Source organism: Lampetra fluviatilis, chromosome 7, assembly GCF_964198595.1.
Source record: "Lampetra fluviatilis chromosome 7, kcLamFluv1.1, whole genome shotgun sequence".
NCBI classification, from domain to species: Eukaryota; Metazoa; Chordata; class Hyperoartia; order Petromyzontiformes; family Petromyzontidae; genus Lampetra; species Lampetra fluviatilis.
In genome coordinates, this window is record NC_136281.1 from 2,962,926 (window position 1) to 3,239,027 (window position 276,102).

The following is a 276,102-nucleotide window of genomic DNA, read 5'->3' on the forward strand; positions in this document are numbered from 1 at the left end:
CTGGAAAGTGTTTGCAGTAGGGGGCGATGATTTCTACCTGAATTCGAATTGAGTACAGTAATGGATAGTGGTTTGTTTTGAAATTGTATGTAAATGTTTCGACGTATTTTGCGTTACCTTTATGTGTCCATATTCTATTAGTTATGAAACTGTATATGTTACTGTTGAGAACGTTTCATTAACCTGGTTTATAACTAAATTCCTAGAATGTCAGTCGGTAAAGCATATATTTGAGACTTTTTTTCATTCTCACATATTCATACATAAAACAATGTGTAACTTTACAAATAGATGCATACAATTAATACAAGTACAAATAGTGCCACCCTCGTCCTTTGCAGCAAAGGCCATATAAATGGTGTCACAAACACGAAATCTCCTTTTCCCATTTTCCAATCATCCTGGCTAGGACCTCCTGTCATTGCGCCGCTTTCAGTGATTAATGAAGGCAGGGCTCCGATTCATGGGAAATATATTTGCAGTTTGGACAGCTGTGGACACGTCGCCTGTATATCCTGCTTTTCCATTGGACACATGTCCACATAATACACACCCATTATAAGCACTGCACTGTACACATTAATTTACTGCATGTCACTCACCCTGCCTCAATGCTTCTGTATCGAGCTATGGGGAATATGTTGAGGCCAAACTTATGAAGACAAATGCATACGATATTATAATGTAAGGTTTTAACACTGTTATTTAATTAAGCATTGCAGATGCATATTAAATTGGATGGACATTCTTACAGAGATAATTTAGTCATTCGTGTCATGTGCAATGCACAGTTATATATTCCCATGATTAATGTGGCCGTATTTTACTGATGTCGACAATGGAGCTCGTTTGTACATTGTGTCCAATTGCACACATTCTTGGCATTTAGTAAGACATCTTAATAGTTCCGAGACATTTTGTAATTAGAATAATTTTACAGGAAATCACTTCGGATAGATATCCAAAAGACTTACACTGAAAGAGTAAAAATAAAAAGGATTGGTAATATTGTAAGTGCGTACAGCCAATACCATGGAGTCAGATGGCACAGTAAAAGCCCACAGTGAAAATCAAGTCAGGCATATGTGTGTAAACTGTCAAACTCGTTTAAATGGAACTGGAGCTATATTTCATGAAAATGTTAATACGTCCAATCTGCTTTTAGATGAAACGAAAAGACGGAGGCTTGTTGGAGTGGTGGAGAGTATACATCGTGTATCTATGCGAGTCACCCTAAAGTACACAAGATTGTTAATTTGGGGTTCTGTGAGAGGAGCAATAATTCCATTAGCTCAAAAATAAATATATTAGCATCGACAAATCCTTACAGCTGAAAGGTAACCTGAGGTTAGAAAATTGTGACTTCAGCCACTGAGAGCGACAATCAGAATCTCATCCCAAGCCATCCCAGGTTACCATGTATCTTTTACTTGCGTAATTATCAACAACCAACTAGTTTCACCCAATGTCCTGTGCAGATCCAATCGCTGCCACACGGGCCAAGGTTTCATCACCTTGTCTGTTTAGTCCTCACAATATCTATGGCAACATTTAACTTGAGATGACCAAGCTCTACTAATAATTTCCATCTTCTATCCACTCCTGGAGAAAGACTTCCGAAGTCATCACCATCCCTCATGGGGTTACGATGCAAGAATCCATCTGAACATCACCCGATCTCTGCAGTGGTCATCCAATTCCCCACACCTCCGATTGGCACGGTTGGCTACATATACGGTGCGAAAGAAGTTCAACATGCATACATCCTCCGCATTGGTGTCTCAGTGTAATTCCAAGTATGAATGTCTTGCCGCCTCTTTTTCACCGTTCAACTTTTGTTCCATTTTTGTCAGTGTCCATGTTTCCAGTCTGTCTGTCATAGTGGATAATACTCTGTGCACTTATTTCAAACTTTATTCTTCAAGCACATTGGTACATCTCTTTTTTCACTATCAAAGTCAGTTTTCCAAAAGCACTCCATAATATGAGCTTTCCGATTATATGCACACTTTTGTGACATCAATCATACTTCGTAAATAATGTTACATTTACGAGTGGAGTTGGCAAACTGCTTCGGAGAGACAAGGAGACACTGTTCTAAAAGGTAAAAACAGAGGCATATGCCACAAAAACATTCCTGCGGAGGGAGCTGGTAGGAACGTTGGGTTGCTCGGTCAATGGCCAGGGTCAACGGCGGCGTGGTGTATTCCGCAAATATGGCCGACTGTGAGGGCGGGCACAAGCCGGCGTGAGTAGGTTAAACGTTGAGTTTTATAAGGGCACCACGGGGTGACCAGCCCCTCCCCACCCAGCCCCACCCCTCCCCACCCAGCCCCACCCCTCCCCACCCAGCCCCACCCCTCCCAACCCCCACCCAGCCCCACCCTCCCCACCCTCCCCACCCAGCCCCTCCCCACCCCCCCACCCAGCCCCTCTCCACCCTCCCGTCTCCACCCAGTCCCACCCCTCCCATTTTTGGATGCACGACGGACGGACGGACACAATAATCCCCTGTGGGCTGGTGTCATCAGGAGGTTCCTACCAGTACAAAGGCAGTTATTTGTATATTACAAATTAAAGCGATGCCACAGTGTGACTGTGGTTATAGAACCCAAACTGTGGGCCATATCGTAAACTACTGTAGACATCGCTCCTTCAACAGAGGAAAATAAAAACTACACAAACTCTCTCCTCCAGCCCTATTGTGGCTAGCATACCTTCACGTTACCATTTAGCTGCTGAACATATTGCCATATGCAAGGGTAGATTGTAATATAAACAGCAGCTGTAATACAACTTTAAAAATGCCTCTGGGTGTATGTTCTTGCTGCTCGCATCATGTTAGTTTTGGAAAAAAAATGTAAACACGTTCGAAAGTACTTCTCAGTGGCAAGATTCACACCTAACTTTCAATAAAGATAACCCGATGATATGTATTACATACGTCAAAGTGAGTTGGGATAATACAATATATTTTAAAGCATTTAAAACAGTTCACACTCAACAGAATCATTGAGTTTCAATAGTCAAAAATGATGTATGGGTATAAACGTATCTTGAGTCTAAAGAACCTAGCAGAGCTTACAACTGGAGGCAGCCTATCTTAGTATGCATGTATATTGAGCTTCTTTCGCACCCTACGTATCCAACCGTGCAAACCGGAGGTGCGAGGGAAGGACAACAAATTATACACAAAAAATCGATTCTAAAGAAATTAGTTTTCAATCGAAATTTAAAAGTGCATAGCTCCAGTAGCTTCCAAATATATCTGAAAACGTGTGATGCAGTGACCGTCTTTGTTCGATGGCTATCCAAAGGCCACTGCGAGGATGACTGGAGTTGTCGTGAGCCACGGAGTGCACGAGAGACGTTGTGATCTCAATTCTTCCTGACACCTGCAGCGAGAGTTGCTTTGTGGAAGCGGACCCAATGGCTCACTGAAGCACAACGGCTGCGGTTGTGTTTACATTGAGCAAAGCCTAATGCAAGGGTGAGCTGCATTTCCCTTGAGATTGCATATTCTCATTAGCGGCAGTGAGAGCACTATGTAGATTAGAGTCTGAGCAAATAGCGGTGTAGCACTGCACATTCTTATTAAACTAAGGAAATGCATGTATATTTTTGGACATGTGGGAAAGGGAACGAATTAGGTTGCCACATTTCATTTCATCACCTGTAATAATCTTAAGGATGAGGTATTGTTTAATATTTCCCAATCAATTCTGTGAAAATGTATTTTCAATGTAATTGCGTAACTTCAATTAGATGTGATGAGCCACATTAATGCACATAGTTGCCTTTGAAATATGTTACATGGTTTCACTAAATTATGACACAGAGGCAACAATAAATATGCCATCACCTAACTACATATTTCACCTTCCATTTTTCCTCCGAGATTGAGGGATTTTGATCCTAGGGTGAATGAGTTAAATCAATGTTTCCTCTTAAGTTTGAATAGTTCCCCTTCAGCTGTGAGCTTAAGTAAAAAACAAAGATGCCTGCAAAAAAGAAAATAAACAAACCTATATTTACATTTAGTTGGGAACTGTCACACATCCTGCATTTGGCACCTGCAGAACTTTTGAATAACCAAACATTGCCTATAACCAGTGTATCGTGGTGTGGTGTATCATGGTGTGGTATAGTGTGCAGGAAGAGATCGGAGGGGCCAAGGGATCTGGTTAAGAATGCGGTTGGAATTGAATAGGACGGGCGATATAATTCCTCGGACCAGAGCCTATGCCAGCCACATTACTGATTTGATCTCTTATGCTGCTAAGAATCCACGATGTGGGTACTGCTTTCTGTAGCTTTAAGACCCCCGACTCCATAGGTAGAAGCGCGACCTTTAACCGTGCAAACGACCCTCTCTGCCTAGGCATCGTCCACATAACTTTCAGCCAGACCGCTCAGTTTACGTAAGCATTCACTTCTTCTCCACTTGGCTGTGACCCATACAGCTGACAACCTACATGTGTGTGTCCCGGGAGTTGTCCTTTCAACTCTTTCCACTGTGCGTGTGTACAGCTCTCCTTCCGCTGTATATGGTAGTCATGTACTGTATACAACTTTAATTCCCCTGTGCCTGCATGTTTTGCGAGTGTGTATAGTTGATGAGTATTAGGGTTATGGGGTTGTTGATTTAATGGACAACTCCACCCAAGTTTCGCTTAGCAAATAAATACACGTTTGCAAGGAGATAGCTTTTATTAATAATAAAAAACCAAGTAGACAATTTAACTAATTTCTATATCTGTACTCCACGTATAAAATAAAAGTTTTTTTACACTTTTAATAGGAAAATTCATATAGGTCACAGTGTTAAGGTGTCACTGTTTGTGAACTATGATTAGGTGCTACTTGGATGCTGATTCGAGGTGGTGGTGAATTCTGCTAAACGGGCGCGGCACGGGCTAGAGAAGAGATGGAGTGATGTGGTACAGGAGGACGTGGAGCTGAGTGGACTTGCCGATGACTGGTACCAGCGGTGTCAAGATCGGCCTCTGTGGAGGAGGCTACTGGGCAGTTGGAGGCAGTCGCCCTCCAACAACAACGGAGGGCGGAGGAGCGACGCTCACAACAACGAGCAGAGCGCCGGGTGGCTAAATCACAGCAAGTTGACACAGTAGGGGGCACAGGTGGTTCATCAGCCAGTCATCTCAGTCAGTCGACCCGTGGCACCTGGGTCTGCCCCGTGACCTCCTGCCAGCTGGCGTTCGACGCTTCACGTGGCCTCAAGGTGCACATAGCCTGGCACAAGCGTCGTGGTAACGTCACCGCCACTTAGTGGCGAATGGTGGTTGTTGGTGAATTCTGCATGCAGCTCTCTCCGAGTCGGCGTACAACAAGTCTGCGATGGCACACAGAATGGTCGTCCTGTGGATGCACTGTCGTAGTAAACGACCATAGAAAAAGGACGAGCAAAATATGATTTTTCATTTCAGTAATGTACACGCACCACTACAGGCATGATTTGATTAACATTCTGATGCAGTATATTTAGAAAGCGACCGAGTGCCGAGCTGTGTATATACTACCCAATTAAAGCCATCACCTGAGCTGCTAAAAATATAAATTACATGTCCAGTTCAAAGGCATGCCTACCGTGCTCGAAAAATTATGATATGCCTATCTTAACAAAGTGTCGGTTGTGGAAGTTGAGGTACATTGTGTGTGTGTTATACCAAATGGTTTATTATCTCTCATGCCAGGGAGGGATATAGAAAAAAACGTGAATATGATGGAACACCTAAACTGTCACATATTATTAAAATTATTAATTATGGACATCACCTACATTTGTATTATGTGTTCTTACTGCTTTCCATTCACAGTAATCACATTTTAGATGAGTATTTTAAAAGGTCACCTATATAAGAAACATTTTGACTGAACGTACCTTATTGCAATTAGTATGCACAATTAAATAATCGATTTCAGTTTAATCTAGCTGTGCATTAATAAATACTGCGTGACATTCAAATACTGTAACCTCACACAATAACATTGCACAAGTCAAAAAGGGCAGGCACTTATAAACAATCTACAATCCCGTTTGCTAGATCACGAATTGAAAGATGAAAGAGAAGTTGCTTAATCAGGCGACAAGCTGGGAAGAGTGGGCATCTACTCACATCCGTCACCCTTAAACTGCCAGAGCTGCTGCCAGCGTAGGGGGCATTTGTGCCTGACCGGGCACACATTGAGCGCTCTGATTAGTGCCGGCTCGCAGTTGAGGGCAGTTTATCTGAGGCCACCTACGGTATGGAAATTTACCCAGGCAATATTGACCGTTGAGAAAAGTGGACTCGGCCAGGACACATTGTTTCTAGATTTGACGCTTTTGTGACTGCAAGGATTCATACTCTTAGATTTTTTCGGTAAAGTCACGTAGGTAATAAATAAATAATAAAATATACATAATTGAAGAAATAATAGAAATAAAATAATAAATCACGACGTTTAGGAGGCAACAAGTCTTTACTTGATACAGCAATCGTGCTGTGACGATTCCACCTGAAGATGGAAGCTTGTGTTGCCTCCGAAACGTCGTGATTTATTATTTTATTTCTTCTATTATTTTAGAATGTATCTTTTATTATTTATTTACCTACGTGACTTTACCGAAAAAACCCAAGAGTAGGACACATTGTTGCAAAAGGATAATGAATGGGGGATAAGAGTGGTGATGGAATGGTAGCCAATTGAGGGCACATGCCAACGACGATGATGATGAAATCAGCCCATGTGCACGAGTGAGATGGATGGCGTCATCGCAGGACCGTGTGGGATGGCAACAGCGTGCCTTCGTACAGCAATAGACACCACCTGACACAAACCGTGTCTCACGCATTTATGGCTTTGTCATTTGTCCCATGCTGAAAACCAAATTTCACACATTTCCTGGATGAGGAAAACGCTGGTGCGACGAGTCGCCAAGCGCAGCCCCGCTACCAGTTGACAGCTCTTCCTCTCTTGAGGCATCCTTAAAAAAAAAATCTGCTCTCACGCAGACATTGCCCAATCGCATGCCCCCTATCGGCCAGACTCACGCACTGGCCGTGTCTTGTCGTGAGAGTGGCGTTCTTTATTCACCGACAGAACGCGCTCAAGCCTGCAGGGTGCATCCCACCCCCAGCGCGCCCATCACTCACACACACACCAGCCCAGCACCGAGCACCTTCTCAATCCAGCTTTGACGACAAAGACTCCCCCGTGTAGCCGTAACAGACTGTTGGGGCAAGTTATATGAGCGAGCACCTATGAAGGCCGTAACGGTACACGAGGGGGTGGGTGGCCAGCACTACGCCCGACCGCCTTTGTCTTCCTATGGCGATGTTTATATATCACATCAGGTACTCATTTGAGACTGAGTCGACCTAGGCGAGGTCCCGGACCAGTTCAGATTGGCCGTGAGTGGGAATTGAACCGCTCCCCCGCTACACCCAGCATACAACACTCCAGTACACACAGAACCTCGCACTGATCCCACTCCCTACATCCTGACCACACACCCCACTCTGACCCCACACCCTGACCACACACCCTACACCCTGAACCGACTACCTGACCCTGCACTTGACCCCCACCCCTACACCTGACCGCACACACTGCACCCTACCCCAACCGCATCCTTGACCCCACTGCGCAAGACCCCCCTTGCACTCTGGCCCCACTGCACCCTAATCCCACTGCACCCTGACCCCAATGCACCCTGACCCCCCACCCTGACCCCCCCCCCACCCTGATCCCACCGCACCCTGTTCCCACTGCACCCTGTCCCCACTGCTTCCTGACCCCACTGCGCCCTGACTCCACTGCTCCCTGACCCCCCACCCCACCCTGACCCCACCCCACCATGATCCCTACCGCACCCTGACCCCACCGCACCATGACCCTCACCGCACCCTGACCCCCCCCCCCACCTGACCCCACCTCACCCTGATCTCACTGAACTCTGACCCCACCTCACCCTGATCCCACTGCACCCTGACTCCACTGCACCCTGACCCCCCACCCCACCATGACCCCCACCGCACCCTGACCCCACCTGACCCAACCTCAACCTGATCTCATTGAACTCTGACCCCACTGCACCCTGACCCCACCGCTCCCTGACCCCCCCACCCCCACCGCACCCCGGAGCCGGGTTTTCGCGGCTCCCTTTAACGCGTGACGTCACGCCGCGTGGCGCGGGCCAATGGGCGCGCGGCGTTGGGCGTCACGTGAGAGACGCGGGCCGGCCCGCAGCGGCTCGCGGGAGTCCCGGGCCCGCGAGTGGCGACGCCGCCGCCACCACCGCCACTGCCACCGCTCATTTTATTTTCCCTCCTCGCGTTCTTGTCGAGATTCTTCGTAGCCTCAGGGGTAGTGGGGCCCGCGTGCGTTAAGTTGGTTGGTGTGTATATACACTGTGTGTGTGTATAAATATTGTTTTGTAATCGTAGCGAGGCGCGATGCGCGTGCGGACGAAGCGGCGATCGGGAGACGCGGGGGAGGAGAAGTGACACGAAATTCGGACTCGAAACGTCAACATCATCACCACCATCATCATCACCAGCAGCTACACGTTATTACCTACCCCATATCGTAATCAGTAGCAGCAGCAGCAGCATTATCAACACCGGCATCGTTACTGTCAGCAAACATCACCCTCCGTATCGAAACCATTGATAACATTAACACCATCAACCACAGCATCGACAAGAATCCTCCCCCCTTCCTTAAACAAACAACCCCCAGCATCACTCGTAACCGCTCTTAATAATCCTATTCGGCACCACCATCAACATTACCGCCACTTGCTCTTCCTCCTCAACATCATCTGTGCATCTTAGCATCCTCGTGGTGTCACCTCGGCTTCTATTCGCGCTCAATTCCCTTTCATTAAGCTCCTCCCTAACCATCTTCACCACCATCACCACCACCTCCCTCGCCATCACGCCGACGCTTCATGCAGCGTGGGCCCCCCCCCCACAACCAAACGACGACCCTCACCTTAATCGACGTGACGAGCGGGGGGACGGCCACTGAAGGAGGCTCTTTGGGTCGGGGAGGATCGAGGTAGTGGGGGGCTGAGCGTGTGGTGGTGGTGGTAGTCGGCGTGGTGGTATTGGGTGGGTTGGTGTGAATCTTGAGCGGGAAGCACTCTAGAAGAGAGGCTGCTTGCAGGGCTCGAGCAGGCGGGAGGCCGGGCCCCCGAAGGCCGCAGAGGGGTGGTTGGAGGAGGGGGGGGGGAGAGGAGGAGGAAAATGGCAGCGACGGCGGCCGAGAAGGTGGACGGCTTCAGCAGGAAGTCTCTGCGCCGTGGTGGGCGCCACAAACGCTCGCAGGGATCTTCACAGTTCCGCACCTTCTGTCTCGTCGAGCTCACGCCGTTGCCGCACCTCAAAGGTAACAACCAAACACCATACACCACCACCACACACCACACCGCCACCACAGCAGCTCCCGATGGCGGATGGGAGGGCCCTTCAATTCGGGCTCGCTCTCCTGCGTTTGTGGTCGCTCGCAGCGTTTGATTGAAGATGTCGATCGGTGTTTTAGTTTTTTTAAACAGGTGGATAATGTGGGTGAATGTGTCACTAGACACACTCGTATGCAGTACTTCCATTTATTGCATTCACAAACCCCCTTATCCCACCATCATCCTATGATACCTTACCCGGCATTTAATCTCACCCCGTCTCTTTTCATTCCATCCTTTCTGTTCATCCCACTGTTGGAGCGATCCTTTATGCCACCTAACCTTCTTGCTTAGCCCGTCTCATCCTGTCCAGCTCCTTAATCCTATCATACCTTCACAGATCCTTAATCTCTCACCCTGTCCGCTATTGTCACCCGATCGTGCTTGGTCATTCGTCCGTGCCACTAACTCGTCACTCGCACCTGAATGCTGCCGTTCTGATCCCTGGCACGAGTGAGTCCGTGGCCCACCGAGATGCGTTTCAGACCCGGCCAGGGTCCAATACTGTGACTACGCACTCGTTCTTCAGCCCGTCATTCACTATATTCTGCACACACACATTAAATAAGACTCGTGTAGAACTTAGAGACGTACGTGCTTGATTGACGGCGATGTAGTAGTAGTGTACGTTTTGAGAATAAAGCCATGGCCTTCTCACATTGTTGATGTGTAACGTGCATAAACGTGACCAATGTAGAGTGAACCAAAATGGCCATGCTTATCCGTCCTTTGTAATGATATAAGTATACTGAGAATCTTCGAATTCCAAAAGCCCAAAGAATAATGCTTGTAACATTCAAAAGCATCGTGCTGAATGTAAATGATCCTACTGTATACACGAACATTCTGAAAATGTGTTAATCGAAAGAGTAACTGAATATCGTATTAACATAATTGCACATGAATGCATTATCACGAATGAGCATATTAACTGCTGGTGGTTTATATAGTTTAGTGCAGCTATACCGACATAGACTGCAGATTGGAAGAAGAGCTGACCAGATTGCTATTCAGTAGTTCATTACCCATGCCAAGATATCTTTGGTTTCACAATTGTCTGCCATAAGTGTTTTAATTTTCGTGGCATGAGTTTGGAAATATTGATAGGAACTGTTGACTTCTTTTATGGTTATGGTACATTTGGATTTTGTGAAATGAGTTACATTTGACACATCTTTGGAAGAGCATATTCCTCAATTGAATAGTGTTGGAATGTTTATCACCCACAAAGCTTGTAGTCACATTAAATGTACTACTGTATCTGTTTTATGTCAATATTGAAATGGCTAAAATGTTTATCTGTCAGAATTTGTTTGCTTAACAGGTCACAACATTATTTTTAGAACACTGCAGTTGTGCATTCTAACCTGTAAAGCCCCTTGCCCTGGGGCAGCCGTGCCCAAAAAGCGAGTCCAGACCAGCAGCATTGCGATTGTCATGCTCCACTCACGGCGTGTACCATCACCTCCTTTATTATTGTGTTTACAAAGATTATTTTTCATGGTTTTAATGTTTGGTAGTTTTGTTGAACGGGACGGCTCAGCGATGCGTTTTCTTTGGAAACGTATCTTAATTTTAAATGCCCTATGCTTTTTAGCATGCAGTTTTCATAATAACTAATACTGTACCTACATTGAGGTACAGTATTGGGAATGTGCACTGGACTGTAAATATGCAGCTGAAGTCAGTATGCATAAGTTTTGACTCTTTTGTGAAACATGAAACAAGAGAAAAGTTTCTGTTTCAATGGTCTGTTCATGTTGGCTGCCATAGCCGTCTTATCAAAAGTATGTAATACGAAATATTTTATTTTTGTTTCCTGTCCAATGAACGGCATACTTTTAATATGCGCCTCAGTTTTGGGTTAACCGGTGCTGACATATACATTTTGGTATAAATAAAATGCATTCAAGAGGCAGTTGCACGTACTGTATGTGTCATTATCAGTGTGTAGTCAAAATAGTGAGTTACTGAAAAAGCGTGGGTATTATTTCCATTCCATTGTGTGGAAAAATCTAAAATCTTAGCAGCTATGTTTATTAAACGGAGACCTTGTCATGGAGTCATGCTTTTGACCCATTTGTGACCTTGCTGGTGCCCAAACATACACTGTAATGACAGAGCCCATCCTTAAATGAGCAGCAGTTAAGGTGCTACTGCTTTTTATCAAGTGCTGTTTTTGGTCAGCAGTACACAGTCTAGGCCTGTACACAATGTAATTTCCCACCCTAACATGCCCAGTGTTCCGTAATGCTGGGTCAAGTGTGTCAATGAAACATTTATCCTACTAATGAGCCCATTTTTTATTGAGTGAATTACAGAATTAAACCATTTGAATTTTTCGTGATTTAATTTCTCTCATGCAAAAACCAAGTCTGTCTTGAAACAAAATGCTAATTTTAGTATTATTCTCTTGAGAGTTAATTTACACTGATACCCACTTTTTGAGCACAGTTTCAGAGATATATATTGTCAGTATAAATAGTAAATTACACCACTTTTGATTATGCTTAACATAGTATTTACTCTAATATTTGAAAGGCGTTAATGTCAAACTGCTGTAAATTAAATAACACCTTGACCTGCCATTGTGAATTTCAGTCATTGGCTAGCCTCAGCGACTCGTACACTAGCTGCCAACATGAATGTGCATTACCGCTGTGGCAACTCGCATGCAATGCGAGTGGTGCAATGTCCGTGGGTTTTTATGTCAGATTCTGGTAAACTAGATAAAGCAGAACATTGTTGCCCGTGCACATTTTTGGAATATTACTTTTATAACTGATGGTTATAGATGATATTTGATTTCATAAAAAAACATGTAGGAAATATTATATGAATTCCAAATAATAAAGAACACTACGAAGAAGATTCAGCTGTTGTAGTTATGGTGTATTTTACCTGTACGTGTTCATGTGATTGAGGTACACTAGTTGGGATTCACAACTAGCATGCAGGAACTTTTGCAGTGTGGTATTGACTGCAGAATATGGTCACTTGTGGCCAAGTGCGTTAGCCATGATAGGCTGTAATTTATAACTGTATTGTGGTAATAGCAAAACAGAAATTCAAGTATTAAACATGCTAATTCAAAATATGGAGTGGTGGCCCAATGGTTAATGCACTATGAATACTGTTTCCTGAGGTTGATTCCCACCCAAGTCAGTGGTGTGATATTTGAACCAGATTACGGCCCCCCTCACGAGCTGGAAATGGCCAACGTGGTTAAGTACGATCAAACGACCCGCAAGACCTACATGGCCTTTATCCATTGGATTGACAAGGACAGTGGATTGACAAGGAATGCATAATTACTTAATTGTCTTTTTTAACACGATCAGTATTGTCCAACTGAATGGGTGTTGTTTGAATGTGGGCTATACTTGACTAATTTCCTGTAGGTTTCAATTGTTCTGAACAAGGGCTCTTAAGATATTGCTATGAAAAAATAATAGTGGTAGGAAATGGTGAAGTGTGCAAGTGGCAGGTTGGGAAGCTTGTGGACAACATGCAAAGAAGAAGGCATGTTTATGCACTTTCCTGGGTCAAAGTGTTTATTTATAATAAAGGTTTTTTTGGGTTCGATCTACGTGTTAAACCAAAGTGTTTAATGTTTGCTCCATAGATATCTAAACAAACACCACTCCATTTTAATATGTAAACCTCCCTTTACAAATTTCTAAAAGTTAAGTAGCTAATCTTGTAAATCAAGAGATGTGTTGTCCAATGGAAACATGTAATGTACCACAAATAATAGATCTGTAATGTGGTGCCAGAAAGATGCGGCACTAATTGAGCATATTGGCACAAGATAGGAAAGTGGAATACATCACGAAATGTGCAGTGGACATCTATGGGCTATCTGCCCATGGATTGTGATGGTGGTGATGAATGTGTACATGTAAATATACTGCTGGATAAGAGCTCCTTGCTTTGGGGTGTTTAGACCATACTTCACCACACCGGTCATTGGTGATGACAGCAGGGAGCATATAATTACAGCACAACTACCTGTTCATGCAAAAAGTGTGATAACCAACGTGACAAGTGGATTACTAGTGTGTGCACTGTGATTTGCTTGTGTACAACAATTCATTTATTACTGGCCCTTGAATGTAATTAATAAATGAAAATGTAGTATCTTGGAATGTTTTAGTGTAATTCCATCCTTTTAATAGGTCTCATGGATGTTTGATTTACAAATGAGAGATTTTGTTTCGTGGTTATATTTGTGAATTATGATGTCATTTTTGTTGCTTTGCGAATTATCCTCATAGATTTATGTATTTTACAGTTGTACGCATTGTCAAGGTTAATTGATGGGACTAAAAGGTATTGAGTTAAATAATGCATTTATGTTACTTGGTTTAGAATTGCCCACTAAGTTGAGGGAAAATATTGCGTTGTTTAATGTTTGTTGTGACATTACCAGCTGATACCTATTTGAACATGAACAAGTCTTCGTGTGTTGATGGAATGCTTTTATGCAATTTCCTAAATATTGGGGAAATGACTTAGATTTTTTTTTATATAATGCTTTAATTGCTGTTCATGCATATTGTTCACATGAGCTATGTTGACATCTACGTAGATCGCGTAAATATGTTTTGGGCTACGTTTTTTGATTAGTAATTACAAGTGTTGCACTCTGTGAGACATGTCTCAATGGTACTCACCTGGGTATAAATAAAATAAGCCGTAAGTGTTTAAACAGGGCAATAACACGAAAATGCACGTATTTTGATTTGTGGTGTAAAATAAAACATTCAAGGCTTGCCAATATTTACACAATAAATAGACAATGTGCTTAAGAACGTTGCAAATTTTACAATTGTGTTTTATAGATTGCATGTGCTGATATGTTTAGTAACCTTACTCATGTTCTTTTCATTGTAATTCTGTCGTTTTCTCATTTGACGCGAGTGTGTACATTTTGATAGTGTAATTACGAGTCTTTGATAACGTGTTCTGATTATGGCTGCAGATGTGGCAGCCTTGGAACAGCCGGAGCTGTTTGTGAAGAAGCTGCAGCAGTGCTGTGTCATCTTTGACTTCATGGACTCAGTGTCAGATCTCAAAGGCAAGGAGATTAAACGGGCGGCTCTCAATGAGCTGGTGGACTACATCACCACAGGCCGGGGTATCCTTACGGAGGCCGTCTACCCAGACATGGTCCGCATGGTAAGGGGCAATTGTATTCTCATTAGTATTATGCAGATATGTGTAGATGTGCACAGTTTTAAGTGCAGCATATAAGTCCATGACATTTTCTGATAAACTGTTCACCATACCTACATGTCGATTATTTTTGAGCGAATTATACCTTTTTTGTCTTGGTCATTGATTTCTCTCATGAATTCTATAACATCTTATGCTCGAAAGTACAAAACTCCATTCCATTGACCCCATCATTCACCGGTCTTTTTAAAGACATTGCGTGCAACCTACAGCACATTACAGGACATGTGTAAATATGGAAACCTACTGTGGTGAGGTGAGAAATCCTTCCTTAACCTCTGACATTTTTTATTATAATGTTTGGGTCCTATTCTAATATAATGCATGTATTTATTTATTTCATAAGCATCTAAATTCAAATGCAGCTCACGATGCTGTACAAATAGGGGACATCTTAGCAGCAAGGGAAATATAATCGGCGGTAGGAGGCTGCAAAACAGAAAGGTGACATGTCATAGAGATAGATATCATAGGCAGACAAGAACAGGAAGATCTTGAACCTGGATTTAAATAAGAAGGATTATGATGCAGTGTTAGGCCAGGAGGAGGGAGTTTCAGTCTGAGGGCAGCAGAGCAGACGAAGTGATATCCCATTCTGGGCGTTAACTAGCAGACCAAAGGGCTTCTTAAGAGATTACAATTATTTGAGAGGGGATACAAGTGAATGATCTTGTAGATTTTGAGGAACATGGGAATTAGAGTGATGTGATGTCATTTACAGGTGTGTGTAAGGAGTTAGCCACTTTCTGGATCAATTGAAGTTTGCAGATTAGGGATTTGGGGAGGCCGTGAATGAGGGGGTTACAATTATCAAGACAACAGGTGATGATGGCATGGATAACTGTCGCATCAGTAGATATGATGAGGAAGTGAGCTGTGCGGGAGATGTTGCATAATTGTAGGTTGTAGTTCGCACAAAGGTGAAATATGTGAGAGGTCAAGGATAATGCCATGGTTTTCACACTTTGCAACCGCATCCGAGTTAACCAAGAGCATACTATAGCTTCACTCTGAGTGAATGTATTTGAATATTTCTCGAGTATGGATGTATTTACTAATGTGATCATCAGTTTGGTGGAAAATGTTTGAGTCAATCCAAAATGAGACTGTATCTAGGCACAATAAACAAGTAGACGGTGAGTAGAGAAGTGAGTGGGGATGTATAGTTGTGTATTTTCTGCATATAATTACTGGTTAGTGTGAAATTTGGAGATAAGTTGTCCAACAGGAGGTGGTAGATTGATATAGTAGCTTTTGCTAAATCTGTGTCCATCCAGTGCGACAGTTAACTTTTCTCACCATCTTTTCATCATAATTGAATTATTGACCTTTATACAACTGAATTTAGAAAACCACAGGAAACTCTGCGATGTGGCAGTTGCTGCAGCTTCCCAAATCAGTAGTATAGTTTGTTGTGTGCTGGGTGCTATGTGTGACTCGTCACCCAAGGTCTATGGATCGGGTTCTAATGGGGAGCAACATGCAATGGCGGAGCCAGGATTTTCAGGTAGGGGGGCAACCTCTCCAGGAATGAAAAATGATAGGAGTTGTTAGTAAGTAAGGACTTGTCCCTTGCTTTTTATTCGACGCGTGTTCGGCAATGGCGCAGACAGCGTTCGAGGGTAGAATTCGAACCGTGTGTGGTCGGCATCGTACTCGCTGAAGGTATGCCTTCAGGGAAGTCGTGTACTGTATACGTAACTGCGCAGAATTCTGTGAGTCACTTATAACTGCTGTGCTGTTACTTATTGCAATTATGGACTCGGACTATTGTCTTATCATCTCATAGAGTCCCTGGCACGTAATAATATGCTACACCGTGGCAGTGGGGGTTGTAAAATGCCGATTTATTACTAACTAGCAGGAAGTACCTCGCGTTGCCCGGGCAAAAAATATTACAAAACTTCTCTTAAAAACCTTACATTTACATACACGGATACTAAGCTATTGTGAAAGCCTGGTGGCCCGTTTGTCCATTCCTCCTCCAACAAAATTATAAGAGGCTTGCAGAAGTCCAAAAAAATAATAGAAAATGGGGGATAAATAGTTGATCTAAAAGGTTTCCAAAAATTGTCGACACCCCCCCCCCCCCCCCAAATATATTTACCCCCGCATAGGTAAAAATACCTACACACCCTACATACAACAGAGTAAGTAGTATCTATTGACTCTGTAGTTGTATCTACTGACTGCAGTAGCATCTACTGAGCCAGTAGTAGCTACTGACTGTATAGTAGTATGTACTGTCTGTAGCAGTATTTACTGACCGTAGTGGTATGTTATGACTGTTTTAGTATCTACTAACTTTATATAGCAGTATCTACCAACTCGATAGCAGTATCTACTATCACTACAGCAGTGCATACCGACTGTGGTGGTTACCTGCTGTCACTACAGTAGTGCATACCGACTGTGGTGGTACCTGCTATCACTACAGCAGTGCATACCGACTGTGGCTGCTATGTTTACAGCAGTGCATACTGACTGGTGGTAACTGCTATGATAACAGCAGTGCATACTGACTGTGGTGGCACCTGCTATGATTACAGCAGTGCAGACTGTGGTGGGACCTGCTAAGATTACAGCAGTGCATACTGTGGTGGTACCTGCTTTCACTACAGCAGGGCATACTGACTGTGGTTGTACCTGCTATCACTACAGTCGTACATGCTGACTCTATAGCACAAACTACTAAGCTGACAGAGTGGCGTCGTGAGGCCTAGTCCCGTGCAGAGCAGGTACAGCCAAAGTCGATATGCACTGCTGTACTCATTGCAGGTACCACCAAAGTCGGTATGCAATGCTGTAGTCATCGCATGTACCACCACAGTTGGTATGCGCTGCTGGAGTGAAAGCAGGTACCACTACAGTCTGTATGCACTGCTGTAGCCAAAGCAGGTACCACCACAGTCGGTATGCGCTGCTGTAGTGATCATAGATACTGCTATCGAGTTGGTAGATACTGCTTTCTAGAGTTAGTAGATACTAAAACAGTTTTTTTCCACGATGGTCAGTATATACTGCTACAATCAGTAGATACTACTGTACAGTCAGTAGATACTGCTATAGAGTTAGTCGTTGCTACTATAGAGTCGGTGGATACTACTGTAGGGCCAGTAGATAGTACTACCGTCAGTAGTTACTACAGTCACTAAATACTACTACACAGTCAGTAGCTACTACTGCCTCAGTAGGTACTACTGTACAGTCAGTAGATACAACTACAGAGTAAATAGATACTACTTACTCTGTTGTATGTAGGGTGTGTAGGTATATATACCTACGTGAGGGTAAAACTATTTTCTGAGGGGGGTTGACAATTTTCGCAAACCTTTTAGATCAACTATTTACCCCCCACTTTCTATAACTTTTTGGACTTCTGCAAGCCTCTTATAATTTTGGATAAATGGACAAACGGCCCACCGGGCTTTCACAATCGCTTGGTATCTGTGTATATATATGTAAGGTTTTTAAGAGTAGTTTTGAAATATTTTTTTTGCCTGGGAATTGCCGGGCAACTTCCCGCTAGTCTACATATATAGTATTTTAGGTTGACACCCATATCTTAAACAATCAACATGTGTGAGAGTACGATGATATGTATAATTTGTGCAGTGCTTTGTGTGATGTATATACCGAAGTGTAAAACCTGTTTGTCCCTTTAAACAGATTGCTGGTAATATATTCAGAACTTTACCACCAAGTGACAATCCAGAGTTTGATCCTGAGGAAGACGAGCCCACACTGGAGGCTTCGTGGCCACATTTGCAGGTTAATACATGTACATTCATTACTACATGAGAATCATATTTCGATTTAAAGCTTTCGTGACTGCAGGGATTCATCTTCTTTGTTCCTTCGGTAAAGTCACGTAGAAGGGACTTTACCGAAAGAACCAAGAAGATGAGAGTCATACTTTTAACTTTTCTGTTGAATGAGCCATTTAAGTTGTATTATTCAGATAAACTTTAAGTACAACATGATCCCGATAAGCACTTGACACATAAGGTATGGCATTTCCTCCCCTATAAAAAATTAAAATATTGTCATGTTCATTGAAAACAATAGTTATATCATATAACTCCAACATAAACTTTATCTTTTGCAGATTGTATATGAGATATTCCTCAGATTCTTGGAAAACCAAGAATTTCAACCAAGTATTGCAAAAAAATATATCGATCAAAAGTTCGTATTGCAGGTAAGAAACATTGAGTTTTACAGTAGCAGGTGTAAGTTGTGTACATCTCATTCATAACAATTGTGGATTTCCATTGAAAACTGAACTCTTCCAACATCTTGTCAATTCCAGATTCATATAACTTGTCCTTTATGTGTCCAAAAATAGAAGTATGTTAAATCACTGAAAATATGAAAAGAATACTTTTTTTCAAGAGCTGCATCGCTGTTTGATGAATAAAAATTATTTATCTCCTTCCCATAATTAGATACATTGTTACTTGGATTCATAAATTTATTCTAGAGTTGATTATTTTTTTATCTGATTTTAATTGGTATAAGCTGCCTTTATGTCCTGCCTTGTTCTTTCCAATACCCTAAAGGTATTACTCAGATATTATTTGCATAAAGAGTACATATACTCAATGCTTACAACCATGATTCAATTCACATATTGTGAGCATAAGAATTCCAAAATGTTACAATCATAATGCTTACAATCGGAGTGTAATTTCCCACTGAATATATGCTGGGTCGTTTGTGATGGGAGTAGGCATGTGACTAGTAGTCACAGCCATAACAGGAGGCATACTAGATGTGATATACCATGTGCAAAACTATGTTGTGGGTCACCAACCCAGGCTGAGCTGAAATTAGGCCCTCTGCATACAATTATTGGTGTGGGTGCTGTTGAGCAGTGTTCACATTGAATGCTGTGTGATCTGGCTGGCAGCTTCTGGACCTGTTTGACAGTGAGGACCCTCGTGAGCGGGACTTCCTCAAGACGGTGCTTCACCGCATCTATGGGAAGTTCCTTGGGCTCAGGGCTTTTATTAGGAAACAAATCAACAACATTTTTATAAGGTGAGGCTACTGCTCAACGGTGTTGTAATCCCTGTGTGCTCAAATTACATTGTGTAATTGTTCAGTTATCTTTACCTGTATTCAACTCTTACAAAAACCTTTAACAAACAATTACATTGTGTAATATATTTTTGTTATGTTAATTCCCAAAGCCTTCCAACACTATATTATTGTATTGTTACATTTCCTTTTCCAGGTTTATTTATGAAACTGAACATTTCAATGGTGTTGGAGAGCTCCTAGAAATCTTAGGAAGGTAAGCCTGAATATTAGGGTTTTCCTCTTACAACATCTGATGACAAGTCATTTTTTTTACATTTGGGTATGTCATTAAGATGGGTCATATGCTTCCCCAAATATTTTTTGGAAGCGGATAATACAGAAATATAGACGTGCGTTTAAGACAATAAAATAGAGACTGGAAAAATGTGACATTTGTTTAGATGAAATAATTTCGTCATTATATTAACACTAAAAGTGCTATTATGGTTTTGTATGATATTTTAGCATAATCAATGGATTTGCCTTGCCACTGAAGGCTGAACACAAGCAGTTCCTCGTCAAAGTCCTTATACCTTTGCACACAGCAAAAGGACTTTCTCTTTTTCATGCACAGGTAAGACAGGATAAATACGCTTTAAAGTTTAAAATGTGTCCTAGCTTTGTTGTGATTACACACTTTGCTCAATTGTTTTACACACCCATATTATTGTAAGTGGAGAAGAATATGATGTATCAATTTGTTAATTGCTGCATAATCCATTGATGTTTTTATTTATTTTCAGTTGGCATACTGTGTTGTGCAATTTTTGGAAAAAGATGCCACACTGACGGAGCCAGTAAGTACTGCACAATACTCTTACAAACCTGCTCGGGTGACCAGGCTTTCACTGTTATGGAATTTGTTGAAAGATCACTACCCCTTTTTGTGTTTTTTTACAGTGTTGTGAGCCCTTTAGTGCATACTTCTGAGTATAAAGATCCTTTCTGTAAAAGTTTTGGTCTGTATAAATATATATGTATAGTGCTTGTCATACTGTAAACGTTGATGTTGAATATTTTCCTATAGAGTAGATGTTGGTGATAAATATTGCTTTCATACAGATACAACGAATGTTACACATTTAAGGATTGAATCTGTTTGTCAACTTTTACGAATTAAATGCTAACTTACAAATGTGACTAGAGGCCACCTCTACACCCAAACTGTCTCATCCCTTGCATTAACTTTTTGTTATTGATATTTAAGGTAATACGGGGATTGCTCAAGTATTGGCCCAAAACATGCAGTCAGAAGGAGGTGAGATGTGATGCAAACATCCAATTAACAGTTTTAATGTGCACTGCTCATGAAGATGCAGCTATACTAAACCCACGTGCCACTTGGACAACAATTGTATCTGCATCCTGTAAATGGTTATCAAATAGTGCCAAATTGTTATCTCGCTGGGAATAGAATTAGCTATTACTGTACTTCTGTGAATAAAACAAATATGCCTGTAGGCGATCCGAAATACTATTCTTCCCGGCAAAACGTGGTGTATTGATGTTTTCTAAAGCTGCATTCAAATCGCATTTCGGGTATGAATTGAACGCAGATACGGTGACAGTACCACAAAAGAACTGCTCCATGGAAGCCTCTCTGTTAAAGGGACTGGCTTGATTAAGCACCTTAGCCTTTGCAGCATTTGTGCAGCATTTGGTGCTGTTTTCATCCATCACCCTGCCCTTTCTGCCTCGGTCTACAAATGGCTATCCAATGTCATCTAATTAAAATCTCTGCCTGATGGCGTATGGTCTACTTGACTGTGCCCATGATTTATTTTTGCATACATACGATCTGTACAGTTGTCTTGAGTGCAGGAACTCGTGTCCACAACTATTATCTGTTTGGTGAATTTCTAAATTACCTCTCTATGTATTCCTTAACAGCAAAACAGTTACTTCTAACAAGCAAAATTGCAATAATAATGCTAATATGTATCTGATTACAAATACGGGGCAAAATGTGTACGTTATGAGCAGAGCATCTGTCTGTGGGTTCACATTTGCTGATACAAGTGCTGTTTCCTTCCCAGGTAATGTTCCTGGGTGAGGCTGAAGAGATTCTTGATGTAATAGAACCTTCCCAGTTTGTCAAAGTCCAGGAGGCTTTGTTCAAACAAATAGCCAAATGTGTGGCTAGCCCTCATTTTCAGGTAGGTTACTCTCATAAGCAGTTTATATAACATGGGCATCCAATGTGTGCGTATGCTAGAGATCTTTATATTACAATAATGTGGAGGCATTCACCAATACCATGGCTGATTATGAATAATTAAATGAATGTATGTTGAACTTCTTTCGCGCACCACCTGTCGAAAGCACATGCCTCCCATGGTAGCTGCATTCTATTACCTTGGTTGAAATACACAGGGATATGTGTGCAGAAGTTATGGTACTGCTATGTGTGAAAAGTTCTATAAAAGGTGCTGTTGTAACCACTTAATATGTTGACTGCTAAGTGAATAAAATCACTTTATTTGCTATGGTGCTGCATCCCATGATAAGCACAGTGGCATTAATTGCTGGTGTTATTGACCCCTCGGACATTTAACCTTGATGTTCTGATTCATGTCGCACTTCTAGGTTGCTGAACGAGCCCTGTACTACTGGAACAATGAGTACATAATGAGCCTCATAGAGGAGAATTCCAATGTGATCCTACCCATCATGTTCCCAAATCTCTACAGGATTTCTAAGGAGCATTGGAACCAGTAAGTTAGATTGGAGTATATCACGATCATTTTGTTGCTGGTACATTTACAGAGATGGAATACAATTGATTGTGTGTTTTTGTTCCCAGGACAATTGTTGCGCTAGTTTACAACGTCCTGAAGTCCTTCATGGAGATGAATAGCCAGCTGTTCGATGAGCTGACTGCATCTTTCAAGGCCGACCGGCAGCGGTGAGCATCCGGCGACACCAGGGGGCTTTTTACTGTACAACCTCCGTTACCCCAGATTCAGTACTCTCAGCATACCATTCATTTATGACACCTAGTGGCCACTTTGAGCATTTAAAGATGACGCTTTAGCCTGCTTCATGAGTTTGAAATGTTAGCATTGCATTTGTTAATATTAATTCACTTCTTCTTGGTTCTTTCGGTAAAGTCACGTAGAAGGGAAATAATAAAATAATAATAAGAACAGTTTTACCATGTTTAGTGGTTGTCTCCCTGTCACAGGTTGATTCACAAACCGTACCTCTCCATAACAAAGGCTCACCCTCTTAAGCCTCACCTTACCATATTAATAGAAAGTATGCGGCCCTTGCCCCACCACCTTCTCCAACCATTATATAAACGGAGTGGTAGCTCCTGCAATCTCTCATTTACTTGATACAGCTGTCGTGGCTGTGACGGTTCCACCTGAAAACGGAAGCTTGTGTTGCCTCCGAAACGTCTTGATTTTTATTTTTTTATTTTATTTTACTTTTTTAATGTTTTACCTACGTGACTTTACCGAAAAAACCTAAGAATATGAATCCTTGCAGTCACGAAAGCTTCAAATCTAGGAATAAAATACAATTCTCACGACGTTTCGGCCACAATGCAAGCAGCCGTCCTCAGGTGAAGAAGAGGGCTGTCAGAAAGACAGCATCCGAGTGACAGCGTCTTTCCAACAGCCCTGTTCTTCACCTGAGGACGGCTGCTTGTGTTGTGGCCGAAACGTCGTGAGAATTGTATTTTATTGTTTTATTTTTATTATTTTATTATTTCTTCTATGTGACTTTACCGAAAGAACCAAGAAGATGAATCCCTGCAGTCACGAAAGCTTTAAATCGAAAATGTATTCACTTGTTTCTTTTATAGTGAAAAGAAGAAGGAGAAGGATCGAGAAGACTTGTGGAAAAAGCTGGAGGAGCTTGAGCTGAGAAATGCTCAAAACAACAAAATACTGTCAAAATGACATTGTGCTTCCCCAACACAGATCGTCGTCGATTTGGTGAAGGTGTAACAGAAGTATTTAATTTGTCCCGAAATAACCAATGTGCTCAATTTCAAAGATAAACTGTACAGAGGATATAGTCGACTTTCATTTGTTTCCTGTGAATATTATGGAGACGAAGTGTTATATGACATTTGGGGAGTGAAGACTGAGGAGGGTCAGCTCATGTTTCACTCATTACGGATGTACTGCTAAGACTAAGGCCGTGGCCATTTGGTGTGAAGAAAAATCAGTATCGTCAATGGGCCTTAAACACCCCTGAATGGATGGTTCCTTAAGAGCATCTGTAATCGGTTGCATAATTCAGTATTGGCAGCTGTTCTGTTGTGCAAGGGACACGACTGAAAGACATTGTATCATTCCATTTTTCTTCTGGCTATGCCAGACTTTATTATCCTCCACCTTCTCGAGGCTGTGTCAGTATTTAGAATCATACTTACAGTTGTCCATTAACTTTAGTACTGCCTTGTAGACAGTAACTTCAGAGTTTGGGTTGGTATCTCCATGTAAAGCAACGATTCTAAATTCTTGTGCACAGCTGCTATTGCTGATACCAGTGTTGTAACTGTACTTTGAACTGTTCATAGTCTAACACTTGGTTTTGTACAGCGTAAAGTAAAAAAATAAATCCTCATGTTTGTAATTAGGGTGGATTATTTTTCAATTTAGAATGTTTTTCAATTGAAGGTTCGTTTGCTTTTAAAATTGAATGTGTATGAATGGATATAATACCTAAATATTATATCCTTTTTTTGCTTTGGGGATATATATATAGATTCAAGTAAACCTGTTTCAGAGCTAACATAATGTGTTTACTTTTGGTTTGGATTTATTTTGGACTGGAAGAAAAATCAAATGGTTTTTTGATATATTTATTTATATTGTGCTGTACTGTAGTGTGTTAGTGGGATGTTCCGGACTGAAGCTTTATATAGACTTGCAACCTGTAGGGAGGGAGAGGGCTCCTGCGCTTTATTTTTGACAAGCAGATTGGTATAAACCAGCATATTCTATAAAAAAAAAACCTGTGTCGTGTTATGCTCTGTATTTTATTTTTAAAAAAAAATTGTAAAATCTTATCTTGTCGTATTCTCTTGACTGTATTTTTACACGAATAAGCACTGCACTTTCAACATTTAAAAATACCTGTGCCATCATTTTGTGAGAAAATGACAAATTAACAGGTTTTGTAAAAAAAGCAAACCCACCTAGACCTGTGTGTTTTGAGGCTGTGCAAAACATACGGTGAGATTCAAGTGTGGTGTCACTCCGCTGAGATGTCAACTTTTGAGGGACATTCAGTACAGTGCAATAATCATGCGTTTACCTTTAAAGGCTTCTAAAATCACAATGACGTCTTCATAACTGTTGGACAACCGTTGCTGCACAAAGCGTAGGTGCGTGTCTTCAATACACGAGATATATTATTTGCGATTTGCAGCGTGAAGAGTACAACGGTATTGTTTCCCACCCTGGTGTACCACTGCATTTACATTTGAAGAGGGGAGAAAGTGAGAGCCCAAGATAAATTATTGTATCCGAGTACTGCTGCTATGAAACAAGAAGAGCATTGTTGACGTTTTCGCCTGACAACACGCAGACATTGGAGGCCGTATGCGTAGATCACGCACACAATTCCAATTGTAACTACGAATCCATTCTCAATGGTATAAATAGCTGACTGCTGTTCCTTCTGTTGACACTAATGAAAAGGGAGCCGTGTCATTGGTACGGCATGTTCATAATCAATAATAGGACGTTTAAATACGGAACGCTTGCAGAATGTTTAGATTCTCGTGAAAACCAGCGTGGGTTTTGTGTTCACGCTAACTGTGATGGATGAGGAGGAACTACCGTACTCTGGCAAGTTGTTTGGCATCACCTTTAGGCGATACACAGGTGCCTCTCATAGCCAGCACATTCTGTAAATGATGGCGCTGGCAATGAGCAAGCAAGTCTCGTCTGCACCGGGCACGTGGTTAGGATACAATGTTTTGGCTGCTCTTTTAATGTACACATTGATGCGTTATAAATATTACATTACATTCAGAAATATATCTTTTTTTATTGCATGTATTTGTAACCGCGGTGTAAAAATACATCCATAATGGAGGTTTATTTGGTTAGATCGCGGAAATATATAAATGTGTCGTTAAACCCGCCACCACCCGACAGCCAATTAGTAAGGGTTGTTACGTAAACAAAACATGCCAATTAATTAGTTCAGCACACCGGTGTGTTGTTGGAGAGTAAACCTACAACATTTACAATTCGAGTAAAATACAGTTTGCTACGTGGTTGTATTAGTGCATTTTATATCTTCGTCCTCTGCAAAAATGTATTAAGTATCGCTGCACATGAATGTCAAGTAGCCCTGTACAGCGCTGGTCTTTTGCTTGCCAATTGCACACCGTCAACTAAAGTAAGCTCCGTAAATCGGTGCATTGTCCTGAACAAAACGAAGACTCAATCCTCGCTCTTTGACGTCTGCAGAAATTGTGCAATCGAAATGACTCGCAGAATCACCAACGAGAAAACACTTTCCCTTAATTATTTTCAAAACTAGGTTATCTCCTGGCCATCACTTTCATAGGCATGCTTATTTTTTTTAAGTGTTAGACCAGGAAACAAGCAGACTTGAGTTTGCAGTGCTTGTTCTGACACGACTTTAACTGTAATATGTTAAATATAGTCGCCTTTAAATCTTGACTTACAGCTTTCGTGACTGCAGGAATTCATATTCTTGGGTCTTTCGGTAAAGTCACGTAGATAGGTTCAAAGAAAATAGAAAAAAATTACAAAAAACTACGACGTTTCGATTGCAACACAAGCGTTCGTCATCAGGAAAAAACGTAGTTTTTGTTATTTTATTTGAACCTATCTACGTGACTTTATCGAACGACCCAAGAATTGTACCAATTGAAGACTCGTAATTAATTTACAACTTGATAATTGTTTTTTTACCCTTTTATCTGGCAACAAAACTGACACCTTTTTTACAAGAAGTCATGTTTGCATAGACCACAATACCTGCAGTCGTATTGCAAACAAAAAACATAACTCTGATAATGTATGCACTGTCCTTGAAGTTGATTGGTCCACACCCGAGACAGCTTTCCTTAGAGCCTTGTCTCACATGGTGTTGGACCAGATGACGCCAAAAGGCGCACTAGGCTCTAAGAAAAGCTGTCTCGGGTGTGGACCAATCAATTTCAAGGACAGGGCATACATTATCAGAGTTATGTTTTTTGTTTGCATTACGACTGCAGGTATTGTGGTCTATGCAAACATGACTCCTTGTAAAAAAAAGTGTCAGTTTTGTTGCCAGATAAAAAGGTAAAAAACCAATTGTCATATTTTTTTACTGGCAAATGAGGTTCCAATGGTGTAATATACAACTTTTCAAGTTATACCTGGGCCATGCAAGGAGGTGAGTCAGGCAGGGTGTTGCACGGTTTGGTTTGCAGAATCACTATAGTACAGCACCTGCCATTTTCATCATCTCATTCTTGTGTTCCATTTTCTGTATAAAGCTGACAATTTGTGGGTATGGATAATTGCGGGATGTCCTTTCAAAAAACCTGTGCCGGGTACCTTGATGGTCTCGATGAGAAGGGGGAGGTGCTGCCCTCTCTTGAAGGAAGTACGTGTTCTCGCAACCTCGGTATGCGGGATGATTGATAAATCATTTTACGCAAAGAAACGAATACATCCCAGTTAAATCAACTTTTATTTTAATTCAGAAAATTGAGTCTCGCCAGCCTGGTAACCCAACAGCGTGCTTGCTATTTACGAACATTGCACAATGGTCAGGGTGTGTGAGGATCCTGGGGCACGTTCTGGCCAGCAGTACGCCTCGGAAAAGTAAAACGTAAAAGGTTAAAACAACGAGCCTACCTTTACCCTACCTTTTACCCTACATTTTACCCTTACCCCATACAAATTACCCGATTACAGGGTAATTACTGGGGTACTACACATGAACAAGGTTTATAACAGGTAAATGCTACGTAGAGCGCTTTATTCATTCATATATATAAGCGAAATGTGTGTGTTCAAAATGTTTAGCGTACTTCCCGAGATGCAACAAACTTGAAATATGCCATGTGGGTACTTTCCAGACTGTACACCATGCAATAATTATAACAATAGACTTTTGTATATTTTTGGGAGGGGGGGGGGGCGCAATAATGCACACGCATCCCCCCCCCACCCTCCGCGTGGGCCGTGCATTAATCCAAGACAAGAATCCAAGTCCCGGGCGAAGCCGGGTAGTAAAGCTCGTATAGAATACTCTCGATGATTCCAATTTTAAATGGAGGCCATGGACTGCGCCACAGAGCTTTTAGCGAGCGGTAATCAAGGTATTTACCGGGTAATACTTCACGCTACCTTTACCCTATCCGGTAATTTTTCCGTGCTACATTTACCCTACCCTTTACCTTACCCTTTGGCATGTCGACACCTTTACCCTTTACTTTTACCCGGTAAACATGGTAAATACCTTACCTTGCCGAGGTCTACCAGCAGGCAATCCAGCATCACTTTAAAACTTTTACTAAACAATTTTTATTTTATTTTACAAGGTAAGGCCCACTGCACTCCATAGCTCTTTTCCAGAAGCGACATGGCCACAAATGATAGCTCAACGAAGTGGCTAATCACGTGGACATTTATGGCAGCCAGAAACAAAGCAGCCAAATAAACTCGAAAGGTAACAGAGCGAGACACTGAACCCACTCTTTACGTGCTCCTGGCATGCTGCACTGAGTGAGATCTCTGTTAGTCGCCACTAGAGCCATTCTCATGAAAGCGCTGCCTCGTAGTTTGAATGCTACAACGACCGCATCAGTAGCCAAATGCAAATTCCGATTTCTCGTGAGCGAAGGCCTTCAACTTGTATTCACTCGTATTGGTTTCTTTAGCTGAAGTGCAGTGGCTGCTGGTGTGTGTGTGGTCAGGGTTGACGAAGCTGTTTTCTACCCAATGGGAGCCTACACCCCCGCGTCGTGTTTGCGCGTTCATTTAGTGTGACCTTGTTTTTTCGTAGCCTTTAAATGATATCTATGACCATTCAGAAAAAAGCATTACAACAATGAGCAATGTTATTCAGGCTGTGTAAACTGGTTTTGCTAAACAAGGGCATGATGTCTTATACCATTAAGGGCAGAAACACTTCTGTAAATCGAGCAGGGCCACTAAATAATTCAACCAGTATTGTGCAGTAATGCATTCCATTAGCATTGCCTTACCTCCTATAGGGAGTAACGGTGACCTAAATGCTCGAGGATATAGGAAAGACCTTGGCTAGACAGCGGGTGCCGGAATGCACAGGGCATTGTTGATTTTGCTGCTGCACTAGATTGTGGTGACACCTTTGAGTGTCCCTTGAAATCTCTGTCCCCAAAAAGTGATTTTATGTGCGGATGTTGTTCGTAACCTTATTCACCTGTGACTTAATGCTTAGTTACGTTTTATTGTTGGCCCATTGATGAACGTAAACTATATTATTTAACATTTGATTAATAATTGACTGGCAATTACCTCGTGAACTCTAATGAACTTCATGGGAGTTACAGTCATCAGAGGTTATTAGAGTTGGATCCAGTAAAATTAGTCGGCTGTAGTACACATTTGAATGATTTTTATTTTTGTATTTTAAGAATTTTCATTTTAATACTGCACAGTTTCGGAGTAAACTACAACATAGTTCTCAAACCATGACATGCCATATTCATCTTTGGAATCATTATCTTGGCAATTAATTTTTTCAAATATTCAAACAGTTGCTCTTTCATTGCTTGGCTATAACAGTAGGTATTTAGTTAAATGTGATCGGAGGTAAATATCCATGGAGGAAATAAAATTTGCTGCATTATATCGCTCAGGAAACAGTGGCGAGGGTACATATATATGTGTGTATGTGCGATATGCAGCAGTGTCAAATTGCGTAAGCAATAACAAGTCGAGAGAAGAAACTTTGCAATTCATAAGCGTTGGAATTTAGAATTCATTATATACGTAACAAACTTTTAAGAATTTTTTTTATTGTTTTCAAAACAAGTGCATTTTATTCTGGAGATCAAAAAGCGACTGAACTCCAGTGCCATTTGGAAGAACAGCTTGCGGGCACTGGGGCTGCGCTTTGAAAGAGCTGTGCGCTCCGGAATCCCGTGGCTTTGTAGGTAAAGGGCACACAGGCTGCAGTTTTATGGCTCTGAAATCTCGTCCCTCGGGGCATCCATCAACTGGGACAATCATTTGGAAGGGTTTCTTCTGAAAAATTCCTTCACTTCTGACCAATGTCAGACTTTAAAAAAAAAACAATTGTAAGGTTAGTGGCTACTGTGTATGGAAGTTCAAAGAAATTTACGATTGGCAGCTGTTGAATAACTGTTTGGCATCGTTCACATTGGCTGGTTGTTCTAAATGTGTGGACATGTCTATGGGTCGTAAAAAAATTACTTTGTGTTTGTATATAAACATATAAAGTACCGTACTGTGTTCGGTAATATAGAAAATAATAAGGTTTTAGGAATGAGATAGTCAACTGATCCTCAAGGGAAGACCCTGCTATTCCAAATGGTCAATAAAACGACATATACGTGGCACCAGTGCACCATAATCACATTATAAAAACATATGCACGGTGCTTAAAAGTATGCCTCTAGTTTAATACAAATAATCGATTTTATAGCATCTACAGTACATACAGAACGATTTCAATACATTTGTTTAATTCAACTTGTTTAATGTATATTTAGTATCTTTACACTCTCCATTCTCCATGCCTATATACTGAAAAGACAGCTTGGAATCTGATGGTTTCACATCTCTGAAGCTGCACACGTTTGTAATTTTCCCTGCTTGTGTTGGGATTCGAAAACACGAGGCCATATGCGACACTGGGTGTACGTGACACAAGATGAGTGGTGCGCCCCTCTCATCTGGAGCTCAGCCACCAACCCAGCACTAGGCCACATTGCCACACCACCACACACTTCAAACTAACGTATTGGCGGTACACTGGTGGCACGGTTTTAAAGAAAATCGCAATAATTAATTTTTTTTAATTTTCCCACGATTCGCAACCCCGATCAGAAAATCTTGCGGGGTGCGTGAAAATCAGTTTACGTGATCTCGAAGCAGTCGGAAGACGAATGTTATGTGCAGCAGGAACACAAAGCTTCACAGTCTGTTGCAGTATAGCAGCACCCAGCCTGATGACAATTGGCTGCTCTGTGTTTTGCCTCGTGCCTATACATGAACAATTCTGCCTATATTAGAAAACCTTGTCCTTCAGTAGCATGTGGTTGTTCACGAGAGATTTCTATTTTGACCTCATTGTTGCCATTACAATAATCCGAATCTAACGATCACAATGCTCTACTTGCCATACTATCCATCGGCGGTTCAAGATGATAACGAATACGATGTCACAGTCTCGTAGCGTAGGAAAGCTGCTGCTGTTGCTCCAGGTGCTCGACCTCCTGGTCAGCCCATAAAATCGCGTGCCACGGACCCAAATCTATGGGTCAATATTGACTTTTTGTTTTTTTTAGCAAGTCTCGGTAAACTTAATAAACCTTCGGATCGCGTCAAATTTGGCAACAGATTCAATTAAAGACTGATACACAGATTTTCTGATTCAAATTTAGATTTTAGACTGTTTTATTGGACCAGTATGTTATGCTGCACCGGTGTACCGCCAATAAGTCCACATACACATGGAGTTGCACGACTTATAAACCGTGAAGAGTACGGTACGTGTTGAACCCAGTTGCTTTACAACCTCTGTTAAGACATTGTCTTTGCTACCGTTTAATTGGTAGAGATGCTGTGGTGTGGCTTGTAGTGACGAGTTATGAGCTGTTAAATCAGCTGATCTTTCCAGGCAGTGGGCTAGAGCTTCGCAGAGACACCGGAGATAGCCTTTAGCGAGCAGCCCTCGTTGCGTCAATGGGAAACCGACAGAACGGGGAGTTTCTGCGGCAGGAAATTGGCCCCATAGCCGGCAACATTACATACTGCTCATGTTTTCCGTATTGACAGAATCAATGGTGTTGTTTATCGCTTCAGCCTTTGGGGGGGGGCGGGGTGGGGAGATGGAAGTGTGCCGATGGTTTATTTTGTTTGACAGCAATTGAAGCGTCTTACTGACTCAGGGAGGTGTAGGATAGAGCTCTTCCTGCCCCCAACATCAGCCCAAATAGCCAATGAAGGTAGCCTGGGCAGTGCAGCCCAGCACATCCCACCCCACGCAGGTCACAAATAAGCCATGACCACTACATTCATCACGCAAAGTGAATCCAATATTTATCGTTCAATATATCAGTACGGTAGGTCAGTTCCGGATTCTCCTAGTAGCAGAAGCAGCAGATGCTACGGGCCCTGCACTTTCAAGGGCCCCGCGTTAAATGCTTTCGAACTATCAATTCCGGTTCAGTGATTCTGCACTTGCTCTATTACTATAGTACTGTACGGCCTTCAACTTTTATGAATGACTGGGTGTTTCAGGTTAGCGATTTGTCGTATTATCTGGCTGTACTACAAATGAAAAAATACAATTCCTTTACTATGCAAGTTAACAATTAGTGTTGTTATATTTACGTGTTATTTTTTTTATAACATGTGCTACAAAGCTTAATCTGGCACTGCGGTCGGTATTAGGTTATATTCACAGCATGGTATGCCACATTTTCCTGACGACAGAAAGTAATGTGTAAATATAGATAAATAGACAATGAGTCAGCCATAGACACATCGAAAATTATATTTTGATTTGTTTTACAGTGTTGCTTAAATGTGTTTGAATACCATACAGTCGTTTCATATTTGGTGCTGTTAACATTCTAACAGAGCAAACATTCCAAATGGATTATTCAGCTGATGAAGGCTGGCAGAAGTGTTTTGGTTTCGTGGTCCTTTTTAAATAAATATTTGTGGTTAAGCACAAGCACTGCCGAGGCATCGGGAGGGTGTTCACTGCATGGGTGATATGTGCACTGTAGGGTCAACACCGTAGTGCCCATCAAGAAACACGTGTGTGTTGGTGTACATAATGCATAGGATGATCCCATTTACTATAGTCAATGGGTATAATCAAGTGAATGTCTCGTAATGTTTAGCAAACGTGGGATTTCTTGAAAGCGATATTTGTAACCGAGTGCTGCAAGTGACCGTATGCTACACTGCATTTAAACATTTACAAGTCGTTTGCACACAATGCCTCGCACGTGGGATTATTTAATTGAGTAAAATATGCTAATTTAGCATTGACAAATATTATTCAAGAAAAGTGTTCCACTGTGTCATAAAAAAGCATAATTTCTTTGAGAGCATATGTTGTTGTTTTTTTAAGAAAAAACCTGGAGCCATGCCTTGTGGCGGTCACACATGGTGCGCTCTCCACTTCGACTCCCCACAATTAGCCAGAGCGTACCAGGGCTGGGCCAGGCGTCGCTACTTCCTCAGTAGCCAGCGGCAACGACTTTTTGTTTCATCTGCTCGATGTGACTTTAACGAGCTGGGGTGGGGGGGGGGTAGAAAGTCTCATTTGTGCTGAGCACGTGGAGCGGTGGGGCTGCCGTTGTGTCACAATAACGCAGTCGTTCACGGTCGACGGAGAAGGCGCAGCAACGATGATGCGGCGGCAGCGGCGGCAACATCAGGGCTAAGGAGGTGCCACGTCAAGAGTCACCGGTGAACATCCGACGACAAAGAACCCAGGGAACGCGCCCTCAGCGCCGGCAGCAGAGAGCTCTTGACACAAGAAACCTCTCGAGGGCGAAGATCGGCTTCACTCAAGTTGAATGGCACATTGGCAAAGCGACAGGATCATAGACAGAGGCCTGTACGGCAGCACAGCACCGAGTTGTGATATTACAAAGCACCAGAAATAACAACCAACAGCATCGGCAGCATATATGATGACATATACATACACGGCAGCAATCTACACGGCAGAAAGTGGCTCAATTATTGTGTTTTCATTGTGTCTTTATTTGATTTCAACCTGGGGTGCCCTTCATGGGAGTGCGAGACATGCCAGATTGTTTTAGAAGGTAAATCATCGAAACACAAATTAAACACGGGCACGTAAGTACAACTACTTTGTTTCATCAAACCTTTGTATTTACTAACATATTGTTTTACGATTGAGAACCAAAGGGGTGCAAGGCTGCAGTAGAGGTTAAGAACCACTGGTTTAATGGATCCTTAAAACACAAATGAATAAGTGTCACGATACGTATAAAATATCACTTTATTTTCACTTTCACTGGCTTCCAAACTCTTCTTCGAGGAGAAACAGCATCTTACAAAGGTATCGAAGGCACCACGGCACAAAACATTTGAGTCTACAAAAAAATAGAGGATTTATTTTTTTAACATCGCATTGCATAAAATGTGCACAGCATATATGCACTCAGCCCTGGATCGATAATATCGCTTCATGAGGACATCACGTCATTTTCAAACAACAAGGGCGTTTTATTTAAATGATTGCATTGTAACAAACTCTATTGTCAAATACATAGAAAAAAGTTCCAATGGAATTTTCATTTCCTTCAGAAAAAGTCTCAAATAATGTGCTGTTAAAACAATGCCATATGCTAAGTAAAAAGAGCATACAATTTCTCGTAAAATTGAATACTGAATAAAATATCAGATTCCAGAAAACGTTACAATATAACATTTTCAGATGTCAAAGTGAAACCTTGAAACACCAACAGCTCTTCTACATATTTCAATGCAAGTCATGTCGAAGCACAACACATACCACATATTTTAAATATTCAGATTGAAATGTTTCATTTGTAAAAATGAAACTCAACACAGCTATGACCAAGGGTTTAATTAAAATGATATGAGCACTATGCATCGTCTTCTTTTCCCTGTCTAAATCAACCTTTCATGAACTTCTCATCTTTAGAGCTTTTGAAAGCCGAGCATTCACTGCTCACGGTGCAGTCATCGAATCTTGTTAAATACTGTGATCGGCTTGAGAAGCTTCATCTCCAGCTTAGCGCTACTTGGATTGTCAGGAATTGCCACCTTCTACAGCGTCTGCACTTGTCCGTGTGCCGCCGACAATCCTTGGTGCGGACGTGGGCCCACTCACGTGATGGTGCAGCAGCGGCAACGCGTCGAACGCTTGCATTTTTTCCTCTGCAGAATGGTGAGGATGGCCTCGTCAAACACAGCCTTGAGCCCCTTCTGAGTGAGCGCCGAACACTCCAAGTAGCAGTGCGCACCTATCTGAAGGATGAAAATGCAGCAAGAGTTAGGCTGCAATCATCCCCGTTAACTGGCTTAAGGCGGCGGTGGAAAATCCACGTTCTTGTGCCAGGGGGATGAATGTATCCATACGACAACCACTGCTGCCTTCCCATCGAGTGGTGAGATGAACCAAGGGGTGAAAGCAATAATTTTTACATGACCCTTAAAATGGAATCAAACTACATCCGCAATGAGAACACGCTATCGATCCCTACCGTATCCCCCATATCACTGGGCGGCAGCGTTGCCGCGGTGAAGGGCACGGTAATGCCTCTTGAGATTGTATCATTCCCCAGCACAGAAGCGTCCTCTGTGCGCGTACCTGCTTTGCAAGCTTCACTCCTTGTTGGTGAGTCATAGGCTTCTCCTTCAGCTCTTTGAGTCTCATGAGGGTTTTGGTTGCATCTCGCAGATCAATCTGAAGGCATCGCTTACAAAAAAAACAACGGCCATGTGAAACGCTGCGTAGATATGGATTGTGACAAATTGTAAGGAATGCCTCTGATTTGCACACAAAAATTCAGTTAACCATTAAACATCTTTACAAACAAACGTTAGATAGTCACATACATTTGTATGGTCTTAATTCACTTAAGGCTAATCACTCTTTTCCGGAAACATGCAGTTGTAGCGGTGTATAATTATAGACACAATTCCCATATTTTCTCTGTGTGGCGGGATAGTACGTGAGCAGGCCGGCTTCGTGTGTTCAAGTTCAAGTTCATTTATTAGGTATAGCCCTGTGAGCCTTTCGGCTCTTGAATCGGGTGCAACCGCAACAAACAAAAAACAAAAACATGAACAAAAAACATCTTAAAGTGAATATGTGACTGAGTGCAAACAGAAAATCCAAGAAAAGACAGTAAAATATTGCAGAAAAAGCACCGTACATAAAAATGTGCAAAAATCCCAGTGGGATGCAAGTCAAACAACAACAGCAACCACAAGACAACTTAGATTAAGACCATCAGTCTAACTCTGTACTACAACAAACAAACATGGCCAAACCAAAAAACGTATCGAAAATCACCAAAATAAAGTGGTGAGCTGCACACGCGAGCTTTGTCTCTGCGTCTCGTTGGCTTCGTGCCCAGGACTTGCCTGCGTGCCGACTAGGAGGTAGGGCACGTCGGGACAGCAGGCCCTCAGCTCTGGGACCCACTCCTCCTTGACGTTGTGGTAGGAGGCCGGGTTCACCACTGAGAAGCAGATCATGAACATGTCCGTGTTTGGGTACGAGAGAGGCCGGAGCTGGTGATAGTCCTCCTGCACGCGGACACCACGAAGGAAGTGTGGGTTATGAATTGTCTGGTGCCTTGTGTTTTAGTTTTGTCAGGACGTGTACTCCAGCAAAGGTCAAGGTGTAGCCCTGTAATTGCTTGTTCATGCCACTGCTGGAAAAAGAAAGGACTCGAATAGGGGGAGCTTTAGTTGAGCACCTCCCTCAAGGGTGTGTGGCATACACTTCCATGCTGGGCTGACGTCTTGAAAGAGGTGAGAGTATTCACGACTTACCCTAGCACACGTGCCCTGTTAATTAACTAACTCTGCAACAATCAGTAGCATTCAAATGATTCTCATTGTTAAAAAAAATATATAACATTTACAAATGGAATAAAGAATGTGTTCACCATATGTCTCAGAATTACAGTATGAGTTTGTTAGATTCAAAGCTTTCGTGACTGCAGGAATTACTCTTTGGTTATTTCGGTAAAGTCACGTAGAAAGAAATTAAATTAAAATAATAATAATTATTAGAAAGAAAGGAAATAAATATATAATTATTTACTTTTTCTAATTAAATAATGATTATAATAATTATCTTATTAAATTTCTTTCTACGTGACTTTACCGAAAGAACCAAAAAGTATGAGTTTGTTTGTATTTCATATTTCAATTTTCTAATATGAAATAAAAGTTCAACATTTAAAGTTTTAACAGTGAAAGCAGTAGCAACGTTTTTATGTGTATATATAGCCATTAAGATGTTAAATTATACCTGTCTCTACGGATATTTATTTCAAAAGAATGAATCATGCCTGCACATGTATTAAATCCTGCCAATATTTTTTGTGCGAAAATGCCATTTGGCAATTTTGCAAATGGCATAGCACCATATAACAAATACCTCCGCGGCAAATATTAACGTCCGGGTTTGCAAATATTTTACAGATGAAAACCAAATCTGAGATTTTTTTTTTAACGGGTGGTGGACGACAGTGGGAGGGGGGGGGGCGGGCGGGCGGGCGGTGCGGCACATGGGCATGCGGTCTTGGGGCTGTGCGTAATTGGCCGGGGCCCCCTCTCGTCCGTGCCAAGCTATGAATAGCACACATTGTGTCTGCCACAGCCGCCACGTCACACGCTCTTCTCGGGAAGTCGAGCGAGCAGCGGAGGAATTCCGGCACCCCCACCCCCTCCTCCTCCTCCCTCCCTCTCTCTCTCATCCCCAGTGCAGTTCGTGGCACGGCGTGCTTACGTATTGAGACCGGCAATTCCTCGAGGATCCCGCTACGAGTAATCTGCCGTACCCACCTGTCCCGCCGTGTCATAGAGAGCCAGAAGATAGCAACTTCCACCGACTTTCACATTCACTGCGGGGAGAAACGCGAACTTTACAATCCAGTAGTGAAGGTTTTTTGCATCGATGAGCAGTGACGGATGCCTCTGTGCCCTCGTCTTTCACGCGATCTTATGTGTCTTTGTAAATAACCAAATGAATCCATCAATCCTAATTTCATCGACAGGTCTTCTTGTGAGCATTGCGGTGTGAGAATCATCATTAACGGCCTCCGATAGATGATCGACGGTCGTGTAATTGCTGTTGGTGCATGGAGCAATTTGTGACGGTATAGCAATGACGGCGATAAGGGTGAGGGACAGCTGCCCAGAAATCTCGCACGTCACGATGCCCCAAACGCAAAAAAAATGTTTTTGCCATTTTTATACAAAAATGTGTTATATTCTTGGTTCTTTCGGTAAAGTCACATAGAAGGGAAATAATGAAATAATAGAAATATAAAACAATAAAAAAATATTCTCACGACGTTTCGACTGAAACGCAAGCAATCATCATCAGGTGTGAAATCCACAGCAAGAAAATTTGAAAAAAGTGCCGGTTTTTCCTAAACGTGAGCATTTTTATTGTTTTATATTTATATTATCTTATTATTTCCCTTCTACGTGACTTTACCGAAAGAACCAAGAATGTGAATCCCTGCAGTCACGAAAGCTTTAAATAAAAAAATGTGTTACTTTATAAGTCCTGTATACAACTGTACTTTCTTCATATTCTGGCAAATCGCCAGATGATGCTGGATGTAATTACCAACGAAACGTCGTACTCACATTGTAAATGTTGTGGATTCACTCTCCAACACACCGGCGTTTTGTTTACGTGACAAATCCATTACTAATTGGCTGTGCCGGGTGGTGGAGGGTTACGACACATTCATACTTACGCGATCTAACCCAAAACACTTTTCTATGAATAATATTGGTCGCGAAATCCTACGTGTTAAAGCGAATTGTCTTTTCTGTTTTGTTTAACGCTTTCGCAGCCGTGACGGGTTGTCAAGGGCGCGATCATTTGTAAATATATATTCGGTGTAGAAATTGCCATTGGGCTCGAAAGTGGGAGCAGAACGACGTCTGAGCTCCCTGGCGATTCTATGAATCACATCAAAGAGTGGGTGACCATTAGAATATTGCATGGGGGGATTGTTTTACGTAATCCTTTTGTAATCTATTGGAGTCAATTCACGATTATTCGTGTTCAATGTATGTGTACGACACCATTAATCAGGCCAATGTAGAACACAAATACGTTGGAATCCCCTTTGAATTGGAGAGACAGCAAGATTTTTTTTTCATTTCAGCAATTAACATGAAGCTCTCACTGCACATCGGCCGACCGTCTTCCCGTGTCGCCCTCTCGTCTGCATCGAGGGGAGCACACAGCCGTCGTGTGTGCTCCCGTGTCTCGCGTGTACCTTCTTGTGCAATATATTTTATCTCGTCTCTGCTCTATGTGCCGCTTGTTTTGTACAATCTTGTGCACTGTTCTGTCTGCCCTGATTACTTACGGAGCTGTATTATTTGTGCTATCTCGTCTGTCCTCTTTATTTTACTTTGCGTTCATCAATATATTTTTAAAATCTCGTGTTGTACGTCTCGTTCTCTCCATCACCTTGCGAGCCTCCCTGTGCTGTGTCAGGAAGGTCATTAGCGTGTAATTAACATATTCTTAGTGTTGCGAGTAATTATTTTTTACATTATTTGGTGATGTTACGTGGCGCAGAAGCACAATTAATACAAACAACATTAAGTCGCCACGTTCGTCAATAACACTGCCTTTAAAATTATATATAATAGGTGACGTTTCGGGCAATGGCCCTCCTTTATATACTATGAAGAAGGGGCAGTCACATGACACGTCGCTTATTATATGTATACATATATTTCTTTAAGGCAATGTTGTTAACGAATGTGTTGAGTTTAAAATATATATATTATTATTTACATAATTTGATGACGATTTTACCGGGAGGTGTGGTGCTATTCGAGGAGTGAGACTCAGCAAAACGTTGAGCAACGCTGTGTTAAATGAAACTGTGGCTGACATATGTTTAGCAATTAAGAATATCATTATATAATTTGTTTATAATATTTATTTCAGGGATGTATAGTGTGCTAAATAGCTTAAGGTATGTAATTTTCATCTGTGGTAAATCTGATTTGTGAGTTATTTAATGGAATAAAATTTAGAAACGACGTTTAAGAAATATTTTGTTTGTGATTTTGTGTGTGTAGGAAGCATGAGGGAAAACGTTAATTATATCAGTGTGTTCAATATCTACAAATAATCACGGTTAGACTTGAATGACATCATCCATAGAAAAACAGCTCAACACACCCGTTAACAACAATTCCTTAATAGGAAATATATACAATTGGCGACGTTTCAGGCAACGATCCTTCCGTCCTTCTTCATAGCACATCCATAGAATGTTGTTCCAACCAAATCGTTATACACCATTTCCATTTGTAATGCACGTGATCCCATAAATCATGATATACACACAATCACGTTACGCTTTGATGAGCTTTCGCATTATAGGATCCGCAATATCCCGTCGTTGGTAGGGCTCATTTGATGGTAATGATGACATTATTACCATCACATTTACACGTATAATGCTGGGTTTTTTAAAATACCAAGCGTAAGGACGGGATGGACAAGATCGTACAATCCACAATGATGATGATGCAGTCACGTTAACTATGAACATACTGTACATTCGAAGTAAATGCCTGTGATTTTTTAAAAAGGTTTTCCAACAAATACATTTTTGTTTAAAACTCGTGCATCAACAAATCACAATGGGATCACTCGGGCGTCGTGAGGACACCGCGTGTCCGCGAGGAACTTGAGGTGACGACACGTCGTGCTCGGGACTCCCCTTAGGAGAACACGAAAGCCACCAGACCCCAATTAAAGAGACGGCGGCCGATTCAGCGCACGACAACTCGCTCGCCGTGCAGGTCGCGCGTGTCTGCGCGAACGCCACGGCTACGCGGGTGATGACGACGCGGACCAGGCGATTCTACGTGGACGACTGCACAATGGGACAGGTGACTATACAGGGGGTGGTGATTTTGGGGCTTTGGGCGATTCCAAGCGACCAGACGACCATTCTGCACGGGCGAGGAGCTCGTCCAAGTGTCTAGTGGCCGTACCTGCGTAGTGGTCGAACACGGTTGGCACGTACTGTTCCGGGAAGGCGTCGTTGGCGTAGCTCATGATGAGGCACGTCTTGCCCACGGCCCCGTCTCCCACCACCACGCACTTGAGCAGCTCGGGCGAGCGCTGAGCGACCCCCGTGGACCCTGCCTCGACGATTCCCCCGCCCGGGCCCCCCTCGCCCTCGTCCGACTGTCGGAGGCGGATGAGGCTGCGCGCGTCCGCCCTCCTCGCCATTGACCTCCCCCAACCCACCCCGCAGAGGAGGGGGGGGGGACGCTCCGAACCAAGCCGAAGCGAAGTGGATCGGGACGCGATGCACTCGGCGGTCCACCCTTTTCCTGCCCGGCTTTTCCACGGAGGGGACCTCGGGCGAGCGCGGTGGAGTGAGGCGACTTTTTACGCAGAGCGCGGTTTGTCCCCGCACGGGACTCCCCGCTCCCCCTCCAGGCGCATCATCGTGAGAGTTGCGTTTTCGCCGGTTGTCGAGCAGTAGCGCGGAGAGCCCGCGGGGTGAGCAGAGCGAGGGGACCTCTCGCTTGGAGTGCGCCGGTTCGGGGGGGGGGGGTGGTGACACCGGCTCGGCCAGGAGAGTGCAGAGCCCCTCGCTGTGGATGCCAGACGGCACTCTCGTCGGTAGGATTGGGGAAAGGATCTGACCGCGTTAGAGTAAAGACACTCTCTCTCTCTCGCGCTCGGTGTGGGAGAGAGACGAATCCCTCTCGCTCGCTCCCTCGCCGCAGGAAGCCGAATTGCCCAGCCCCGAGCGAGGAGGAGCAACAGGGGAGGCCGTGACCCCGCGAGTCGCGGCACGGCGCCACAGCCGCGCCCGGACACAGCTACCCCCCTCTCATGCCCCTCCCTGCTCGCCCCTCATCCTCCTCTCTACTGCTGCTCCTCCCTGCACCCTTTCCTCCCTGCTTCCTCCTACTGCTTCTTGCTCCCTCCTCGCGACTGCCCGTGTAGCCCCCCCCCCCGTGAGGCAAGGCAAGTTCAACGGTGCCAACCGCGCCGGCCAACATATCAGGACGATAACAACGAACAGGGAGAGAAGGAGTGCGTCATCGTGGCTCATCGGTTCGCCTAACCTCTTCAATCATCGAGGTGACAACCCACGGAGGGCGTCATTCTCTTTCCCGAAGGAGACCTGGGACCACAAGGGGGGGGGGGGGGGCAGCAAGAGGGGATTTCTGCAGCTTTTCTTTCCCGCTGTGAAACGACGGCGCGACTTCATCGGACAAGGGTGACAACATTGACGTGTGTTGGCGGGAGGGCTCTCGCCCAGTGCTTCTTCACCTTCACCGCAGCCTGCACCCCTCTGGTTCTCAGAAAGGGCATCTCGCACCCCCAGGGGGGTGCGTGCACCACAGGTTAGGGGCCGTCCATAAATGACGTCACGCGATTTTGGACGATTTTTTACACCCCCCCCCACGTCACACGGCGTCACAAAAAGTCAGACCCCCCTCAAATATGACGTCACAAAGCTCTGCCCCCCCCCCCCCCCAAAAAAAAACATATTTCCATTTTGAAAATAAAACATGCTTAAAATCGCTTTAAACTATTGTCATTGTCGTGCGTATTTAATGTGGCGCTGCACTCTGATGCTGTAGGAGTGTTGTTATAACAATTAGTGTTGTTATAACAGTTCAATAATTTTTTAAAGTTGCGCATTTTCATGTGACGTCACATTTATCAAACCCCCGCAACATTGATCGAACAGACCATTTATTGCTCCTCCCTGCCGATATGAGACTCGGAGAAGTTTAAATCGTTCCGGGGGTTTGGCTGCTGAAAACATTCTGCTGAAAAATATTGATACGCAAGGCTCACCGGCGCATGGAAGGTGACTTGACATTTCTACATGGCGAGAGTTAAGGCGAATCAGATGCCTATCTGTGTGTGTGTTTAATATTGTATTCCTTCGTATTTATTGGTGGAGAGGTTTAGGAGACTTCAGCTGAGTTGGCTGTGCTGGACCAAATAAAAAAACTTCCGCAAACTCAGCCCCGAGAGTGCCGTTAGAGCAGCGAGAGAAGCTCCCGACATCCTGGTCACACTCACACATACGGGAGGCAATATCCTCTGCCCAAAATGTAAAACCAGTGCAGTATTTAAACTCGTCGATGAAATAAAATGGGAGGGAAAGCTTAAAAGTGCTCGGTTAAGCATTTCGAGACAAATGGTTGAAATTACACAGAAGGAGGGACACGTGGATCAGAGAACAAACGCAAATCAGAGACGTGGTATTGACAGTAAAACTAAAGTAAGTGGGCTTGTGCAGAACACGTCGTGGTTGGAATGCATGATGTTTCATGGACGACACAGGTGACAGAGTGGCAGTCAGAGGAGGCAACGCGCTAGAGAGGAGGACCACGGCGGAGATGGAGCGATGAGCCACGGCGGAGATGGAGCGATGAGCCACGGCGGAGATGGAGCGATGAGCCACGGCGGAGATGGAGCGATGAGCCACGGCGGAGATGGAGCGATGAGCCACGGCGGAGATGGAGTGATGAGCCACGGCGGAAATGGAGCGATGAGCCACGGCGGAGATGGAGCGATGAGCCACGGCAGAGATGGAGCGATGAGCCACGGCGGAGATGGAGCGATGAGCCACGGCGGAGATGGAGCGATGAGCCACGGCGGAGATGGAGCGATGAGCCACGGCGGAGATGGAGCGATGAGCCACGGCGGAGATGGAGCGATGAGCCACGGCGGAGATGGAGCGATGAGCCACGGCGAAGATGGAGCGATGAGCCACGGCAGAGATGGAGCGATGAGCCACGGCGGAGATGGAGCGATGAGCCACGGCGGAGATGGAGCGATGAGCCAGATGGATTGAGGCGTCGTCGCAGGACCATGGCGGATTGCGACGGCGTACGAATGTGCGCCTTCCGTCAGCTGTGGATAGTCCGTGGCTGATGTACGTAGGTATGTTGAAGATATTCTTGGTTCTTTCGGTAAAGTCACGTAGAAGGGAAATAATAAAGTAATAAAAATAAAACATAATAATATGTTTATTTTATTTTATTATTTCCCTTCTACGTGACTTTACCGAAAGAACCAAGAATATGAATCCCTGCAGTCACGAAAGCTTTAAATCGAAAAATATGTTGAAGATCTTTCGCACCGTATCGGAGGTGCGGGGGAAGAACAACAAACCAAACACAACAAGCGGTTCTAAAGAAATCAGTTTTCAACCTAGTTGATTTAAAAGTGCACAGCTTCAGTGGCTTCCTAATGTCGGAAGGAAGAGCGTTCCAGACGGCCGCAGAAGCGCCATGACCGAATTGAAACTCACGTGCCCAGGCTTAGCGTCACTTTAACCTGCGTGCTGTGCGCGTGCATGCTAAGCGAGGCTGCTACATCACTCCACGTACCATTGCGTGTGTTTACAACCCTAAGCCCGCAAGCGCTCCTTGGGTCGTCTCGGGAGACGGAGCGCAGCGTGCACCGACAGCACGGTACCGCCGACCTGACACCGGCTCCGGTAACTCGAACCCTGCAACGCGCCTCTGCACAGGTCAGACGCACGCGTGTGTATCATGTTGTCAGGTATCGCATTATCACCCATTGCCCTTCAAGCTTCGGCTCTTTGTCTAAACACTGGTGGTCAGGAGGGAGGCAGGAGCTTTCGCGAGCTGCGATTGTGAGTTTGACTCCATTTTCGCTGTGCTGTGCCTAATGTATCAGGAGATGGCTTATTTCTTTCACATTCATCCACGCGACGAGTCCTGGAATTGAACGAGCGCCGTTATTTTCACACGTTAATTGTCGAATTAAATGTGCCGGTGATCACAGACATACGCCGATGACAAAATTAGCCTAATTGTGCCAGACCTCGGAGGCTAAGCAGGTTTGAGCATGGATAGTTCTGAGAAAGGTGGCCACCAGGGCTTACCAGGGGTTGTAGATGGAGGCAGCGCTGAACGTCACCCGTTCGTATGCATGGTGGGCTTTCTTTTGGTATTCTGGTTTCATCCCACATGAAGCACAACTCTCACGAATGGAAATGGCCAACCAACCCAAGGCAGGACACCCCTCAAAACGGCATTGAGACTCAGTGAGGCGTTTATGGGTTAAATAATTGGCATTCCAAGCCACCCTTCTGGTTCGTGCATAAAAGGTCAATCAAGTATAGAATGGAAAATAGTTGCGAACATCAATTCTGCCAATTGTGATATCCAGAAGAAAAATGCAATAACGTGGCTTTAAAATTGGGACTTCGATGGACCCAGTACAGAAGCACAAAGTAAAAAAATATAACTCGACATTTTAGTCTTTAACACTGCCCAATAACAGAGTGATACATAATGGGCTAAATATTTGGGAAATAGCATTTCTTCTAAAGTATAAAGGGGCCACACATGGTGGCCACGACGCTCACCTGCAATCCAGCAACTTGCAAGCGCGGTTGGTGAATCACACAGAACCCAACGAGCCACACGCATCCGCAGTGAAACGAGGTCCCATAAATAGCCAACACAGCAAGGAGGTTTTGCTCACCTATGCGACCAGCTCCGTAGAACCGCGCACAAAGGTGAGTGAGCTCACAACCGGTGTGTGTGTGTGGGGGGGGGGGCACCAGTGTGTCTGTATAGGACAGGGGTCGGCAACCTACGGCTCCGGAGCCGCATGCGGCTCTTTGCGGGCTGCTTCTTGACGATATGTACGTATGTACAGTATGTACATAGATGCATTGCGGCTCTTGAAATACTGAATTTTGTACCGAATTGGAAAGAAATGGCTCTTCTTGTTATTTTGGTTGCCGACCCCTGGTATAGGACGAGGCTCACTATAGTAAGCCTGTAGCACTGAAATACTGGACGCGTAGCACGTGCTGGGCATTAGAAGCACAATGAACGCCGCCTGCACGATCGTGTGTGGACGCGAGGATCCGATAGCGCGTGGGTGGGCTCCGGCCCTTCCCGACTGAAACATGTGCCCCGTATCATTATAAATAGGGACAAGGGCGCGCGGCTCGGCTCAGTAAACAGTGTCGCGTTGCATCGGGGAACAACAAAGACAAATGTCCCCCGTATAGCCTCCACAGACTGTTGGGGCAAGTGCTGTTAGCGAGCAACAATGACGGCCTACACGGCACAGGAGGGAGTGGATGGCCAGTACCACGCATTTGTCTCCCCAGGTGCGAAGTTTACACACGACACCAGGGTACTCAGTTGAGGCTGAGTCGACCTAGGAGAGGCCCAGGAACCGGTCCAGATAATCGTCACTGGTGTTGGCCGTGAGTGGGAATTGAACTTGGTTCGTGTGTGTGTTTGTGGTTGGAGTTTGCGGGCACGCAGCCTGACCATGACCAGTGACATCGGCCTCAGTGTGGGGCTCAGCCCAGACACCCCCTCCCGGCTCCCCCCCACTGGCGAGCCCCCCCCCATTCCACCACGTGTATTGAGGCCTATTATTGGCTTACATCGTTCCATCGCGCCCAAGTTACGCACACCGTGTACACGAAAATAGCACGGCATTATATTTTTAAAAGAGTATACGCTAATCGTAGTAGTAAAATTCATAGAACTGTCATTCTTTGTTGTTCCAGGAAGGCCTCGTGACGGCACTGCTCGGGAAGCTTTGGACGAGTTCGTTTCTTTTTCGCGCGTGGGGGAAAGTTATGGAAGAACTTGGGGGGGGGGGGGGAAACCCCACGCAATGCGAGGAGAAAAAAACAACGCGACATTATAAAGATCTACTTGCTGTGCTGCATCCTACAGTGACCACGTCGCTCCACATGCGGGCGTCGCAAGGGCAACGCAGCCCCATCTCTGCGTGACGCATGCAGGTGGGATAATCGGTAATTACCGGTTTTGAAAAAAATTGGAACACAAAACGCACGGGTGCTGGGCTAGCACCAGGCAAGTTGTCATGAAAACTCGCATGGGCTGCATCCCACTGGGATTTTTGCACACAGCGTTGGTGCACGGTGTTTTTTCTGCAATATTTTGCCGTCTTTTCTTGGATTTTCTGTTTGCACTTAGTCACATATTCACTTTAAGATGTTTTCTTGTTCATGTTTTTGTTTTTTGTTTGTTGCGGTTGCACCCGATTCAAGAGCCGAATGGCTCACAGGGCTATACCTAATAAATTAACTTGAACTTGAAATGAACTTGAACTCCCCCTCCCATGTCTGGTGGAGAAAGCCGCAGCGCATTCCAGTTTTCTCCATGAAGCCACCTGCACGTATTGTCTTCCGAGACTGGGAAAACCCCGAGGCGGAATTCATCTCCTTAGGTTTTTTCGGTAAAGTCACGTAGGTAAAACGTGACTTTACCGAAAAAACCTAAGAATATGAATCCTTGCAGTCACGAAAGCTTCAAATCTAGAAGGAATTCATCTCTTCAACCTGGAGCCACGATGGGCTCCTGGGCACCGTGTTGATTCTGGCCGTTGCTGGGTCATTGTCGGGTCAAGAGAGCCTGCTTGCCAGTGCTCGTGGAAATGAGGCCATCGTGCGTTTTGCACAAAGGAGCCTCGTGGTTTCACCCTCACGCTGGGAAGAGCCCTTACATGGATTCAAGAGAGTAAACACTGCGAGCGCCCACGTGGTTCAGCAGACTTGAGCTGCGCCCCCGATGACTCGTGCATTCGGATGACTTTCATGAAACAGTCGGCCAGATTATAATGATTATTATTCATGGAATTAATATCTGTGACTGAGCTGCAGACAAATTTTTATTTAAAACTTTCGTGATTGCAGGAATTCATATGCTTTGGTTATTTCGGTAAAGTCATGTAGATAGAAAAACAATAAGAATAAAGTGAATACAATTTTTTAAACCACATTTATTTTCATTCACTTTATTCTTATTTTTCTATCTACGTGACTTTACCGAAATAACCAAAGAATATGAGCTGCAGTCATTATTAAAGGTGTGCGGAGGGGCAGTGTTTGCAAAACACACGCCGTGGTGTGAACACACGCACACAAATACAAAAACAAAGTTCCCCCCGTATAGCCTTCACAGATTGTTGGGGCAAGTGCCGTTAGCGAGCACCTATGAAAGCCGGCACGGCACACGATGGGTGAGCAGCACTGCCTTTGTTTTCCGTGGCGATATTTACACACCGCACCAGGTACTCATTTGAGGCTGAGTCTACCCAGGGGGGTTGTCCAGGACCGGTTCAGATACTCGTCATTGGTGTAGGCCGTGAGCGTGAATTGTACTCGAGTCGCCGGGTCCATAGCGCAGCGGGCCAATCACTGCACTATCGCTCCCCGTACACACAGGCAAAGACAAAGATCCCCCGTATAGTCTTAATGGACCTTAGGGGCAAGTGCTGTTAGCGAGCACCTATGAAGGCCGGAACAGTACACGAGGGGGTGGGTGCAAGCACCACGCCCGACCGCCTTTATGCTTACACACCGCACCAGACACTCATTTGAGGCTGAGTCGACCTAGGGGAATCCCAGGATCGGTTCAGATAATCGTCACTGGTATTGCCCGTGAGCGGGAATCAAACCCGGGCCACCAGGTTCATAGCGCAGCGCGCTGAACACACAGGCGTACACACAGACACACAAACACTCACAAAGGCACACACACGAATAAACACGCGCGCGACGCGCGGTATATCTAAGCGTTCGAGACACACGACGACGCGCGAACCCACACACGCAGTGTTTAAAGTGCCAAGGAGTACGACGAACTGCAGTCATGTGAGATTTTTTTCTCTTCCCCTATAATAAAAATAACAGTAATATTTATCGGTTTAGAATAACACACCAACTTGTGTAAACGCACACAGCCTTTATTGTGCAAAAAAAACACAATTTCCTGAAGAAGTGGATTGCGTCTTGACTTAAAGCTTTCGTGACTGCAGGAATTCATATTCTTTGGGTCTTTCGGTAAAGTCACGTAGATAGGTTCAAAGAATAATTGTTTTTTTACCCTTCTATCTGGCAACAAAACTGACACCTTTTTACAAGGAGTCATGTTTGCATAGACCGCAATACCTGCAGTCATAATACAAACAAAAGACATAACTCTGATAATATGCACTGACAGTGCATATTATCAGAGTTATGCATATTATCAGAGTTATGCATATTATCAGAGTTATGTCTAATATGCACTGACAGTGCATATTATCAGAGTTATGTCTTTTGTTTGTATTATGACTGCAGGTATTGCGGTCTATGCAAACATGACTCCTTGTAAAAAGGTGTCAGTTTTGTTGCCAGATAGAAGGGTAAAAAAACCAATTATCATATTTTTACTGGCAAATGAGGTTCCCATAGTGCGATTCAAAGAAAATAACAAAAAACTACGACGTTTCGATTGCAACACAAGCGTTCGAAACGTCGTAGTTTCAAAAAAAAATTATTTGAACCTATCTACGTGACTTGTCCGGAAGCCCCAAAGAATAAGAGCATTGCGGTCCTGTTGTCTTAGGTAACCATCAGAAATAACCTTGAGAAAATGTGACCGACTGACAGCAGCGGTGATGCAGTGAAAGACAAACGTAGATCTGTTTCGTCCTCCTCAGGACTCATCAGCACAGTAGTCACCGTTGCTCGCTGTTGCAAAGTCTGCCTCTGGAAACTACACATGTCGAGTCTCCACTTCCACACGATAGGGCCCAATTAGCTTGGCTAATGCCGACAATAACTTAATCTATAAATGACGAGACAATTCTTCGGTAATATTCTGCAATTTTGGGTTCTCCTCCTTCATAGATTTGACTCTGAACACTCTTTTCAAGAGGGCCCTGTGTACTTGTTAAATGGTGCATATTTTCGCGCTTCAGTATCATAAGGAGAGCCTCTTCATTTTCTTTTGAACATATTTTTGATAAAGTGCTTACCAGTGTGATGGAGAGACTTCACGTGAACACGATCACTGATCGATCGAGTCGGCGTGTTACGTCACCGGTTTTAGAATCGGCTCAGCGTGGCGCGGGGATTTGATCAGTGAGGCGTGGGGCGTGAAGTTGACAGCAGATTTGGTCGTTTCAGATGGTCCGACATACTCGTGTGCTGGAGAGGCCGGTTCAATAAACCCATTCTGTGTGAACGGAGTCTCTTCTTGGATTCCTTGTGTCCAAGCGGGGAGAGCAAGAAGATCACGCCAGAGAACTAGCGGTTTTTATTTTGTTAATTACACTGGTCAACAAAAAAAAAACATTTTTTTTGGCCTGGACTTTTGCAGCTGTTTTAGACTAATTTCAGGGTGCTGATTCCAAATCTGATCTCAGATTTGCTCTTTCACATCTCATTTTTATGCTATCAGCATACCCCATTTTCATTGATTTTACCCGAAATTAACTCTGTCACTTATGATTGCAAGTTGTTGCGAGTCAGTGACTGCTTTAGTGTTAAAATATGGTGCTGTATTTTTAGGATAGTGTGTTTATAATATCATTTTATGTAGATATCCACATTTATTTAATATTTTTCTTCTGCAGTTTTTTATTGAAAATGCAATATTTGATATCTCAAAAACCTGATGTGATAGACAAAAACTGATTTGGAATCAGCACCCCAAATTTACCTTAAAAGAGTTGGAATACCTTATGCCAGAAAAAGTGTGTTGACCAGTGTTATTGTTGACCATCCCCCACTGTGCCCAATAAGAACCGAGGCACATTGGGCGCGGGTCACACCTGCAATGAACTATTTGGCAAAAATTGCAGTTAATGAGTTGCATGTGGTAGGGAAGTGGGAGAGGTCGGAGAAAACACAACGGGTACGACGGGATAACGCGCAATGCTCCACCGAGATGAATTCAAGAAACCGCAGCTGTTCTGCCACTTCCTGGCCACATCGGAGTCAAAGCTCACACCAAATGTGTTGGCCAGGCAGTTTCCCGTTCCTCTACTCGCCAGGCTCACGTCTGCCTCGTTGCCGAGGATACGGCGAGAGTGTGCGGAGATGCAGGGCGATTTTGTCGCATAGAGTTTTTGTTTGTGAGTGAGAACGGCCAATTGGGCCATGACACAGATCAAAATCTGAATATTTTACACTGGAGGAATTCGACGAGCTATGAAGCGCGGTGCTACGGTCAAAGCAATATCACGTACTCGCAAACGGAAGTCCTGAGTTCAAATGCCGGTGGATGAAATGAGCACACCTCTGTCAGAAGTCAAGAGCGGGCATCCCAAATAATAGATTTGCTGCTCGTCGTAGTAATGTGGATGTTGTCCACCACTGGCTCAGCAGATGAGCTCCGCCCAATGCTGCCTTGAGCGAATAGGGGGCCATCCATTTAGTAGGTACGCAAAAATCTTTCAAAACTTGACCCCTCCCCCCCTCCGTGTACCCCGAATACCTACTATAATATATTAATAATCATGATCAGGTTACGTCCTCCACATGGACACCCCCCTCACCCAGGAATGTCTGTCCTTAACGCTCGTGACATCACTCCATATCAACCAGCCCCCCCCCCATTAATATTCATTAGGAGGTGCCATCCTCAAAATGGACACCCCCCCACTCCTCCTCATTAATAATCATGAATGGCTGACGTCACTCCATATTGGCTACCCCCCCCCCCCGCGTCATTAATGATCGTTAACGGATGACGTCACTCCACAAGCAGAAAGGTGGAGCGGAGACTTAAATGTGTTTTTTGCCACTATTATAAAGTAATCTACGCCTCACCTAATGTCACGTGCCAGACACGTCTGTCTGTGTGTCTCCCGCGCGTCACGTCACTCCACATGCGGCCCCTCTTCTCATAAATATTAATGTGTCGCTGCATTTCATGACTAACGCTAAGGAAGTTGGAGCGACTATTGTTGCTTCTGTAACGCCAATTCCCCATATTTTACTACTATATTTACCCAAGAATGTCAGTGTGTAACGCGCGTGATGTCACTCCACGTCCCAACCCCCGTGACGCTGTTGAGACATCAAAGTAAAAAGGACGTCGTGATGAACAAGGGATTATAACCTTAAAATGAACTAGGTCTGTGTCACCGCGCCCTTACAAATTGCACACGAATTCATGCAATGAATATCACGTCGCGGTCTGCTTTTCGCTTGCAAGTTTCAGATTTACTGCAATACACCCGTCCTTGGACGGGCAAATGGCTAGTCCTATAGAATGGCCGATATTTAATCCACGCAGAAACGATCAAGAATGAATCATGTTAACGTGTTTAAGCAAACAGATAGTCCACCGCCGGACTATCTAACTCATTTGAAGGCCAATGTAGACAAATTATCGAGGATTCACCCCCCCCCCCCCCCCACGTTTCCTATGCCAACATTGTCAGTAGACCCCTCATACGCAAGCGTATGCATTTGTATTCTTAGGTTTTTTCGGTAAAGTCACGTAGGTAAAACATCAAAATTAATGAAAATAAAATAAAATAAAACAAAAATCACGACGTTTCGGAGGCAACACAAGTCTCCGTCATCAGGTGGGACCGCCACAGCCGAATTAGCTGCATCAAGTGAGGCAATGATTCAAGATGTAATCCCTTATAAGCAAGTTGAAGGGGGGAGGAGAGGGGGGGGAGCTCATCAGAATGTGGTAGCCAATGAATGGAACGTATCGGGAGGGAGGGGGGCGGGGCTCAAAGACAGCACGGAGTGCTAAGTACAACGCATCGGGAGGGGGAGGGGGGGCGGCGGGGCCAAAAGAATGGACGACGGCTTGGACGCGGTTGCTGCTGCACACGCCAAAACAATGGACAGAGAGGGGGAGGGGAGGTCTGATACACATGATAGACAAAAGAACGAAAATGCCCATGTTTATACCAATGCTGGCTGAACAATGAAGAGAGTACTGTTAAAAAATAACTGGGGATGTTAACACTCGGTAAACTAAAGTAAAATAGTGCCTGTCAGATAAGATGGTCCAAAAAAGTGTAATTAAGTCTTTTTTGCGTGGTTGATAACATCTTTCCAATGATTACTAAGTTTGTACCCATCATCACGGTTGAAATTATGTCTGTGTTTGTATATTTGTATGGCTTCGTGTACAAACCTTTGATGGTAGCCGGGAGGTTTGCAGAGAACCTTGGTCTCGGAAAAGACAATTTCATGAGAGCCCACCGAGTTGTAGCAATGATCGGCAACGGCAGAAGAATCAGTTCTGCCGTGTTTCAGATCTGACTTGTGCTTGCGGACACGATCAGAAACATGACGTTTCGTTTCTCCAATGTAGCAATCACCACAAATGCAACTCAATTTGTAGACTCCAGGATACTGTAAGTCAGGAACGACATCCTTCACAGATGGAATCAGATCACGGATTTTATGCACTGTACTGAATCGGACTTGGATCTTATGTTTGTTTAGAATTTTGGAGATATTTTTGGTCACGCCTGCTATGTATGGTAACGTGATGGTTTTGGTCGGAGTTTCATGTGGCTGTTTCTGTGTGGTGGGAGAGACAGCTTGGCGGATAGTACAGTCAGAGTATCCGTTCATCCTGAGGGCCCACATATACATCGGTCAGAGTATCCGTTCATCCTGAGGGCCCACATGTACATCGGGCCTCAGGATGAACGGATACTCTGACCGTACTATCCGCCAAGCTGTCTCTCCCACCACACAGAAACAGCCACATGAAACTCCGACCAAAACCATCACGTTACCATACATAGCAGGCGTGACCAAAAATATCTCCAAAATTCTAAACAAACATAAGATCCAAGTCCGATTCAGTACAGTGCATAAAATCCGTGATCTGATTCCATCTGTGAAGGATGTCGTTCCTGACTTACAGTATCCTGGAGTCTACAAATTGAGTTGCATTTGTGGTGATTGCTACATTGGAGAAACGAAACGTCATGTTTCTGATCGTGTCCGCGAGCACAAGTCAGATCTGAAACACGGCAGAACTGATTCTTCTGCCGTTGCCGATCATTGCTACAACTCGGTGGGCTCTCATGAAATTGTCTTTTCCGAGACCAAGGTTCTCTGCAAACCTCCCGGCTACCATCAAAGGTTTGTACACGAAGCCATACAAATATACAAACACAGACATAATTTCAACCGTGATGATGGGTACAAACTTAGTAATCATTGGAAAGATGTTATCAACCACGCAAAAAAGACTTAATTACACTTTTTTGGACCATCTTATCTGACAGGCACTATTTTACTTTAGTTTACCGAGTGTTAACATCCCCAGTTATTTTTTAACAGTACTCTCTTCATTGTTCAGCCAGCATTGGTATAAACATGGGCATTTTCGTTCTTTTGTCTATCATGTGTATCAGACCTCCCCTCCCCCTCTCTGTCCATTGTTTTGGCGTGTGCAGCAGCAACCGCGTCCAAGCCGTCGTCCATTCTTTTGGCCCCGCCGCCCCCCCTCCCCCTCCCGATGCGTTGTACTTAGCACTCCGTGCTGTCTTTGAGCCCCGCCCCCCTCCCTCCCGATACGTTCCATTCATTGGCTACCACATTCTGATGAGCTCCCCCCCCTCTCCTCCCCCCTTCAACTTGCTTATAAGGGATTACATCTTGAATCATTGCCTCACTTGATGCAGCTAATTCGGCTGTGGCGGTCCCACCTGATGACGGAGACTTGTGTTGCCTCCGAAACGTCGTGATTTTTGTTTTATTTTATTTTATTTTATTTTCATTAATTTTGATGTTTTACCTACGTGACTTTACCGAAAAAACCTAAGAATATGATTCCTTGCAATCACGAAAGCTTCAAATCTAGAACGTATGCATTTGGGTTAACCTCCCCCTCCTCCCTCCATGCGTACGTACTAAATGGATGGCCCCATAGGCACTACTCTTTTGTTCTTTCGGTAAAGTCACGTAGAAAGAAAATAAATTAAATAATAGGATACGACGTTTCGATTGCAACACAAGCAATCGTCTTCAGGTGCGAATGAATGAGAAAACAAACCTCCTAAATGTTGCAATATAATGCAATACAACACAACACAGAGAGTCGGCTAACATAACAGCCAACACCCTACCTGGTTGATTACGTTCTCCCAAAGATTTCTAAATTTGAGAGAGAGACAAAACACAGACACGGAGACACATAAACATATAAGCAGAGAGAGAAACAACACAGATACACAGAGGCACACACATGGGCACACAGAGAAACAACGCCTCTGTGTCGAGGTATTAAATAGTGAGAGAGAGGGTGGGTAAAGAAATTAGCATGTCAATGACAGATTTGGAGCTTTCGTGACTGCAGGAATTACTCTAGGTTCTTTCAGTAAAGTCACGTAGAAATTAATTAAATTTAATAAGAAATGTAATGCAATGCAACACAGAGAGTCGGTCAACACACAATTAACGCATAGCCTGGTTGATTACATTCTTCCAAAGATTGCTACATTAGAAGTTAAGTTGGAAAATTTGAGAGACAAAACAGACACGGAGACACAAAGACAGACACACAAGCAGAGAGAGACAACACAGAGACAGAGAGAGAGAGAGAGAAAACAAACTTAAATCATCCCCGTAGAAGTGGTTAAAATTAGATTTGGATAGGCACTGTTAATAATTTAGGACGTTAAGACAGATAGGGGTGGGATCAGTGGCGTTCGTGCATTGTGATCAGTTCAATTCCCAACATCAGTGGCGCGGGATATGCTGCACCAACCCGCACCAGCCAGCATGGTGAAGTACTCCTCTGACCGAACTCCTTCGCCAAGCGGTGGATTCGAGAAAGGGCCGCAATGTTTTATTTGAAGGAAGATACATCTGCCTGTCGCCGGCTTGAGTCCGCCGCGGGTGTGCTGCGGAAGCGGTGTCACTCGTCAACTCGTGGAGGTGGCGCGTGGAGGCAATTGGCGGTGTCGGTCTCCGTGTTTGGTTCCTCGCAGCTCATGTCGGCTGAGCAGTGGACGAGGCGAATGCCGACAGCCTGACACGGCACGCGCACACACAGCTTGGCGTGCGGGTCTCGCGGCTTGATTTCACCGGGTGACCCGGCACAACCACATCCAGTAAATACCCGTCGCTATAGAGAGATTTATAAGGGCCGTCCATAAATGATGTCACGCACCTAGGGGGGGGGGGGGGGGGTCAGATATTTGGGACGATGTGTGACGAGGGGAGGGGTGAGAAATGTGACGTCACATCAAAATGCGCAACTTTAAATAAATATAGAATTGCTATAACAACGCTAATTGTTGTAACAACACTCCTACAACATCAGAGTGCAGCGCCACATTAAAAAGCGATTTGAAGCATGTTTTATTTTCAAAATGGAAATATGGTTTTGGGGGGGGGGGGGGCAGAGCTTTGTGACGTCATATTCCGGAATATATTCGGCGAGAAATCAAGCCCCGGGACCGTCTCGAACGTTACGAGCGCAAGATGTGACACGACGTCTCACTGTTGACCCAACACTGACATCGCGAGGATGCGTCGTGCTCTTTCACTTGCCAACGATACATGTGTGGTCAACTCCACGGTAACCGGACTACAAGAGCGGCACACGGGACCATCCATCCATCACGACAGCATCAGTGAGCGGGTTTTTTTTTTAAACGCTCCTACGCAGCAGGCTGGCGAGGTGCACGAGGAAGCTAATGGCATCGCCGTGTTTTACGCAAACTGCATCGGCGCAAGTGATTTCGTTACCGCGGAACACTCCTGTAGCTTTCGTGTCCACGCAAGCCACGTACAAGGCGCATGATGACCCTCGCCGTCTCTTTGGAATGGGATACAAAGGTACGGTATAAAACGTATCAAAATATCGCGATGACGATAAACGTATCCGCAGCTGCATCCGAACAAGACAGAAACGCCATCATATTCTTGGTTCTTTCGGTAAAGTCACGTAGAAGGGAAATAATAAAGTAATAAAAATAAAACATAATAAAATCATTCTCAGAATAATTCTCAGAATTATTTTATTATGTTTTATTTTTATTATTTCATTTTTCCCTTCTACGTGACTTTACCGAAAGAACCAAGAAGATGAACAACAACAACCTCAAGTGAGGCCTACCGCTTGGTAACGGCCATCAAACGATACAGTATTTAACCGTCACTACAAGTATCTTATCTGTACTAAATGACAACTTACGGGGAATATTTTCGACCTGCTAAATAATTAATACGAATGTTTGTAATGCAAGCGCGCTCAGTAGTAACGTCACGATTGGCTAGGGATGCGTGCGGCAAAAAGATATTTGGAACAAACAAAAACATCTGCACTCAGTAAGGCATTGATTATTCTGAACCCCACCCCCCGTTATAGCGACTGGCTCCAGCACGCACGGGTTATGGAACCCGGTCCCAGGTGTGCGTCCTGACCAGGAATGTATTCAACACAAAGCGTCTCATACTCTTTGGTTCTTTCGGTAAAGTCACGTAGTTAGAAATAAAATCAAACAAAATCACGACGTTTCGATCGCAACACAAGCGGCCGTCATCAGGCAAAAAAGAGTATGGATTCCTGCAGTCACGAAAGCTTCAAATCAAGATTGAAAGCGTCTCATATTGGTCGAGATCGCATAATAAAACAACCCGCGCTGACGGTTACACGCAGCCCCCCCACGTTTCATCTTCATCCAGACACGAAATCCTGTGCCGCCGGCTCCGCACGAAGGCATGCGTTTGCTTTGGAATGTAAATTCCCATCAGATGAGCTCGGGCATCTGGAACCACGCGTGTCCAAATGAGAGAGAGAGCGACTGCGCGTAATGCCACTTCACGTGCCCTTTGAAGTTTCATTCGCGTGATCCGGGCGGTGGCGCTGTGTGCCAGCGATTTTTGACTCGCAATCTTAAATAGCATTGAGCAATGGGTCTTATAACCTTTATACTGCACCCTGCACCCGCTTGGTTTCTCAATCGGTAATTGTTCTATGGTAATAAATACAAATGGGGTGTCATATTCTATGGTTCTTTCGGTAAAGTCACGTAGATAGAAAAAATAACAATCAAATAATAAAAATAAAGTTAATAAAAAATATCACGACGTTTCGATTGCAACACAAGCGGTCGTCATCAGGAACAGGGAGGTTAGCCTCTGAGGGCAAGCTGTTTATAAAGGTTTAGAGATGGGCGGGGCAGCTAATGTTAATGTAGGAGAAAGCTAAACTAATCTGGCATGTCTCGCACCCCCAGAAAGGACATCACACGCCCCGGGTGTGCCTGCACCCCAGGTTAAGAATCATTGCCATAGCGTCCCAATTGCCTGTAAATGCCGCAGTTCACGAGCGTTGATTCAAGCAAGCCTCTGCTGATGAGTCACTGTATGCCGAAACCATTCCAGAGTTTGCTCGTCTGGACACAATGCTGCTGAAATGATGCACTCCCATAAGGGCCGTTGTGGTTGTTGGTAGTGTAAGAAATGCAGTACTGTATATACTGTATACTCTTTGGTTCTTTCGGTAAAGTCACGTAGGTAGAAAAATAATAGATCACGACGTTTCGATCGCAACACAATCACTCGTCATCAGGTGGGACAACAACCACAGCAAGAACAAACTGCTGAAGTAGGCGAGATATCTGCCGTGGCACGAGGTTATATAGGCCTCGGCAGTAGGGGGGGAGAGAGAAGAGGGGGGGAGGCGGGGCAGAAAGTGGACCCCGCATCAGCACACCGGTCACTTGAGCACAGATCGAAGAGAGATGCACACACAGAGAGAAATACACACAGAGAGTCGGAGATAACAGCTGACATAGGCGGGTAGGATGCAAACATCACAGTCAGTTAAGACTTTACCTGGTTAATAACGTCCTTCCAATGATTGCTCAGTTTGTACCCATCTTCTCGGTTGAAGTTGTGTCTGTGTTTATATATCTGGATGGCTTCATGAACAAATCTCTGATAATAGCCGGTGGGTTTGCAGAGTACCTTCGTCTTGGAAAAGACAATTTCGTGTGAGCCCACTGCGTTAAAACAATGATCAGCAACGGCAGAGGTTTTGGTCCTACTGTGTTTCAGATCTGCCTTATGTTTGCAAATGCGGTCCGAGACATGTCGTTTCGTTTCCTCCATGTAACTGCTGCCGCAGCCACAACTCAGTTTGTAGACACCCGGGTATTGCATATCAGGAATCACATCCTTTACAGATGGGATCAAATCACGGATTTTGTGTACTGTGTTGAAACAAACCTGGATATTGTGTTTATTTAAGATTTAGGAAATATTTTTGGTAACCCCTGCTATGTATGGCAAAGTGATGGTATTGGTTGAATCCTCAGATGGTTGTCTCCCCATGGCTGGGGAAACTGCTTTGCGGATTGTACGGTCAGAATATCCGTTCATCCTGAGGGCTTGCTGTACGTGCTCCTGCTCACTGGCTAGATGATACTGGTAGGAGACTCAACGGACCCTATGGTGTAGTGTTTTGATGAGGGAATTATTCTGGGCTGGATGGTGGTGGGAGTCAGGCTTTAGATAGGCATCCGTGTGGGTGGCTTTCACGTAGACAGAGTGTCCCAACGAGCCATCGGGTCTCTTCTCGATCAAAACATCCAGGAATGGTAGCTTGCCATCCTTTTTCACTTCCATGCTGGATTTGATAGATGGGTGTATGGAATTGATGTGGTTGAAAAATTGGTTTAGTGCTGGCAGGCCATGTGGCCAGATGACGAACGTGTCATCTACGTATCTCTTCCACAAGGAAGGACGTAGGGTGGATGTCTGGATGGCATCTGTCTCAAAATTTTCCATGAAAACATTCGCTACCACTGGCGATAAGGGAGAACCCATTGGGGTACCCTAATTTTGTTTGTAAAATGTACCATTCCAGGTGAAGTAAGTACTGTATATATGTTTAAGTGAAGACGGGTATGTGAAGCTGTCCGAATTATTTAAATGATTGAGGAGTTATAATCCTTATCGGAGTCAGAGCAGCCCAACATTATCATCATCATCATCACCACCACCACCACCGTCATCACGTACATATACCGCCCTTTCGTCAACCCACTGCAAGGAGAACGCCTCCCCCACGTCGTCCTGGTCATGGGGGTTCTTTGACCATACTTCACCAGGCCGGTCGGTGCGGGTTGGCTGAAGCCGGGAATATAATGAGGCCGTTTTCGAGTTCGCCTTTGACGCGCAAAAGCGAAATAGCTGCGCCGTAGCCGAACGGGAAACCCGTTAACGCCGACCAGCAGGTCAATGTTGCGCTCATCGCTCCTGGCGCCGCAGCCGTCGCTTGATGGCAAACACGCGGGCAGCACGGACTCAAGATACTTTACTACGATAATGAGCCAAGAATGTCTGTGTGTCCCGCGCGTGACGCCACTCCACGTCGACCAGCCCCCCTCATTAATAATCGTTAACAGGTTACGTCCTCCACATGGACCCCCCCTTCATGAATAATCATGGCCATGTGACGTCACTCCACATGGAGCACCCTCTCCCCTCATTAATAATTCATAAGGTTACGTCCTCCAAATGGACACCCCCCTCATTAATAATTATTAGCGGGTGACGTCACTCTACATGGGGGGCCGAGGCGCCTCCTCCCCCCTCCTCGGCGTCAACTCACAACCCTCACTACAAAGGCAGAACCCTCACGTCACGCGATCTCCGTAACGCTGTTGAGACATCAAAGTACAAAAAGGACGTAATGATGAACAAGGGATTAGAACCTTTAAATTAAATAAGTCTGTACAGCAGACATCGCGGCTATCGCGATTTTCACCTGAAGACGAACGCTTGTGTTGCGTTCGAAACGTCGTGATTTATTTTGTTTTATTTCTACCTACGTGACTTTACCGACAGAACCAAAGAGTATTGATTCCTGCAGTCACGAAAGCTTCAAATCAAGATTAAATAAGTCTGTGTCACCGCGCCCTTACAAATTGCACGCGAATTGATGCAATGAATATCACGTCGCGGTCTGCTTTTCGCTTGCAAGTTTCAGATTTACTGCAATACACCCGTCCTTGGACGGACAAAATGCTAGTAATCTAATAATCGAGCACGTGGCGGCGAAGGCGATGGGTGGGGGAGGGGGGTTCAATAATAATTATAATGAGATAACTCCCCCGCGTGTGAGATTTTTTTGTCCAAACATTTTAAGCTAATTATACAAAAGCTACGTATCGTGGCTGATTATGGTGACGGCTATACTACAGATTTAATTATACTGGTAGGAACCTCCTGATTACACCAGCCCACAGGGGATTATTGTGTCCGTCCGTCGTGCAGGGAGGGGCTGGGAGGGGAGGGGCTGGGTGGGGAGGGTGGGCTGGGTGGGGAGGGGAGGGTGGGGAGGGGCTGGGTGGGGAGGGTGGGGAAGGGCTGGGTGGGGAGGGTGGGGCTGGGTGGGGGGTGGGAGGGGTGGGGCTGGGTGGGGAGGGGCTGGTCACCCCGTGGTGCCCTTATAAAACTCAACGTTTAACCTACTCACGCCGGCTTTTGCCCGCCCTCACAGTCGGGCATATTTGCGGAATACACCACGCCGCCGGTGACCCTGGCCATTGACCGAGCAACCCAACGTTCATACCAGCCACCTCCGCAGGAATGTGTTTCTTCCTGGTTCAGCAGTTCCACTGCTGGATTAAATATTCCGCCTGAGGACGACCGCTTGTGTTGCGATCGAAACGTCGTGATATATTTTATTTTTCTACCTACGTGACTTTACCGAAAGAACCAAAGAGTATAGATTTAATTATATCGCATATTTCACGACTGCATATTAACAATAGTATGCCAAGGTTACATTTTACACGACGTCACTCCCGTACTTAACAGAGTGAACACAGCAAAAGCGTCAGTGTTTAATTGTGTTCATTTCTACTGGAGTGACACCAACGCGCTGTTGCGCACTATTAATATAAACATTTACATATTATTATTATTAAATAATGCTGCAACGTTTCTCTCTGCATTTAAATATCGAAGTGCAACGTCTAGTGTTAAGCAAAACAACAAGCATCGCTTTGAATGCACACATTACGGTTGCAATTAAAATACTCAAAATAATCAACACCCTCGAATGTAGTAACATTTAGTGGGAATTAGCTAAAAAAGAAGTGTGCAGTGCAACATCTGTCAGGCTTGGTGCGCACGAGAGAAATGCCGTTGAAGTGAGAAAACACGCAGATCACTGTCACAAAAATATATATTTTTTGTTCCTGGCTAGTAAGTGTTTTATTCTAATTGCTTATGCTTCAAAAGTACAGAAAATGGCTATTATTCCCCACAAACTTTGCTTTTGTGACCAGGACAGTGATATTTTGAAATGTACCTATTTTCAATGAGAAAACGTGTGCATTTGTGTCATTCCTTCACGTATAATTCCTGCACCGCCTCGCTTGGGACACTGAATCGATGGATACTCGTGAGCTGATTGTGACGACACGGGGCCTCGGCTGATGCAAAACTCCATGAGTCCACGCGACTGGAAAAGCGAATTTTTGTGTGTTTGCGTGTGCGCCCGCAGCTAACAGCACTTGCCCCTACAGTCTGTGTAAGGCGATACGGGAGATCTTTGCAGTTAGAGCCGAGGTAGCGACACTTTTTTTTGGAGTGGACTAGTGTCCCTCGGAAAATAAGTGTACAACGGGCGTAGTCGTGGGAGCACCGTGCAGTATAATAATTGTTGTTGATGCACTGCCCTCTGCCGCCTCAAATCATAAAGAAATCGCATCATCAAAATTGCTCCTGGAGTCAGAAGTGGTTATTGTCCAAGTGAGTCTGGTGATTCGAGATGCTGGGTCGTTCTGTCCAATGTTCACGCAGATGGCCAGGAGGTGACAGCACAGCAATGGATTCTTGCATCTATCTGTGCGGAGCTTTGAATGTCATCGCCTCGTATTTCGTAGGGTTTCTACAGGAACTCTGATTTCCTCCTGCGTTCCAAACTGTCATTCATTGAATCGAACAAACGTCCCCAATGCAGGAGCTTCCCGATAGCGAGTCTCGAGGCTGAGTTGAAGATGCCCTGGGCAAAGAAGAGAATTATTCCGTGCACTTCAATAGAATCGTGGCGCTTTCCCGCCCTTTCGTCGTTCCAGTTTCATTTATTTGGTATAGCCCTGTGAGCCATTCGTCTCTTTAATCGGGTGCAACCGCAACAATCGAACATATGAACAAGAAAACATCTTAAAGTGACTTCGCGCAAACAGAAAAAGCCAGGAAAAAACAACAAAAAACAGCAAAAACTTCCAGAAAAAGCACCTCCTGTGTGCAAAAATCCCAGTGGGATGCAAGTCAAACAACAACAACAACCACAAGACAACTTAGATTAAGGCCATCGGTCTACCTCCGTACTACAACAAACAAACATGGCCAAACCAATTTTTTTTAAATCACCAAAATAAAGCCATGAAAGCAATGTAACAGTGATTATTGGAACTGTGACCGAAATTTCACAATAAACGACATAAACAACATGTATCAACAAACCCTGTAGCCATAGCTGGCTGCATGAGTCACTCCACAACAGCAGGAGCATCACTAGGAGTATCAAACATTTTCGATGCACCTTTAAAGATCAGCACACTAGATCCAAACACAAGATCATACTTTGCAGCGGTCATCCGGAGCGAAACATTTGATTTTAGGCCACTGAATAGCAGTGGCGGCTAGGGGAAGATTCCCCGCGGTGCCGTCCGCCAGAGGGCGCTCGGAGCCAGATGACCCAGAATGGCGCGGCGTTTCCATGGATCCTGCAGGGACCAGGCACTCCACACTCCACAGGCAGTGCCGCATTATCCCAGTAGCACAAGTAGCTACATATGCTAAGAGCCCCGCGCTTAATGCTTTCAAGCTATCAATTCCGGTTCAGTGATTCTGCACTTGCTCTATTACTATAGTACTATACTGCCTTTAACTTTTATGAACGACTGGGTGTTTAAGGTTAGAGATTTGTCGTATTATCTGGATGTATAGCAAAGGAAAAAATACAATTACTTTACTATGCAAGTTAAACATTTGTGTTTTAATATTTCTTTATTTAGGGCCCCTTTATAACATATGCTACAGGCCCTGCACGAGCTTAATCCGGCACTGTCCACAGGGTCCCAAATGTTTACCCCACAGGGATAGAATCGAATTAAATAGGTTTGTGGGGGCCCTACCCCCCTACTGAACAGGAGTACCCCCCCCCCCCCGCCCCGTAATAGACAGCTCCTCGGGATGACTGGAGAGTCGGGAAGAATAATGACCTATTAATCCAGGAAGCCACACTAAGCCGACGCACTTTTTTCAAGAGGATTCTACATTTTGGGTTTTTATTTTAAGAAGTTTTCATACAATTAATGCGCTACGGTAATCCATCAAAGCCAATTGCGTCCGACCAACATCGCCACCACTTTCTTCCGTCTGCCAGATCCAACAGCGTTGACACAATCGACACCTAACCTCTAAGGGGCCGTCCATAACGCGATTTTGGACGTTTTTTGACCCCCTCCCCCCCTTCGTCACACGACGTCACAAAAAGTCAGACCCCCCCTCAAATATGACGTCACAAAGCTCTGCCCCCCGCCCCCCCCAAAAAAACATGCTTCAAATCGCTTTAAACTATTGTCATCGTAGTGCATATTCAATGTGGCGCTGCACTCTGATGTTCAAGGATAAAACATTTATCAAAAAGTATATTTAAGTAAGTAGAAGGTGTTGTCTGTATTTATTTAAAGTTGGGAATTTTGATGTGACGTCACATTTCTCAAACCCCCCCACCCCTCGTCACACATCGTCACAAATGTCTGACACCCCCCTCCCCCCCAGGTGCGTGACGTCATTTATGGAGGGCAGACTCGAGAGGTCTCGGCTGCACTGAGACCACGCAGCGTCCACACGGGTGTCCACACGCGCGCGGTATCCAGGGAACGAATGACCCGGGCAATGACCCGAACTTTTGTCCTGACGCTGATCCCAATGCTGACCCTGTAGTGTTTAGACGCGGTGGGGAGGGGAGTGGAGGAATTGCACGGTGTCTTCTTTCGTGGGCTATTGTGTCTCGCGCTTCTAATAGAACAATACAATTGGACAACATAAATGTTGGTCTCATCGTCGTGAGCTTGGTCTCTGTAAACATATCGCTGGCGATCAACTCAGCTGACGCGTTTAACGACGTCGCTACTTGACTCAGTCATTGGCAGCTGCACTTGGAACAACACGGACTTCAACGAACTCTGCTGGTCTCAGTGCGGCTGGAACGGAGTGCGCGAGCTACAGAGAAAGGGAGCTGCATCACTCTTCAAACTGCACATCCCACGCATGTGCACCTGCACCCAGGTGATGACGGCTATGATGATGGGACGGGGATAATGATGGGATGATCATGTGGACGATTGCAGGTAGAAGGGGTTGTGTCCAACATACGGAGCAGAGTCCCAGTCCCCCTGAGACACAGACACAGCATCCAGAGACACGAGGCAGACACGGGACACAGACACAGCACCCAGGCCGACAGAGACGCATGAGCCACAGCTCCCGGAGAGACACAGAGAGACGCAGTCTCCACGAGACAGAGCCGGCATTAAAGGAGAGAGAGAGAGTCTCCGTGAGACACAGAGACAAGGAAAAACCCAGAGACACCAGCGCCCGTGTGGGTCAGACGCCACAGAGGCACAATCTCCGCCAGACACAGAGACACAGTCTGCGTGAGACAACGGGCAAGTGCCGTTAGCGAGCACCGATGAATGCCGGCACGGTGGGCGGCCAGCGCCACGCCCGACCGCCTTTGTCTCCCTAGTGGCGATGATTTTACACACCACACCAGGTACTCATTTGAGGCCGAGTCGACCTTGGGGAGGCACAGGACTGGTTCAGATAATCGTCACTGGCGCTGGCCGCGAGAGGGAATCGAACTCTTGCGGCGGGTTCGTAGCGCAGCGCGCTCGCCACACAAAGACAAAGATCCCCCCCCCCACGTATAGCCTGTAACAGACTGTTGGGGCAAGTGCTGTTCGCGAGCAGCGCTTATGAAGGCCGGCACGGCACGCGAGGGGGTGGTGGTGGTGGTGGGTGGCCAACACCGCGCGCGCGCACTCGGCCGCCTCTCCGCACCTCCCCACGTCCAGCAGCGGGCGCCTCGCATCAACAGCAGCAGCACAACAAGCAAGGCGAGAGACACACACACAGTGAGTGGGGGGGGGGCTCTCTCTTGCCGTCTTCGCAGCGCGCAAGCGCCACCTCCAACCCCCGTGCCCACGCAGGCTGACAAAGCTCGCAGGCTGATACAGCGCACGGGCTACAGCCGCCAGCCACAGCGCTCGGGCAGCAGCAGCAGCAGCATGCGAAGGCTCGTCCAGGTCGAGCGCGCATCCTCGCCGCGCCATCAGCGAGCTTCCTGCATCAGCAGCAGCAGCAGCGAGCAATAAAACAGCAGCAGCAGCAGCAGCCACTCATCTCGCATCCGCAGCGGCATACGAAGGTAGGCGACGCAGAGGATGCGCGCGCCAGCTACGTGCGTATGCATCGGCGATGCGGCGTGTTGCATGTTAGGCTTGTGTGCGCGTCTTACAGCGTCGAGTGCGCTGTGCGTGCGCGCGTGTGTTAGCTGTGTGCACGAGAATTGCTGTCCGCCCTGCTGTTTACGCGCGCGCGCGCACTATAACCGCCCGGGGAACGAAAACAATGACATGCGTGGAGGTTCGAAGGGACTGGTTATAATCCCACGCAGAGCTCTTCTTCACCTTGATGTTTGCACCGCGCTGTGTGCTATTGATACTTCCGAAGCAACGTCGCATCATGATCATAGTTAGAATCACATCGTCGTCTTCAGCTCTCTGTCGTTCATCCTGTCGTCGGGGTCTTCACCATATCATCATCAAATCACAATCGATTTTCGGATGTTTATATAAGCAGTACAATGGTACGTGCATTTGTATAACCTCCGGTCGACGCGGCACAAAGTGTCGTACTATTGTGGGGTCTAACGTGTGAATGATCTGTCTGTTTACATGGGTGTTTGTAAGCAGCTTATGTGTAATGAATAAATAACTAAAGTATGTATGTATGTATGCCGCTGCGGGGTTTGTCGCTTGTTAAGAATCACCCATGCCCTTGATGCGCAGGACGTGTGCCACGGTAGTTGATTTTGTATTTAATTGTGTAATACATTGTGCGCGGCAGCATTGTATACGACACATTCATATCACCGTGACATTCGTATTTTACATTGGCATTAAATATGAACCATCTCTCTGGCAAGTGCCCCTGGAAATTGCTATAGAGGGGTTCCACGCAGTCGTGGTACAATGGTAGTGTTGTACCCTTGTTTTGTGGCTGGCGCTCAAAGGGCTTAATTTCTCACTCGATATTTTCTGGGAGCGCTGCCGATGCTGGCTTGGAGTAAGGTATTATCGGCGTAAGGCACTTCCACTAGAGTACAAGCTAAGCCTATCCATACTAATCCCGTAGGTTTAAACATAAAATAATGAGGACAAAATAAGGCGAGATGGATGAGGCTCGGTGCCAATATAATTCCCGGAGCAGCGCTGTGGACTATTCCGGCTGAAATTAAACACCTCTTACAATGGGCACTCACAGTGCGTGCGGGGCCAATTGACCCATAGGCAAGCCACACGGTGTTGTAACTATTGTACGCTATGGGGTAATGCCGATGACATCTCCCGTAATGCGCCCGATCTCGTGAAATATCTTAAGGTAAGCGGGATTGAGCCTGGATGTTGAATGCTTGGGACGGGTGATCACAAATGAAATAGGTGTTGCAGGCTACTGCGAGACTACGTTGCCAGCAGAGGGCAGTGCAGGCAAATTATTCGTTGTACCCTACTTCTATGCTCCCACGTGTATTGCTCCCGGTCTTCACCAGCCCGCAGTGGCCAACGTGGTGAAGCATGGTCAAATAATCACCACCACGACCTGTAGGGCGTGGGGAGGTTTCCATCCAGCAGTGGATTGATAGAATGGCGTTTACGTGGTACGGTATATTATTCCTACCGCGTCAGCTTTATGATTGAGCATACAGATAATTTGGGTAAGTGCAATGTTCTGGCTTTGAGTGTCACTGAAATCCATTTAGATTGATTAAATTGCTGGACCTATGTACTGAAAAAGAGTGGCTCCGCGTGGTGGCTCTTTGTGAGTAATGGATAACAGCGTCTATACAATGTTGACGTTATGCTTGTGTGTCTACCTGTCTATTACATTCATAATGTCTAGAAAGGCGAATGCCACCACATACACGTACTGAATGTATAATTGTACGTGCCCTAATAAGAAGAAGTGAAAATGTTGACTGTATTATGTTGCTCAAGAGTTTGGGGAAAACGGTGTTGACACCGTGGCTTTCCACTTCTCTTTGGTCAACGCCCTGGTGTGTCGCTGCGGTGGCGAGATGTTAACTACTTCGCCTTGTATACAGGAGGTCGTGGGTTCGATATCGACCCTAATGCCTGCATATTTGGATTTTGTACGTTCTCTCTGTGATCGCGTGGATTTTTCTCCGGGTCCTCCGGTTTTTCCCCTCCACATTTATTAACGTGCTTTTATAGGATTTGACTGCTATAAATGTCCACATAAGCCATTTCGTTGAGCTATCATTTGTGGACAATTCGCTTCTCAAAAAGAGCTATACACCGATAGCTCAGTGGGCTATAGGTGTATATAGTTTTAGTTTAGTTTTACATTTAGATACATGCATTTAGAGTGTTTGACTGCTATAAATTTCCACATGATAAGCCACTTCGTTGAGCTATCATTTGTGATCAGGTTGCTTCTGAAACATATATAAATAGCTCAGTAGGCCTGACTTGGTAAAAAAAAAATTGTGTCGACTTGAGAAAATCACTAAACATCATGTTATTTTCACTAATTTCAGTCGTCCATCTTTAGTTGACTTGCCCTGTCTGTGAAGATAGTAGTGGCTGTCCTATGGATGAACTGACCCCTGTCATAGGAATGTGGAATTTCCACAATTGACTAAGGGCTGCCATTTGAAACGAGAGCTGCCTAATACTTGTATTGGAAACTTGAACAATCGTGACTACGTTTGTAAAGCGCCCTGAAAAGGGCGCTGTCGAAATGACCTAATCTACAATAAACAAACACAAACTCTCATCAAGGTCAGCCTTTTAACACTTGCACCGGGTAGTGCGTCTGCGGACAGATAGATCCGACTAGTTCATCACGGAGATGACAGATGGTCCTGTCATCTCTGTGATGCATGCAATGGTCTGTAGTTTATCTTTCAAATCGACTCCAATTAGTGCCTGCTTCTTCATGGCAAAAATAACAATGGCACACAATATTTACATAACAGTACTGAAACCAGTTATACACTTACATGGCTCATTGTGAATTTAAATACTGCACAGTAAATGCTATATTTGACTTTTTGTTGTGTGTCCCGTAAATATCACATGTATGTTGTAAAAACAAAAACACGACGTGCATGAGTAATTTAAACTCTGATCAATACAGTGATGTAACCAATGCACTCGCATGCCATGTGCAGCAACATCATCATCATAGTGTGCCCTAAGAGGAGTGGCTGTCGCAAGCCGCCCATTTAATTTGCAGCGAACAGCTCAAACCCACGGATTAGTCAAACATTAACAGACGCGTGGAGCCTGCTTCAATCGCTCGCTACGCGACGGGCTGGGGACGCGTCCTCCCGCCGCTTGGATGCAAAGCAACTCACTAAAGAACCGGGGCACATGGAACGCCGCCGCATTTACAAACGGTTCCTTAGCACTCTACAAACACGATTGGTCAACACCGAAAGGGCTCCACTCAACACCTACTTACGCCGCCACCGCCGTGGCTAAATACTCGCCACTTGACCGGGAAAAGGGGCCTCACTGGGCTGAGCAGTGTTGGTTGGCGATTGGTGAAAGTTGAACTCACACCGTGGACTGGGGATTGAGAGTGAATTTTTATTTACAGTCGATGAGCATTCTACTTCGTGATTCTCAGAAGACGGAGTGTGTTTGTGAGTCCAAGGCTGATCCGAGCTATTGCATCAGTGAAAAGTCCACACAGAAGGCACTGGCACGCTGTTTTTGTTTGCAGGCTCAGGCAAGTAATAATTTACAGCACTTCCTGTTGACTGCTGGCTTCAAATTCCTCTAAATTAGATCTTTACCCGACTTTACTTTTGCTTTGACATACCAAGCAATCAGGAGCGGCGCATGCTCATGCAAAGTGTAAACGTTGCTCTGCTTGTGGGTCTCGGTAGCGTTTTTAATCTGAAGAGTCTCGAGTCAAGCTCTGAATGCTCTATGGTCTTGTGCCAACGTTGTTTAGCAACAGTTGCTTATAGCAGCTAATGCCTGATCTCATTTTGCAGGATTCTTTCTTTAGAATTCTAGTTTTGGATCTACGCCTTTCTCCGGACACCGTCGAGGATGCGGCTCGTCACGGCCACGCGGGACTCCTGATGCCTTGATCCTCGACCGGGACGAGGAGGAGGAGGAGGAACGGAATCTTGAGAATCGCCGCAGCCTCGTGGCGACTCGCGAGCCATGGCGGCGCCCCAACGCACGCCGCACCTCGTGGGCAAGAGCGACCGCAACTTCCAGGACGTGATGCAGAAGCTGCAGGGTGAGCAGTTGCGATCGAAACGTCGTGATCTATTCTTTTTTTTTCTACCTACGTGACTTTACCGAAAGAACCAAAGAGTATGGTGAGCAAATGGTTAACGCGAGCCCGGCGGCGTCAGCAATGCGGCGTTTCTGCTCGCGCCGTGATGTACGGGGGTCATCAGTTATTCCGCGTCCTATCGCTGGGAAAAAGGACCTTCCCTTGCATCCTCTGCTTGAGAGTAATGGTACATTAAGATCTATTGATTTTCATACGCATGTATTATTTACCAGAAAAAAAAATGTACAAATGAAATAAAGGGGCTTTATTAGCATAGTGCACAAGCAGGATGCGCAAGGCACGTCGTGAACACTGTATATAGCTGAAATATATACAAGAGGTTGACGCTCCGAGCACATAGAAGAGACATTAGCTGATTCGTAGTTGGAGATCACACTCTCTTTGACCCTCACGGTATGAAGTGTCATCTCGAGCAACTTTGTCAATCTGTCTGCCCTCTGCTGTGATAGAGAACTATTGCCTGCATCATTGGCCTACTACTGTGCTACATCGACTTCCCTGTGATAAGACTGTATTAATAATGAATGCAATGAGTTATTATTTCTTTATTATTATTATCGTGAATACATTACCACTGTATCCACTCGTAGTGCATTCTAAGATGAAGCTAAAATACACAACTCTATTTCTACCTACGTGACTTTTTTTGTTTTCAGAAAATAACCGTCCTCTAGAAAAGTTTGGAGGAAGGATAATTAAGGATTCATTCCAATGTATCCAAGCCCATCGTCAAATTGACACATTCATAAGTGAATAATCGGTCATATCCACTTGTGAAGGGTGCAGTTCGAATGTGAAAGTGCACAACAATTATTATCGTATCATGACTCTTTGCAGACAGATTCACATATTTCCAAATCGAATTGAAATTTGGCTGCTATCGGTGGCATCTGATGATAGTCGTATTTATAATTTCCTTGCCACTGGCGATATTGGTTAAATATAGACACGTGCCTTTATGAAAACATTATTTATGAACTCCGCTCCAAGTAACTGGTTCTAACAGGGTCACATTGTTTTGCTGGAATCGGCCATTAATTGTTTAAATATTTCCATCAAGGTCAGAAAAAATACACGAGCTACGCCAATTAACCCCAATTTCCCCGCACCTCCGATTAGCACGGTTGGCTACGTACGGCGCGAAAGAAGTTCAACATACGCGGATACTCTATTTGGCGTACGTGTACGAAACTTGAAATGCCCGCAGCAATACAAGCCTCGGTCGCGTTGCAGCGCAACACCGAAGCGACGAGACGGGGAGCCAAACGCGCGCGTGCGAGTCGAATTGGTTGAATGACATTCCTGAGGATGCCCCATCACTGCACGGCAAACACAGAGCCCCCCACCCCCACCTCTTCCCCTGCTTGGCACTGCGCCACTGTGATGTGTGCACATGGTGGGGTGGGTGGGCTTTGTATCCACCGCTGCGAGCAAGCAGGGACTTGCCACCTAGCCGCTCGCTCGTCTCCCCGGACACACCGCGCGCGACTCAATCGAGGCCGTTTCCCGGAGACCGGAGCCCGACCTGCCGGATTTGCCCTTCCCCGGCTGCACGTGCTCTTTTTTGAGAGACACTTCGCTCGCAAGGGCTCAGTGTGTAAATGAAGCCGTCTCTTAGAAACGAGCATTGTTGTTACCTGGCTGCCATGGGGACGAGGTTTTGGATGGTTACAATCAGACGCGCTAGTAATCGCGTTTCGGACTGTTTGGGATTAAGCACAAATGCGGTGATGCAAGCAGACGGTGGTGTACTTTGGATTCAAGCACGACCGTGCATTATTACACGTGCATATGTACAGATCTTTTGTCAATCCACTGCTGTATGATGGCCTCCTCCCAATGTCATACGGGTCGCGGGGTTAATTTGACAATATTTAACCGCGCTGGTCAATGCGAGTTAATGCAGGCAAGGAGCAAAAACGTGGGGGCATAGTACAGTACAATGTATTGTGCACTGCTCCCTGCTGGCAACATAGCCCAGCAGCCAATAACGACCCTGCCGTGCATGGCGGTCATCATCTTCAAAGCACTCGATCCTACTTAGCTTCCGAGATATGATTTGGTCAAGATCATCACTACAGTACTGAGTGTGACACACAGCGGTTGCCTTGGTGAAGTTGGAGCACTCGTGTTCGCGCGATGGAGTGCACATCCTTCAGGCAGTTAAGTGCGACGTTCACACGCTTAAAAACAACCTGAGTTGTAAATTGCAATCGAGAAGTTAGTGTCATTGGAGCAATTCACGGGGATGTTTATTATGTAAGCAAGTGATTGCTGTTACTTGTCTCGGTGTTCAGTGATTCCACAGCCTCCCATGGCCCCGTGTGAGACTTAAGTGACGTGGAGCAAGTTGCCACCTCATCCTGCATCCGAATAAAAGCCCTGTGCCTGCGCGTGTGTGATGAAAGCTTGACAAATGGCCAGAGCTTAACAGAGTAAAGGGGAAAAATTCAAAGGCATCATAAGCATACATAAGAACGGTCGTTTCACTGATCAAATATATTGCTTCAAACTCTCCCAACTCATTGAGTTGCCCCTTGCTGTAAATGATTAAGATCATCCAGGAATGGGAAAATACATTTTCAGATTAAAAACTAACGAAGCAATTTTTACGAGGCTAGAGTAGAGAACGTTCACATGGCAGGCATGTGTGTGGGCATACACTTCCCCTATTGAGACAGAATTCAGGAAAATTGAGAAATTACCCAAGTGTACGTTGAAATGCAAAAAAAACAAGGAATTTGAGAATGTAATAAAAACGTCCGCAGTGATAAATGAGCGTCGGACACACATTCGAAGGTATATCACACATGCTGTCTGGATTGCTGGATGTGGCTGATGAAAGCACTCGATAATTTGCGGACGCTCGTGAAGGCAGTCCCCTCGTGTGTGCAATCGCACGTGCCAGGTGAACCCCGTGTGCAGCCACAAACGTGCGGCTATAGACGGCCAGGTCACCGTGACATGTTTCACACGCAAGGTGCTGCGCTGTCAAATCCTGGGAGCTGCACGGTTTCCCCCGAGATGCAAAAAGCAATTGTTATATTTGCTGCCACACTCGGCGGCTGTCTGCTCCCCTGTCTCCGTGAGATGAGGGGTGGCATTTTTGTTGTTGTTGTTGTTGTACCACATCACACATCAAGTCTGGGCTTAACATCCCACACATTTGACGTAGCGGCGCTTAAGTCTGCCGCCGGCTGGTTCGTTCCTGTTGCTGCCGTGTGGTGTGGCAAGGTTAGTTGCGGTGGCAAGCGCTTTTGTGATCTTGGGGTACCGACGATGAATCCGCGGCCCCCACGTCAGGGTGGTGGAACAGAGTTATGAGGTCCCTCCCAACCACGGCGACGTGAGCGTCGGAGCGTGCGCAAGTCCTGAGATTGTGCCCTTCGTTAGTGTGCCATTTGTCGTAGTTCCAATTACGATGTATGGCCTCTGCGTTCAGTGAAGGGCACGGCAATCGTTGCTGGTTGGTGGTCGTGCAGCACTGTACTGTGCATCCTTAGAATAGTATCCTTTATAGATCTGTACGGTCCGATAAACTAAAACGTATACTATGACATATTACCGATATGGCACTCTCTACGGTATAGAGCCTGCATTCAGATTGGTACTTAAACAATCGTCAAAATACAAAAAAGGCCTGTAATGTGTTTGGTTAGAAAGAGGTGTGTTTGCAGTGGCCCTGAGCGATGAACAGGAGCTACGTTGCATATTTCTTCTCTTCGCCGTAGCAGCTCTCACACAGAGTTTGATAGCCTAAGGGGGGAGTCCTTGATTTTCCACATCTGGCTCAAAAATGACTTTACGACGAAGCCACTTTTTGCATTAAAGCAGAACAACTAGTTCTACGGACGTCATCACTGATTGCACTTAGAGGTGAAATCTCTCATCATACCACCTGGTTTCAGTTTAACGACGAGCCTGGCACGTGCCGGGTGCGCTGTTCGTGTGAGTCGCCGTGCGTCGTGCCGCACCAGCTTACCGTGATATGCCACGAGCGTTTTGTGGTTTATTTTCTTTTGCTGCGGGGGGCGGGGGGTGGGGGCCTTGGCGAGGTTGGTTGAGGCTTGTGGCCGGAATCTACTCGCCGGGCGTGGCTGCGGTCAGCGCTCACCGTTGACGCCCGCTCGCTCCGGGGAGCTCCCCGCGCCGCGCCTTTGGGCCCTCTCGAGTGTGAATGGCATGATATTTGGACGTGACGGCGCTGCATCGGAATTAATGCCGTGTCCGTGGGCGTTTCCCGAGTTAATCTGATGCAAACTTGGGAGTTAGGCAGTTTTAAGGCCGCTGTTATAATTGAAGCTACAGAGAGAGAGAGAGAAACACATCAATCTGTTGGTTTGTCACTATGTTGGTGTTTTTTTACATCTGTACGTTGAGCTGTTGAAATTATATTTAGCGAAGTTGCTTCGAGCAACGCTCGAGATATATCGCGGTGATGGTGGCTTGTTTACCTGATGAAAAGAATGGTGGTTGTGAAAAAAAAAGTACAGTTTCCACCAGTGTGATATTTCTTCAATTAATGCGCATTCCTTGTCTGGGCCTCGAGCTTGGAGAATTAACTCTGTGGGGGGGCTGCCGGTTGCCTCGACGACGCCATGGGGCTGTGCCTTAGCCAAGGATGCGTGGAAGCAGGCCAGCCGTTCCGTGAAACATCGCCCGGGCCCTCTATGACTTAACAGCAGTTTCTCGCAGTGGCCGTGTTGTTTGGCGAAACATTGCCGTGGATTTTTGTTTCTTTGTGTGAAATGGCTGGGTGTGAAAGAAGACGCATTTCATACTGGATTGACACGAATTTAATCACTTTAATTGTACGATGATTGTCAATCAGTTGGCGTTCGGCCGATTGTGGGGCGTGCCGGTGTGGGGAGATGACAGGGCGGAGTCTCGCCTTGCTCTGTGCCCCTGGCGCTGTCATTCTGATGACAGTCGTGCGAGGACTTCGCGGCACAGGTGTGCTCCCGTGAACAGGTGGATGACGGGGCCATGCTGATCACAGGACTGCCCACCCCCCTCCTCCTCCACCCCCAGAGCCAATAGCACTTCACTGCTGATACATTCTAATTATAGGCTCACAATCAAATTGCTTGAAATGTAATTGCATACTTAATGGCAGACACATTTTAATTAAGCCTTTTATGTTGACTATGCATGGTTTAGATTAATTTGACTATTGCTAATTATTGCCGAGCAGGATTGTGGAGATATTTCGTTTTTATATTCTACTCTGGTTGGTGAAATATATTAGTAAAAAATTGCCAACAAGTAGAACATAAGAGCTGTATTCATGTCGATGCCACAGTGCTAGATTTCTTGGCATAATTCTCTAAAAAAGTTGTGGCTGCGTATTGTGAAATGTCATTGTACAATGGCTCCATTCTTTTCTGACAATTAGGACGCCATTGTGACTCAAACATTCTTAATCATGTGTGTGCCTTTAAGCATTTCATCTGGGCCAAATGCCACCTCTCAATGGCTGCCACGCCCGCGGTGTTTCCTTATTTCGATCTTTGTAAACTCCGCAAAACATTCATTTTCCAAATGTTGTTGCGCTGTATTGTAGTTGGAATCTGGCAGGTTGTTTCAACGTTCATTTCCGACGAGAAGTCACGGAACAGATTTTAATCTTTAATTCCACAAGCGAGGATCAACCTCTTCAGCTGTGCGGCGAGCAGCCTGGTGGAAAGTGGAGCACTCCCACTGCCTGTTCACCGACAACAATCAATGACTCTCCGAGGCACACGTTTCATCTGCCCCCATGACTGCAAATCCATGGACGTACAGTGCACGGACAGTTCTGAATTACGTTCACTTTCGGAGAAGACTGCAGTCCGTGCCGTGTGGTTGTGAACAGAATCACGATGGTTTTATTAAAGCACAGCGGCCATTTGGTTTCTCTTCACCATTCAAGAGAGAGAGTAAAGCGAGAGGCAGCCTTACTGCAAGGAGTGGTCATTTCCTGCCCGTGTTTGTGGCAGGATGCGTGCTGTGGCTGCCATTTAGCTCCTGAAATCATTAGTCATCTCATTGTACTTCTCTTTCCAAGGTTGGCCACAACTGTGTCGAGAGCACTTCGTTTAAGTGGCGCCTCTCTCTCTTTAATGACCAGAAACCCCACTTTTAATCTCTTTTCATACTTGCCAGCGATTCATCTGCCGTGGGTGTGCACGGCAAAATGAATGTGCATATTAAGTTTAACGGAACCAGGGCGCGCAACACTGACACTCACGTCTACTTGACATTTCAGAGTGTTGTGTGTGCCTTTTTTGTTTAATGTCTGAGCAACATCAGTAAACTCGAGCGCGATTCAACCACGCGCTCTGGTAGCGACGTTCAATTTCTTTGTTTTTTGCCTGAAAACCCTTGCCCAGATCACACAGCGACAATGTAGCCCTATTCATAGTGAATAGCGGTCACATGCAAATGTCAGGGCGCATGGCATCGCCCTGTTAAACTTTCATGAGGGACAAAATCTCACGGCCGACAGACGAAAAACTACACAATCATAAACAGGGATAGAGACAATCGCGGTGCTCAGACACCGCGCGCGACTCACAATTGTGGCTTTACATTGGCCCAACGTGAGCTGGAACAACTGGTTCGTGCACTATTACATCGATGACCACTTGAACCTGTGAAGGGCGTGTATTTTTGGGAGGAGAAGAAAATAGTAATAATCTTGCTGTGCGTTCTTATTCGCTGCATCGGGCATTATTAATGGAGGAATGCGACTGTGGCGTGTGGTGGGGGCATTCCTCGCAAACGCACAAGGGGGCAGTGCAGTGCTGCCCAGCCGGTATCACGAGTGGCATTGTTTACCTCAAGTTTTTGTTAGTCGAAAGCGCCAAGGGTGACTTTCGGAAATCAACATTTTTATTTGTGCTGGAGGAATCCGAAGAGCTATGAAGCTATTTTCACACATGTACAGTAGGGGCACGGAGTCGGAATGTGACAACAACAAACAATACAAAAACAGGGGTGGCTTTCAGAGACCGGAATCAGAATATGTATGTATACTGGAGAAGTCTGATGAGTTGTAAAGCTCTTTTTTCACAGATGTCCAGTCGGGGCACGTGGTCAGAAAGTTACAACAAACAATACAATAACACGATAGGTGTGCAAAGTATAGGAAAGGTAAGCGAATCACACAAAAAAAACTAATTTTATGTAACCACTGAGCTATTAGCTTCATTTTAAGAAGCTTCCTGGCCACAAATGATCGCTCAACAAAGTGGCTAATGTGGACATTAATAGCAGGTAAATAATTATCTAAACGTATGTATATAAATGTGGAGGGAAACATCGGAAAACCCGGAGAAAACAATCCACACGACCACGGCGAGAACATGCAAACTCCAAATATACAGGCATCATGTTCAGGGTCGAACCCCCGACGCTGACGCCTGTAGATTTGGAGTTTGGTTTGCCGAGTTGCACATCAAAGCAAATGCAACCACCGGTTAAAACACTGTAAATCCATCGGCCTAATTGAGGGGTGCTTTGAAAGCATGCACGGTTTATTCCACTGGCTGGATATTTCCCTCTGTGGTATGTGTGTAATTGTGTATGGTATATATGGTTCAGCGTGAGCGTCTTGTGTAGTTCAGCTACATTGCTGCATTCATTTATTTATATTTCTGCCACCCTTCTACGCGAGCGTGGATCATGGATGTTTGTGACTTGTAAACGCTCTGCCAGGGATGTGTCACTTTTAATTTGTCACGTATGGCTGCAAACCATCAACTCCTTGTTCCAGCGTTAGGCTTTTTTTAATTTCAGAACCATGATTCTGGAGTTAGACCGTGACAGAATGAACCAGAGCGTGTATATGTCCAAAATACAAACAACAGTGTCGTTTGTGTGAATGTTGCATTGAAGTAAGCGACGCTAGCATAGCCCGAAATGAGAAGACCATTCAGTAAATTTGGAACACGGGGATCGTGTCCCTGGTGTGTGACCGAGAGCCATCCCTCACCGTGTCCACCACGGCTGCTCCACAGCACACCTGTACCACAGCACACCTGTACCACAGCACACCTGTACCACAGCACACCTGTACCACAGCACACCTGTACCACAGCACACCTGTACCACAGCACACCTGTACCACAGCACACCTGTACCACAGCACACCTGTACCACAGCACACCTGTACCACAGCATCCCAGCTTCACGGTGGCATGAGGTTACGTGCGCAAGAGTTACCCTCGCGTTCTACTCTGTGGCCCAGTTACACGTTTCATCACGTCGTAGGCACTGGGTGGAAACCGATTGTCTTAATAGTTACTTTAATTTATAAAGCATCTACATACTAAGAGCGTCTCATGTAGCTGGATTTACAAGGTGATTATATTAACATAAACAGTATGATTCTAGATTTGAAGCTTTCGTGACTGCAAGGATTCATACTCTTAGGTTTCTTCGGTAAAGTCACGTAGGTAAAAAATAAAATTAAAATTAATAAAAGTAATAATAGAAATAAAATAATTATTATTTATTATTATTATTATTATTATCTATTATTACTTTTATTAATTGTATTTTTTACCTACGTGACTTTACCGAAGAAACATAAGAGTATTAACAGTATACACAGACCGGGTACGTCGCACTGGGCGAAGACCCAGGGGCCGGCCCAGGACACGTTGGCGGGACTATGGGGCCGTCCATAAATGACGTCACGCACCTAGGGGGGGGGGGGGGTCAGACATTTGTGACGATGTGTGACGAGGGGGGGGGGGGTTTGAGAAATGTGACGTCACGTAAAAATGCGCAACTTTAAATAAATACAGACAACACGTTCTACTTAATTAAATAGACTTTTTAATAAATGTTTTCTCCTACAACATAAGAGTGCAGCGCCATATTAAATACGCACTACAACGACAATAGTTTAAAGCGATTTGAAGCATGTTTTATTTGGGGGGGGCAGAGCTTTGTGACGTCATATTTGAGGGGGGGTCTGACTTTTTGTGACGCCGTGTGACGAGGGGGGGGGGTTGAAAAATCGTCCAAAATCGCGTGACGTCATTTATGGACGGCCCCTGTATAGTAGTGTATAGTAATGTAGAGCTAGAGTCTGTCGCCAGCTAAAGGGATGTCTGGACGACCCTAGTCAACACGCTGCCGCCGCGACCCTCACCAGGACAAGCTGATTAGGAAAACGAAGAAACGGAAGTATACACAGACAACACAAAATCATTTATGCAAAAAAATAAAAAAACGACAGCTAAAGAAAAAAAAGCTCAGCTTATTGAACATCAGTGCGATTGAGTGTGCACGAGCTGTCCCGGACACCTCGGCTCCCACGCCAACGATGAATCGCACTGCAGTTTGTTTGTAGCAAAAAGAGGAACAGGGGAAGCGGAGTGAGAAATTGGTGTAAAGTGGGAGGGTGGAGAGGTGGGAAAATCGAGGAAAGGGGCCTTTGGAGAGTAACCACTATTCGATAGAGGGGAGACCAAATGTGTGGACCTCGACGGAAGGGAATCAGCGCAGGAGACAACCAAGGGGAGATGATCACATGCATTGACAGCAGCAAAGAATAAAGAGGGAGCTGACACAGTTTAATTTTGGATTTCACCAAGTTTCACCTAAAATCAAGAGAAAGATAACTTGAGATGGCACCATCTGCATTTGACAGCCACGTCAAAGGCAGTGTTGTCTTCTAATGCTCGGACATATAGATGTGTACTCGTATATGTGCATGTGTACATATCCAAGTATGTATATGTGTACGCTTTGTCAGTGCACTGCTGGACAAGGACCTCCCTATGCCGTCCAAATTATCGGGGTTATTTGACCATACTTCACCGTACCAGTCATTGCGGTGTTGGTGAAGGCGGGAAGCATCGACATAGGGCATAACAAGCAGAGTACAATAATGGGGTTTGCTGCACTGCCTTCTGCTGTCCACTATGAGCTCTGCAGGACGTGGCCGCACATGAGATGGGACGTACACAGTGACAATCAGGCTCGCAGTCCCTTCCTCTCAGCCGCGTGTGAGCAGGGCAAGTTGCGTCACTGTCACTCACTCTGCTCTATACTTGTACTCTCGAGTGCACATTCTCCACATCGCCAGAGTAATGAGACGATCAATAACACGTGGAGGGAAAGCTTCACCTATCAGCAGGATAAATCAGCGTGCAGCCACGTACAGCAGAGATTGATCATTTGCCGGACATTGGAGGATTTGAAGTGGATGAAACACAGATTTAGAGCAATGGAGAGCCCCATCTGCTTTTCAGCGTCTCCCACGTCAGGTGCTGCCACTGGATTAACAGTGAATTCCAAGGCCGGCATGAAGGATATGTTTAACCACTAGGATCAAATGTGTCTGATTGACTCGTGTGTGCCTATATAAGTCAGAATCAGCAGTTTGACTAAACTTGCATCGAGTTTTTTTTTCAACCCGTAATTGATTATTCGATGGCTTAGGGAGGTCTTCATTCAGTAATTGTTCAATCATGGTGGTGACTTGTTAACTGCCTCGCCTTGTATACAGGAGTTCGTGGGTTCGATCTCGACCCTATGCTTGTATATTTGGAGTTTGCACGTTCTCCCCGTAGTCGCGTGGATTTTTCTCCGGGTCCTCTGGTTTTTTCCTCCACATTTAGAAATATGCATTTAGAGTATTTGGCTGATATAAATTTTGACATGATAAGCCACTTCGTTGAGCTATCATTTGTGGCCAGGTCGCTTCTGAAAAATAGCTAAATAGCTCAGTGGGTCTTACCTGGTAAAATAAAAAAAAATAGTTTAGAATAGTTTTTAGAATGACAACGTGCTGTCTATAATCAGTTCAAGCATGCTTGTCGTGATGCTGTCGGCAACATTGAATGGATACTCATAGCTTGACTGTTTTATAAATTATTAATCTTTCTGAAAGAATACCTTTGTAAATGAATAACATGAGTAAAATTACCATTCCATATTTGAATTTGTGGAGGATCTGAAGGCAACCACATCACAAGACCGCATAAAACAGCCGGACGCTTGCTGATCTCTGCATGAACCACCAACCCGACGGCTGAGTCGTTTCATCAAAGAAGTGCATCGCCACAGGGCCCAGCTTTCCCCCGCTAGCGTGGAGCTGTCGGTGTGAGATAGTATGTTTGACCTCAAAGAATTTGTAACCCAGCTTTCAGAATACTTTGTATTTTTTTAACCTTCCAGGCTAAAATCATGGTTCATGGTTTGGGTTCTGATCCTGACCCGCCGGGGACATAATTAGTTCGGCTAAAGAGGGAGGTTAACATAAACCACCATCGGTGGTGGGGTTCGAATAATAATAATACTTTAATTTTATAAAGCATCATTCATCCTAATAGCATCCCTTAACGATGTACAATAGGGGCGCTGCGGTGACGAGGTGTTAACTACCTCGCCTGGTATGCAGGAGGTCGTGGGTTCGATCCTGACCATGAGGCCTGTATATTTGGAGTTTGCATGTTCTCCCCATGGTCGTGTTTATTTTTCTTTAGGTCCTCTGGTTTTTCCCTCCACATTGAGAAACATGCGTTTAGAGTATTTGATATGAATTTCCACGTAAGCCACTTCATTGGGCTATCATTTGAGGCCAGGTCACTTAAGAAAAAGAGCTATATAGCTCAGTAGGCCTTACCTGGTAAAATAAATAAAAAAGTCGTTTCAGTCGTTTTAATATAAGGACCAAATCCCATATATACAGCCACTACCAAGAAAATTAAAACACGACTCGCGAGCAAAACAAAAATAAGAAATGACACCAAAACAAATAACAAAAGAAGGCTATCACATCATGTAAAGAGAAGAGTATTCTACCCCGGGTTCACAATTATAAGTGGGAGGGAGGGGGGGGTCCATAGACTATCTCACACTGGGGTGCTGGTGATATGAGTAGGTGGTTCGTTCACCGCAAGTGTCCGCGCTCTGAATGTAAAGGTCACACTCACACACACTGTCCGCAGGGTAATGTTTTAGTGCCCCCACCTGTTGTCTGTGCTGCTTCGTCGGCGTCAGGAGGGTTACGAGGTAGGGGCTCTCATGCCTCTGGCGTTGGGGGATTTTTTCAGCCTGCAGTGGACATTGACAGTGAGGTCACGGGGGTTGGGGGTGATTTGTCCTTGCTGGTGGTCAAAAAACACATTGAGTCATTTTAGGCATGGTGAGGGCTGCTGGTGTGTCCATTATGGCTGTGATCTGTCTTCCTAACCTTTCTGTCTATATAGTAATTATAATTATACATTATCTGACTCCTGTATCTGATTGCATTAGTTTAATGATGTGCTTATTTGGTATAGTTATGACTGGACGGCTTATTATTTATTGCCATGAAAGACCGTCATTTTTACGGAGTGCGCTGAGATTTCTTCAATTTGGATCATGAGCCAGACCCACGTGCTCAACCCACATGGCATTAGCCCCTCTTCTAAAAATAAGATCCGATCAGGCTGGGTGCCAACACGTTATGCTCACCTTTACCCTACAGCACCACATTCAAACACCTCTTCCTTGGAGCACTGCGATCAGTCCGAAGCCATTATTGGTCGTGTCATTTATTCGTCCATAGGAATTCTGTGCGAGGACATTTTTTAACCTCATTATAGGGCGACCCGGCCTCGGGCATCTGGGAAACTAATTTCACGTCTCATTCCTTAGAGACCAGACTTACCTGCTGCACTGAGCAATTCATTCTATGTACGAATAAATTAGAAGAGATACACTTTTTCCTCCGTTCTCGGATAGCCTCTGGAACATTCTCATCTATGAATCTGCGATTAAAATTCCACATTTCTATGGCAGGGACCAGTCTTTAAATAGAACAATTTGTGTTATACCTTTCAAAATGTGGTAGCTATTTTACCCACCCAGCAGGGATGGTGGTGGTGTGAATCGTGTCTTGGCCAGGATTTGAACCTGCAGCCTTCATTGTATGCGTTCAGCACTCTTGACCACAGTCCATATCAGTGGCACACACAGAAATCACGATGTGAATCACAGAGCACGGTCACAGCTACTGATGGTACGTAAGGATGCGCATTTCTTCGAAGTGACAGGCCCTTTGCAAGGGGCCACTGGACATTCGTAGCATCCAAGCACCATTTGATCTCTGCTGCTTGTGAGCGCTGGGCACAGGAGGCTGCCGGATTATGTGCAGGAACGAAGCGACTGTTGTTCGAGTTGGTCTGGCAGATGTGGAGTTCAGTCCGACCACACGGGTCCATGCGAAGGCTGAAGAGGCCTCTGTGTTTCTGCTTTCTGCCGGGCTCCATTCGTCAGAGCCACGGAAGCTTTTATCGCTGCCTTAATTAAATGCAGATCCGAGGCATTAAGCGGTGTGTCCTGTGACTTTAAAGAGCTCACCTAACTGCGTTTCCATTCATATCCATTTATGGCCACAGGACCCTTGCCAGTGGCATCTTCGTGATAAATAAACGAGGTTTTTGTTGCACGCTGAGGCTAATACGAGCAACACAGAACTTGTGAGAAAACGTCTTGATGAAATTTCCACTTTTCTCCCGACATCTGGCTTAGTTTTGGATTGCATTGTTCCCCCCCCCCTCCCCCTGGCTTCACAGAAAGGCCTTTGACAAGTGTAATGTTCTGTTTAGATCGTGTAAAAAAAATGAACGCTTCCTCGCCAAAACAAAACGCTTTAGGAGTTGAAAGTCGTTGCATGGTGATGTGTAGCGGCTTCACTGCCGACAGAAAAAAAAATCCCCTTCGTCACGATACAGCCCAAAAGCATCACAAGAAGCACAGCGCGGCCGTGTTTATATAAAAGGGGTTTTGGGAGATTTTGCACAGGGCAGCGGCAGTGAGTGGCACATAGACAGCTCCGTGTTGGACACGAGCTCTTAATGCGGTGGGCTGCCACAATGCGCATTGTCCCACCGCCACTCGGCCAGCCTCCACGTAGCCCCAGCGCTGCTCACGTGGCTGGCCTCCGGCGGAGAGGTGGACGGAGCTGCTGGGGCTATGTTTAGAAACAAAACTTGCTCTCGGAGTTGCGGGCATATTTCCCGCCAGTGCCAATTTCAACTTTTCCATGATTGGCTGGTTTAGCGCAGAGTGCTTTTTTTTTGCTTTAGGGATATAGGAGGTAGCCTGAATTACTCGGAGGGGGAGGGCTGGGGAGTGGAGTGGAGTGGAGAGAGAGTGGTGGGAGTGTGCACTGCCCGAACGGTCACCAGCTGCAGGCGCACGACGCATGGCGCTCCGGCTCCGGGATACGAGAGCAGTTTTCCCTCCGCCGTCCGTACGAGATGCCGCTTAGGTGATGTCATTTCCTGTTGTTGAAGTCTTAAGTAAAACGAAGAGAACAATCTCGGCTGAAACTTTCCTCTGAAAAGGAGCTGACGGTGTGCTCAATGAGTTGGGTTCCACACGTGAGAAAAATCTGCGACCGTTGAGGAGGCGACAACATGAAAGCACGCCTCCTGATTTTTGGACTCACGCCTTGAGCTACCATGGCTGAGAAGCAGGATTTTGAGATCCCCAAAGTGACATCCATCAACCTGGTGACTGGATTCTTTCAGTTCCTGCGCGGTAAGTACCAGACTCGGTGCCACTGACCTTGTCCGTGGCACCGCTGGAGGGACACGTGACTTGTTTATTTTGGAGCCAGCCTTCATGGCGTGCCGGTGACCCACAGCTCCAAGAGGCACTGCCAATGGCTTTAGTGCTTACTGTCATGTATTTATAGCATGAACTTCATGACAACGTATGTAATGTGCACGAGCTTACAACTTTCCACTGTGTCCTTCACCGGTTCCTAACTTTGCCTGTGCAGGTTTTATCTAACCAGAGGAAATTGAGCTGTCAAAGGCTTAATTGATTCCAACCATCTGCTCAGCACGCATGCTCGTAGGGAACAGTACACACCACTGATTCACACATTTTCTCTCAGTTGTCTCGCCATATACCTGCCACAAATATGCCCGTGTACTTATGGCTTTTCTCTGTTGTACGCCGTGGAATTTATGCCGTGGTTATAGATGCCTGCGTATGTAATTATTTTCAGTCTTGCACACTGTGGAATGTTTTGGTGTTACATGTTTTTGCCATAACCAAATGGCCAGAACGCAAGGTGCTGGCGATTTCACTCAATCTTGCCGATGCTCTCGCCAAAAATCAGACGAAAATAAAACATTTGTCAAAAAAACATTCCGGCCATAGATGTTTCCTGGAATCCTGGATTAACCCTTTTAAAAAAAGGAGGAGATGCCCAGGTGGCTCCGAGTTCAGAGCGTTGAGCTGACACCGCAGAGATGCTGGGTTTGAATCCAGACACCCGCCTGTGATTAAACTGGGTTCTCAAGTGTAGTGAGTTGGATGGATTTAGACTGGTCACCAATCACTGCACACACACACACACAAAAAGCCCCAACACATTGCATTTGTTTCTTTGCTTGGTTAAATCCCAGCTTTGATTGTTACTGAAAAATATATTGGTTTGTTTAACACGTATTGGTTTGACTGTCACGTGACGGACATTACTCTCAATGGCCGAGCGAGTGAGAAAGTGCTGCCGCCCAACGTGTGGACCAGAGTTCAGAGGTAGTTCCTTGGAATCTGCTTCCGTGGGCCATTCTCTGACATGAAGGGTTGCATCGCTGTGGGTGGCTTGTTTGTTTCAGGACATGATGCTGAATGCACAATCAGGATATATTTTGTTTATAAAAAAAACAGAAAAAGTTGACCAAGGCTGGCCAAAACTGCCACGCATGCACAAGATTGCTGCCCAATACGAGTATCCGCATGCTAAAATGTGTTTGCATTGAAATACTGATGAAATTAGATTTCGTGACCTTTGTGATGCGGTGCTTAAAGTTAACTTACTCACAGGCATCAGTGAAAATGTGTGCACATGCTGCATTTCTTCTTCAGAACACTGCATCTTAACAGGGGAATTTGTGTTTATTTTCTTCAGATGAACAAGAAGCGGTACAGAAGAGGACATTCACAAAATGGATCAACTCTCATCTGGCTCTGGTGAGGTGTGCACCGCTGTTGGCTATAAATTCCACTCTGTCTAGCGGAGATTTTCTCCTTGCCAGGAGTTGTGATTTTGCGTCGCTGAATTGGTACATTCAGTTAAGTTGAGAAACTGCCGATCTTGTGAACTTTACATGGTAATTTACTTGTACAGTATTCCCTTTCTATAAATCGATACAACAGATAATCGCCAGGCTTTGCGGTAGTTTCATTTCAATCGCTTGAAAAGTAAGTCATTCGAAATCTCAGCTTCATCCGTGGAGAACGTAGCTTGAACGCGGTCGGCGGGCTATGCCGTGTGGAATGCAGCTGCAATGAGCGAGTGAATGAGTAAGCGAGTGGGGAGCATGCCGCGGTGGTGGTGGGAGCCGTCTGGGCTGTGGTTCGGTTGGCCAGTGCACCCATCCACTGCTCTTGTTTTGGCAGTCGCTTGGAGACCATGTCAAACACAACGCGGAGTCTTGCAGCACCAGGCCCAAGCCAAGCCCAACACTTTTGTTTTACCGCAGTGGGGGGTAGGGAGCGTTTGTCGAGCAGTTTTTTAGCGGCAAAGTACGGTGTGAAAAGCAAAAGTAGCTTTGCTTACTTGGGTTGTCGATAACAACAAAAAAAATGTGTACAAATATACTATGAAGGTAGCATTGTGGATTTTGCTCTGTTGATATAGGCTGCAATTTGTAACGTGCGTCTGAAACGTTCTTTAGCTCCATTGATCCCTGGGTCTCGAGAGCCGTCGGCGCACTTTGTATTTACTGAATTGGAAAGATATGGTTGGCCGGATACTTCTTGACTTGTGTTTAAGCATTTGAAATAGATATTAATACATGACATTTAAGGAATTTGTCCCTACAAAAAACACAAACATTGCCATTTTCTAAGTTATGCATTTAAATAAGATGCAAACGAAGTATGTGGTGTGTATGGTACTGTCAACTTAACACCATTGGCTTAAGCCCCACACTGAAAGGGCCAATGCACAACATTTAAATCGTTTGTGATAGGCTTTTTAAAGTGCTACACCATTGACAAAAAGAGCATTGTGTACATTTTGGAAAGCATGTTCAGTGTGTGCGTCTACGTGCATTAATTGTGACGTAGAGGTTAGCGTACCACGCTATGAACCCAGACGCCCAAGTTTGATACCCACTCATTATCACTATTGGTGACAAATTTCTGATCTGGTCCTGGGTCTTCGCTTAATAGACTCAGCCTTAAATAAGTACCTGGAGTGTAAACATGAGCACTCGGGGACAAAAGCAGCCGGACACTGTGTGCTTGTTAACAACACTTGCCCCGACAATTTTCTAAAGGCCATTCGGGGGATCTTTGTCTTTGTTTGTTCAGCACAAGCCCCCGCTGGTGGTCGATGACCTCTTCAAGGATCTCAGGGATGGCGTGAGGCTCATCGCTCTGCTGGAGGTGCTGACTGGAGAGCGCCTGGTAAAACATCTCACTCTTCTCTCTCCTCTCTCACGTGGCTTCATTCCTGAGCTGCTCAACAAATAAACGAATAGCCGCACATTGAAGGCTGCTCTTCTCACGGAGCCCGTTGTTCTCGTGATTTTGTGACAAAAGTGAATAAATAATCATTTGTTGCTCAAACGTGCGTGTATAATGTCCCTACCGAGCACATGGCAACACATTAAATGGCAGCGATTGTATTTTTCCTCCGCGTACGCCTGATTATTTTACGTGGCCTAAAGCCAGGATTTGCTTTGTCTCGGCCGTTGCCTTTGCAGCCTTACGAGCAGGGACGGCAGCTAAAACGCATCCACGCCCTGAGCAACATCGGCACCGCCCTGAAGTTCATGGAGGCGCGGCGGGTGAGTCTCATCCAACCATCGGGGGTCTCGCGGGGCCCCCCACCCCCCCCACCATCACAGTGGGGATTGTTCGCAAGGCTCCTGGCGTCGCGTGAAAGCAGTGGCCTCTTGTGTTGTTGGTGCAATGCTATTAATCTGGAGCGCACCAAAGACCAAATCCAACAGTAGGAGAAAGTTAAATCGTCCAACTTTAAAATATGCTCTCATGTAGAACCCGCTTCATGTGCATTAATTGGAAAATGTACAAGTCGACATATAATATACAGGACATTTACGCGATTGTCCGTTGCGCCGCCACACGTATCCCACGTGCTTTGTTTAAAGTGAACTAGGTTAACGCGAATGTGTAGCTCTGGACAGCAGTATAGTATCCCAGACATGTGGGACGTTGCCCTTTGCGATAATTGCAGTTCTAAAGTGTTGTTGTCGTGTCCCCCGTTCGCCGCTCCCCGCTGCAGACACGGCACGGCGACTCTCCGGTACAGTACTCGGAGGTCACCGTTGTGTGTCGTTGCGTTGTCCCCGAGATAGACGCCATTGTGTTTTTGGGGGATTCGCGTGCGCCGCATCGTTCCACGCTGTGTCCGTGCCACATCCAGGCGTTTTCCCATCGCAGTGGCTGGGTCAAATGCAGTGCCAAAGTCAGCAGCCGCACTGTTGCCCATTGTCAGTAGAAAATCAGGTGGAGCAGATTGTCGGTGTCCATAACCTAACTGCAAAGCTCCAACATACAGAAGCAGTTTGTGAGGCCGTGGTTAGAGTACTGCGTGGTGGAGTGAGGCATCGCAATGTGTGCAGGTAAATTTGTAAAGTTTACATTTTGCCGACAACAAAAGTGTCCTGAATGCACCCGATCTCGATAAATATCAGAGGCTAAGCAGGATTTGAATCTGGTTAGCATTGGGATGGGAAGCTGCCTAGGATGAATCTAGTTTTGGCTGTGAGGTAGCCAAAAGATGTCAATATAGCGATGTATTCCTGAAACTATTTGCGTGTAACCTTTGACTGTTACCCCCTGTGTTTGGGTTTTATCCAAATACTCGAAATCATTCCCGCATGCCAAACACCAAATCATGGATTTTTTGCCAAACATCCCAATGTAGGAAGCTACTAAAATAAACACGAGACACTCGGGGAGAGTAAACAAGGACAAAACTGTGAATATGACTCGTAGTGCAGTGACATTTGAAGATAAGATCGCAAGGTGGAGATATCAGCAGTGTTTTTCATTTGCCACCGACAGTTACCATGCTGCACAATTACGTTGTCTGTCACCATTCGAGAGCTCCACATTCTGCGGTGTGCCTCGTTCGATAGCATGGGAGTGCAGCTGCTAACTTTACTCTTTGACAGCACGTCATGGGCAAGGAAATCCTCCGATTGTCTTTTTTTGTGGAATCATCATTTCACCCTGACGCCGTATTTTTCCACTGAGCACCATTGTGTTTTTCTCTCATAAATGTGCTTAAGAATGAGGTTATGAGTGGCAAAAAAAAATCATCATGCTCATCAGGAGGCTTGCTTTTCAAAAAGAGCTACCAACATTCACTTTTGGCTGTGCTTTGAGAAATCAGTTTATTTAGAACTGTAATAAAATACACCATAACATATGAAATTTTGTTTTTCCTTCAGATCAAGCTTGTGAACATAAATGCCCCATACATTGCCGATGGAAAGCCGTCCATCGTGCTGGGTTTGATATGGACCATCATCCTCTACTTCCAGGTTCGTTCACGAGCACCACTGCAAGTCGCTCAGTGATGGTTTGAGTGGTTTCCCAGCAATGTTCTTCACAGAAAACCGCTTCTCTTGCTTGGATTTTTCAACAAATTTCTTTCAAAGCGCCAAACTGCCAAGTTCATGCGCAAACAACCACCGTGTCTCAAATGTGTAGACCATGTGCTTCGTTATACAATCGAATGTATATATAATGCTTGTTACTCTCTTGCCGTTCTCTTTGTGTGAGATAACCCGCAATGTAATCTGTGGCAGACCCATTTTACACTCAACTCTTGCTTGTGCTGTTGCTGAAACAAGGGGAGCGGACCGTTTGGTAGTGCATTTGTAACTTTTTGCAGAGGCTCGTGGTTCGAATCCAGCTGCCGCCCTGGTTATTGCTCCGGGTGTATCAACCATAAAATACGCACCGTCTGCTTCACAAGTGGACATTAAACATTACAGGACATCATTCGGCAGAGTATGCCATTGTGTGCTGGTATTTTGGTCCATATTTTCCGAAATATCAAATTCACCTGCAAATTACTCAATTGGGAATTTACGTAACAATTAGCGCCCCCTACTGCAGAAACTTGGCAGGAACTTTCTGAAAAAGAGTCATGAGCCTCAGTGAGCTTTTCCTGGATAAAACAATCATGGTATTAATACATTTCGATGGCCGCACATTAACACAAACTTGTCACTGCAAGGCTCTTGTGGTTGAATTAAATATTCCCCACTTGTACCCGATTAGTGTAGCAAGGATGCTTGCAGTGATGGATAACAAACGTTTACGCGCCGTTTCGAAGTGGTAGAACCTCACGTGGTAGCAGGCCGTATAAAATTAAATCGCAGGTCATATGAAATGAAGTCGCAGGCCATAGCTTCTCCACGCCCTGCTGAAGCAGCTGGACAATATCGTCGTCGGAAGCGCGTATGATGCCCGCTTGCTGTTCCCCCAATGTGCGGACGCGTGTGTGAGCAGATCGAAGAGGCGACAAACAACCTGCTGCCCATCTCGCCGTGGAGCAGCGAAACGTCGCTGAGCAGCATGGAGGGGTCCTCCACCGGCAGCCCGCAGCGCAAGCGCCGCCAAACTCCCATGCGTAGCACCGCCAAGAAAGCGCTGCTCAAGTGGGTGCAGCTGGTCGTTCCCAGGTGAGAGAGCAAAGGCCCTGCGGACTGTGGGCTTCGGTGAGCCGTGGAGACCATATTGGAACGGATGTTTTGGAATTGGGCCATCTGTCGAGATGGGAGATGGTGGAGAGGAAGTTTGCGAGCCTCTGGAGAGATGTGCTGAAGGCGAGAGAGATTAAGTATGTAAGAATCAGAGATGCATGTCTTTATGTTTGTATGTATGTATATTGAACTTCTTTCGCACCGTACATAGCCAACCGTGCTTATCAGAGGTGCGGGGGAAAGACAACAAACTAAACACAAGGAAGGACAACAAACGAATATAACTGAGCCGCGTCGGCGATTGAATACAAACCCGGACACAGGTGTTGTTAATCCTGTGAAGAAAGACATTGAAATTACTGAATGTTCATGTGAATCAAAATAATGTACTGATTGTCTAAGTATAGCTCGTTTGTCATTCCACTGCTGGATGAGGGCCTCCCCACGCCGGTATGGGTTGTGGGGGTCATTTTGCCATAGTTCACCACGGTGGTAACTGCGGGTTGGTGAAGGCGGTGAGCGTAGACGTGGAAGCAGAGACGTGGAGTACTGAAATGGTATTGTATTTTTTAAACATTAATATTTTACGAGAATAATTTTCGGTTTTTTTTTTGCCATGTTTGATTTTACAAACGGCTCAATGAAATGCAATACAACCGTTAATATCCTTATATAATTTACTAGCAAAAAATGTATTTCACCCGAACAACAGCTGCATGTTTTTAAAAATAGACTCGATTGAAACGTGTTAGTTATAAAAAATTCTATTCGATTGCGGAGGCTGTTACTGGCCCTATTACAGTCAAGAGCCCGGCTGTTGCAACGACTGTGCTGCCATGGGGGCACTCGAGAAGACGCGTTGGGCATCAATCACGTGACTTGTAAAACAGCCGCCACTGCAACCGTGGGCTCGGCGGGAGGCAGAGCGCCGGGAGACGTGAAGGCAGCCGCCTCGGCATGCAAGAGGAGTGAGGGACAGTGCGCGTGGGCGTGCGTGCACCACTGCAATGCTCCTCCTGGGAGTCTGGGAGACACTCGGAGACTGCGAGCGTAGGGAGACGCTGAGAGTGTTGCAGGAGAGAGCGCGGCGCGAGTGCCAGTGCAGATGGCAGGGGCAGCGCTTGCCTGCCGTGGCTGCCCATCTCCCGCGCGCTGTCCTGCCGCACTGCCGCTTATAGACAGTGCACGCGTGAAAAACCCCATCCATACATTCGGTAGCGTGGGCTGCTTGATGGGTGCGTGGGGAATGGAAGTGGGAGATTGTGTTGCGGGGCATTTGGCGCAGAGGCTTAAGCGCGCGACTCGTCCCTGGCAGCAGACGCTCATGGAGCGAGTGCGAGTCTTGTTTTGAGTTTGCTGCGTGACTGACGATGGGCTGTCATCCTCACCTGGCTCCCCCTTCCCCTGTCACCGGCCCGTCACCTCTACTCTGCATCGCTGCCCTTCGTTGGCTCCTTTCGTCTGGAAAGTCGAGTGGGGGGCACCGAGATTCGCGACTTCGGTGCCAGCTGGCGCACGGGCATCGCCTTCCACATGATGATTCGCGCCATTCAGCCAGAGCTGGTGAACCTCGAGAAAGTCACGCAGAGGTCCAACCACGACAATCTCGAGGAGGCCTTCATCGTTGCTGAGGAAAAGCTTGGGATTCCTCGCCTGCTGGATCCCATAGGTGATGTCCTGGTTGCGGCACCGCCGCCACCTATATATTAATACTGTAATACACTATACATAGTTAACTTAATAATTAATTTAGTCATGCCTAGGTTTATGAATTGCCACCTTTACCAAATATATACTCCCACTGTTAGTACGGTTGGCTACGCACAGTGCGAAAGAAATTCAACATACTCACATACATCTTGAGATGCAGTCACATTTAAACACCGCCATATAAATGTAAGTATTGATGAAGAGATCTGTGTTGACGTGAACGTAGCTGGTGCTCTTCTCTGTTGACGGATTTGAGCCATTGGTGGAAATTATACAGAAACCAGTCTTTCCATGGAAAAGACAAATCATTGCTAAATAACAAAACGACAAACATCTGGCATCATTCGGCACCTTCTACTGGTTCCTTGGGCAGTCGCTGCCGTTTGTGTGCGAGTGATGCACGCGCGCAACCTCCCCGTCCGTCTGCCCCGCCGCGGTAGACGTGGACGTGGACAAGCCGGACGAGAAGATCATCATGACGTACGTGGCACAGTTCCTCAAGCACTACCCCAACGCGGCCGAGTCTGAGGGGAACTTCCTCGGCGATGAGGTACAGCACAGAGCCCCACCCCCCACGTCCCCCACGTCCCCCATGTCCCCCATGTCCCCCGACCTCCGTTGTCCCCGAGTGAAGTGTGTTCATCTCACCATCCTCCATTGCCTATCGAGTGTCCCGCAGCTCACTGTCAAACCTTTCTCTTTTTTTTTGCGTGTTGTCTACAACGTGCTCGCTCTTCGTGTTGCATTCGAGATGCTGTTCCTCCGAGTTGTCGTCGTGATGGGTAATACGGCAACATTGTGTACCACTCTTGTCAGGTGTGCCTGTCAACCATCCCTACCTTTGCTCTGTCTGTTCCTAAGCTGCAGGTAAGGCCTGGGTTGTCCGCTCGCTGCTGCTGTGGTGCAGACTGCTGCTGCTAACAAGCTGCCATCTGCTGTGTTACACTTATTCCAGCCCTCCTAATGACGTTTCTTGTGCAGTGTGGAGTTTGTAACTTTTTTGTTCGAGTTTGCATATGACACTAACTATGTTGTGACACTGATTGCATGGCACCGGTTTAATTTCTAATTTGATTGCTGGCACAGAGGCACGTGATCGTTTTCACACTTTAATTGCCGTTTGAAGTGCAATGATAAGAGCACATTCAAGGCACCGTGCCCATAGAGAGTGTTGTCAAGTTGGCTCTGACCTAATTCCCAGCATTAGCATTCATTCTCGTTACGTCTAACTCACCATAGATACACTTGGAAGGGATACTGACCCCACAATATTTCAACAGCGGCAGTTTCCCACAACGCAGTGATTTATCGTTGCTGCTGCTGTTACTTGATGCAGAGAGAAGACAGGATAAAGTTCATGGAGCTGCAGGCATGGCTAAACCAAGCCATCAAGGATGTGAGCTTGCAAGCAACCCCTGAGGCCCTCAAGGAACATTACCAGGTGGGAGCTGGCTTTGCTTGGGTTTCGGTGGATTTGAGTAACTTTGTGTGAGTTTTACTTGGTTGAGTTTGTCTTTCGCTGTGATTTACTGGATTAACCTGGGTTGAGTTGGGTTTGGGTTTACAGATGTAACCCTTAGTGCTGAATAGGATGAAGTGGATTTTTGTCACCGTTGTGCTCTTACCATGACTTTGCTGATTGTTATTATGGCAGGCTTTCCGGCGAATCAAAGTTCCATACGAGGACAGGAAGAGTACAGTGGTGTTGATGTTGCAGCCCCTGAAGGGGAACGGGAAACTCTCAGTGGAGCAGTCGACCGCGAAGAAAGATTGGGACCTCCTCTCGGCAAAGGCGAGTGGTGAAATCTTCCTCTCTTGTCCACTACTTTCTCTCGTGCACTCGATCAGCACATGAGCAGAAGAAAGGGTTAAGTCTTGTCTTGGAATGCTTTGTGTCTGTGTGGCCGGTCTCCTGATTTTTGTATGGAGACACAGATGACTATCATTGCTTTTTGGCTTGTTGGATAGGATGTGGAAATTCATTCCTTTCTGTTTATTATTGGTTAAAGCAGTTTTCATGATATCCGTCGCCTCAATTATTAACTCCAGATCGCTTCACTGGTGTGGGGAGAATTGGGAATTAGATTGGCGTGCTTCCTCACCATGACCCTTCATTCCCTCTTACCGGTGCCGTTTGCAGCTGTGGGAGTGGCAGGGCCTGCTGGACGGAGCGCTGCCGCCGCCCCTGGCTGAAGTCGGCGTGTGGCTGCACCGCGTCGAGACGGCGCTGGGCCAGGGGGCGTCGCCCGGGCGCGACGGGGCCGAGGAGGCGGTGGGGCTCGTGCGCCGGCAGCTGGAGATCCACCGCGTGAGTTGCGCCGCGGCGCCACGCAAACCGTGCTCGCATGGTCCCTGGGTAAACTTGCGGTGGTTATTTGTGCTCGTGGCGGCGGGAGGAGAGACGCTCGTCGCTTGTGCTGGGTGCAGGAGATTTCCCTCGATCTGGAGCGACACCGGCACTTGGTGGAGAAGCTGCGGAGGACCGGGGCGCAGGGGCTGGACGTGTCAACTGAGCAGCTCGACGACCTGACCGCACGGTGCTTCCTCCCAACACACCCTTTATTGACTTGGGAATAATAACAACAACAACAATGTCCTTTATTTACCCAGGAAAGCCTGATTGAGGCTCAAAATTCTTTCAGTGTTTGGCATGTTGGAGCAAACTGGAGTACGTGAAGAATAACCGCGCACATGAGGGAGTAACACTCACACAAGGACACAGATGCTTTCAAGAAACCATTGTACTGCGATTTATGTACTGTTACCTCCTGACCACCTCATATTAAACATTCTGACGTAAACACACACCAAGTGTCTCTATCGGAAAAATTGGTACGACTCCACTTTGGCCAGCTCCTTTGGCACGTAAGAGCTGCTCACTGCGTAGTGACCAGTGTTACAGCCAGGGCCATAGCGAGGAAGAACTGCCACGATGATAACGGAGATGATGACGTGTCACGCCATTAAATCTGTTTATGGGCCCTGTAGGATGTTCTAGGGGCCTGGCGGAGTCGCGTAGGTGGAAGCGAGAAGGAGCGGAAGGCGATTGTATTCACGCTGATTGGAGCGGAGTAGGTGTGGCACGGTGATTTGAACCTGGCACAGTTTCCGTTTCCTGAAGGTCTCCCTGCGTGGAGACAGGCCCGTGCTGGGTATTGCATGACTATGGCCACGAAACGTGCTCTTTTCGCCGTGGTACTCCTTCTACATGGAATAGCACTCCATGTCGCGTCTCCAATGTTTAAACAAATCTATTACTTCCCAGCCACAATTTTAATTGGTGATTTAATTAATTGCTTGGTCATTATAAATGTAAGTTATTTTTAACAGTATCCTATATCTCAGTTAAATTCAGAAAATTTTGTTATTTTTTACTCAATACTTTTTTTTTCTCCAAATAATGGATTTTTTAATGATTGATTTAAGATTGCTTTTATTGTTTTGTTTCTTAACATGTATACTATATTGTTGGCAGCAGAGGGCAGTCCAGAAAAAAAACGTTCTTACACATTTTTTACACATCTGTGCTCCCCGTCTTCACCAACCCGCATTGGCCAGCGTGGGGAGGTCCTCATCCAGCAGTGTATTTACAAAAGGGCTGTACATGTACGCGTGTCACGTGTGACATGCAGGCTCTCTCAGCTGTCGGAGACATCGTCTCGGCAGCTACCACGACTCGAGTACCTGCATTGCCGTCACAACATCCTGGAGTTGTCAGGTCTAGCAGAGGCTCGGCTCAAGGCCTGGACCATCAAGTATGGCCGCAGGGAGGCCGTAGAGATGTTGCTGCACAACTACATTGTGAGCGACACGCATGCGCACTTCATTACCATGCCGCTGGTTTCAGATCACCTCGGCCACTAATGCATGCCTCACCCTGGTAAATGGTCATCAGAGAGCCATACTAAATACATTTTCAATCCCAGGCTGCGATACAAATAAATACCTGTAGTTATCTATATTATAAATAACGATTTCATATGTAATACGTTGTTTTAATTTTTTTTTTTTTTATAAAAGAACAGAAATAAATCATTCGTTGTTTTTGTGAGTTGAATTCAGTGTGCGATCTATTGTATTGATCTCGGCAGGACTTCATCGAAGGAAAAGCATTTTTTGAGCAGTATGAAGCGGCGCATCAGAACCTCACAAAGTGCACCGAAGTTTACTTGAAAACAAACGTTGCACGTAAGTTTGACACCCGGGTTGCTCTTGTCATTGAGCAGCACCACACATCGCTGGCTTTGTATTGTCCGATCAGATAGAGCTGCTGGCATGCCTCCCCTCTTAGGGAATCTCTGTTTTCAATCCTGAAAAACTGAAAACCGTGGCGGAAGTTCGTAAGTGGTAGTCCATGCACAAATCTGTGGAACCTGTTTTAACCGCTGAAGACGATCGGTGGCAATCATACTGATTAAACAATTTGAGGACACAGTCACTGTGCACTTGTGTTCGTTGTAATAGCACCAACCTGATCACTGACTATTGTGTTTGAATTAGTGTGTGGTGACTGATAAACCGACGATGGCTAAACTCACAAGAGGCAATGAGAGTGACCCACAAATGACAATCAGCAACGGTAGAAGCGGAGTGGGTGGAGGGCACTCTCCTATGTGCCCGGTGATCGTAGTCCGATTCCCAGCCATGGCCATTGCCAGCTGCGAGTGGTATCTGAACCAGTCCTGGGTCTCCCCTTCACCAATGCACATTGACCAGAATGGTGAAGTGTGGTCAGGCAACCCTCACGACCGGCACGGCGTGGGGAGCTATTCGACGGGGGAACTGCAAAGCACTCTTTCAGGTGCGCTTTTGCGGCCGTCTGGAACGCTCTTCCTTCAGAGATTGGGAAGCCACTGGAGCTATGCAATTTTAAATTTAGATTGAAAACTCATTTTTTTCAAACTGCTTTTTGTGTTTAGTTTGTTGTCCTTCCCTCGCACCTCCAATTAGCACGGTTGGCTACGTACAGTGCGAAAGAAGTTCAACATACATACAGGCAAACGGCCATGAGTTTAAAGAGTTGACGAGCGGCTGATGTGCAGACTCTCAGCTGACGGTGCCATGGTTGCCGGTGTGCTCTGCAGAGGAGGAGCGCGATGGCGCGCGGCGGTTCCTTGCCGAGGTGTCGCAGCAGGGGCGCGGGCTGACGGTGGAGCTGCGTGGAGCGCGCAGCATGCTGGAGGAGGTGCTGCTGCGCTGGGGCATCTACTCCGGCACCGTGGAGAGCCTGCAGGCCTGGCTGGAGAACGGGGAATGCATGACGCACCAGTCGGATGCGGCGCAGAGGGTATGTCGTTGGAGTGGCTGGGAGGGCTTTGTCTCCGGCATGAGCGAAAGATTCTGCATGTGCATGTCGTTTTATCAGTGGGCCAACAGTGTCATCAGGGCTACTTTGTACAGACCCACAAATATATGATTTTTAAAGAAGCGTCTGAATGAACGTTCATTCAGACGCTGTCTTTCCGACAGACGCTGTCTTTCTGACAGACCTGTTCTTCACCTGAGGACGGCTGCTTGCGTTGTGGCCGAAACGTCGTGAGAATTGTATTTTATTATGTTTAATTTATTTTATTTTATTATTTCCCTTCTACGTGACTTTATCGAAAGAACCAAGAAGAACAACAGTGATATTAGCTTCATTTTCTTCCGTATGGTTACAATTGTGTTTTAATCATGTCAGCCACTCCACGGCAATCCCCGGTGGTAGCTGTTGGAGTCTGCTTGTTCCTCCAGCATACACATGTATTGGGCAGTCATCAGTGATTTGCCTGATGGTTTGCACCTCATGAAAGAGATGCAGATGTCACTTAAGAACTCTTCCAGAGCAGTGCAATACTGCGTGTTAAAGAACGGCACGTGAAAGGAGATATCACAGAACACATAATAATACATATATTTTGAGATACTTTTAAGTGACCTGTTCTGTCTGCACACAAGAAAAATGTTCATCACATTGCGGTTAAACCAACATTTCTAAATTATCGGACCTGACTTGTAACGAAATTGAGTGAAAAAAAGTGTCGATTGTTGTTGTTGTGCACAGTCATTGGTGACCAGGCTGAGACCACCAACTCGCTCCACTTGAGAACCCGGTTTAAATATCGCTGGCTGCCTGAATTCTGACCCAGGATCTAAGTAGTACTGGCTCAGTCGTCTGACCCCTGAGCCAACTGGCCATCTCTAACAGGCCGATCAGAGTGTGACCGCGGCCGACCCTTTCTGCCGCAGGAGTTTTTCCGTGACCTGCCGCAGTGGATGCAGCAGCACACGGCGATGAACGAGGCCGGCAACTTCCTGATCGAGGCGTGCGAGTCGCCCGTCTCCCGCGAGCTCAAGCAGCAGCTGCTGCTGCTCAACGGCCGCTGGCGTGAGCTCTTCGACAGGGTCAAGCAAGTGAGTGGCCCGCACCACGGCACACCGGGCGTGCGGTCACACAAGTGTCCTGTAGAGGAAGGGCGGGGGGGGGGAACTATCGCTTTTTCGTTGGGCCTCGCCGTCATGCGGGCAAAATGTTCCGCTGAAAGCGTCGTGAAGAACGAAGGGTGAAAAAAGAAAATCAAGTGATCTTCCAAATATTAAAGATTCTAGATTTGAAGCTTTCATGACTGCAAGGATTCATATTCTTGGGTTTTTTCGGTAAAGTCACGTAGGTAAAAAATTGATATAGCGAGTGTGCTGTGACGGTTCCACCTGAAGACGGAAGCTTGTGTTGCCTTCGAAATGTCGTGATTTTTATTTTATTTTTATTTTACTTTTATTAATTTAAATTTAAATTTTTTACCTACGTGACTTTACCGAAAAAACCCAAGAACATGAATACAAATGTTAAAGCTTCGTGGCAATAGTGAAGGACAAGGTTACGTAGAATTTAACGTTTTAAAATATATTGCAAATCTGCTTCAAAAATACATGAAAACAACACTAATAACAACAACAACAACAGTAGCAGCAATAAAGTAATAATTATGGCATCAACAAAGTAACTACCCTTTGGAAATGATTTCCCCGCCATAAGAATGAGGAATTTCCACCACTGGCTCAGAGCCACCAACAGAGACGGCCACTGCTGAATGCGCTTCTGAGCGTGGAAAAACCTTGACTTCGAGCATCATCCGTAGCAATAGCGTCATTAATAAAAACACTAGGAATGAGTGCAACGGTAACATCACTAACATTAACAGTAATGCATGCATCGCTCTGATAGGAATAACACTGACGTCGTTAGGAATCGGTAGCACTGGCATCACTGGGAAAATAGGAGTAATGCTGACGCTGACGCTGGGCTGCTGGCTGCTCTGTGCAGCACGCACGGGCCGATGAGGTGGACCGGCTGCGGCAGGAGTACGCCGACGGCCTGGCCGCGCTCCAGGCCTTTGTCGCGCGGACGCAGCCGCTGCTCGCGGGGCCCCCCGAGGCCGCACCGGCCGCCATCGCCGCCTACCTGGGCGACCTCGAGGTGCTCCTACCACCCCCTTCCACCCCCTACCGCCCCCTACCACCTCCTACCACTTCCTACCACCTCCTACCACCCCCACAACTCCCTACCACCCCCTACCGCCCCCCTACCGCCCCCTATCACCCCCTACCACCCCCTACCGCCTCCTACCACCTCATACCACCTATCGCCTCCTAAATCCCCCTACCGCCCCCTATCACCTCCTACCACTTCCTACCTCCCCCACAACTCCCTACCACCCCCTACCACTTTCTACCACCCCTACCTCCCTCTACCACCCCTACCTCCCTTTACCACCCCCTAACACCTCCTACCACCCCCTATTACCCCCTACCACTTCTTACCACCCCTACCTCCCTCTACCACCCCCGACCTCCACCCTTGCCCCTGCTCCCCCCCTCTTCTTGTTTCAGACACTGAAATCACACATCTCACCTTTCTTTAAATGGGTATAGAGAGACCGATGAATGTATTCATTTAACCGTGTAAAGGCTCTTATCAACAGACCTGGGTAAATGTAGGATAATTTGAGCGTGAGGTCAATCGGAAAACATAGTGAAAAAAACAAATTTTACAAGATGACATGTAACCAACAGAACAGCAGTGCTTCAAACATATACAAGGACTATGGCTGCCAATCAATGACTCAATCCACATGGCAGAAGCAGGCTTCAATTCAGAATACCGTTCATGACATAAAAATAAATACGTAGTCAAGGCTACATACTGAAACAATATTGAGTCAAAGGTTGAACTTGTTGTGTAGTAGTATACACCTATTTTTTTAATATTAGTTTGGTACGAAATTGAGAAATGTGCTTTGTCAGCGTGAGCCTGACTGCTAATATAAATGCTTGTGGCTACGTTCGGTCCTCATGTGCCTCTAACTCGACTTGCACTTTCAGACCATGAAGCAGAGGATTCCGAGCATAGAGACGCAGTTCAAGGCCGTGTCAAAGCTGGCGCAGGTCCTGGTGAAGGACACGACAGAGGAGGAAGTTAAAGGCATGTTGGACGCCATGACAGTCATCAAGGACCAGATCGTCAAGGTAAGGTTCCGTTTTGTGTGCGTGGGCCGACTCAAAGCAAACCAATGCAAGGCCACCGGCTCCAATTCAACGGCGCCGTCTCTCCGACTCGCACCGCAACGCGCAACCTAATAGCCCATGTTTTATCTACCCTTGATTTCGCTGGCTAAGAGGCCCCTGTTGAAGCTGTTCCTCCTTGCGTGCGCGCGGCGCAGACAAGAGAGCAGTGCCCCGTGCTGGCGCGGGAGGCGCAGCAACTGGCGAGCACGCTGGAGGAGCTGGAGAGCGGGCTGGCCGACACGCGCGAGTGCCTGAGCAGAGCCACCCAGACCATTGGCAGCCTGGCTCCCGGTGCCAGCAAGGAAGATGCCATGGTCCAGCAAAAGGTGCGACACAGCTCCTGGTGTCACATTATGCCAGATTCCAAAAATGTTATGCCGAGCTGTTGTGCCAAAAATCTGAGCGAATAACACACATGCACAAATTTAAATCGAATTCAATTATATTGAATTTAAATGTACATGTGTTTCACATGCATAGGGCCACTATTATCATTATCAGCAATGCTCTATCCACGACTGGATGAAAACATCCCCACATTGTCAGCATCGCAATTCCACAACCCACAACGCGCCTGTGCATGAGCTCATCCCGTCCCTGCGAGAACAGCCTTTGCGAGAGCATAGCTCGTACAGACACAGGATTCTATGCAATCGTCAACCTGTACAGTAAAGGCACTACTCCGCCGTATTGCGCATGACAGTTTAAAGTCAGTACAGTACTAAAGTTGCTTCGTTGTGGCGTTGGGCCCGAAGGACGTGGAGGCGGCCACCAAGAGCTGCCAGAAGGCGCTGTCCCGGACAGAGCGTGCGCTGCAGGCCGTGCGCCACCTCCTCAAGTCCAGCCGGACGCTGCAGCAGCTGGACGCCTCGCCGCACGAGGCCGCCGTCGGCGAGGCTCGCTCCGCCGTGCACGTGCGTCGGGGGAGGGGGGTCGGGGTCTTTGTTCCGCGGGGGGTGCACTCGGCGCGTGCAGGTTAAACGTGATGGGGCGCGAAGGGTCACGTGCCAATGACCGAATAAGCCGCGGTGGGACCGATCCTGTCAGATCCGGGAAGCTAAGCAGATTTTGGGCCTGGATCGTGTTTGGAGGGGCGACCACCGTGCATGTCACGGGTTCAAATAACACCGATCCACACAATGTGTCAATGCCCTCATTTAGCAGTGGCTGTAGTATATGTGCAAGGAAGGGCTACAACCCTGATGAGGGCAGACAGCAGTGGCCTAAATGGCCACTAAGCCAAGGCAATCGATTTAATTGACCATGAATAAATCTGCCGCTAAACTAAACGAGAGGAGATAGATTTTACCGATTCTGACAGCCACTCATTTCGCTGTAATCGCTAATCTCATGGTATTGGTGTAAAGCCGCTTTCCCTCTTTGAACGCACACGGGTATGTGGGTGTGTGGGGAGTGGTCGTGTAGCGGTTAGCGTGCTGCCAACCCAGTGGGTTCGTAGCCTCAAATGAGTACCTGGTGCGGTGTGTAAAAGGATCGCCACTAGGGAGACAAAGGCGGCCGGGCGTGGTGCTGGCCACCCACCCCTCCATGTACCGCTCCAGTCCTTTATAGGTGCTCGCTAACAGCACTTGCCCTAACAGCCTGTTAAGGCTATACGGGGGAATCTTTGTCTTGAACTTTTGTGTGTGCGTGCAGGCGATAGGCACGGAGGCACCGGGTCAGCTGGCTCGCGTGCGCTTCGAGGCGGAGCAGGAGCGGTTCGTGAGCGCCGTGCAGCGCTGCGAGCTGCAGCTGGCGACGGAGAACCGCGCGCTCAGCTCGGCCAGCAGCGAGCAGCTCCTGCGCGGTCACAAGGTGAGCGAGCCCAAGCGTCGCCAACCCAGCGCGTTGCCAAGTGTTTTGCCAAGTGTGTCGCTCAATAATATGCACGAATTTGTACGTACGTGTGTTGAACTTCTTTCGCGCCGTACGCAGCCCAACCGTGATCAATCGGACGGCGAGGGACGAAGCGTAACGTGTTCACACGAAAGGCTGCGTTTAGTGGCAAATGGGCAAAAACTCATCTTCTTGGTTCTTTCGGTAAAGTCACGTAGAAGGGAAATAATAAAATAATACAAATAAAACATAATAAAATGAAATAATTCTCACGACGTTTCGGCTACAACGCAAGCAGCCGTCTTCGTCAGCAGTATATACGTGCCTCTGTTGGGTTGCGATTGTGAGAAATCACCATCAATATGACGTAGTATTGTTTACAAAGTGGAATAGTAAACCAGAATACCTTCTAGTGGGGCTCTGTAGAGCTCGACTTAAGGGAGGTCCTTCCACCAGTAGTGGCAATTTGCAGAGCTGCATCTTTATCTTGTATTCTATACAAAATAGCATGCACTTTTGAGAATTGGGCTGGTTTTGCCAGTAGGGAGTGTGGCCTTGTGTCACAGCTTTTGTAGCTACTGCCTCGAGTGAGCCCAGGTCACATAGGCACCTACCTCTTACACTTTGACAGCCTGCTTTGTGAAGACCTCACTGCACAGCATGTATGTGTGTTGAACTTGTTTCGCATCGTGCGTAGCCAACCGTGCTAATCGGAGGTGCAGCCACATTGAATAGTTGCGAAGGCGACATCGTGACGGAGAGGTTTTATCACTACCCTCTATCTGCATGGGGTTGCTTCCTGTGCTCATCACTTATTTGTTCAGTTGAGATGATGCATAGCGATCATCGCCCCCTAGAGGCAGATTGATGCCTAAAACACTATATCCTGGTCTCGTGAGTTCTCCTTTGGTTGAACAAAATTAACTTGGAATCTTTTTTGTTACTTGTGACTTGCAGGAGTTTTTCTCTGAGGCCGGAGTGTTTGGGGAGTGCCGTATTCGGCTGGCGGCCATGCGGGAGGCCCTCTCGGGCCTGCCTCCTGGCCGTGTGGAGCAGGGCCTTCGCACGCGACTCGCGCACGCTGAGGAGCACTTCCAGGAGCTCCAGGAATACGTGGCGAGCACCGCACAGCAGCTGCGACAGCACCCCGACAAGTGGCGTGAATTCAACTTCAGGTGAGCCCTGCCCTTTCCTGCCCTGCCCTTTCCTGCCCTGCCATGCATTGCTGTGCCCTTATAATAACACAGACTTGGTATTGTTGTCAAGTGTCGTGGCTTATGTGCCGTTAATTTAACGTTGTTGTGTATGTCCGTGTGTTTACATTCGAATATCTGGGTGCAGTTTCATTTGCTTTTTTAAATTAATTATTTAACAGGTTCAATTGTCCTTCGAGCTTTAGTCAGTTCAAGTCAAGTAATTTTAACTGAATGTGTAAAATAACTACGGGATGCTAAGGTCGGCCGTCATGCGGCCCTATTTACGGCAGATGTCGCATGTATGGTTTCTCCCATGGAAGGACATCGGTGTGCCGCCATCTGAAATCCTGTGCTCCTTCTTGCCAAGGTGCTGTGTCACACAACACTCTGAAGCCTTTGTGTTTCTTTGCTCTGCAGGTTTTCTAAGGTAAAGGAATGGCTTAAAGCCACAGAAGCGTCCCTTGGTGAGATTCAAAGTCAAAGCAAGAGGGACGATGTTTTCGAATCTCTTGGAGCAAGGTTGCAGGTGTGTGCGATAGATATCGTTTGCAATTGGACAATGTTTTTTTTTTCATTACAATTCCCTTGAGAAAATGTTTACAATGTGAAGTCAATTCTAGATTTGAAGCTTTCGTGACTGCAAGTATTCATATTTTTAGGTTTTTTCGGTAAAGTCACGTAGATAAAAAATTAAAATTAATAGCTGTATCAAGTTACTTGATACAGCTATCGTGCTGTGACGGTTCCACCTGAAGATAGAAGCTTGTGTTGCCTCCGAAACGTCGTGATTTTTATTTTTTATTTTACTTTTATTAATTTTTATTTTTTACCTACGTGACTTTACTGAAAAAACCTAAGAAAATGTTGAAGTCAGTTTAAAAACTTTACGTGACCTTTCCTTCTTTATTTGTTTTACTCCTATGTGCCTAAACCAGGCTCTGGGCAATGAGAGAGATTCCCAGAACTCTGAGGTGAGCTGGCTGAAGATGCGTCTCGACGCTTTGACCGAGTTCTGCAGCAAAGAAGACATTTCCAACAGCAGAAGTGAACTGCAGGGTCTTTCTGGGGACCTGGCAAAGTTGCAGGGGATGTTTATTGAGGTAAAGAGGGGACCTCTTCCAGTTTGTTTTAATACCCATTTCCCCTACCTCAACATTCCTCTCGTTATCCCCCAAAGTGTGAAATGTGAGTGCTTTCGCCCGTGCAGCGTGTGGTCATTTGACATCAATCACGACTACGTGGCTTTGCCTGGGCTGCAGGTGGAGGCCCAGCTGGTGCAGGCCGGGGAAGTGCTGCGCTACCGCCGGGAGGTGCAGACCGTCCTGCGGGACATCGGCAGGTCCCTCCAGGAGGTGCAGGCTGAGGCCGAGGCCACGGTGGAGGCCGCTACCTTGGAGGAGGCCCAGGATATGTGGGCCTCCCTGCAGGTGGGACACGTGTGGTCAGCAGTGCCGCATTGGCATGTAAATGTGTACTTTATTAAATTGTATTCACTGTTCGCCTTGCACGGTAATAGACGTCTGTAGTTTTCAATTTAACGGGGTTTTTAGATCGTGTACATGGGCAGGTAACTATTCACCTCCTCCCGCCCCACGCACCAACCACGGAGTGATTTGATCAATTGACAAATCCCATTATGGGAAATGAATTCCCCTTTGATTTCATGTGTACCATCTCATTAGTACTGTTTGTCTTTCTCCTTTGTAGTTTTATGTCGGTAATTATCATAACAATTATATCCGCATATAATTTGCATGATCAGTAAATCATCGTTTATGTAAACGATTGCACTGTGACTGAAAGGATTAATTCATTGGACGATGGATGCGTCATTGCCTGACTCCATAGAAGCATGTGACGGCGCTGAGGGGCAGGAGGCCGCTCGTGGAGCAGCTGCTAGGCCGGGGGCAGGGCCTGGAGGCCCAGGATGAGGGCGTGAGCGCCGATCTGAAGCAACTCCGCGCACTGCTCCATGAGCTGGGTCCAGCTCTCGACCAGAAGGAGCAGGAGACAAAGGTGGAAAAACGAGGATGAGGGCACCCTTGATACCTTCACCACTATATCACCACTGACCTTGTCACCGTCACGTGCATCACCGCCCTCATCGCCGTCACGCTCATGGTTTCCGCCTGCGCTGTCAATATGAACGCAGGCACGATTAGTGGCGTCGTTCACACGCAGTTTACGCTGCTGCTTTGCTAACGTGTTTTTTTTTACGCTTTGCACGGCAGACCCAGCTGCACAAGTGGCAGCACTTCGAGGAGGAGAAGGCGAGCCTGCACGAGTTTTTGGGAGTTGTCGGCTCCGCCGTGGAGCGGCGTCTGCAGTTTAGTAGCCCGGAGAACCTGGAAACCGAGCTGCAGCAGGCCAGGGTACGGGAACGCTGTGACCCTCGCGCCCTAAAACACGACCGCTCCAGAATCTCGTCTCTCTACTAAAAGTGTGGTGGGCTCGGCGAGCTGGTGTTTGTGTCAGAGCACCAGGATGGCACCGCTGAGACACTGAAATTCAAGCTGTGCGTGTTCACCCGAGATGCAAGTTCCTGTGTAGTGAGTGCCGTGGTTTTGATTGCTGGTAACTGAGGCCTCTGTGTCTCCAGCAGACTGCAGTGTAGCAAAATCCATTGACTGTACGTACAGTACTGTACTACGCTCTAATGTCTATGTTCCCCACCCTTATCAACACACGCTCACTGTGGTGAAGTACGGCCAAATAACGCCCACAACCTGCATGGCATGGGGGAGGCCCTCATCCTCCATGGAATTGGCAAAAAGGGGCTGTACATATACAATAGAGGCCTATTGTAATGACAAAGGAAGCAATGACATTGTGGGGTGTCTTCCAGGACCGTTCCTCATTTTGATGGAAGCCTCTTGCAGTAACACGCAAACGGTTGCTCTACATTGGCCATTTTATTTTCACACACCGTGCTGCGTGCGTGCGTGTGTGTCGCGTGTGTCGCGTGGGTGAGCGACTGAGACGTGCCCGGAATGATGACGATATGCGGCTGGTCCCCACAGGACCTGCTGGTGCGAGCCGAGGGGCAGGTGACGAGAGCCGCGGCGCTGCAGGAGGAGGCGCGCACGGCCCACCGTGACGCGGGCCGGGCCGAGGCCCTGCGGCACGACGCCAGCGCGCTGCACGACAAGCTGGCATCGGCCACACGCACGCTCGCCAACAAGTGGGCGCTTTCTCTTTCTAAATGCATGGATAGGCTCATTGATGATGGAGAGTGAATGTTTTCAGCCACTTGTTTTAAGATCTGTAGCATATGTGTGTGTGTGTGCTTGTGTGTGAAAATATATCTGCAGGGAGCGGATTGCGCTTCGAACCCGGCGACCCAAGTTTCGAATCTTGCTCACAGCCAACACCAGTGACGATTATCTGAACCGGTCCTGGGCCACCCCTATGTCGACTCAGCCTCAAATGAGTACCTGGTGCGGTGTGTAAAAACATTGCCACTGGGGAGACAAAGGCGGCCGGGCGTGGTGCTGGCCACCCACGCCCTCGTATGTCGTGCCGGCCTTCATAGGTGCTCGCTAACAGCACTTTCCCCAAAAGTCTCTTGAGGCTTTGTCTTGTGTGCATATATAGAAATGAATGTTAAAATAAAAACATGGTGTCTTTTGTGACTTTCAGAGATCTTAACATTTCACCTTTCAGGATGTACGAGCCTATTCTTTCTTGATTGAAGGCATGTTGGTTGAAATGTCAAGGTGTTCCTTTCCTCTCACTGGAAGTAAAAAAAACCCGTTATTATTTGTACGTAAGCTGCTTTTCATTGTGAGAGCTCACCGACTAAGCTGGAGCTTATTCAGTCAACACAGTCGGTTTCTTGGGACGTGTGCGTGGCCATTGCAGCATCGATTCAATGGAGCGGGTTCGGTTGAGCTGGGAGGCCTTCATCCGCCACCATGAGGAGTTTGCCACGTGGATCTCGGAGAAGGAGGCACAGATCCATGACACAGAGAGCCCTGGCAACACGGCCGAGACACAGCTTCAGAAATCCCAGGCAAGCCCCAACCTGCACACACGTGATCAGCCCTACTGTGCCCAGCAGGGCTTAGCTTGTTGTTTTGTGAGCTCTGAAACGACAGCGTCAAAGGCAGTGAAAGGGTAAACACCTTTCACTCACTTTTGTTGTTTCTTACACTTTACACGGAAGAATCCCCACACGGCACAAAGCTGTCAGCGTAAGGTCACCGCTTGAACAGCCCCCACCTGCCTTTCAGGCTCTGCTCGAGGAGATCGAGGCCCGGCGGGGTGAGGTGTCCACCCTGGAGGAGGAGAGCCAGGCGCTGGCGTCACACGTGCGTCCTGCCGAGGTGTCCCACGTCAAGGCCCGCCTGGCGCAGCTGTCGCGCCGCACGGAAGAGCTGCGGGCCCTCGCGCAAGCCACTCACGCCTCCTCTGTCGAGGCCGTGGCGCTCGGGGACAAGTTTGAGGCCGAGCTGCAGCAGGTGGCCAACGCCAGCCCACATTTTTCTAATCGTCCACAGTAGATATATGCATGTCGGTAATGGTCTCCTTGTGCCAGAGATACCTCAGCCAGGCTTCCACAGTAAATGCAGCAGGTGGATAAGGCTTTGAAGCAGTGCCATAGTGTGGTTGCGATGGGCCCTGGAGCGAAGGATGAAATGAGGTCCCCTGTCCAATCCCTCATCCCTTTTCGGAGCCTGGGCCCCTGAGGCCCACGGGCACTACTGCGGTCGCACTGCCGCTGCTTTGAAGGAAAACATCAAAGTTGAAGTGTTGCACTGTAAACAACGATTAACCCCATCAAGCACCCACGTTTGCCTGTGCATATCTCCAATGGAGCACTCCAACAGCAGCTTCATTGAACGAATGTCAAATGCTTCGTCACACTAATGCCGTCCTCTAACCTGCTGCGATGACCGGGAGGGGCTACTCGCGGGTTTGAGAGGTTGCCGCTGCTGCTGCTTGCTCGGCGCACCCATTGCTTTCCTGCTGCTGGAACGCGGCACCGTGTGTGGCTGCCCGTGTGCGTGTAGGCCTTGCGAGCCCTGGGCGGGCTGGAGGACCTGTTGCATGCTCCAGTGCAAAACTGCACTTGTGTTGCGCAGACGTACAAAGCACTGCTTGCTCACATGGTGAGGGGGTTCTCTAACATCTTTTAACTGTCCGCTATCGCCTCTTGCTTTCTCATGAACTAAACCGGGTCTAACGCGCCAGGCCACGGCACGATATATGCACGTAAACGGGAATTAACGAGGCTGTGTAATTTTTGTGTTTTTAACTGCTTTAAATATGTATTCACAATGCTACTCTTAACATCGTGAACACGAATGACCTTTTCCCATGAAGGGGGAATTTTAATTGCTCGTAAATTATACGTGAATTTCTGTGCTTGCTGAGGACGGCAGTGGGGCTGAAACTGATTAACACTCGTAGCAATTTCACTCGCGATAAGTGCATCCATAATTACAGCACAAAGCTGCCAGAGAGTTACAATTAACAAATCGGTCGCTCAGTTACCTTTGTTAATTGACGTTTCATACGAGCTCCGTTCAACCGCATTTGCCAAGTCCGGGAGATTGTAAGGGCCAGAGAAATGCTTCGTTGCGAAGGTTTGCCGTGGTCGGCAGTTGAGTTGGAGGTGCGAGCTGTGTGGTGCATTGCGGGGCCCGCAGGATGTGAGGCAGGCCCTCGAGGTGGAGAGAGGCCGGCTGGGCGGCCTGGCCGGAGAGGCCCCGCGCGTGAGGGACGGTGGCCACGCCGTTGAGGAAGTGGAGGTGCTTCAGCAGCGTTACCGTGACGACTTGACGCTGGCCGCCGACAAGCAGCAGCGGCTCGAGGAGGTTCTGGCCACGTGGCAGAGGTGTGGGCGACATTGAGAATCGGTGGCTTATATTAAACGTTAGATTTTTGCCAGATCTCCATGCACAGTGCCACGGCAGGCTCTGGTTCTAAATCAGGGGTGGTGAACTTTTTTTCTTAAGTTAGGGTTGAACAGGGCTTTCAAATACTATTGGCGGGCAACTACGTTAATACATATATATTGGTCACTTTGTTGCTTCAGGAGTTCCTTGCAGTGACCGAAGTGACTGAGCGCACTGAAGTTATAAACAGTTTGGCCAGGTCCAAGATATTCCCCTCCAGCAACCGATTCACGCAGCGACGGACAAATATCATTTGTGGGCCTTGGGCCGTTTGAAATGAAGGTTCCCGACCCCATTATCTAAACAAAGGCCATGGAATTTATGAGCTGGAGGCTGGAGACCCTGAAAGCACACACCACCCCAAGCAGTCCTTAGCAATGCGCCCCCTGTTGGGCCAGGCTGGCCACTGCATCTTTAAGGAGGCTGCAAAAGACTGCACTGTTTTCCCACAGCTAAGTAGGACCATCGAAGGCCTGAGTGTGGGTCACTGTTATCGCACGTAGGCCTCGGCAAGGTAAGGTAAAAACAACGAGCCTACCTTTACCCTAACTTTTACCTTACCACAATACAATCACTCTACCCTTACCTTTACCCTTTAGCAAGGTAAGGTAAAAGGTCAAAATCAACGAGCCTACCTTTACCCTACCTTTTACCCTTACCCCATACAAATGCCCCGATTACAGGGTAATTACTGGGGTACTACACATGAACAAGGTTTATAACAGGTAAATGCTAGGTAGAGCGCTTTATTCATATAGAATACTCTCGATGATTCCAATTTTAAATTGAGGCCACGGACTGCGCCACGGAGCTTTTAGCGAGCGGTAAACACAAGGTGTTTACCAGGTAATACTTTGCACTACCTTTACCCTACCCTTTACCTCACCCCTTGGCATGTCGATGCCTTTACCCTTTTACCCGGTAAAAAGGGTAAATTACCTTACCTTGCCGAGGCCTAATCACACGCAAAGTTGTGTTTGGTGCTGAATTCCTTTAAGGTCTTGTACAAAAGTCAAAAGGATGCGCGTGCTGTTCTGTTCTTCAGCGTTCAGAGCCTCCTTGGGCTGTGCTCATCTTCAGTGGCAGCTCTGAGCCACTGTTTGACATTCCCATCGTAGACGGAGTTTATGCTGTGCTGCCTGCACATTGAGAACAGTTTTGTGTGCGCCATTCTGGACAGCACTGTTCCCCAAATGTCTATAAGACAAAAACATGGAGGGTCACTCTCTGTGCCGTGCGTGTCTGTGTGTGTGCATCTGTGTACGTTATGTGTGTGTGTGCGGAACGTGGGCAGTGTGGTAGTGTAATTGTTAGTTAGTGTAGTTATTAGTTGCGCTACTAACCCGACGACGTGAATTCGATTCCCGCTCACGGCGAACACCAGTGACAATTATCTGAACCTGTCCTGGGACTCCCCTAGGGCTACTCAGCCTCAAATGAGTACCTGGTGCCGTGTGTAAACATCGCCACTGGGGAGACAAAGGCGACCGGGCGTGGTGTTGGCACACCCACCCCCTCGTGTGCCGTGGCAGCCTTCATCGGTGCTCGCTAACAGCACTTTTTCCAAAAGGCTGTTAAGGCTATATGGGGGATCTTTGTCTTTGTGCGCGGAACACCAGGTTTGAGAAAGAGCGGAGTGCTTTCGTGGTGTGGCTGGAGAAGAGCGAGGCGGCCGCCTGCCCACGCTCCCCTCACCTGCCGGCCGACCAGGCTCGCCTCGACTCAGAGATCCTCAACCTCAAGGTCGTGTGTTGTGTATGTTGCGTGTGTGTTGTGTATAACGTGCGTCTCGTATTTGCGATGCATTGTAACGCGTGTCGTGCTGTATCATGTGCGCCGTGTTGCTTATCGCGGGTGTCCTATGCTGCTTGTTGTTTTTTTGTTGCTTTTTAGCATTGCGAGAGTTGTCATGCGTGCTGTTCGTTGCCTCGTGTGTCCTGCGCCACTGGGTTTTGTGTACGATGTGTGCGTGTGTGCTGTGTGTGCGTGTGCTTTGTTGTAACACGCGCGTGTTGTGACGTGTGTCGCGTTTGTCACGCGTGCTGCGTTGGGCTGCAGGAGCTGCGCAAGGACGTAGAGGCGCAGGAGGCTCCGCTCGTGTCGCTGGACGGGCAGGTGGAGGAGCTGCTCGTGTCGGCGCCCGCGGACGGCGCGCAGGAGCTGCTGACGAGCCGGCAGCTGCTGCGCACTCGATGGGAGGCGCTGCCTGGCGCGCTCACCAAACGGTACGCGCGCTGCGCTCCCGGGGGCGAGCGGTGGAGCTGAGCGTTGCCACCTGCCGTGGTTTTCCTCGAATCGTCCTCTTTTTTTTTTTGCAAGTAGCCATTCTGAGACATCTGTAAGTCTTCCCGGAACGTTGTGCATTGAAAGGCTCGGTTTGTTGTTCCAGAATGTCAAGTCTCCAGGACGCGCGCGCCGCCCATCAGCAGTTTGAGGAGACGCTGGAGTCCTTCTCCGAATGGATCCTGCACTTCCAGACGACACTGCAGGGCTCCAGCGGGATGAACATTTCTGACCTTCAGTCATCCGCCGCACAGATCAAGGTGAGCGTCTGACCACCTCTGTCGACTTGCATCAGAGCTGCGCTTACAAATTCTTACATTCTGCAGCTCGGTGCAGATTCACACATTTTTTAAAAAGGGTAACTCGTTAATGAGTGAACCCAAAGTAAACGTGTACACACTTGTTATTCTTGTTCTAGCCAGTTGGGCAGGAAGGTGGCAAAGAACCAGACTTCTAAGAACACCAGTTTTAATTCCAGTTGGTTGATCACATCGGCCGTTATTAATAAAACTCTAACCCTCACCTCAGGATCAACGAGTTAACAGTAGTTGTCGTATGGAGGGCCTGGGCTCCACAATAAGCACATTACATTTCCATCACTCGCCCAGAACTATCAATTGGCAAAATAAATTAGCACTGCGTAATGCTCGCCTAACCTTATTAAAATGTATCATATAGTCAAGTCATATATTGTTTTATCCACACACCCGTTATCATCTTAGTGGCAGTCTGACGCAGTATTGAGAAAGCTGCCCTTGTTTTTCAGGACCAGATAGCGGCCGTGAGCCGGCAGAAGGCAGCAGGCGTCTCCATGGAGGCCCAGGTAACGGCGCTCTCTGACCTCTACGACACTCGGGACGCGCAGGCCCTCGCGGCTCGCTCCCAGGAGAGCCTGAGCCTCTTCCATGAGCTGAGCGTGGTGTCCGAGAAGCGCGGCGAGTCTCTGGAGCAGCTCACAGGGTTCCTGGACGTGTGGCACAGCGCAGAGGGGAGGCTGCAACAAACCAGGGCCTCCGTCAAGCAGCAGGCCTCCGTCATCGACCAGGCGAAAGTGGACTGTGTTAACGGCGAGCTGGACGAGATGGAGCCAGCTTTGGTGGAGGTGGAAAGCCGCTCGGCTTCGCTAGACGGGCTCCTCGCGCAGGCCCAGCTGTGGCTGCGCGAGGGCGGCGCGGAGAAGAGGCTGACTTGCCGGGCTCTCGCGGAGCGGCTGCGGAACGAGCAGGAGCGGGTGAGAGCCCTCCTGAGCTCACAGCTCAGTCAGGCAGAGGAGACGCAGGCCCTGTGGCAGGCTTTCCAGCAGCGCAAGGAACGTCTGCTGAAGAACATTGAAGACATCGAGGAGAAGGCTGAGAAGGAAGCCTTGAAGGAGCCGACGCTTTACGCTTTGCAGCAAAGGTAATGCGTTGTTCATTACGTGAGACATTAATGTTGTTGAACAATTCATCTCCAATATCAAAGGACATTATTGGAATTGAACATTTGTATGCGACCACGTAGACATTAGCTTACAAACAGATAATTTAAACTCGCCAGGTTCATCATGAACACTGGCTTGTAACGTAAATGTAAGAGGCTGATGTTTTGAGCAGCATAGCAAGTCCATGGGGTGAAAAAATGTACTTCACTTTTCTGTTACGAGAAATAGCTAACAACGAAAGTTGCGAGTTTTATTGTCAATCATTCCTTACGCTTGAGTGAGTCTTGTGGTAATGCGTGCAATTGTGCGCCTAGGCTGAGAAACTTCAATCAGCTGGAGAAGGACCTGGAGCCGAGCCAGCAGGAGCTGCAGTGGCTCGTGGAGCGCTCGGAGACCCTGGCTCAGCGAGACGTGGCCCTGGGGGAGGAGGCTCGGCAGCACCTGCACCTGCTCAACCTCGCCTGGGAGGACGCGCACAAGGGCATTAACCTCAAGTGCGTTCGCCCACATATCCATTGCCCCAGCGTGGGCCTAACCCTAACTCTGTAACCCTTACAGGTAATACTCTTAGGGTTTTTTCGGTAAAGTCACGTAGGTAAAAAAAATAACTTACAGGTAATGTTTGATATTCGTGACCGTGTGCTTTGTTATTTTGCTCTGCATAGTGAGAAATTTAAAGGGGTTTTTTTGTCTACATTTATCTTTTGTAGATTAGTTTGTATAGTTTGCATAGTCAGCTGCTATATGACGATTCACCGTAGAGAAGAATGTTTATCTCAATAGGCTTCCATATTCTTTGGTTATTTCGGTAAAGTCACGTAGATAGAAAAGAAAAATAATAATAAAGTGAATAAAAATTATACTCTAGCCTGGTTCTTAAGCAGAGTGAGTATAGTGGCAGTCTATAATGTAGACTGTAGCATGAAAAAATAAAAATAATAAAAATAAAAACAAACAAAAAGCCACGACGTTTCAATCGCAACACAAGCAGTCGTCATCAGGAAAAGGGGGGGGGGGTAGCCTCTAAAAGCAAACTGTTTATAAAGGTTTGGAGATGGGCGTAGCCCAAGTGTCTCAGCAGCACCGGCAGCATGGGCGGGGCAGCTAATGCTAATGCAGCAACAATGCCAATGCAGCAACAATGCCAACGCAGCAGCAATGCCAATGCAGCAACAATGCCAATGCAGCAACAATGCCAATGCAGCAGCAATGCCAATGCAGCAACAATGCCAATGCAGCAACAATGCCAACGCAGCAGCAATGCCAATGCAGCAACAATGCCAATGCAGCAACAATGCCAACGCAGCAGCAATGCCAATGCAGCAACAATGCCAATGCAGCAACAATGCCAATGCAGCAGCAATGGCAATGCAGCAACAATGCCAATGCAGCAGCAATGCCAATGCAGCAACAATGCCAATGCAGCAACAATGCCAATGCAGCAACAATGCCAATGCAGCAGCAAAGCCAATGTAGCAGCAATGCCAATGCAGCAACAATGCCAATGCAGCAGCAATGCCAATGCAGCAGCAATGGCAATGCAGCAACAATGCCAACGCAGCAGCAATGCCAATGCAGCAGCAATGGCAATGCAGCAACAATGCCAATGCAGCAGCAATGCCAATGCAGCAGCAACGGCAATGCAGCAACAATGCCAATGCAGCAGCAATGCCAATGCAGCAGCAATGGCAATGCAGCAACAATGCCAATGCAGCAACAATGCCAATGCAGCAGCAATGCCAATGCAGCAGCAATGCCAATGCAGCAATGCCAATGCTGCAGCAATGCCAATGCAGGAGAACACCAATCAAAGGGCCGCCAGGCAATCACTGCACCCCACTCCACACACCACACTGCTGACGGTGGAGGTTGGTTGACAAGAAAACACAAGTCAAGTCATGACCCAAAGTGGTTGATGACATCTTTCCAATGATTGCTGAGTTTATAACCATCCTATTATTATTTGTTTCTTTCGGTTAAGTCACGTCTAAAGATAAAATAATAAATTAAATTAAATAATAGAATACGACGTTTCGATTGCAACACAAGCAATCATCATCAGGTATAATGAAATAGCGACATAAAATCTAACCAGAAAACTATAGACAGACATATTAGCAGACAGATATCACCCAGATACATAGCGAGAGCAACACAGGTAACAGAGAGGGGTGATCGTCTCTGTGTGGTGGCCTTAAATAGACAGAGGGGGGGGCGGAGGCAGAGAGAGGGAGGAGGGTTAGAGAAAAAAAATTAGCATATCACCCCTCTCTGTTACCTGTGTTGCTCTCGCTATGTATCTGGGTGATATCTGTCTGCTAATATGTCTGTCTATAGTTTTCTGGTTAGATTTTATGTCGCTATTTCATTATACCTGATGATGATTGCTTGTGTTGCAATCGAAACGTCGTATTCTATTATTTAATTTAATTTATTATTTTATCTTTAGACGTGACTTAACCGAAAGAAACAAATAATAATTCCTGCAGTCACGAAAGTTCTAAAATTAAGATTATAACCATCCTCTCGGTTGAAATTGTGTCTGTGTCTGTATATTTGGATGGCTTCATGAACATATCTTTGTTGATAGCCAGTGGGCTTGCAAAGTACCATCGTCTTAGAGAAATCAAATACGCCAGGCGTATTTTATTATTATTTTTTTATTCACTTTATTTTTATTTTTCTATCTACGTGACTTTACCGAAAGAACCAAAGAATATGAATTCCTGCAGTCACGAAAGTTTTAAGTCAAAATAGGCGTCCAAAGTTTGACACATTCAAAAAGGACCTGCGAATTACTCAATTGAGATTACACATAGCTATCATCCCTTTCTGTCAGACTAATGTCCAATTTCAGACTGATTGACCTTGTGCCTGCAGGGATAGCTGCCACTCAGGGAGGAACCCTTCCAAATGTTTGAGTTGAGACGCAGCAGCGTATAGGGCACTCTGCAACAAACAAATCACGAACAAATTTACGAGTTTCAACACAGGTGCATCCATTGCATGTTTGATAAACGTTCCAACTCTCTACACGTCGTGTTATTCCACCGGTACCCTCCAGGATTCGTGGATGCTGTTGTGTAGCTGCGGCTCTGACTGATAGCATTGATTGTTGTTTCCGTCACACAGCCAGGACCAGTGCTGTGCCCTGGTGGCGCTGATGCGAGAGTACCAGGGCTGCAAGGCGGCGCTCAACCGCGTCGTGGAAACCGCCGAGGGCGTCGTTTCCCAGAAGCCATCACGCACCGACCGAGAGGAGATTCGCAGACTTTTGACAAAGGTCAGGGGTCAAGCCGTGATCGCTGTCACCTCTCTCACTCATCATCAAGACAACATGGCTGCAACATTGGTCATAGAGGGGGGGACATTTTGTGTGTTTTATCCACCGTCTAAATAAAAGTTGGAAATTAATGTTATTTCCAGGATTTTTTGAGCCTCAGTGTTAGGTTACTCGTGCTTTAGGTGACAGTGTGTGTGGGGGGAGTGTTGGTGTAGTAGTAAGTGCACTGCGCTACGAACCCGGTGACCTCATTTTGATTTCCGGCCACAGCTAACGTCGGTAGAGAGTAATATCTGAACTAATTTTGGGTCTCCCCTAGGTCATCTTAAATGAGTACCCGACACAAATTGTAAACATAAGCACTGGGAAGACATGACGATGAGGTTTGGTACTGGCCACATCACTCTCTCTGTGCACTGCTTTGGCCTTGATAGGGCTTACTGACAGCACATGCTTCAAATAGTCGGTGAGGCCATTTTTAAATGCGTGTGTACGTGTGTTTACGTGTGGTGCAGCATGAGGCATGCAGGGTTGAGCTGGCGTCGTGTCAGGAGCAGCTAGAGGAGTTCACTATGCGCAGCAAGCAGGTGGTGTCCGAGATCAGGAAGGTGCAGGGCTGTGATGTCACCTCCCTCAAGGAGGAGACGGAGAGCGTGCTGGACGGATGGCTCGATGTAAGTCGACAATTCGTTTCTGAGACTTTCACAGACACAGTCAACTCTCTATTATCCGGGACGGTGGTGGTGGGTAGAGGGGGGAAAGAGTGACACGGATCAAATAAGATCACGGATAAATGTAAAACATATGTAAATGAAGACATTTTAAGTACGAATTAATTACCTGCGTACAATAGGAGTCAAGACGTAGCTTCTGATAGAACCAGTGTGTGTGTAATAATATGTTATTAATGTTTTTGCAAGCTTGGTTAATTCTCAAACCCGGATAATCTGCTCACGGAGGGCAAACTATACGTATATCTTGTTCAGTTGCACTTTGTACTTCTTACGCGTAGTTTCTACAACTGAATAGGAAGGCAGCTTGCTGCTGCTGCTGCTGTGGTTACAATGTCCACGAAGCTGACGGGGTGGGGTGGACGTGTGGCTGCGTTACGTGTTGGTGTACAGGTGACTGACCGGCTGGAGGAAAGCACGGAGAGCCTGAAGGTGATGGTGTCTCTCTGGGAGGATGTGCACCGGACCGGTTCTGAGCTGGAGGCCTGGTCAGCGGCCACCCTGGCTGAAATCTCTCAGACCATGGCCGACTTGAGCAACAGTGCCGTACTCGAGAAGCGTCTGCTGGAGGTGCAGGTGAGATGTTTCCGAGTGTGTCAATGATGCCCTCTTCTGGATTCACGTGTGGCCTTTTAAATTGCATTCTGATCAAACTCCAAGTGTTAAGTTTTTCTCTGTGACTTTACTCTGCATCTTCATGTACCAGAAACAAAACCTGATGTGTGACAGAAACCACACCAGCAACAGTATCATTGTCACCTGGGAAACTGTAATTCGACTTTCACGAGTCTCTTTTAGCCACATTTGACATTAGCTCTAAACGCTACTGCGTTGTGTTCAACATTGTTGGTTTGACAGAATGATTTATGAGACACTATGGCATTGCACCAATCCAGGCCGAGGTTGAAAACGAAAAGAACAAGGTCGAGTCTCTGCACAAGAACATTGCGGAGCTCCAACAGCTTCTGCAGATGTCAAGCATCCCATCAGAGCTCCAGGTGCATTTTCCACGGCATCCCAAAGTATCATACGTGACTTCCTGTGCGTGTGACATGAGCAGCGTCGTGCCATGGTCGAGGCATGGGAGCGTGCGCGTTTGTCTTGATCGATGAGTAACGAGGCTCTGTGTTGCGCAGGCCCTGGAGTCGGATGTGCAGCAGAGGGTGGAGCAAGTGGAGGAGGCGTGCCGCTCGGCACGCGGGACGCTGCGAGAGTTCAGCAGCCAGAGGAGCCAGCTAGAAAGCTACATCGTGGGGCTGGACGAGTGGCTGGGATCCGTGCAGAGGTCGCTCAATGCCCTGGCCGTCAGCCCTGGGGCACAGCACGTCCAGAAGGCCAAGGTGGGGAGGGATAGCGGCAGGGGAGGGCTCTTGGCCCGCCTGGCAATTAATCGTAACTAAAATGTTTTAACGGTTTATTCTCCACCAATCAAAGGATTGGTGGAGACCCGCCGCAGGAGCTGTTCCTTCCTCCTACATTAGCATTAGCTGCCCGCCCATGCTGCTGACACACTTGGGCTATGCCCATCTATAAACCTTTATAAACAGTTTGCCTTTCGAGGCTAACCCCCCCTTTTTCATGATAACGACCGCTTTTGCTGCAATCAAATCGTCGTGGTTTTTGTATTTTTATTTTATTTTATTTTTTATTAACCATTGCTACTGTCTACATTTTCGACTGCGAGCACACTCACTCCAATTAGAACCAAGCTACAGTCTACATTAGTGGTTTTATTTTATTTTTATTATTTTTATTTTTATTCACTTTATTTTTATTATTATCTTTCTATCTGCGTGACTTTACCGAAAGAACCAAGAATATGAATACGGTCCATTCCCGTGACCCCGTTGTCACCTCTTGATGTGCATGACGCCGTCGGTGTGTGTGCCGCGTTTCCCAGGAGGTGCAGCAGGATCTGCTCGCGCAGCAGAGCAACATTGATGCCGCGCGGGAGCACCTCAACGGCCTGTGCCGGCGCTACCACGCGAGTGAGCTGGAGGCCCTGGGTGCGCGCGTCACTCAGCTGATCCGCTCCTACGAGACGGCCAACCAGCTGTGCACCAGCACCCGGGACCAGCTGCAGCACATCATGGACGGGGAGTTCTCCGGTACGCACGGACACTCGGGCCGGGAGGTAGAGGCACACGAGTGAACAGAAGAAAGCCAACGACATTTGTTCCGGTCAAAAGTGTCGCCCTGTTTGTGCAGGGATCGGATTGTTGCTCATTTACATACGTTTACCTAAGCCAGTGGTGGAAATTCCATATTCCCATGGTAAAGGGGGCCAGCCTTTTCATGGCAGAGCCACTGTTGACTCCTCACAAAATGGTACCGATTTTACCAGCCCGGAAGTTAACAGGCTGAGGCAGCTCCAAACTAGGATTTGAACGTGATGAAATGTTTCACTTGCCAGTCAATAACTCTCACCAGAGCTCGATATTGGGAGCAACATTTGTACTTGGGCGTTATGTAGTTCTAATATGTTGCATTTTGGTAACGTCAGCTTGAGCTCATTAAGAATCGAGAGCACCTGGGTTAGAGGGCGTTCTGAATTGCTGTCTTGAGTTGTTTTGCACAGCTGCCCTCTTGCTGTATTGCAGGGGCCTTGCAGGTGTTCAACGAGTGGTTTGCCGAGGTCAGGGTCAAGGTGAAAGATTGTGCGGACACGTCGGGCGACGTAACCGTTGTCGAAGAAAAACTTCAGAAAATCAAGGTGCAATTCACAGCATTACCTTTCTCTCTGCGAATAAATGTAACTCGATAAAACTAAGCTGCACGTGCCACCACATTTTGCTGTTGGAAGGTAATCATTTCAACGTGGTTTTACTGACAGTTCATAACCCACAGTGGAAGAATGTGACACTTATTGGAATAAGCATGCCTGGAAATGACATTGGTTCCACCATCCTGCCTCTGACCGACAAAAACAAAGGTTTCTTCCCACTCGTGTCTTGGCCTTGCAGTATTTCCTGGATTTAAACTCTCAACATTTCACCGATGATTCAAACACTCTTCAGCACAGCTTGCCGTGTAGCAGTTACATTTGCACTTGTGCAACGAAACACAAACGTGTCTTACCATTTGTGTCGTGACCACTCATGCTGTGGCCTTGCAGAGCTTCCTGGACTCGGTGCCCGAAGGTGAGAAACTGCTGGAGTTGGCGGCCGAGAGCGGGGATCGCCTGGCAAGCGGGATGCCACGCGCCATGGCCGAGCAAGTCCATGGGCAGGTTCACAGTGGTCGTGCCGAGTGGCAGGCGTTTGTGGCCCAGAGTCAGCACCACAGCGAGAGCCTGCAGGACGCCCTCGCTGAGCTGCAGAGGTGCGTACGCCCCGCACCTCCAATGAGCATGGTTGGCTACGTACGGTGTGAAAGAAGTTCAACATACATACACATACATACATACGTACACCAGCCAGCTCATCACCTTCATCATCGTGAACGCTGTAAATGTATCTTGCCACGTGAAGAGCTACTTTAGACACACGCCTCTTCTGTCAGGAAAAGCTGGGATGTAAAGAAAATATGGTACAAAGTATCTCAATATATTGGGCTAACTCTGATCCTATGAACGAAGCTGTCTAGAAGCACATTATCTTGAACAACGTTGTAATTGAATAATGTGATTATGAAATCAACGAAGATGGCAAAATAAGTGTAACTATCATGAAAAATGTTAGATCATTAACCAGGGCTTGCAGACACACGAATACGTCTCAACGGTTCAGTGTCCAAACCCCAGCTTCCCCTAATCTTCTCTACCTGAGCTGATCACCTACAAGTCAGTGATTATTAGACTTGTGGTCGTTGCTATGGTTGCTTGTGTTGTAAATCCACCAAACATCTTGCCGATTGCCAAAAAAGTGACAAACCTTTGTGGAATGAAACTTAACAAAAATGGTCGGGGTACCGTGTGTATCACAAAGCCTCGTTAAGTGTCGACCAGTCTAACTTTGATTGCTTTTGAAGTTCAATACTCTCAGTCTCGTCTACCTTGACCACAACGTGTCTCCCCACTTACGTCTGATGCTTTACTTGAAGTGTAAACGTGAGAGATCATGTTGCGGTTATCTTTCTTCCATGTGTGTTCGCCACTGTGGGTTCTGCCAGCTGTGAGGGGGAGCTCAAGAGGCTGACTTTGTGGCTGCAACAAATGGAGGAACGTGCCCTCACCGAGGAGCTGGGCGCCAAGAAGCAGCACATCCCCGAGAAGAAGGCCGAAGTGGAGAAGGTGGATGACTTCTACCAGGAGCTCCAAAAGCAGAGGTGATGACGTGAAAAAAAACCACAGCTGTTTTAAATAAGCAGCAGCAGCCATGATCAATCCACTGCTGGATGAAGGCCTCCCCAAGTTGCCACTATTCGTCACGATCCTGTGACGTAACATTTCACTTAATACCTGCACATTAGCTGATTGGTATACGGCCTAGTGACCTCCAGAGGATACACCCAATAGCAAAGGATGCTGTGGGTTCTGCCAGAACCGACAGAACTACATCTTTAAGTAACTACTATATCCTACATTTTATTGTTCCATCTCCATGGTGGACATCCTCGTGGGTACGGTTTCCTCCTATGGCTGCTTTGGCTGCCATTCCATCGTTTGACTCAACCGTACAAAAAGTCACGGGTACAAAAAAACGATCGCGTGGCGACTCCGCGTTTTAAACAGCGCCGCTGATCTGATGGTTGTGCTCAGGGAGGCGATTGAAGCACTGGGACTGGAGCTACAGGCACTGGCGGACGTGGAGCTGTCTCGCCGGGCCACGCTCGCCACGACGCGATACCACGACCTCGGCGCCTCCGCCAGGGAGAAGCTGCGAGCATCGCGCGCCGCCCTAACGGTATCGCCCACCGCCGGAAGCATTATTGGTCGCTGATTGTGACACAGTGCAATTAAATCTAAAGATATACAACACAAAACAACGTGGATTTGCATAGCAATTAAATGCCATGGTATCTCAAAATGCTGTGCGATACACACACTCTTACCTCGAATTAAAAGAAAAAAAATCGTCGCTGAAAATCCAGACTTAAAATTGGACGTGGAATTGCACGACCGAAGTTGGGCTGTGAGACGCGTCTACATAACGTGAAGTGCAATATGTCGGTGGGTTTAAGTTACAGGTCCCTTGGCTCACGATGCCTGTTCGCAGTGGTCCAAGTCTCGCTGGCCGTGCGTGTGCAGGATCACCAGGCTTTTGAGGAAGCCCTGCAGGGGGCCTGGGCGTGGGTGATGGGTGTGCGTGACCGGCTGCCTGCCATCGACAGCACCATCGGCAGCAAGGCCACACTCGACAAGAGGATGTCACAGATCAGGGTACGCCTGCCATCGCCGATCCGCAGCTCCGGGTGTTTGTTTGTGAGGAGCTATTTGATCACATCATCGCGGCTGTGAACGTCGGAGTGGATAGAATCTGGGTTGAGCCTGCCTGAGGCTGGCCAACATTGCTGTGTGTGGTGATTTCGGCAGGAGATCCTGCTGCTGAAGGGAGAGGGGGAGGTGAAGCTGAACCTGACGATCGGGAAGGGCGAGCGCACCATGCAGAGCAGCAGCGAGGCGGGGCAGGACGTGATAAGCGGACAGCTGCGTGACCTGCGCGACGTATGGAAGGAGGTGCTGGACACCTCAGTAAGCTGCCACAGGTGCGTACGCAGCAGCACAGGTACACGTGCTGCAGTTACAAGGGTGCTCTCGACAGCCTGAACAAGATGTGGCTGGATGTATCATTTACATGGAAAGTAAAGCGATTGAGATTTTCTCAAGTGGACTGAGACATACGTTTGTTGGGAAACTTCCAAATGACTATTTAGTAGGCATCCCACCAGCAGTTTGCACCTCCGATTAGTGCGGTTGGCTACGTACGGTATTAAAGAAGTTCAACATACGCATGTATGTACCAATACCCACCATTCGCCACTTCGTGACGGTGACGTCACCATGGCGCCTATGCTAGGCCAGGTGCGCATTGAGGCTACGTGAAGTGTGGAAGGCTCGCTGACAGGAGGGCACGGGACAGACACAGCAGGTGCAATGGGTTGGCTGACTGAGATGACCGGTAGATGCACCACCAGCTGTACCCCCCTTACTGTACATACATACAAGACCACCAACATAGACGAGCACCAAACATTGCCTGCTTAAGCACACGCAGGAGGCATTCGGCCATCGCTTGCCCATGCCAAGCCACGAAGTTACTTGAAAGAGACTGACAGCATCGCTGCTCCTGCTGCTGCTGCTGCTGCTGTGGTGCGCGGTCACGGTGTGCAGCCGGCTGGAGGCAGTGAACCAACATTGGCAGACGTACCTCGAGAGCAAGGCGCACTTCTCCGAGTGGCTGGAGCGCGTCGAGTTGGACCTGGCCGACCCGACGCCGGGCGTCGCGCTGCTGCCCACGGACCTGGCGGAGAAGACCGCGCGGCTGGAGCGCTACCGCGCGCTGCTCGCCGAGGCCGAGGGCCGAGCCGGCGGCCTGGAGCGGCTGGTGGAGCGCGCGCGTGAGCTACTCGAGCGCACCGGGGACGCCTCGTTCCGCGAGGATGGCACGGGCGAGTACCGAGCACACTTCAACGACGTCATGGCCGTCGCCAAGGTGGGAACCCGGCGCCCCCCCCGCCCCCCTCCTCGCCCCCCCCCCCCCCCAGAGCATTCGCACAAAGAGCGTCAGAATGAACTTTGACCCCAGCGTAAACGCCTGCAGTTGTCGTCGCGGGCGTTCGTTTTCAAGTCAACCGTCACGTTACGCGTCTGTCTGCGGGAACGCGCTCTCGCCGTCTGACCGTGCGGCTTTGCGCCATTCGCATGCAGGGCAAAGTGAAGCAGCTGGAGGAGACGGTGCGGGAGCATCAGCTGTACCACGAGAGCATGCGCGATGTCAGCGACTGGCTGCACTCGGCCAAAGAGGAGCTGCAGCGCTGGGCCGACGTCTCGGGCGACACGGCCGCACTGCAGCGCAAGCTCAACAAAATCAAGGTTCCTGTTGTCTGTGGACGCACACCTTGCTCTGTACCCTGCCGAGTGGAGCGACCTCCTTAAGCGATTCCTATGAATAAGTTCAACAAGTGGGCAAAGAAAGTTTAAATTGACATTAATTTCTTTACTTCCAGGAGCTGTTGGCCTCTGTTGGGAGCGGAGAGGAGCGGCTGGCTCGGGCTCGTGCCCTGGCCGCTGAAGTGAAGAGGAAGACGGCGCCACTGGGATGCGAGGCGGTCGAGCGTGAGCTCAGCGGCCTGGAAGCCGACTGGCAAGCCTGGGAGGTGGCGGCGAGACAGGTGGAAGCGGCCTTGGAGCAGGCGTTGGAGCAGGCCCTGCGTTCAGAGCGCGAGTTTAACGCCATGTCGCAGCAGCTGGAGAGCGAGCTGGCACGTGCCACGCACGTCCTCGAGGAGGCGCTGAGAGCCATGCCGGCGGCTGAGGAGGCCGGAGACACCGATGAGGAAATCGTGGACATCTGGAGGAGGGCACAGGTTCGTGTGTGCGCGAGATGATCGACCCAAGCGGCGTGACAACAGTTGCGCTAAAAATAAGAGAAAGCAACAGTACGTTTCCCGTTGTGCAAATGAGGATTAAATCGTTTTTAGTCGGTGACCCTTGGTGTGCTGCTGTTGTTGTTGTTGGCAGGACGCACAGAAATGTCTTAAGGACATGGAATCACTCAACGAGAACATCAAGGCTCAGCTGGGCAGCTTGTGCAAGTTCCCGCAAGATGTCAGCGCAGTCTCTGAAAGGGTTTCTACAATAATACGAGACTGCAATAGGTACAGTATTGGTGCTGCATATGCTGTTTGTCATGTTCTTCATGTTACATAGCACATACACTTACATTCTTATATATATTTAGCATGATGAGTAAATGCCGCGAATGGTCGAGGCAATGGAGTAATTGTGGAGGTAGTGAATGGGAACTTGGGGAGTGAATGTGGTGTGAGGTGGAGTGAATGCGGAGGTAGTGAGTGGGAAAGTAGCGGAGTAAATGTGTTAACGGAATGAATGTGGCGGTAGTAAATGTGAAGGTAGTGGAGTGAATGCGGTTGGAACGAGTATAGATTTGATGGAGTCAATGTGGGTGCCACCGCACAGGGCCTACCTGCAGGGGTCCCAGCGGTGCCTGGCACAGGAGAAAGCGCTGGAGTCGCGGTTCCGCTCTGCGCTTCGCGATGTCCAGCTCTGGATGGCGCAGGCCCGGGCCTCGCTCGTGCAGGGCTCGGACACGGGCGTCGCCGTGGTAACGGACAGTTTACAGAAGACACAGGTGCGTCGGGAGGGTTTAGAGTTCGCAGATTGCCCCACCGCCGGTGCCCTACCGTGACACGGCATGCCGTTAACGGGGCCGGCTGTGCCACGCTGTGTTTTGTCACAGGAGGTGCTGTCTCAGAGCGAGGAGGGCCAGAGCAGGCAGAACACGCTGGCGTCGAAGGGAGAGCTGCTCATGAGCGTGCTGGGCCACGAGGAGGCTGGAGGGGTGCAGGCGGAGCTGGCCTCCGCTCGCGAGGAGTGGAAGGCCCTGCTGGGCAGCCTCAACAAGCAGGAGGCTCAGCTGCAGGTGCAGGACTCACCACCAGTCTCTCCTTCATAGGGGGCATGTTTAATAATTCGTGAGATTCAGGACTAAATTTACATTGTGACATCACATGCTGTCGCTAGAGTGGTGTACGTGACAGCTGAGTTAATTAGAAGTCATGAATACTCTTGCCTAAATATAGCAAGCTCTGTTTGTGTATTATATTTGGCAACAACTGCATATACTTCTCAAAACACAAATAAAATGTCAAATTAATTTTCCACACCACTCAAGGCCTTGCTCTGGACAGATTCAAATATTACTCTGCCATATACTCCCAGGCATTACTCTAAAATGGCCAGGCTTAGGGATAATTTGTTTAACTTATTTATTTTATTTATTAACTTTTTCCTAACATAGTAGACGTCCAACAACAGACGTACTGCCCAAACATTATAGGTCACATGCACCCTTAATTATATAACTCCACATGGGTGGCCGTTCTTTTCTTGTAATAAACATCAGAGGGGTGGGGAGGAGTGGCCAACACATGGGAAAGTAAAAAGTTGGTTGAAGGGGATCTAATACAATTAACAAGGTGTTTAGGGCCAGGTCAGGGATTCGTTTTTATTCTGAGTATGCTCCCCATTCTCCTCGCCTCCAGGGCCTACAGGAACAGCTGGAGGAGCTGGAGGCCTGCGCGGCACCTGTGCAGAAGTGGCTCGGAGAGACGGAGACGTCCCTCGCACAGGTCGCCGACGGAGGCGCCCAGGCCGATCTCCCGGCCAAGCGGCAGCTTCAGCGACGGCTGCAGGTGAGCGCGGGGAGACGCCCGCAGCAGCCAGGCCCGACCACCGACTCAAGCAGCGCCGGCACCCAGGACTCGCCCGTCCCGACGGCACAACGGCCCGGCGGCCCGTGGGTTCATCGTCGGCGGTGCCTCTGCCCAGTGTTCCTGCTCGTTCTCTTGCTTTGCGTTTCCGCGTTCGTGTTGTTCAATTTGCACGGACGCGGTGAGGTTCAGTGACCGATGTTTGGGGCTCGTGCTGTTGATAAACGGAGCCCTCCGGTTGGAAGTGGCACGGAATGTTATTTCGCAGGATTGAAGAAAATTGCACTCTTTTGAAAGCCATTTCACTTTGTTCGACAATCAGACAGGGTGATAATCAAACACGTTTTTTTAATAGTATTTTTCATAAAACTACTTTTCAAGTGCGAAATTTTCTGCTACGGGATTTTCCTAAAACTAGTGAAGGACAAAAGCATGTATTTATAAGATAATTTTAATCTCGGAAATCTTTAATCATGCCAAGTGTTGTAGTTATTCGTTTTGAAAATTCTCACAGAGACAGCAAGTTGCAATATTTCGACAGTTTATTGCTCGATTCCAAAAGTGTTACTTCACATATGTATTTGTAAGATTTTTTTTTTTACAAAAATATTCCGCTTGACTCATTCCACTTCAGCCACATTCTGCGATGTCTTGCTATGAGCCACCCTTCAGTGGGCACGTGATGAGTGGGTCACAGCAGCACACTTACAAATAAACAACACATTCCTCAATAACACTGCCTCAGAAGAAAACATATACAATAGGTTAACATTTCAGGTAATGGCTCTGATGCAAAACACACACAAAATGGGGAGGGGGGGGGGACAAAAGAGCTATCATGGCACGAGTTGTATCTTTACTAAAGGCATTCCTTACATCCGTGACATTCCATGAAGGACAGACCAATCACTCCTCATGTCCAATGCCACCTACTGAGAAGCCAGTAAAGTCTGGTGTAATTACTAACAGGCATGTCTTGTTAGCAACAACTGGATTTGTACCCGCCCGTTCTGTGATTTTTTATTTCTTTCCTGATATGGGAGCAGAGCCATTACTCACACGAGAGAGGTCTGTTGCAACAACTCCAGAATGAGCAATGTAGCGACATATTGTGGCACGCTTTCCTGGCATGATGTGGGGCGCTTCTGACTCCGCGGCGAGTTGTGGAAGACCGATTCTTTGCCACATGACGTGAATCGTTGCACGGTTGGGATGCAAACTGTGATGGATTACAAAGTAGAGGAGTTGGTGGTGCCGTGTTATGGTCAAGGTGGACGCAGCACTCAGCGTTTTATTGTGCGGGGACATTTTATGCAGCACAAAAGAATGTCACTGTTCGCCATTTCACGTTTATGTTGAACACATTATTTTATTGATGGTTGTCCTTCCTAATTGAGCTTGCTTTACTGGTGCTTGATTACATGTTTCTTTGGTATACCATAAATATATTGTATCTTTTGCTTTCAGCTTATAGTTCTAAACCTCCTTATATTCCAATCAGACGTCAATATTTTTGGGTGTTTGTCATTAGTCATTACAATGTTATGATTTATTAAGAAATGCATCGTGTTCTCACATCACTTGTTTACTTACACGTTTTATGTAACTTTCAAATTCTCTTGTACTTGGAAAATTCTGTGCTTTTTATTATACAACTAAAACTGACTTCATGGTCAAACGTGTGCTGTTTGGATTGATGTATCCTAACTTCTAACAACGACTGGAGCATGATGGCCTGCTGTGTTTTTTTGTGGTTATTACAACGCTCAATCAACTGTCACTAGTAGATAGCGGGCATCAAAACAAGGCACCGTTGTAGGCTCATGCACTTACCGAGCCCTTCTAAATGTCCCCGCACCTCCTTCAGTTGCAGTTTGCACAAACGCAGTCTCTACCCACGACGCTGCTAACACTATGCACTGCTGTGAGCAAGGCATGCTTGGCATTAAAATATATAAAACGTACAGCCATCGCCAATGAAGTTTTGTAACTCAATTTGAAACCGTTTATTTGTTCGCCTTTGTTCACACCCCCCCCACTCACTAATGGGCAGGCACTAGAACGTAAAGATGATGCAATGTGAACAAAACCTTTCACTATAAAGTTGTGTTGCTATTTGGGTCATACGCTATTTAAGACTGGCCAAATTGATCAAAGGGTTGCCCACAAATTAGAGACACAAACCAGAGCAAATAGCACCATTTTCAAATAAGCGCATGTATTTTTTCCCCGACCCATCGGCTTCCGCACTGCTGATAAAATACCTCTGAAGACCAAACGCACGTTTGGAAGTGCTGCACAAGCCATGAATACGCACGATTTTCCCTCCCCTAATTCACGGCCCGGATGATCCCACTCCCGCCACGTGTGATCCGCTATCCCGGGTTTTCACACTTCGCACGGCACCCCAACTCGTCCGCTAAAGCCCGGCCATGTCACCGCGTGCGCTGTGCGCGTCTCTGTGCAGTCGGTGCTGGAGGACGTGGCTTGCCACGCACCGCAGCTGGCGCGGCTGAGGGAGAGGGCCCAGCAGATGGCAGAGGCCTGTGCCCCGGCCGCGCACAGCTTTGGCCTCAGGGTGTCGGCGCTGAACACGCGCTACCTTGCCCTGGCTAACCTTGCCAAGGTGAGTGGCGGGGACCATGCTTCCCTGCTGCCCGGGATGTGCGACTCAGCAATAAGAGTTGCTTGCAGTTAATTGCCCGGGAGTGCATAGGGAGCTTTTTGCGACATAGTGTAAATGATGAAAGAAAATTAAGGCTGCTGGACAAAAACATTTTTATTTGTTTTTGGGTTCACTCTTTGACGAGGGAGGAAACATGTTTGAGTTAAAAAGAGTTTTTGACAGCTCTATCGCTTGCTGCATCAGCAGCGGTTGTAAACTCTTGTGTAATGTTTTACCCCAGAAAGACCAATGCTTATTTTTACTCCATGCTTACACATTCAGCTTTATGGAAGGGAAAAGAAAGATACTCTGGGAGCAGTCATGAAGATTAATTTGTTACAAAAATAACTGCAGGGTTTGTTTACGGGTAGAAAAAAACAGTCCAATGGACTGCATTTTTTTCTATTTACAGTTGCTGAACACTGGCCCAAAGGTCTTTCACTCCAAGTGGCCAGGAGCTCGTAGCACTGATGGTAGTGTAAAGAGCTTTGGCTAATAGTAGTGCTAAGAAATCCTGCATGAAGTAAATACCTCGGCATCTGTTATTTTAACACACGCTGAATAAATGTTTTATATTAAGTACCAATGAACACAAAAAATGTTGTCATAAACATCCACAAAAAAAATTCTGCTGGCTTTCGTTTAAGACCATGAGCATAGTGAGTCACCACCGCAGTTCTTTGCCAAACATGTGGCAGAATATCATCGAATGTTGTGTTTTCCCAAACACTATAATGACAGCAGTTTAACCGAGCCATGTGACATTCATTGGCAACGTGCAGACAGCAGTGCCTTGTTGCGTCTGAGTGCGGTGGCGTCTGCCAGCGCCGGCAGCTGTCTGCGCGCTAGTGTCCCTGCAGCGCCCTTGCTCGATATTTGCGCAGCATCATCCACATTCCCGGGCGGACGACTGAGAGTGAGCGCTGGGCATTTTCTCGTGCACATGTCCAGGACCAAGCCCAGAGAGCCACGCGCGCCCTGCAGGAGCACCAGCAGTTCGAGCAGGGCTGGCGGGAGCTGCAGGACTGGCTGGCAGACGGTCGCCTGCTGCTGGACACGTACCTGGCGCCCAGCGGCGATCGCACCGTGCTGCGCAGTCGCCTCGCCAAGGTGGAGGTATGGCCTCGCGCCACCGCCTACGACAGCCCACGTGGGGACAACATACCGTGGCATTCGGAACAATTTTCCCCCTTCACACACAGCCAAGATGTGCTGCACAAAGGATTGCCTGTTGACTGTCTCCGGCCAAATATCAATGATCTAATCCATGGCCATCTCTCTCTTTCTCAGTCTCACCTCTTTGTCGAGCCATTACTCTGGGCTACCCCGTGTCAGGCATAAGCAGATGTTTGCACCCAAAGCTGTAGATGTCTCTTGGCAGGAGCTATTAACCACCACGTGCATCCTGACGTCATCTTAAAGGACAAAACGAGAGCCACTTGACAGAGATTGTGGATATGAGGCTCCCGGTGCAAATTATATAGTTTGTACACTTGGACCATTTACACCATTTTCAACACCCAACAAAAAAAAGCATGAACACACCACTTGTTACGAATCAATATTGAATATTTTTACCATGAGCTCATTTCAAACATTGGTCAGTTTGCTTGAGACCCGCCGCGCAGCTCAGCGTCCTCCCCGAGCCGAGCAAGCAGAGACCGTGGCCTTCTCGAGACTCGAGCTCACTCACCTGGGATGAGCGCTAGCTTCAACCCCCTTGAGCCATTGCGAGTTAGTTCCCCATCGGACGGGCGGCCAGACAGAAACATGTGTGTTTGTGCGCAGGCGCTGGTGGCGACGCGGCTGGAGAAGGAGATTCAGCTGAACCTCGTTCTCAGCCGTGGCGACACGGTTTTGCGCAGCACCGCGTCGGAGGGGGCCCCGCCGGTGCAGCAGCAGCTGCACGAGCTCAAGGAGGCCTGGGACGTGCTGCTGTCCGCAGCGGTGCAATGCAAGAGGTGCTAAACCGCTCCGCCTCTCTCGAGCTCACTCACTGCGGCTCACCGCCCCGGCTCGGTGTGCGTGAAGCGGCGGAGGCAATCGTGAAAACCCAGTGTGGAGTCTGACCTTTTAGTGCTCGCGATGCTATGAGCGTGCACGCACATAATCAAAAGACGCTCTGTGTTATCGGTCAAGCGCACGAAGCGAGTGATGTCCATCGTGTGTTTGGCATGCCCTGGGCACAATGCAAATGATTGTATAAACCCGCAACGCAATCGCCCAGCCTTCAAAATGTTCTGTCGTCGCTAGTTGAAACACGGCACAGCTTTGAAAGCAGCCTCCGCTCTACCTTTGTTGAGACCATCGCTGCTCTTGCCCCGTGCCCTTGACTGCAGCCACCTGGAGAGCGCTCTGTCCCAGTGGGAGAGCTACCAGGAGAGCTTTGGGCAATTTTCGAGCTGGGTGGAGCGCGCCGAGGAGAAGCTGGGGGCCCTGCGCCATCCCTGCCCTGAGCTGAGGGACAAGCAGGCTGCTTTGGACCGAGCCAAGGCAAGCTGCGGAAGCACCCCCTTGCACGCGCGCGTGATGACATCCCACAATACACTGAGAGGCCGAAAGAGGACCACGTGGTTTGGGGAACATTAACAAGCCAGAGATGTCATATTGACTGTCAAGAAGGGGTTGTGGGCTTGGGCATCACATGTCCCTTGGAGGATGACGGCAGCCAAAGGTGGGAACATGCTCATGACTTGACTTGTGTTTTCTTGTCAATCAACCTCCACCGTCAGCAGTGTGGTTGTGTGGAGCAAGGTGCAGTGATTTCCTGGCGGCCCTTTGCTGCATTGGCATTGCTGGTGCATTGGCATTGCTGCTGCATTGGCATTGCTGGTGCATTGGCATTGCTGCTGCATTGGCATTGCTGGTGCATTGGCATTGCTGCTGCATTGGCATTGCTGGTGCATTGGCATTGCTGCTGCATTGGCATTGCTGCTGCATTGGCATTGCTGCCCCGCCCATGCTGCTGGTGCTGCTGATACACTTTGGCTACGCCGATCTCCAAACCTTTATAAACAGTTTGCCTTTCGAGGCTAACCCCCCCTTTTCCCGATGACGACCGCTTGTGTTGCGATCGAAACGTCGTGGTATTTTTATTATTACTTTTTTCTATCTCCGTGACTTCACCGAAAGAACCAAAGAATATTCTCAAGAGGCTTGGCAAGGCCTTCATACAGCGGTGGTAATGATTATGGTTTATGTTGATGATACTAGGAGTGATTTGGCACATACACTATAGCTTTACAGGACTGTCAGGTGGTTGTACGTCGTGCAGCACAGACATCTGCTTGACTATGGTTGCAGCTGGTACGTGTGTATGTGTGTGTGCCTGCGTGTGTTACTTGGCGGGGAGCGGTAGTGTAGCGGTTGGCCAACATCACAGTGACAATTATTTAAACCGGTCCTGGGACTCCCCTAGGTCGACTCAGCCTTAAATGAGTACCTAGTGCAGTCTGTGAACATCGCCACTGGGGAGATAAAGGCGGCCGGGTGTGGTGTTGGCCACCAACCCCCTCGTGTGCCGTGCCGGCCTTCATAGCTGCTCGCTAACAGCACTTGCCCCAACAGTCTTTTCAGGCTACACGGCAGGATATTCGTCTTTGTCACTTGCCCCTCACGGCACACACTGGGCTTGTGTGTGCAGCTGCTGGAGGAGGAGGTGGGAGGCCATGCGGAGATGCTGCTCATGCTGCAGGAGAAGGGGCGGGGCATGGCGGAGCACGCGCTCACACGCATGGAGCTGCACGACCTCCAGGATCGCCACGCCTCGCTCTGCGGCCGCGTCACGGTACCCGCGGCGTCGCGTGCGGCACGCACACTTGCCGGCGCGCCGTGTTCGGCGCCGCGGTTCTCGGCCGCCCGCGCCTGAACACACAGCGTGGATGTTTGGCGGCCAGGACCCCAACCATCACATCGCGCAGTTTGGGCCAATTGAGTGACATTGGTTGTTGGGGACACTGGCGGAGCCAGTGGGGGGGTGGGGTGGCACGTGCCCCCCTAATGATTCGATCGAAATCCATAATTTCGATCGGATCATTGGGGTTTATTAGTAATAAATCGGCATTTTGCGACCCCCGCTGCCACTGTGTAGCATATTATTACGTGCCAGGGACTCTATGAGATGATAGGACAATATTCTGAGTCCATAATTGGCAACAAGTAACGGCAAATCATTTATAAGTGACTCAGAATTGTGCGCAGTTGCATATACAGTACACGACTTCCCTGAAGGCGAGCGCGATGCCGATCACACACGGTTCGAATTCGACCCTCGATCGATGGCTGCACCATCGCCGCACACGCATTGAATAAAAAGCAAGGGACAAGTTCTTACTTACTAACAACTCCTATCATTTTTCATTGCTGGAGGGGTTGCCCCTCCTACCTGAAAATCCTGGCTCCGCCATTGGTTGGGGGTAACGAGTGTGCTGGCCTAGCAGATTAGAACCTTATCAATTTGTAAAAGTTTGGGCCGCTCTCTTGAGACTCTTACGATACAATGCTATTTGGATGCATAGCGTGTCTAAATCCGACCGTATCTCAAGACGCAGTACCAAAACAGTGGCCATTATTGCTTTATGGAGAGAAAGGGGCAGTCAAAGACGTAAGATAAGAGGAAGGTCTTGAGCCTGGACTTGAACAAAGGAAAAGAGTCTACAGCATGGATGGCTGGGGGAATGGTGTTCCATATGATGGTGATAGTGGTGGAGAATAAGTGTTCCTACTGAGCTGACACTGGGCTTCCTTAGGAAGACCTGGGTCGTTGGAGAAGAGTGTAATCTCCATACAGAAAAAGCAACAAGAACCAGGGACAGAAACCTGATAGAAAAGTTGTGCCGCACGGCTGGCATGAGTGAAACGCTCCTTTCTCCGCAGGACACTGTGGCAGAGGCAGAACAGATGTTGCAGCTGCACCAGACGCTGCGGCAGCAGCTCAGTGAGTGCGAGGCGTGGCTGCGGTCGCAGCAGGACTCGCTGGCCGGCTGCAGTGAGAGCCCCGGCGAGGAGGACGAGCTCAACTCCAGGATGGTGCAGCTGCAGGTCGGGCGCTGACGCCTTTTATTTGAGCACTCATCCCCGGGAAAACCACAGCTCCGTGTCGCTCCGTTACTCTGTGGTATTGTGCACACCTTGGAGAGGGCCATTGAAAGCAGACGTGCAAGACAGACCACTTTGAATGTGTCAAGCCATGAGTTGCATTTGGTGTAACAACGCTGTCTGTTCTCTTATTCATTACTCATGGCATGCATTGCTGCATACAAGTCACAAAAGAAGCAGCTTTACATTCAGTCTTCATTTGCTCCGTGCATTTTACTTGTTATTCACGCCGATCGGCCTCTGGACTGAGGCCTACAGAGCGGGCTTGACTCTATCCCCGCAACTCGGGAAAGGCCGCACGCGAAGTCAAAGCGCCGTATCGGCCTCTGCGGCACAGGAGCTGCAGGCGCGGTTCGGGGACGGCGAGCGGCTGCTGGCGGACGCGGCGGCGTGCCGAGACCGCCTGCTGGGCGGCGGGGAGCCGTGGGTGGACAGCAGCGCCCTGGAGCTTCTGCGGCAGGACCTGGCGTCGTACCGGCAGCAGCTCGGCCACGCGGCCACGCGGCTGGGCGAGCTGCTCGCCGAGCACACGCTACTCGCCGAGCGCTACGGCGCCGCCGACGCGTGGCTCTCCGGCATGGAGGGGGCGGTGAAGACGCCGCCGGACAGGAGCACGGACAAGGGGGAGAAGTCACGGCACATCGAGCAGCACAAGGTGTGAGAATCAGAGTTGCCGACCTCGTCAGGGAGCGTAAACCACGAAGCGAACTCCGATCGTCGTCGCAGCAGGGACTTTTAGCTATCCATGGAATAAAGACAATCACCGCATCGCACGCTTTCGGTTGCACTTCTTTGGCCATCTGGAATGCTCTTGCTTCTGATATTAGGAAGCCACTGGAGCTACGCACTTTAAAATCATCCATATTGAAAACTAATTTTCTTTAGAACTGCTTTTTGTGTTAAGTTTGCTGTCCTTTCCCCGCATCTTCGATTAGCGCGGTTGGCTACGTAGAGTGCGAAAGAAGTTCAACATACATACATACGTACAAAGTTGCTGGGCCGGAAACAGCTGCCACCAACATCATCTGTAAAAGAATATGCTGGGAAAGTCAGTGTTTCAACTTGCTTTGTATGTTGCTGTCTTCAGAGTTACTGCAGCGAGATCGCAGACAAGAAGGAGGAGGTGGGGGGAATCTACTCTTTGGCCCAAAACATCATCAAGGAAAGCCACTTTGTGACTCGAATGGGCAGCTTGGCTACTCAGTTGTCCACCAGATACCAAGCTGTGCTCCTATCTGCTAAGGTAAGACATGGACCTCCCGAGGAGCAGCTGTTTCAATTCTTAATTTGTTAATATAAAAAAAACACAAGGTGTTTGTAATTGCAAACATGACAATTTTGATTTTGCAAGAAAAGTCAGAGTGAAAACATTTTTATCCAGGACCAGACAAAGTCCCTGGAGAAAGACCTAAAGATGGTGGAAGAGGCGGAAAGTGGACTCTCCGCTGCCGACGACTGGTTGAAGGAAGCACAGTGCAACTTTGCCAACTTGAGCAGGAGCGCAGACTGCATGGACATGGCGATGATCACAGAATACATCAAGAAGATACAGGTCTGCAACATCGTTTGAAGCTGTAAATGAACACGCAAGTTCGTTTGTAAAAAAAATTATAAACGATGCTAGAAACACAAGGTTCAGCGTTTGCGAGCGGCGGCGTCGTTTCACGAACCGTCGCTACCGTTTGCATCTGCAGGTGCTGCAGGCCGGGCTGGAGAAGGGCCGGAAGCTAGCGCGAGCGGCGCGGGAGCGATGCGAGCGCGCCGCCGAGTGCTCCCCCGCGGAGCAGGCGGAGCGACTGTGCGCGGACGCGGCGGGCGTCTGGGACCGGCTGGGCGAGCTGGAGGCAGCGGTCAGGGAGCACCTCGTGAGGCTGGAGCGCTGGCGGCAGCTCGGGGCCGAGCTGGACGGGAGGCGGCAGAGGCTGGCGCGCTGGCTCGGCGAGCAGCGTGAGCTGCTGTCCACGCCGCCGGAGCCCAAGCCTGAGCTCTACGAGAAGAAGGCCCAGCTACACAAGCACAAGGTGGCGTCAATAGGGGTTCACGGGGTCACGCCGTAGGAATGTGAAATGTCCACTGCCGGATGAGAATCGGTAACAAGATGACAGCCATAGGTTCATGCTTATTTGAGCAGGGATCAACTTTGGCTCTTGGTTTGACTTGTAGTTAAAACGGTCATTAACAGGTTGCGAGTAATCGATTTAGTAAAGAATGAACCACATGTTGTAGCACATTGCAAACTATGTAATCTATTCCTGTGGGGATGGAAAATTCAATACTAATTTACCTCAAATACTTTCAATTAGCTTGGTTTATGTCATCTGCAAGCTACATGTGGTAGTGACAAGTCGTTCCCTTAAATTCAGCAAGAGAAATATCAGGATGGCATCATTCACAAATTGTCACTGGACGATCCTATATACAACACACTGTGTTCTTCCGATCGCCTCCCCTGTAGAGTATAATGCAGGGAATCCTCTCGCACGAGGCCGCGGTGGCCTCGCTCATCGAAAAAGGCCACGCAGTGCAGGAGTTCACGGCGGACCCTTCCATCGGGCAGAGCCTTCTGGACCTGCAGGGGGAATTTGAAGAGATCCGAGAAATCAGCAAGGTAGGTCGAGCGTTCGTCAAGCTCAGCGGCACCTTCATCGGCGCACGGAAATCCGCGTCCGGTCCAACGCCGTCACCTTGGCGGTGGTTTGTGAATGTGGGGGAAGGGAACACGAGATGCTGCTCCAACGCTGTGCCCTTGCGTGTCGACCCAGCGCTACGTGGAGGATGCCGAGGCGTGGCTGAGGCAGCACGAGGAGTACCGCGGCCTGCAGCAAGCGCTGGAGGAGTGGCTCCTGCACGTGTCCGGGAGGTTGCTCGCTCCCACCACCATTCCCGGCGCCACGCTGGAGGGCACCACCCAGCACATGGCCCAGCACAAGGTGCCCACCAGCGCCCGGCCCGGGTCGCTCTCTCACTCGCGTCTTCTCACAACGCCGTTTGGTTTTGCCGATGTCGGACGATGCCCTGCTTGGTTGATTTTATTTAACGAGACGCTTTGTGTCTGTGGTGGCTTCCGATGCGCACGTGAAAGTGTCGGCAAATGAATGAAGGTCAAAGGGTACGTCCCAAATTCTCATATAAGAAAGGGGTGGTGCTCATCTCCATTGGCGGCCTTGGACCAGTGATGGAAATTCCACCAGCTCTCTGGTGGTGCAATGACGCAAAAATTATTTATCAATTCTTTATGTAATATGTAAATTATACACAAATGATACGGTTATGTTAGATTGGAGGACAATGGAGTTATAAAAACGTAATAAAAACAAAACAGAAAAAAATACAAATAATATCAACGTGAAGTAAAAAATTTCCAAAAATATTATTGCATCAAATCGATACTCAAAACCATGGAAATGTAACCAAATGCTGGACATTGCTGTCAACTTTTAAATATTTACTGAGTACCACTCAGTCGATATCGGCAGCTACTGCTGCCGATGACCAGGTCTTAGAAGCTAAGCAGAGTTAAGCCTCGATAGGGCCTGTATGTGCGACCACCAAGTATAACACAAGTGTCATGGGCCATGTCAGCAGCAGAGGATGGTTCAGCAAAATCCATTGCCATTTTGGACATCTACACACCCAACAATCCGTGCTGAGCAGCGTGGTGCAGTCTGGTCAAATAACCACCATGACCCCTGCATTGTTGAAGGCGCCTAATCCAGCAGTGGATTGACTGGTAGACATGCAGCAGCAGTAACGTAGAGGGTGTGCACTGTGGTCCCACTCAGGCGCTCATGGAGGAGATCGTGGGCTTCGAGCAGCGGCTGGAGCAGCTGAAGAGCAAGGGCGAGCAGCTGGTGACAAGCGGGGGGGAGCGCAACGGCCCGCGCCTCCGGCAGCACGTGCAGGGCAATGTGCAGGCGATCGAGAGCAGCTTCCACGCTGTGTGCACCACCGCCGACACGGTATACTGGACGCACCTGCTGTGGACTACTCCCCTTCGCATGAGCCCCAGCCTTTGGTGAAAACTGTTGACAATCCTCTACTCGAAAGAAGGTTGCTCTTTCTGCTGCTGCTGCCGTTGTCTCTGATTATCTTCCTCTTGCTGTCTGCGCTGCGCCAACCCTCTGAGATGCAAGTCCAGGCTCAGGATCTTCCGCTTTGTTTCTGCACATGACGGCCTCAGGCTCTCTGAAGTGTCTTTATATGCACTTCTACCCTAATGTAATTTCACTTCCCTTTCTGACCTCTGTAGCTCTCGCCTTTGATCAGAGTCCCAGCAGAAAGACCTTAAGTCAGTGGGAGAGATGTGGGGGAGTGGTGGGAGAGTCACGGCAGCATTTGTCTGTGTGTATGTGTGTTTTGTTTACACAATAAGTAACAACAACTTTGGCTGTGATGACTTCTCGATCTTGACGTCGGGCGTTCCGATGTTTACAAGCGCCAGCGGCGTCATCATCCTTGCTGGCGTGCTACAGGTGCACCAGAGCCTGGAGCGCGAGCTCCAGAGCCGGGCCAGCTACGAGGACACCCTGCAGCAGGCCAACAGCTGGCTCAACACGGCCGCCGAGGAGAGCGGCACCCTGCAGAGAGACCCGGCCCTGTCGCTCGAGCAGGCACACGCCCAGGTACACACCACCTCGCACTAGCGCTCCCTGAAGCTTGAGTTCACCTCGGGCGATGAGTCGTGAGGGTGACAGCATGTGCGTGTGTGAACGTGCGGCTGCGCAGGCAAGGGACGTGCGCACGCTCCAGGAGCAAGGTGCCACGTACCTGCAGCTGCTGTCCTCCCTGTCCGAGCCGTCCGACGCGGTCACGCAGCAAGCGGCCGCTCACATCCGGCAGGCCGGGCTGCAGGTGAGCAGGCGGGATCTCGTCTGGGTGGCTCCCGTTGCGGGGAGAGGCCGGCGTGTGCGACTCCGGCCGCAACACGGACGGGCTGACTGCAGCTCGTGCTGGGGGCGGGATGTTGGTGTTTGCCTGCAGCGTTTAGCCAGTGAAATGAACAGTGCTATACCAGCTGGAACAATGCGGTAGTAATGATGTAAATGTATGATCACTACAGAATCTAGAGTGTTTTGTCGTGCTATATTTACATTAGGAATGCAGTGTCGATTAATTTGGTTGATTCAGGGTCATGATTCGATTTAAGAATCGATCAATTTCATTTTTGTACTCTTTCTGAGGTTTTGTTTCGTGCATCCGAGTCTTTTATGACAACATTAGCATATTACATGCATACATACTTGTAAATATTGCACTCTCACACGCACACACCATTCAATGCATGTATCCTGAGCATAAGAATCAATTAATCAACTCGTGATAACACCTTTAACTAAAATCACGAAACACACCGGTGATGCACAGTAGCGCGATTGCGTCCGTGCCATGCGGCTTTACCGTCGGACACGATGACAACGATGATGATGATGCGTGGACGTTGCGTCGACGCAGCTGGAGGACGTGCTGGTGAGGCGCCATCAGGTGGTGCGGCACTGGGAGGAGGTGGAGCAAGGCAGGGCGGAGCTGCGGAGCTGGCTGGCGGACGCGGAGGAGGCGCTGCTCAGCCTGCAAAGCCAGCCCAGCGAGTTGGAGGGGAAACGGGCACAGAGCAAGCTCACTCAGGCACAGGTGAGGCAGGCTCCGGCGCACCCAGCGGGGCCTTGCGGCTAACCGATGTTTCACGGTACACCCGAGTCGGCCTGCTTTTAAAGAGATTTTAAACACAGTAAAACCTTGGATTGCGAGTAACTTGGTCTGCGAGTGTTTTGCAAGACGAGCAAAAAATGTCAATGAATTTGATAAACGAGCGAGGTCTTGAAATACGAGTAGTACGTGTGTATACGCTTTGTCTGCCGAGCGTCACGTGATCACAACTGATCTACGAGTGCTTTGGATTACAAACACGTTTCCGGAACGAATTATGCTCGCAATCCAAGGATTTACTGCAGGTGCATTGTATTATTTATTAATTGTGTCTTAAGATGCTGCCGCATTTAAATACACCGTATTTACATCTACTGTGCAAACGGGTATTGTGCAGATTCTGTGCGTTTGCACCGTAAGTGGACGAGGTGAGTCTCTGGCTGCCGTACTCCGATGTGCTGTCACCCAAAACGTTCACCCACTGTTGCCTTGTTCTGCAACAATGGAGTCGCACTGACAGAGGGAAGGGCCGGCGCTCTTGTGTCGGACTCGCAGACGTTCACCGAGCAAGTGCTGGCGAAGGAGACGGCGCTGCTCGCCCTGTCGGAGCGCGTCTCCGCGCTGACGGACGGGCGCGAGTCCCCCGAGCACGGCGTCCTGGAAGACGTGCGCGCGCGGTGGCACGAGCTGTGCGTTTGCGCTGGCGAGCTGTGCGTGCGGTGGCAGCGGGACGCGGAGAGGACGAGCGTGTACCGCCGTGCCGTGCTGGAGATGCAGGAGCTGCTGGACACCGTCGCCAAGGAGTGGGATGTCCTGGCCAGGTGAGTTCGCTGGTGCCACGAGGCGCTCGCTGGGACCTTAAACAAGCAGCCACGCGATTCATACTTGGGGAAAAGGGATTTAATTTAATATGGCCTTCCACTTTGAAACTGCAAGCATCTTAGCCATTCTAGAGGGTATATTTTAGACCTGGAAACACTGTATTTATAGTTTTAGCAAGCTCATTTATACCAGTTAGGCTTGAAATTCGTGCACAGTCAATGTATTCAAGTCCTATCGTGATAAAAATTCAGTGTTAACTAAACTGTGGCCCACTAAAGGTATTTAAAGTCCTAATTTGCACTCAGTATGAAAATGGGTTCCCCCCTGGTGTAATGTAAGGCAGTGATATTGATTGATGTAGAGATATTTACAGTGGTGTTTAAAGACATTTTTGGCAGTGGTGTTTGCACACCCCCCACACCACTGCCAGGGCAATGTGAAGCTCGACAGGGACATGACAATTAACAGTACTGGTGCTGCATCTCTAGGGGTGGTGAAAAGCATCGGAGTACATTGCTTGTCCATTCTGTTTTGACTCATATAAATGCAACAGTGATTGGTGGCATCACCTCAACCTTAAGGTATTCTTAGAACAACAACCAGGATGTCACGTGGGGCCTCAGTTTGCGTAACACGGGTTGTTGTTTTTTTTGCAGGGCTGACACAGACAGCACCGCTGCACATCTGGAAGCCCTGGGGCAGCTGGCAGAGAAGATGCAGAGACACCAGCGGAGCCTGGATAAAGTGAAGCAGCAGAGGCAGAGGGTGGTGGAGCACCTGAGCCTGGAAGATCGGGAGCTCGTGCGTGAGCAGACATGCCACGCGGAAGAGTGTTGGGCGCAGCTCACCGCCCAGGTGGAACGCAGGATCCAGGTGTCGGTGGCTGCTCTGGAGGAAATGGAGCGATGTGACTGTCTGCTGCTCGAGCATATGACCTGGTTCTTGAGCCAGCGGGAGCACCTTGGGGAACTCTTGAAGGCTGCCTCAGAAGCCCCCCAGTCTGATATTGTGCACACACTGCTCAAGAGGCACGCAGAAATGAACGCAGAAATCGAGGGCAAGCTCCTGGAAATGAGTAGTGTTCTAAAGGATGCTGAAATGCTGCTTGGCAACCTGGGTAAAATCGAAAGGCTGAGGCTGGAAAAGACATTGGTGGATTCCCAACAGTCCATGAATGGAGCAATGGAAGCTGCGACGCTCTGTCGCAGACAGCTGCAGAAAAAGATCTCGGATCAGGCTCAGTTTTTCCGGCTCATTCAGCAATCGCAATATTGGCTGCAACAAGCGGAGAAAAAACTGAGTGCGGAAGACCACGTGGCACTGATGCCGCAGGACATTAGCAAGCAGTTGCAGGTTTGCAAGAGCATGCACAGCAGCTTGAAAGTCTACCAGTCCGAGCTCACAGCTCTCTGGTCAATGAACAGGGAGCTGTTGGCTGATGGCGAGTCGGAGAAGCCCGAGTTGGAGATGGGACTGCGAGATTTGCAAAAACAGTACGATTCGTTGGTGCTCAAGTCTACGCAAAGGTTGCAGGAGCTGGAAAAATGTTTGCATTTGAGAACGCGTTTCAAGGCAGACCTGGACAAGGTGAGCCAGTGGTTGAAGCAGGCTGACATTGTGACCTTCCCTGAAGTCAGTCTAATGTGCTTGGACTTTGAGCTGAACGCTCAAATTGAGAAGTACCAGCAAATACTCTCCGAAGTGCCTCAGAATGAAAACCTTTTGCTCTCCATCCAAAGGAGCGGCCAGGAAATGATTGAATCTCTAAATGAGTTTGACCACTCCTTCCTCGTGGAGAAGATGGCAAGCCTCCCCACTCACTTCAAAGTGGTTGTTGCGCTCACGCGAGAAAGGTGCGAGCGTGTGCAGGAGGCCTTGGCGAGCCGCAAGGAATATTCAGCCCTCATGGAGTTGGTGAGCAATGCCGTGGAAGAAATTGAGCAGCAGCTTCAGACTCTGAGCAAAGACTCGGTGTCTCTCCCCGCAGATGAAACGACAAGTAAGCTCGAGCAGTACAAAGCCTTGCAGACTAAAGTCGCCGAGATCCAGCCGTCCGTCGATCACCTGAAACAAAAGAAAGAGGGTCTGAGCAGCACTGGCCAGCCATGGCTGCCGGACGAGATGGTGGGGGTGACGAGTCTCTACCAGCGGTTAGCTCGGCAGGTGGGGTGCAAGCTGGAGGAGATGCAGGAGGCGGTGGCATCGCGTCAGCGTTATCAGGCCACAGTGGAGATGCTCGAGAGACACCTGGAGGCTATACACCTGGAGTTGGAGCAAGTTGACCAGGAAACGACGCCAGTGGAGGAGAAGCTTAAAAGCTACCGTGCGCTCTCCAGCAGGCTGCAGGAAGCACAGGCGTTGCTGCAGCAGGCGAGGGAGCAGGCACAACATTTCATTGCGGAGTTGGACGACCCGACACAGGAGACGATAAATCAGCAAACTCAAGTCTGGCAAGAGACGCTGCACTCCCTGCAGAGTGGACTCGGAATGTGCGCTCTCGACTGCGAGGCCAGGCTCATCCAGTGCCAAGACTTCCAGTCCGAGATCGACCTCCTGATACGGTGGCTCCAGGAGAACGCAAAGGACCTGCAGAAGCCGCTTGCCATGGGCCTGAAGACAGCCACCGTGCAGGAGGAGATCAGGAAGCTTCAGCTTCTGCGGGAGGAGATGCAGTCCCGGTTGCGCATCATGTCGGCCCTGAGCAGTCGCGCTGCCCAGCGGTATGCCGAGGCGAGTGAGCCCGTGCCCAGGGACATGGAGCGTAAACTCGCCGAGCTCCAGCAACTGCATGAGCTGTGTCAGCGGGCACTGCACAATAAAGAGGTGAGGCTGATTTGACATGTCAGTATTCCACACATAATGAACCTACTTTTAATGGTTATCAATACAAAGGCCCCACCAACATTTAGACGCATATCGTGTTAAAATATTGCATTGCATTTTATTTGCAACAGAAATTAACGACGAATTTTATTTCTTTTCCTTTGCAAACATTAAGGCGGCGCTGGAGCAAGCCGCCAAGGTCCGCCAAACATTTCAGAAGGCTCTACAGGACGCCTCCGGGTGGCTGCAGGATCTGGGGTCACGGGTTCAGCAGCAGGGCGTGCTCGCGGAGGGCCTGGACGTGGAGAACTCCCAGGAGAGTCTGGAGAACCTCCGTGGGCTCCTGGGCAGACAGGCGGAGTTTGAGAGCAGACTGGTCGAGATGAACGAGGCAGCATCGCAGCTGGAAGGCAGCACGGGGGAGGAGGGCAGAGGGGAACTGACGAAGACCCTGCACTCACTTCAGGAGCAGAAGTCGATCATTACAACACAGGCTAAAGACAGACAGCAGCAATTTGAGAGGTGCAGTAACCTAACCCGGCACATCCCCCAGTGAACACTGCCTTATTTGTCATGGGATAGAAGGATCAAATGAGAACACAGATGATACCAAACATGCATTAATCAGCATAAAAAACGCATGTTTTTTTGTCGTACCAATGCTTAATGGAGGTTAAGAGCTAGAATGTGTCTTCTGTTTATATTGGTTTTTTTTAAGTAATCGGCTTTTGCTTGCCAACATTTTTGTGGTCACCAGTGTGCGTGTAAACATTTAACTTCACATTTTTTGCAAACCGCAGCTTGGATAATCCGCATACGAATAATTAAGAAATAACTGTATTATGAAACAGAATTTTGCAATAGAGTTATAAAATGTTGATCGCTCATATTTTGTATGAGTGATGCCATCGAGTAATGGACTTGCAATCCTGATGCCAACGGTTCGATTTCCTGGGCATGGCACGATAAATGTGTCCAGCACAGTTATTCTATTAGTGGGGGTAAAGTCTTCCAAGCTATATGGCCTGCATGGAACAATACACCAAAATACTCTTTAGAGCAGCTCTCTAAGAGTTCTCTCCCCAAGCAGTGGCTCGGGTAAGCGATTGCAGGGCTGCAGCTTCATCACATTCACCACGTTCGAAAACCCCGTCCACAGCTGTGCGGCAACGTGGGAGGCGTTTCAAAGAACGCGGCACGAGGTGATCACACAGCTGAACGGCACGGAGGCCGAGCTGTGCAAGCTGTCCGCCCCGCAGACCTGCTCCGCACAAGAGGCCTCCGGCAGGCTCCAGCAGCAGGAGGCAAGCACTGCTCATCGAGCCATTTTTAGAGCACTTTACCACATTCCTAAATACATATTTCGCTTTATGACTTAAATCACCTTAAATGCACCGGATCTTGTCAGATTTCGGGCAGCTAAGCAGGAGTTTGAGTGTGGATAGTGCCTAAATGGGAGACCACACTCACTAAATCTGGCGTTGAAGATGGGGCGATGTTGCCAGCAGAGGGCAGTGCAGCAAAATCCATTGCTGTTATATACTCTGCTCCAATATCTGTGCCCCTAACCTCTACCATCCCTATCTGGCCAACGTGATGGAGTATCGTCAAAAACTGCGCAGCATAAAGAGACTCACCCAGCCGTAGATTGACAAAAAGACTTTACATGTCAATGTAGGCTTCCTCGTGCGTTCAACGCATGTTACATCAAACGTCTCTTACACACGGCAATACTTTCTTGTAAAAGAAAAGTGCACGAAGCAAGCGTTGAAATCGAGACCTGCCGTGCAATGCGCGTGACCTTGTGAGCAGCTGCTGCTGGCGAGCGTGAACTCGCTGCAGGAGAAGTTGGCCTCCCTGGAGGAGATGGCCTCTCAGCTCGAGGGCCTGGCCAGTGGGCCAAGCAAGGCCGCTGTAGGCCGCAGCATGACGGCGGTGTGGCAGCGATGGACGCGGCTACGCGGAACGGCTCAGGAGCAGGAGTCGAGCTTGCAGCGAGCACTCAGTGGCTGGAAGGGGCTCGCCCAGGAGGTGCGCGCATGGTCTGCCTTCGCCTGTGAAATGTAACAGAATGTAAAATCGCGCAGTGAAGAGACGGCACGAGGAGAGATGTTTTGGGTGCTTGTTTAGCGAGGAAAACTGAGCAAAAAGTATGTTAAAATACTTTTTCGGAAAGAAAAAAAATCAACAAAGTTCCACGTGCTTTTAAAACTTGAGCGCGCGGTATTTAGTGTAATAGTTCGCAGGAATAAATAAACGGATTTACCGCCTGTGCTCATGAACAGTATCAGAGATTCCTGAATGGAAACGTGGCGGTTGTGCAGTGTAACCCGTGGGTGACAGGGTGGCGCAGTCGTAACACTTGTGCCTCACAGCGAGAAGGTCCTGGGTTCAGTACCCAACTCGAGTGCCTTCTGTGTGGTGTTTGTTTGTTCTCTCTCACTGTTTCTTCTGGGTTCCTAGGTTTCCTCCCGTTAGCAAAACATTTATACAATGTAACTGATATTGGCCAAACGTTTCTATGCTATTTGTTTTGGTGCCATTTCTTGATTTCTTTATTTATTTTGCAATTTGCTCAGTAGTAGCTGTATCTAGGATTTTGTCCTTATATATAGTTAATGTACGGCATTATGGTATGCAATTACCATTAATTACACTATTTCAAATAAAAGTATTATGCTGAAAATATACACTTAATTATTCATAGCAACATCACCCCCCAACTGCAAAAACTTGCAGAACCCTCCTGAAAAAGAGTCTTGAGATTCAGTGAGGTTTCTTGAGTCAACGATAAATGAATGAATACTGCCACGCCACCACAGATGCAGAAGGCGACGCTGGTGCTGGACGGCCTGCAGGAGCGGCTTCCCGACAGCTCCGTTGAGAAGGCCTCTCGTGCCGAGCTGCAGCAGCTGAGCGACTACACGGAGAGCTTCGGCCGCGAGGTTGAGCGCGAGTGCTCCGTCGTGGCCTTGCTACGCCAGCAGGCCCTTGGCCTCCTTCAGCCGACCGCGTCGCCGCCGCCACACGAGTCGCTGATGATGCAGGAGATCAAGGCTATGGAGGATCGCTACGAAACGTGCGTAACCCGACACTGCCGAACGCAATCTCTCGGGAGTGTGTGGGAATGATTGGTGTCGAGTTTTAGTTTCACACTTCACAGCACGAGTGAGAAATTCCACATAAGCGATTGTGACAAGTTTATGCGACGAGTTTTTGGCCCGATTCACCGTGCGGAATGGGTGGCAGCAATTGCAGCGCGAGTAGTGGCAGAATGGTTTTCATTGTTGGGGAATCAGCTTCACATCAAATGGAAATATGTGTTTCTACCAAAAAATGGCAGCATGAAAGGTAAAATAACTACATAAATTGGCCTTTTTGTTTTAAAAATGAGTAATGCAAACACTTATTAGTTCTGCTCGTGCTGCACACCTTTAGTAAACTTACAATATCATGAGTAAGTGTGTTGTTATTTACATATGATATGCACAAGCTGCATAATGAAAATGCTGAAACTCAATTAATACATCTTCCCCACAGCAGCTGTGGGAACTGGCAAGAGGGTAGAAAGTGTTGGCAAGGTGTGGCATCAATGGTTTTGGCCACGATTTACATCTTGCTTTTGAACCCGATTTGTAAATGAGAGATCCACGTAGGGAATGTCTCTGTGCAGTTTGAGACAGAAGGTGAACAGGAGCCGGAAGTCAGTGGAGAGGGAGATGGCGGAGAGAGCGGCTGTGGAGCTTCAGCTGGGCTCGCTTCAGACTTGGAGCCAGGAGGCCGGAGCCTTCCTCCACAACCCGGGCAGTGGGAGTCACGAGGAGCACTTGCGCAGGCTCCAGGTGACAGCAGCAGCAACAGCACGGCACGCTCCACGCAGCCCAGCAGCCCGTGCGGTGCTGCGTGTTTCACTGTAGCGCAGTTAACGAGAAAAATGTTATAGGGGCAGCCAGATAAAGATGCGTCTTAATCGTATTTTTTTTACAAAAGAAATTGATGTTATACTGAAGAATCATGTTTGCTGATGTTTTGGAGTAACATTTTATGTTTAATTAAATACAAAAAATCACTTTGTCAGATATGTTCAGCAATGCCATTATTGGGCCTGAAATGTTTACTATGTTTTCAGATTGCTATGAATTTATTGTGTTTTTACCATGCAAAGGCATAATGTTTAACTCCAGTGTAATAAGAATACAGAGCATCGTCAATGTAGATCTGAATATATATATACGTATGTATGATTACATGACTCCATGTCGGCGACACCTTTCAACGCGCTGTATCGGCAATGCAGGAGATCCGCGAGGAGGCTGCGTCAAACCTGTGCGCCGTGGAGGAGCTCACGGGGAGAGAGCAGATCAAGTACCTGGAGTTGTACACCATCCTGCCGGCCGAGATGTCCACACAGCTCGCTCACATCTCCATCACTCTACAGGCCGTGCTTGACCAAGTACGTGTCTTTGTGCGGAGCAGCATCTGTTTGACAAGAGCTGCAGGCCCCGTTACTTTATGCACAGTTCAGAATCAGAATATTTATTTATACTGGAGGAATCCGACGACCTGTAAAGCTCTTTTTACAGATGTCCAGTAGAGGCGGGTAAGAATATTACAACAACAAACAGCACAAAAATATGATATTAGTTCAAAGTATAAGAAAGGTAATCAAATCACCCAAACGCATACAAATAAAACTAAACCATCCCCATCCTACTAGACAAAGCCCACTGAGGCATGAACCTATATTCCACAAGTGACCTGGCCATAAATGACAATGCAGGCAGGGCGGCCGGGATAATGCATTCTGCTTTCTGACTAGTTGGCTGGATTCGGATTGTGCAATGAGATGTGTACGTGACCATCCGTATCCCATCTCATCCCCCATCAGCCCCACTTTGCCTCACTGTTGCCTGCTTAAGAATGATCGAGATTGTGCCGGAGTGGCCAAAATATTGGCGCAATCAGAGCTTAAATTTACCCGGGTCTGTCTGGGTGGGTGACCAGGAACATATTTCCGCATCTGTCACACCACATCCAATATACCGCTTGCTATGGCTGTGGTTACTTAGTCACGCATTAGCTCTAGCTTACCAGCGACACGGAATGTTCAATAACAAATGAAGCCCTGGGCGTAATGATGAAAAATGTAAGTGGGGAGGAGACTCTTTCACGCATTGTGCCCATGGGTGTCCTTCAGGCCCAGGCAAAGGAGAAGGCCCTGCTTCAGGCCAGCAGCGCACAGGAGGCGTTTGAAAGGAAGATCACCGACATCACGGAGGGGCTGTGCAACATTGACCGTTCTCTCAAAAACAAGGCCACCAACCTAGCCCAGGCCAAGACTGATCAACAGGTAGGGGGGTGCTAAAGCCACACAAATGGCTTATGAGGAACCCCAAAACTTCCAACTTGTGTTTAACAACATGGACCAGATTCAAGTGCAGTATCGACAAAGCATTGTAAATACTTCACCTTGACGATTTGCTCCATCGGTGGAATGAAGACATTGGCATGCTTTTGCCAAAAAATATATATATGGATGAAAACAAAACATGGATCCACCTGTCTCTTTTGGGAATTGGCATTTAATTTAGATTTTTTTTTAATCTAGATTTTTTAAATTACAAGCTAATTTCTTTAGAACTGCTTTTTGCGTTGAGTTTATTGTCCTTCCCCCACAACTGATTAGCCCAGTTGGCTACATATGTTGGGTTGTTAAAAATGTATTAATACTGACACCTAGTGGCAATGTGTTTAACGTCATTACAATAGACTACACCGTTTTGATAGACCTAGGCCGGATGAGGAATATTGTCTGGGTTTGGTCTGTGCAAAAGGTGGCAACCCTATAAGAAACATTTTGCAATAACATGTGCATCTGGACCAACATTTAGTCCTGTTGATTGACTCTTTTGAATTTATTTAGCCACGTATGCAGAAACGGGCTTGTATTTTTGCCGCAAATTCCCCTTGAGAAGTATCTCAAATACATCAGCAGTATTTGTAATTGAATCTATCTTGGAATACTCTTTAGTGCTCCTCTCTTGTTACCATTGTAAAATTAAATTCCCCATTAAAAGAGCACCCGTTAAATGAACTGTAAATGCATTGGTACGTTGGGAGGGCTCCAGGGCCTGGACGTGCAAAGCAAAGACAAAGATCGCCCATATAGCCTTGACAGACTGTTGGGGCAAGTGCAGTTAGCGAGCACCTGGCCGTGCGCACACTGAGCCACGAGCACTGTACAGTGAATTAGAGGACTAACAAGCACCAGCTGATGCAGCGGAGGGTTCGACTCCCAGCAAAGTGTGGCATTGTTTTCCGTAGCGTGTGTGGGAGCGTCTGGATGGCTGGCATGGGCGGCTCGTGGAGCTGGACGCTGGCGTGCAGGACTTCACCGAGCAGAACCCCGAGCTGGGCCACGCGATGAGCGAGCGCACCCTCACGCTCTCACACCTGTACCAGCAGGTGTGCAGGCAGGCTGAGTACCGCTCTGTCCTGCTCACCAAGGTATGGGCCGCACAGCTTCCAACAAATACCCATACGCGCCACAAAACATTGCAGGTGCTGTCATCGTACATCGTAGAATGTGTGTTTGTAAGAAAAAAAACGCGATACTCTCCAAAAGGAGCAGGGATTCATTCAGATTTCTGTGAATGTGTCGTTGGTTTGCTACAGGCTTTCGCTAAGTTTGACGAGTACCAAGACCTGCACAGTGCGGTGCTGAAGTGGATTGAGAAAGCGCAACACTTGACGTTGACCGACATCGTTTGGAGCTCGGCAACCAAACTCGCTGAGCAGCTGATATCTCATCAGGTCATTTATCCGATTTCAGTCTTCTTTTTTTGCTTACCACTTACAAATTCATGACATCTTTTAAGAAACTACATTTGCACTTGTACACATCTGCCGCAGTCATTTTTAAATGCCAAGAGACTAACATCACTTTCATTTTTACTGGGGCCTTGGTCATCTCTGCAGACCATTCTGCATGAGTCGGCCGAGACCCTGGTGGACCTAGAGGCCATGCTGGGCAAGGTGGACGTCCTGTCGGCCGTGTATGAGGTGGAACACCTCGTGCAGGAGATCACGGAGCTTGACCAACGCATGGCCTCACTCCAGAAGGTCCTCCAGGCCCGCCTGCAGCTCTTGCTGGATGCCACCAAGGTCAGAGCCCTCTGAAGTCATATTTTCAGCACTGATGTGAAATTTGCACATAGAGCCCTTTTATGTCCATTTGTATGTTGAACTTCTTTCGCACCGTACGTAGCCAAACGTGTCAATCAATTGGCTTCGTATGGTGGAGCTTTCTAACACGAGCAGACCGGTGGTGGATTTTCACAGTGGAATTTGTTGGGAGATTTCTGTTCTTAAGTGGAGTGTCGCGTGGCGTGGATCTGCTCAGGACATCGAGATGCTCGAGTCGGAAGTGCAGTCACTGCAGGCGAGCGTGAGACAGGCCAAGGCCATGCTCGCTTCCCCAGAGCTCACCCAGCTGGCGCTCAAGGAGCAGCTCGTGCACAGACAGGTTTGTAGAGAGTTCGCACGGAAATATACGCAGGACGGGCATTCTGAGAGCAGCCACTGCGAAATCAGTCTGCGGAGGTCTTCATTGTGGTATTGGTTCTAATTGTGTAATATCACACCACATTGCAGATAATGATCTCGGGTTACTTTTGCATATAAAGGCCAACAATAAATGTAATTGATTACTCCGATTAATCTACAATGCTTTCAACGTTGCTAACAGTAGACATCGCTTTGGTCATTTGGAACACGCCCCCCTGTTCTTGGTTTTTTTCGGTAAAGTCACGTAGAAGGGAAGTAATAAAATAATAAAAATAAAACATAATAAAATGAAACAATTCTCACGACGTTTCGGCCACAACGCAAGCAGCCGTCCTCAGGCGAAGAAATTCTTCGTTCTTCATTCTTCGCCTGAGGACGGCTGCTTGCGTTGTGGCCGAAACGTCGTGAGAATTGTTTCATTTTATTATGTTTTATTTTTATTATTTTATTACTTCCCTTCTACGTGACTTTACCGAAAAAAAACCAAGAAGATGAATCCCTGCAGTCACGAAAGCTTTAAATCGAAACGCTCCCCTGTGTTTTATACTATGATCGAGCGAACGTTTCCGTACGTCGACTCGCCGCGCCACTTTGTCCTGACTGGCGCGTCGTGTCTCTTCTGCGGCCGCACACCCAGCGACTCCTGGCCGACATGGAGCTGTTCAAGCAGAAGGTGGCGGCGGTGCAGCATCGGCAGGGCGGGCTACGCGTGCCGGCCGAGGTGCTCGTCTCGCTGCCCATCCTCGGCACCGCCGCCCATCTCCAGGACGAGGCCAGCCGCCTGCAGCACCGCCTCATCCGGCAAGTCAGCCTCCTGCAGGTGCGTGCCCGCCACTGCCTTCGCGAGTGGCCATTGCGCGAAACGTTGCTTGGCATGGTGTTCGACTTTTCGCTCTGCGTCCATCGATTTACGCCATGTGCTGGGAGCTTTATCAGGAACTTAAGGAGCGAAAGTGTCGGACATCATGCTGAACAGGACGTGGTACAATCCGAAAACACATCAGGGAGCTATAGAGTTCAACCGCAAATATATATTGCAGTGGTATTTCATCAGCATTCAATTGTTCAGTGAAGTCTCCCTCTGATGAGGAATGAGTCGGCTCTTAATTGGTACTTATTTTTGTCGAACTTGGAGGAATCATAAGCTCGGTTGAGCTCTGAATAGGATTGAGTTAAATTAAGTTAAATGATTGTGAGTCAAATGCTCTAACACAACACGTCCAGTGCGAATCAGATTTACAGATGATGAAAACATGTGCCCCGAGCGTGGACAAAGGGGTTTTCTGAAGAGTCTTCAGAAGTAGTTCTCTGACGTCATCTTTTCGAGCCATTCTCTGTCACGGGGTGATACACTGCTAGCTGTAGTATTCCATAGGGAAACATTCCTATCATGACACAATACCAATGATGCAATAAAAAAAAAATTGGAGGGGCCGGGAGGTGGAAATCATTTATTCAAAGTTGTATTGTGCTGCAGTATAAGTAGTGGTAGCAATAGCACCAGCGCTACCCAGGGCTCGCGTCAGCGTCGTGTGTCTGTGCCGTGTACGGCGACTGCTAGGAGGCAGACGCGCAGGTGGAGCGGCAGGAGGCCGAGGTGCGCCGCGTGCAGCGCCTGCTGGAGGAGGCGCGGCTCGAGATGGAGGAGGGCCCCGTGTGCCCGGGCAGCGTCGCGGAACTCACGGCACAGATCGCGCGCCATGAGGTGACGTTCGCACCTCGCGCGGCCACGGCCAACCGAGGTCTGCGTGTGAAGCCGAGGCCTACGTGTAGATTGCCACCGTTGCTATTGCAAAACCGCAGTGACAATGTCTCGGGAAGACATGTATATTTCTTAGGACAGCGACTTCAAACAGAGTATTATCCTGGGAAAACCAGGACAGGAGGCAACCCTGCTTATGCGGGAAGCCGAGGCACGCTACTGCAGACTCCCATGACACGAGCGAAGTGCAGGCCAAACGGCTACGACTACTACTGTGTTTACGTCAGAGCCTTGTCGTTACAAATGTATGCATAAGCAATATATTGTGACTGTATAAATAACATAAGGTGTACCCTTGGAAGGCCTGACAGGAGCCATAGGAGAGCTATAATTTGAGAAGTTACGGTGAAAATGTCTTCCGACTGAAGTGAATGTTGGGCAATGCTCATATTTGTTGATGGTCAAGAGGCAGTGATGCTGGATGTAATTATCAACGAAACGTCGTACTAAAAAATTGTAAATGATGTTGATTCACTCTTCAACACACCGGTGGGCTAAAGTAGTGAACTATTTGTCTTTTGTTAACCTGACACTTTTTTACTGATTGGCCGTGTCAGGTGGTGGAGGGTTACGACACATTTATAAATAACGCGATCTAAACCCAAAAACGTTTATTATGAATAATATTGGTCGCGAAAGCCTACGTGTTAAAGAAGACTAGACGACAAATTTAGTAAAATACCCATTTGATATGATTTCCTTTGCCGTAGCGGTTGCTGGATGTCATTGTTGTCGGCTGATGCCAATGTGAATATGTTGCCTCTTCCTCTGTGTTATGCGAGAATAGGAGATATCGGACAGGATACAGAGGTACAAGGAGCGGATCCTGGAGCTCACGGCACAGAGCCGACACCTGCTCATCCAGACAAGGGAGGCGGCCATGCTTCTTACAGTCGACGAGGATGGGGGAGACACATCCTCGCGGGATGGGGACGACGACGACGACGAGATGGAGTTACATGCATCACCGCGCCACCTGAGCACTTCCGTCGTCATGGTGAGGAAGCCATTGGCAGCGCCACAATTTTGCCAGTAATATGAGAACCACTGTCGTCATGGTGACGGAGTGCCTGCTGACGCCGTTCCTGACGTAAGGGAAGCCCATTGAAATCCCAACTTTATTTCCTCCAATCATCCGATGTAATGAATTCTGTGAAAAGGCAAAAAAATCATGGAAATTCGGTGATGCTCTCATGTTACGGCTTTGTAAAAATGTGTGTTTGTGCGTGTCAGTTGTAAATTCTTTTTTGACCCACCCAAGATGCAACGCGCGTTTTGTCACACAATGCGCATAGATCTTCGCGTGGCGATTTTTCCCAAAGGAGACGGCATGGTCAGCATTTTGCGCTACACGATACACGTTGCGCACAATAAGCGCGGTCGCTCAGAGCTTGGCCGTTGGCAGAGTGTCCTGTGCATCTTCGGCGGGTCTCCCGTGACACAGCGCGAGTTGTGGTTGACTCTTATTGAACTGGGGCCGGGGGCTGCTCACGGCAGGTGACAGCTGGCCGCTGTCACACCGTGCTGACACCCGTCAACGAGGAGTCTGGGGAAGAAGACGAGGCCAGTGAGGTGGCCTCTCCAGCTCGCTTCCTCTCGCCGACCAAAATCCACAGCTCATTTACGAGCCTGTCCACAAGCCAGGTACCAGCGAAGGTCTCACTGCTGGTGGATGGCATGGGTGGTCTAGCTTGGCTGTGGCTGAAGGACTGTCTTGCAAGACTTCCCTCTGCACACTGTGGATGCAGCATGGCGGCTCCTGTGGCTTCTTCTCCGGGGATGAGGGCATGGCATGTCTTCATTGTATCTCCATGACCCCGTGGCCCCTTGAGCAGCATGGAACTTTGATTTCTTTTTTTTCCGTTTCCTTGGTTCACTTCGGTAAAGCATGGTCCCTGAAACTGCTTTTGGTGACCCATGTTGATCTGCCAGATCCTGGAGTTGCCGTACACCTTCCTGTCCTATCCTGTGGTGGTGGCGTCGGTATTAGCCAAAATTGTATGGGTAACATGGAAAATCCATGACATTTTGAGGCATGGATTTAAACCCCATTTTTATTTTTGTGATACCAGCATGGACCTTATTTCTCACTCTCTGAATGATATACCAAAGTAATTGTGTCTCGTTGGTCCTGTACTGTTGGATGAGCATGGCTATCAGAGAGAAGTTATGGTAAACGTGACACCATATCTGCACTATCCACTTGTTTATGTTCATTTGTACATGTTTTAATTTTACTTGCTGTGAACATGAAGATTATCTTCTAAAGGTAAAGTATCATACAATAAATCCTCTTTTTAAACGGTCACAGGTCTGAAATAACACAAGCTTATTCATTTGCGTCATCATTGGTCAGTCTTTTGTCCACACGAGAACACCAACAATATGGTGCACGTTGTCAAGAATACCCAGCAAGAGTTGTGTTCATACGCATTTACCGATTCGTGGACGTAACAGTTGTCAGCACAGTTTGCACCGTTGCCATTGGCTACAGTTGATGAAAATAAGCGTTCATTCCCCTTCGAGCCGCGTGTGCAAAACAAATTGAACGCAGGTGTGCTTTTGTGTCTAATCATTTATTTGCTCAGCTGGAAGGTGGTAATCCAGCCTCTTTGCTTTTAACCTGCTGTGAGCTCGCCTCGTGCAGCCACAACGTTCTATTAAAGATGTGACTTGCTTACTTCTGATAACCTCCAAATTTAATTTGTACGATAGGTTACCGACAGCGATTATATAAAGCCCAATCGTCAACATAAATGTGAGAGGCTAATCGAGTTTGTGATCAGCATTCACGGCCTTATATTATCGAGGCGTTTTCTAATGAGTTATTTGTTTTTCCTTTCTGTTTGAATTAATTAAAAAAAAATGTGACGCATTGCAATGGCATGACCCACTTTGCACCGAGTACCAACCTACAGGGGTTGTTTTTTTCCCAGACTCAATTCGTGCAGTCTCAACAGGCCCAGCACGCGATGTTAAAAACGGTCACGTTGAGACTGCTGCTTTCCCAGTGCCTCATTAAAATGTGTGGCCCAGTTTCATTTCGTTCCTTGTCGTTAACGTGGCCAGGGTCGCAGGCCGAGGGAGAGCGGAACGGCCTACGAGGCCTCCGTGCTGCACCTCGCCGCTCGCATGGAGGAGGCTGAGGCCCTGCTGAAGGTGCTGGGGACGGGTGGTGGAAGCCCCGAGGCACGGCTGGCTGAGCTACTGGTGAGATGAATCCGTTGAACTTTTGTAGCTGACGCTGCGTGCAGCCAAGCCTCCACTTGTTAAGGCATTACGTGCATCCACCGTGTCGTAATCATGTTGGATGGAGGGCAAGTTGTAGCATGCGCATACCCAGTTGAATGGAACCATAACTGATATGCACTGGTACAAATGACTTGCAAGCCACGCACTCAATGTCGACGTGCAGAACAAGTGTCCCTAGGGTTTGGCTGATGTTGTAACAGGTAAGTAAGTTGTGCAATTCCTGTCGTGTGGTCATATTAACCCAAACAAACTCGGCTCAGCTCCCACAGTGAAGTTAGACCACTTATAGTCTATCGGAGTACTTGTATGCAAAAACCCTTTCATGTGCAATTACATTTATCTTTTATGTGGTTCACTGAAAAATGCAATTTTTTTATTGCATTCATAATTATTCAAGTAAGAGATCGTGACATTTTGTGAGTAATTGACCACATTCGGTTTTGTTTTAAAAGGCGCCCTTGTCTTGTAGCGGTGTTCCATGGCCTCTGAGGGGCCTTTTGAAACGACGGCGAATGTTGAGTACGCAAGGAGCCGCACACCTCAAACTCTCTCTTCCTCTCTCGTCTGCCTCTTCACACTTTCCGCCACCCGCTACCCCCCCCCACCCCATACTTCCCCCCCCCCCACCCAGCGGGTGCAGGAGGATGTGTGCAGCGTGCAGGACGGCGTCCTGGAGCTGCAGACCCACTTCGCCGAGGAGCTGGTGGACGAGACGCTGGAGGGAGACACGGCCGAGCAGCTGCGCACGCAGGCTGAGCTCACCGCGCTGGCGCAGCGCGCCGCCACCCTGCGCTCCCGCGCCGAGCAGCGGCAGCAGCAGCTGGAGGTGATTAGGATCGGAAACGATCCCGGAGTGGTCCTTCCGCCCCATGGTGTTGCACATCGAACGTCCGTCAATCGGCATGCGCAAGATAGGCGCCACTTTCCACGAGGAGTTGTTGTTCTCACAACAAAGATCCCCTGTATAGCCTTAACAGACTGTAGGGGCAAGTGCTGTTAGCGAGCACCTATGAAGGCCGGAACGGTACACGAGGGGTGGGTGGCCAGCACCACGCCCGACCGCCTCTGTCTCCCCAGTGGCGATGTTTACACACTGCACCAGGTACTCATTTGAGGCTGAGTCAACCTAGGGACCGGTTCAGATAATCGTCACTGGGTGTTGGCCGTGAGCGGGAATCGAACTCGGGTCGCTGGGTTCGTAGCGCAGCGCGCTCACCGCTACACTACCACTCCCCATTGTGTAACAGTAACTTTTTTTCTTATTATTTCATGTTAAAGTGTTTAATTTGGAAAATCCCTTGAGATGGAGCACCTCCTTTGCAAGAGTGTGCAGTATCCAAACTATGCTTCCTCACATCAGACAACATTCCAAAATCTTCATGTGATTTTCATCGGTGACTGCCTTCATTTGCACCTTCCTATGTGTTTACGGCTTATTCATGTGGATGCTATTTTACTGTTTTTCTTGTCTGCTCATTCTCTAAAACCTGCATATGAAATAATTATTTTCTTCTTCACTATCCTGTGCTCATAATTGTTCATTATATCCTCCCCCTCCTGTGTCGTGTACTCGGTCCAAGCCTCTGTTAAGCGCGAGTGAATTGGTAATTGGACGCCAGGCCGAGGAGCAGGCGGCGGTGGAGTTGCGGCACGAGATTAGTCTGGGCACAGACAACGCTGAGGGTGGCGATGTGAGGCACGTGGCTGGGCCTCGAGCCAGTGCCTGGGGCAGCGTGATGATTGCGTCGGATGGGAATGCGGGCGGGCCTACGCCTGCGCCGTCCCGGCATTCTCACAACGGGGCCGATGTGCTCACCGGTGAGACCGAACCGTTGCAATCGAGAACTGGTGCACGGACGGAGAGAGGCGCAGCTCATCCTGCACACCTTCAACGCGGCGACGTTAGAGATAGTGCCGACGCGGAAGGAAGTGCGTTCGCTGCAGAAGGAGAAGGAGGAGAAGAAAATATGCAAACCGAATGCAACAGCAAAACGGCCAACAGAGGTTTTCACCCTCGCGATGACAATACGGAGTCGGCACAAGATTCTGGCATTTGCTTGTCAGAGAATGACCGTGAAACAAGCCTGCTGGCGCCTACCAAGCCTGGTTTTGCTGGAAACTTGTTCAGAGACGAACGCTTTGGGTCAGCCGGTGCACAAGAACAGCAAGATGCGGAGAATATTGAGCGCTCCTCACCTGTGGTCACTGGACTGTCTGAAACTAGGGGAGGCGATTCTCTACCATCTGACTCAAGCTCGTTGGAAGCAGAAGGTAACGTCTTCATTGAGGGCGGCGTAGAAGATGCTGGGAGTGAGGTTGGCACCAACGTGAGCAACGCGGCAGTTTGTGCCGCAACGGCAAATGCGCTCGGACAGGATGGTGCTGCTTCCACGCCCCGTGCGCGCGCGCAAGCAGGGGGTGAAACTAGCGCTCGCGGACACCTGGATCTACACGCAGCAGCAGCAGCGTCGCCACAGCTGGTTAGCGCTCGTGTCACAGAGAGCGGTGGGCAGGCCAGCGACGCCGAAGAAGAGAGGACGAAGCCCGTTCCAAGCGGTCAGGACGGGTCGATCGGTGAGAGTGATGAAACCCAAGTGAGTAGCAGTGCAGACATTTGTGAATTTCGCCAACTGGCTGAAGCCGTTTCGAGAACTTGCCCCGCTGCTTCTCATGGTTCACAGTTGGAGAGAATAAAGAGTCAAATTACTGAGAACATAGAAACCGGGCTGTTCCCTGAAGTTAAAAGCGATGGTTTTTCTGGTAGTTACACAGCTGCCAGTGTTGGTGAAAACAACGTTGCCACTTCTTTCAGCGCAGAGATGGATGTTGGAAAATATTCATCAATTGATTCTTTCGGTGTAATAAACAGCAGTGATGCAGACACACGTTCAATCCGCAAAGATTCAGAAAGCACTCCTACTACGTATTGTGATGACAGCGGAGGTTTAAAAGTCGACAGTTCTGCAAATGTAGAAACCGATAGAAATGAGTTGGGAAGCGTTGCGATGTTAGATGTCAGTGTTTTCTCAAATTATGGAAGTATGGCATTGGCAGAACCAAATAATATCAAAGTGTATCTTCCTGATATATGTACTGAGATGAAACAAGGGCACTCTTACGAAGAGTCGAATGATGGTGCTGCAGGCACCGAGGTTTTTGAAGACAGAGATGTAGTCGGTGCTGAGAAAAAGGCAGCTGCTGCAAGCGAAAGTGGCGTTGTCTCCACGCACATTGGTGGACACGTGCATACAGACTCCCTCTGTCACCCACTTGAGCTTCCTCCTCATGGTAATGAACTTAGAATGCACTCTGATGCACTGACAAAACACGAGGCGGGACAGCATGGCTTTTGTGCTGGGGCGATGCACCAGGGAGAAGGGTCTGCTCTTACGCTGCCATGCGCATCACCGCCAGACTCGCGTGGTGACGTAGAGAGAGCTGACATCTGTCATGCATTTTCTACTGGAGGTCTACAACAAGCGGACACCCATGGTGATTCAAAGCTGATTTTCCTGCCCGAGACAGACGTTAATCAGGCCACTGTACTTGCCAGATGTGCTTCTCAAGAAAGTTGGCCAGAAGGAGTAGGTTGCACTGTCTTTACTCCAGAATCTGAGGAAAGTTTGGACAGCTTTGTCGGTTCGGTTTCGTCGGGTTATGTCACGATATCCAGCGCTAGCAGAACAGAAGTGGAGCATGACGAATCCAGCATTGGGGCAGTCGATACTTTTCCAGATAAGGGTTATATATCCGCGGGTGATGTCGCTTTGGAGTTTTGCCAACCTCCTCCCTGTGAAGAAAGTGTGGATAGGCATGCAGAGTGTAGTGCCATAGATCCAAAAACACAGAATTTTGCCATTACGAATGCAAACAGCAATGATGAGGAAAAAGCCGTAACTGATTCTGGCGTTACTTCGCCTGACCAAGCACGCCTTGGTTGTGGGAGCCAGTGGCACCCTTTGTGGCAAACGGTTGATTCTCCCGACAGTGACTCAGAACCAAAGCGCCACGCCATCTCCGAGTCGATTACCGCGTCAACACACAATACTGAAAGACTCAAAGAAATTCCACGTAGGATATCGGACAGCGGTGTGAAAGCTTCAGGTTATTCGTTAATGCCGGAGTTGGACGGTGCACAGAGCTCACTGACACAAAACAACGAAGTTGCTTTCAAAGAAACTGAGCATGTTCCTGAAGCCGACGACGTGGAAAAGACCTGCCGTGCTGCAAACGTTGAACCTGACGCGGCGTCACCTGACGAGGGTTCTGCAGAGGACGACTCATTCGTGGAACGCGTCACGTTAGAGAATACAACCACAGCCCCTGCCCAAGCCTCCAGCTTCTTCCGTACACTCCTTTCCAAAGTCCTTCCTTCCTTTCTCTTTTCTGTGAGTCACTTTCCACATTTATACATTTTAAAAATAACTTTTTATATCATTTTCTCAATTTCGCATTGTTCTTCTTTTTCTTTCCGCTACTACTGCTGCATCTGCACATTGTTTTGCCTTCTGTTTTCTCATTGTTCACTGCAGCCCATTGCAGAAAGTGCAACATGCTCCGATTCGTCGCGTCACTCCCCGGTGCTGGTTAGTGTAAGTAGCGTGTGGCAGTTGCAGCCGTGTCGCCGGTGAGGCAATTTGTCGCGTTGAACAATCGTGTGTTTGGCACCTAATTTGTGTGCGTTTTACACCTAATTAAATAGCTGAACTTTTGAGCCTCATCGTAAGCCGACGGCAATAACGAAGCATGATGCGAAAGGAGCGTGTCAATTGTGACAATGAGCCATAGTCTGGCGCTACGCGTGGTGGTGTGTGTTTGTGCCAGGAGCGGCTGAGCGCCGACTTGCAGCAGCGGCGCACGCTGCAGACATTTGAGCAGGAGGCTGCCGAGCTGCAAGCGTGGCTGCAGCGGCAGCACGAGGCCCTGGGGGTGGGCGCCTGCTCCTCGGCCGACAGCCCAGCGGGAATGGAACTGCAGCTCCTCGAGTGCCAGGCAAGCGGTGCCATCGACGCAGCGGGTGCAGGGCACACTGAGGGTTCATCCTCGTGAGAAAGTACTCTCAATTACCGTAGTTGACATTTAATCGCCCCCCAGTGGCTCTGCGACTGTGCGTTCACACGAGGCATTGAAATGCATTGGCCTGTGTTTCCCCGCAAGGGTTCATGTGGTCATATAGTGCAGTGGAATTAGACGGGATAGACCACTGAGCCAGGTGGTGCTGTGGTTATTGTTTTCGACTTGCAGTTGTTGTATTTACAGTTCAAATTATGGTGGAGGAATGAGTCAACTCGTCATACCTTTGGGTTGAGTAAAATCAATACCGCTCTGTGGGAAGTCTCTAGTGGTCATCCTATGGATGGCGTACCCCCCACCCCCCCCCCCACCGTAGGAATGTGGAATGTCCACCACTTGCTCAGAGAGCCTCCGGTGGAGATAAGTGCCTCCGCGTTGCTTGCCAGAGGAGGACGATTTTGAATAAAGAGCTCACCTCCGGCTGTTGTTGCAGTCGATGTTGGGCGAGATTGAGCGGAAGGTGTCGTGGCTGGAGAGGGAGGCGGGCGACGCGGGGGGAGCGAGGCACGAGGCGGAGGAGCTCGCCGACAGACTCGTGGCACTCAGGGCCGCGCTGCTGGAGCTGCAGGCGGCGCTGCTGGAGAGGCAGAGCAGCATTCAGGTACCGCGCAGAGTGGGGTCGGGAGTTGCCGTCCGGCGTGATTACTCGCACAGACACAGGGTGACTGCTCACCCAGATCTGTCGTGACTTCACTGCCAAGCAATAATTATTAAGAGTAATAATAATGTACAGTCCCCGTGCCGTGTCCATACCTGTCAACCCATACGGTTTACCCATATTCTTGTACAGGGAAATTGAGTACAATTTTTTTTTGTCTATTTGTTTGTGTTTTTCCCTTGTGATGGGACTTTGTAGGATGAACGTTGAGATTTATAAGGGCACGGGGTGGCCAATACGGTCCGAATTGATCTGTAATAAGGCACTGATAAGGGGTTGACATGAATGCATGTCAGTCATGAGGGTTTTTGTTGGACTATACTTCCAGATTCCAAATGCTGGCCTCTGCAGCTTTTTAAAAGGGGGTGGGCGGACAGGGGGGGGGGCATCAGGACTGATTGAGATATCACTCGCCACTGATGTTAACCGTGTTGTTGAACTCATGTCATGGAGTCAGGATCCTTGGTTCAGATAGTTCAGTGTGCTAACCACGATGCCACCACTCCACCCTATACATTACAGAGTGGATGAGTAAGCAGCACCAAGTGTAAATGCTTTCAAGTGATTTCTCACGTGTGTGTGTGTATAGCAGTCAGTATTTTGTACATGGTTACCAAAAGTTAATTTAACCTTCATTGGTAAATTATTTAAATGATTTAACTTATTAACGTAGCGGAAAATGCTTTTATTTTACACTGACTTGAATTTGCAGTGTTCTGTAATGGTCATTTTTTTACACTTATTTTGGCACGCGATGTATGAACCTTGTTTTGCTGCAGGCAAAGTTGTCTTGTCTTGGCGCGGCAGCTGCGAAGAGAGAAAATAATACAGTAAAGTGCCTATATTCTGCTTGTGTGCAGTGTGCTGATAAAAAAAAAGAGTATCACAGATACAGATACATAGTTAGCTGTTTGCAGTGTCGCTTTCTTGGTCAATGAAATGGAATCATGTGAAGTAATTAAAGAAAACATCCAAACCTTTTGGGAGGACATTAACATGCTATCACATTTAATCACCTTTAGTGTGATGCTGATTTACATTTTTTCAACTTTATTTTTGCAGTTAATCATATTCCTAACTGATCTAAAATTCGATTTAACAAGTCATATGTTGACAAGATTGCCAATTTTTTTATGTCCAAAGGCCATTCAAGTGAAACACAGGCTAAGTTAAGTAGTGTCACCACAGGGTCGAGCTTGGATAACCACTCAAACGTCAACTTCACAAGAGCTGTGTGCTCATCCCATGAGGATGAAAGCACTTATTTGTAAAACCTCCAGCGTTCGAGTTAATGACCGTGCAGCACCACTTCCCAGGCATGTAACAAATTGTTGATGTATCCATTAGAATCCATTCTGTACACTCATGATACCCGTGCGTGCGTTAAAATGTTGCGTGGAAGAATTGATAATTTCACAAGTCGTAGAAATTGTATGTAAATATGCTCAAGGTAGCGTTTACAGAAAGTGAGTAAAACTAGGAAAATAGAGGGTAATAATAACAGTAACACAAGACAGTAAATTAATGATGCAACAAATACTTGATTCATTGTATCAAATCTTGACTTTGTGGCAAACCACCGCCGTTGCACTGTTGGGAGGTGGCAGTAGGGAAGTGAATCAATGCGTGCCAAATACTTACTTACCCCGTGTTCCACTTGAGCCAGAGCTCAGGCTTCGCGTGGCTGCCGATGCCGTGTGCCGCACACACCGTGCTGCTGCCGACGTCGCGTCCCGCGCAGCCCCTTGACCCGGGCGCGTGTCCCACACGGCAGGAGGCGTGCGTGGGCATCGCAGACGACGGCACGGTGGAGGCCGGGCCCAGCATCCAGGAGTGGCTGAGTGAGGCCAAAGCGCGGCACGTGGTTCGCCAGGACACGATGCAGAGACAGAAGGTGAGGGCCCCTGCCCTGGCCGCGGACACTCGCTCCTTACAGTTGCAGGCTCTCTATGAGAACACCACTGGCGTACCGCCGGTGAGTTATGAGGAGGGGAACGTTAACTGTGGAGCAAAACGGTTTGTGCTTGCTTGAGTGTGCACCGAGTGTGTCCGTGCAGCGTTTTGGGCGTTAGCCCCTCGTTGTTTGGGTTTTCTCCCAGGTGCTCTGTTATGCTCCCACAAGCCAAATACTCATGAATGGTATAGGGCGATCATCCCAATGTAGGATCCTCTTAAATAACAGCAATTTGACTCGTTGAGGCTATCCTGTATACATAATTGGCATCATTGGTCATTATTGGAGGCATTGATGTCTGTATCAAGAAGGCTTAGAAAAGGAAGTGGGAGACAACTCAATCGAGTCAAGTTATATGGGACTGTAAAGAGAGACGAAGAGAGAGGGAGAGAGAGGGAGTTTCTATGGCTGTGCTGTACGAGGAGAGGGCAATGAGTCGAGCATCAAGGAACGCATGTGAAGTCGACTCCGTCGATTGTGGCTGACGATGGTGTGGACGGTGCCGACTGTTGTTTTCACGCACGGGGCTTCAGCAGGAGCTGGAGCAGCAGCTGGCGGAGCAGAAGAGCCTCCTCAAGTCGGTGGCGAGCCAGGGGGAACTGCTCCTCTCACACAGCAATGAAGCCCAGAGCGGGTACGGCCTGCACGCGTGGCATCACAGGAACACACACCAAAGACTTTCCTCATGTGTCTCCCTCGTCATTATGGTGTATTCTAAAGCGGTGTACTGCTACGTGCATGACAGATTCAGAATTCTGTTCAGCTGGGATGTTTTAGTTCAGCTCTGTGACAGTTTAAAGATACATTGCATATTCTGGCCACAAGCATTGTGGTTCATGCAGACATGATTCCTCGTAAAATATTTCAGTTTGGTGTTTTAACATCTCAACACCTGTTTTGTTGTCGGAAAAAATATTCTCATATTTTGGTACTGGCAAAGGAGGTCCCATGATGACTTTTATTACGTGAGCACCTATCACTACGTGTGTTGTACAGCATCCTGAGATGCAATTGTTTCTGCCATTGCTTCTGGGCGCTGCTCTATAAATCCAAAAACTTTTATGTAAGTACATACGTGTATGTTGAACTATTTTCGCACCATACGAAGCCAACCGTGCTAATCGGAGGTGCGGGGAAGGACAACAAACGGAAGACAAAAAACTGTTCGAAAGACGTGAGCTTTAAATCTAGATTTAAAAGTGCATAGCTTCAGTGCCTTCTTAATATTAGAAGGAAGTGCCTTCCAGATGGCCGTAGAAGCGCATCTGAAGGTGTGCCATGCTGTGACCATCTTTGTTGGATGGCAAAGTCCGCTGCGAGGATGACCAGAGTTCATGTGTGATGGCTTATGCTGCGTGACGAGATCAGCCAAGTGTGGTGGTTGTATTGCAATAGAGCGGTGACATCGTAACCCGTGCAACGTCAAGGTGAGGACACCTGGTCTCGCTCTCTCGTTCATCATAGCCAAGCGGGTGGCGGTGTCGTCGCGGGACCGGATTCTCTCTCCGAGGAGGTCTCCTTTGAGCCAGAGGACGGCAGTCGACAGATGCGTAAGAAATGGCAGCTGCTGGGCCAGGAGGTGGCCAACAAACAACGGATCCTGCTGGAGACGCTGCAGCAGGACACCTCCATGCAGGTACAGCTAGAGTCGCGATTGCTGCTGCGGCTGATGTGAATTCCTGTTGGTTTTCTTCACATAATGCATGAGTTTCAGAGGTTTCAATGGAATAGTTTTAAATTGTACTGGAGGACAAAACGAATTCTGTAAGGATTCAGTACATATCGGGGGGGGTGTACATGTGTCCAAGTGTCCAAGCTCTGATCGTGTACACAACTGCAGATGCTGCATGTACGTGCCGTGTGTATGTTCCGTACACACTCTGTATGTACACTCTCTGAGTGCGTGCTGCATGCGTGTATGCGTAGTGATTAGCACGCTGAGCTATAAACCCAGCAATCCGAGTTCGATTCCCGCTCACGGTCGACACCATTGACGATTATATCTGAACCGGTCTTGGGCCTCCCCTAAGTCGACTCAGCCCCAAATGTCTACCTGGTGTGGTGTGTGGTAAACATCGCCACTAGGGAGACAAAGGCGGCCTGGCATGGTGCTGGCCACCCACGCCCTCATGTGCCATGCCGAACTTCATCGAAGCTCATTAACAGCAATTGCTCCTACAGTCTGTTACAAGCTATACGGGGGAACTTTGTCTTTGTGTGCGTGCGTGCGTGCGCCGGCCACATGGTGAAGGTGTACGGCCGAGCGAGTGGCACTGCGGGCGCTGGGGCGGCGCCATTCCTGGTGGACCACGGGGCCCTAGAGCGCTCGCGAGACGCCGTCCTCATCACCTACAGCGGCCTCGAGGAGGCACTGGAGGACGCTGGCCTCCAGGTGCTGATCAGCGATTGCAGCTCCCCCACCGCCCTCTTGTCGCCTCTGCTCCACTGCTGGATGGACTCATGTTGCACGGAGTTCACTCTGCACGCAGTGTACACATTTTGTTTAAAATGTTTTAGGCGCAGCATTGTTAATCATTTATAACTAAGAACAGTGCATGTGATATTGTAATGACACAGAAAGTTAGCAAGATGGTTCTATACTGGTGTACTTTGGGAAGCTCGGAGTTAGTAAGGCCCTAAAGCTATTTTTGTGCATCTGCGTGTATGTGTCTATGTTTTTACGTATGCATGTATGTATGTATTGGACACCTTTAGGTGCTTACTAACGGCCCTTTCCCCATCAGTCTCTTAGCGTCTCTTTGTTTACGTTGAAAACAGGGCCACCACCCTGTGTCGGTGGAGCTCGGTCTCGAGCTAGAGCAGAAGCTGTTCACGGCCTCCAAGGCCACGAGTGGGTGGCTCGACGGCGTGGAGGACAAGCTGTTTGCCAGTGCTGCTGCGCCGCCTGACGAGATGGAAGCGCACCTGTGTGTGCAGGAAGTAAGGATTTCGTGCACCTGTGTGTGTGCATTTTTATGTTGAACTTCTTTTGCAACGTACGTAGCCAACCGTGCTTATCGGAGGCGTGGGGGAAGGTCAACAAACTAAACACAACAAGAAGCAGTTCTTACTCTCACCATGACTGCAGTTGTTGAATAAACATTTAAAATCTGTTGATTTTCAATACCTTATATAGACATGTAATCAGTGCTATCTGTAAAATTACACATTCAAAATTGAGCCATTGATGGGTTTTCATGACCGCACAGATAAGCGAAGTGTGCGATCAGTAACTGCGAGAAAAAAAAATCGCACACAAACATCGTCTATCGTGGACTGCCGCCCCTTCCAGACACTGTACAGGGACGTGGCGCGAATCGCTGAGGAGGTGGACGTGAAGAAGCAGATGTTCCTGAGCGTGCTGCCCGCAGAGACCGGAAACGGAGCGGAGATCGGGGCGACCCTGGCCACGCTGGGGGAGCGGCTCGGCACGCTCGAGCACATGGTGCAGCAGCGCTCCGACGCGCTCAGGGGGCGCCTCGCGGAGGTCACCGAGTACCAGGTCCGCAGTGGGGTTCACAGCGTCGGCCATTTTGAACGTTTCACATCGTCACGAGCCATAATTCATTCACAACATCTTCGGTTATGAACGTTTTACATCGTCACGAGCCATAATTCATTCACAACATCTTCGGTTTTGAACGTTTTACATCGTCACGAGCCATAATTCATTCACAACATCTTCGGTTTTGAACGTTTCACATCGTCACGAGCCATAATTCATTCACAACATCTTCGGTTTTGAACGTTTCACATCGTCACGAGCCATGATTCATTCACAACATCTTCGGTTTTGAACGTTTCACATCGTCACGAGCCATAATTCATTCACAACATCTTCGGTTTTGAACGTTTCACATCGTCACGAGCCATAATTCATTCACAACATCTTCGGTTTTGAACGTTTCACATCGTCACGAGCCATAATTCATTCACAACATCTTCGGTATTGAACGTTTCACATCGTCACGAGCCATAATTCATTCACAACATCTTCGGTTTTGAACGTTTCACATCGTCACGAGCCATAATTCATTCACAACATCGGCGGTTTTTAACGTTTCACATCGTCACGAGCCATAATTCATTCACAACATCTTCGGTTTTGAACGTTTCACATCGTCACGAGCCATACTCAATTCACAGCATCGGCAGTTTTGACGGTCTCTCAAAGCTATTATCATCTCTCACGGTCCTGCGATGCAGCAATACACCTTCTGTAGCACGTGCACATGAACTGATTTCGTCACTCCATTTTCACCCATGGTGGACATCCTCTCGGACGTGTCCGATTCCTTGGCTGCTACTCCAACATTCGTCTTGACCACCGGCCATCACCCCTTCACTTGACATGTCCCGCCAAAACTCACTATTCTTAAGTCGATAATATGCCTCTAACATTCAAGTGTTTTCTCAATGTTCGTTCTTTTTTTGGGGGGGGGGGGGCATTGTCCAAGGTTACCAGGTCTTATGCTCTCATTAAAAACGTTCTTCTCGAGGGAAAATTTGGAAATTGCTTTTCATAATCATATTCAGCCTTTCAAAGACACTCCAATTCACCTTGTGTCGTCTCTTTATTTCATAAAAATTCACGTCCATAACAGATAATAATAATAATAAATGCCGTGCCACTTTGAAATGAAATGTCTTGCGTACTTCACCTCAAACATCCATGCTTCTCGCCGTGTGATCAGACGGAGCTGAGTGTACTTCAAGGCCTCCTGTCTGACCATAAGAGCTCCATTCAGCAGAAGCTGGCTGACAGCTTGGAGGATAAAGTTTCTGAGCAACTGCAGGTAGGCAATGCCTTTTATCTGTTTCAAAATTATCACGATTTATACACGCACTTCGACTAGAATTGGGCAGTTCACAATACAAACGAAAGTACATTGATAAACAGTACGCGTCGTATCGGTAAATGACGTATCCTGGCTGGCGATGCGTGTGGGCACGGATATGTTCTTGTTGGTGATATGTGCTTCTACGTGATGTGATGGAATGCTGGTGTGTGTGATGTGCACGTGCACCCTGTGTGTGCAGGTGCTGGAGGATCTGGAGGCAGGCCTGCGTGCGCTGGAGATGCGTGTGTCGGCGTTGAAGGATCACCATGAGGAGCTCGATCCAGCTGTCCTGCAGGAATCTCACAGGCTGCAGGTGACAGAGCACAAATGTCTTTGAACTGCCCAAATCTAAACAATATTGCATTGAAGTTATTTTTATATTTTTGTTATATGTAAAAAAAAAATATTCAGCGGAAATATCTCTTTAGTTAATGAATGGATGCTTATCTTATCGCACTGTTAATTAAGCAGATGTTACATGCAATCGTTATTGTGCATGAAGAAAAAAAGTGCGTGGTGTCCGAGTAGACTATAATAGTAAAAACAAATTACGAGTAAACAGCATTTGTCAAACTCAGCTTATTATGAATTCGAGGACATTCATTATCTTATTGTACATCGTTGGCCATTGTCTCTCAAATAGGGGGTTAACTGAGAACTAAAACACCAAAACATGTTTTGTTAAAACAGAAAAGCTAATTATGAGACAATGCGTGTGTGTCTGTATGCCTGCTGCTGCTGTTGCCTTGCCAGGACACGTATGAGGAGCTGATGAGACTGCTGGGGGCGCGGCGAGCGGAGTTAGGCCATGACCTGGCGCTGGAGGCACAGCTGGAGCGAGCGTTGCGTGACCTCTCGGACATGATCGACATGGGAAACAAGAAGCTGTCGTTTGCCACGCACACCTCGGCCGGCAGCCGAGAGCAAGTCTCCAGCCAGCTACACAAGCACAAGGTAACGGGCCACACTGGCTCCAGCACACTCACACGGCAGGACACAATCAAACTGTTCATATCTTTATTTTACCAGGTAAGGCCCACTGAGCTATAAAGATATTTTTCAGAAGCGACGTGGCCAAAATGATAGCTCAACGAAGTGGCTTATCACGTGGAAATTAATAGCAGCCAAATACTCTTAAACGCATGTTTCTAAATGTGGAGGGAAAAACCGGAGGACCCGGACAAAAATCTACGCAACCACGTGGAGAACATGCATACTTCAAATATCCAGGCATCAAAGTCGAGATCGAACCCATGACCTCCTGCATACCAGGCAAGGGAGATAACATCTCACCACCACAGCACCCCTGACCCGGCCCTTCCGGGGGGGGAGCCATCTAATGCACTTGAGCGTTCTGTACATTTAACTAATTAAAAGCGTAATTAACGTGTCATTAAAAAGTAATACCTCCGTGTGATGTCACTGTCATGTGCTTGACGTGTGCTTGGCGTGGGCACTCGCAGGATTTTTTCCAGAGCCTGGCTGGGCTGCAGCTGAGTGTCGAGGGCCTGGCTGAGAGCGTGTGCCGTGGGAGTCGGCAGCGCCATGCCAAGCTGCGCTCGGGGCTACTGGCGGCGGCCGCCGCTCTGCAGGACAGAGCGCACGAGCGCGGCGTCCAGCTGGAGCGCATCCTGCAGGTGCCCTCCTCGTCACACCTCGCTCCGGCAGGCTCATCCTCGGCCTCACTTTGCTCTGCAGTCTCCCTGCCGCCACGCACCGACCATGCGTGCCGCGTGCCGTGCTGTTAGCCATCACGCTGGCGTCGTGACAATGAAGCATTTGCGAACGGAGAAGTCGGTGTACAGGTGATCACCGCCTGCCTCCGTTGCAGATGTGGGGCTCTGTTGAGGCGGAGTGCGGCAGCCTGGCGGAAGAACTGCAGGCCATGGAGAGTGGCCTCCCCACGAGCGGGACGCACGATGAGACTGAGGAGGCGCTCGCCAACCGTGCTGCCCTCTACAAGGTCACCGACGCTGCCATGCAGTGCCACTGCTACTGACAACATGCCACTGACATCATGCCACTTTACACTGTGCTGGCAATATTGTGCCACTAATGCTGCTCTGACTTACCTCCACATAAAACACATTCCTGCGGAGGGAGCTGGTAGGAACGTTGGGTTGCTCGGTCAATGGCCAGGGTCAACAGCGGCGTGGTGTATTCCGCAAATATGCCCGACTGTGAGGGCGGGCACAAGCCGGCGTGAGTAGGTTAAACGTTGAGTTTTATAAGGGCACCACGGGGTGACCAGCCCCTCCCCACCCAGCCCCACCCCTCCCACCCCCCACCCAGCCCCACCCTCCCCACCCAGCTCCTCCCCACCTCCCCACCCAGCCCCTCCCCACCCTCCCCTCCCCACCCAGCCCCACTGTCCCCATCCCGCCCCTCCCCACCCTCTATTTCTCACCCAGCCCCTCCCTCCCCACCCAGCCCCTCCCTGCATGACGGACACAAAAATCCCCTGTGGGCTGATGTAACCAGGAGGTTCCTACCAGTATTAAACCTGTGACTGCACTGGTCTCACGGGCATGGAATATCCTTTGTGACTTTCTGGGTTTCATTGACGTACTCCATAAGCAATCAGGTCCCCAAGACCAATGCTGATTGTTTGCCTTATTGTGCCTGCTTTGCTCTGCGCCGCAATCGTAAACGACAGAAACTCAAGGAGAGCCTTGCGGAGAGGCAACCTCGGCTGCACGCGGTGCTGGAGGACGGGCGGCAGCTGCTGGGCTGGCTGTCGTGCCCCGCGCTCGACTCGCAGCTCACGGAGCTGGGCGAGCGCTGGCTCGGCGCCTCGGCGCGCAACGCGCGGGAGCTGCAGCGAGCGGAGGCGCTGCTTCAGCACTCGGCCAGGTCCGCGTTGCCCAAGCTCGCACCCAGTGGCCCGTGGCAGAGAATGAAACTTGTTGTTGCGTTGCCTTACCGGTGTTACGTCATTTCAGGGCACGTGAATTCGTGTTTAATTTCGTATGCTAACTGGTCAGGTTTCAGAAGGAGAGCGCTGAACTCTCCGAGTGGCTCGAGGCCTCGGAGGCAAAGGTGGAAATCTGGAGGGAGCATGTTCTCAACGAGCCGCAGGACCCAGATGTGACACGGCAGCACCTGTCAGATTTCCTGGTTCGTTGTTTCTTCACACTCTGATATTTTTTCCAGGCAGACTGAACTGTTCCTACGAAGCACTGTAATTGTATACAAATTGCAAGAATCAAACTGGGAAACTGTAAATGAGCCAAATGACACGCGGCGCACATCTCCCTCCGCATGATATTTCAACAATATTCACATCGACCGCAACTGTGCCTGTTATTGTCCCCCCCAGACCTTTTCCAAAGACGTGGACGCCAGGGTGGCCCTGAAAGCGTCGGTCATGAGCACGGGGGGCCAGTTGCAGCGGCTGAAGCGGGCGGATGTCGCTGACGTGCGGGCTCGCCTGGCACAGCTGGACGAGCGCTGGTGCCGCTTGCAGGCGGTCGTGCCCCTGCTGCAGGACAAGCTGCAGCAGGTGCGACGGGCACACGGCACGACGCATAGACGCGGCTCGCCGGCTGCAGTGGGGGACGCACGGACGGGAATTCACAATCGCAAGGGAGGCCAGGGCCATCAAGCAGAAAAGAAGCTGTGTTTCGTGGCTTTGATGACAGGAAACTCGAGTTTATTTTCTCAAAATATAAATATCTCACCAGCAGCGATGAAAGACTGCCTAATAACAGAGAGGTAGTGAAATAGGCTAATCTTTCGGCAATGACTTAAGAGTAGAGAGAGAGGACAAATTGATGTCTGTAATTTGAAACAAAAATAATATAAAAGCATGGGTTCATTTGAAAACACGGGAAAGGTGAACGAATTCTTCCATTAGGGTTAATTTCCATTTGTTTTTTGTGTGATGCAAAAATGTCTCGCTTCTTCATCTCAGTGACATCTTGGTGGCACTGCAGGGAAATACTTCTTCCATGTACGTTGTTGTAGCTGGCCTCTCCATGGCTTGCCCGCGTCCGCTCCCTTCCAGGCACAGATGGAGAGACTTCCGTCCCGAGAGGCGATGACCGAGATGGGAAACTGGATGGAGCTGATGGAGAAGATGGTGAAGGACGATGAGATCAAGATCCAGGATCTGGCGGGAGCCGATGCTGTCAAGCGACACCTCCAGAAGTACAGGGTGAGGAGTGGATCTGCAGATAGCACCACATGCATATGCAGATGGAAGTTTTAGAGTCCTGATTTCATCATTACAGTTGTTTTTGCACGGCTAAGCAATGACACTGTTAAAGTTTACAATTTTAAACATTGCATGGATAGGCTTGCACCCACTGAAGGAATGCGGAATATCCACGGCCAGAGATGAGTAGTGCCCATCCCGTGTTTAAGCACGGAGACACTCTCACTTCACGGATTCTCGTTTGACTCATTACATGTTAGAGAAATACTTGTAAATGTACAATTGACATTACTCTGGCAGTGCGGCAGTGCTTAGTAGCGATGCGCTTTGTTCGCGGTGGATGCTGCTGCTGTTCCATCGCAGGGCTACAAGGTGGAGCTGGGCAGCAAGCAGCTGGTGATCGACTTTGTGAACCAGTCGATGCAGCAGGTGAGCGGCCAAGACGTGGAAAGCAAGCGTAGTGACAAGACCGACTTTGCCGAGCGACTGGGAACCATGAACCAACGCTGGCAGCTCCTGCAGGCAACGGTCACCAACAAGGCAAGAGTCTGCGTGAAGTGTCTCAGGACTCCACACACCTCCAACTGCAGCCTCGTGAATCATCCAGTCACAATTTGGGATCGCGGTTCCTTTTGATAATCGACTGTCTTACGTCTCATTTTTATCGTCTGATGTGAATTATTTTTATATTCGCTTCGTCGATGAAGCGAATATCGATTCATCAATTGCATAATAATCCTTCCACGTAACTTGTGTAAGTAGAAATTAAATCTGCACCGTTACCTTCTGCTCTGACGGTTTTAATAGAGAATTCATGTTTGGGGTTGACAGGTCCAGGAGCTGGAGGCTGTCCTGGATGGCTGGGCTGAGCACGAGAGCAGTGTGCAGTCGCTGCGCTGCTGGCTGCAAGAGCAGAGCACACGGCTGCAGGGCTTCCAGCGTGCCGGCGACCAGGCGTCCGTCCGCACTGCGCTCAAGGAGTGCCAGGTCAGTTCGCTTCGTTTTGCCAGTACGCATGTGTGTTTAACGTCTTTCACGCCGTACGAAGTCAAACGTGTTCATCGGAGGTGCGTGACTCCAGCGGCGTTCTAGTCGTGCCTCTCTCGCCGAGCTAAACCCGTTGCTACGTGGTCCTTATACGAGCGCTCTCCTGATTCCCTGGCCTCAGGAAATGGAAGAGCAGCTGCGGGTGAAAGAGAAGGAGGTGGAGAAGGTTGAGCACCATGGGCTCTCTCTGGGGCAGGGCCGAAGCCCTGCGGTGTCCGAAGCCGTCATGTCCACCCTGAAGGACCTCAATCAGCTCTGGGCCAGTGTGGACCATCAGGTCACATAAATGCATTCCTCACAATGCTTTTGTATCACAGTGTCATTAGAGGCTTTGATGGAATTTTTACATTGTTATAACCTTATTGGTGTAACTATGCTACAGATAAGAGAAAGCGTGTATGATGGTAACCATTCACACTTGCAATGAGTTGATGAAATGCCATGGTTTGGGGTGACTGATTTGATTTCATAATCGTTCTTTTTGTTGAATTTATACTGTCTAATTTGGATCATTGTGCATTCGTTTATTTTTTTCTCCCTAAGCCTAGGTTTATCAATTGCATATTATCTGCTCATTATTTGTATAAATAATCGCTTTGTACACACGCTCTTCAAAAGACGACGCATTGTTACATGCGTAGTGTCTGAGCGGAGGGTGCTGTGGACGTCCACTGAGTGGAGCCGGTTTTGCTGCAGGTGGGACAGCTGAAGATCGGGCTGCAGGCCGCACTGGAGCAGTGGCGGCTCTACAGAGAAGCCCTGGAGGACGTGAACGGGAGGATGATGGAGAACAGCTACAAGCTGGCACGGTACCAGGCCCTGTCCGGCTCCCTGGAGGCCACCGTGTGTCAGGAAGGGAACCTCAAGGTGCGTGTCTCTCCCGCTGAACCTCAGTACAAAAGCGACGCCGTCGTGCCGCCGAATTCGTGATGTACGACTGTGACAGCCGCGCTCGGTGTGGCCCCGCAGACCTTGCAGGAAGAGATGGAGAAGCATGAGGGGTGCATTGGCAGATTCAGCGCGGTCACGGAGCAGCTCACGAAGGGGTTCCACCCGGCGAACAACGAGAGCCTTAAAAAGACTCATCGAGATGTCGCGGAGCGGTGAGGCTCAACACAGCACCAACAAACTGCAATATTAAATATATTTATAGATGTAATAACCAGATAATAAGAATGACATTCATACTGCGTATATCGTTTTTAAAGGCCACCCCAAGAAAGCTTATAATGCACAATTACAACAAAAAAATGCATCATTAAAGTGCTGTGTTATTGGTAATATTACCCTAGGAAATTCATTAAAAAAAACAACCCAAAAGTATCTTGACTTTCGTCAACTTGACTTTCGTTGCTTCGACCTTTCAGCCATTTTCAATTATAACCACATTACAAATTTCGTCCACGCGCTTTCCTCTTTCGTCCGATTTCATTCAAAACCTTCCAAAGAGTAATACTACAGTGTTTACTTAGGTAAGAATACAAATATTTAAAGGTATCATTTTGTACATTGAGTTTGTATATTCATTTAGTGTTTATTTATTCTCATGTTTACTTTTATTTTAATTCTGTTTATTTAGGTTTTGCACGCATGTGTTATAGAGTTACTGTAGTTATTGCACGTACGTTTTTTGCCGGCCAAAATATATTGCCCATTTCTGACATTCGTCCATGCTCTGGTCCCTAACCAGACGAAAGTGCATGGTATTCCTTGTACACCCCGCTCGCAGTCCCCACTCGGTGGGGCAGCGAGCCCAAACTCCTCCTTCCTCTAAATTCAGGAGCACAGCGTTCGGAACCTATGTCCGCGGAGTTTCTGTACCCCCCATGTTGCGTTTCATGCTTTGTACTGGGCTCCTACTGAAATAAAAAAAAAACGACCCACTCTGTTCAAGTAAACGGACACAGAACCGCTCAGCTGTTCTGCCATTAACTGTTACATCCTGCACAGGTGGAGCGCCTTCCAGCGGGAGCTGCTGGAGGCTCTGGCCTCATGCAGGGCCCTGTTATCCGTGTGGAGCACCTACCGCGACCGGCACGCCGGCTTGGAGGAGGAGCTCCAGCGGCACGAGGAGCGTAGCGCTGAGCTTCTCAAGACCACCTCCGCCAAGGACAGCGGCGACGGGGATGTGGCACTGCCACTGCTAGATTGCCAGGTGGGCGAAGCGGCAAGCGGATCGTGATTCGTGCCATGATTTTCTGGCTCATGTTCTTCTCGTTAAATACCAAGGCCCGATTCGTTTGGATTATTGTTTTCACACTTTTGTGAAATTTCACCGTTAGGTGGGAAATTCCAACAAAAGCAATTCCACTTTCTGAAAAAAAGCCCCGCATATAATGAGTAGGCAAAGAGTGCCATTGGAAATCGGGGGCCATACGTGTTGATGTTTTGCGTGCTAGCCTAAGCGATAGGCCGAGCTGATCAATCAGGCAATGTCCATCTCGCACACGAACGCACACACACGCGTACTCTGCCGTAATCCCTGACTAACCCCACGCACTTTGGGCCGTAACTGCAATTTCGAATGGTTTTGTGTTTTCATATCGAATTCGCCGCACAGGAATTTTCCAAATGCAGAACGGATCCAATTCTATCCAAATACGTACCTCATTCTGCCAAATTTCGGCACAATAACGGCCGAAAGAGACACGTGGATTGTATCCCAAGACAGATGGCAACAAAATAATATTTCCTTTGATCTGTGTCACGTATTTCAATTGGTTTGTAACTCAAGGACCCCCTTGCAGAGGTGAGCCGGTTTCATGTTTTGGTAATTTTTTTTGATTTACGTCATTTTCTGTCAGGTGGTTATTGCGAGACGTTGACATTTGTGTCCTGTCAGGCCCTGCAGAGCGAAGTGGAGAAGCTCCATGGTCCCCTGGTGGAGCTGTCACAGCTCGGGGAGAAGCTGAGGGCACAGCTCGATGAGAAGGTGGCCGCTCGCATCAAGGGAGAACTTGGAGCAATCACTCTCCGGCTAGAAAACCTGCAGCAGGCACTGACACGCCAACAAGGCAGCCTACAGGTGCGTTCGTCCATCCACTTACTCAACCGTTATTGAAAATGACCACATTCTCGTTTGCCTGCTTTGAGAAAATAAAGATTTTGATGGAATATACCTGCGTGTCCTGCTATGCTCAGGGTGGACTGGAGGAAAACAAAAGATTCTACCAGAGTCTGGAGTCACTTGAAGGATGGGCCAAGGAGTCAGAGGAGGTCCTCAAGCCCAACGATCCGAATAGCACGGCCACACAGCAAGCCATTCAGGACAGGATGCAGCAGCTCAAGGTAATGATTGCACTGAGGGATTTAAAGATAGATCGAGTCATCGATTAAAATTGATCCTTATGCTCACGATGCATAACATGAAAATACCGTGCATGAAAGTTCATGATTTCCTTTCTTATATATTGAGTACATTTGGGTCATGTGATCTCCACAGCCACGACAGTTGCTATTTTCATCACGACATCAAATAATGTATTATTGAATCGGATCGTGAACCCGAATTGTGATAGTTCATTGAACGGTGAGAGTGGCTGATCGTTACATGCTTAGATACCCTGGCCAAGTCATCAGCTTCCCAGTAAGAGAACTTTCCCCGTTGCGCTGCATTTGAACGCATTGCTTTTATCGGATTAGACACACGTCGACGGGTGCTGTGTCTGCAATTCAGGAGCAGATGCTCAAGTTTGGGGGCTTTGTGCCGGAGCTGGACCGGCTCAATGAGCTGGGCTACCGGCTTCCCCTGGACAACCAGAGCATACGGCGCTTGCAGCTTCTCAACCGCCGCTGGACGCTGCTGTCGGGTCAGACCTGCGAGAGGTTTAGGTATGCCCTGCTTCCCACTGCATTCCGTGGCCTCTGCGCTCGGTTAATTCCAGAAAAACCTGTAGCCAGTGAACGCATGTCGGTGGTGGTCTATACGTTTTCCTCGTTGTCAGCAGTGATGAAAAAAAATGTTTGGTTGAAGGTCTCACCAGGCCGCCACCGTCTCTCACGGTTTTTGTGGTGTAGCAGTGAATTGTACGCTTGGTGATATTAATTGTTGATGACTCCTGTGTCATGATGAATCTTAATCTCATGGTAGAAATTAGGCTCAGTAACTATGCAGTGATTGGCAGTGATTCATACACTCACAATACATGCATCGATTTGATGTGTGTCACAATTGATGGTTCTTAACGTAAAGAAATTATATTCTAATATAATGCGAAGGGATGACAAAAAACTATAGAAATTAGTTTAAAAAATTAAAACGAGATATAAAAGATGTTTATAAAAAAAGCTAATCGTGGATTGAGTCGCAATTTTGAATTGGAGCATTGAATCATCACACATCTAACAGAAATGTAGTCATAATATAAGACGATTTTTTTTTTCTGGAGAACATTACTGATATTTACTCGGCATATTAACGCCTCTCTGCGCTGTGCTTCGCAGCAAGCTGCAGGAGTTTCTCTTGCAGCGCCAGAGCTTCCTGGAGAAGTGCGAGAGTTGGCTGGAGTTCCTGGAGCACACGGAGGGCACACTCGCCACAGAGATCGCTGGCAGCCACGAAGCCCTCCTGGCACAGCAGCGTTCCCACGAGGCAAGCCTCTGAACCCGGCACTTGGCCCTGCCCATGGGACACTGCCCTGCAGCAATGCCCACCGGGGGCTGTGGCCTAGCTTGGAATGATTTAAGCCCCGCCCACTCCCCCGCCATGACCCCTACCCCTCACAATTTGATGAATTGTCCTAATTCGGCGTCCTGATTCAATTCAAGACTACACCCTTGTGTTAAACAATTACATGCAAGACATGAATTAAAAATTAGTTGGATTCTCAACACGCACATCATGGGTCAGTCAAGTGAAATTGGTAAGCTGCTCCCTCAAGGTACTTTGCGGAGTTTTTGGCTTCCAACAAAGGGGGCGCTATAATCAAGCTTCAATCTCCCCCCCTTTTATAAGCTTCTCTAGTGGCTGATTAGGTCGGATTCAAGTGCTTTATCTCTAAAAAGAAGGGTGTTACGTGGTGGTGGGGGGGTTGTCAATGTTTATTAAAGATGTGCTTTATCCCATTCGGTCAACATTCTAAGAAGACACTCCGCCATTGTGTATGCATCATTGATGAAGACTGTGTGGAGACGACCCACTTGGCTATTTCATCGTCGTGCTGAGTCAAAAGGCCCTTTTGAGCCATGATCTACGGAATGTTAGTGTTTCTGAGGAAAAGAGTGGCTATGTCGGCTCTAAGTTTGTTGAGATGCAGTGTGGTGTTGTTTTCCTGTGGCTGGACGCTTGAGCAGCTCTTCCAGGCGGAGATGTTCAGCCGCCAGCAAATCCTTCACTCCATCATTCTGGACGGACACAGTCTCCTGGACCAAGGCGAGGTGGAGGATAGGTAAGAGCGCGGCTCGTCACTGCTCTCTCTCTCTCTGTGCAATGCATGGCAAAAGATTACAGTTATGAGTGGAATGTATAGAGTGGCTAAATGCGACCACATATCAAGATGCTGTACAAAATAGGGTAGACACGTGCGTCAAAAGAAAAAGGGGATAAATGAGCATTTGTTTTTTTAGGTGAGGCAGTGAGGGGGTAGAAAGCTATAGGACTGACAAGGGAGATGATGCAATGGTAAGGTGTGGTTGAAGACAATTCAAGAGGCAGCCGAAGAAAGAGATGGTCTTGAGCAGAGGCAGGGTGAGGCAATCGGCAGTGCATCAAAGATCCCCAAAGGGGTGCATGGTGCACTTGTAGAGATTGGCACCTCTCTGCCCTCGGTACACACGGCAAATTATTGCTCACGCACTTACCTTCCGCTACAACGCATTCACGCTTGTAAATGTGCTCATGTAACTCAAATCCACGCATGCGTGTACGCAGGGATGAGTTTAACCTGAAGCTGACGCTGCTGAGCGACCAGTGGCAGGGCGTGGTGCGGCGGGCGCAGCAACGAAAAGGCATCATCGACGGGCTGCTGGCGCAGTGGCAGCGCTACCAGGAGCTCGCCGCCAAACTGCGTGCGAGGCTCGAGCAATGGGCCGACCTCGCCAGGCCGCAGCCTCTCCCGCCGAGGTCGCTCAGCCTGCAGCAGGCCCGCGCACTCCTTGATGACCTCCAGGCAAGCTCACGCATGCAATCTAATGGAAGGAAGGCTCTTCACTGCAAGAAGACGGAATGATGAGATTTGCTCGTGCACAGGAGCTAGATGGATCATGAGATATGGTGACGGATTGGAGAGACTTTAATCTAGCAGTGGATAGATCATCCCAGGATTATGATTCTATGAAAATACAAAAAAATATAAACGTAAGCCTATTATATGATTTTAGCGACAGCGTTGTTAATTAAGAGCATGCTCTATGTCCGTCACTACGTGGCCCAAGCAATGTTATCTGTTTAGCCACACCCTTCATATTTTATTACTTGATTTAAGCCCCACATTGGACAGAAGCCTCGCTGATGAAGCCTGTGCATCACGCTGTGTCTTCCCGCGGCCTGCAGATGCGTGAGAAGGCCTTCCAGAGGCAGCAAGGGAACTACATCGTGAGCGTGGAGGCGGGCAAGCAGCTGTTGCTGTCGGCCGACGCGTCCACGGAGGAGGAGCTGCAGGCCGAGCTCACGGGATTCCAGCAGAGCTGGAAGGCAGCCGGGAAACATCTGGAGCAGCGGCGCCGCCAGGTTGCCACACTTCTGCAGGTGAGTGCCGTCTGAGCGCGGCGCGCTGGCAGAGAGGGGGCCGTCCAGCGGGCCTTTCCTGCAGGTGGGCTGGTGTCAGCCTGGCTCGCCGTTGCATTAAAAATACATGGGTGTGACAACATGGCTGACTTTCTGGATCACGTAACAGTGCAGATCATTTCAAGGAAAGTAGTCAATAAAGATAAATGTTACGTCTCAGAGAGTTCACCAACATATTTTTTTTATGGGATTGGTGGTGCGTGTTGCATGTCCGTTTATTTTCCACAATACAGTTTTTTTGGGTTAGATCGCGTAAATATAAATGTGTCGTTAAACCCACCACCACCCGACACAGCCAATTAGTAAGGTTTGTCACGTAAACATAACATGCCAATTCGTTACTAGTACAGCACACCGGTGTGTTGGAGAACAAATCCACAAGACTAATTTGGCTGTGTCGGGTGGTGGTGGGTTTAACGACACATTTATATTTATGCGATCTAAACCAAACAACCTGTATTGTGGATGATTTGGTCGCGAAGGCCTACGTGTTAAATCGGTTTATGTTGTATGGTATTTTTTATTGTGCTCTTATGACTCTATTACAGGAGTGGGAGAATTGTGAGAAAGAAATGGCTGAGTCACTGGAGAAGCTGAGAGGCTTGAAAATCAAACTTTCAAACCCTCTGCCAGAGCATCATGATGACCTCAAATCTGAAAATGTCAGCTGCAAGGTGAGCACGGTCATAGGCCATGGCATTGTAGCAACAAACCCAGGTTGAGACCGATATCTCAATAAACATATCCTCTATTAGATGTGCCACACCACATGCACATTCAATCATAGGAAACGGTTTCTGTCTTCCATTGCAGTTCTCCTTGTTTTTTTTAAAGTAAATGCTGCTAGGAAGAAACATGCTCACTAACTCGATATGAAACCTGGCCTCACACTCCCAAGGGAAGCCAAGGTTTAAGTTGCCCAACGTGCACTTGATGGTGCCCCCAGGAACTGGAAAGCAGCGTGGAGGACTGGGAGGCCGAGCTAGCCCAGCTGACCGCCATGAGGGACGCCCTGGCCCGGCACTTTGGGGTGGACGACATCTCAGGGCTGCAGGAGCGCATGGAGCTGCTTCAGCGCCAGTGGGAGGAGCTCGGTCAGCAGGTGAGCCCCTTAAAAAGATAACCTAAATTAACCCGATTTAAAGCTTTCGTGACTGCAGGGATTCATCTTCTTGGTTCTTTCGGTAAAGTCACGTAGAAGGGAAATAATAAAATAATAAAAATAAAACATGATAAAATTATTCTCACGACGTTTCGGCCACAACGCATGCAGCTGTCCTCAGGTGAAGAACAGGTCTGTCAGAAAGACAACGTCGTGAGAATGATTTTATTATGTTTTATTTTTATTATTTTATTATTTCCCTTCTACGTGACTAAATTAACCCACCCATGGATATCAGAGCATCCTCCCGTTCAGTAAGTTTGAGGACAAGCCTCGTTTGCATGAATATAAGTACACTACTCCTATCTAAGACTGTATGAGGACCACGTCTATCTGTGTCTGCAATAATATCTTACTACCTTCTAGATTTGAAGCTTTCGTGACTGCAAGGATTCATATTCTTAGGTTTTTTCAGTAAAGTCACGTAGGTAAAAAATGGAATTAAAATTAATAAAAGTAAAATAAAAATAAAATAAAAATCACGACGTTTCGGAGGCAACACAAGTCTCCGTCATCAAGTGGGACCGTCACAGCTAGATTTGCTCACTTGATACAGCAGTCGTGCTGTGACGGTCCCACCTGATGTCGGAGACTTGTGTTGCCTCCGAAACGTCGTGATTTTTATTTTATTTTTATTTTACTTTTATTAATTTTAATTTTTTACCTACGTGACTTTACCGACAAAACCTAAGAATATGTTACTACCTGTGAATGTAAAGTATCTATGCTTGTAAGAATACCCCATACCCATGTCTATAGGATGAGATGCCTACCTCAGATAATCTTTGCTTAACGCGTGCTTTTCGTAGTCAACGTTATGAATCATAATTGTTGTTTGGAGTTAGGCCAGGTAATGATCTGACAAAACGTCATGCTTATTGCAAGTATAGTACTATACACAATAAACAGTAATTAGTGGAGCGTTAAAACGCTTATGCACTACGTAACAGTTTGTCTGAACGTGTCAGGTTAATGAAGCACATCGTCACACATATTTGGTCAGGATCACATTACTATCCACAAACACAATAAAACACCCTCTCTATTTGTGAAAAAAAGATCACCGACCTAATCATGATGATACGAACACCTTCCAACGTATAAGGTAACAGAATACCCGGTTTTACTATGAAAATAAATACCAGCCTTAAGCATATACCCTGCTTTGCAATGAATACTTCTGAGCTAAAGTAAGTTACAAATATATAAAAACGATTGATGTGTATGTGGTGTGTTCTATGTGTGTCTGTGTATACCGTGAGGAGTGGCCGTGCAACAGTTGGTGCGCTGCACTACGATCCCAGCCACCCAAGTTCGATTCCCGCTCATGGCCAACACCAATGACGATTATCTTAATCGGTCCAGAGCTTCCCCTAGGTCGACTCAGCCTTAAATTAATTCCTGGTGCGATGTGTAAACATCTCCAGTGGGGAGACAAAGGCGGCCGGACGTGGTGCTGGCCACCCACCCCCTTTTGTGCCGTGCCGGCCTTCATAGGTACTCGTGAACAGCACTTGCCCCAACAGTCTGTTAAGGCTATACGAGGGATATTTGTCTTGTATCATTTTGCATATGCTGCTGTAGCTTTGGCCTCCTAGAACATGTGAGTCTCTTTGGGCTGGAGATAATCTTATTTTATAAATGTCGATTCAGGTGTCCCTACGCAAGCAGATGATAACTGAGAGGCTGAACAAGTGGTCCCTGTTCAATGAGAAGTACAAAAAGCTGTGCGAGTGGCTCGGGCAGATGGAGAGCAAGGTGACACACAACGGAGACGTGAGCATTGAGGAGATGCTTGAAAAACTTCAAAAGGTGTGTGTATACAACTACACTTTTGCACAATCCAAAGCTCTTGCTTTGCACAAATAAATGATTGCACTGCTTTGTGTCAAGGAAGACGACTGCTCGAGTACCGCCACAGCCTCTGCTGCGCTTTGTGCTGCTGCGTGTCACCCAGGAACACCAGCAGGAGATGAACGCGGGCGCCCAGCACCACGTGCATCTGGACGAAATGGGACGGCTCCTTATGGGCGCCAGCAGCGAAAGCACAGCCTCAGAGATTGAGTACAAGCTGAGCAAGGTGGCTGACGGCTGGCGACACCTGCAGGACCTCCTCACGGCCAGGTGTGTGGGCCCAGGATTAATCCTCTTCAGTGGCACATGGTCAGGGGGTACATACATTTATAAATAAGCGGATTGCCTGGGGGTGGGACAGTGGTGCCTTATCATGAATCGAATAAAATTCATCTTCTTGGTTCTTTCGGTAAAGTCACGTAGAATGGGAAAAAAAAGAATAATAATCAAAACAAATAATAATATATTATATTATTATATTACTATATTGTATTATTCTATTATTTTATTATGTTTTTTTATTTCCATTTTACATGACTTTACCGAAAGAACCAAGAAGATGAATCCCTGCAGTCACGAAAGCTTTAAATCGAAACAAATAAAATTCGCCAACCTCTTCATTAACTACGCATTATAACAGGAATAAAATATGAAAGTGGCATATTGGACAATTGAGAGAAAGGACCATTACCGATAATGTAATTCTCATGCGTGTTTATATGTTATCGGCAAGGGTTAATGAAGAATGTGTATTTGAGCGAGTATCAGGGCCTCTGGCTCACTGACTGCCAGCTTTATTGATTTTCTTCACATAGCCTACAATTCAACCTGGGGCTTCCACAAAACACCCTTGGATATCTTATACTCTTATGTTTTTTCGGTAAAGTCACGTAGGTAAAAAATATAAATAGAAAAAATAATAGAAAATAGTAATAAATGAAAATAAATAAATAAACTCACGACGTTTCGGAGGCAAAATAACGTTATTTAGCTGTGCCTTTTTACACCTGATGAAGGAAGCTTGTGTTGCCTCCGAAACGTCGTGATTTAATTTATTTATTTTCATTTATTACTATTATTTTCTATTTTATTTTCTATTTTTATTTTTACCTACGTGACTTTACCGAAAAAACCTAAGAGTATGAATCCTTGCAGTCACGAAAGCTTCAAATATAGAACCCTTGGATATGATGTTACTATAAAATGAGGGAAAGATATGGAAAACTTAGGATTGAAAATAAATATTTTTTAAATGCACTTTTTTAAAAATACATATACAGTACTCTCGAATCTTAAAGTGAATATTGTGAAATTTTGACTTAAAACTTTCGTGACTGCAGGAATTCATATTATTGGTTCTTTCGGTAAAGTCACGTAGATAGAAAATAAAAATAAAATAAAAATAATAACATTAAATAAATAATAATTCATCTTGATGAAGACCGCTTGTTTTGCGATCGAAACGTCGTGGGTTTTTTGCTTTTATTATTTTCAATGTATTATTTGTATTTTTTATTTGTAATTAAATTTTTATTTTATTATTTTCTCTATACGTGACTTTACCGAAAGAACCAATAAAATGAATATTGTGAAATTTCGTCCTAGACAGCCGCTGTATTCGTTGCGCCTGGCGCACGGTTGACTTTGAGACCTTGGCAACGGTGAGCGGGGCACAATTCACGGATAATAATAGCCTGCGAGTGGGGCAGGCAAACAATGCACATCGTCTACCGTATACGCAACGGCTCACGCTCAACACGTGTTTCTCAAACGCACACCGAGCGCTCTCCAGCACCGCAGTTCGTCCATTCGCGTGCGTGCCATATAGATGTGCTTCAGTTCGATTCGTATTACTTTACCCGATTAAAATCACAGCCCTCGGCAGTCCTCCGCAACGAAGGCGGGGTCGGCATGGTCGTGCGAATTCTCATGGTTATTGCAACTCGCGGCAGAGACGCGTGCCCTACGGGTGACATTCCACTGGTGGACTTGCGAGCTTTGTGAAAGTTGGAGGGGTTGACGACGCGAGGGAGCAGCTGCGTTTGTTTATTCGACGATATTTTCCTCGGCAGTGGGGGGGGGAGATGGGGGCTGTGGGGTGAGGTCGGCCACCGAGAGGTCACACGCACAACAGAGAGCGCCTTGTGCGTCCGTGCGATCCCACGGCGCGGCCCGGAGCAGATGTATAGAAGTCGTGTTCACAGCTGCCTTGGTACAGTAGTCGTGTTCATAGCTGCCTTGGTATAGTAGCCGTGTTCACAGCTGCCTTGGTATAGTAGTCGTGTTCATAGCTGACTTGGTATAGTAGTCGTGTTCACAGCTGTCTTGGTATAGTAGTCGTGTTCACAGCTGCCTTGGTATAGTAGTCATGTTCACATCTGTCTTGGTATAGTAGTCGTGTTCACAGCTGACTTGGTATAGTTGTCGTGTTCACAGCTGTCTTGGTATAGTAGTCGTGTTCATAGCTGCCTTGGTATAGTAGTCGTGTTCACAGCTGCATTGGTATAGTAGTCGTGTTCACAGCTGCCTTGGTATAGTAGTCGTGTTCATAGCTGCCTTGGTATAGTAGCCGTGTTCACAGCTGCCTTGGTATAGTAGTCGTGTTCATAGCTGACTTGGTATAGTAGTCGTGTTCACAGCTGTCTTGGTATAGTAGTCGTGTTCACAGCTGTCTTGGTATAGTAGTCGTGTTCACAGCTGCCTTGGTATAGTAGTCGTGTTCACATCTGTCTTGGTATAGTAGTCGTGTTCACAGCTGACTTGGTATAGTTGTCGTGTTCACAGCTGTCTTGGTATAGTAGTCGTGTTCATAGCTGCCTTGGTATAGTAGTCGTGTTCACAGCTGCATTGGTATAGTAGTCGTGTTCACAGCTGCCTTGGTATAGTAGTCGTGTTCATAGCTGCCTTGGTATAGTAGTCGTGTTCACAGCTGCCTTGGTATAGTAGTCGTGTTCACAGCTGCCTTGGTATAGTAGTCGTGTTCACAGCTGCCTTGGTATAGTAGTCGTGTTCACAGCTGCCTTGGTATAGTAGTCGTGTTCATAGCTGCCTTGGTATAGTAGTCGTGTTCACAGCTGCCTTGGTATAGTAGTCGTGTTCACAGCTGACTTGGTATAGTAGTCGTGTTCACAGCTGCCTTGGTATAGTAGTCGTGTTCACAGCTGACTTGGTATAGTAGTCGTGTTCACAGCTGCCTTGGTATAGTAGTCGTGTTCACAGCTGCCTTGGTATAGTAGTCGTGTTCACAGCTGCCTTGGTATAGTAGTCGTGTTCACAGCTGCCTTGGTATAGTAGTCGTGTTCACAGCTGCCTTGGTATAGTAGTCGTGTTCACAGCTGCCTTGGTATAGTAGTCGTGTTCACAGCTGCCTTGGTATAGTAGTCGTGTTCACAGCTGCCTTGGTATAGTAGTCGTGTTCACAGCTGCCTTGGTATAGTAGTCGTGTTCACAGCTGACTTGGTATAGTAGTGGTGTTCACAGCTGCCTTGGTATAGTAGTCGTGTTCACAGCTGCCTTGGTATAGTAGTCGTGTTCATAGCTGACTTGGTATAGTAGTCGTGTTCACAGCTGCCTTGGTATAGTTGTCGTGTTCATAGCTGACTTGGTATAGTAGTCGTGTTCATAGCTGACTTGGTATAGTAGTCGTGTTCACAGCTGACTTGGTATAGTTGTCGTGTTCACAGCTGCCTTGGTATAGTAGTCGTGTTCATAGCTGACTTGGTATAGTAGTCGTGTTCACAGCTGCCTTGGTATAGTAGTCGTGTTCATAGCTGACTTGGTATAGTAGTCGTGTTCATAGCTGACTTGGTATAGTTGTCGTGTTCACAGCTGCCTTGGTATAGTTGTCGTGTTCACAGCTGACTTGGTATAGTAGTCGTGTTCACAGCTGACTTGGTATAGTAGTCGTGTTCACAGCTGCCATGGTATAGTAGTTGTGTTCACAGCTGACTTGGTGTAGTAGTCGTGTTCATAGCTGCCGTGGTATAGTAGTCGTGTTCATAGCTGACTTGGTATAGTAGTCGTGTTCACAGCTGCCTTGGTATAGTTGTCGTGTTCATAGCTGACTTGGTATAGTAGTCGTGTTCATAGCTGACTTGGTATAGTAGTCGTGTTCACAGCTGACTTGGTATAGTTGTCGTGTTCACAGCTGCCTTGGTATAGTAGTCGTGTTCATAGCTGACTTGGTATAGTAGTCGTGTTCACAGCTGCCTTGGTATAGTAGTCGTGTTCATAGCTGACTTGGTATAGTAGTCGTGTTCATAGCTGACTTGGTATAGTTGTCGTGTTCACAGCTGCCTTGGTATAGTTGTCGTGTTCACAGCTGACTTGGTATAGTAGTCGTGTTCACAGCTGACTTGGTATAGTAGTCGTGTTCACAGCTGCCATGGTATAGTAGTGGTGTTCACAGCTGACTTGGTGTAGTAGTCGTGTTCATAGCTGCCGTGGTATAGTAGTCGTGTTCATAGCTGACTTGGTATAGTAGTGGTGTTCACAGCTGACTTGGTGTAGTAGTCGTGTTCATAGCTGCCGTGGTATAGTAGTCGTGTTCACAGCTGACTTGGTATAGTAGTGGTGTTCACAGCTGACTTGGTGTAGTAGTCGTGTTCACAGCTGACTTGGTGTAGTAGTCGTGTTCACAGCTGACTTGGTATAGTAGTCGTGTTCACAGCTGACTTGGTATAGTAGTCGTGTTCACAGCTGCCTTGGTATAGTAGTCGTGTTCACAGCTGACTTGGTATAGTAGTCGTGTTCACAGCTGACTTGGTATAGTAGTCGTGTTCACAGCTGACTTGGTATAGTAGTCGTGTTCATAGCTGACTTGGTATAGTAGTCGTGTTCACAGCTGACTTGGTATAGTAGTCGTGTTCACAGCTGACTTGGTATAGTAGTCGTGTTCACAGCTGCCTTGGTATAGTAGTCGTGTTCACAGCTGACTTGGTGTAGTAGTCGTGTTCACAGCTGACTTGGTATAGTAGTCGTGTTCACAGCTGACTTGGTATAGTAGTCGTGTTCATAGCTGACTTGGTATAGTAGTCGTGTTCACAGCTGACTTGGTATAGTAGTCGTGTTCACAGCTGCCTTGGTATAGTAGTCGTGTTCACAGCTGACTTGGTGTAGTAGTCGTGTTCACAGCTGACTTGGTATAGTAGTCGTGTTCACAGCTGACTTGGTATAGTAGTCGTGTTCACAGCTGACTTGGTATAGTAGTCGTGTTCACAGCTGTCTTGGTATAGTAGTCGTGTTCATAGCTGACTTGGTATAGTAGTCGTGTTCATAGCTGACTTGGTATAGTAGTCGTGTTCACAGCTGACTTGGTGTAGTAGTCGTGTTCACAGCTGACTTGGTATAGTAGTCGTGTTCACAGCTGTCTTGGTATAGTAGTCGTGTTCACAGCTGCCTTGGTACAGTAGTCGTGTTCATAGCTGCCGTGGTATAGTAGTCGTGTTCACAGCTGACTTGGTATAGTAGTCGTGTTCACAGCTGACTTGGTATAGTAGTCGTGTTCATAGCTGCCGTGGTATAGTAGTCGTGTTCACAGCTGACTTGGTATAGTAGTCGTGTTCACAGCTGACTTGGTATAGTAGTCGTGTTCACAGCTGACTTGGTGTAGTAGTCGTGTTCACAGCTGACTTGGTATAGTAGTCGTGTTCATAGCTGACTTGGTATAGTAGTCGTGTTCATAGCTGACTTGGTGTAGTAGTCGTGTTCACAGCTGACTTGGTATAGTAGTCGTGTTCACAGCTGACTTGGTATAGTAGTCGTGTTCACAGCTGTCTTGGTATAGTAGTCGTGTTCACAGCTGCCTTGGTATAGTAGTCGTGTTCATAGCTACCGTGGTATAGTAGTCGTGTTCACAGCTGTCTTGGTATAGTAGTCGTGTTCACAGCTGACTTGGTATAGTAGTCGTGTTCATAGCTGCCGTGGTATAGTAGTCGTGTTCATAGCTGCCTTGGTATAGTAGTCGTGTTCACAGCTGACTTGGTATAGTAGTCGTGTTCACAGCTGACTTGGTATAGTAGTCGTGTTCATAGCTGCCGTGGTATAGTAGTCGTGTTCACAGCTGCCTTGGTATAGTAGTCGTGTTCATAGCTGCCGTGGTATAGTAGTCGTGTTCATAGCTGCCTTGGTATAGTAGTCGTGTTCACAGCTGCCTTGGTATAGTAGTCGTGTTCATAGCTGCCTTGGTATAGTAGTCGTGTTCACAGCTGACTTGGAATAGTAGTCGTGTTCATAGCTGCCGTGGTATAGTAGTCGTGTTCACAGCTGCCTTGGTATAGTAGTCGTGCTCATAGCTGCCGTGGTATAGTAGTCGTGTTCATAGCTGCCTTGGTATAGTAGTCGTGTTCACAGCTGACTTGGTATAGTAGTCGTGTTCACAGCTGACTTGGTATAGTAGTCGTGTTCATAGCTGCCGTGGTATAGTAGTCGTGTTCACAGCTGCCTTGGTATAGTAGTCGTGATCACAGCTGACTTGGTATAGTAGTCGTGTTCATAGCTGACTTGGTGTAGTAGTCGTGTTCACAGCTGACTTGGTATAGTAGTCGTGTTCACAGCTGACTTGGTATAGTAGTCGTGTTCACAGCTGTCTTGGTATAGTAGTCGTGTTCACAGCTGCCTTGGTATAGTAGTCGTGTTCACAGCTGCCTTGGTACAGTAGTCGTGTTCACAGCTGCCTTGGTACAGTAGTCGTGTTCACAGCTGCCTTGGTACAGTAGTCGTGTTCACAGCTGCCTTGGTACAGTAGTCGTGTTCACAGCTGCCTTGGTATAGTAGTCGTGTTCACAGCTGACTTGGTACAGTAGTCGTGTTCATAGCTGCCTTGGTACAGTAGTCGTGTTCACAGCTGCCTTGGTATAGTAGTCGTGTTCACAGCTGCCGTGGTATAGTAGTCGTGTTCATAGCTGCCGTGGTATAGTAGTCGTGTTCACAGCTGCCTTGGTATAGTAGTCGTGTTCACAGCTGCCTTGGTATAGTAGTCGTGTTCATAGCTGCCGTGGTATAGTAGTCGTGTTCACAGCTGACTTGGTATAGTAGTCGTGTTCACAGCTGCCTTGGTATAGTAGTCGTGTTCACAGCTGCCTTGGTATAGTAGTCGTGTTCACAGCTGCCTTGGTACAGTAGTCGTGTTCACAGCTGCCTTGGTATAGTAGTCGTGTTCACAGCTGCCTTGGTATAGTAGTCGTGTTCACAGCTGCCTTGGTATAGTAGTCGTGTTCACAGCTGCCTTGGTACAGTAGTCGTGTTCACAGCTGCCTTGGTATAGTAGTCGTGTTCACAGCTGCCTTGGTACAGTAGTCGTGTTCACAGCTGCCTTGGTATAGTAGTCGTGTTCACAGCTGCCTTGGTACAGTAGTCGTGTTCACAGCTGCCTTGGTATAGTAGTCGTGTTCACAGCTGCCTTGGTACAGTAGTCGTGTTCACAGCTGCCTTGGTACAGTAGTCGTGTTCACAGCTGCCTTGGTACAGTAGTCGTGTTCACAGCTGCCTTGGTACAGTAGTCGTGTTCACAGCTGCCTTGGTATAGTAGTCGTGTTCACAGCTGACTTGGTACAGTAGTCGTGTTCATAGCTGCCTTGGTACAGTAGTCGTGTTCACAGCTGCCTTGGTACAGTAGTCGTGTTCACAGCTGCCTTGGTACAGTAGTCGTGTTCATAGCTGCCTTGGTATAGTAGTCGTGTTCATAGCTGCCGTGGTATAGTAGTCGTGTTCATAGCTGCCTTGGTATAGTAGTCGTGTTCACAGCTGACTTGGTATAGTAGTCGTGTTCACAGCTGACTTGGTATAGTAGTCGTGTTCATAGCTGCCTTGGTATAGTAGTCGTGCTCATAGCTGCCGTGGTATAGTAGTCGTGTTCATAGCTGCCTTGGTATAGTAGTCGTGTTCACAGCTGACTTGGTATAGTAGTCGTGTTCACAGCTGACTTGGTATAGTAGTCGTGTTCATAGCTGCCGTGGTATAGTAGTCGTGTTCACAGCTGCCTTGGTATAGTAGTCGTGTTCACAGCTGACTTGGTATAGTAGTCGTGTTCATAGCTGACTTGGTGTAGTAGTCGTGTTCACAGCTGACTTGGTATAGTAGTCGTGTTCACAGCTGACTTGGTATAGTAGTCGTGTTCACAGCTGTCTTGGTATAGTAGTCGTGTTCACAGCTGCCGTGGTATAGTAGTCGTGTTCATAGCTGCCGTGGTATAGTAGTCGTGTTCACAGCTGCCTTGGTATAGTAGTCGTGTTCACAGCTGCCTTGGTATAGTAGTCGTGTTCATAGCTGCCGTGGTATAGTAGTCGTGTTCACAGCTGACTTGGTATAGTAGTCGTGTTCACAGCTGCCTTGGTATAGTAGTCGTGTTCACAGCTGCCTTGGTATAGTAGTCGTGTTCACAGCTGCCTTGGTACAGTAGTCGTGTTCACAGCTGCCTTGGTATAGTAGTCGTGTTCACAGCTGCCTTGGTATAGTAGTCGTGTTCACAGCTGCCTTGGTATAGTAGTCGTGTTCACAGCTGCCTTGGTACAGTAGTCGTGTTCACAGCTGCCTTGGTACAGTAGTCGTGTTCACAGCTGCCTTGGTATAGTAGTCGTGTTCACAGCTGCCTTGGTATAGTAGTCGTGTTCACAGCTGCCTTGGTATAGTAGTCGTGTTCACAGCTGCCTTGGTACAGTAGTCGTGTTCACAGCTGCCTTGGTACAGTAGTCGTGTTCACAGCTGCCTTGGTACAGTAGTCGTGTTCACAGCTGCCTTGGTACAGTAGTCGTGTTCACAGCTGCCTTGGTATAGTAGTCGTGTTCACAGCTGCCTTGGTACAGTAGTCGTGTTCACAGCTGCCTTGGTACAGTAGTCGTGTTCACAGCTGCCTTGGTATAGTAGTCGTGTTCACAGCTGACTTGGTACAGTAGTCGTGTTCATAGCTGCCTTGGTACAGTAGTCGTGTTCACAGCTGCCTTGGTATAGTAGTCGTGTTCACAGCTGCCTTGGTATAGTAGTCGTGTTCACAGCTGCCTTGGTACAGTAGTCGTGTTCACAGCTGCCTTGGTATAGTAGTCGTGTTCACAGCTGCCTTGGTATAGTAGTCGTGTTCACAGCTGCCTTGGTATAGTAGTCGTGTTCACAGCTGCCTTGGTATAGTAGTCGTGTTCACAGCTGCCTTGGTACAGTAGTCGTGTTCACAGCTGCCTTGGTATAGTAGTCGTGTTCACAGCTGCCTTGGTATAGTAGTCGTGTTCACAGCTGACTTGGTATAGTAGTCGTGTTCACAGCTGACTTGGTATAGTAGTCGTGTTCACAGCTGCCTTGGTACAGTAGTCGTGTTCACAGCTGCCTTGGTATAGTAGTCGTGTTCACAGCTGCCTTGGTATAGTAGTCGTGTTCACAGCTGCCTTGGTATAGTAGTCGTGTTCACAGCTGACTTGGTATAGTAGTCGTGTTCACAGCTGACTTGGTATAGTAGTCGTGTTCACAGCTGACTTGGTATAGTAGTCGTGTTCATAGCTGCCTTGGTACAGTAGTCGTGTTCACAGCTGCCTTGGTATAGTAGTCGTGTTCACAGCTGACTTGGTATAGTAGTCGTGTTCACAGCTGCCTTGGGACAGGCTGCAGGCTGTTTGCTTGCACCCATCCGATTCATATTCTCAGGTTTTTTCGGTAAAGTCACGTAGGTAAAAATTTTAAATTAATAAAAGTAAAATAAAAAATACTTTTATTAATAATAAAAAAAACTTTTATTAATTTTAATTTTTTACCTACGTGACTTTACCGAAAAAACGTAAGAATATGAATCCTTGCAGTCACGAAAGCTTCAAATCTATAACCCATCCGACTGTTGACTCCCGTCGAGGCTGCAAACAGCTGCGTGCGGCTGCGATAATTACGCCATTCGCTTTCTTTTTAATTACTAATTCAAGCTTTAAGCGGTTGGTGTATTAATTTTTGTGTTTACAGAAGAGATGGTGCTTTTGGGGGGTGTGGATGGAGTGAGGGGTGGTGAGCTGCCAGGCAATATACGCTGGCGTTGTCCACGAATGCCTTCCAATTCACCCACGTCAGCGGCGTATTTCTTGTACGTGACCGGCCTCTTTGGCTGCTTGGGGACTCTTCATTTTCCAAGAGTTTGCAGGGCACTGTAGTCACTGTACGAGAGTGTCAAAGTGGTTTTGTGGCCAGTAGGTTTGCGGCCGTGTGGATTTTATCAAAATAGCAGATCGCACGGCTTTGCCTGTTAACTGCAGATAAGTGTATGGAATAATATATAATGGGCTGGTTTTAGGCTGCACTTTGCGTAAGCGTATGCTCTTTCTTTAATACCTCTTCTGAAAAGATTGTTAAGCGTGTCAAAGAAAAAAATGTGTGACATTTTATTTTCACACCTCCAGTCAGCTCACACGCGTTGTGGACTTACAAAATACACCATACCTAAGACGGGTGCTTTAAAATGTTTCCGTGAGATACTAAAGTGGATGAACACCAACATAATCAAAAGCAACACCCTCGTGGCATAGGAAATTATGTTCATTCACTATTACTTGTAGTTGTTTGTCAACATCTTAAACGTGGCTGATGTATGATTTAGCCTCATCTTTTGAGGGAAGTTGGTTTTGTCACTGAATAAGTCGTTGAGCGTCTGCTCACTGAGCAGCCAAGGAGAGGTCAAGAGCAGATGACGACTCGTTTCACCAGAGCCAGGAGGCACATTGGGTCCTCGACTCACTAAAGTAGTGCTTTGTGGATGGAGGAAGGGCCCTGTCACAATGACAACTCTGACCGACTGGCCACATACCCAGGAGCGCATAGTTTGGTGCACTGTCCATCCGCGTGTGTTGCAAGGCGAGTGCAAAACAAATTATTATCAGGCTGCAACGCCTTCCCAAAATAACAAGCAAAGAGTCACGCGGTCGTCGTTATTTAGGGCGGCCGCTATCTTGCCCGTCCTGGTGGCTGTGGGACGCAGCTGTTAACGAGGCCACACCGCCTTTCTTCGACGTGCGCACACGGGCGCTTCCGCCGGCTCTCGATTTACACCTAGAGCTGCTCCTGCGTCGAGCTGCTCCTTCGATTTCCTCGTCTGATGGGATGCCAGCAGCCTGCCGCTCAGACGCGTAACTCCCGCTGGATGTTTAACGATGGACAGCAACTGTCCTCATAGGGACGCAAAGGAGCTGCCAGAATGCTGCTGTGACACCGACAGGCATGAGATGGTTCTTGTTTGAATGTGACGCAGGTTGTGTTTCTGTGTTATGATGTATGACCTTTTTCCTGGTGTCGTACTTGTGTTCAGTTCCTTGTTAAGCCTCGGCTACACTAATCATGAACGGTTGGAAATACTCCGTCTTCATTCGTCATTTCTGGTTAATAGTTTTTGTGGCTGTTCAGCGTTGCCCTATATTAATACAGTACACGACACAGTTGGAATGGTACGTTATGTAACTGCTGTTTTTTTAAATATAAAGTTATGCCAAGGCAATGTGCAATTTGTTCATGAACCATATTTAATTATGCAGTGTTTTTCAACGTCTAACATTTGAGGGCAGACTAAATAATGGCCCATTAAAGCATCATTGAATGTGTTTACTCTCAGAGAAGACTATGTGGAATTACATTCCAGTGAAGAGACACTTCACAATGAGAATTCATATTCAGGTGCTTTTCAGTTTGGAATTACCTTGAAGTTTCACAAACACGCACCATACAAACAATAGGCTGCATTCTGCAATGTCCTCCATCTCGAGCCGTTTCTTATGCTACCAAGGCCACATGTGTGCAGCAGTGGCCCTGGTCGCCTCTGAAGTGAGGTCACCCCGCATGTTGTTGTAGCGCAGACACAGGGGCTGCGTTTCTGGCTCCTGCTGATGCTTGGCGTGCGTGCGTACGTGGGTGGGCCCGGCCCATGGCCACTGCAGGGTGAAGAAGTTGAGGGACACGCTGGTGGCCGTGCAGCAGCTGGAGCGCAACATGAGCAGCCTGCGATCCTGGCTCAGCCACATCGAGGCCGAGCTGTCCCGGCCCCTCGTCTACGAGAGCTGCGAACGCCGCGAAATACAACGCCAGCTCGGGCAGCAGCAGGTCAGCCGCTTGCACTCGCGCGCTAACGGTTGGCTATGCACTGTGCGAAAGAAGTTCAACATACGTACAACTTAGCACCGCCATGCGGATCCACACATGCATATGACACCCTGGTGCTTGATTTCAGCCAGATCTTTCTGGGTCAGTGACCCAGAAAATAAATTTCCACATACGGCACACCAAATCCATAATACATCTTGCTATAGCTGTGACTAATAAATCACATGCCTACTCCAGTTCACCAATGTCCCAGAAAATATTCAATGAGAAATTAAGCCCTGGGCTTCTGTCGCATGGGCTACGTTTCATACAAAGCTTTTCTTTGGGTTGGGGGGGAGACACAGGAAGTTACTTTGTAGTGCCTCCTTCCCCATGTGCAGCAACTGCAGCGAGACATCGAGAAGCACAGCGCGGGCGTGGGCTCCGTGCTGAGCCTGTGCGAGGTGCTGCTGCACGACTGCGATGCGTGCGCCACCGAGACGGAGTGCGACTCGATCCAGCAGGCCACTCGCAACCTCGACCGCCGATGGCGAAACATCTGCACCATGTCCATGGACCGCAAGTACAAGTACGATGCAGGAGGGTGGCTGATGGGGTCCCTTGAAGAATGCTCACATCGACCTTCAACGCAGATAATCTGTAATTTGGCCCATTTAGAATCGTATACTAGGGAGGTCCATATTGCCAAACAAGGTTGTGTTGCGTATGGGAGAATTATTGTGAGAGAGGTGCTTGACTGTACCTGCATTATACCTTGCAGCTCTTAAGTCTCACTGCCTTGGTTTGAGGTTCATATACCTAAGTAAACTTGAAAAACACACTTTTCTTTTATTTTGCACAAAGGGAATTGTTTTCGGCAGACATGCATTTGAAAAACACAACACTTTTCCACCTGAACACGTTAGAAAGTATGCGTTTAAAAATGCACGAATGTAGCACTGCTCGCAAAGCAATGCAAGTGCTGCCACAGGTGGGCAATTGCTACCGAGGGATGGGTATGGGAAGGGAGCCCGCTTGCCCATCATGTTAGGAGAGACCCCGCAGGACTAGTGCCTGAGGGGCAAACACCTGATGATTGCAACCTTGTTCTGTGACGTAAATTTCGTCACAGAATTCCCTAGAGGATCCCCACGTCCTTGCCTGCTGGCCACGCTCTATTTGGTGATGTTTTTGTCACGTGTCACAGGTGGGTGGCGCTCTTCCAAATATCCGGGGTTGGGACCACGGATAAACGGAGTTATTCCGAAAATTATTCCAATTCTCTGTGGATACCCATGATCACACCCCCCAGATAAACGAGTGAATCAAACTCAGGTCTCTGGGATCAGAGTGAAAATCACTGTGACACTGCTCTGCACGATTAACGTTTCATTGAATTTGGAGTGTATTGTGAAGCAGTCCAGGATTTCGTGGTGGTGGTGGTGGTGGTGAAAAGTTGTAATAAAGGAGTCACTGCAACGATTTTGTCAATTCTTGCCACGTGATGAATTGTACAGGATTGAGGAGACCTGGCACATGTGGCAGAAGTTCCAGGAGGACTACTCGCGATTCGAGGAATGGCTTCGGAAGGCCGAGAGCACGGCCGCCAGCCCCAACACTTCAGGCATCGTGTATCTCGCTGCACGGGATGAACTCAAAAAATTCGAGGTGATGACACGTCCGTGCGTTCATTAAAATCGGTCCTGTATCAAGAGAATGCCCTCTTGAAATACTACAACAGTAATATTAACGAAATAAGAAAGAATTGCACAGATCTCCCCACATGGCTATGGTATTATCTTGATATACATGTTTTTGTACGTGTAATTTTGCAGGTTAATTAAATATGAACATTAAATTAATTATTTTTCTGATGAGGGAATAGATTACTCTTTCCTTAACAAACTATATTTCTGAAGCAGGCCAGATGAACCAAAAAGTTAAGTTTTTGCTTAATGTCATATTTATCATACAAGATAAAAATTCTAAAATGTATAACAGCATCTCAATGCACTGGAATCTTGAGACCCTAAAATATTTGCTGAGGAATGCAAAAGTCTTGCTTAAACAAAGTTACATACGTGTAGTGGGCACAAACGGACAATAAGACGTACGTTGCAACACATTGATTTAACATCAACACGTTAACACAAAGGGGTAAGTGCCCCTTTACCAGATATTAACTACGGTGGTGGTCCACCGGGATAACTACGCTAACTCTATTGAGAGTAGCTACGATGGACGGGACCCCAGCCTGGGTCCGGGTCCTGTGTTGATCTTCTCTTCCGGCGGAGAGCAGCACGTAGATTCTTCAGGATGACAACAGCGCTTAGTCCCACTGGGAGATCGGCTTTTATCCCCGTGGCGGGGCTTGCCCCACCCCTGGTCACGACCCCCTTCTCGAACTCTCGAGAAGGGTTCCTCCTGGACACGTGGTCCCCCCCAGCCACCCTTTTGGGGGTCCCCGGGTGGACGCCCCCAGTCACGTGTCCCCCGGGGTCAACCCGAGTGCCATGGCCTATCCACTAGGGCTGGCATTGCGCCCAGCGAAGGGTGTCCCTGGTGGCTGGCAGTCCGTGCACTTCGAGCACCGCTAGGCCCGGTACTGCATCCGCCTTTGGTGGCGTCCTTGATAGCAGTACGTTGTGTGGCATGCCTTTGGCAGGCTGGCCACGCACACAGCGACATCCAACGATGTCGCTACATAAGGATCATAAGCAGCCGTGTAGCATCAGGGGGTCTGGATAGGGCTGAGCCCTCCATGCAGAGGCCCCTGATCAATTAGAAACGTTTGTTTACCATTACCTTCATTTGTGTATACCCCCCCCCCCCAACAGGGTCATGCTACAGGGTTGAATAATTATTATCTGAATATATCTTGTTTAAAACAACGTTTAATCATTGATGATGATGATGATAATAATTTCAACAATTGTTTTTCTTCAGAGACAGTAGTTTATGCCGTATTAACGATGAATTTCCACCGTTAGCTCAGGACGTGCCAATGGAGATGACACACCGCACTGACAATATAACTCGTACGTGGCTGGTGCATCTCGTGCGCCTGGCAGGGGTTCCAGCGGCAGGTGCACGAGAGCCTCACACAGCTAGAGCTCATCAACAAGCAGTACCGGCGGCTGGCACGCGAGAGCCGCACGGACAGCACCTCGCGCCTACGCCACATGGTGCTGGATGGGAACCAGCGCTGGGACGAGCTACAGAAGCGCGTCGCCATCATCCTGCGCAGGCTGCGGGTGAGGCCTAGTCTGTCAGGGCGTCGACGTACGAACTCCTTGTGCGCCGTGGTGGAGAGGCACGGCTATGAATGCGTAACGAGCAGAGAGGAAGTCAGTTTTCAACCATAGACTTAAACCTGTCGAAGCTGAACTCGAATTGATTTCCTTTGGTTGTAATGACCTGTTCATCAACATATCTGAGGTGGTTCAAACTTTCTCCATTTTTGTTCACACCTTTATGTCTCCAATCCCGTTTTCACAAGAAAAAAAAACATCTTGTTGCTGTAAATAATTTTGGTGAAAATGTTTTTTATTGTCTAAAACCTTTGTGTCACGCTTATTTTGTTACTTCGTGCAATTTCAGTATCACATTTTATTCAAATATTTGTTTGTAAGTTTTTTCATTTAGGCTTTAGTTGGCAACATCATGGATGAACACATCAATTTCCATTGGGTTAGGTTCCTTTTAATAGTCAACAAATGCGAGGCATAATGTTTTTTGATATTAATTAGTTTCTGCGCAATTGCTGAAACATAATAGTGTCGGCCAAATATGTCACTCTGCTTGTGTCGACAACAGTTGAGCTGCTTTAAAAAAAATTATTTGTGAATGTTGCTTCCATAGACACTGGCATCACCACTCCACGCTCCACTGTGTATAATTACACTTGTGATTCAAAGGCCCAAATGTTGTGCAATGGCACCGTGACATTTGAAAATGCAGAAATAACATTTGTGTCTATAGAATTCAAATGAGTTGTTGTTGCTTTGGCTTGATCAAAATCCTAGTTAAAGAAAACATGTAAGGTTGTATTCTTCCTCAGGTTTGTGATTAAAACTGTAAGTTAAAAGATACAAATACCATGAGGACGTGATGTTTTTTATGTAACTGGATAAAACTGTAATCACATAAACTAAGAGGAGATTTTTAAATTTGCGGCTAAACTACGTTGTTTTTTATGCTGCAACGTCAATCCCAGTGACATCATGGAGAGCCAGAAACCATGACTCTGGTATATCATCGTGGTTCTTCATTTCCCTGGCAGCACTTCATTGGGCAGCGCGAGGAGTTTGAGGCGTCGCGCGAGAGCGTGCTGGTGTGGCTCACCGAGATGGACTTGCAGCTCACCAACGTGGAGCACTTCTCTGAGTGTAGCACCCCGGCCAAGATCCGGCAGCTCCAGGTGAGCAGGCTCACATTCTGAAGGGTCCGAGTTCAAATCCCAGCTGAGGTGTCAACGATTGTCCGTTTGGGGTCTATAAAATAAGTGCCACTGAGTAAGAAGCCAACGGTGGTCTTCCTGTAAAGAGGTTGGCTCACACAGTGGAAATATCGAATTTTCACCACTCGCTCCAGGCCACGTAGAGAGATGAGTAGCTCTCCGATGTTTCCGAGAGCCTCTTTAGGAACTGAAATCTGAAAAAGAGAGATAAATATCAGACATTATGCCGAACAACAGCACAACCCAAAAAAACACACAACGAAGAGCTTACACAACACAACCTCAAAAACCCACGTGGCGGTAAAACATAGATGAGTACTGGCCCAGTGCACATTTGAGCAGAGAGAGACTCCTTGTATCACGACCGCTGGGTCTTATCATGGACACTAAGCGTGTGAGATTTTCCGTGCAGGCTTTCCAGAAGGAGATTGCGCTGAACCGCTGCAAGCTGGGCCGGCTTGAGGACATGGGCCAGCGACTGATGGCGCGCAGCGAGCCGGGTGACAGCGCCGTCGTGGAGGACGAGCTGGAGGAGTTGCGCCGCTATTGCGCCGAGGTGTTCGGCCGGGTGGAGCGCTACCTGCGCAAGCTGACCACCACCGCCATGGTCAGTGCCATCAAAAGGCAACACGGCACTGACGTGCCCGCGCACGGCAGCATGCAGCTCTGTACACTCGGTGGTTTATTTCAGGTGTAAACCAAAGCAGGAACACGTGGGTACAATGAATTTGACAGATATGAGCTCCTTGATGAATGTAATTATTATTATTATTAAATATGGGCTTAAACAGGACAGGTCCATGTTGTAACAATGTTAACATTTTAAATGTATATAGTGGTTGAATGTGATTATTTCTCAATATAATTTGCATTCGGCTGGCAAGGCACCTGCATGATTGTTCAATGTGTGGCTGCAGTCTGTTTGAAAGTGAGAATGCATTTTGTGTCTACAGTCCATTGTGTGAGAATAAGGCCACTTTCTAACAGGTCCAAAACACTAATAAAAATGAGCCAAATATCCCAATGCAGGATCCCCCTAAAGTGTCATGAGACTGAGGACGGCTTACCTGGCTAAATAATTGTATAATTCTTTTTTTATTAGATAGGCTCATATCTTCATAGCAATAGCTTCAGTCTTCTGTTAACCAAAATGCACAAATAAAGTGGACAACTACAGCATGTGTCTTTGCGTGCTGTTGCCTATAGGCAGCAGAAGAGGCTGTGGAGGAGCTGGGGGAGGTGGGGGAGCCGTACTCCATGTCCTGGTATGAAGATGAGCCATCTTCTGCATCCCGTAGCCCTGGCTCACCGGCGCAGCACGCACGAGGAGTAGATGCTGGGGCCCTGCTGGGTGACAACGGGGAGCGCTTTGCCGGCGAGTCTTCACACTCTCCACTCAGGAGCTACGGGGATCACTTGTACCCTGACAGCTCACACAGCCTTCTGCCATTAAGACTCAGAGACCCCTCAGTCCCTGAGAGCTCGCACAGCCTGTCGCAGTCGAGACTGGAGCGCGAGAGGGGCCCTTCGGGACGGGATACACCGGCCAGCATCGACTCGCTACCCCTGGAGTGGGACAACTATGACATCGGCAAGGAGTTGGATGCTTCCACCTCCATGGCGGAGCGGCTGCTGTTGGACGAGCGTCTGGCGGGCGGCGAGGATGAGGAGAACGAGGTGTCGGACTACTACTCGCGCAGCGGCCTCTCGGGTGAGACTGTGTGAGCGTTCGAGCTTTGTGTTCCAGGCATCGATGCATATAAGTCATTCTGAGAAGCGTTGGTTCACATTTGACTGCTCTAGAGTCTGCATCACTTTATTATAAGAAGCATGCATGCATGCTGCAACTGCTTGCCATGGACATGAATCATACACTTCAATAATGCGGTTTGAATACTTACAAAATGGCATGCTAATACAGTTTTTCCCGCTCATATTTATAACATCAAATAAAACGTTTACTTGGCCTCTTAGTGACAGTTCTGTTTTTATTATAGGCAGTTTTAAATATGAAACAGATTTTATTCCCGAAGTGTTTACACTATTTGAATACTGCTTATGTTTTTGCAGATGTAGTCATTCCTGAAAGCCCTGAGGCCTTTGTGTGGCTAACTGAGCAAATGCTAAAAATGGCCTCTGCTTTGGAGCACAGATACGCATGTTAACGTGCATTTTCATTATCCGCTTGACCAAATGCTCTTCAACTCAGTCCTTAGACCAGTTGCAGCTAACCCTACTTGTCAGCCTGGCTTTTTTTATTTAAGTCTTTATCAAGACTTAAGGTATGACGCACCTTTTTAAGATTGTACAATAAATAAATTATCTGACCTGTTAGCGAAGGGTTTGGTTTATTTATATCTCATTATATATGCTTAAATAATGCAAATTACTCATGAAATTGATAAAAACTTGCGATCAAGACCCTCCTGAAATTAAATCTGGAAACAAAGTGGAGTTACTCTGGGGTGAACAGTTGTTTTAAGTTCCATGCACTTGATAACACCCCAAGGAATTACATTAATCGGGACGAACTGCATTGGAAGTTATGAACGCAGCATCGTGATGGCTGCTAAGGACTGGTGTTTTCGAGCCAGTGCTCTAGGTGCTAGAAAATCATCTCTAACTGTGTGTCCTGATCTCTAACAGTGTGTCTGCATGCGAAACTGTGAAATTATCTTGAATGGCACGCCTGTAAAACCATCCACGTTTCTACGCTTTTAGCCATTTCAATTGCGAGTACTTCAACTGTACGTTAAATGTCACATTCATAGTTGGCAGCCCTTTGGGGAATATGAAAAGGAATTTGACTCGGTGGAAATTGATGCAGTCATCCAAGCTCTCACAATCCAAAAGTCCCATATGTATATACAGTTTAAATAATAACAACCATGAACAATAAAGTTAACAGCCACAGTGGGATTGCATGAAAAAATATAACAGTACTCTACATATTAAAATGAGGGATCACACAAGGAGACCCACTTTTTACCAAAGGTATTCACAAAAACAGAAGATGTTTTATGAAAAGAAAACAAAATCGAGAAATTAAGGGATAAACATAAATAGGAGAAAATATCGAGTGTCCTCAAATTTTCTGAATGCATCGTCATCATAAAACAATTGGAAGTAAAATAATATAAAGGCTGTGAAGTTGGTGCTCAAGATAAACATCAGCAAAACAAATTGTCACGTACAACAAGTTAATTAAACAATTGAAGACATCTGTTGCAGGGACACAGCCAAAAAACACATGAGAGTGTGTATATGTAGGGAAATTATTTCAGGGAGACTGGGATAAAACTGATTCAATAATAAGGTGGACGAGAGCAGGCTGGAGTGCATTTGTATTAAGAACTTGAAAATAAAAGTAATTTATCATTGAACCTAACAAATACTGTGGTTCTTTCGGTAAAGTCACATAGGCACGTAAATTATTAATAGATCACGACGTTTCGATCGCAACACAAGCGCCCGTCTTCAGGTGAGAGAGAGAAAGCTACTGAAACAAGGTCTTATGTAGGCTTGAGATGGGTCCAGCCTCAGGGTAAGAGGACGGGGCTAGAGATGATCTGCCTGAAGCTGTGGAAGTGGCTATTGTATTGTGAGTGGTTAACATATCAATGCACGAGCTTTGTATGCCGAAGCATCGGTGACTTGCCTAGTATGTCGTAGCATCGGTGACTGAGCGAGAAGGACATCCAGCTCGTCAATACAAAGACATCCAACCTAATAATGCAACTCAGAGAGTCAGCTAAAATTACAGGAAGGATGGAAACATCACAGCAAGTTAAGACTTTACTTGGTTAATCACGTCCTTCCAATGATTGCTCAATTTGTACCCATCTTCTCGGTTAAAGTTGTGTCTGTGTTTATATATCTGGATGGCTTCATGAACAAATCTCTGATGATAGCCAGTGGGTTTGCAGAGTACCTTCGTCTTGGAAAAATCAATTTCGTGTGTGCCCACAGCGTTAAAACAATGATCCGCAATGGCAGGGGTATTGGTCCTACCGTGCTTCAGATCTGCCTTGTGTTCGCGGACACGGTCCGAGACATGTTGTTTCGATTCCCCAATGTAACTGCTACCGCAGCCACAACTTAGTTTGTAGACACCAGGAAATTGCATGTCAGGAATCACATCCTTTGCAGATGGGATCAAATCACGGATTTTGTGTACTGTGTTGAAACGAACCTGGATCTTGTGTTTGTTTAAGATTTTGGAAATCTTTTTGGTAACCCCTGCTATGTATGGCAAGGTGATGGGTTTGATTTGGTCGTCAGATGGTTGTCTCCCCATGGCTGGGGAGACAGCTTTGCGGAGTGTACAGTCAGAATATCCATTCATCCTGAGGGCTTAGTGTACGTGCTCCAGCTCACTAGCTAGGTGGTGCTGGTCGGAGATGCAATAGGCCCTATGGTGTAGTGTTTTGATGAGGGAATTCTTCTGGGCTGGATGGTGGTGGGAGTCAGGCTTTAGATAGGCATCCGTGTGGGTGGCTTTCCTGTAGACAGAATGTCCCAACGAGCCATCAGGTCTCTTCTCAATCAAAACATCCAGGAATGGTAGCTTGCCATCCTTTTTCACTTCCATGCTGAATTTGATGGCTGTGTGTCTGGAATTGACGTATATCCACAGCCCTGATTTATATTCACAGCCTTACGATATATGGGTGAGCTGCTTGTAATCCAAGTTGGGATGCGTGTTGAGCATTTTTTCTTTCACGCTGTCAGCACACATTACTGCGGGCATCTTCAGGAGCTGAACTTGGTACTGTAATCTTACCCAGTGTTTAATACTTGTGTACTCAATAACACATGTTTTTTGGGTTAGATTGCGTATAAATATATAAATGTGTCGTTAAACTCGCCACCACCCGACACAGCAAATTAGTAAGGTTTGTCACGTAAACAGAACATGCCAATTCGTTACTTGTACAGCACACCGGTGTGTTGGAGAGCCAAGCCACAACATTTACAATCTGAGTACGACGTTTTGCCAGTGATTACAACTAGCTTCATCAGGCGACAGCCAATACTTTGTGTACTGTTTGCCTTGCAGTCTGTTGACTCATCAATACTTAGCAACCATTTTGTCCTGGGCACCATTGAAAAGGAGCTTCCTAAGCTCAATGGGACGTAGCTGAAATTAACGGACCGACTGACTAGACATACAGAATATAAATAAAATATGAAAACTTGGCGAAATGACCTAAGTTATCTCCTGAAGGTGCACACGGCAAAGCGAGGCGAAGGCTTGAGTGAAGAAATGCTCAAAACGCAGCAAAAACTGAAGAACACTGCTTAGATTAACAAAGTACTAACTTACTACTGACTATTAACTATGTTTATTTTACCAAGTAAGGCCCACGTAGCTATTATCTTTTTTTCAGAAGCGATCTGACCATCACAAATGATAGCTCAACGAAGTGGCTCATCACGTGGAAATTTATAGCAGCCAAATACTCTAAATGCCTGATTCTAAATGTGAAGGGAAAAACTGGAGGACCCGAAGAAAAATCCATGCGACCACGGGGAGAATATCCAAACTCCAAATATACAGGTGTCAGGGTCGGGCTCAAACCAACGTCCTCCTGATAAGCCACTTCATTGAGCTATCATTTGTGGCCAGGTTGCTTCTGAAAAATAAACTAATCGCTCAGTGGGCTTTACCTGGTAAAATAAACATGAAATTATTTTAGTGATTTGCTTACCTTTCCTATACTTTTAATTCCTATCGTGTTGTTGTATTGTTTGCTGTTGTAACGTTCTGACCCACATTACTGGACATCTGTGAAAAAGAGGTTTACAGCTCATCAGATTCATCCAGCATAAATACATTTTCTGATTCGTAAACCAGGCAAGGTAGTTAACATCTCGCCACCATGGGCTTGGGCAGGACACGTCGCAGGAATTGATGATGGCTGGCGGTCGAGACTAACCCTAAAGTGGCACACTAAGGAGGGGAATGCCCGAGAGGACATTCAACGTGGAGATTCAGAGGTGGGATCGGCTTGTGTGCGTGAGACTGCGATGGAAGCCGACAGCTTGGGGAGGTCTTCATTTAACAGTGGATAGATCGTGATAATTGTTTTTTACCCTTTTATCTGGCAACAAAACTGACACCTTTTTTACAAGGAGTCATGTTTGCATTGACCACAATACCTGCGGTCGGAATGCAAACAAAAAACACATCTCTGATAATGTATGCACTGTCTTTGAAATTGATTGGTCCACACCCGAGACAGCTTTCCTTAGAGCCTAGTCTCACATGGTGTTGGACCAGATGACGCCAAAAGGCGCACAACTCAAAGACAATGCACCATTAGAGTATGAGAGCTCGGGGTAAGCATTTAGAGACTAGGCTCTAAGGAAAGCTGTCTCGGGCGTGGACCAATCAATTTCAAGGACAGTGCATACACTATCAGAGTTGTGTTTTTTGTTTGCATTCTGACCGCAGGTATTGTGGTTAATGCAAACATGACTCCTTGTAAAAAAGGTGTCAGTTTTGTTGCCAGATAAAGGGTAAAAAACAATTATCATATTTTGCTACTGGCAAAGGAGGTTCCAATGGAGTGGATAGATCATAGCTGATGATGATTCGCAGTCTAGGTATAAACTGGCCATGTGTGTGTATAGCATGCAAGGCATGCGCTGCTCCTTTCTAGTATGAAACAGTTGTACGCAATAACATTTGTGTGTGTTTAGTATGTATATGTACCTCTTCGTTTTGATAGTTTTAACTAAAGTATTTAAAAATATCTCCATGTTGGACATGTGACAAAGCTAACTTATTTCACATTAGTGCATTCAGGCTGTGGGAAGTTGGTGGTTGCTGCCATGTGTTGTGTTTGGGGTCTGATGTGGTCTAGAGACATTTCTGTCATGCCTTTGCGTGTTTGTTTTTTCACATGGGTTTGTGTAGTGTGTGTTTGTATTTTTGTCTGTGTGGTAGACTCAGCCTCAGATGAGTACCTGGTGCATTCCATAAACATCGCCACTCGGGAGACAAAGTCGGCCACCCACTGCCTCGTGTGCTGTGTCGGCCTTTCTAGGTGCTCGCTAGCAGCACTTGCCCCAAAAGTCTGTTTTGGCTATATGGAGGAACTTGTCTTGTCTGTGTGGTGGGGAGCAGTAGTCTAGTAGTTAGCGTGCTACACAATGAATACAGTGACCCGAGTTTGATTCCCGCTCACGGCCAACACCAGTGACAATTATCTGAACTGGTCCTGAGCACCCCCTAGGTCGACTCAGCCTCAAATGAGTATGTGGTGCAAACATTTCCCGTAGAGAGACAAAGGTGGTCGGCTGTAGTGCTGGCTACCCACCCCCTTGTGTACCGTTCTGGCCTTCATCGGTGCTCGCTAACAGCACTTTCCCCAAAGGTCTATTGAGGCTATACGAGAGATCTTTGTACAGGGGCTCACTGTCTTTGGTGTACATACATATGTTTGTGCATGTTCCTTTGTGTATGTGTGTGTGTATCTATGCTTCTGCTGGTGTTTATATATTTGTGTACATCTGTGTGTATATCTGTGTGTCTGTGCGCATGTGTATTTGTGTACATTTCTGTGTGTGCAGCCATATGGGCCTATGTGGTGCTTGTATGTATGTTTGTATATGTATACATGAATCAGTCGAGCGGCATTATCTTTTCATGGGCTGCGTAACACTGTGTGGAAGCTACCTGGTCTGTCACACCACACAAAGCTTTGGGGCTTCTTGGCCATGGTCATGTTCTCCCTTCTGTATGCTTGCGAAATGTGGACCCCTCTAATGGAACATCTTAGCCGGTTATAAACATTTGGGCTGGCCTGCCTACGATTCATCCTGGGTTTAACCAGACTGGATTGTGTGATGAGCTCACAAATCCTTGAAAGATCTGGACAAAGTCCCATCGGTGTGCTCCTCCGGCAGGCAAGGCTGCGTTGGCTGGGTCATGTAGCCCGCATGTCCAGCCACTGCATGCCTAAAAAGCTTTTGTTCAGCCGGATAGAGGGGACTAAATGGTCATGGCATGGGCAAGAGAAGAGATGCAGTGATGTGGTACAAGGATGTGGAACTGAGTGGGCTTGCCAATGACTGGTACCAACGGTGTCAAGATTGGCCTCTGTGGAGGAGGCTCGTGAAAGATGCTACAAGGCAGTTGGAGGCAGTCACCCTCCAGCACCAACGGAGGGCAGAGGAGCGACGCTCACAACAACGAGCAGAGCACCAGGCAGCTAAAACATAGCAAGTTGGCACAGTAGGGGGCAAAGGTGGTGCATCGGCCAGTCATTTCAGTCAGTCAACCCGTGCACCTGGGTCTGTCCCGTGGCCTCACAGCGGGCGTTCGACACTTCACGTTGCCTTAAAGTGCACTTAGCCTGCCAAAAGCGCCGTGGTCACGTCACCAGCACTTAGTGGCGAATGGCGGTTGTTGTTGTACATGTATATTTTGAGAGCGGTAGTGTCGCAGTTGCATTACGAGCCTGGCAACCCGAGTTCAATTCCCGCTCGGTGATTATTATTTGAACTGTTCCTGGGCCTCCCCTAGGTCGACTCAGTCTCAAATCAGTACCTATTGCAGTGTGTAAACATCACCACTGCGGAGACAAAGGTGGCCAGGCATGGTTATGGTACCCCTTCATGTGCCGTGCCAGCTTCATTAGGCGCTCATTAACAGCACTTGCCGCAAAAGTCTGTTGAGGCTATAAGGATAATCCTTGTCTTTGTATGTGTGTGACTACACGTGTTCATGTTCATGTGTGCGCCCCTGGTGCACCTGCAGGTGATGCAGTCGGTGCCGAGTGTCCCGCACGTGATCTGGGTGACATCCTCACCGACAGCGAGCGCCAGCTGCAGCGCGCCGAGCGAGCAATCGGTGGCCACGCACCAGCTGGGCACGGGCTCGACTCCGAGTACAAGGGCTATGTCAGTCTCTCTCCTCCCCACACTCAATCACTCATTCGTGACCGTGGGAATGTTACTTTCATGCACGTCAATGCAGCGCATCACCCACACGCATACTGTGGTGGTGGTTTCCGTGCAGGTGAAGCTGCTATCCGAATGCCAGAGCAGCATTGAGATGGTGAAGTGCGTCAGCGAGCAGCTCAGCGAGGACGACAAGATGCCAGGGCTTGACGTGATTACCACCTCTGAAAAGCAGTCCTCTGGTACCCATCTACATATCTTTTCCTTTCCGTGCTGCGTATCGCTAGGTCAAGAACGCTCGCAATTTATTGTGTTAATTTGAGAAATGCTAAAATGATATATTTACAGTCATGCTTTGCAATCACATTGCTGTATAATTAACAATCATTGTTTTCATGTTTATTTCCATATTCCTAAGTTGTATATATTTAATAATGAATTAAAGCTCTTTACAGATGACCACTTGGCATTAATGACATGATAGATACTGGGAATAACACATTTTCATTATCTCTGGCATTATCCACATCTGATGTTTTGAGAAAAATGTGATTTTTGAAGAACGAGTGTCCTCAGGCCCCTCGCCCTCCTGTCTGCCATCTCTCGCAGGTGTAATCGAGCGCTGGGAGCTCATGGAGGCGCAAGCTCTGGGCAGGGAGCTGCGCCTGCAGCAGGACCTGCAGCAGTGGGACCAGCTCAACTCCGACGTGGAGGCTGTTTGGGACTGGCTGAGCCAGGCCGAGGATGAGCTGGGCCAGCTGCAGCGCTTGCACACCACAGCCGACATTCGGACCATCGAGGCGCGCATCCAGAAACTCAAGGTTTGTATTCGCGATCGACATAACTGTGTGGAAGAGCATTCGAGTGATGCTTGAGCTTCGCCCCGCACCTCTGACTCATGCTAAGGACTCGCTGTACGAATTCTGCGCACGCAGTAAATCGAACATTATTTTTATTGTCGTCATCATCCTCATGCTGAATGCTCACCTGAGATGTCAACTCTCACGTGTGTCAAAAATTATAAGCAGCGTGGTTGCCCCTCGCAAACCACGCGATATTTACTTTCGTATGGTTTGTGTTAATCAGACATGAGTCGTGGATCACATTTCAATTTGCCTATGCACGCAGATTGTGTGACGGTGCTTTTGTCTGATTTGTTGTGGAGTGGAAAACAACGTCTTGCGCTGCTGTTCGTATAAATAAAGTTTCATCATTATACATAGTTTTACTATTGTTATTATTCATGTGGCTATGAAAAGCTGTTATTTTAATGAAATATGAAAAGTTTGCTTAAAGTGACATGAAATAAGCTATTTTTCAAAAATCTCATATGGTCAACACACCTCGAGAGAGGTGAGGTTTAAACACACTAATGTGTTTATGTCTTGTAAGCTCATGGTGCCTATACCATGGAAGAACACTGAGCCTGAAATGGCTAAGATCCTGGGTTCGCGTCCAGGCAGTCACCCGCAATTAAATCATGTTCTCAAGTGTCGCGAATTGATGGCCTCAGCATGGTCAGCAATGACTGCGCGCAAAAAACACTATGTTACATTTATTTTACTTTAGTGGCTTTATTTCAGCTCGGCAGGCTAAAATAAAATAATTTAAATAACATGCAACAAACAACTTAGATAAGTGGCAGTTTTTAAAAGGATATTAGAATGAATTATTCGATGGAACCTTGCATGGTCGCTCTAAACATTGGGACATGTTAAAACTGCAATTGGAATTTTGGTTAAAAAAAGCGTATCTAAAGAGAGTTTTGCGTGTCATTTCATAATCGTGTTCTGTCGTTTTGCCGTTGTTAAGTTAGCCCGAGTTTACGCGCTCGCGCATTGCCTTGTGCGTCGCCCTTGCAGGAGCTCCGACATGGCATGGAGACCCGCAAGGCAGTGCTGCTCTCTATCAACCTGTGCAGCGGGGAATTCACGCCGGGCAAGAGCGCCGAGGTTGGCCAGCTGCGGCAGCGCCTGCGGCACCTGAACCAGCGCTGGGAACGCGTGGCGCAGATGCTGGAGACCTGGCGGCTCTCTCTGCAAGATGCGCTCATGCACTGTCAAGTGAGTGCCGTGATAAGTGCTCTTACATAACATGCAGCGCTGTACCAACAACATATTATAAGCACTCGGGCAAGCACTTAGACAACGCATTTACACTTCCTTCTACCGCAAAATCATCCATGACCTTACAACGAGGGCCCCAAAAAGCAAAGACATTAAAGAAACACCTTAGAGTTCGTGTTGCCCTATCTGAGACTGCCAAAACAGTTAATTCAGACTCCTCAGGCACCAACCATCTATTTTCTACCAAAAGTAATCAAAGCAACCCAGGCTGCCCGATAGTGTCAACCTGTAGTGCTACTCAGCTCATTAAAGTTATTTGGACCACATGACTCCATTCGTACATACATTAACGACCAACATTAAAGGCACCAACCGTGCCCTACAGCTCTTCAATAATCTTAAATATCACGGGTCCTCAACATTTGGCTTTCACAAGAGACATAATTTCCTTGTCCCCTATCATTCTCAATAATGATGACTTATAAGCACTTACACATTTCTTCAACACATCAATCGATACACAGATAAAAACACCCAGACCATCATGAACAAATAATAGGCTTTACCCTTTCCGGCAAGAATGCAGGTGTTGTAAGTATGCATGTTGAACTTTTTTCGCACTGTACGTAGACAACCATGATAATCGTCGGTGCGGGGGAAAGGCAACAAACTAAACACAAAAGCAGTTCTCAATAAATAATGTGTCATGGTTAATTGAGTACTTTTTATGCATTTTCCACAAATTGTACCGATTGTTTTATTACGTGCTATCGTGCAAAGGAAAGAAATGCAGCGTGTGAGTTGAATGTTTTAAAGTACCCTCGATACAGTCGGCAAAGTAAAATAAAAAATAAATGTGAGTTTCTGAAAACGCGAGAGCAGTATTTTTTGCATATTTGACTCCACACATGTTTTGCAGGATTTTCACGAGATGAGCCATGGTCTCTTGGTCTGGCTGGAGAATCTGGACCGAAAGAGGAATGAGATCCGCCCCATTAGCCCAAGTCTTGACCTCGAGACTCTGCAGGACCATCACAGAATGCTCATGGTATGCTTACCCCTGAGCATCATCAGCAGCAGCAGCAGCCACACCTCCACAAATAGAGTGATGTATGATCGCGAATAGGTTCCATCTCGGGACCAGAAACATGGGTGGATTATCTACCGACGTTTCACTTCGCGTTCCTGAAGAAGCTGTGAGGAGGAGGAGTGAAAACGCCAAATGTTATTCCAAACAACAAGCGGTACAACTTGAAAATGCATCAGAGCGCTATGGTCTGTTGTTACCAGGAAAATAATGATCAATTTATTATTTTAATATGTTATTTCGGTCGTGATGCATCCATAAGATTCAGCATGTAAAAATATATTAACGTGAAACCTTGGATTGCGAGTAACTTGGTGTGCGAGTGTTTTGCAAGACGAGCAAAACTTTTAAATAAATATTAATTTGATAAACGAGCGAGGTCTTGCAATACGAGTAGTACGTGCATACGCTTTGTCTGACGAGCGTCACGTGATCACAACTGATATACGAGTGCTTTGATATACGAGTGCTTTGGATTACAAACATTTTTCCGGAACGAATTATGCTCGCAATCCAAGGTTTTACTGCATTTCCAATAATTTACATATGGGCCAGACAGTACAGACAGAACATACAAATACAAATGAACGGTACAAATGAGACAAACAAAGAATGGATTTTTATATTTAATTGCAAAGTCAAATTGTGACATTACAAATCAAGTGGGTTGGGAGTGAATACCCCCAGTGGTTGCTTCCTGTGCACTTTTATTCACGAGACCTTTGGTGCTTGTTTCGACAGCGGTCCTCGACCCAGTAGTTTCTATTTTCTGTTTACACTACAGCAAGTGAAGCGTGAACTGCAGGCCACCCAGGAGAAGGTGGCCTCCCTGCAGGACATGTCGAGCCATCTTCTTGTGAACGCCGAGGGTCAGAACTGCTTGGAGGCCGAGGAGAAGGTGCACGTCATAGCCAACCGCCTTAAGCACCTCCTCAATGAGGCCGACCATGACATCCGAGTGGTGGAGCGCTACATGAGGACCTCCACCGACGAGCTGGTAAGAAATTGACCCCTCCCAACAGAATGAAATCACGATCCTAGTTTGTTTGGCCAATATAAGCATCATCATTATCGGTCATGATCTATCCACTGCTACAGGAAGGCCTCCCCAATAGCATCCACATCCCTCATGATCCCACGTTGCCAAAATCCATCTTCTACACATGAGCTGATATCATCGCTCGATCTCAGCGGTGGTCGTCCTCTCAAGTGTGTTCCCTCCTTTGGTAGCCATTCCATCGCCAGTCTCAACCATTGCCCAGATTCCCTCCTCGCGGTGTTTCCTGTGCTAGCCCCCACTTACTTGCTTTATTTTAATGGTCATAAAGTTCCCCAATCCGTGTGTTCCTTTGGCTCTCATTTTAATCACCAAGCATGCACCTCTCCATGCTTCTTTGCCCACTTTTAATATTTTGTTATAATCTCTTTGTCAGTGTCCATGTGTCCACTCCATATATCATAGGAGGTAATATGCACGGATTGAAAACCTTCTTCTGTAGGCACATGGGTGTTTTGATTTCCATTGTCAAGCACTCCGATGTAATGACTTTGTCAAACAGTCCCCAATGGAAGAATGTGTTTAATTTCGTAGGACTCATCGTATGGTTCACCAGACGAAGAATTGAACTGTCCGATGGCCCTGCCATCATCTCAACAGCAGCAGAGACGGGTAACAATGTCCACACTCTGCTCCATCCCACGTGCATGGCATAGTCTAACGTACATTGGTGACTACTAATTGTAAACCTGTGCACAGTTTATATGGAATTTAACGTGTGCTGTGTAACTGTTTTTGCGTGATGGAGATAATAACTTACGTGTTACAATTAATCCTTTTTGTCAGTGTGATAAATGTGGCACTAAATTATTTAATATTTAAATGGAGTATAGTCGTATTCAGGTCCTGTATTGGACACAATTGTAGTCATATTTTAAAAAATAAAAACCACGAAAGCCATTCGTTTTTCAGTGCTGATAATGAGGTGTATTGGTATGCAACATGTACGACTCTAAACCTTTAATGCTTTTTTGTTGTTTTTACAGATTTTCTAGTTTAAAAGTTTTTCCATTTACATAACTTCACATTGCCACGTGTGCACTCCGCTGTCTTTTTGGATTTAATTTCATCTTTGTGTGGTTCAGTTGGTGCCACCACAACTCTCTGGGTCACTGTGGAGCTGGACTCTTCATCCGCATAAGTTTTTTTTAATACCTGTTTTCTCTTGTACTCAACGTACGTTTTTGTTTATTTTCCTGATCCATTCACATGCAGCTCCCAGGCAAAGATAGTCTTTCTCAATCTGGAGCAACCAGTCAAGAGCTCAGGTATACAGCTTAGAATTTTCATGCCCCTTTTTGCCCCTCTTTCCTTTATAGATGATGGAACAGGCAAACCGATTTAGATGTAATACACATAGCACAATCATCTCCGTATTTTGGGTTGTGGAATCTCATCCTATATCGCTCCCACAGTCTGCATAAATCACTGTCAGTGGCACTGTTGGTTTCTAACAATCATTACACGTTTTTTTTACCCATTCTAGATTTGAAGCTTTTACCCATGTTGATTGCATATGCAGTCCCACCCCCCTTTCTTTAATGCAGTTTCACACGGTGGCTTAATTCCACTCATTATCAGGCACGTGTTAAAAAAAGGCTCTCATTGATCCAAACGTAAAACAAATGTTAAGTTTAATTTCAATTTTATTAAACGGTCAAGCAAATAACCTTTCATGTATTGGCGAACAAACCGCTCGGATCGAGTCATAATGGGAGCTTCCATCATCTTTCAAAGTGCTTAAGTGGCTTTCACAATCTGTGGGTTACGGCCCGGGCGTTACTGCACCCTGCGTCGGCGTCTGCACGCACAGCGGGGGGGGGTGGGGGGGTGACCGACCCGCCCCCTGTGCCTGCAGAGCCTTGCAGCAGCAGCGACGAAGCGAGCCCGACCCCTCTCCCGTAAAACTTACGCGGCTTTCCTGTTTCTTTCCTGCTGACACTGATGTGGCCTGCAAGCAGCAGCGGTTTGTGGAGTCAGGAATGCCACTTCTTTTCGTGACATCGCTGTAATGCCCTCTGAGCTCTCGAGATCAAATGGCAGCAGCTGAAGAGGGGGACTGTCTTTGTGCGCACCTCCCGACTAACCTTCTTGCAGGCAGCCTGCCCTGCTTGAGCGGCCTGCTTGCACACACAACCAACTGTGCTGATACTCACCTTTCAATGATCAATGTGTATAATGTGCTGTGCTTCACTTATGCTGAAATAAATATACAAAAGCTTTTAATTACTAACATAGGATGCTTGAATGATGCTGCAGCTGGGCTGGCATGGACTTCAAAGAGCTTATGCATGCGATTTAATTTTTCCGGTGTATGCCAATAACATGTTTATACTCCTCTGCATACAGTACTTGGTGGAATGTGTATTTGTGTACCATATATCTTATTAGTGTACCGTACACTGATTATTTTATGATTTTATCCAGTTATATAATACAATTTTTTGGGTGCTTATGCAAAAATGTCTACAGCAGGTTACGATTAAAGTGACTGCATGGTGTGTAATACCGTGCAGTATTGCCAGATGTAATACAGTGGAGCAATTTATTTCTTAATTTTTGGAGAGGCATAATAAGTCCAGTGTGGTGGTGTTTTTCGCCCCCCTTTCTAACACGATATCAGATCTGAATCGTTTACTGTCTTCCCCACCCATAGCCAAAGTTTGCCAGGGGTGCGTGGCCATTCTGGTGAGCGGGGCCTTATGGGAGCGGGCGAGCAGCGCGGCACGGAGCGCTCGCTGCTCCGGCGCGTGTTCCGCGCGGCCCTACCGCTGCACCTCTTCATGCTGCTGCTGCTGGGCCTCGCATGCCTCGTGCCCATCTCCGAGCACGACCTCAGCTGCACGCTCACAAACAACTTTGCTCGCTCCTTCCACCCCATGCTCCGCTACACCAACGGACCGCCACCCATATGAGCGCCGCCAGATTGGCCCCGCTCCAAGTCAGTCACGGATTCTGAATGTCTGTGAAATAATAATCATGGAATCTCAGAGATTGTAAGCCAACTCTGGCGAGAACTGCGGCATGAGAAGAAAATACCTTGAGTAGTCTTAAATTGTCATAATTTATTTAACTATGAATGGGAATTTCGTACAGAGAATCTGGAATGAATGAAGAGTTATTTTTCACACTGAATATTCTTATACCACTGTAATATCTTTGGCCTCCGCCCACTCTGCCATGTCGCTGCCCTGCAAAGCAGACTTGGGTGCATGAAGAGAAAGCTTGAATAGCAAGTGAAAACGACACTGTACAGTTCTTCATAGCCACTTTAGACATAAAACATCAGACGTGTAATAGCATGTGCAACTCACGTCCAGTATTCTGTTAATGGACTGTATTACGCTTACTGTAATATTCAGTGCCTCTTAACTATAATGTATAGGCACTGAAAAATACAAGGTATGTGGCAATTACTTTAAGAACCATATGACGAGAGTAATAACGAACACTGTAATTCCACAATTTCATAATAGCACTCTTGCGAAATGTAAAAAATCCCACAGAACCAGCTCCTGTTATCCGTGCCCTAAAAAGGCTACGTGCATAGGTTCATTGGTAACGTGCGTCAAGTGAGTGAACAAAGAATGCCGACCACGGACGCGTTGAGATGATGACAAATTAGGAGTGAATGCGTGTGCCGGCGTATATAAGCGATGGTGTCCGTGCCCTCAGGCCCTGTAGAAGCGTGGCCGGAGTGGCGCACGGCAGCAAACGCTTGCGCTGCACCGCTACCCGCCGGCTCTCACGACATTGCCGTGAGAGCAGCCTGCTGTGTGAGTTATACCTCAAGTTGTGCTTCTTTCTGTAAATATTTTTTGTTTGTACGTGCCTACTCTACTAATGATTACTTCTGCATTCTGTTCGATTATGGTTAATGTTTGCTCTTAGAGTTGGACGCCAAAGGGGCATTCATGTTTGTGTCCCAGCCAGCGGCAGAAGACACCATATGTACAGTAACATGAGTGTGGATGCAGAGTTATGTGAATGGAAGAAAGCTTGTAAATGTTACAATGTCTGAAAATCTTGGTGTAAAGTAATTTTAATAGTGAACTCGGGGAGGATATAGTTGTATTTTTCAAGGAAGGAAATTTTTAAGACACGATGTATAATGTGCTTCCACCTTAAGCTGTATTTATGGTTCATAGAGTTTGACACAATTTTACTTGCAGCGTGAAAACACTTTGTTTTGATTCCATAACTTTATTTGCGTTTTTGTTTTGCCAAAAAAAATATTGTAAGATGTGTACTGTATTTGTTTAAGAAATTTACATTTGTATTAAATAGCAACAGTATTTCAAAGAGAACTGGTCTTGTGATGTTATGCTCGAATTTTAATGTGCTCGAATGTAATGTACGTCTTGTTGGCGGACGGACTGTAATGCCACAAACATTGCCTCAATTTGTTCATCCAGTCAGAGGGGGAATAGCAAATGTCAGGCCAATACACGCAGCTTGCTCTAACCGGGCTCACAAGGACAGGCATCACGTTGAAGCCCTTACATTCTCATTTGACAGTTGGAGTGGCCATTCACTAAGCCTTGACATACAAGTCGAACCACCCACACGTTGGAGACAGGGACCTTGAGGTTTAAAGTGATTTGTGCACCTTATAGAAGTATTATAGGAGTGTAACGATCTCACGATTAACCAATTGGAATTTGATTCACCAGCGTAAGATTTATGCATAGAATTGGGTGTGTAACACTCCATGGTTTTTGTTTATAATTCATAAAAAGTATGGTACGTGAACATACAGATGCATATGAACATACAGATGATCGCGATTGAGTGATGTAAATGCTCATGTTCCAGAATATCTGAAATAGCTTAAATTTGGCACTAGTACGGCACTAGTATTGTCATGTTTGATCTTGATATTTAGAAATATATGAAGATAAAACATTTAGCATTTGGGCCTCCAAAAGTTATTGCCCGAGGACTGGATTCAAGCATTAGAGCAGGCTCAACCCAATGTAGAAAGCGGATTTAAGCCTCGTACTACTCAAACTGTCATTCCAATCGTATGTAAACCACTAAATCTGCTTCCTGTTGAGGGTGAAGCTTAAACCAATATTTCTGATACTGCGTTGTATTTGTGTGTCGCTTGAGTTGTATCAAACAGTTGTCCTACGGAGGGACTGCGCCCACCACCATTGACTTGGGGCCTCCGATGCTGTCGAGGGCCGCCCAACATTTGACTTTTTCTTGTAATTTAGTGCATAAAGGCATCTCTGCCACTTCACAAATTACATGTGACGGTTTGCAAAACAACGCACGTGGGAAGGGTTTATGTTTATTAACGTGTGTGAACGTGGCCAAAACGGTGAACAAACTTCAGCGCGGTACTGAGTTTTAGAAGTCTGCACCGTGCATGAATGAGGCACGTGTTCCGAGTTGGGATTGTGTCCACTTACCCAGGACATAGGCAGAGCGACGTTTGTACTTTGTAGTGTAAGTCGCCTGCCTTTGTACTGGAGAGCACTCGGTTGCCGATAACATGACATAATGCATCTCACTGCCGTTACATGAGAGTATTGGGGAAAGTACTGCACTACACCACTGTGATAACACTTATAATGCTGCACCGTTATGCAATGGAAATCTTACTTGCAAATAATACGACCGTCCACAACCATGCTCATTTTACTGTGCCACGCACCTCTTTTTCATGAAAATGACACCGTACAGCCTCGGACAATACAGACTCGATGCTACTAAATTACGCAATATTCCGTGGCTAACTCTGCATACTTCAACCAGCACAATACCGTACGATACTACATAACCTTATCGCTGCTGTACGCTCCGTGCGTTTGTTTGGTGTGGCCGTCTCTCTGAGGAGTACGCCAGGTTTGCCGTACACGTGAAGGGTGCCAGATATCTAAGCGGTGCCCACTTTAGCTCACTTGACCTGGGCTCCCTCCAGCATATTGGTGAGCAGCGTGCTTAGTGGGATCATGTGTTTCATCTTCATGATGGTCAGATGTTGGATCCCCTTGTTACTGTTGGGCACAAAGAACAAAACACAGATGCTAATTGTGAGAGAGCAGCCACTTTCCCCTTGTCTGACACACGGCACTGCATTGACACTATCTCGTCGTTATGTCATTCATTTTGGGCTTGTGTCAAACTAGAGCCTACATCTGGCTATACACCAGAATTGATTCAGGCAAGCTTGACTGCTGATGAGACGCTGTGAAAACCGGTCCAGAGTTGACTCATTCTGAATTTACTAGCCTTTTGCCCGTCCAAGGACGGGTGGATTGCAGTAAATCTGAAACTTGCAAGCGAAAAGCAGACCACGACGTGATATTCATTGCATTAATGCGTGTGCAATTTGTAAGGGCGCGGTGTGGACCAATCAATTTCAAGGACAGTGCATACATTATTAGAGTTGTGTTTTTTTGTTTGCATTCCGACCGCAATGCAAACATGACTCCTTGTAAAAAAAATGTGTCAGTTTTGTTGCCAGATAAAATGGTAAAAAAAACAATCATATTTTGTTACTGGCAAAGGAGGTTCCAATGGTGTAACTGGAGCTTATTATGAAGATTGAAAGATTGATGTTGGTATGCCTAACAATAGCCACCATCACTTTAAAGTTGAACCAATGTATTCCATGTCTCAATAAATGAAGCCACTGTGATGGTAGTTGCACACAAACACGAATAAAATAAATCCCTCATCACAATAACTTAATTAAAATAGTGCAGCCAAAAAAATCATAGCATACTGTACAAAGCAACCCTCATAACATGACCATAAAATACAAAAACCAAAATGTTTCATAATAAAGTAGTATGGCAAGAAAACAAAACATAAACACAGCTTTGGCAGATTTAATGCCTTACAAATTACACACACCCCAAGCCATCACAACCCCTGCAAACCCCCACGCTGTTGGTGATTACATTGCAGTGTGCAACGAGATATGAATACAATACATCCCTACATGTTGTGCAGTGGGGTGGATATAAATCGGGGCCAAGGAGTGATGATTAGAATTGAGGTAGGAGGGCAGAGGGGTATGGGTTTGAATCGAGTGTTTAAACTGCTGGTGATTAAACTGGGTTGTAAAATGTAGCGAGTTGGCGAGCTCAATGCAGTCACGAAAAGAAAGAACATTAAATGTAGTTGTTCACTGAATTTCGCTAAAATTCCTGCTCCAATAATTAAATTAATACATCAGTTTTCCCACATCACAATCTCTGCAGCAGGCCATGATCGAAACAAGAGGTAGATTAACAAAAAATAGCACTTGAAAGTATTCGGAGGTTCAGAGCTACGAAATCTCCTTCTGCCGGCTGTTCTCTAACAAAAGTGGTATGTTTACTCTTTGGGTATTTTCAGTAAAGTCACGTAGGTAAAAAATCTAATCAAATAAATGAAAACAACTAAATGATATCACGACGTTTCGGGCGCAACACAAGCGTCCTTCAGGTGGGGACAACGTAGCGAAAGCACAACCACTTAAGTGTGAATCCTTGCAGTCACGAAAGCTTCAAATCTATAAAGAGTGGTATGTTTAACACGTAGGCTTTCGCGACCAATAATTGGTATGCACTGTTCTGCGAGAGTTTCTAGAGGACACTTTGTCTCAAAGTCACGACACCAACAGCACAGTTGGCTTCAAAATAGAACAAAAAATTGTCAACCTCTTAAAGCTGGAATCGATATACGAACAAGTTTGTCCACGTGAATCAGGGTACAACTCACGAGGCTCTGTAGCTGATCTGGTGGATGTGGGAGAGAAGCATGAGCAGCCGCGTTAACCGGTGGAACTGCTGCCCCTCCGACAGACAGCTGTGCTCCAAGAAACTGACCAGCGCGTTGCTGACAGTGTCCATTATCTTGCAGACCGCCTTGATTGCATCTGGCTGCTCGGTCAACATCCAGTCTGAGCACAGACCTGAACAAAGCAGAGCTGTTGTCAACGGGGGCTAGAGCAGCATCATGCATTCACAATGTGTGGCTCTGTAATCCAGTGAGTATTTCTGCGAGGCTGTATCAGCCATTAGCAAAGGCCCACAATGTGCAGGGAGGGCTGCTTTTGTAATACGTAAAGAAAAAAATGTCGAAACATCTTCACCATTGATCGCTCCAAGCAAAGGATGGAAATTCCACATCCCCCTGGCATGGACCAAGATACAATGCATTCAGTAGTGTAGTTGTAGTAGGGCCCTCCTTTCCAATCATCACTTCTCAAGTTCGTATAACCTTACTCAATAAAAAAAAACATATCAACTCTTAACTATGACACCTTCACTTGCGCTGTTTGTTGCTGACTGCTTGGCATTGTGGATCTTTGAGCCCGTGCTCAGCAACTGAAAAAGTGGGTAAACAAGGCCATATTCCCCAAATGAGAAGAAAATAAATCCGATTTACCTGGAATTAATTTCCCCTTAAACAATGAGAAACTCATGAGAGAGATTGTGTGCAAGGTGGAAGAAAATAATAGTAATGGTAATATACACAAAAAGTTATTGAGACCGGAAAATATGCGATTGACCGCTGGATGAGTCCTGCCACCATACCTTGCAAGGCACATGACATCACCTTCTCCGAACTTTAGTTTTCTGTCCAATGGCAAGACTTTGGCAACACCATACTTTACTTCCATGTGCTATGCACCAGAGGTGTGGACTCGAGTCATGTGACTTGGACTCGAGTCAGACTCGAGTCATGAATTTGATGACTTGCGACTCGACTTGGACTTGCATAACAATGACTTTGTCCCACCTATGAGATGTGGACTCGAGTCATGTGACTTGGACTCGAGTCAGACTCGAGTCATGAATTTGATGACTTGCGACTCGACTTGGACTTGCATAACAATGACTTTGTCCCACCTCTGAGATGTGGACTCGAGTCATGTGACTTGGACTCGAGTCAGACTCGAGTCATGAATTTGATGACTTGCGACTCGACTTGGACTTGCATAACAATGACTTTGTCCCACCTCTGCTATGCACACTGCTGTGTTTTAAACCACCAGTTCATGTTTGCCCTCGACAGCATGGTTGAACGCATTATATTGTGTTTACCGGAAGCGAAGGCCGACCGATAAACATACCAACATTGAGGAGAACCATAGCCTTGAGACAGGCGTACTCCTCCATCCGAAAGCACAGCTCACGGAAATGGGTCACGATAGCCAGCAGCTGGTCGAAGATTTCCATGGTGCCTTCCATACGGCTGCCGTCAGCCCTGTTTGGGTTCATGGTAGACAGGTGAAACAAAGAAAACATTTCAAACATTTATTTAGAGTTTACTTAGCAAATTACGTATTAAAATTTTAACTGCATTGTGTGTAGAATATACAAAAATATAAAATGTGGTTATTTTATTCTCAGCTTTTAGTTGCATAAAACTTCACATATACTGTTGTGCAATACTGCATTTTGTAAGAGTGTCATGATAGGATCAGGTGCAATTGCCTTGTAAACACAAGGTCTGAAGCAAAGACCAGAGTGTCCTGTTGTTCCATGGATCTCCAAATGAGTCCAGTGATGAGTACTTCGAGCCAGGAGTTCTCCAGGAGCTGCGTCTTAACTGGCAGATCCAGCTCCATGAATCCTTCATGGAAGAGTGGGGCCCAAAAACCATCAGCAGTGGCGTTCACTGGCTGGGTGTGAACAGTGATTTATTTCACATGCAACCACCCTCTTCACTGTTGCTTCTACACATTATGGCTTTTGACGGAACCGCCAAGTCACAAGGCAGAGAGTTAATTCATGAGCAGTGTGTTGCGTTCATAATTTTCCACACAAAATAATACACATATGCAAGTCCGTGGCTTTTTTATTTTTAACAAGAAGAAAATATTCACATTATATAGTGTATTTAGTGGTTCAACTACGATTAGCATGTGGAAGTAATTATGGTGTAAACAGTGTGTGGCTGGCACGTTAATTTTAAAAAAGAAATAAACCCAGCAGGCGCTTTACAGGCACAGTAGTAAAGTGTGGCCAAATAAACTAACGATTGCACAGGCTGCTAAAGTCCGTGCCTCACCAGGAATCTTCTTGGCCCAGGAGACGATGTGTACCATCTCCTTGGTGGCCAAGTCAGTGAACAAGGTCATCATGGAAGCCTCGGTCAGTGGCTCGCCCAGGGATCGCATACACAGCAACTTGGGGGGCTCAGCCTCCAGGAGGATGTGGATGATGCCCATGCCCTCCACGTGTGCATGAGGCACGGCTCCTCCAAACGACCTGATGCCACCCCTCCGAGCATCACTGTTGAAGCCTCTGTACCTTAGCAATGAGCAATCGTTGTTCACTCTCCCTCTGTGGCTCCTCCAGTGACCTTTGCGATCTGCTTACGGTGAACACAAGGTAAACTGGCCAAGTTTTGTATTGTATAAATGCATAAACAGTCTGTCCCATTACATAACATATTTAAGGTTTTTTTTTTCTGTTCATTGGCTAACATGCCTTTCAGAATAGTGTTTTATAGCAGCATCAGTAATGAGTTACGCAATCAAACTCCTTTGTTGCTTCAGAATAAACCTTATCCACATTATATAATATTTCAGGTCAAAGGGAACACCAATGTAATACAATACAATGCATGTATATGCGACCACATCTCAAAACGCTGTAAACTACACAAACAGCGCATTTATTTTATACCGCGATGCAGTTATAGGCAAAGGTAAAAAGGAAGGTTTTGAACATGAATTCGAACGGTGGAAGGAAGACGACAGAGTGGATGACTGAGAGGAGGTAGTTGCAGAATATGGGAGCAAGCAGATAATAATGACCTACTTGTTGAAGGTTGACTGGGTGCTTCAATGGAAAGCCTTGGTTGCTGGGGAGGAGAGTCTGCTGTTGGGAGTTAAGTGAGATGAGAAGGGAGAGACAGGCAGGGGCTAGTCTATGAGAATTTTGATAATGGTGAGTTTGATGTTAAAATTGATCCTGGATTGGATTCGAGTGATTTGGGTATTAAGGAGAGGTATTGATTACTTGTGCAGTTGAAAATTCTGGCAACGCCATTTTGGATCACCTGAAACTTGGAGATGAGGGATTTGGAGAGGCGTAGAGGTGAGAGTTGCAATAGTCGAGCCGGAGTGTGATGAAGGCATGGATGAGAGGCTCAGCTGCAGCAGCAGCAGCAGCTGGGGTAAGAAAATGGCATATGCGGTCGATGTTGCCAAGATGGAAGTATGAGATCCTGTAGCATTGAGATATGTGGAAAGAGAATGAAAGCTTGGGATCATTGACAATGGCAAGGTTTCACACATTCTGCCAGCGTGATGTCATCGATTAGCAGCTACATGATGTCTTGGTTAAATTAAGCAACAGACGAAAACATTACAGCTTTCCTTTGCTTCCCTCAATGTTATATAATTTCAAATTAGTTGGTGATGCTGCATTGGCAGTGCTGCACAAGCACTATTGACAAACAAAAAACCAACAAGAATTGTCAGTAACACTGCTTTAAAAGGAAAAAAAATAGATTATGTTCTATAGGCAGATAGCCCATATGTGTCCACTGCAGATATCATAATTTGTTCCCAATTTCCTCTGCCTTGTGCCAAGATGTTCACGAAGTGCCACATCTTTCTGGCACCAACCTCGTATGTAGTCAAGCCATTCTCTGTTAGGTCTTCTTCTCTTTCCGGTTCCTTAAATTTTTCCCAACAGCACACTTTTTTTTATTTCCCTGTTGTTGTCCATCTTACTACACGTGTGTCCACATAGTGCTAGTTTCCTTCTCATCACTGCCTGCATCATCAGTCATCAGGTTGTCTTCTTCTATGTGCAACCTTTTTCTCACGTCTACGTTGGTCACTCTTTGGGTCCAGGTTAGATGCGGCAGTATCCTTCTGTAGCAATGCATTTCGAGTGCTAATATCTTATATCTGTCAGTCTTTTTAAATGCCCAAGTCTCGCAAACATACAAAGCTGTACATTTGCCTTTACAATCCTTGCTCTTATGTCTGTCGTACAGTTCTTGTCCCATGTCAGTAGACTTCCCAAGTACACATATTCCTTTACATTGGCAATCTTGATGCTTTCTGTTATTACTTATTTCTCAATGTCCTCCCATCCAAACACCATAATTTTGTCTTTTCGACGTTATTCCACAGTCCTGCATCCTTTCCTGACTTATTCAGCATATGACCATAGCCACCTCAGCACGCTCGCCGTGGAGGCTGCTCACCAATCTTACATGAACATGCTAATTTTTACCTGGCAGCCCTTTAATTGGTGGAAAACCCACCACCGTCGCGGTCGCCGCCCACCACTTACATTAACATTGGCTGCCCCGTCCATGCTGCTGACATTTGGACTTCGCCCATTTCAAACCTTTATAAATAGTTTGCCTTTAGAAGCTAACCCCCTTTTCCTGATGACGACCGCTTGTGTTGCGATCGAAACGTCGTAGTTTTTTGTTATTTTCTTTGAACCTATCTACGTGACTTTACCGAAAGAGCCAAGAATATGAATTCCTGCAGTCACGAAAGCTTTAAGTCAAGATTTCGCCTGTCGGTGTTTGGGCAGAAGTTGCATTCCTAATTCGGATATAAGAAAAAAAATTGTTTCTATGTTTATTGTCAGTCAAATATGATTTCCTTAATTTACATATGATTCATATAATTTGATACTAAAATAGTGTTATATTAATGATCTAAGTACGCATTGCTTCCTTTATGCAACATTATCAGGGAGTGTAGGGAATGTAGGAGGCACTACAGATGTTTTGGGTAGATGTTTGTTGTTAAATATAAAAATGTTTCCTGTTAAATGTTTGGTAAATCATATGTATTGTTCAATGTTCTTAGATATGATAAGCCACTGTAATCATAATTGAGCTTTGGGTGGACTCAATGCTGAGGAGCTGAGGTGTTGTGTGGCGTGGAGGGTGACAGGGATGTGTCTAGTTATTGTTGCATATACACAAATGCTCCTCGGAAGAACATTTTTAAATAAATCATTTACGTTTCACAAACCTCGAGCGCCCATCTGTAGTGGAGTCGCCAAATTCTCAGAAGGACAAAACACTACGCACAGTATCTAGATGTTTGTTGTTAAATATAAAAATGTTTCCTGTTAAATGTTTGGTAAATCATATGTATTGTTCAATGTTCTTAGATATGATAAGCCACTGTAATCAAAATTGAGCTTTGGGTGGACTCAATGCTGAGGAGCTGAGGTGTTGTGTGGCGTGGAGGGTGACAGGGATGTGTCTAGTTATTGTTGCATATACACAAATGCTCCTCGGAAGAACATTTTTAAATAAATCATTTACGTTTCACAAACCTCGAGCGCCCATCTGTAGTGGAGTCGCCAAATTCTCAGAAGGACAAAACACTACGCACAGTATCTACTCTATTATTGTTGATAATAACTGTATTGTTATTGTTGACTATTTATCCGAACTGTCCCTTCCTGTAGAGGGGCATGGCGGGCCAACTACGCTTTGATTTGTTTATTTTTGGTAGAAAATAGATGTTTGGTGTCTGAGGAGTTTGAATTGACGGTATTGCCAGTCTCAGGTAGGGCACACTTACTAATAAGTGGTTGCATAATGTATTTGACTACTTATTGGGACTTAGCTTCGAGGTCTTTGTCGACTTTGCTGTAAAGGAAATTACAGTCTGTTGTCTGACTCGTTCCTCTTTGTAAAGATAGGTGTTATTTAAAATTGCATTACTTTAGCACAACAATGCTCATTTACTGAGCCATGTTACATGCCAGGTGTTTACCATGACTGGCGTTTTCTTCAAGTTGCTTTAGTGATTGAATTACCATGCAAAGTAAAATCCTGTCTCTCGGACTAAGCATATCACTGTGCTCATCTATATTGGTACTACAGTATTCCAAAGCCACCAATGCGAACTGCAGTGTTGTAAATTGCATCATACAGTATTCGTACAATGGAGGGCCACTGGCACTTATGTTATAATGAACTCTGAGCTGAAACCCAACTGGTCTTCAAACAGCGAGGTGGCTGTGTGCGCACGGCATCACGCCACCAAATGTCTCCCTTAAGGGAAGAATACATAATAACACCGCAGAAAACGTCTAACTAGACTTCAGGACACTCCGTCCGTAGCCAACACACTAAACACTTCAAAATCAACTATATGATCACTAAAAATATAAAACCAATTAAGAAAGTAACTTCAATTTTAAGATCGGCTTAACAATGAATTGTACACTGTAATTCCAAAAGTACAACGCAGCAGAGACTTGCAATTTGAAAACTATTGAGAGAAAGCGAATGAAGAGAATGAGCCATGAGTGACGCCTAAATAGGTAATGTCCTATTTAATTAACTGTAGCTCATTGAGTCCTGCTCTGGGATATTTTAGGATGACTTCTAGGCACTTCTCCAGCCTGTGTTTTTAATAGTCTACTACTTACTAGGAACACTGTGTGAAGTGCTCCAGACAGCAAATACACAAGCCCAACTTATAAATATAACCTTAGCTATAACAAACAATTCACCGTGTACGTATGTACTGCAATATCAAGTTTCCGAAAGAATGTTTTCAGTCATGGGATATAACATGAAACAAAAACAACATTTCGAAGAAAATATAATGCAAGAATATCTGAAAAGCACACAAAAAGCACGGGGTTATGCTTAGAATTAGACTGAGAGGCAGAAAGAGAAACTCACGGATCAAAGAACAAACACAAATGATTCATATTGACTTCAAAAAGTAAGTGGACCTGGGGCAGGACACATCGTTAGACGGTTTGATTCGCGGGGCTAGTCAATAGAATGGCAGTCAAATGAGTGAGCATGCCTGAAAGGAATACCACCACGGTGACGGAGCAATGAGATCAGCTTGTGAAGAAGAACGAGATGGATTGTGGATGGCGATGTCATGGAGAGACCTTTGTCTAGCAATGGATAGATCATGCCTGATGATGGTGATGATTTTTTTTTTCGATTTAAAGCTTTCGTGACTGCAGGGATTCATCTTCTTGGTTCTTTCGGTAAAGTCACGTAGAAGGGTCTGTCTTCCCGACAGACCTGGTCTTCACCTAAGGACGGCTGCTTGCGTTGTGGCCGAAACGTCGTGAGAATTATTTTATTGTTTTATTTTTATTATTTTATTACTTCCCTTCTACGTGACTTTACCGAAAGAACCAAGAAGATGGTGATGATGTATCACAAGTATTTGAAATTTGCAACAGCAATACTGCCGTTCCCTCTGATCTTAGCGAGGGTCAGCCCACCACCCACCACCCACTCTGAGACGATCTCTCGCGTGCTGCTGAGCTTCGGGTAGCAGCAGCCCAGTGAGTGAGATGCGGTCATTCTCACCGTCACGGATCATCCCAGCCTCGTAGCACTTTCTCAATCGGCACGCCTGGCAGCGTCGCCTTCGCGTCTTGTCTATCGTGCAGTGGTTTGTCGCCGGGCACACAAAATTATTTTTCCCTGCGAAATAAAAAGAGTCTGACAATCTGTCACCGAAACCGACCGTCCGATTCAGACTGACCTTTCCAAATCTGTGTCATTAGGGTCGGGGGGGGGGGACCCTGTGCTGGATGGATGTTATCGATTGCAGAGGTGTGGACTCGAGTCATGTGACTTGGACTCGAGTCAGACTCGAGTCATGAATTTGATGACTTGCGACTCGACTTGGACTTGCATAACAATGACTTTGTCCCACCTATGAGATGTGGACTCGAGTCATGTGACTTGGACTCGAGTCAGACTCGAGTCATGAATTTGATGACTTGCGACTCGACTTGGACTTGCATAACAATGACTTTGTCCCACCTCTGATCGATTGTGGATGGCTGTGTTGTAGATGTATATTGCCACTGCTGGCGTGTGGGGAGCTTCCTCACCTTGTACGCTCCGCTTGAAGAAGGCCTTGCAGCCTTCGCACGTCCACACACCGTAGTGGTAGCCAGAGGAAAAGTCCCCACAAACGGAGCATAGCTGTGTGGATGGACCATCGACTGGGCTCACCAAAACGGGACGTTCAGTAACACTGTCACTGCCCGCGGAGAGCATGAACGTAGACGTTGGCAACCTAAGTGTACACGCAAGAAAGTAGATAAAGTCACGTAGGTGTAAAATAAAATAAATCACGACGTTTTGGGCGCAACACAAGCGTCCGTCATCAGGTGAGAAAGCATGCGCCCGAAATGTCGTGATTTATTTTAGTTTTTTACCTACGTGACTTTACCGAAAGAACCAAAGAGTATGGATTACTGCAGTCACGAAAGCTTCAAATGAAGATTAAAGTAGATAAATGTTTAGTCTAATCGGAATGTGATATGCTGCCACAGCCTTGCAATAAATTTGCTGACGCTAGTCTTGTTTAAACGTTCCTCCCTCCACTAGAGGACGCTCTCGACAGCCCCTTCTCTGGAGGGCTATTTGACCTCATTCTTGCACGCCTTGCCACAAGTCTCGAAATAGGTGGGAGTAGCCAAATGGTCACGACACGCGACCTGCCATACAGCTTGGGTTGACAGGAGCGGTGGGTGGTATTGTTAGAGGCTTGGGGCTTAAAGAAACTTGCCCATTGCTCAACTGCCGCGCCTGGAGAAACAGCTGGCGACATCTGTAAACGTCGTGATTTATTATTTAATTTCTATTATTATTTCTATTATTTTTATTATTTATTTTTATTATTAATTCTATTATTTTTATTATTTAATTTCTATTATTATTTCTATTATTTTTATTATTTAATTTCTATTATTATTTCTATTATTTTTATTATTTATTTTTATTTTTACCTACGTGGCTTTACCGAAAAAACCTAAGAGTATGACATCTGTATTGCAAGTCCAGTTTGCTGACAACAATTAGAACCGCGGCAGAATCTCAAAATTGTGAGTTACAGTAAAATGTTCCATTAGTTGTGATTTAAGTCCACTCGATTCTACAAATAAGTTTGTACAGTAATACGGTTACATAACAGCACACTTGCGGATATTTTGGCCACTCCTATTTAAACATGGGTGAGACATTTCTGACTGATGATGTCCGTACAGTATTTAAAAACTCACAACACAACAACAGAATCTTTCCCGAGCATCATCCTCCTTACCTGCTGCAATGATTCTGTGTGTCACCGAAGGCTGCCACCAGGCCGAGTGGAGACGTCCCAGGTTGGTGCAGATGCTGGGTGCAGCATTCGGCTGAGCAGCATTTGGGTGGCGCTTCGGACATCCAGGACTTGTGTGCAGGCAGCAGGAAAGAAGTATGGGGGTGGCAGGCTGCATCGTACTCCTCTTGCTGCTGCTGCTGCTTCATCCCTGCCAGCGTGGACAAATGTTGACGCGTCATGGGCGGGTTCCTCGGCCAAGTTGGAAGCATGTTATAGCCCTTCAGGAGGCTGCCGACTGTAATGTGAAACCGCTGCCTCTTCTCTTTACAGTAAACTCACGTTGCTAAAAAACGACAACTAGCTGCATGAACTGGCGGATGTGGACTGATAAACATCTTCTTCTGGGGCTTGCAATGATTGGCTGGAAATTTGGCACGGACACAATTGCGTTTTGGCAGCCATGGTTTCGTCAAATGACGACTTACGCAAGCAATTCTGAAGCACCACTTAGCAGGCGAACCTTTTTCAGAGCCACAGCGCATTGTGATTGACTCCTTTGCAAACATCCTCCACTTTCCACCCTCCATTAAATGAGTGAACGAATTAATATAAAGTTTTGCATTATACGAAAATCTTCAACTTCCTCAAAGGATGTTTTGTTTCGTACGAACACACATGTTTTGAATAAACAAGTAGATAATTCAATTTAGATTAGCTAAAATAATTTGTATGAAATTATTTTAGTTAATCCAAATAATATATTTCTGTACATATAGTGTCGTTCATGCAAAATTGCATCTCACACCACCGGTTGCAATTTATTTTTAAATTGTACATTACTGATTAGTGTTGATAATTTTTGATATGTTTTGTATGCTTGGTGTGTTGTCAGACCAAAGATGCCTTGATGGTATATATATTGTTTCATATTGTGTAAACAAACTCTGCAATGGTTACATTTAACCAAATATACGAGACATGTTCGTTTTGTCAAAACCGTGTAATTTAAATGCCCTGCAGTGCCGATACCTAAGATAATTAATGGTAAAATATTTTATTGGCATGCCTCCCATTTTCATCTTGATCATATTTAATCAAACTATATTTTCCGTTACAATTTAGTAAATGCCATGGACATACTCTTCTCATACCATTGAATAATACTCGATTTGTATATTTCTTGTGCATTGCGCAGACACGCGTAAACACAATCGCAAGTACATGGAAATACCTACTTCGAGTATTTGGGTCGCATTGTTCATGCTGTTGCTGCACATTATAGGTCCCTCTTCAGCAATTAGTTCCAAACTCTACGCAGCTTACATAACCGTACTTTGTTGTGTCTTTGAGCGTTTTCCATTTATACATTGCTAGCAATCACCCTCCTTCTCGATGTCAGGTGATGAGCTTGTGCTTCTAAATATTTCCAGACAACACAGCTCAACAAAATGGCAACAACGTTCATGAGAGCACGACAAATTGCGTGTCTGTTGAGACCAAATGCCTAATGGTGCACACTGAAATAAAAACTCTGTAATCGGACAGGACGTGAACAATTGAGAACTCATAAAACTTTGCTTTCCTGCACGTAGTGTGTTAACACGGCTCACTCCAGACATCCCCTGGTGAGATGAAGGTGTGGATGAGCTTCCTGAAGGAGGGGTTCTAATTTGTCAAAAATAAATTATACAATTTCCCAAATATATTATTATGTTTTTCATATGCTCTAAATGGTGGCATTGGAAGGTCATTTTAAGTGCTAAATAAAATACAATGTACAAGATACATCTCTGTACACGTGAACATTGTCCTCTTGTTATGTTTGTGTTATTGTGTTTATAATACTGCCCAGATAACTGTTCTGAATTTAAAGCAGCTGTTACATGAAGTCGACAGCTCACTAACCACTGCAAGATCTCAAAATGAATCAAACGCTTCTCTATTCGATGTCAAACTTGTACATTAAATTATTCAAATATGGAAGTGATTCGTAGTGTACTGAACACGTGTGTATATGGGGCATTGCACACATTTAAGGAGTATTGCATAGAGCATGCGTGGACTACGTGTGCACCTGCTTCTTATGTCACAGGAATGGGTATTTCAAATGTTGTTTTGTAGAACAGGAGTTGAATTGATCGCTCACCGCTCTTGTAAGCCGTGACGCATTGCCAGCATGAGCATTGCACAACATCACAGCCCCATCTGCTGGCCCGAACCGCCGCTTTGGCTGCTTGCATGAGTTTGGCTGAGCAATGTTACAACCCCGTTCCTGAGCCGCTCCCCGCAGATCTCTCCAGGAAAAGTGAATTATCCCAGCAGCAGCGGCGGAAACAGCAGCAGCCATGATCTTTCTACTGCTGGACAAAGGTCTTCGGAAGTCATCGCTGTCCATAACGACATCGTGATACGATAATCCATCTAGCTCCTGCTGTTCAATGAGCTGATCTCATTGCTCCATCTCTACAGTGAGCCTTCTCGGCCGTGTGTTCACGGCTGCCACTTTATCGTCGGTCATGACCATTGGCCATCAACGCTTCTTGCGACGTGTCCTGCCAAAACCCACTTAATTTTATTTCCAGGTCAATATGATCAATATGATACGTCGAATTGGTGTTAATTATCTCACCCATGTGTTCCTTTCACGGTCTCTCAATGCAGTTTCGAGCATGCGCGTTCTTTTGCACACTTCTCAGTCGCCTTTGTTTGAATTTCATTGTCAATGTCCAAAGTTATGGTCCCTGTGTCATCGCAGGTCATGTGCAATGATTGAAAACGTCCGTGGCCACATTGGTATGTTGCTTCCCATTGATCGAGTTCAGTTTTCAACCAGCACGCCAATTTCATCAGAATCAGAATATTAATACTTAAGGAATCCGATTAGCTATAAAGCTCATTTTCACAGATGTGCAGGAGGGGCAGGTCAGAACTGTACAACAAACAATACAAAAACACGATAGGAGTGCAAAGTCGAGGAAAGGTAAACTAATTACTTGAAAAAATATTTTTACAAATAAAACTAAACTATGTTTTATCTTACCAGGTAAAGCCTACCGAGGTATTAACTTATTCTTTAGAAGCGACCTGGCCACAGATGATAGCTGAACAAAGTGGCTTGTCATGTGGAAATTTATAGCAGCAGAATAATCTAAATAATCTCGCCCGCCTATTTATTTAATCGGTTTTGATCCCAGTCCACTTTCAATAATTGTCCTAGGTATACTGTACATGGTCTGATGTGTTATGCAGCTATATCCCATCCAAATATATGTTATTTTGGAAACGTGAACTTATTCTGCGTTACTTTTGCTGCACTCATTTATCTTGAGCCCAAATTATTAAATGCTGTTTTTCAGTGACGTTTGGGGATGGAATCATTGAAGCAAATTTGTTTCTAAGATATCAAACGTCCCGATATATGTTGCTTGACTACACTTTACTCAAACTTACAACTCCACCACGAGCTGATGTGCCAATCATTTTACTTTCATTAATTGTGATTGTTGATTACCCGAAATGAAAAAAACTGCTTAATACTTTACTCAACAAAATCATGAGCGTCCTTGTGGACAATGTGCATTGTGTTGAACTTCTTTCGCACCGTACGTAGCCAACCGTGCTAATCGGGGGTGCGATTCATAAATAATAATAATAATCAGGCAATGCCCCCGTCACATATACGTCCTTGCCTGTAAGATGGGCAGGTCACCAGCATTGCTTCAAGCAAAATGCTGACTACTGATGAGAACGCTGAACGCCAAAACTGATCCAGCGTTTTCTTGTCCTGAAACAACGCTCCTGAAATGTTGCACTCCCAAAAAAGGGCCGTGGGCGGCTCATGGTTTGCGTAAGACATACTCAATACCCTCGCTCGTTAACAGGTCTACACGACCAGCAGGTGGCAATAGCAGAGCTGTTTTTCAGCCTCGTGAATGCTCCTACGTGTTTGGCAATGAGTGATTTAGGCCGACAAACAGCCCATGGTAGTAGCAGTTTTTGGTTGGGTGTAAAGTGGCAATACTGCATTGGTCTCTCATTAACTTCCCTGTGCCTACATGAACAAATCACGCGGAATTCACTTGACACACCCCCCCGCCCTCCAGACCTCGGAAGCTAATCAGGTTTGAGCCTGGCAATGCTAAGATGTTTGACCACCAAACATAAACACACATGTCGTAGACATTGCGGGAGAGCAGAGTGCAGTAGAAGCCAATTGTTGTTCTGTTTAATCCCCCCACCACCACCACGTTCATCGACGAGCATTGTGAAATATGGTGCAACAATAATTCTCACTGCCCAGACTGCGTCGGGGCAAGGCCCTCATTCGGCAGCGGATTGACAAAAAGGGCCTTGACCCTCGCCTCCCCGCACCGACTTTTGCACGAATGGCCAAGCAGCGCAGCAGACGCACACGCAAGTAGGTTCCTTTGCAAAAAGAGCCGGGAATATTTTGGAAAACGATTTCCATGGTACCCCCCGTACACACCGACGGTTTACAAATGTAATTGGGACTTTGACATGTTAAATGTCTACAAACAAGTGGACTGGACTGCCATGTTTATATTGAATTGATCGCGGTTTCGCGTGGGATTTGATATGAGGTTCTGTCATGGAATGCAGAAGCAAACGCGTGAAGCATCTAGGCTGGTGAGAGATGTTTCTATAGCGCGCTCTGCTCTCAGATGTGTCTTCGGATTGTAACGTGTGCTGTCCGGAATTATGTCCGACGCTTCGCTCGACACGACGGAAGCTTTTTCAGGAACTAAATGGAGCCGCTCACGTTCTTCCTCGATTCATACGAAGCGCTCAGCTCGTGGAGTAAAACGTCGGACATCATGCCGAGCGATGCACAGCACAAGTCGAAAGTTCACCCGGAGAGCTATACAGTGTGACCGTGAAGACCTGCACAGCAGTAAGAAACGTTTCTAATCAAAACCAGGTGTCAAGAGAGACCTGGGTGACGGTTGTGGAATCTTCTTTTCAACAAATTGGTGTTATAAGACAGCATATGAGTAAAAAGTTGCAACTTATTTTCTTTCGTGTTTTAATACAGGAATGATATTTTGTACGTGAAGCGACTCGGATATTGTTTAACAGGATTTGCTTTTTTTATGTGGCAAATGCAAGTATGTTTGCCCAAATAGCTGATTGAAATATAAAAGTGTGGCAGTGGCTAAGGCTGTGACCCTCCCCACACATCTTGAATGAGCTTCTGCTCTGCACACTCAGCGATTAATATTTCATTTACCCCACTAGACAATAGAGTGTGGACTGCATTACATCAAAATTCCTGGCCCCGTTTCCTTGAGACGTACAATGCGACTTTACTAAAATATAAAAGATGCGATTCACAAGTAGATGGATCTCTCCGTGTGTTCCCTTGGTCCGCCAAGACACTCCGCTAGCCAAGTTGTAAATGTCTTGGGCAGCAAATGTTTAAATTTACTACTTTCGGTAATTTAATGCCAATGAAGGAGATGGATCGATGCGATCAGTTTATGTGCACGAGTGAGATGGATGGTAGACCACTGGTCCGGTGAGGGATGTCAAACGAAGTGGGCAGGCCTTCATCCAGCTGCGGGTGAGACAATGGCTGATGTTGATAAATCGGCTAGATTTTGTCATCCTGGAATATTTACAAACACCTTTTAATATTTTTACAGAGTATGTAATAACAGCCTACTCATTGTGGACTTTTCATGTATAACTTATACAGCCCGTGTGCCTTTAAAAATTAATCAGTTGCTCATGTAGAGTATTACAAGAAGAGTTTGATGGGTTTTTAAATAAATCAAATTCGAAGATATTCCGCGTGGATAAAGAACTCTTTAATTTTGTCTTGCTGTGCCCTGGTGATGCACGTGGGGCTTTCAGTGCGACGGAAAGGGCAAACGGAAGCAGGACCACTCATCCTTCCTGCCTTTGTTCGTCACTCATTGTCATCCCCGGCCAGGGAGAATCACCGACTGAGCACAGCTCTTTTAGTGAGCATTAGTCCACTGCAGCCTAGGCTGGGTGCATGCTGCATCTTCCTCTTCTTGTATATATTTGGATTTGTATAGCAACTCGTAAGTCCACGTGCAGGTCTGACAAGCAATGGACAGCCCCCGGGAGAAACTGAATGGATGTCTTCCATGTCTCGACTGTTCACAGTGGTTCACACAAGGTGGTCGGTGGCTGATGTCCAATAATTGAGCTCGAAAAGTATTTGTGGAAAAAATACTGCGGCAAGTGTATACAGAATTCAATAAAACACACGAACAATTAATGTAAAATCACGGATGAATGTTACGACAGATACATGCATAATGTGTTGAATATCCCAGTGTGTGTGTGTGTGCAATGTAGCATCTTTAGAATTAAAACTGAAGCATTGACTTCAATGAAAGCTGAGTTATTATTGGGTGCTATATGGTAGTTGAACACTCGTGTGGTTCCAGTTTATACGAGGCCTGCAGCACACAGGGCTCTGATTTTCGTTTTTGCAGCAAGCCACGTGTTGTTTAATCAAAGCCATATTTCAGCAGCAGTCACATTCACAACAAAGTGTGAAGACAGGTCTACGTGTGTTTTTTATGTCTCGTCCATGTGTGGCTCAGCAGATTAAGTGTTTGTTCTGAGCACGTGTGCACCATGCCTATGCAGTTTTAAATAAATATATACTGTGTGGATGTATAATGCAGTATTTGCACTTTCGTGAATGTTCAGTAAAATTAAGCATTGGTGAAAAGTTATTATTTTCCTGTAGAAGGCCCCTTAGTCAAAACGTCATCATAAAGAGGTGTATTCACGAATACACTTCGTAGTCTCTCATAAGCAACTATTTTTGTGTGCAGAATGTATCCGAACTGTGGGTATAGTCGTTGGGCATGTTGACTACAGCAGTCTCAAGATCGTAGTGAGAAATGTGCTGCTGCATGAGGACCCACAACATTCTTGATAACAGCAAAGGGCATGGTATTCCACAAGGTTATCGTTTGGTTGCACAGCTTAGAAAAACATTTCTTTGACAGAAAAAAATGTAATGTCACGTGTTAGCATTGAGAATATTTCACAATATCCATATCGTAATGATTTATTAAAAGCTGTACGAAATGTTTGGCTCACTTAACTACAAATACAGTCGGCATTGCACATAACCATATACTCGTTCATCCATCAGTTTTGTCAGGAGAATGTTATTAAAATAAGTTTGACTTAACCAAGATTTAATGTTCTCTTAGCTTACATATGATTCTTTTGCATGTTATCCAATAAGCCAGTCAGAAACTATCTTGATAGAGTTTGCTCTTAGGAACAAGGAACATCTGCAATAAGCCATACACTTCCTTTCTTAACATACCTTTACTATCACCTCTCCAAGGTGCCTTTCACACGGCACTCCTCACACCAGACCATTTGTGCCACCGATCCCACCAGCATTCAAATGTATAAAAAATAAATAGTCACAATGTGTCTTCCAGTTGACAACCCCATCCACAAACCCAGAAGATGATGTCTATGTGATACCAATACCACACAGCTTTTAAACTATTTGTGCCGTATGCCTATATGCGTGAGGGGGGTTTGTGGAGCCACACGAAGAAGAGTCACGTATTCAAAATATTAGTACATACTTTCCAGAGTGATATGATTCTACCAGTGGGCCTGTTAACAGTCGTGCATCCTGGTGGTTTACATTATCTAGCTTTGGAGTAGATATGACACAATTGTTGGCATTCTAAATGTTCCGTTGAGGAAATCTTCAGATTTTTTTAAAACCAAATTTTAAGTTGAGAGCCAGCCAAGGAACGCAGCCAACTTTCCATCTCCTCCAGATGGATGACCTCGGAACTGAGAGATTCTTGATAGAGAACTTTGGTCGGGCCAGCTGCAACCATCTCCCCCTTAGTTGACCAAACTGATAACTGAGGATGATTTTGCTTCTCTTTCAACTAAGCCCTCACAGCAACTGCTCACAGTGATATAAACTTCCAGCTGAAATGGCTCCCCACCATCTGGCAGACCTCACGTTTTGGATAAGCCTTCTTGATGGTCTTACAAAAAACCCTAGATTATAGATATTTTCATTGGGTCCTACAATTCACAATTGTTCCAATACAGCTTAATTGCAAATTTGTATTTAAGATCTGACTGAAAATTATAAGCGGTAGTGGCGCACGCCTCTAATCCAGCACTGTGGAGGCAGTGAGGGTTGATGGATCATCGCACAAACGTTGCGAAACTCCACTCCCATGGGTGTCGAGGTACCTTACCCTAGCTTGCCAGTACAAGGCAGTACAACCAATGTGGCTTCCACCTGTTCCATTTGTGCGTGATAGTGTTGCCCCCTCAAACGCATGGTTTTTCTCCAAATGACACCTTCACATATAGAGAGGACTACAGAGCTTGGACAATTGTTGGTGCCTGTGATTAATCCAACCTCTTCGAGAGTGATGAAATACTGTAGGGTACATTACAAGTTCAACATGTTATTATAACAGACTAATTTCTCTAAGTACTGTAGGTGTACACGAGCCTCTTTAACGAAACAACCACTCACACTATACTCATTTGCATAAACAGTTTCATTGAACAACCTATTACTGCAGCTTGATAAGGTCCGGTTGCTCCGTCGATTACATCGACAACATTAATCTTATCTCACATTTAAATATGCTATCATTAAAGGGTCCATGTAGAATTTTACATTTTGAAATGTTTATTGTCGCACATTGATTTGTGCTCTATGGCAGTTTTTTTTAGCCACATCAGCATTATTTCTTGTTCGGTTGCTGTTTGTAAATGTGTCCCTTCTAGGCAGTCCTATACACGTGGGATTCGGAGCGTGCTGTGTCTTGCATTTATAAACAAACACACTGTGTGTTCGCAGCTGCAGCATTTTGAGATTGCATTTTACATGGAGCCGTTTGCATTCAACACCCAACAGGAACATGTTTTATGCAGCAAGCAATGTCGCACGGTAACATCAGGCAACACGAAGAGACACTGGTGTAGTTGAAATTCCAAATGACTCATAACAACCGTGAGAAAGCCTCTGCATACGCATTCCTCAAGTGGTATTCCCTGCAGTAAAGTCAAATATATTTGGTTGTATGCCTTGTTACACTGTTAGGCAGTCTGGAGGTTGATGTTCGACCACAGATGGCTTTTTATATATTCCTATATTGTACGTTTAGTGCAAATAACTAGTGGTAAAAGCGTAAAGTGATTGCATGCATATAGTACCGGCCCTTGAAAGGTCATGTGAAAATGGCAAGGATAAAGGTTTCCATCCACGTGAGAGAGTGGGGGGGTCGTGATTTGTGCTTTAAAATGTTATCTCACAGAGTGCAGACGAGCAGGTCGGGTGAGGCAGGAAGGCGGAGGTCCCTCTTCCATATCCCTTATCCCACATCCCCTACCCCCACCACCCACCCCCAGGCTCCCACCTCTTCCCCCCACCTCTCACCAGTGCATCGGTGGAAATTCCTCACATATCAAATGCAGTGCTTCTGCAGCCTTCACTATAGCCTCGTGGTTCTTAACCAGGGGTGCACGCACCCCCTTGTTTGGGGGTGCGAGACGTGCCTGATATTTTTTCGAAGGTAAATCATCGAAAAGAATAAGCAGGGGCACGGAAATGCAAGTACTTAGTTTAATCAACCCTATGTCTTTATTAACATTATACATTTTTTTAAAGATGGAGAACCAAAGGGGTGCAAGTTTGCAGTAAAGGTTAAGAATAAATGCTCTAGAGCTTTTAGGAAATAAACACACGCGCACTTTAACATATGTGAAATAGACTAATAGTTTGAGCAATGGCTATTCTTCAGTGTTATATATATCTTTCTGCCATGAATCAGCGTTGAAGATGAACACCGAATGTTTTTTTTTCCCCAATGTGTGTTTGTACACCATCGATATACATGTACAAATACCGTTGCACTAAGAGTGCCCGAACGAACACATTTCCAAATGTTGAAAGCACTATTCGTGCTTGGTTTGCAGAAAGACAAAGCGTGCTTTTGAGATCACTGCGGCAATCACTTTCTCACAGGGACAGAGGTGGCCAGCTGTGTCCAAGTTTTCTTGGGAAATTTTCGACATCGACGTTGCTCGCATACGTCGGATGTCCTCACTTAGCCCACGAGGGCTTAAAGAACCGTGTGAATAAGTTTTTAAATAAAAAAAAGCATTCGCCAATACTCATGTGACAGCTTCTCGTATCCTCCCATTAGTTACGCGCCCATTTTGTCAGAATTCGCTTCGTCTCGCAACACATTCGGGGTTTCGTGGAGGTTGATGTCGATCTCCATAGCTCATTTATTTTATATTTAAAAAAAAACTCATCTTCCGAGCTGAATTGTGAAGCTCTGGTAGCGGCAAAAAAACAGGCTGTTTTATATCAGGATCTGTATTTTGTTTTTGAAACACACTCCATGATGTGTTTTTTTTTATTCTTCTTAAAAATGAAAACACGGCCACAGAGTGATGGGGAGAGAGGGGGGACATGGAAGGTTGCGAGTTGGAACGAAACTGGGAAGGGGGGGGACATGGAGGTGAAGATTGAGAGTTGGAACGAAACTGGGAAGGGGGGGGACATGGAGGTGAAGATTGAGAGTTAGAACGAAACTGGGAAGGGGGGGTGGACATGGAGGTGAGGGTTGAGAGTTAGAACGAAACTGGGAAGGGGGGCATGGGGGTGAAGATTGAGAGTTAGAACGAAACTGGGAAGGGGGGGGGGGGACATGGAGGTGAGGGTTGAGAGTTGGAACGAAACTGGGAAGGGGGAGGGGACATGGAGGTGAGGGTTGAGAGTTAGAACGAAACTGGGAAGGGGGGGGGCACATGGAGGTGAAGATTGAGAGTTGGAACGAAACTGGGAAGGGGGGGGGCACATGGAGGTGAAGATTGAGAGTTAGAACGAAACTGGGAAGGGGGGGGGCACATGGAGGTGAAGATTGAGAGTTGGAACGAAACTGGGAAGGGGGGGGGGACATGGAGATGAGGGTTGAGAGTTAGAACGAAACTGGGAAGGGGGGGGGGCACATGGAGGTGAGGGTTGAGAGTTGGAACGAAACTGGGAAGGGGGGGGGGACATGGAGATGAGGGTTGAGAGTTAGAACGAAACTGGGAAGGGGGGGGGGCTGAACGAAAGGCTTCGCCTTCTCACACGTGGCCAAGCATCATCGCACCCAAGGTCGCACGTGGACCCCCAGCACCGCATGTTTCGTGCGACACAATGTAATCTGCAACCTGGAGGAACGGAGATATGCGCCAACCAGGGTGACGACATGATGTTTGTACAAAGCCGCGGATTCTTGATCATCCACAGTCGTTACGTTATCGCCGCATGCTCATTTGTGACATCTTCGGTTGTTGTTTATTCATTCCTGCAGCGTTTGATGCGTGGCCACTGATGTACGACTACAGAACTCGTCGCAACTTCTACAATGTGCCGTAATGGTAGATCGCGAAGTATGCAAATTATGTTAAGAAAAGAGCAGAGATGCGGGTTTACGTTAAAGATTTAACACAAAATAAAAACGCGTCGTGGAACATACTGACTGTAACACCTGGTACAGTATTTGTATAATACCTAACATACCAAAAAAGTATTTTTTACAGACCTCGACAGGAACATATCTTCAATTTAGCTAGTTGCTTGTTTATTCTACAATATCCTTCAGATCGCACCAGTGTTTAATGTTTAAGGCATTGGTTTTCACTTTCCCTGCCAGTGGCTTGGCTCGTATTTCCACTTGGAGGCCAAGTTTTTAGTTTGGTGTCACGTGGAGATGATTACTTTGTTGCTCTTTCTCTTGAAGGACAAGGCTGGCTTCTCTTCACTATCTATTTTCTCACGCCAATACTTTGTAATCCAACACCTTTGCATGTTCAAAAACCTGCGTTCATTTTAAATCAAACACATCTGGCCATTGTGCATGATATGCCCAGCCTTAAAGTCACCCGTCATAGTTACAATGCCGTGTCTTTTTGAGGAATCTCACGTTTGCGGTGCTATGCATGAACAATATTTCAAAAAAAGAAATTCTATCGAGCTGCTCTTTCCCTCATCTCGTGTGCCCTCTTCAGTCAGGGCTGTTTATCTCATCACTGTTCTCTCTCCAGGCACCCACATCCGCACTTTGTTCCAGGCAGCAAATGCCTTGAACCATTACGTGGTGTGATATTTCCTCGAATTATGTTCTTTTCCCCATCATCCTGGATACACGTGCCATGTTGCCACCAAAACTGACGTTCAGTATATTATACAGCCATAGATAAGAGATTGCTACCAGAGAGATGTGTGTCGTCTCAGCATGTTGGCACAGGATAGAGGAAGGTGGAAACAAGTAACACAAATTGCAGTGGACACCTACGGGCTTTCTGCCCATGGAACTTGATTGATTGATACAGTCATAGCTTGTTTGTTTTCTTCTTTCGTATGGTTGATGTAGATGCAAAGCAACAGCTAGAATTCCATATGCAGGTGGTCAGACCAGATAACTGTATCAGGAGCAGCGGAGTGTTGTATCGCTGTAATGTCTCCTTCGTATTTGTGGATCGGGCATTGCTTGTTGATATATTGCAGAAGGTTATTATTTTCACACCCAGTAATGGCTTTCCGGGTATGTTATTTAAATTTAAATGAACATTATGGTGTCTTTGCTATTCCAGGATAAAATATATATCTGACTTTACTAAAGATTAATTACATTTTGTGGAATTGAGATTCATGTTACATAAAATTTACCATGTCTCTATGTGTCACCACAGATTAATGAATACCGCCACTGCTTAGTAGCGCACAACACAGCAAACACTTTAACCCTTTATGTGCTTGCTGTTATTTGTGGATAATGAAAGTGTCCCTTAATGACATTCCCAGGAATGGTTTATGAAATAAAATAGTTTCAACTATGTTTATTTTACCATGTAAAGCCCACTGACCTATTTTTCCAGAAGCGACCTGGCCACAAATGATAGCTCAACGAAATGGCTTATCACGTGGAAAATGTACCGCGGCCAAATACTCTAAACGCGTGTTTCTAAATGTTGAGGGAAAAACCGGAGCACCCGAATACAAATTCACGTGACCAAATATACAGGCGTCAGGGTCGGGATCGGGATCGAACCCACAACCTCCTGCATACCAGGCAAGGTATTTAGCATCTCGTCACCGTGGTGTCGATAGAAATTCTGTAAAATCTATTTTTTAAAATATTGCGTAAATATTAAAACGGTCAAAATAATCTTCGAGGCTCTTGAAAATTTGGTGTTTTAGGATTTTTTTAGCTGTTAATTCAAAAATGTTTTTGTAGCAAGAATCAAGTACAATGTTGATTTAAGTGTTAAAATATTGACGTTTTTATAGTATACGTTTGTATTTCATTCCAACAATAAGCAAATATAAAACAAATTAAATAGTTTCGGGAAACGAGGAATGTATGAATTTCTATTTAAAGCTTTCATGACTGCAGGGATTCATCTTCTTGGTTCTTTCGGTAAAGTCACGTAGAAGGGAAGTAATAAAATATAAAAAATAAAACATAATAAAATAAAATAATTCTCACGACGTTTCGGCTACAACGCAAGCAGCCGTCTTCAGGTGCTGCTTGCGTTGTAGCCGAAACGTCGTGAGAATTATTTTATTTTATTATGTTTTATTTTTATTATTTTATTACTTCCCTTCTACGTGACTTTACCGAAAGAACCAAGAAGAGGAATGTATGGACAGACACTGCATTATATTGCATATGCAGTATATAACCAATGCACATCAACATAACGGCCCTTTCACAAAAACAACCAGAATAAAACACTCGCTACGCACGAGTTTCACATATTCGCGAGTTACTAAATATATACTATATCCCAATTTTCGCGAGTGCATGTAGTGCCTACAGACCACTGACACCGTGGAGGTGCGCGCAGAATGTTAACACATTTGAAACCGTCTCCGACGAAGATTAGGCACGCGCCACCTCGGATGCCCGCTTAGCCCTCCGTCTCGCAGTAATCTCGCTCTGAACTCGCGATGTTTACCTTGTACGTGCTTAAGAGTGGACTCGCATATACATTTTGGTATAAACGAGTGGACTGTGAGGTCCATTTAAAAATAACGCGAATGCAATCAGGGAAAATGTCGCGACTAGTGGTCCCCCAGAGTGCTAAAGTGATAAAAGCTGTGCGGCGTTGTTAACACCTGTATCTCTCGAGGAGTCATCCTCCTGCATGCCTCACCATCACCACCACCTCTAATCGTCGTCAAACCATCATCAAAGGGTAATAACACATTGTTCTTTATAATGTACTATTTATTTATTGTAGTCATTGTTATTAAACATTTACCATTTCCCCTCATTTTTCGATTTAAAGCTTTCGTGACTGCAGGAATTCATATTCTTGGTTCTTTCGGCAAAGTCACGTGACTTTACCGGAAAAAACAAGAATATATTTCCCCCAATGTTCACTCGTACCAGGAACGTAACCCCATTTGTCCAATTGTAACGAGGTTTCTGCGTTCGCCAATTCTCAATTCGCAAGCGTTTTCAAGAAAGTAACCGTCGCAGATAGAGGGGGTCTACGGGGTTCAAATTATGCAAGGATGTTGCTCCTGACCCATAAACTGCAAGCATTGCTGCACATTAACATTAAAAGGGGAAATGCACTCAAGGAAAGCCTGGTGTTCATAAATTTAATGCAGGATAACATCTGTGAAGAGCACGAAGATATGTTACCAGTATGCCTCGCAGTCCTGAAGGAACCCAGCTTGGACCCATATAAATATTTGTTATCCCCTGTTGGATTTTTTTCACTATCTCTGTGTCAGTTCATTAAGCAGTGTTGAGGCATTGCACCTTGCAAAGGAGTAAGTAATGTCCGCAGATTCCAAGACTGCCAGGAATGTTTAAGCATGACAGCAGGTGCTCACATCAATGAATTGTGCGCCTTGCAATAACAAATTATCAACTGTTGAAGAAGCTAGGACATATCACGAATGTTCATGGGGTTTTTTTCATTTTCCACTCCCTATGTGGCCTCAACAAAGCTGTTTTTCTTTTTTTCTATTTGTATTCGGAGGGGTGGGAAGGACATCGGTTTCCATGCAGCCATTCCTCGGGTGGAATGGACCAACTGGTGTCCAGAGAATGTTTTTCCAGCACTGAGACCTGTTTCATCTCGGTCCACCCGCGAACATGAGTTATATTTGAGTTTTTTTTGTTAAAATTTGGTCCACAAGTGCCCTAAAAACTGTCCAGCCAATTCCACAGTATCGACACAAAAGGTGGGACTTCTTTATCGGATCACTGCCAAATTCTCAGTTTTAGGCAGTTTTTATTAAATGGAAAATTGTCTTTACCTGTTAAACATACATACATATATACACGTTTTTAATTATCTGGAAAATCTAAATGCATTTTAAAGATGCAATGGATGAGTAGAGTGCTGCCTATATATAAAAGGGAAGTATTTATGTGGCTTCTCAAAGACAAACGAACAGCTGCAGAATGCCAACCCTGTGAGACAAGCCCACGGAGAATGCACATCATTTAGAATGGACCCACTGGATAGTTTGAATATTTCAAATGTGCAAAAGGTTTGCCATAATCCCCCATTGCATTCTGAAGGACACATATCTTGCTATTTTAAATTTTGCCTATTTTGAGGTGTGATGCGTAGGCAATTTTCACGTGTGCAATGTTGATACGCCATTAGACTGGTGTTGAACTTGGACATCTTTTTGGATATTTAATATCCGATTGGGATTCAGTTGATTAAAAAAATGCTGTGAACAAAAACGTTGCTTTAAAAATGATTTGTAAATATTTCTTTTTTACAATAATAAACTACAGCGCTGCAATTTCATTTCACCAGCTTGCGTGTAAACAAGCCAGCTGTCCTTTCTTAAACATTTTGTTTCAGACTTGCTTGGAGCAGATGTCTTGTGTTGAAAATTGTGTTATGATTCTACCAGCCAACATCATAGAGGGTGTAATGCTAATTGCACAACAAAGCGAAGGCCAAATAACATGGCGACTTTAAGACGAGCACGCTCTGAGCCAATGGCCACATAAGGTGAAACGCCAACACTGGGAAGTGTTAAACTCATATACCACGTGTAGGTGGCGTTTGTAATTAGGTGCACTGCGTATAGCAGATAACTAATTAAGAGGGCTATTTATAGTAGTCAACTCATTATGAGTAACATGAAAAATTAACACCCTGACACCAACTAGATATGCTGCATAACCATATCATATATTTTATTTATTTCAAGGGTTTATTTAAGGAGAATGAACATACGTGTGTAAGAACATGTCCATGTTCTATGTTCTAAATTGGATCAGTATTTTAAATATATATTTAGAGTTGAAACTTGACTGTCCACCTGTCCATTCATCTTGGTGACTTTCATCTCCACAACAGTTCATGGCTGCAAAAAACCACACGACAAATTCCCATCCTATCATCCCTCTTCGCAAACTCTTATAAAATTGCTCATTTAAAAACAAGCATATGAACTATTTTCTATTACACAAGAAGGAGTGTTGTTGTTTGTTGGATGCCTTTGAGTCTACACACATAAACCATGATTTTAAAAGGAAATCTGCTGATTTTATGATCGGTGCTAATGAAATCACTTGGGTTTGACCATTATTAAAATATTTATAGTGACAATCTATTCTCAATGTCAGGGTCCAAGCACGGAAACCAAGTGAATCTTAATCAGAGTAAGACATGTAGCTGAAGGGAAGGTGAGGTCTTTGGCAGGGGTTGGGAAGTACGTTTTATTTTCAACAATATGTTGATACGGCAAAGCTTAATGGAGATTATGGGGAGGGCTGAACAATCTCATTTTACAGATATTGTATCAAAAGTAAAAAAAAAGAACAATATAAGAAATGGCAATAATAACCTCATCTTTGGCTGGGGTAAATAACGGACACGTAAATTCGTCGTGCCAGCACGCAGTGAACTCTGCAGGACTCACGCCAACACTGGTCTGGTCAACATCACTCTGGGAGCAGCCACCTGCAATCTCAGCTGTGACCAACACATGCCACTCGGCTTCATTCTGAGCCAGGACTGTGTTCCAATGTTTGTGAAAAACACGTGCATTATACCAGGGTGTGGTGCATTTCTACAACATTTGTGCATTTTTTACGTTGTTTTCCAGCGTGCAATTGCCTGGCATGGTGCTTAATGGCCTTAGAGTCACATTCATGGGCAGACGTGAGAAAAGAAACTCATAAAATAATAAGCGCTATGCAAATAAATTAAGCTGTTGCACTGTGCAAAGCTATTCAATTAATACTCTGCTAAATATTCTGCCATTTGTGAAAGTTTAATGAGGTTATAAGAACGCGTTGCTCTCTGTGGCATTGTAGCTTTCTTGAGATGCGATCAATACGGAGAATGTGATAATACAGCTGCAGAGAAAAAAAAATGTGTTTGCAGCTGCAAGGCCTGGGGAAGCACCCATGGGATCCGTTTGCCAGACAAACCCAAAATGTGCAGAGGCCATCAGAGGGATGGCTCACCACCACTCCGCATGTGCGGAAATATTTCTAAACTTGCCACATTCTAAAACACATGTACATATTTTACAATCGAGTAATTTAGCGTTCGTTTGCCAAACATATACTAGGAAACACTTAAAGTGTTGGCTAGTTAGCGAAAGGAGAATTATAACCACGCTACGTTTAAAAACGATCACTTCATAACTGTGTGATCTTTGCGGCAGTTACTGGGTATTTCAACGTGCATACGATCAGAAATATTTTTCCCACACGAGAAATATTTTGAGAGTTTGTGGTTTCAGCTCAAATGTCCAACTACGACGGGAGCTGTGTAAGTGCTAAGCTAAGTTGGGCACACGTGGTCTTCAGGAATGTTCGCTAAAGTATTTACGCGAAGTCGAGTTTACATCTCATAACATTTGCAGCTTCGAGTCTGGGAGATTTAAATGTTTAAGTGTTCTTTTTAGCCAGTGAAATAATCCGTGAAGGTGCTACCTTGTGAAGATAATATGTACAGATTCAAAGTTCATTTGAAGTTTACGTTCCATAGAACAAGCAGAACTTTGGAGACAGACAAAAATATTATGATGTGAATATAACGTTGTTTCTACAGACAACATTAAACATTTTTCCAAAGTTTTATCACAGAACAGTGTTTATTGAATTGGACATATTTTAATGCAGCAATTGCCAACAAACCGGTTCACTTGCAGTTTTTATTTACACTGTGTAAGCGCAGAGGGAAATAAAAATTAATGCCATTCAAGGCAATAGCGAGTGTTGAAATCAGAGAACATCGTCTCAAATATATACTCAGAAACAATAATACAAATACAATTTACTTCTCGCACTGCTAAAATGTAACTTGCCTGCAGTACCACTGCGTGCGTTTTCACAGTTGTGCTGCACAACTCTCCGATGTGCTCCCGGGTGATACCACGTGTTGTTTGGTATGATGTCTGACGTTTCACTCTACGTGATAAGAGCTTCTTAAGGAACTGAACTGAACAGCTCACGTTCATCCTCGATTGTATAGTTGTTGCCCGCTGCTGATGGTGTATGATGTGGCATCTCCGATTAGCACGGATGGCTACGTAAGGTGCGAAAGAAGTTCAACATACATTATGTGTAATATGTAAAGCTTATTTTTTGTTTGTATCGCAACCTATGTGACCACGATTGTAACTTAGATCTGTACTGTATTGCATTTGTTGTACCGTCGCATGATGCCCATGAAATACAGCCTAACAGCTTATTATTGAGCCCTTCCTGCTGAAATAAATATAATCTAGCTCTGATTGCTGGAACCTTCTTTTGTCTGTGGCATTTTGTAAGATTTTTTTCTCACCCAAAGTGTTTTTACACGCTTTTTTTTAACTCACTCTGTTGTTGTATCCTCAAATCTTGTAACTCAATTTTAACCCACTTCCCAATGTGGTATCGACTGCAAACTTGGTATACTTATGTCATACTGGTGACAATGCTATATTATATCATAAAAAATAAAATGAAATATTTTTAAACATTCTTTTTTACATGTTATGTTTCGGCTTGGGTCGAATTGTCCACGCTCAACTCACGTTGGCTGTAATTGACCACGGTCCTTTACGTTATGGAAAGCTTCGGGGCCACTTCCTGGAGTCATGGAGTTCTGCCATTACTAGTACGTTTCATAAAATCGTGTTTAAAAAAAAGTGTTTTAAAATATTACTTATTATTTAATATGTATTATGTACGCCAGTCTTTAAGGACAGCGGATATTTCCACGATGTATAACTGTCAGCACGCTCAACTTGCAAGCCAAAGGTCGCCGGTTTGATCTCCCGGTGTGGCGATTAAAACAATGGGGAAAGTTTCTTCATTCCTACCACCTCTGTCCACTCAGCAGTACACCACCGTTAGTTGGTCACGTCGTGGTGGGGTCAAGTGCGGGTACCACCCAATCGCTTCCAAGGAAATCCAAGGAAATCTGGCCAGCGTAGAAAGAATCGGACAGTGGTTTCTGTGATCGGTGAAATGCCGGAGGTCCGAGGGTGGCCGTCGCAAGTGGCCAGCACAACTCTTGCAGATACCATTCTCTTTTCGATTTAAAGCTTTCGTGACTGCAGGGATTCATCTTCTTGGTTCTTTCGGTAAAGTCACGTAGAAGGGAAATAATAAAGTAATAAAAATAAAACAACAAAATAATTCTCACGACGTTTCGGCCACAACGCAAGCAGCCGTCCTCAGGTGAAGAACAATTTCAGACGCTGTCTTCCCGACAGACCCGTTCTTCACCTGAGGACGGCTGCTTGCGTTGTGGCCGAAACGTCGTGAGAATTATTTTATTATGTTTTATTTTTATTATTTTATTATTTCCCTTCTACGTGACTTTACCGAAAGAACCAAGAAAACCATTCTCTTTCTCGCAACACCACAGGTTTCATTCTCCGCACGGTGGTCCACGAAATAACGCTGAGGGTTGACGTTGGTGCACAGGGTCGAGAAAGGTTTTGGGAGCAATTAGCTCTTGCAGGGGCTCTGGAGAGCTCACTCTAGTGGAGACCTTTCCACCAGCAGTGACAGCAGCAAGACACTGCACGGCTGCACCTTTACCTTTAAGTGCAGCAGTGGAGTGAATCACGTGTTTGTGGGGGGGGGGGATGTACTCTACTTTCCCATGAGAGGTTTTATATATACATTGGAGGTGTCGCCACGGAACATAAAACACACCTTTGACAGTGCCATTTGTTTATTTAACAGGTGTTGCAAGAGCTGCTCAGGGTCATGATGCCCTGTAACACAGCAACACTGTTGAATCACCAGGATGTGCCCGTTGCTAGTGCATTTACCAGTGAATATTTGTTTAACAACTGTACTTTTAATTACAGAAGTACCGTGTTCATTCTTACACACTGTAACCCAATAACTAAACGACTTCATGGTTTCTACATGATTTGGAATAGTGGCGAAGCGGTGAACGCACTGCACTGTGAACCGGGTGATCTGAGTTCAATTATCCACAATCACTGACATCAGTGATATGTGAACGGGTCCTGGCCCCCACTTCACGAACCCAGAATGACCAGCCCTGGTTAAATATTGGCAAACAATCCCCATAAGCGACGCAGTGTGAGTGAATCAGCAAACGGCTCTAAATAGCTGTATTATAATATAGTTAAGAATATTTCACGTATAGATGTCTCTTTAACCAGGTGAAAACCAATTGAGATGATCTTGCCAGAGAGTGTCGGATAACCGAAGTTAAGCAGGATTTCTTTCTTACAATTTATCTAAGCAATTTTTACATTGGTAATTTTGGCGATGATGCTGGCTAGGATACAGTACACTGGCCTGCTATTCACGTCCAATTTATGACGGACAATTCTATTTGTTTATGATGTGGCAGGTAAAAAAGTTTTACTATGCTCTTTGACTTCTTACAAACCGGCACAGACGAACGTTTACTATTGACGAGTGTACCGCGACGCGGGTTTTTCGCAGTTGTGCTGTGCAACTCTCCGATGTGTTTTCGTGTTGTACCGCATCTTGTTCGGCATGATGCCCGACTACCCCATTTGCTGAATAACAAATATACATTCATGTTTTTGAATACTGCATTTTTGTACTACACATATAGTGTAAATACTGTATGATTAAATACAAGTTATACTGTTTAAATAAATTATATTAAGCAAAATAATATTCCATACTCCAATTATGAATGTGTAAGGATCATATCATCTTGCCCCAAGCCAAAAACAAAATTACAATGCCTGGAGATTGATACAACAAACATGCCCTGCAGATGTGGCCCAAACGCATGAGTTTCAGAGTTGGTGATTGCTTGGGCAGGGGGCCAGGAGGGCCCACAGTTCTTTGCCTGGTGTTTGTTTGGATTTGGGCACTGGCCCTGAAGGAAGAAGCCAAAACACACACTTTGCATGCCATTGTGAGGCACTCTGAGGGTCCTCTCTAGCCAGCATTCATGTTCTAAAAAGATATTCCTTACAACAAGCTTGTGTGCAGGGATGAAGCTGGTGTATTAAGCTGTTTTAAATTAGGCGAAAATTTAAATAAATAAAATGTCAAATTATAAAGGGATAGAACAGAATTTGTAATATATTTTTTTGGGTCCGATCATATAAATTAAATGTGTCATAAACCCTCCTCCACCCATTACAGCCTATTAATAAAGTTGTGACGTGGACAAACGTGCCGATGTATTCCTGCTTCAGCACACCCGTGTGTAAGAAAGTAATCTCACAACATTTACAAATTCTAGATTTGAAGCTTTCGTGACTGCAAGTATTCATATTCTTAGGTTTTTTTCGGTAAAGTCACGTAGGTAAAAAATTAAAATGAATAAAAGTAAAATAAAAATAAAATAAAAATTACGACGTTTCGGAGGCAACACAAGCTTCCACCTGAAGATGGAAAAACCAACGTGATCAGGCAGTTGCCATAATTGTGAAAATGTCCTCCAGTCTTGAGCCTTCGATAGGGGGTGTAATGTCATCAATTTGCAAGGCAGCACGTGGGTTTACGACGCACATTTTGTTCACAAGATCAAAATATGAATCATAGTGTTGGTCGCAAAAGCCTACGTGTTAGAAATAACATTTTATGAACATAGAACAATGGAAAATACGTCTTCTTATAATGTCATGATTGATTTTCAATTGAGAGGAAATTGACAATACTTTTTTAAACTAATTACATATTTTGCAATACGACTGCTATATTCCCTCTTCCAATGGTAATCACTGAGGAATGATATATTGGGTTTGACCTTTTAATCTGAAAATTAATCACACGTAAGATATTATTTCCATGGCCCATCTTGCGAAATATCACCAAGATCAGCCAAGCCTGAGTATCAGCTTTTTTAAAGGAATGCAATTACATTGAATTAATCATTGGCACTTGAGGCCCCGTTATGGTTTAATCTCTCTCTTTAGTCATCTGCCATTCTTTGGCTCAGACTCCGTCTATGCTGTCCGATCGTGATGTTTTACCTTCATTTCACTGTAAATCGTGTAATAGCCTATTTTTTTTTTACGTAACCTTCTTGGTTCTTTCGGTAAAGTCACGTAGAAGGGAAATAATAAAATAATACAAATTTATTATTTTATTATTTCCCTTCTACGTGACTTTACCGAAAGAACCAAGAAGATGAATCCCTGCAGTCATGAAAGCTTTAAATCGAAACTCCACATACAAGTTTTAACTTGCCTGCTGCTAATACAAACAAATTGGTCTTCTCGTTAATCCAAGGGTCGTCACTTCAGTCCTCAGTGCTTGGTTTGCTGAACAGTTGGGCTTTGGCACCGAGAAGGGGCTTCACACATTTATTGGCAATACACACACGTGCACTGCCAAGTGGCCACTTTATATACTTGAAAAATAAACATATATATGTTACATTTCATATACACTGATTGTAAAGTACAGGTTGTTATATGAAAGTGAAATTATTGTTTTTGATCATTAATAACTGTTCTCACTCCCGTTTGTGCTTGATTTATGGGTTTTACATGTACAATCGTTTCGATGCCCCATACAGTGTTCACATAATACAATAATACGTAAACAGATCGGGGTCTGTGTTGCTGTATACAAAATAAAATAAGCATTTCGGTCACAAGCCCGTTAGAATTCTGGACCAATTTTTCAGCAGGAAAACTCTGGAGCAATTTAATCTTTATGCTTCTCGCAAGTAGAGTGTTGCTTCCTTATACAAAATGTGCTGCAAAACATTACACGAGGCTAACGGCTGATATTCTTGGTTCTTTCGGTAAAGTCACGTAGAAGGGAAATAATAAAATAATAAAAATAAAACATAATACAATTCTCACGACGTTTCGGCCACAACGTGACTACCGAAAGAATCAAGAATATGAATCCCTGCAGTCACGAAAGCTTTCAATCGAAATCTAACGGCTGATGTTACGTAGAAATATTATTTTACTACTGTATGTGAAAGAGACCCGTGTTTATTATTATTAAGCGATACAAAACCTACCATATATACATTATGTAAAATGTAATATACACAACTATTAAAGTTAATGAAATTTGAATAAACGTGCATGTATTGCTTTCCGTTTCATTTATTGCAATAACGATATGCTTTGCGAGTAAAAGTTAAATCAATCGACGGTGTATACTTTGGAGAAATTTCTCATCTGAGGTGTCGATGGAAGAGGCATTTGCTAAACATACAACTTGCTTTTGAATCGCCACTCTTGAGTTTGATCGGTGGCCCAGATGACTTTAAGGAAAGGAACTGTTTCGCAGAACTGTGTTTCCTCCCCTCCCTCTGTGTAAACATAAACATTATCCCACACGCCCTCCCACATCAACAAAGACCACCGCACAATCCCTCTCATTGTTCAACAGTAGAAGGCCAAATACAGGGAGGTGATGTCAATTTACAACCTGGGACAGGAAGTTTGATTTAAAGCACAACCTTCAGCTCGGCGTTTGCATTTATCTCGCAGTGTTTCATTAAGCAATATTCACCTTTGCTGTTTGTTCTTAAAACCGCAAGTTGATTTATTGCTACTTATCCGGCAGAAACAGCTCGATAATGATATGGCCTCGTGTTTCAGAAATCGATAACACCTCGTGCAATAGTGCACCTTTCACGTGACTAAACGAACTTGCCATTCCCACTTGACTTTAGTAACATCTCAAATAAAACAGCTGGGCAAAACACGAAAGGTGAGCCAACTATTGTGGAGAAAAGTCACGCTGACACCGAGTGGATATAAGAGGGCATCTTCAGCGTGCAGTTCCGTAAACATGCCAACGTTGGACTAACGTTGGACTAATGTTCCAAATGTACTGGGTGGCTGCAGAGACTGGCTCCCCTCTCCACGTGTGCCCGTTGAGATTTGCTTGTTTACAGCAGCTTAGACGGGAATGGTGTCCCATGAGAAACTATTACAAGTTAAAAACTAATCAACATCTAAAGAGCTTTTAATTTTAGAATTCCAAACAAGTGTTATGGTTATAAAAACTGTCTACAATAACATATTACGTGGATACAGTGTGTAAATAAATATTATACTACGTGTGAGTGCCGACCCGTGTGGTTGGTTGAGTTTACATCAACAAATATCTGTTAATGTTTACTCGATTAACTGCTTACTTTATGAACGTAATAGATTTAAAACGAAAACTTCATAAAAAAAAATGGAAAGTAGCTTTGCTCTTTCCTACACCTGGTTTTCCTAAACAGGAGTTAGTGTGTCCCTCACAATATGGAACGCCATTCCGTGCCAGGCTTGCTGTAAATAAACTATCTTGGAATAAATAAATAAATAAAGGCGTGCGCTAAATAACACTTCCTGTTGCCGTCCACATATTCCGTGGCCCTGTCATCACATCCCATTGCGTGACCCCTACCAAAGAGTCCTCAGTTCGAAGACTTGCAAAGCTAATCAACAACCCAATCAGGGATTTACAATGGCGACCGTGACACCATCCACCAAGGCCGAATACATTACAAGGTCGCGCTCGTTACACACAAAAGCCTTGCCACAAATGAACCACAATACCTTGCTGATCTCGTCAAGAAGCATTAACCATCACGTGAACTCCGGTCACCCTCACTGCAGCCATCGATCAAAGACAGTGACTGCATCGTGTGCTTTCAGATGCGCTTCTGCGGCCGTCTGGAACGCTCTGCTTTCTGATATTAGGAAGTCACTGGAGCTATGCACTTTTAAATCTAGATTGAAAACTAATTTCTTTAGAACTGCTTTTTGTGTTTAGTCTGTTGTCCTCCCCCCGCACCTCTAATTAACACGGTTGACTACGTACGGTGCCAAAGAAGTTCAACATGCATACATCACATTCAACCGGCGATTCAGAATGGCAACCATAACACCATCCACCAAGGCCACCCTATCGCTCACTCTTGCAGAAACAACATGGCCAATGAGCAAAATTATAATTAAATTCAAAACGCAAACTTCCACCACAACTCAGAGGGGAGAAGATGGCTGCCTAAGCAAATCAAGTTGAGGTGAGAAATTATCCATTTGGAATTTTCTTCACGGCATTCAATGTGTAACAGAGCTACCCAGGGGTGGGTACTCAGGAATGTTTTGCAAGCTTTCATTTACTTGATACAGCTGTCGTGCTGTGACGGTTCCACCTGAAGACGGAAGCTTGTGTTGCCTCCGAAACGTCGTGATTTTTATTTTTATTTCATTTATTTTACTTTTATTAATTTTAATTTTTACCTACGTGACTTTACCGAAAAAACCTAAGAATATGAATCCTTGCAGTCACGAAAGCTTCAAATCTAGAATTCATTAATTAGAAAAAACCTAAGAATAGGTATAGCCCTTTGAGCCATTCGGCTCTTGAATCGGGTGCAACCGCAACAAATAAAACATGAACAAGTAAACATCTTAAAGTGAATATGTGACTAAGTGCAAACAGAAAATCCAAGAAAAGACAGCAAAATATTGCAGAAAAAAACACCGTACACCAACGCTGTGTGCAAAAATCCCAGTGGGATGCAAGTCAAACAACAACAACCACAGGACAACTTAGATTAAGGCCATCAGTCTTACTCCGTACTACAACAAACAAACGTGGCCAAACCAGTAAACTTTTTGAAATCACCAAAATAAAGCAATGAAACAGTGATCATAGGAACTGTGACGGAATTTTCACAATAAACGACAAACAACATGTACTACCAAAACCCTGCAGCCATAGCTGGCTGCATGAGTCACTCCACAACAGCAGGAGCATCAATCGGAGTATAATAATTTTTCAATGCTATCGAACCACCGCTGACTGCACGCCCACATGGCGGGGTCCACCTTACATTGCGCATAACCGTGCAGTGAACGAGCACCAATGACTCCCATATATGAGCCATGTGTTTAGTTTGTTGTCATTCCCCCGCACCTCCGATTAGCACGGTTGGCTACATACGGTGCGAAAGAAGTTCAACATGCATACATACGTGTGGATTTTCTTCTCAAACTCAGCAGCAGCTCCGGCATCTCCACTGGTAAACTATACCACGAACTGGAACTTGGCACGTCACGGGCCAAATATACTGGCGTTGGATTCCACATTGCTGGGCCGAAAATTATCCAGAAGCATTCCTCTTCATGCAGAAGGCTTGTCCTGGGGTCTCAGTAAACTTTATGGAGATCCGAGCCCCTACTCTTTTGGGTCCTCTATGGGGGATTTATTCTCCTCCTGGCTGCCATCTTCTTCTTATCACCACCTCTGGCTAACTGAAGTACTATCTGAGTTCTCCGTAGCTCCCTCAAATGTCCCTTGCCCCTCCGAGGTCAAAGTTACTGTCTGTCGGGGGGTCTATGGCCTCGTGGCCGCTGGAAAAAAAGTATGGCCGGTGGTCGAGACTAACAACAGAGTGACGGCAACAAGGAGGGTTTGGCAAAGGCGGGAGAGAACGACGTGCACCATGGAGATGGAGCGATGAGATCTGCTTGCGCACAAGAGCTATATTGGCTGTTACTTCACGTGACCGTCAGGGACGAAGATGTGGGGAGGCCTGTATCTGGCATCAGATGGATGTCTGCTGATAACTAATGAATGTCCACGTACTGTCTAGGATTTTGGCTATGATCGTGGTAGAAACTGCCTACTATTGCAAACACTATAGATTCTGGACAATCTGAAATGCCCACAAGTACATAAGGTGCCTTTTTGCTTGATGCTTTAGAAGCTGGCTGAGGAAAATGCATTGGTGATAAAGTTCCTCAAACTGAGACGTACATGACACTATGTCTGTAAATTCATAATTTAGAGCATATCGTCTGTCAACATGTTGAAATCGTGGAGCATATTGAACTGTTTAAGTAATGGTAATACAAGAGTAATTGTGTTCAACAATAAAGAGAAATAACGTTTAGTGTTAGGATGGGAATGCATACTCAAGAAAATATGTTTTCAGTGATCCAATCTGTGCCCTGCCCATGTGCAGTCAATTACTATACTGTACTATATTTTGAAAACACGGTGTAAAACATGTTTTTAGTCAATAAATATGATACATATGTACGTGAATTGGTAACAATACAGTGTATGTGTCTGCTGTTATACGCACCTTTACTTAATAACATGCAAATTGCACGACAAAATGGGCTCCACCTGGTTAAGCCGATAATTTGTAACGAAAAAATCCCGATGTATATGTCCGACTGGAAAAGTTGTGTGTTTTACTCGCCAGCTTAAGCGTTCCTCCGCACAGGGCGTGTCGTGCATCACACCAGCCGATCCCATCCGATGCCGGGAGTGGTAACATCAGCTTGCAATTAGAGGAGGGTTATGATGGTTCATGAATCTCAGATTCCACTCCTCATCCATCATATTGACATGGCAATTATCAGAAGTATCTTTGGGAAAATCCCGGAGCATTTGAGCACTCCTGCTGGTTCCTGTTCAAAAAATTGTCATTCATCAATCACAACTCACTCTACTTTTCGTCATGAGTTGTATTCACCTTGTAATACTTTACAAAATAACTTGACTAAATCTGGCTTCCTCCTTCAGCCTGAACCTCTCAACCTCTGCTAGATATCGGGGTGGAAGTCCATCCAGTTGCACCCAGAAATAACTTGTCCACAAAAGCACCGTCAATAACACCACCACCAGAGGTGTGGACTCGAGTCATGTGACTTGGACTCGAGTCAGACTCGAGTCATGAATTTGATGACTTGCGACTCGACTTGGACTTGCATAACAATGACTTTGTCCCACCTATGAGATGTGGACTCGAGTCATGTGACTTGGACTCGAGTCAGACTCGAGTCATGATTTTGATGACTTGCGACTCGACTTGGACTTGCATAACAATGACTTTGTCCCACCTATGAGATGTGGACTCGAGTCATGTGACTTGGACTCGAGTCAGACTCGAGTCATGAATTTGATGACTTGCGACTCGACTTGGACTTGCATAACAATGACTTTGTCCCACCTCTGACCACCACCATTCTTTACATTGCACAAATGTATGACTAGTGTGCTGGCTTGATTCCAATGGCGTGTAAGGGTATTATTATATGAACTACAATTCATTGGAGGGATAATGCTGCAACATTTGTGGTCGTGTTATTAAAGGTATTGACACAAACGCTTGTGTTTTGTATGTTATAATTTAAATACTGCGATTTATGATTGATGTAAACACTATTATCACAAGCCATGCTCCATCCACTGCTGCATGAAAACATTGATCTCCACGTTGTCGCCATCCCTCACAGACCTGTCAGGCCACAATCCATATCAATCCTGCACACGATTTGATCTTATCACACCATCTCTGCGGTGGTTGTTCAATCTAGCATGTTCACTCTTTTGGCTGTTATTCCATCACCAGTCTTATCCATCTATACCATCCGTTCTTACTTTGTATCAAGCCAACTTACTTTTACTTCTAATCAACACGATGTGACTAATTTGTGTTTGTTGCCTGATCTACGTGTTCTTCTTTCTATCTCTCAGTGTAATTCCCAGCATGCATCGCCCCATGCTTCACTGCACATCTTTCATGCACATCACTTTTAATTTTCTAAAAGTTAAATGTCCACACGATTGCATAATTAATATATTAAAAGTTATTCATTCGTGGGCCATACACATAAAATGCACGTGTTCATATTTGAATAGCTTTGATTTTACGTTTATTGCTCGTATATAAATACGAGCCTTAGGTATTTATTACTGATACACCCAACTGCCAAGCCCAGTTTACTAGTTTGTTTTGTCCAATAGTTCTTGTTACATTTTTGCTTTGTAAAGCCACTGATTTTCCTTTCTATTGTTATGAATTTTGTGAGGTTTACACTGCCAGAAAATAAACCAAGAAAGTGAAAAACATACTTTAAAAATGTGCTAATTCTGAAACAGCCCTGTCCATATTTGGAGCATGGCCATGCCACAGAATCAGTAACAACAGGCAGCTGTCCAAACAAGTATGTCTGCTTCGCATGGACCCATTCCCCACTTGCAACTGTAGCGTGAACGAGATCCGATCTGGAGAACATCACTTGTGTTTGCATCTGTAGAGAAAGGCACGCATTTCCATGGTATAAAAATATTTTCCAAGTTTCAGGAATAGTTAAGTGAAGAATCTAAGCGTTTGTTATTGTGTTTAATAAAAGTAAACAATATGTAAACGATTCGATTTAAAGCTTTCGTGACTGCAGGGATTCATATTCTTGGTTCTTTCGGTAAAGTAACGTAGAAGGGAAAAAAAACAATTTTTTCAAATTTTCTTGCTGTGGTTTTCACATCTGATGATGATTGCTTGTGTTGCAATCGAAATGTCGTGAGAATTGTATTGTTTTATTTTTATTATTTTATTGTTTTTTCCCTTTTACGTGAATTTACCGAAAGAACCAAGCATAAAAAGTAAAGGTGTGAAGTTGTGTGGACTGAATGAGGGAGAGAAATGTGTTTATATAATACTCAGAAGCAAGTACGTATGGAAAACAGGAAACTTTAACACATGATTGAAAACAACTCCAGATAAAAACACATATTTCCACAATTTTCCAACAATATCAAGGAAACAATCAGCAACACACATTAAAAACTTTTGTAACCCAACATCCCCAATATTGTACGACGGGGTTTGTTGCTTTAATTTTATTTAGCTCTTGAAGCAGAACAATTGCCTGATAATATAAATGGTACTGCATTACTGCATTTCCTTATATATTTGGGCGGGCTTATGGACACGTGACTAGTCACACGTTTTTAAAACTTGTTGAGATGGAGGGGTGAAAATATGACTGATTCCAGGCTACAGTCAAGGCTAAGATAAGTAGCCAGTGCTATCTAAACTGGTCCTGGTTAACCACCCCGATTCACCAACCTATACTTACAAGCACGGTAAAGTATGGTCAAACAACCCTCAAGACCAATAGGGCTTGGTCAGGCTTTTATTCAATAGTGGATTGAGGAAGGGCTGAATGTATTTACCGTATTTACTTATTTGATTGTAAAGGTTGTATTTACTAAATCTGGCAGTGTAGCTAAAACATTTTAAATATGTATAAATCTGTCATGACACTTATATACAAATAATGATTTTTTTTTCAAATGTTTGTTAAAACAGGTTGTCCGGGATGTCACATTACATGCTATTAAATACGTGCAGTCTTTAGCCTGGTGTAATTTACACATAAAGTTATATAGTGACCTTATAGTGACCACATAATGTTTGACCCAGAACATGAATTAATCAAATATAATAGACGGTGGCTTTTTCAGATGTATTCATGTTTTGGGGGATGATGTGACTACCGGAAAAATGCGGCGGTTAAGGGGAGCATAACCTTTTTTTGCTGAAATGTTATTTGTATCTTCCCATTTGAATTTCATTCAGCAGAATGTTTAAATGCAACCAGCTGCATTTTCTGTCAATGTAAGTTTCCTTTCAGGAAACAGGGAAGTATCCTCCTTTGGACAGAAGGAAGCCGACACAATGCGGTACCGTGCTGAAAAATGTAAATGCTCTGCTTGGGAAAAACACATTCTTAGTTCTCAGTTTCCTTTCAAAGAGCGCAGAACAAAAATATTATCATAAACACGTACAGTTAAACAAACAACAACTTGCAGAAGAAATGTACCAATAAGAAAATCTGTTCATAATCTACAGTGCTGTTTAAGATTTTAATTAGTTGTGAATACTTGGGGTGTGATGACGTGGTCTCGGGAAATTGGGAATACGTTGGGTCATGTATTACAGCGTGACAAGAAAACCAAAACAAGAATGAATGAATCAACCACCCTAAACTTATTAGTGTTATTGTTCTCGAGAAAAATGTCCACAAGCATTTTTGTTTCCTATCTGAGCAGATGCAGCAGACAGATGACCTGCTTTTACATTCTTACCGAGGGTATCTATGTTTTTTTTCTCCTACTTTTAAAGTATGCGATGCTGGTAAAATGGTGTGACTTGTGTGGGTGTTGAAGGTTTTAATGGAATGTGTATCGTGGGTGCAGGAGTAATAAATGGTAATATACACCGTTTTTTTATACCAGATATTTGGCCATTTTAATGTACACCCTTTTGAGTTGCACCGAGTAGGGAAAACTCGTACTCATACTCTTAGTTCTTTCGGTAAAGTCACGTAGGTAAAAAATGAAATTAAAATTAATAAAAAATGAAAACAATAAAATCACGACGTTTCGGAGGCAACACAAGCTTCCGTCTTCAGGTGAAACTGTCACAGCAAAAAATCTGTATCAAGTGATTTTTTGCTGTGACAGTTTCACCTGAAGAAATAAGCTTGTGTTGCCTCAGAAACGTCGTGATTTTATTGTTTTTATTTTTTATAAATTTTAATTTAATTTAATTTTTTACCTACGTGACTTTACCGAAAGAACTAAGAGTATGAATCCTTGCAGTCACGAAAGCTTCAAATCTAGAACTCGTACTCATGTTTCTACGTACTTTCAAAAACGTTACACTGTGATTGTATAATGAACGAAATAGATTTATCAGTGAACATCAAACACTGATGGCACATAGTGTAACATTGAAAGGTTTTATCAGGATTTGCAGCCAACGTTATCTGGAATTTAGAGCCTCGGTGTGTGATAAAGCACTTGAATATGAATGGCTACAGATGACTGAATTCGCTCTTGCAATTGTGAACAATGTCCAGGGTCTCGTGACAACAATAAAATAAAACAAGTATTGCTTAACTTGTTTGGAAGTTGGAACCACTTAGAGAGACCTTGCATATCTTATGGTATTTATGCATAAAAAAAAATCAGGCGTGATATGTTACACGAAAGTGTTACGTGGATTCACGGAATGAATCGCAAAAAGAGAGCACAAACTGCATGTGTGAACAAAATCACTCTTAACGGTGCGTTGGATCATTGCGATTCCGATGCAACATTCGGGTTGGGGTAAGTGACATGTAATCACATACAGGCACGTGGGAAGTTGAAGGGGCTTTCCAGTCTTCACCCGGGCTCATCGCTGTTGCGTCTCTCACGTTGAACGGGTTTGACAATAAACACACACAGATGCCAGTGTTGTTACCGAGTAGGCTCCATGTACACTCTTCATTAGGAAACGGGTTTGTCGATTTCGCACCGCATATCAAAACCACTGCGTTTGTGGAGTATTCACGAGGTCTTTTTAATAAACGGTGGGGATCGTGATTTCTACCGTCCACTCACTGCCCCTGCCTTGCACGGGTTAATTTATATCAACTGCTGGATATTAAGTGTCTTATACAATGACAAAGTCACCTTGATCTCGGAAGCTAAGCAGGAAGCCTGGATCGTGCCAGGATGGGCATCCTAACAAGCATTACACGAGCATTGCAGGCTTCTACGGGGCTACCTTATGAGCAGCAGAAGGCAGTGCAGCCAAAGTGCAATGTTCTACTGTACTATGTCCCTCGCATTCACCCACCCGGATGAACCGGCATGGTAAAACACCCCCCCCCCCCCCCATGGGAGAGACACTGCGTGTGGAGGAGCCTCCTTTCATCCAGCAGTGGATTGACAAAGGGGGGGGGGGTAGGCTTGCAAAGAACGACCACGTTTTCCAATTGAACCTTATGGCGGTATCCCAGGGTACCATAGTACCCCGGCTCTCGCACAATGTCCGTGATGCAGTCATTTTTAGTCTGTTGATGGTCGGCGATGCGGCAATCGACTCATCTCGACGAGCTGTACACGATCCACCACTACGGTGCGTAGCGCGAACGTTCAGGGTTTCAGCGCAATCGTCCTCGCTGCGTTGCGACATCGCGGAGTGTGGCACTGATTTCGAATTGATTGGTACCCCCCAAGTCGTGGGGTTAAGTCCACCCCTGGAAAAAAAGTGTCCCAGAAATCAAATATTGAATTGCCTCGGCCCATTTAGTATTATTTGGTACCCCGGGGGTATCGCCCTAAGAATCGGTTGCTCCAATTGTGCTCCAATTGTACTCCAACCGCTCGACTTCCGGCACGTGCTCGCGCTGCGTCCACGTAACAATAACGACAACAAACTAATTTGCATAGCGCTTCACCGATTGGTCGACGCGGGGGGGGGGGGCCTTCCACGTGGCCGCGAGGAATTCGCGGGAAAGTACAAAAAAAGGGGCGGGGTAGAAGGGGGAGCACCGCGCACGTGGAGCAGCGAGCACGTGGCCGAGCGGCGGTTTACAAAAATAAAACTCAAATTGCTCTCAGAAGATGTAAGTGGCTCCACCTGTTTATGGGTTGATTAGAATTCAAAGTAGCCGCGCCCATTTAAACGATTCCCTCCCCTATCGAGACAATTCAAGTCGCTTTGACCTTAATCTGTTTAGCTTTCGTTGGAGGGGGGTTGCTCGCCAGATGCTTGTACTGTAGCTTCACGAGATCCAGTTGTGTTGAGTAGTTTCACACACACACACCCCACCCCCACTACACCCTCCCAACTAATCCGATTAACGCCGGTGGATCCAGCAGCATTTATAAGTTCCGGCGAATCGGTTCGCTACAAAGTGATCCAGCGGTGGCGAGCTGTGGGTCGATCCGATCCGGTGTCTACGGTGCGAAGGGACTTTTAAATAGGAGCTCCGGCAGAGGGACATCTTGCGGGACACGAGGATTATTACCGGGGAGCGTCTACTGATAAACCATCGCCCAGCTCGGAACAAGACGCCGGTCTAGTGAGGACCTCCGCTCTTGCTGTATTCCTGCTGGAAGCCCAAGGCAAGTGTTCCTGGGGAGACGGGATTCGCGGTTTTTTTCCCTCGTGTTATTTAGTGCGGTGGGGGGGGGTAAAATGTTTTGAAGTCGTTTGGTTTAGTAAGTTTTATTATTATTGTGTTTTAAAAAAAAAACGAGAGCTGTTTTGTATAATGTATGTCGTGCGATGACGAGTGGAGTGAGCTGGATAGGGAGCAGAGCAGGGGTAGTGAATAATAATAATGATGATGTGTTGGGTGCAATTTCTTAACTCGAGCTACAACGCCCATGCCGTTACAGGACCCCCCCCCCCCGGCGGCTGCCCACGATTTATTCTTCCCGCGGCAGCACCAGAGGCGACTTGGTGAGCACCGCTCCTCCCCTTCGATGCCCTCCACTCGCTCTCGCCTCCCTCCTTGTTGTGAAATCTCGACATTTGCGTTGTCTCGGGCCAGAGGTTGTCTGTCGCTCGGCTGTGGGCACAGTGACGTCGGCCGCCCTGGGCCCCCCACCACCACCACCAAGGTGCACGGCAGCAGCCAAGAATGGGGAGCCATGGACGAGAGGCAACTTTGGTGTGGTGTTCACGTGCTGGCGAAGGGAGCAACTTGTTTTGTGGTTGCTGGGTGGTCTCTGTTTCTCTGCTAGCGCTGCTGTGTGTGGTCTGACTCGTGCCCTGGGCCCCCCCTCTCCCTCCTCGAGGTATTATTGCAGACCAAGTTGGGACTGCAGGCCTGGAGTCGGTCATGTTGTAAATCGACGCTATACTTGTAGCCTTTTTCGTAGTCAAATCCATCAATGCAGACCTTTTAATTGCTGCGCTGTTGAGGGTCGGCAAGGCTGCGCACCTGTTCTCGCTTTAACTCTGGTTAGCTGACTCTTTGTTGACAGCATGGAGCCATAATTGGTTTGTTTTTTTGTGCGTAAAATAGACCACAGTTCTAGTCAAGTCGGCGGTGGTTGGTCAACAGCCGCATGGAATCTGGGGGAAGTTTAAGCGGTCGGTACAAACAAGAACTTGGTTTGGATTAACTCGAGCTGATTTGGCCAACACACGGTCTCCCCTACCGTGGCATTCCTGTGCTGCCAAGGGGGCCTTCGTCTGCTGCGCGTATTCCACAGGCGATTGTATTTCGGGCCACTGCTTATCATCACCTACACCAGGGGAAGGGGCATTTGCCACCCCATGGAACCAATTCAAGCCGCAAACCTAATTTTTATGTGGCCCGCTGCCACTTTTAACTACGAAACGGCCAGCTAACGATTGCGTATCCTTTGCGGTAAGCGTCTTTGCCACACTAATCGGGTATTCTTGGGGGATGTATTCACGTTGGCAAAACCTAATTTTAGCGTGTGCTCGTCATTGGAATGAGCCCCTTTTCAGTGACAGAAGTGACCTGAGGTGTGCGTTTAATGTGGCCCTCGTGTATTTAAAAAAAAAAGTCGTCTTTGGCCCTTCTCCGAAGGAACAGGTTCTCCCCACCCCTAACCTATGTCGTCATGTGGTGGTGGTTCTGCCTGATTGCATCTTTTAAGATGGGGGTTTATTAGTGTACGTAAATACAATGTGATTGTCAATTGGCCAAGAACTGGAGCTTTACAAATTTCAGTGCCATGAAAGGGAAGTGCAAAGTAAGGTTAAATTCCTGTACAGTGTGGAGGTACATTTGTTGTACATGCTTACTATTGAGGTGCATACTGTACAGTTCATATATAAACCACAACATTGTGGCTGACGAGAACCATAATTGATGCTTAATAGATTTTTGCGTTGGGCCACGTAATGTTTTGGACTAAATTTGTTCTAAAACGGTACACCCGACTGCCAAACTAATCTCATTGTCACGTGTACAACCAGTCAATGTGCCATTTTTATTATTTCAGCTCGCCGGTGAGTTGGAAAATTCCAGTTTTGTATTGCTTATTTTATTTAACACAATTAGCATTAGAGAACTTTCTTTCGCTACATTGAGGGCATGCATTGAAGTGGTGTTAAGATGATCACGACCGATTGGGTGGGTCTTGGAAATGTGTGCCCAATTGACTGAAACATGGACACGGCAGACTGAAAAGGGGACCCATGTCTCGATCCTTTGCCAAATATGAAGGTCGAGTAACTATTGTTGTACAACACCTAACACCAGCCAGGTGGCTAATTCCCATGTAATCCATCCTGGGCGTTGCTTTGCTTTTGTTAAATTGGCAGCCTTAATAGTACATTTTATAGCCCCTTACGGGAAACCTATATTGATGGAGGTTAATATTTAATACAATCCTAAACAAAAGGTTGTCTTGGGGCTTTGCAATCGGCGATTGGGTAGCAGCCAGCAATGGAGTAGTACTGTGTTGGCAGGTTGCACTCTCCTCGTGCTTGAGCTGGACTCATTTGAAATGCTGTGCTGCGCGCCTGTTTTGGTTGTAGCGTATTTGGCATGGTGTCTTTTGTTTAGCCCCAAGTGCGGAGTGCTTCCAACGGACGTTTCCTGAACAAGCACCCAGCAGTCCCCCCCCCCACCCCATCGGTTGTTTTAATGACCTGGAATCAGAATCTGCAATTGTAAATATTATCTTATTTATGTGCCTTTTTTTATTTCTCAATGCAATTCTCATAACATTCTAATATTGCTTTGAATAACTTGACAAAAGCAGCTGTCGTTGCCAGACATCCCTTGGTGTACAGTACTTTTGTAATTCATCTCAAGTATGTGTTCCACTTTTGTTAATGTGCATTAGTTGGGCTTTTTAGGCTTTGGTTTGTCAATTTGGTTGACTGCAGAGGAGCTTGACGTCTAATTCTTGATGGATTTAAAACATACTCTGCATCGGCTATCTATTTATTGTAAGCTCAACCGAAGAACATTAACTTGAAGAATATTCGAAATTTTATACATAAGAAAAATATGTCTTGTCAATTGGCACACGTTATTTTATCACTATCCAGGAATGCCTTCAATGAGGTGTAAAGATTATACTGTAAAATATAATGCACATACCAAATATTATTTTAGTTTACTTTTATGTACGAGTAACTTATCTTGACCTGACGTAGCATTGTGTAGACTGTTGTAGAAGAGACGGGATTACAGGATATAGATTTGCCGATGACCAAATCACCTGGAATGTGCCCAATCAGATCAACATGAGCTTAACAGTTTGGCCTGGATACCACTTGGATTAGCAAATGGGTTGTGGGATGGCTCTTATCCAGCAGTGGTTTTGACGAGGGCTGTGCATGTAGATATATCCCTGGACACACTTGCAAACAAATTCTATCAAAAGATTATCCTGGTATTACGCTTTGGTTATTTCGGTAAAGTCACGTATAAAGAAAAAATAATAAATTAAATAATAGCATGCCATTATTATTCTCTTTATACGTGACTTTACCGAAATAACTAAAGAGTAATTCCTGCAGTCACGAAAGCTCCAAATTAAGTTTTATTATCCAGGTAAAAAATTTCGTAACATTTTTAAATGCCATGGATTTTCGGTGAGGTTAAAATTAGTTAAACTGAAGCACATTTAGGAAGTTGGCTTCTGCCAAAAATATGACTGTAGTGCATTTGAAGTTTTTTTCTCCCTACTCGTGCATTTGTGAACGTTATCCGTGCGTAGACATTTGGATTTTGCAATGGAGCATTGTTAAATCGGACGAGCCTTTTGTGTCACAGTAGCAGTCGACATACCATGGTGCTTCTGATCTGCTGACCCCATCTGGGCTGTAAATGGCCTTAAACCCCTGCCCTGCCACTCTCCCTCAACTTTCTGCCACGATCCACTTTGTTGGGATCCTCTGCCATTTTGGTGTGAATTGAGCCACTCACAATACTTGCCGCTTTATCCTAAACATTCGGGCGACCTGAATTGCTCCATTGCATATTTTGTCCCTGCGAAAAGAATAAGCCTTTTGTTAACTGCCTCGCACTTGAATGCATTAACCCCTTTTTAATGCTTCATCTTTTCAAAGCGTATGATTTACACCGATATCCACGCTTGATGTGTTGTGGATAGTGACCATTCTCGACAAGATCAATGGTGAATTAAAAACATAATTTATGCACATTTAAATGTAATGATTTAACAAGTGGTAAAGTACTGCACTTTAATGCTATGCTCTCTAAAGAATTTGCAGAACGTGAAGATGTTATTTTTAAGCATGCCTATATAGGCATTCGTTTTGTAAGCTCTGACCCCATTTTTTTACCAAACCAGATTACTAACGCGAATGTATCGGAATTGACGTGCGATCCGTGGGAACAGGGTTGATAAATCCTCGCTGGCTCGTGTCCAGTTGTGGTTTTTATTCATTAAAACGCACCCTAATTACCATGCCCAGAATCCTGGTGGGTACAACACCCAGTGAAGTAAGAGCTCCGCTCGACAATGCTGACCTGGAAGGTGAGCAGAAATAACCTGCAGGGCTTTATGGACATGGCTGGCTTCCAGCAGTTTGCAACGTTAAGGAGCCCAACTAACGGTGGCTCATTTCCCAGCCCATAAAGTGTAATGGTCTCGGAGATGAAATGTGCTGCTCGACCATGTGCGACATTGCAGCCAGCGTCTGGTACTAACGTGCGTGTGACATTGCTTTTTTTCAGACTAAACAAGACCCTTGTATTTGTGCTATAGCATTGTGCGCACAAGCGCTGCAGCTGCCCAGGAGCTCTGCACGTAAACCCCTCTGACACTGGGTCATTCAAACATAAACAGGATGAGGTCCCAACCATTGGGAGCGAATCCAGAAATTTGAGCAAGGGATAAATTTGCCAAGTGTCTTAACGACTGGGGGAGGGGGGGGGCCGGGGGGGGGCAGGCATTGTCGTATTTATTATATGCGGCGTACTGGATCTAATCCACAGGAGGTTTTTTTTTATTGTGGTACTGAAGTTCTGGCCTGCTTGACTTTCCTGGAGCCTCCATCTCCTTTGTGCTGGGTTACAGCAAGAAATGCATGAATCGGCCGGGCTCTGGAAATTGAAGTGCAATTAGGGCTCAAATAAATTGGATGCAGAATTTTTTTTCGATGTGTGCTCTTCAGCTCCACGGTGTTCATATCGCAGTGTATGGATTTTTATCCATATATACAGTCATGGGTTCCCATTTCCTCTGCAGCCACAGAAGGTGCTACCATTTGTTGAAGGGCATTTACACCCATAATTGACAGCATTATGCTATAGAAATCAATTGGGAGACAACACCCTAAGCTAAAGTACTTTAGTTGTGCTCGTCTTTACATGCCTTTGATATTATTTACAGATTGCACCCAGCTTGTAGCGGTTGGTTTCGCATGTAAGCATAACTTCCATTTAAAACAAATTCAATAACTACTTTATCATAATTGCCATGGCATTCCTTGTCCACCGACTTCCTACTGTGTCCTTGGGGAGGTTGAGCAGGGCAAGGACTTGTGGGTGTCCAAGTACTGTAATGTTTGAGACAGTGGCTCCTGATCTCTCCACGCAAAAACTAAACTCTGTTCCCTGGTGAACTCCACGAGATTTGGGTCGTGTGTGCGCGCAAATCTGTCGCTCTGGGGTCGGCAAATTACTTGATTCCATTAACAATTCTCTCCTTTGTTAAGACCTAAAATTTCGATGGCCATTACATGTGGTAAATGGCTCCTGTGTTAGAGCTGGCCCTTGACCATTGAGAGACGCCACACAGAACATGGTTGTGGTGGTTGGCTGTTTTTTTACGTCTTATCTGTCTGTAAGAGGCTTTTGAGTAACAATTTTTTGAGCGGTGATTTGCACGTTTCGCTATGAACCTGGCGTGACCCAAGTTCAATAACCGACCCTTTGCTTCCAACATCGGTGAGTAATTATCTAAAGCAGTTCTGGGAACCTCCTTTACCAACCTACACTGACCAAGCAATGTATGGTCAAACAACCCCCACAACTGGCATGGTGTGGGGCTTCATTTGCGGTGGATGGACACAAACCTGAATTATTACTACATACAAATTCAGGTTGTTATTATTATTACTTGTTTGGCAAGGTTTTGGGCCTTGGAATGTGGCAAGCTGTGACACACTTCCTGCAGGGTTGAGCACGCACTGGATTTCCCTGTAGAGCAGCGACTAATGCAGGCCCACTTCCTGTCCCCATCCTCGCACGAACAGGTCAGATTATGTCCTTCATTCACAATGGACGGGTGATGGGGAGGAAACCTGGCTCGGGAGGGGGGGGTTGAACACAAGTGCCCTTCCGTTTGAATGAATGAGGCCAAAGCGTAGGAGGGTGCCGCAAGCAACTCGAGTTATTCATCGGTGATTTGTAATAGAAAGCGCTTCCATTTACAGCATGAGTAATTCGTGAAACGCGCTGGAACCCCATGACCAAGTCGCTCGTACACCTTGTGCAGGAGAATCCTTTCGGGAACATTCCTGATGTGTGATCGCATGAAGAAAACGCAGAAGAGCCATCTTGCGATTGAGACATTCTCTGGCGCCAGCGTGGTTATTGCGGATGCTTGCGTGTGCGCACCACTCTGCTGTGAAAACCATAACAAAGGTGGGGAGAGGGTGTGGGGGGAAGCCGGTAGAGCTGGGTTGGCAGTGCACGCTCCATCGACAATCGTGTGTACACTCGCGTTTTAAAACTCGGAACTTTGGAGAAAATCTTGTAAACATTGACCGCTGATGAGAAGATTACGGGAGCTTACGTTCCTCAGATTGTGTGATGCCGTCTTCCAAGATTACTCGTGGTAAAACTTGAGCTTTACCCCATGGACTTTTGAAGCCGTATAGCGAGACTGCTGTATCTTTAAAATACGTTATGGGCAAATAAACAATATTGGTTGTTTGCCTCTACTTAAATGGTGAGGGTTCACGTCTTTAATGATCCTTGTGGTGAAGATGGTATCAGTTCTGTGTGCCTACGTGCTTAGGCTGTTTGGCAGCAGAGCGACGCCCCTCCCTAACATCAGCAGCCACATAACATGGAATCCCTTCATCTCCAAATCTGCTGTGCTCTCCATAAGTGATGAATCCAGCCTGGCATAGTATACATTCTTTCAAGGAAATTGGGAATTAAATTTAAGCAGAGGATTTCTTTCTTTTAGAAACGGTGGTGGTTTGGCTTGTGTGGTCACGGTGATAGCATCTTGGTTTGCCTGTGCAATTACAATCATTTAGGGTATGTGAACTTTGGAGACCTAATGAAGGAAATTGACCTCGTTCCAACCACATTTCAATGTAAGCAGGATTATAGGACTGCAGAGCCCACACACGTTTGAATTGTAAAGACAATTAAATTACCGCCCCAACTTTTTGTCGTGAATTTAATCTGCTGTAATGGAGGCTACGTTCACCAAGGGATAATGGTGAAGTGCTTGGGATGCAAAAGGTCAAAGTATCAAGCAGCCAAAAATGTGACCCATGTGGTGCAGTGGTCTTGGCATCCCAATGCTGATGAATAACTCTCATCACTCATGCTTCAGCGTGCATGCTTCAAATTTCTTCCTTCTGCTCTGCTTCCACTATTGAAAAGGTAGTGCTGAAATCTTTAAACCCTTGCGTAGCAGCTGTACTTGCCTTGCCGCAACTGTGGCTAAATTTCATCCTTCCTGAACCACCCCGAGGGTTCCTGGATGTTCACGATGCTCTGGCATGGCCACTGATTTAATCCTAACCGGACATGCTTAATAGGCCTACAACATAATTTTCTAACTACATTATCTACCATACACAATGCGGTAAAAAATTACATGATGCACGTTAAATTGGCACAATCTATACATTTCAAGTGGCACTCATGGACTTCGACATCGGATGCACATTCGGCGTGGTGAATAAAATGTAGTGTTCAGTTTGCGTTCATAATTTGGTTTAAAAAAAAAAGTCCCGCTCTGGAATGTTCTCTTTTGCTTTTGAGCACGCAGTGCAAGAGCTGGAATGTGGCCAAAATGTGCGAGCCCTTTGAAAGTCCACGTCCTTTGATGTGAGATTGGTCGAGGGACCATAATAAATGATGATCATCAATTGCAACGGTTAGTGCTGACGTTGTTTTCCACGGTGCCGTTTAATAAAATACAGCAGTAAAATTGACGGCGGGTTCGCTATGATGCGTCTGCACCCCTCCGTGTGGGTGACCCGTGCCGCTTTCGCGAGTTACATCGGTGGCGCGGGGTCGGCAGCAACTTTTGTGCAAGTGGTGACAACTACAAACCGCCGACAAGATGGTTAAAAAGGTGAGAACGCTGGATGCATACCACCAATACTTTACAGCATTTGGTTTTGAGATTGGGGAAGGCATTCCTTTCACCGACAGCTGGAGAGCGCAACTGTGCATTCTTGCAGAGTATTTTGGGCAACGAGAAAACCCATTACAACTTTATATGGTGGTGGTGGCGGCAGCAGTGATGGTGGCAAGTGGATGGAGCAGACGGAGATGTGTATCCCGTGGCGGTGTGAGGGTGGGTGACGACAAGAGGCATGGGAGGGTTGGTGGTGGGGGGGGTCGATGGGGTGGAGGGAGTTAAATTCACGGCTGCTGCGAGTGCAACAACACTGCGTGAGGAACCACGTGGAGCTCCCCGCTTGAGGGGACCCCCATAAGTATTTTCCTACAAAGTGTGACGCCGTTCGCGTCCTCTGGTCGAACGCCGCTTGGGACTCGGCTCAAAAGAAAGCTGTCGCTGGTGTGAACCAATCTGTTTCAAAGACGATGCATATATTTTCAGAGTTTTTTTTGTTTGCGTTCTGACCACAAGTAGTGGTTAATGCAGACATGATTCCTTGTGAAAGGTTTCGGTTTGTTTTAACATCTTAACACATGTTTTTTTGGTAGGTTTTTACCCTTTTAACTGGTACAAAACTGACACCTTTATTCAAGACATCATGTTTGCAATGACCACAACACAAGTAGTCATCTGGCCCTACACCAATGGGGACTAGGCTCTAAAGAAAGCCGTCTCGGGTGTGGGCCAATCAACTTCAAGGACAGTGCATATTATTATCCTTATCAGAGTTGCTTCTTTTTGTTTGCTTTATTGACTACTTGTGTTGTGGTCATTGCAAACATGATGCCTTGAATAAAGGTGTCAGTTTTGTACCAGTTAAAAGGGTAAAAACCTACCATTATATTTTGCCACTGGTAAAAGAGATCTCATAGTGTACCTGTTTTTTTATTGCCAGAGAAAAGGGGAAACCTATACACCATAGGAACCTCATTTGCCAGTAAAAAATATGATAATTGGTTTTTTACCCTTCTATCTGGCAACAAAACTGACCTTTTTTACAAGGAGTCATGTTTGCATAGACCACAATACCTGCAGTCATAATGCAAACAAAAAACATAACTCTGATAATGTATGCACTGTCCTTGAAGTTGATTGGTCCACACCCGAGATGGCTTTCCTTAGAGCCTAGTCTCACATGGGTTGGACCAGATGACGCCAAAATATATATCTCGTACTCTGATGGTGCATTGTCTTTAAGTTGTGCGCCTTTTGGCGTCATCTGGTCCAACCCATGTGAGACTAGGCTCCAAGGAAAGCTGTCTCGGGTGTTGGACCAATCAACTTCAAGGACAGTGCATAAATGATCAGAATTATGTTTTTTGTTTGCATTATGACTGCAGGTATTGTCGTCTATGCAAACATGACTCCTTATAAAAAAAAAGGTGTCAGTTTTGTTGCCAGATAGAAGGGTCAAAAAAACTATTATCAAGGGGAAACCTATTAACATTTTGGTACTGGCAAAGGGAGGTCCCATGATGTGGTGCAATATTTCCAGTTGGTCATCTTAACATGGGATTCACAGAAGCATTTCCCCTTAAACTGGCTGCTTTTGTTTTGTAAAATTGCAATTACAGGTGATTGGTCGTCATGACCAATGTCTTCAAAGATTTGTAAAATGTTTTGGCCATCCGGTGGGGGGGGGGGGTGATTTGACATACTTAAAAATATGCTGGTCTGTGGGTTGGAAAAGGGGAGAAGCATAAATCCTAGAGCATATAAATACAGTATAATAATGGACTTTCCTACCAATGCTTTTGTTAGTGTACATACACAAGGGTCTGGGCAGTGTCAATGGGAAGGACTTCTCGATGCTGTGTCGCACCAATGCTGGCATAAGCTGGTTATACAGTCCACTTGATTTTTAGGTACTGCGTTTGGAGGATGAGGCGTGCGCATGGTGGTGGTGGTGGTAGCTGCGGCACAGCTGCCGTGGCTGGGAGTGCCCGGCACGCTGGCCCCGGGCTTTGCGCTCGCTCAGCGTTTGAGTGCTTGGACAGCTGCGTTGTGCCGTGGCCTCGGCCGTGCCCTGTGCCGCCTCCGACCTCGCAGCTGGGCTCTGATCCTCGTGTGCAACCAACAGTGATACCTGCAAAGTGTTACGCGGAATAATATTGTTACTCCTTTTTAGCAAAGGGTGGGTGGGTGGCATATTCCTCCCTTGAAGTGAAACGTGATGTGGTTTTAATTTACGATTTTGTAATGCCACAACTTTGGACGTAGGTAAAATTTTTTACAATTTTTTTTTCCAAAGGTGTGGTTACCACTGCATTATAAACTCTGTAATCTGAGCGTCATTCCTGGCTGTGGCTAACGTGTGAGGAGGTGGAGAGGGATACCTGAACCAGTTGCGGGAGGGTGGGGGCACCTTTTTACCAAACCCCGCACTCGGTTTCGTGAAGTATAATAAAACCACCTGTGCCATGGATAGACCTTCATCTGTTGGTGTCCATTATGGGCCACACGTATTAAACGAGCTCGAATGGTGACCAACATTAAGATGAATAAATTTCTGACTATAAAAAAACTGAAATATCACACAGATTGTCCCAAGTATTGTTTTAAATAAGCAAGACAATACATTCAACGGCTGTGGCTAAAGAAAGGCAGAGGCTTGGCAGTGCCCTAGCTCCGTCACGCTTGGTAGGTGCTTGTCCTAGATGATGTAGCCATTGTAACATTTCTCTCGACCAGGACATCCGTTTATTTGCTTACTGTTTGGCCATAAAATTGACCTTTGATAAACCGGCTTGGGTAAGCTACTTGCACTACATAAAAACAGGTGCCTTGTCTG

At 46.4% G+C, this 276,102-nt stretch overlaps 5 protein-coding genes across 14 annotated transcripts; 3 read left to right on the forward strand and 2 right to left on the reverse strand.

Annotated features, from left to right (window-relative positions):
- Positions 1–8,222: 8,222 nt before the first annotated feature.
- Positions 8,223–24,818, forward strand: LOC144933431 (serine/threonine-protein phosphatase 2A 56 kDa regulatory subunit epsilon isoform-like). The gene is made up of 13 exons (XM_078858163.1): positions 8,223–9,396; positions 14,454–14,650; positions 18,377–18,478; positions 18,816–18,908; positions 19,620–19,750; positions 19,947–20,006; positions 20,258–20,366; positions 20,536–20,589; positions 21,000–21,050; positions 21,829–21,948; positions 22,379–22,506; positions 22,596–22,697; positions 23,604–24,818. The coding sequence occupies exons 1-13, from the start codon at positions 9,255–9,257 to the stop codon at positions 23,698–23,700; spliced, it is 1,386 nt and encodes a 461-aa protein (XP_078714289.1). The 5' UTR covers positions 8,223–9,254; the 3' UTR covers positions 23,701–24,818.
- An 8,656-nt stretch (positions 24,819–33,474) lies between these two features.
- Positions 33,475–41,892, reverse strand: LOC144933432 (rho-related GTP-binding protein RhoQ-like). The gene is made up of 6 exons (XM_078858165.1): positions 40,759–41,892; positions 37,555–37,613; positions 36,121–36,285; positions 35,342–35,437; positions 34,862–34,998; positions 33,475–33,590 (listed from the first exon to the last, which is right to left on the reverse strand). The coding sequence occupies exons 1-6, from the start codon at positions 40,997–40,999 to the stop codon at positions 33,539–33,541; spliced, it is 750 nt and encodes a 249-aa protein (XP_078714291.1). The 5' UTR covers positions 41,000–41,892; the 3' UTR covers positions 33,475–33,538.
- Positions 41,893–65,560: 23,668 nt separating this feature from the next.
- Positions 65,561–218,422, forward strand: SYNE1 (spectrin repeat containing nuclear envelope protein 1). 10 transcript variants are annotated; one of them, XM_078858175.1, is made up of 142 exons: positions 65,561–66,006; positions 69,903–70,142; positions 86,116–86,177; positions 87,525–87,620; positions 87,920–88,003; positions 88,462–88,482; positions 89,636–89,728; positions 90,705–90,877; positions 92,368–92,567; positions 93,049–93,158; positions 93,945–94,049; positions 94,263–94,400; positions 94,749–94,916; positions 95,036–95,145; positions 96,241–96,409; positions 96,700–96,796; positions 97,693–97,895; positions 98,837–99,001; positions 99,912–100,064; positions 100,970–101,113; positions 101,308–101,478; positions 101,908–102,066; positions 102,809–102,967; positions 103,946–104,163; positions 104,602–104,710; positions 105,120–105,284; positions 105,444–105,611; positions 106,033–106,200; positions 106,416–106,556; positions 107,205–107,365; positions 108,046–108,196; positions 108,417–108,644; positions 109,197–109,295; positions 109,836–110,023; positions 111,704–111,827; positions 112,143–112,309; positions 112,474–112,627; positions 113,134–113,765; positions 114,102–114,281; positions 116,920–117,070; positions 117,586–117,744; positions 118,195–118,377; positions 118,698–118,799; positions 118,938–119,141; positions 119,702–119,909; positions 120,402–120,514; positions 120,917–121,122; positions 121,912–122,067; positions 122,501–122,645; positions 122,990–123,121; positions 123,275–123,447; positions 124,073–124,394; positions 124,610–124,774; positions 124,909–125,268; positions 125,423–125,559; positions 125,882–126,053; positions 126,162–126,344; positions 126,967–127,116; positions 129,602–129,760; positions 130,751–130,915; positions 131,588–131,760; positions 132,139–132,292; positions 133,443–133,586; positions 134,675–134,839; positions 135,234–135,551; positions 135,984–136,139; positions 136,278–136,448; positions 136,591–136,917; positions 137,352–137,504; positions 137,659–137,826; positions 138,679–138,855; positions 139,369–139,518; positions 139,622–139,747; positions 140,348–140,524; positions 141,095–141,360; positions 142,018–144,184; positions 144,360–144,706; positions 145,344–145,488; positions 145,997–146,215; positions 147,007–147,263; positions 147,858–148,026; positions 148,482–148,637; positions 149,382–149,534; positions 150,509–150,691; positions 150,860–150,997; positions 151,163–151,348; positions 151,587–151,709; positions 152,388–152,570; positions 153,312–153,455; positions 154,300–154,509; positions 156,582–156,722; positions 157,396–157,590; positions 161,589–161,756; positions 162,271–162,438; positions 164,270–164,389; positions 164,983–165,083; positions 165,914–166,085; positions 166,701–166,841; positions 167,228–167,389; positions 167,742–167,951; positions 169,144–169,245; positions 169,490–169,603; positions 170,044–170,244; positions 170,754–170,927; positions 171,122–171,253; positions 171,947–172,143; positions 172,275–172,407; positions 172,610–172,792; positions 173,297–173,446; positions 173,810–173,986; positions 174,278–174,433; positions 174,615–174,770; positions 175,190–175,360; positions 175,463–175,596; positions 176,444–176,648; positions 177,336–177,518; positions 177,635–177,781; positions 178,170–178,324; positions 178,937–179,084; positions 179,786–179,880; positions 180,363–180,600; positions 180,984–181,178; positions 181,766–181,891; positions 182,164–182,319; positions 184,033–184,191; positions 184,337–184,503; positions 196,122–196,284; positions 196,665–196,852; positions 197,781–197,931; positions 199,335–199,517; positions 200,546–200,683; positions 201,135–201,329; positions 201,929–202,433; positions 209,490–209,632; positions 209,751–209,874; positions 210,242–210,453; positions 211,495–211,695; positions 212,618–212,746; positions 213,570–213,782; positions 214,377–214,454; positions 215,058–215,110; positions 215,804–216,545. In XM_078858175.1, the coding sequence occupies exons 2-142, from the start codon at positions 70,064–70,066 to the stop codon at positions 215,841–215,843; spliced, it is 25,710 nt and encodes an 8,569-aa protein (XP_078714301.1). In that variant the 5' UTR covers positions 65,561–66,006; positions 69,903–70,063; the 3' UTR covers positions 215,844–216,545. The 10 variants fall into 10 exon arrangements, with proteins under 10 accessions (XP_078714301.1, XP_078714302.1, XP_078714293.1 ...); XM_078858167.1 differs by having other exon boundaries at positions 65,562–66,006; positions 69,889–70,142; positions 216,499–218,422; XM_078858166.1 differs by having other exon boundaries at positions 65,562–66,006; positions 216,499–218,422.
- LOC144933324 (uncharacterized) lies at positions 157,667–161,395 on the forward strand. The gene is made up of 4 exons (XM_078858008.1): positions 157,667–157,726; positions 158,384–158,582; positions 158,829–161,152; positions 161,297–161,395. The coding sequence occupies exons 1-4, from the start codon at positions 157,667–157,669 to the stop codon at positions 161,393–161,395; spliced, it is 2,682 nt and encodes an 893-aa protein (XP_078714134.1).
- An 886-nt stretch (positions 218,423–219,308) lies between the features above and the next one.
- LOC144933434 (estrogen receptor beta-like) lies at positions 219,309–231,245 on the reverse strand. Its single transcript, XM_078858177.1, has 8 exons — positions 230,887–231,245; positions 229,670–229,857; positions 229,137–229,253; positions 223,860–224,162; positions 223,283–223,421; positions 222,919–223,052; positions 221,562–221,754; positions 219,309–219,847 (listed from the first exon to the last, which is right to left on the reverse strand). The coding sequence occupies exons 1-8, from the start codon at positions 231,153–231,155 to the stop codon at positions 219,748–219,750; spliced, it is 1,443 nt and encodes a 480-aa protein (XP_078714303.1). The 5' UTR covers positions 231,156–231,245; the 3' UTR covers positions 219,309–219,747.
- Between the last annotated feature and the right edge of the window lie 44,857 nt (positions 231,246–276,102).

What these genes read in the sequence shown, in the direction of transcription:
- LOC144933324 (XM_078858008.1), top strand. Translation starts at nt 157,667, where the DNA reads ATGCGCAAGATAGGCGCCACTTTCCACGAGGAGTTGTTGTTCTCACAA. An exon ending in TCTCACAACAAAGATCCCCT is followed by an intron (nt 157,727 to 158,383) that starts GTATAGCCTTAA and finishes ATTGGACGCCAG; the next exon opens with GCCGAGGAGCAGGCGGCGGT. An exon ending in TTCCTTCCTTTCTCTTTTCT is followed by an intron (nt 161,153 to 161,296) that starts GTGAGTCACTTT and finishes TGTTCACTGCAG; the next exon opens with CCCATTGCAGAAAGTGCAAC.
- LOC144933432 (XM_078858165.1), bottom strand. Translation starts at nt 40,999, where the DNA reads ATGGCGAGGAGGGCGGACGCGCGCAGCCTCATCCGCCTCCGACAGTCG. An exon ending in TCTATGACACGGCGGGACAG is followed by an intron (nt 36,286 to 37,554) that starts GTGGGTACGGCA and finishes GTCCGCGTGCAG; the next exon opens with GAGGACTATCACCAGCTCCG. An exon ending in TGCCGCTGCTGCACCATCAC is followed by an intron (nt 33,591 to 34,861) that starts GTGAGTGGGCCC and finishes GCTGCCGTACAG; the next exon opens with GCCTCTGTCTATGATCCTGT.
- LOC144933431 (XM_078858163.1), top strand. Translation starts at nt 9,255, where the DNA reads ATGGCAGCGACGGCGGCCGAGAAGGTGGACGGCTTCAGCAGGAAGTCT. An exon ending in ACCCAGACATGGTCCGCATG is followed by an intron (nt 14,651 to 18,376) that starts GTAAGGGGCAAT and finishes CCCTTTAAACAG; the next exon opens with ATTGCTGGTAATATATTCAG. An exon ending in TTTCTCTTTTTCATGCACAG is followed by an intron (nt 20,367 to 20,535) that starts GTAAGACAGGAT and finishes ATTTATTTTCAG; the next exon opens with TTGGCATACTGTGTTGTGCA.
- SYNE1 (XM_078858167.1), top strand. Translation starts at nt 70,064, where the DNA reads ATGGCGGCGCCCCAACGCACGCCGCACCTCGTGGGCAAGAGCGACCGC. An exon ending in TTCGCAGACTTTTGACAAAG is followed by an intron (nt 117,071 to 117,585) that starts GTCAGGGGTCAA and finishes CGTGTGGTGCAG; the next exon opens with CATGAGGCATGCAGGGTTGA. An exon ending in ATAATACGAGACTGCAATAG is followed by an intron (nt 125,560 to 125,881) that starts GTACAGTATTGG and finishes GCCACCGCACAG; the next exon opens with GGCCTACCTGCAGGGGTCCC.
- LOC144933434 (XM_078858177.1), bottom strand. Translation starts at nt 231,155, where the DNA reads ATGCTTCCAACTTGGCCGAGGAACCCGCCCATGACGCGTCAACATTTG. An exon ending in ACACAGAATCATTGCAGCAG is followed by an intron (nt 229,858 to 230,886) that starts GTAAGGAGGATG and finishes GTGTACACTTAG; the next exon opens with GTTGCCAACGTCTACGTTCA. An exon ending in CTGGGCCAAGAAGATTCCTG is followed by an intron (nt 223,422 to 223,859) that starts GTGAGGCACGGA and finishes TCTTCCATGAAG; the next exon opens with GATTCATGGAGCTGGATCTG.